Source organism: Chiloscyllium punctatum, chromosome 5 (genome assembly GCF_047496795.1).
Source record: "Chiloscyllium punctatum isolate Juve2018m chromosome 5, sChiPun1.3, whole genome shotgun sequence".
Taxonomy (NCBI): Eukaryota; Metazoa; Chordata; class Chondrichthyes; order Orectolobiformes; family Hemiscylliidae; genus Chiloscyllium; species Chiloscyllium punctatum.
Genome location: NC_092743.1, coordinates 41,874,169 through 42,095,242, shown reverse-complemented (window position 1 = coordinate 42,095,242; position 221,074 = coordinate 41,874,169). Strand labels below are relative to the sequence as shown.

Genomic DNA, 221,074 nt, shown 5'->3' with positions numbered 1-221,074 from the left:
AAATGGCTCTATGCAACACACAAACAAGGCGGGTGAGAGGGGGCATCCCTGCCTGACTCCAGATCTTACAGGGAAGCTATCTGATTCCCACCCATTGATTGAGACTGCACTGACAATGTTGGTGTAGAGCAGTCTGATCCAATTTCCGATTCCCTCCCCAAAGCCCATTTTGGAGAGGACATCCCTCATATATGTATGCGATATCCTGTCAAAGGCTTTCTCCTGGTCCAGGCTGATGAGGCAGGTGTCCACCCCCCTGTCCTGCACGTAGGCGATCGTATCCCTGAGGAGTGCGAGACTCTCAGAGATCTTCCTGCCCGGTACAGCACAGGTTTGGTCCGGGTGGATCACCGATCCCAGAGCAGACCTGACCCGGTTGGCGATGACCTTTGACAGGATTTTGTAGTCTGCATTTAACAGTGAGATCGGTCTCCAATTTCTAATTTCCTCCCTCTCCCCCTTCCGCTTGTAGACGAGGGTGATGATGCCTTTCCTCATGGATTCACTCATGGTACCTGCCCGGAGCATACTGACATACACCTCCAGCAGGTCCTGGCCGATCAAGTCCCAAAGAGCGGAATAAACCTCGACCGGTAAGCCGTCGCTTCCGGGAGTTTTATTCTTTTCGAAGGACTCGAGGGCCTTGGTCAGTTCATCCAGAGATAGCGGCTGGTCCAGCCTCTCTCGTGTTCCGTCATCTAGGACCTCCGTGATAGAGGACAGGAACGACTGGGAGGCCGCGCTGTCGGTCGGCTTCGAGTCATACAGGCTGGCGTAGAAGGATTTGCTGATCCTCATGACGTCAGCCTGAGATGACGTTACCGAGCCATCTTCTTTCTTCAGGCTGCTGAGCACGGAGCTCTCTTTGTGCACCTTCTGGAAGAAGAAACGTGAGCACGTCTCGTCCTGCTCCACCGAGCGGACCCTGGACCGGAAGATTATCCTGGAGGCCTCCGAGGCAAAGAGCGAGGCTTGCTGGCCCTTCACCTCCTTGAGGTCCTCCGTGACATCCACCCCCATCGTCTGCAGCAGGAGCAGGTTCTGCATACTTTCCTGGAGCTGGGACAGTTTTCCCCGCCTCTCTCTCGCCTCCTGGACACCTTTGAGGATAAAGAACCTCTTGATGTTCCCTTTTACCGTTTCCCACCAGTCCGCTGGAGACTCAAAGAGGGGCTTCACGGTTCTCCAACCTGCGTAATCCCTCTTGAGCTCTTCGATGTTTCCCGGGGTCAACAGCTTAGTGTTCAGTTTCCACGTTCCCTTGCCCGCCCGCTGTTCGTCCTGTAGGTGACAGTCGGCCAGCAGGAGGCAGTGGTCAGAGAAGAACACCGGCTTGACGTCGGTGGATCTGACCGAGAGCATTCGGGACACAAACAGGTAATCTATCCTTGAGCGGATAGACCCGTCTGCCCGTGACCAGGTGTATCTACGCTGCGCTCCGTCTGCAGGGGCGCTGAAGACGTCGTGCAGCTTGGCGTCTTTGACCGTTTCCATCAGGGCCCTGGACGTAGCGTCCGGTTTACTGTCCCCCCCGCCGGATCGTCCATCAGCATCAATGATGCAGTTGAAGTCTCCGGCCAGAATGACCGGCCTGGACGTAGCCAGCAGCAGTGGAAGCTGTTGCAGGACGGCCAACCGTTCACTCTTACCCACTGGGGCGTACACGTTGATTAGTCTCACGGGAGCGTTTCTGTATTTGACGTCCACGACGAGGAGGCGCCCGCCCACCACCTCCTTAACCTCGGAGATGGTGAAGTTGCCTCCCCGCAACAGGATACCCAGGCCGGAGGCGCGGCTATCGTTGCCCCCCGACCACACTGACGGCCCGTGGGCCCACAAGCTCGACCATCTCCTGTAACTGCTGAGGTGCGGTATCCCGCACTCCTGCAGAAACAGGACATCGGCTTTGACGTTGGCCAGGAAGGCCAGCGTTGAAACACATCGCGTAGCCGCTTTAATGCTACGCACATTTATGCTGGCAATTTTAAACCCCATTTTAACAGTTTGCGGGGTTACCAGTGTCCATTTTCTTCTGGTCTTGCTCCAGTGGGGTAGCTGCGTGCATCCCCGTGGTGACAGCAAACTGCTGGACCTTCCCAGGGCTGAGGTAGTTGTCCGGCTCCACGCTGGAGTCATTTCCCCGCTCTGGTGTCATCGTGTCAGACCCAGGGTCCGCATCGCCCCGTTCTCCATCTGACATCAGGGCTGTCACTGGGACGCTGCTCCCAGTTCCCTGGAGCTGTGGGCCGGTGGGTACCCCTTGGTTCTCACCGGGTAGGGGGAGGCCTTCACCCATCCCCTCAGAGGGATCGTCTTTTCCTTCTTGGGCGGTGTTGCCCTCCTTTCTCCCCACGGCGCTCTGCCTCTTCCTCCGGAGGCGACCCTTCTTGCGCCCGTCCTCACCCTCGGAGGAGCTGCCTGTATCCTCCTCTTGGAGGTGTCTCTTCCCCCTTCGCTTGGTGGCTTTGGGGCCCTCGAGAGGTTTCCTTTTCCTGTTTTTAACGATAATCCACTGCTCTGCCTCCTTTGATCCCTCCTCTTCCATTTCCTCCGTCTGTCTTGCAGGAGCTTGGGTCGGCTGCTGCATCTCCCCGCTGTCTGCTGCCTGCTCCTCTACAACTTTCCCTTCCTTCTGGGTGCCTCCAGGCACCGTTCCTTTGCTGATTCGCGGTACCTCGTTAGACTTTGTCGGTCCGCGGCTCGTGTTGCCACCTCCGGCCATCTGTGCGTAGGTGGCGGCTCCTCGTCTTGGGCAGGCCTTGTACATGTGGCCCGCCTCCCCGCACAGGTTGCAGCTCTTTTCCTCCCGACAGTCCTTTGTCAAGTGACCCTCCTGTTTGCAGTTCCTGCAGATGGTCACTTTGCAATCCACCGCCACGTGTCCCGACTTCCCGCAGGTTCGGCACACTTTGGGCTGCCCTGCATATGTCAGGTAGCCTCTGCTCCCTCCGATTGCGAAGCTCGAGGGTGGGTGGAGGATGTTCCCACTGTCATCGGCCCTCAGAGTTACCTTGACCTGCCTCTTACTGGTCCAGATCCCAAAGAGCCCTCTGGAGGAACACAACATCCACGCAGTCAGTCAGCACTCACTTGAACGTGTCGCAAGTCTCCAATCAGTCAGACAGCGCTCTCGAGTGCTACCTCACACTTGTTGTGACTGCTGGCGCCGATCGGTTCGTTTGGATTCTGGAATCTCAGAGCGTCTCGCTGGCGATTCTTTCGGCGGCACCGTGTTTTCCAGAAGACTTCGCGCACGTGCTGCTGCTGCTGCTGCTCGGATGTGTCGATAGTCGCGTCGCGTTGTTCGGTTGAATACAGCGTGCAATCTCGAGAGGAAATCGCCTGCTGCTCTCAGCTCATCCTTCCGAAGCACCAAGGGGGCTAAGCAAGTGCACAGCGTAGGGGAATTAGCTCAAATGGTAGAGCGCTCGCTTTGCATGCGAGAGGTAGTGGGATCGATGCCCACATTCTCCACAGTGCTTTTCCTGGGGAGACGCAAGCAGTGTGACCCTCGCGTGAACCCTGCGTGTGGCTCCAGTCTTTGCTGCTGCACAGATAGCACGATGGTGAGTTTACAAAATGCTGTGCAGAAAAACAAGTTGAGCACGTGTCGCCCAGATGTTAAACCTTCCAGCGACGCGTTTGCTCTGGTGTGGTCAGTTCAAAGCAGGCGTGAAGCCGTCCAAAGCAAATATTATTGCCCGCGGAGAGAAAGAAAACGCGTAAGGTGACAAAGGCCACAGTCTTGCCTTCTCTGAGGATTAAACTCAGGACCTACAGATTATGAGACTGACGCGCTGCCTACTGCGCTAAGAAGGCCAGCCGACAGCCGAGGCTCATACCGCGTGCCCAAATAGGCCGGTTTTCAAGGTGCTGCGAGCCACAGAGCAACCCTCGTCAGAAAGCTGCAGCTCGAGTGAGGCCAGGATATCGGCTTTCAATCCACAATCACGCACCTCGCCCGTTACATGCTGGGCTCTGGCCCGTGCAGAGACACGGCCCACTCGCGGTGCCGCAGAGCCGTGGCGTCAGGAGCGCGGCAAAGCCCGGTATGTCTTGCGCTTGGCAGGCAACATTCGGCAAAGCCTTTCACTTCTTTGTCTCGATGGCTCCGCTACTGGAGAGCCACGTCACAGCGCACTAAGATCCTTTGCTCAGCACTCCATGCAGGCAAGAAGGGAGGTGCTTCCGTTTACCAAAGAGCCTAAGAAAATGAGGGTTTGCTTAAGGAAAAGAAGGAAGCACTTGTCAGGTATAGACAGGATAGATCGAGTGAATCCGTACAAGAGTGTAAAGACAGTAGGGAAATCAGGAGGGTAAAAAGGGGACCTGAGATAGCTTTGGCAGATAGAGTTAAGGAAAATCCAAAGGGTTTTTGCAAATACATTATAAGGACAAAAGGGTGACTAGGGAGAGAATAGGGCCCCTCGAGGATCAGCACAGCGGCCTTTGTGCCGAGCCGCAGGAGAGGCTGGGCCGATACTAAACGAGTATTTTGCATCAGTGTTTACTGTGGAAAAGGATAGAATGTAGGGAGAAGTATAGAATATAGGGAAATGGATGGTGACATCTTGAAAATTGTCCACATTGCAGAGGAGGAATGCTGGATGCCTTGAAGCGCGTACAAGTGGATCAATGCCCAGGACCTGATCAGGTCTGGGGGAAGCTAAGGAAGTGATTGCTGGGCCCCTTGCTGAGATATTTGTATGGTTGATATAAAATCATGAGGCGTATAGATCGGATAAATAGACAAAGTCTTTTCCCTGGGGTGCGGGAGACCAGCACTAGAGGGCAGAGGTTTAGGGTGAGAGGGAAAAGATATGAAAGAGAACTAAGGGGCACCTTTCTCACACCGAGGGTGGTACGTGTATGGAATGAGCTGCCAGAGGAAGTGGCGGAGGCGAGTGCAATTGCAATATTTAAAAGGCATCTGGGCGGCTATATGAATAGGAAGGGTTTGGAGGGATATGGCCCGCGTGCCGGCAGGTACGACTAGATTGGGATGGGATATCTGGTCGGAAAGGTCCGACCGAAGGGTCTCTTTCCGTGACGTACATCTCTATGACTCTATGACTCCTTTCAAGCAAAGTTTTCCCGCGAAGCGGCGCTCTAAACTGCTCGATGACAACTTACTATGTCAACGTCCGGACGAAGGAGTCTTCCATTCCTGTCGGAAAACTGCCTGTGGACTTCTCTTCGTTTCCTCTTCATGAAATCTGGCCTGCACGGGGTGTGCCACTTCCACAGTTGCACAAGTTGAACAGCAACGCATCCGAGCAGGTCAGCACTTAGGAAAGGCCCTACCGGTCAGACAGGGCTCGCGGGTGCTGCTTCAGACGAGTGGCGGTTGCTATTTGCATCTCGGCCTGCTTGGCGTGTATCTGAAAGCAGCACTTTGCGGAACCTGACCGCAGGGCTGCAGCTCACGAGGATGAAGGAGAAGCCCTCTTTTTTCGTCTGGTAACAGCCCCAAGTGTTCTCTTTCTCCAAAATACACCTTCTTCTTCTTCAGAGAAGTCTGCCTGTTGGTGTGCTGTGACGTCTGCAGTTGCAAACCACGAGCAGCAGGGAGCCCTCTGGAGGAACACAACATCCACGCAGTCAGTCAGCACTCACTTGAACGTGTCGCAAGTCTCCAATCAGTCAGACAGCGCTCTCGAGTGCTACCTCACACTTGTTGTGACTGCTGGCGCCGATCGGTTCGTTTGGATTCTGGAATCTCAGAGCGTCTCGCTGGCGATTCTTTCGGCGGCACTGTGTTTTCCAGAAGACTTCGCGCACGTGCTGCTGCTGCTGCTCGGATGTGTCGATAGTCGCGTCGCGTTGTTCGGTTGAATACAGCGTGCAATCTCGAGAGGAAATCGCCTGCTGCTCTCAGCTCATCGTTCCGAAGCACCATGGGGGCTAAGCAAGTGCACGTTGTAGGGGAATTAGCTCAAATGGTAGAGCGCTCGCTTAGCATGCGAGAGGTAGTGGGATCGATGCCCACATTCTCCACAGTGCTTTTCCTGGGGACACGCTTGAGACGCAAGCAGTGTGACCCTCGCGTGAACCCTGCGTGTGGCTCCAGTCTTTGCTGCTGCACAGATAGCACGATGGTGAGTTCCCAAAATGCTGTGCAGAAAAAAAAGTTGAGCACGTGTCGCCCAGATGTTAAACCTTCCAGCAACGCGTTTGCTCTGGTGTGGTCAGTTCAAATCAGGCGTGAAGCCGTCCAAAGCAAATATTATTGCCCGCGGAGAGAAAGAAAACACGTCCGGTGACAAAGGCCACAGTCTTGCCTTCTCTGAGGATTGAACTCAGGACCTTCAGATTATGAGACTGACGCGCTGCCTACTGCGCTAAGAAGGCCAGCCGACAGCCGAGGCTCATACCGCGTGCCCAAATAGGCCGGTTTTCAAGGTGCCGCGAGCCACAGAGCAACCCTCGTCAGAAAGCTGCAGCTCCAGTGAGGCCAGGATATCGGCTTTCAATCCACAATCACGCACGTCGCCCGTTACATGCTGGGCTCTGGCCCGTGCAGAGACACGGCCCACTCGCGGTACCGCAGAGCCGTGGCGTCAGGAGCTCGGCAAAGCCCGGTATGTCTTGCGCTTGGCAGGCAACATTCGGCAAAGCCTTTCACTTCTTTGTCTCGATGGCTCCGCTACTGGAGAGCCACGTCACAGCGCACTAAGATCCTTTGCTCAGCACTCCATGCAGGCAAGAAGGGAGGTGCTTCCGTTTACCAAAGAGCCTAAGAAAATGAGGGTTTGCTTAAGGAAAAGAAGGAAGCACTTGTCAGGTATAGACAGGATAGATCGAGTGAATCCGTACAAGAGTGTAAAGACAGTAGGGAAATCAGGAGGGTAAAAAGGGGACCTGAGATAGCTTTGGCAGATAGAGTTAAGGAAAATCCAAAGGGTTTTTGCAAATACATTATAAGGACAAAAGGGTGACTAGGGAGAGAATAGGGCCCCTCGAGGATCAGCACAGCGGCCTTTGTGCCGAGCCGCAGGAGAGGCTGGGCCGATACTAAACGAGTATTTTGCATCAGTGTTTACTGTGGAAAAGGATAGAATGTAGGGAGAAGTATAGAATATAGGGAAATGGATGGTGACATCTTGAAAATTGTCCACATTGCAGAGGAGGAATGCTGGATGCCTTGAAGCGCGTACAAGTGGATCAATGCCCAGGACCTGATCAGGTCTGGGGGAAGCTAAGGAAGTGATTGCTGGGCCCCTTGCTGAGATATTTGTATGGTTGATATAAAATCATGAGGCGTATAGATCGGATAAAGAGAGAAAGTCTTTTCCCTGGGGTGCGGGAGACCAGCACTAGAGGGCAGAGGTTTAGGGTGAGAGGGAAAAGATATGAAAGAGAACTAAGGGGCACCTTTTTCACACAGAGGGTGGTACGTGTATGGAATGAGCTGCCAGAGGAAGTGGCGGAGGCGAGTGCAATTGCAATATTTAAAAGGCATCTGGGTGGCTATATGAATAGGAAGGGTTTGGAGGGATATGGCCCGCGTGCCGGCAGGTACGACTAGATTGGGATGGGATATCTGGTCGGAAAGGTCCGACCGAAGGGTCTCTTTCCGTGACGTACATCTCTATGACTCTATGACTCCTTTCAAGCAAAGTTTTCCCGCGAAGCGGCGCTCTAAACTGCTCGATGACAACTTACTATGTCAACGTCCGGACGAAGGAGTCTTCCATTCCTGTCGGAAAACTGCCTGTGGACTTCTCTTCGTTTCCTCTTCATGAAATCTGGCCTGCACGGGGTGTGCCACTTCCACAGTTGCACAAGTTGAACAGCAACGCATCCGAGCAGGTCAGCACTTAGGAAAGGCCCTACCGGTCAGACAGGGCTCGCGGGTGCTGCTTCAGACGAGTGGCGGTTGCTCTTTGCATCTCGGCCTGCTTGGCGTGTATCTGAAAGCAGCACTTTGCGGAACCTGACCGCAGGGCTGCAGCTCACGAGGATGAAGGAGAAGCCCTCTTTTTTCGTCTGGTAACAGCCCCAAGTGTTCTCTTTCTCCAAAATACACCTTCTTCTTCTTCAGAGAAGTCTGCCTGTTGGTGTGCTGTGACGTCTGCAGTTGCAAACCACGAGCAGCAGGGAGCCCTCTGGAGGAACACAACATCCACGCAGTCAGTCAGCACTCACTTGAACGTGTCGCAAGTCTCCAATCAGTCAGACAGCGCTCTCGAGTGCTACCTCACACTTGTTGTGACTGCTGGCGCCGATCGGTTCGTTTGGATTCTGGAATCTCAGAGCGTCTCGCTGGCGATTCTTTCGGCGGCACTGTGTTTTCCAGAAGACTTCGCGCACGTGCTGCTGCTGCTGCTCGGATGTGTCGATGGTCGCGTCGCGTTGTTCGGTTGAATACAGCGTGCAATCTCGAGAGGAAATCGCCTGCTGCTCTCAGCTCATCGTTCCGAAGCACCATGGGGGCTAAGCAAGTGCACGTTGTAGGGGAATTAGCTCAAATGGTAGAACGCTCGCTTAGCATGCGAGAGGTAGTGGGATCGATGCCCACATTCTCCACAGTGCTTTTCCTGGGGACACGCTTGAGACGCAAGCAGTGTGACCCTCGCGTGAACCCTGCGTGTGGCTCCAGTCTTTGCTGCTGCACAGATAGCACGATGGTGAGTTCCCAAAATGCTGTGCAGAAAAAAAAGTTGAGCACGTGTCGCCCAGATGTTAAACCTTCCAGCAACGCGTTTGCTCTGGTGTGGTCAGTTCAAATCAGGCGTGAAGCCGTCCAAAGCAAATATTGTTGCCCGCGGAGAGAAAGAAAACACGTCCGGTGACAAAGGCCACAGTCTTGCCTTCTCTGAGGATTGAACTCAGGACCTTCAGATTATGAGACTGACGCGCTGCCTACTGCGCTAAGAAGGCCAGCCGACAGCCGAGGCTCATACCGCGTGCCCAAATAGGCCGGTTTTCAAGGTGCCGCGAGCCACAGAGCAACCCTCGTCAGAAAGCTGCAGCTCCAGTGAGGCCAGGATATCGGCTTTCAATCCACAATCACGCACGTCGCCCGTTACATGCTGGGCTCTGGCCCGTGCAGAGACACGGCCCACTCGCGGTACCGCAGAGCCGTGGCGTCAGGAGCTCGGCAAAGCCCGGTATGTCTTGCGCTTGGCAGGCAACATTCGGCAAAGCCTTTCACTTCTTTGTCTCGATGGCTCCGCTACTGGAGAGCCACGTCACAGCGCACTAAGATCCTTTGCTCAGCACTCCATGCAGGCAAGAAGGGAGGTGCTTCCGTTTACCAAAGAGCCTAAGAAAATGAGGGTTTGCTTAAGGAAAAGAAGGAAGCACTTGTCAGGTATAGACAGGATAGATCGAGTGAATCCGTACAAGAGTGTAAAGACAGTAGGGAAATCAGGAGGGTAAAAAGGGGACCTGAGATAGCTTTGGCAGATAGAGTTAAGGAAAATCCAAAGGGTTTTTGCAAATACATTATAAGGACAAAAGGGTGACTAGGGAGAGAATAGGGCCCCTCGAGGATCAGCACAGCGGCCTTTGTGCCGAGCCGCAGGAGAGGCTGGGCCGATACTAAACGAGTATTTTGCATCAGTGTTTACTGTGGAAAAGGATAGAATGTAGGGAGAAGTATAGAATATAGGGAAATGGATGGTGACATCTTGAAAATTGTCCACATTGCAGAGGAGGAATGCTGGATGCCTTGAAGCGCGTACAAGTGGATCAATGCCCAGGACCTGATCAGGTCTGGGGGAAGCTAAGGAAGTGATTGCTGGGCCCCTTGCTGAGATATTTGTATGGTTGATATAAAATCATGAGGCGTATAGATCGGATAAAGAGAGAAAGTCTTTTCCCTGGGGTGCGGGAGACCAGCACTAGAGGGCAGAGGTTTAGGGTGAGAGGGAAAAGATATGAAAGAGAACTAAGGGGCACCTTTTTCACACAGAGGGTGGTACGTGTATGGAATGAGCTGCCAGAGGAAGTGGCGGAGGCGAGTGCAATTGCAATATTTAAAAGGCATCTGGGTGGCTATATGAATAGGAAGGGTTTGGAGGGATATGGCCCGCGTGCCGGCAGGTACGACTAGATTGGGATGGGATATCTGGTCGGAAAGGTCCGACCGAAGGGTCTCTTTCCGTGACGTACATCTCTATGACTCTATGACTCCTTTCAAGCAAAGTTTTCCCGCGAAGCGGCGCTCTAAACTGCTCGATGACAACTTACTATGTCAACGTCCGGACGAAGGAGTCTTCCATTCCTGTCGGAAAACTGCCTGTGGACTTCTCTTCGTTTCCTCTTCATGAAATCTGGCCTGCACGGGGTGTGCCACTTCCACAGTTGCACAAGTTGAACAGCAACGCATCCGAGCAGGTCAGCACTTAGGAAAGGCCCTACCGGTCAGACAGGGCTCGCGGGTGCTGCTTCAGACGAGTGGCGGTTGCTCTTTGCATCTCGGCCTGCTTGGCGTGTATCTGAAAGCAGCACTTTGCGGAACCTGACCGCAGGGCTGCAGCTCACGAGGATGAAGGAGAAGCCCTCTTTTTTCGTCTGGTAACAGCCCCAAGTGTTCTCTTTCTCCAAAATACACCTTCTTCTTCTTCAGAGAAGTCTGCCTGTTGGTGTGCTGTGACGTCTGCAGTTGCAAACCACGAGCAGCAGGGAGCCCTCTGGAGGAACACAACATCCACGCAGTCAGTCAGCACTCACTTGAACGTGTCGCAAGTCTCCAATCAGTCAGACAGCGCTCTCGAGTGCTACCTCACACTTGTTGTGACTGCTGGCGCCGATCGGTTCGTTTGGATTCTGGAATCTCAGAGCGTCTCGCTGGCGATTCTTTCGGCGGCACTGTGTTTTCCAGAAGACTTCGCGCACGTGCTGCTGCTGCTGCTCGGATGTGTCGATAGTCGCGTCGCGTTGTTCGGTTGAATACAGCGTGCAATCTCGAGAGGAAATCGCCTGCTGCTCTCAGCTCATCGTTCCGAAGCACCATGGGGGCTAAGCAAGTGCACGTTGTAGGGGAATTAGCTCAAATGGTAGAGCGCTCGCTTAGCATGCGAGAGGTAGTGGGATCGATGCCCACATTCTCCACAGTGCTTTTCCTGGGGACACGCTTGAGACGCAAGCAGTGTGACCCTCGCGTGAACCCTGCGTGTGGCTCCAGTCTTTGCTGCTGCACAGATAGCACGATGGTGAGTTCCCAAAATGCTGTGCAGAAAAAAAAGTTGAGCACGTGTCGCCCAGATGTTAAACCTTCCAGCAACGCGTTTGCTCTGGTGTGGTCAGTTCAAATCAGGCGTGAAGCCGTCCAAAGCAAATATTATTGCCCGCGGAGAGAAAGAAAACACGTCCGGTGACAAAGGCCACAGTCTTGCTTTCTCTGAGGATTGAACTCAGGACCTTCAGATTATGAGACTGACGCGCTGCCTACTGCGCTAAGAAGGCCAGCCGACAGCCGAGGCTCATACCGCGTGCCCAAATAGGCCGGTTTTCAAGGTGCCGCGAGCCACAGAGCAACCCTCGTCAGAAAGCTGCAGCTCCAGTGAGGCCAGGATATCGGCTTTCAATCCACAATCACGCACGTCGCCCGTTACATGCTGGGCTCTGGCCCGTGCAGAGACACGGCCCACTCGCGGTACCGCAGAGCCGTGGCGTCAGGAGCTCGGCAAAGCCCGGTATGTCTTGCGCTTGGCAGGCAACATTCGGCAAAGCCTTTCACTTCTTTGTCTCGATGGCTCCGCTACTGGAGAGCCACGTCACAGCGCACTAAGATCCTTTGCTCAGCACTCCATGCAGGCAAGAAGGGAGGTGCTTCCGTTTACCAAAGAGCCTAAGAAAATGAGGGTTTGCTTAAGGAAAAGAAGGAAGCACTTGTCAGGTATAGACAGGATAGATCGAGTGAATCCGTACAAGAGTGTAAAGACAGTAGGGAAATCAGGAGGGTAAAAAGGGGACCTGAGATAGCTTTGGCAGATAGAGTTAAGGAAAATCCAAAGGGTTTTTGCAAATACATTATAAGGACAAAAGGGTGACTAGGGAGAGAATAGGGCCCCTCGAGGATCAGCACAGCGGCCTTTGTGCCGAGCCGCAGGAGAGGCTGGGCCGATACTAAACGAGTATTTTGCATCAGTGTTTACTGTGGAAAAGGATAGAATGTAGGGAGAAGTATAGAATATAGGGAAATGGATGGTGACATCTTGAAAATTGTCCACATTGCAGAGGAGGAATGCTGGATGCCTTGAAGCGCGTACAAGTGGATCAATGCCCAGGACCTGATCAGGTCTGGGGGAAGCTAAGGAAGTGATTGCTGGGCCCCTTGCTGAGATATTTGTATGGTTGATATAAAATCATGAGGCGTATAGATCGGATAAAGAGAGAAAGTCTTTTCCCTGGGGTGCGGGAGACCAGCACTAGAGGGCAGAGGTTTAGGGTGAGAGGGAAAAGATATGAAAGAGAACTAAGGGGCACCTTTTTCACACAGAGGGTGGTACGTGTATGGAATGAGCTGCCAGAGGAAGTGGCGGAGGCGAGTGCAATTGCAATATTTAAAAGGCATCTGGGTGGCTATATGAATAGGAAGGGTTTGGAGGGATATGGCCCGCGTGCCGGCAGGTACGACTAGATTGGGATGGGATATCTGGTCGGAAAGGTCCGACCGAAGGGTCTCTTTCCGTGACGTACATCTCTATGACTCTATGACTCCTTTCAAGCAAAGTTTTCCCGCGAAGCGGCGCTCTAAACTGCTCGATGACAACTTACTATGTCAACGTCCGGACGAAGGAGTCTTCCATTCCTGTCGGAAAACTGCCTGTGGACTTCTCTTCGTTTCCTCTTCATGAAATCTGGCCTGCACGGGGTGTGCCACTTCCACAGTTGCACAAGTTGAACAGCAACGCATCCGAGCAGGTCAGCACTTAGGAAAGGCCCTACCGGTCAGACAGGGCTCGCGGGTGCTGCTTCAGACGAGTGGCGGTTGCTCTTTGCATCTCGGCCTGCTTGGCGTGTATCTGAAAGCAGCACTTTGCGGAACCTGACCGCAGGGCTGCAGCTCACGAGGATGAAGGAGAAGCCCTCTTTTTTCGTCTGGTAACAGCCCCAAGTGTTCTCTTTCTCCAAAATACACCTTCTTCTTCTTCAGAGAAGTCTGCCTGTTGGTGTGCTGTGACGTCTGCAGTTGCAAACCACGAGCAGCAGGGAGCCCTCTGGAGGAACACAACATCCACGCAGTCAGTCAGCACTCACTTGAACGTGTCGCAAGTCTCCAATCAGTCAGACAGCGCTCTCGAGTGCTACCTCACACTTGTTGTGACTGCTGGCGCCGATCGGTTCGTTTGGATTCTGGAATCTCAGAGCGTCTCGCTGGCGATTCTTTCGGCGGCACTGTGTTTTCCAGAAGACTTCGCGCACGTGCTGCTGCTGCTGCTCGGATGTGTCGATGGTCGCGTCGCGTTGTTCGGTTGAATACAGCGTGCAATCTCGAGAGGAAATCGCCTGCTGCTCTCAGCTCATCGTTCCGAAGCACCATGGGGGCTAAGCAAGTGCACGTTGTAGGGGAATTAACTCAAATGGTAGAGCGCTCGCTTAGCATGCGAGAGGTAGTGGGATCGATGCCCACATTCTCCACAGTGCTTTTCCTGGGGACACGCTTGAGACGCAAGCAGTGTGACCCTCGCGTGAACCCTGCGTGTGGCTCCAGTCTTTGCTGCTGCACAGATAGCACGATGGTGAGTTCCCAAAATGCTGTGCAGAAAAAAAAGTTGAGCACGTGTCGCCCAGATGTTAAACCTTCCAGCAACGCGTTTGCTCTGGTGTGGTCAGTTCAAATCAGGCGTGAAGCCGTCCAAAGCAATTATTATTGCCCGCGGAGAGAAAGAAAACACGTCCGGTGACAAAGGCCACAGTCTTGCCTTCTCTGAGGATTGAACTCAGGACCTTCAGATTATGAGACTGACGCGCTGCCTACTGCGCTAAGAAGGCCAGCCGACAGCCGAGGCTCATACCGCGTGCCCAAATAGGCCGGTTTTCAAGGTGCCGCGAGCCACAGAGCAACCCTCGTCAGAAAGCTGCAGCTCCAGTGAGGCCAGGATATCGGCTTTCAATCCACAATCACGCACGTCGCCCGTTACATGCTGGGCTCTGGCCCGTGCAGAGACACGGCCCACTCGCGGTACCGCAGAGCCGTGGCGTCAGGAGCTCGGCAAAGCCTGGTATGTCTTGCGCTTGGCAGGCAACATTCGGCAAAGCCTTTCACTTCTTTGTCTCGATGGCTCCGCTACTGGAGAGCCACGTCACAGCGCACTAAGATCCTTTGCTCAGCACTCCATGCAGGCAAGAAGGGAGGTGCTTCCGTTTACCAAAGAGCCTAAGAAAATGAGGGTTTGCTTAAGGAAAAGAAGGAAGCACTTGTCAGGTATAGACAGGATAGATCGAGTGAATCCGTACAAGAGTGTAAAGACAGTAGGGAAATCAGGAGGGTAAAAAGGGGACCTGAGATAGCTTTGGCAGATAGAGTTAAGGAAAATCCAAAGGGTTTTTGCAAATACATTATAAGGACAAAAGGGTGACTAGGGAGAGAATAGGGCCCCTCGAGGATCAGCACAGCGGCCTTTGTGCCGAGCCGCAGGAGAGGCTGGGCCGATACTAAACGAGTATTTTGCATCAGTGTTTACTGTGGAAAAGGATAGAATGTAGGGAGAAGTATAGAATATAGGGAAATGGATGGTGACATCTTGAAAATTGTCCACATTGCAGAGGAGGAATGCTGGATGCCTTGAAGCGCGTACAAGTGGATCAATGCCCAGGACCTGATCAGGTCTGGGGGAAGCTAAGGAAGTGATTGCTGGGCCCCTTGCTGAGATATTTGTATGGTTGATATAAAATCATGAGGCGTATAGATCGGATAAAGAGAGAAAGTCTTTTCCCTGGGGTGCGGGAGACCAGCACTAGAGGGCAGAGGTTTAGGGTGAGAGGGAAAAGATATGAAAGAGAACTAAGGGGCACCTTTTTCACACAGAGGGTGGTACGTGTATGGAATGAGCTGCCAGAGGAAGTGGCGGAGGCGAGTGCAATTGCAATATTTAAAAGGCATCTGGGTGGCTATATGAATAGGAAGGGTTTGGAGGGATATGGCCCGCGTGCCGGCAGGTACGACTAGATTGGGATGGGATATCTGGTCGGAAAGGTCCGACCGAAGGGTCTCTTTCCGTGACGTACATCTCTATGACTCTATGACTCCTTTCAAGCAAAGTTTTCCCGCGAAGCGGCGCTCTAAACTGCTCGATGACAACTTACTATGTCAACGTCCGGACGAAGGAGTCTTCCATTCCTGTCGGAAAACTGCCTGTGGACTTCTCTTCGTTTCCTCTTCATGAAATCTGGCCTGCACGGGGTGTGCCACTTCCACAGTTGCACAAGTTGAACAGCAACGCATCCGAGCAGGTCAGCACTTAGGAAAGGCCCTACCGGTCAGACAGGGCTCGCGGGTGCTGCTTCAGACGAGTGGCGGTTGCTCTTTGCATCTCGGCCTGCTTGGCGTGTATCTGAAAGCAGCACTTTGCGGAACCTGACCGCAGGGCTGCAGCTCACGAGGATGAAGGAGAAGCCCTCTTTTTTCGTCTGGTAACAGCCCCAAGTGTTCTCTTTCTCCAAAATACACCTTCTTCTTCTTCAGAGAAGTCTGCCTGTTGGTGTGCTGTGACGTCTGCAGTTGCAAACCACGAGCAGCAGGGAGCCCTCTGGAGGAACACAACATCCACGCAGTCAGTCAGCACTCACTTGAACGTGTCGCAAGTCTCCAATCAGTCAGACAGCGCTCTCGAGTGCTACCTCACACTTGTTGTGACTGCTGGCGCCGATCGGTTCGTTTGGATTCTGGAATCTCAGAGCGTCTCGCTGGCGATTCTTTCGGCGGCACTGTGTTTTCCAGAAGACTTCGCGCACGTGCTGCTGCTGCTGCTCGGATGTGTCGATGGTCGCGTCGCGTTGTTCGGTTGAATACAGCGTGCAATCTCGAGAGGAAATCGCCTGCTGCTCTCAGCTCATCGTTCCGAAGCACCATGGGGGCTAAGCAAGTGCACGTTGTAGGGGAATTAACTCAAATGGTAGAGCGCTCGCTTAGCATGCGAGAGGTAGTGGGATCGATGCCCACATTCTCCACAGTGCTTTTCCTGGGGACACGCTTGAGACGCAAGCAGTGTGACCCTCGCGTGAACCCTGCGTGTGGCTCCAGTCTTTGCTGCTGCACAGATAGCACGATGGTGAGTTCCCAAAATGCTGTGCAGAAAAAAAAGTTGAGCACGTGTCGCCCAGATGTTAAACCTTCCAGCAACGCGTTTGCTCTGGTGTGGTCAGTTCAAATCAGGCGTGAAGCCGTCCAAAGCAAATATTATTGCCCGCGGAGAGAAAGAAAACACGTCCGGTGACAAAGGCCACAGTCTTGCCTTCTCTGAGGATTGAACTCAGGACCTTCAGATTATGAGACTGACGCGCTGCCTACTGCGCTAAGAAGGCCAGCCGACAGCCGAGGCTCATACCGCGTGCCCAAATAGGCCGGTTTTCAAGGTGCCGCGAGCCACAGAGCAACCCTCGTCAGAAAGCTGCAGCTCCAGTGAGGCCAGGATATCGGCTTTCAATCCACAATCACGCACGTCGCCCGTTACATGCTGGGCTCTGGCCCGTGCAGAGACACGGCCCACTCGCGGTACCGCAGAGCCGTGGCGTCAGGAGCTCGGCAAAGCCCGGTATGTCTTGCGCTTGGCAGGCAACATTCGGCAAAGCCTTTCACTTCTTTGTCTCGATGGCTCCGCTACTGGAGAGCCACGTCACAGCGCACTAAGATCCTTTGCTCAGCACTCCATGCAGGCAAGAAGGGAGGTGCTTCCGTTTACCAAAGAGCCTAAGAAAATGAGGGTTTGCTTAAGGAAAAGAAGGAAGCACTTGTCAGGTATAGACAGGATAGATCGAGTGAATCCGTACAAGAGTGTAAAGACAGTAGGGAAATCAGGAGGGTAAAAAGGGGACCTGAGATAGCTTTGGCAGATAGAGTTAAGGAAAATCCAAAGGGTTTTTGCAAATACATTATAAGGACAAAAGGGTGACTAGGGAGAGAATAGGGCCCCTCGAGGATCAGCACAGCGGCCTTTGTGCCGAGCCGCAGGAGAGGCTGGGCCGATACTAAACGAGTATTTTGCATCAGTGTTTACTGTGGAAAAGGATAGAATGTAGGGAGAAGTATAGAATATAGGGAAATGGATGGTGACATCTTGAAAATTGTCCACATTGCAGAGGAGGAATGCTGGATGCCTTGAAGCGCGTACAAGTGGATCAATGCCCAGGACCTGATCAGGTCTGGGGGAAGCTAAGGAAGTGATTGCTGGGCCCCTTGCTGAGATATTTGTATGGTTGATATAAAATCATGAGGCGTATAGATCGGATAAAGAGAGAAAGTCTTTTCCCTGGGGTGCGGGAGACCAGCACTAGAGGGCAGAGGTTTAGGGTGAGAGGGAAAAGATATGAAAGAGAACTAAGGGGCACCTTTTTCACACAGAGGGTGGTACGTGTATGGAATGAGCTGCCAGAGGAAGTGGCGGAGGCGAGTGCAATTGCAATATTTAAAAGGCATCTGGGTGGCTATATGAATAGGAAGGGTTTGGAGGGATATGGCCCGCGTGCCGGCAGGTACGACTAGATTGGGATGGGATATCTGGTCGGAAAGGTCCGACCGAAGGGTCTCTTTCCGTGACGTACATCTCTATGACTCTATGACTCCTTTCAAGCAAAGTTTTCCCGCGAAGCGGCGCTCTAAACTGCTCGATGACAACTTACTATGTCAACGTCCGGACGAAGGAGTCTTCCATTCCTGTCGGAAAACTGCCTGTGGACTTCTCTTCGTTTCCTCTTCATGAAATCTGGCCTGCACGGGGTGTGCCACTTCCACAGTTGCACAAGTTGAACAGCAACGCATCCGAGCAGGTCAGCACTTAGGAAAGGCCCTACCGGTCAGACAGGGCTCGCGGGTGCTGCTTCAGACGAGTGGCGGTTGCTCTTTGCATCTCGGCCTGCTTGGCGTGTATCTGAAAGCAGCACTTTGCGGAACCTGACCGCAGGGCTGCAGCTCACGAGGATGAAGGAGAAGCCCTCTTTTTTCGTCTGGTAACAGCCCCAAGTGTTCTCTTTCTCCAAAATACACCTTCTTCTTCTTCAGAGAAGTCTGCCTGTTGGTGTGCTGTGACGTCTGCAGTTGCAAACCACGAGCAGCAGGGAGCCCTCTGGAGGAACACAACATCCACGCAGTCAGTCAGCACTCACTTGAACGTGTCGCAAGTCTCCAATCAGTCAGACAGCGCTCTCGAGTGCTACCTCACACTTGTTGTGACTGCTGGCGCCGATCGGTTCGTTTGGATTCTGGAATCTCAGAGCGTCTCGCTGGCGATTCTTTCGGCGGCACTGTGTTTTCCAGAAGACTTCGCGCACGTGCTGCTGCTGCTGCTCGGATGTGTCGATAGTCGCGTCGCGTTGTTCGGTTGAATACAGCGTGCAATCTCGAGAGGAAATCGCCTGCTGCTCTCAGCTCATCGTTCCGAAGCACCATGGGGGCTAAGCAAGTGCACGTTGTAGGGGAATTAGCTCAAATGGTAGAGCGCTCGCTTAGCATGCGAGAGGTAGTGGGATCGATGCCCACATTCTCCACAGTGCTTTTCCTGGGGACACGCTTGAGACGCAAGCAGTGTGACCCTCGCGTGAACCCTGCGTGTGGCTCCAGTCTTTGCTGCTGCACAGATAGCACGATGGTGAGTTCCCAAAATGCTGTGCAGAAAAAAAAGTTGAGCACGTGTCGCCCAGATGTTAAACCTTCCAGCAACGCGTTTGCTCTGGTGTGGTCAGTTCAAATCAGGCGTGAAGCCGTCCAAAGCAAATATTATTGCCCGCGGAGAGAAAGAAAACACGTCCGGTGACAAAGGCCACAGTCTTGCCTTCTCTGAGGATTGAACTCAGGACCTTCAGATTATGAGACTGACGCGCTGCCTACTGCGCTAAGAAGGCCAGCCGACAGCCGAGGCTCATACCGCGTGCCCAAATAGGCCGGTTTTCAAGGTGCCGCGAGCCACAGAGCAACCCTCGTCAGAAAGCTGCAGCTCCAGTGAGGCCAGGATATCGGCTTTCAATCCACAATCACGCACGTCGCCCGTTACATGCTGGGCTCTGGCCCGTGCAGAGACACGGCCCACTCGCGGTACCGCAGAGCCGTGGCGTCAGGAGCTCGGCAAAGCCCGGTATGTCTTGCGCTTGGCAGGCAACATTCGGCAAAGCCTTTCACTTCTTTGTCTCGATGGCTCCGCTACTGGAGAGCCACGTCACAGCGCACTAAGATCCTTTGCTCAGCACTCCATGCAGGCAAGAAGGGAGGTGCTTCCGTTTACCAAAGAGCCTAAGAAAATGAGGGTTTGCTTAAGGAAAAGAAGGAAGCACTTGTCAGGTATAGACAGGATAGATCGAGTGAATCCGTACAAGAGTGTAAAGACAGTAGGGAAATCAGGAGGGTAAAAAGGGGACCTGAGATAGCTTTGGCAGATAGAGTTAAGGAAAATCCAAAGGGTTTTTGCAAATACATTATAAGGACAAAAGGGTGACTAGGGAGAGAATAGGGCCCCTCGAGGATCAGCACAGCGGCCTTTGTGCCGAGCCGCAGGAGAGGCTGGGCCGATACTAAACGAGTATTTTGCATCAGTGTTTACTGTGGAAAAGGATAGAATGTAGGGAGAAGTACAGAATATAGGGAAATGGATGGTGACATCTTGAAAATTGTCCACATTGCAGAGGAGGAATGCTGGATGCCTTGAAGCGCGTACAAGTGGATCAATGCCCAGGACCTGATCAGGTCTGGGGGAAGCTAAGGAAGTGATTGCTGGGCCCCTTGCTGAGATATTTGTATGGTTGATATAAAATCATGAGGCGTATAGATCGGATAAAGAGAGAAAGTCTTTTCCCTGGGGTGCGGGAGACCAGCACTAGAGGGCAGAGGTTTAGGGTGAGAGGGAAAAGATATGAAAGAGAACTAAGGGGCACCTTTTTCACACAGAGGGTGGTACGTGTATGGAATGAGCTGCCAGAGGAAGTGGCGGAGGCGAGTGCAATTGCAATATTTAAAAGGCATCTGGGTGGCTATATGAATAGGAAGGGTTTGGAGGGATATGGCCCGCGTGCCGGCAGGTACGACTAGATTGGGATGGGATATCTGGTCGGAAAGGTCCGACCGAAGGGTCTCTTTCCGTGACGTACATCTCTATGACTCTATGACTCCTTTCAAGCAAAGTTTTCCCGCGAAGCGGCGCTCTAAACTGCTCGATGACAACTTACTATGTCAACGTCCGGACGAAGGAGTCTTCCATTCCTGTCGGAAAACTGCCTGTGGACTTCTCTTCGTTTCCTCTTCATGAAATCTGGCCTGCACGGGGTGTGCCACTTCCACAGTTGCACAAGTTGAACAGCAACGCATCCGAGCAGGTCAGCACTTAGGAAAGGCCCTACCGGTCAGACAGGGCTCGCGGGTGCTGCTTCAGACGAGTGGCGGTTGCTCTTTGCATCTCGGCCTGCTTGGCGTGTATCTGAAAGCAGCACTTTGCGGAACCTGACCGCAGGGCTGCAGCTCACGAGGATGAAGGAGAAGCCCTCTTTTTTCGTCTGGTAACAGCCCCAAGTGTTCTCTTTCTCCAAAATACACCTTCTTCTTCTTCAGAGAAGTCTGCCTGTTGGTGTGCTGTGACGTCTGCAGTTGCAAACCACGAGCAGCAGGGAGCCCTCTGGAGGAACACAACATCCACGCAGTCAGTCAGCACTCACTTGAACGTGTCGCAAGTCTCCAATCAGTCAGACAGCGCTCTCGAGTGCTACCTCACACTTGTTGTGACTGCTGGCGCCGATCGGTTCGTTTGGATTCTGGAATCTCAGAGCGTCTCGCTGGCGATTCTTTCGGCGGCACTGTGTTTTCCAGAAGACTTCGCGCACGTGCTGCTGCTGCTGCTCGGATGTGTCGATAGTCGCGTCGCGTTGTTCGGTTGAATACAGCGTGCAATCTCGAGAGGAAATCGCCTGCTGCTCTCAGCTCATCGTTCCGAAGCACCATGGGGGCTAAGCAAGTGCACGTTGTAGGGGAATTAGCTCAAATGGTAGAGCGCTCGCTTAGCATGCGAGAGGTAGTGGGATCGATGCCCACATTCTCCACAGTGCTTTTCCTGGGGACACGCTTGAGACGCAAGCAGTGTGACCCTCGCGTGAACCCTGCGTGTGGCTCCAGTCTTTGCTGCTGCACAGATAGCACGATGGTGAGTTCCCAAAATGCTGTGCAGAAAAAAAAGTTGAGCACGTGTCGCCCAGATGTTAAACCTTCCAGCAACGCGTTTGCTCTGGTGTGGTCAGTTCAAATCAGGCGTGAAGCCGTCCAAAGCAAATATTATTGCCCGCGGAGAGAAAGAAAACACGTCCGGTGACAAAGGCCACAGTCTTGCCTTCTCTGAGGATTGAACTCAGGACCTTCAGATTATGAGACTGACGCGCTGCCTACTGCGCTAAGAAGGCCAGCCGACAGCCGAGGCTCATACCGCGTGCCCAAATAGGCCGGTTTTCAAGGTGCCGCGAGCCACAGAGCAACCCTCGTCAGAAAGCTGCAGCTCCAGTGAGGCCAGGATATCGGCTTTCAATCCACAATCACGCACGTCGCCCGTTACATGCTGGGCTCTGGCCCGTGCAGAGACACGGCCCACTCGCGGTACCGCAGAGCCGTGGCGTCAGGAGCTCGGCAAAGCCCGGTATGTCTTGCGCTTGGCAGGCAACATTCGGCAAAGCCTTTCACTTCTTTGTCTCGATGGCTCCGCTACTGGAGAGCCACGTCACAGCGCACTAAGATCCTTTGCTCAGCACTCCATGCAGGCAAGAAGGGAGGTGCTTCCGTTTACCAAAGAGCCTAAGAAAATGAGGGTTTGCTTAAGGAAAAGAAGGAAGCACTTGTCAGGTATAGACAGGATAGATCGAGTGAATCCGTACAAGAGTGTAAAGACAGTAGGGAAATCAGGAGGGTAAAAAGGGGACCTGAGATAGCTTTGGCAGATAGAGTTAAGGAAAATCCAAAGGGTTTTTGCAAATACATTATAAGGACAAAAGGGTGACTAGGGAGAGAATAGGGCCCCTCGAGGATCAGCACAGCGGCCTTTGTGCCGAGCCGCAGGAGAGGCTGGGCCGATACTAAACGAGTATTTTGCATCAGTGTTTACTGTGGAAAAGGATAGAATGTAGGGAGAAGTACAGAATATAGGGAAATGGATGGTGACATCTTGAAAATTGTCCACATTGCAGAGGAGGAATGCTGGATGCCTTGAAGCGCGTACAAGTGGATCAATGCCCAGGACCTGATCAGGTCTGGGGGAAGCTAAGGAAGTGATTGCTGGGCCCCTTGCTGAGATATTTGTATGGTTGATATAAAATCATGAGGCGTATAGATCGGATAAAGAGAGAAAGTCTTTTCCCTGGGGTGCGGGAGACCAGCACTAGAGGGCAGAGGTTTAGGGTGAGAGGGAAAAGATATGAAAGAGAACTAAGGGGCACCTTTTTCACACAGAGGGTGGTACGTGTATGGAATGAGCTGCCAGAGGAAGTGGCGGAGGCGAGTGCAATTGCAATATTTAAAAGGCATCTGGGTGGCTATATGAATAGGAAGGGTTTGGAGGGATATGGCCCGCGTGCCGGCAGGTACGACTAGATTGGGATGGGATATCTGGTCGGAAAGGTCCGACCGAAGGGTCTCTTTCCGTGACGTACATCTCTATGACTCTATGACTCCTTTCAAGCAAAGTTTTCCCGCGAAGCGGCGCTCTAAACTGCTCGATGACAACTTACTATGTCAACGTCCGGACGAAGGAGTCTTCCATTCCTGTCGGAAAACTGCCTGTGGACTTCTCTTCGTTTCCTCTTCATGAAATCTGGCCTGCACGGGGTGTGCCACTTCCACAGTTGCACAAGTTGAACAGCAACGCATCCGAGCAGGTCAGCACTTAGGAAAGGCCCTACCGGTCAGACAGGGCTCGCGGGTGCTGCTTCAGACGAGTGGCGGTTGCTCTTTGCATCTCGGCCTGCTTGGCGTGTATCTGAAAGCAGCACTTTGCGGAACCTGACCGCAGGGCTGCAGCTCACGAGGATGAAGGAGAAGCCCTCTTTTTTCGTCTGGTAACAGCCCCAAGTGTTCTCTTTCTCCAAAATACACCTTCTTCTTCTTCAGAGAAGTCTGCCTGTTGGTGTGCTGTGACGTCTGCAGTTGCAAACCACGAGCAGCAGGGAGCCCTCTGGAGGAACACAACATCCACGCAGTCAGTCAGCACTCACTTGAACGTGTCGCAAGTCTCCAATCAGTCAGACAGCGCTCTCGAGTGCTACCTCACACTTGTTGTGACTGCTGGCGCCGATCGGTTCGTTTGGATTCTGGAATCTCAGAGCGTCTCGCTGGCGATTCTTTCGGCGGCACTGTGTTTTCCAGAAGACTTCGCGCACGTGCTGCTGCTGCTGCTCGGATGTGTCGATAGTCGCGTCGCGTTGTTCGGTTGAATACAGCGTGCAATCTCGAGAGGAAATCGCCTGCTGCTCTCAGCTCATCGTTCCGAAGCACCATGGGGGCTAAGCAAGTGCACGTTGTAGGGGAATTAGCTCAAATGGTAGAGCGCTCGCTTAGCATGCGAGAGGTAGTGGGATCGATGCCCACATTCTCCACAGTGCTTTTCCTGGGGACACGCTTGAGACGCAAGCAGTGTGACCCTCGCGTGAACCCTGCGTGTGGCTCCAGTCTTTGCTGCTGCACAGATAGCACGATGGTGAGTTCCCAAAATGCTGTGCAGAAAAAAAAGTTGAGCACGTGTCGCCCAGATGTTAAACCTTCCAGCAACGCGTTTGCTCTGGTGTGGTCAGTTCAAATCAGGCGTGAAGCCGTCCAAAGCAAATATTATTGCCCGCGGAGAGAAAGAAAACACGTCCGGTGACAAAGGCCACAGTCTTGCCTTCTCTGAGGATTGAACTCAGGACCTTCAGATTATGAGACTGACGCGCTGCCTACTGCGCTAAGAAGGCCAGCCGACAGCCGAGGCTCATACCGCGTGCCCAAATAGGCCGGTTTTCAAGGTGCCGCGAGCCACAGAGCAACCCTCGTCAGAAAGCTGCAGCTCCAGTGAGGCCAGGATATCGGCTTTCAATCCACAATCACGCACGTCGCCCGTTACATGCTGGGCTCTGGCCCGTGCAGAGACACGGCCCACTCGCGGTACCGCAGAGCCGTGGCGTCAGGAGCTCGGCAAAGCCCGGTATGTCTTGCGCTTGGCAGGCAACATTCGGCAAAGCCTTTCACTTCTTTGTCTCGATGGCTCCGCTACTGGAGAGCCACGTCACAGCGCACTAAGATCCTTTGCTCAGCACTCCATGCAGGCAAGAAGGGAGGTGCTTCCGTTTACCAAAGAGCCTAAGAAAATGAGGGTTTGCTTAAGGAAAAGAAGGAAGCACTTGTCAGGTATAGACAGGATAGATCGAGTGAATCCGTACAAGAGTGTAAAGACAGTAGGGAAATCAGGAGGGTAAAAAGGGGACCTGAGATAGCTTTGGCAGATAGAGTTAAGGAAAATCCAAAGGGTTTTTGCAAATACATTATAAGGACAAAAGGGTGACTAGGGAGAGAATAGGGCCCCTCGAGGATCAGCACAGCGGCCTTTGTGCCGAGCCGCAGGAGAGGCTGGGCCGATACTAAACGAGTATTTTGCATCAGTGTTTACTGTGGAAAAGGATAGAATGTAGGGAGAAGTACAGAATATAGGGAAATGGATGGTGACATCTTGAAAATTGTCCACATTGCAGAGGAGGAATGCTGGATGCCTTGAAGCGCGTACAAGTGGATCAATGCCCAGGACCTGATCAGGTCTGGGGGAAGCTAAGGAAGTGATTGCTGGGCCCCTTGCTGAGATATTTGTATGGTTGATATAAAATCATGAGGCGTATAGATCGGATAAAGAGAGAAAGTCTTTTCCCTGGGGTGCGGGAGACCAGCACTAGAGGGCAGAGGTTTAGGGTGAGAGGGAAAAGATATGAAAGAGAACTAAGGGGCACCTTTTTCACACAGAGGGTGGTACGTGTATGGAATGAGCTGCCAGAGGAAGTGGCGGAGGCGAGTGCAATTGCAATATTTAAAAGGCATCTGGGTGGCTATATGAATAGGAAGGGTTTGGAGGGATATGGCCCGCGTGCCGGCAGGTACGACTAGATTGGGATGGGATATCTGGTCGGAAAGGTCCGACCGAAGGGTCTCTTTCCGTGACGTACATCTCTATGACTCTATGACTCCTTTCAAGCAAAGTTTTCCCGCGAAGCGGCGCTCTAAACTGCTCGATGACAACTTACTATGTCAACGTCCGGACGAAGGAGTCTTCCATTCCTGTCGGAAAACTGCCTGTGGACTTCTCTTCGTTTCCTCTTCATGAAATCTGGCCTGCACGGGGTGTGCCACTTCCACAGTTGCACAAGTTGAACAGCAACGCATCCGAGCAGGTCAGCACTTAGGAAAGGCCCTACCGGTCAGACAGGGCTCGCGGGTGCTGCTTCAGACGAGTGGCGGTTGCTCTTTGCATCTCGGCCTGCTTGGCGTGTATCTGAAAGCAGCACTTTGCGGAACCTGACCGCAGGGCTGCAGCTCACGAGGATGAAGGAGAAGCCCTCTTTTTTCGTCTGGTAACAGCCCCAAGTGTTCTCTTTCTCCAAAATACACCTTCTTCTTCTTCAGAGAAGTCTGCCTGTTGGTGTGCTGTGACGTCTGCAGTTGCAAACCACGAGCAGCAGGGAGCCCTCTGGAGGAACACAACATCCACGCAGTCAGTCAGCACTCACTTGAACGTGTCGCAAGTCTCCAATCAGTCAGACAGCGCTCTCGAGTGCTACCTCACACTTGTTGTGACTGCTGGCGCCGATCGGTTCGTTTGGATTCTGGAATCTCAGAGCGTCTCGCTGGCGATTCTTTCGGCGGCACTGTGTTTTCCAGAAGACTTCGCGCACGTGCTGCTGCTGCTGCTCGGATGTGTCGATAGTCGCGTCGCGTTGTTCGGTTGAATACAGCGTGCAATCTCGAGAGGAAATCGCCTGCTGCTCTCAGCTCATCGTTCCGAAGCACCATGGGGGCTAAGCAAGTGCACGTTGTAGGGGAATTAGCTCAAATGGTAGAGCGCTCGCTTAGCATGCGAGAGGTAGTGGGATCGATGCCCACATTCTCCACAGTGCTTTTCCTGGGGACACGCTTGAGACGCAAGCAGTGTGACCCTCGCGTGAACCCTGCGTGTGGCTCCAGTCTTTGCTGCTGCACAGATAGCACGATGGTGAGTTCCCAAAATGCTGTGCAGAAAAAAAAGTTGAGCACGTGTCGCCCAGATGTTAAACCTTCCAGCAACGCGTTTGCTCTGGTGTGGTCAGTTCAAATCAGGCGTGAAGCCGTCCAAAGCAAATATTATTGCCCGCGGAGAGAAAGAAAACACGTCCGGTGACAAAGGCCACAGTCTTGCCTTCTCTGAGGATTGAACTCAGGACCTTCAGATTATGAGACTGACGCGCTGCCTACTGCGCTAAGAAGGCCAGCCGACAGCCGAGGCTCATACCGCGTGCCCAAATAGGCCGGTTTTCAAGGTGCCGCGAGCCACAGAGCAACCCTCGTCAGAAAGCTGCAGCTCCAGTGAGGCCAGGATATCGGCTTTCAATCCACAATCACGCACGTCGCCCGTTACATGCTGGGCTCTGGCCCGTGCAGAGACACGGCCCACTCGCGGTACCGCAGAGCCGTGGCGTCAGGAGCTCGGCAAAGCCCGGTATGTCTTGCGCTTGGCAGGCAACATTCGGCAAAGCCTTTCACTTCTTTGTCTCGATGGCTCCGCTACTGGAGAGCCACGTCACAGCGCACTAAGATCCTTTGCTCAGCACTCCATGCAGGCAAGAAGGGAGGTGCTTCCGTTTACCAAAGAGCCTAAGAAAATGAGGGTTTGCTTAAGGAAAAGAAGGAAGCACTTGTCAGGTATAGACAGGATAGATCGAGTGAATCCGTACAAGAGTGTAAAGACAGTAGGGAAATCAGGAGGGTAAAAAGGGGACCTGAGATAGCTTTGGCAGATAGAGTTAAGGAAAATCCAAAGGGTTTTTGCAAATACATTATAAGGACAAAAGGGTGACTAGGGAGAGAATAGGGCCCCTCGAGGATCAGCACAGCGGCCTTTGTGCCGAGCCGCAGGAGAGGCTGGGCCGATACTAAACGAGTATTTTGCATCAGTGTTTACTGTGGAAAAGGATAGAATGTAGGGAGAAGTACAGAATATAGGGAAATGGATGGTGACATCTTGAAAATTGTCCACATTGCAGAGGAGGAATGCTGGATGCCTTGAAGCGCGTACAAGTGGATCAATGCCCAGGACCTGATCAGGTCTGGGGGAAGCTAAGGAAGTGATTGCTGGGCCCCTTGCTGAGATATTTGTATGGTTGATATAAAATCATGAGGCGTATAGATCGGATAAAGAGAGAAAGTCTTTTCCCTGGGGTGCGGGAGACCAGCACTAGAGGGCAGAGGTTTAGGGTGAGAGGGAAAAGATATGAAAGAGAACTAAGGGGCACCTTTTTCACACAGAGGGTGGTACGTGTATGGAATGAGCTGCCAGAGGAAGTGGCGGAGGCGAGTGCAATTGCAATATTTAAAAGGCATCTGGGTGGCTATATGAATAGGAAGGGTTTGGAGGGATATGGCCCGCGTGCCGGCAGGTACGACTAGATTGGGATGGGATATCTGGTCGGAAAGGTCCGACCGAAGGGTCTCTTTCCGTGACGTACATCTCTATGACTCTATGACTCCTTTCAAGCAAAGTTTTCCCGCGAAGCGGCGCTCTAAACTGCTCGATGACAACTTACTATGTCAACGTCCGGACGAAGGAGTCTTCCATTCCTGTCGGAAAACTGCCTGTGGACTTCTCTTCGTTTCCTCTTCATGAAATCTGGCCTGCACGGGGTGTGCCACTTCCACAGTTGCACAAGTTGAACAGCAACGCATCCGAGCAGGTCAGCACTTAGGAAAGGCCCTACCGGTCAGACAGGGCTCGCGGGTGCTGCTTCAGACGAGTGGCGGTTGCTCTTTGCATCTCGGCCTGCTTGGCGTGTATCTGAAAGCAGCACTTTGCGGAACCTGACCGCAGGGCTGCAGCTCACGAGGATGAAGGAGAAGCCCTCTTTTTTCGTCTGGTAACAGCCCCAAGTGTTCTCTTTCTCCAAAATACACCTTCTTCTTCTTCAGAGAAGTCTGCCTGTTGGTGTGCTGTGACGTCTGCAGTTGCAAACCACGAGCAGCAGGGAGCCCTCTGGAGGAACACAACATCCACGCAGTCAGTCAGCACTCACTTGAACGTGTCGCAAGTCTCCAATCAGTCAGACAGCGCTCTCGAGTGCTACCTCACACTTGTTGTGACTGCTGGCGCCGATCGGTTCGTTTGGATTCTGGAATCTCAGAGCGTCTCGCTGGCGATTCTTTCGGCGGCACTGTGTTTTCCAGAAGACTTCGCGCACGTGCTGCTGCTGCTGCTCGGATGTGTCGATGGTCGCGTCGCGTTGTTCGGTTGAATACAGCGTGCAATCTCGAGAGGAAATCGCCTGCTGCTCTCAGCTCATCGTTCCGAAGCACCATGGGGGCTAAGCAAGTGCACGTTGTAGGGGAATTAGCTCAAATGGTAGAACGCTCGCTTAGCATGCGAGAGGTAGTGGGATCGATGCCCACATTCTCCACAGTGCTTTTCCTGGGGACACGCTTGAGACGCAAGCAGTGTGACCCTCGCGTGAACCCTGCGTGTGGCTCCAGTCTTTGCTGCTGCACAGATCGCACGATGGTGAGTTCCCAAAATGCTGTGCAGAAAAAAAAGTTGAGCACGTGTCGCCCAGATGTTAAACCTTCCAGCAACGCGTTTGCTCTGGTGTGGTCAGTTCAAATCAGGCGTGAAGCCGTCCAAAGCAAATATTATTGCCCGCGGAGAGAAAGAAAACACGTCCGGTGACAAAGGCCACAGTCTTGCCTTCTCTGAGGATTGAACTCAGGACCTTCAGATTATGAGACTGACGCGCTGCCTACTGCGCTAAGAAGGCCAGCCGACAGCCGAGGCTCATACCGCGTGCCCAAATAGGCCGGTTTTCAAGGTGCCGCGAGCCACAGAGCAACCCTCGTCAGAAAGCTGCAGCTCCAGTGAGGCCAGGATATCGGCTTTCAATCCACAATCACGCACGTCGCCCGTTACATGCTGGGCTCTGGCCCGTGCAGAGACACGGCCCACTCGCGGTACCGCAGAGCCGTGGCGTCAGGAGCTCGGCAAAGCCCGGTATGTCTTGCGCTTGGCAGGCAACATTCGGCAAAGCCTTTCACTTCTTTGTCTCGATGGCTCCGCTACTGGAGAGCCACGTCACAGCGCACTAAGATCCTTTGCTCAGCACTCCATGCAGGCAAGAAGGGAGGTGCTTCCGTTTACCAAAGAGCCTAAGAAAATGAGGGTTTGCTTAAGGAAAAGAAGGAAGCACTTGTCAGGTATAGACAGGATAGATCGAGTGAATCCGTACAAGAGTGTAAAGACAGTAGGGAAATCAGGAGGGTAAAAAGGGGACCTGAGATAGCTTTGGCAGATAGAGTTAAGGAAAATCCAAAGGGTTTTTGCAAATACATTATAAGGACAAAAGGGTGACTAGGGAGAGAATAGGGCCCCTCGAGGATCAGCACAGCGGCCTTTGTGCCGAGCCGCAGGAGAGGCTGGGCCGATACTAAACGAGTATTTTGCATCAGTGTTTACTGTGGAAAAGGATAGAATGTAGGGAGAAGTACAGAATATAGGGAAATGGATGGTGACATCTTGAAAATTGTCCACATTGCAGAGGAGGAATGCTGGATGCCTTGAAGCGCGTACAAGTGGATCAATGCCCAGGACCTGATCAGGTCTGGGGGAAGCTAAGGAAGTGATTGCTGGGCCCCTTGCTGAGATATTTGTATGGTTGATATAAAATCATGAGGCGTATAGATCGGATAAAGAGAGAAAGTCTTTTCCCTGGGGTGCGGGAGACCAGCACTAGAGGGCAGAGGTTTAGGGTGAGAGGGAAAAGATATGAAAGAGAACTAAGGGGCACCTTTTTCACACAGAGGGTGGTACGTGTATGGAATGAGCTGCCAGAGGAAGTGGCGGAGGCGAGTGCAATTGCAATATTTAAAAGGCATCTGGGTGGCTATATGAATAGGAAGGGTTTGGAGGGATATGGCCCGCGTGCCGGCAGGTACGACTAGATTGGGATGGGATATCTGGTCGGAAAGGTCCGACCGAAGGGTCTCTTTCCGTGACGTACATCTCTATGACTCTATGACTCCTTTCAAGCAAAGTTTTCCCGCGAAGCGGCGCTCTAAACTGCTCGATGACAACTTACTATGTCAACGTCCGGACGAAGGAGTCTTCCATTCCTGTCGGAAAACTGCCTGTGGACTTCTCTTCGTTTCCTCTTCATGAAATCTGGCCTGCACGGGGTGTGCCACTTCCACAGTTGCACAAGTTGAACAGCAACGCATCCGAGCAGGTCAGCACTTAGGAAAGGCCCTACCGGTCAGACAGGGCTCGCGGGTGCTGCTTCAGACGAGTGGCGGTTGCTCTTTGCATCTCGGCCTGCTTGGCGTGTATCTGAAAGCAGCACTTTGCGGAACCTGACCGCAGGGCTGCAGCTCACGAGGATGAAGGAGAAGCCCTCTTTTTTCGTCTGGTAACAGCCCCAAGTGTTCTCTTTCTCCAAAATACACCTTCTTCTTCTTCAGAGAAGTCTGCCTGTTGGTGTGCTGTGACGTCTGCAGTTGCAAACCACGAGCAGCAGGGAGCCCTCTGGAGGAACACAACATCCACGCAGTCAGTCAGCACTCACTTGAACGTGTCGCAAGTCTCCAATCAGTCAGACAGCGCTCTCGAGTGCTACCTCACACTTGTTGTGACTGCTGGCGCCGATCGGTTCGTTTGGATTCTGGAATCTCAGAGCGTCTCGCTGGCGATTCTTTCGGCGGCACTGTGTTTTCCAGAAGACTTCGCGCACGTGCTGCTGCTGCTGCTCGGATGTGTCGATGGTCGCGTCGCGTTGTTCGGTTGAATACAGCGTGCAATCTCGAGAGGAAATCGCCTGCTGCTCTCAGCTCATCGTTCCGAAGCACCATGGGGGCTAAGCAAGTGCACGTTGTAGGGGAATTAGCTCAAATGGTAGAACGCTCGCTTAGCATGCGAGAGGTAGTGGGATCGATGCCCACATTCTCCACAGTGCTTTTCCTGGGGACACGCTTGAGACGCAAGCAGTGTGACCCTCGCGTGAACCCTGCGTGTGGCTCCAGTCTTTGCTGCTGCACAGATAGCACGATGGTGAGTTCCCAAAATGCTGTGCAGAAAAAAAAGTTGAGCACGTGTCGCCCAGATGTTAAACCTTCCAGCAACGCGTTTGCTCTGGTGTGGTCAGTTCAAATCAGGCGTGAAGCCGTCCAAAGCAAATATTATTGCCCGCGGAGAGAAAGAAAACACGTCCGGTGACAAAGGCCACAGTCTTGCCTTCTCTGAGGATTGAACTCAGGACCTTCAGATTATGAGACTGACGCGCTGCCTACTGCGCTAAGAAGGCCAGCCGACAGCCGAGGCTCATACCGCGTGCCCAAATAGGCCGGTTTTCAAGGTGCCGCGAGCCACAGAGCAACCCTCGTCAGAAAGCTGCAGCTCCAGTGAGGCCAGGATATCGGCTTTCAATCCACAATCACGCACGTCGCCCGTTACATGCTGGGCTCTGGCCCGTGCAGAGACACGGCCCACTCGCGGTACCGCAGAGCCGTGGCGTCAGGAGCTCGGCAAAGCCCGGTATGTCTTGCGCTTGGCAGGCAACATTCGGCAAAGCCTTTCACTTCTTTGTCTCGATGGCTCCGCTACTGGAGAGCCACGTCACAGCGCACTAAGATCCTTTGCTCAGCACTCCATGCAGGCAAGAAGGGAGGTGCTTCCGTTTACCAAAGAGCCTAAGAAAATGAGGGTTTGCTTAAGGAAAAGAAGGAAGCACTTGTCAGGTATAGACAGGATAGATCGAGTGAATCCGTACAAGAGTGTAAAGACAGTAGGGAAATCAGGAGGGTAAAAAGGGGACCTGAGATAGCTTTGGCAGATAGAGTTAAGGAAAATCCAAAGGGTTTTTGCAAATACATTATAAGGACAAAAGGGTGACTAGGGAGAGAATAGGGCCCCTCGAGGATCAGCACAGCGGCCTTTGTGCCGAGCCGCAGGAGAGGCTGGGCCGATACTAAACGAGTATTTTGCATCAGTGTTTACTGTGGAAAAGGATAGAATGTAGGGAGAAGTATAGAATATAGGGAAATGGATGGTGACATCTTGAAAATTGTCCACATTGCAGAGGAGGAATGCTGGATGCCTTGAAGCGCGTACAAGTGGATCAATGCCCAGGACCTGATCAGGTCTGGGGGAAGCTAAGGAAGTGATTGCTGGGCCCCTTGCTGAGATATTTGTATGGTTGATATAAAATCATGAGGCGTATAGATCGGATAAAGAGAGAAAGTCTTTTCCCTGGGGTGCGGGAGACCAGCACTAGAGGGCAGAGGTTTAGGGTGAGAGGGAAAAGATATGAAAGAGAACTAAGGGGCACCTTTTTCACACAGAGGGTGGTACGTGTATGGAATGAGCTGCCAGAGGAAGTGGCGGAGGCGAGTGCAATTGCAATATTTAAAAGGCATCTGGGTGGCTATATGAATAGGAAGGGTTTGGAGGGATATGGCCCGCGTGCCGGCAGGTACGACTAGATTGGGATGGGATATCTGGTCGGAAAGGTCCGACCGAAGGGTCTCTTTCCGTGACGTACATCTCTATGACTCTATGACTCCTTTCAAGCAAAGTTTTCCCGCGAAGCGGCGCTCTAAACTGCTCGATGACAACTTACTATGTCAACGTCCGGACGAAGGAGTCTTCCATTCCTGTCGGAAAACTGCCTGTGGACTTCTCTTCGTTTCCTCTTCATGAAATCTGGCCTGCACGGGGTGTGCCACTTCCACAGTTGCACAAGTTGAACAGCAACGCATCCGAGCAGGTCAGCACTTAGGAAAGGCCCTACCGGTCAGACAGGGCTCGCGGGTGCTGCTTCAGACGAGTGGCGGTTGCTCTTTGCATCTCGGCCTGCTTGGCGTGTATCTGAAAGCAGCACTTTGCGGAACCTGACCGCAGGGCTGCAGCTCACGAGGATGAAGGAGAAGCCCTCTTTTTTCGTCTGGTAACAGCCCCAAGTGTTCTCTTTCTCCAAAATACACCTTCTTCTTCTTCAGAGAAGTCTGCCTGTTGGTGTGCTGTGACGTCTGCAGTTGCAAACCACGAGCAGCAGGGAGCCCTCTGGAGGAACACAACATCCACGCAGTCAGTCAGCACTCACTTGAACGTGTCGCAAGTCTCCAATCAGTCAGACAGCGCTCTCGAGTGCTACCTCACACTTGTTGTGACTGCTGGCGCCGATCGGTTCGTTTGGATTCTGGAATCTCAGAGCGTCTCGCTGGCGATTCTTTCGGCGGCACTGTGTTTTCCAGAAGACTTCGCGCACGTGCTGCTGCTGCTGCTCGGATGTGTCGATGGTCGCGTCGCGTTGTTCGGTTGAATACAGCGTGCAATCTCGAGAGGAAATCGCCTGCTGCTCTCAGCTCATCGTTCCGAAGCACCATGGGGGCTAAGCAAGTGCACGTTGTAGGGGAATTAGCTCAAATGGTAGAACGCTCGCTTAGCATGCGAGAGGTAGTGGGATCGATGCCCACATTCTCCACAGTGCTTTTCCTGGGGACACGCTTGAGACGCAAGCAGTGTGACCCTCGCGTGAACCCTGCGTGTGGCTCCAGTCTTTGCTGCTGCACAGATAGCACGATGGTGAGTTCCCAAAATGCTGTGCAGAAAAAAAAGTTGAGCACGTGTCGCCCAGATGTTAAACCTTCCAGCAACGCGTTTGCTCTGGTGTGGTCAGTTCAAATCAGGCGTGAAGCCGTCCAAAGCAAATATTATTGCCCGCGGAGAGAAAGAAAACACGTCCGGTGACAAAGGCCACAGTCTTGCCTTCTCTGAGGATTGAACTCAGGACCTTCAGATTATGAGACTGACGCGCTGCCTACTGCGCTAAGAAGGCCAGCCGACAGCCGAGGCTCATACCGCGTGCCCAAATAGGCCGGTTTTCAAGGTGCCGCGAGCCACAGAGCAACCCTCGTCAGAAAGCTGCAGCTCCAGTGAGGCCAGGATATCGGCTTTCAATCCACAATCACGCACGTCGCCCGTTACATGCTGGGCTCTGGCCCGTGCAGAGACACGGCCCACTCGCGGTACCGCAGAGCCGTGGCGTCAGGAGCTCGGCAAAGCCCGGTATGTCTTGCGCTTGGCAGGCAACATTCGGCAAAGCCTTTCACTTCTTTGTCTCGATGGCTCCGCTACTGGAGAGCCACGTCACAGCGCACTAAGATCCTTTGCTCAGCACTCCATGCAGGCAAGAAGGGAGGTGCTTCCGTTTACCAAAGAGCCTAAGAAAATGAGGGTTTGCTTAAGGAAAAGAAGGAAGCACTTGTCAGGTATAGACAGGATAGATCGAGTGAATCCGTACAAGAGTGTAAAGACAGTAGGGAAATCAGGAGGGTAAAAAGGGGACCTGAGATAGCTTTGGCAGATAGAGTTAAGGAAAATCCAAAGGGTTTTTGCAAATACATTATAAGGACAAAAGGGTGACTAGGGAGAGAATAGGGCCCCTCGAGGATCAGCACAGCGGCCTTTGTGCCGAGCCGCAGGAGAGGCTGGGCCGATACTAAACGAGTATTTTGCATCAGTGTTTACTGTGGAAAAGGATAGAATGTAGGGAGAAGTATAGAATATAGGGAAATGGATGGTGACATCTTGAAAATTGTCCACATTGCAGAGGAGGAATGCTGGATGCCTTGAAGCGCGTACAAGTGGATCAATGCCCAGGACCTGATCAGGTCTGGGGGAAGCTAAGGAAGTGATTGCTGGGCCCCTTGCTGAGATATTTGTATGGTTGATATAAAATCATGAGGCGTATAGATCGGATAAAGAGAGAAAGTCTTTTCCCTGGGGTGCGGGAGACCAGCACTAGAGGGCAGAGGTTTAGGGTGAGAGGGAAAAGATATGAAAGAGAACTAAGGGGCACCTTTTTCACACAGAGGGTGGTACGTGTATGGAATGAGCTGCCAGAGGAAGTGGCGGAGGCGAGTGCAATTGCAATATTTAAAAGGCATCTGGGTGGCTATATGAATAGGAAGGGTTTGGAGGGATATGGCCCGCGTGCCGGCAGGTACGACTAGATTGGGATGGGATATCTGGTCGGAAAGGTCCGACCGAAGGGTCTCTTTCCGTGACGTACATCTCTATGACTCTATGACTCCTTTCAAGCAAAGTTTTCCCGCGAAGCGGCGCTCTAAACTGCTCGATGACAACTTACTATGTCAACGTCCGGACGAAGGAGTCTTCCATTCCTGTCGGAAAACTGCCTGTGGACTTCTCTTCGTTTCCTCTTCATGAAATCTGGCCTGCACGGGGTGTGCCACTTCCACAGTTGCACAAGTTGAACAGCAACGCATCCGAGCAGGTCAGCACTTAGGAAAGGCCCTACCGGTCAGACAGGGCTCGCGGGTGCTGCTTCAGACGAGTGGCGGTTGCTCTTTGCATCTCGGCCTGCTTGGCGTGTATCTGAAAGCAGCACTTTGCGGAACCTGACCGCAGGGCTGCAGCTCACGAGGATGAAGGAGAAGCCCTCTTTTTTCGTCTGGTAACAGCCCCAAGTGTTCTCTTTCTCCAAAATACACCTTCTTCTTCTTCAGAGAAGTCTGCCTGTTGGTGTGCTGTGACGTCTGCAGTTGCAAACCACGAGCAGCAGGGAGCCCTCTGGAGGAACTTTTTTTTTTTTATTTCAAAAATATACTTTATTCATAAATGATTTGATGGTCTGTACATTGGATCATGCCATACATATGTCCATATTTACAAACACAGATTCGACTTTATTCTTGTCCTTTACAATCCTGTGCATTTTTTCAATCTTGTATATATACATATATTTGGCTGAGGCATCAGCAGAGCCCAAAAAAACGTCTGTATGGGCCCCCTGTTCTTCTTTCGGCAGGCCGATCTTACACGGTGGTCTTTCCCCACCGCGCCTTGGCGGCAGCTGCCCCAAGCTTCAGCGCGTCCCTCAACACGTAGTCTTGGACCTTGGAATGTGCCAGTCTGCAACACTCGGTCGGGGTCAACTCCTTCAGCTGGAAGATCAACAGGTTTCGGACCGCCCAGAGAGCGTCCTTCACCGAGTTGATGATCCTCCAGGCGCAGTTAATGTTCGTCTCGGTGTGAGTCCCGGGGAACAGGCCGTAGAGCACGGAGTCCCGCGTCACGGCGCTGCTCGGGACGAACCTCGACAAGCACCACTGCATTCCTCTCCAGACTTCCTCTGCATAGGCACATTCCAGAAGGAGGTGTGTGACAGTCTCGTCCCCCCCGCAGCCACTTCGAGGGCAGCGTGCGGTGCGGCAGAGAGTCCGGGCGTGCATAAAGGATCTCACAGGCAGAGCCCTTCTCACCACCAGCCAAGCCACGTCTTGGTGCTTGTTGGAAAGTTCTGGCGATGAGGCATTCTGCCAAATGGCTTTGACAGTCTGCTCGGGGAACCGCTCGACAGGATCCGCCCTCTCCTTTTCCCGAAGGGTCTCAAGGACGCTACGTGCTGACCACTTCCTGATGGACTTGTGGTCAAAGGTGTTTTTCCTCATAAATTTCTCCACGAAGGACAGGTGATACGGGACGGTCCAACTACTCGGAGCGTTCCGCGGCAGCGAGGCCAGGCCCATCCTTCGCAACACCGGGGACAGGTAGAACCTCAGTACGTAGTGACACTTGGTGTTTGCGTACCGGGGATCCACGCACAGCTTGATGCAGCCACACACAAAGGTGGCCATCAGGGTGAGGGTGGCATTGGGCGTGTTTTTTCCCCCATTGCACCGGTCTTTGTACATTGAGTCTCTTCGGACCCGGTCCATCTTTGATCTCCAAATGAATTGGAAGATGGCCCGGGTGACTGCGGCGGCACAGGTCCTGGGGATAGGCCAGACCTGTGCCACATATAGCAATACTGAGAGTACCTCACACCTGATGACCAGGTTTTTTCCCGCGATGGAGAGCGACCGTTGCCCGCATCTGCCTAGTTTCTGTCTCATCTTCCTGATCCGCTCCTCCCAGGTCTTGGCGCACGCCCCAGCCCCCCCGAACCAAATACCCAGCACCTTCAGGTGGTCAGTCCTGACGGTGAAGGGGATAGAGGATTGGTCGGCCCAGTTCCCGAAGAGCATGGCCTCGCTCTTGCCTCGGTTTACCTTGGCCCCCGAGGCCCGTTCGAACTGGTCGCAGATGCACACGAGTCTGTGCACGGACAGCGGATCCGAGCAGAAAACAGCGACGTCATCCATGTACAGGGAGGCCTTAACCTGCAGGCCCCCGCTGCCAGGAATAGTCACCCCCCTCAGGCTCGCATCCTTCCTGATGGATTCGGCAAATGGCTCTATGCAACACACAAACAAGGCGGGTGAGAGGGGGCATCCCTGCCTGACTCCAGATCTTACAGGGAAGCTATCTGATTCCCACCCATTGATTGAGACTGCACTGACAATGTTGGTGTAGAGCAGTCTGATCCAATTTCCGATTCCCTGCCCAAAGCCCATTTTGGATATTACATCCCTCATATATGTATGCGATATCCTGTCAAAGGCTTTCTCCTGGTCCAGGCTGATGAGGCAGGTGTCCACCCCCCTGTCCTGCACGTAGGCGATCGTATCCCTGAGGAGTGCGAGACTCTCAGAGATCTTCCTGCCCGGTACAGCACAGGTTTGGTCCGGGTGGATCACCGATCCCAGAGCAGACCTGACCCGGTTGGCGATGACCTTTGACAGGATTTTGTAGTCTGCATTTAACAGTGAGATCGGTCTCCAATTTCTAATTTCCTCCCTCTCCCCCTTCCGCTTGTAGACGAGGGTGATGATGCCTTTCCTCATGGATTCGCTCATGGTACCTGCCCGGAGCATACTGACATACACCTCCAGCAGGTCCTGGCCGATCAAGTCCCAAAGAGCGGAATAAACCTCGACCGGTAAGCCGTCGCTTCCGGGAGTTTTATTCTTTTCGAAGGACTCGAGGGCCTTGGTCAGTTCATCCAGAGATAGCGGCTGGTCCAGCCTCTCTCGTGTTCCGTCACCTAGGACCTCCGTGATAGAGGACAGGAACGACTGGGAGGCCGCGCTGTCGGTCGGCTTCGAGTCATACAGGCTGGCGTAGAAGGATTTGCTGATCCTCATGACGTCAGCCTGAGATGACGTTACCGAGCCATCTTCTTTCTTCAGGCTGCTGAGCACGGAGCTCTCTTTGTGCACCTTCTGGAAGAAGAAACGTGAGCACGTCTCGTCCTGCTCCACCGAGCGGACCCTGGACCGGAAGATTATCCTGGAGGCCTCCGAGGCAAAGAGCGAGGCTTGCTGGCCCTTCACCTCCTTGAGGTCCTCCGTGACATCCACCCCCATCGTCTGCAGCAGGAGCAGGTTCTGCATACTTTCCTGGAGCTGGGACAGTTTTCCCCGCCTCTCTCTCGCCTCCTGGACACCTTTGAGGATAAAGAACCTCTTGATGTTCCCTTTTACCGTTTCCCACCAGTCCGCTGGAGACTCAAAGAGGGGCTTCACGGTTCTCCAACCTGCGTAATCCCTCTTGAGCTCTTCGATGTTTCCCGGGGTCAACAGCTTAGTGTTCAGTTTCCACGTTCCCTTGCCCGCCCGCTGTTCGTCCTGTAGGTGACAGTCGGCCAGCAGGAGGCAGTGGTCAGAGAAGAACACCGGCTTGACGTCGGTGGATCTGACCGAGAGCGTTCGGGACACAAACAGGTAATCTATCCTTGAGCGGATAGACCCGTCTGCCCGTGACCAGGTGTATCTACGCTGCGCTCCGTCTGCAGGGGCGCTGAAGACGTCGTGCAGCTTGGCGTCTTTGACCGTTTCCATCAGGGCCCTGGACGTAGCGTCCGGTTTACTGTCCCCCCCGCCGGATCGTCCATCAGCATCAATGATGCAGTTGAAGTCTCCGGCCAGAATGACCGGCCTGGACGTAGCCAGCAGCAGTGGAAGCTGTTGCAGGACGGCCAACCGTTCACTCTTACCCACTGGGGCGTACACGTTGATTAGTCTCACGGGAGCGTTTCTGTATTTGACGTCCACGACGAGGAGGCGCCCGCCCACCACCTCCTTAACCTCGGAGATGGTGAAGTTGCCTCCCCGCAACAGGATACCCAGGCCGGAGGCGCGGCTATCGTTGCCCCCCGACCACACTGACGGCCCGTGGGCCCACAAGCTCGACCATCTCCTGTAACTGCTGAGGTGCGGTATCCCGCACTCCTGCAGAAACAGGACATCGGCTTTGACGTTGGCCAGGAAGGCCAGCGTTGAAACACATCGCGTAGCCGCTTTAATGCTACGCACATTTATGCTGGCAATTTTAAACTCCATTTTAACAGTTTGCGGGGTTACCAGTGTCCATTTTCTTCTGGTCTTGCTCCAGTGGGGTAGCTGCGTGCATCCCCGTGGTGACAGCAAACTGCTGGACCTTCCCAGGGCTGAGGTAGTTGTCCGGCTCCACGCTGGAGTCATTTCCCCGCTCTGGTGTCATCGTGTCGGACCCAGGGTCCGCATCGCCCCGTTCTCCATCTGACATCAGGGCTGTCACTGGGACGCTGCTCCCAGTTCCCTGGAGCTGTGGGCCGGTGGGTACCCCTTGGTTCTCACCGGGTAGGGGGAGGCCTTCGCCCATCCCCTCAGAGGGATCGTCTTTTCCTTCTTGGGCGGTGTTGCCCTCCTTTCTCCCCACGGCGCTCTGCCTCTTCCTCCGGAGGCGACCCTTCTTGCGCCCGTCCTCACCCTCGGAGGAGCTGCCTGTATCCTCCTCTTGGAGGTGTCTCTTCCCCCTTCGCTTGGTGGCTTTGGGGCCCTCGAGAGGTTTCCTTTTCCTGTTTTTAACGATAATCCACTGCTCTGCCTCCTTTGATCCCTCCTCTTCCATTTCCTCCGTCTGTCTTGCAGGAGCTTGGGTCGGCTGCTGCATCTCCCCGCTGTCTGCTGCCTGCTCCTCTACAACTTTCCCTTCCTTCTGGGTGCCTCCAGGCACCGTTCCTTTGCTGATTCGCGGTACCTCGTTAGACTTTGTCGGTCCGCGGCTCGTGTTGCCACCTCCGGCCATCTGTGCGTAGGTGGCGGCTCCTCGTCTTGGGCAGGCCTTGTACATGTGGCCCGCCTCCCCGCACAGGTTGCAGCTCTTTTCCTCCCGACAGTCCTTTGTCAAGTGACCCTCCTGTTTGCAGTTCCTGCAGACGGTCACTTTGCAATCCACCGCCACGTGTCCCGACTTCCCGCAGGTTCGGCACACTTTGGGCTGCCCTGCATATGTCAGGTAGCCTCTGCTCCCTCCGATTGCGAAGCTCGAGGGTGGGTGGAGGATGTTCCCACTGTCATCGGCCCTCAGAGTTACCTTGACCTGCCTCTTACTGGTCCAGATCCCAAAGGGGTCGATCACATCGGTGGCTTCTCCCTCGACTTGGACGTACCTTCCCAGGAAGGTCAGGACATCAGCCGCTGGAACGTAGGGGTTGTACATATGGATTGTAACAACCCGGTTCCTCTGTGCAGGAAGCACACACAATGGCGTCGCCGACAAGATGGAGAACAGCGGCTCCCCTTCCTTCTCCTTGAAGACCTTCAGGAGCTGTTCGCACTGCTTCACGCTTCTGAAGGTCACATCGAAGTAGCCTGCCCCAGGGAAATCCTGCAGGCAGTACACGTCTGCGGCTGCAAGGCCGCAACACTCCAGCAGAACTTTCTTCACAAACACCGTCCGATCCACCGGTCCCTCTGGAGGAACACAACATCCACGCAGTCAGTCAGCACTCACTTGAACGTGTCGCAAGTCTCCAATCAGTCAGACAGCGCTCTCGAGTGCTACCTCACACTTGTTGTGACTGCTGGCGCCGATCGGTTCGTTTGGATTCTGGAATCTCAGAGCGTCTCGCTGGCGATTCTTTCGGCGGCACTGTGTTTTCCAGAAGACTTCGCGCACGTGCTGCTGCTGCTGCTCGGATGTGTCGATAGTCGCGTCGCGTTGTTCGGTTGAATACAGCGTGCAATCTCGAGAGGAAATCGCCTGCTGCTCTCAGCTCATCGTTCCGAAGCACCATGGGGGCTAAGCAAGTGCACGTTGTAGGGGAATTAGCTCAAATGGTAGAGCGCTCGCTTAGCATGCGAGAGGTAGTGGGATCGATGCCCACATTCTCCACAGTGCTTTTCCTGGGGACACGCTTGAGACGCAAGCAGTGTGACCCTCGCGTGAACCCTGCGTGTGGCTCCAGTCTTTGCTGCTGCACAGATAGCACGATGGTGAGTTCCCAAAATGCTGTGCAGAAAAAAAAGTTGAGCACGTGTCGCCCAGATGTTAAACCTTCCAGCAACGCGTTTGCTCTGGTGTGGTCAGTTCAAATCAGGCGTGAAGCCGTCCAAAGCAATTATTATTGCCCGCGGAGAGAAAGAAAACACGTCCGGTGACAAAGGCCACAGTCTTGCCTTCTCTGAGGATTGAACTCAGGACCTTCAGATTATGAGACTGACGCACTGCCTACTGCACTAAGAAGGCCAGCCGACAGCCGAGGCTCATACCGCGTGCCCAAATAGGCCGGTTTTCAAGGTGCCGCGAGCCACAGAGCAACCCTCGTCAGAAAGCTGCAGCTCCAGTGAGGCCAGGATATCGGCTTTCAATCCACAATCACGCACGTCGCCCGTTACATGCTGGGCTCTGGCCCGTGCAGAGACACGGCCCACTCGCGGTACCGCAGAGCCGTGGCGTCAGGAGCTCGGCAAAGCCCGGTATGTCTTGCGCTTGGCAGGCAACATTCGGCAAAGCCTTTCACTTCTTTGTCTCGATGGCTCCGCTACTGGAGAGCCACGTCACAGCGCACTAAGATCCTTTGCTCAGCACTCCATGCAGGCAAGAAGGGAGGTGCTTCCGTTTACCAAAGAGCCTAAGAAAATGAGGGTTTGCTTAAGGAAAAGAAGGAAGCACTTGTCAGGTATAGACAGGATAGATCGAGTGAATCCGTACAAGAGTGTAAAGACAGTAGGGAAATCAGGAGGGTAAAAAGGGGACCTGAGATAGCTTTGGCAGATAGAGTTAAGGAAAATCCAAAGGGTTTTTGCAAATACATTATAAGGACAAAAGGGTGACTAGGGAGAGAATAGGGCCCCTCGAGGATCAGCACAGCGGCCTTTGTGCCGAGCCGCAGGAGAGGCTGGGCCGATACTAAACGAGTATTTTGCATCAGTGTTTACTGTGGAAAAGGATAGAATGTAGGGAGAAGTACAGAATATAGGGAAATGGATGGTGACATCTTGAAAATTGTCCACATTGCAGAGGAGGAATGCTGGATGCCTTGAAGCGCGTACAAGTGGATCAATGCCCAGGACCTGATCAGGTCTGGGGGAAGCTAAGGAAGTGATTGCTGGGCCCCTTGCTGAGATATTTGTATGGTTGATATAAAATCATGAGGCGTATAGATCGGATAAAGAGAGAAAGTCTTTTCCCTGGGGTGCGGGAGACCAGCACTAGAGGGCAGAGGTTTAGGGTGAGAGGGAAAAGATATGAAAGAGAACTAAGGGGCACCTTTTTCACACAGAGGGTGGTACGTGTATGGAATGAGCTGCCAGAGGAAGTGGCGGAGGCGAGTGCAATTGCAATATTTAAAAGGCATCTGGGTGGCTATATGAATAGGAAGGGTTTGGAGGGATATGGCCCGCGTGCCGGCAGGTACGACTAGATTGGGATGGGATATCTGGTCGGAAAGGTCCGACCGAAGGGTCTCTTTCCGTGACGTACATCTCTATGACTCTATGACTCCTTTCAAGCAAAGTTTTCCCGCGAAGCGGCGCTCTAAACTGCTCGATGACAACTTACTATGTCAACGTCCGGACGAAGGAGTCTTCCATTCCTGTCGGAAAACTGCCTGTGGACTTCTCTTCGTTTCCTCTTCATGAAATCTGGCCTGCACGGGGTGTGCCACTTCCACAGTTGCACAAGTTGAACAGCAACGCATCCGAGCAGGTCAGCACTTAGGAAAGGCCCTACCGGTCAGACAGGGCTCGCGGGTGCTGCTTCAGACGAGTGGCGGTTGCTCTTTGCATCTCGGCCTGCTTGGCGTGTATCTGAAAGCAGCACTTTGCGGAACCTGACCGCAGGGCTGCAGCTCACGAGGATGAAGGAGAAGCCCTCTTTTTTCGTCTGGTAACAGCCCCAAGTGTTCTCTTTCTCCAAAATACACCTTCTTCTTCTTCAGAGAAGTCTGCCTGTTGGTGTGCTGTGACGTCTGCAGTTGCAAACCACGAGCAGCAGGGAGCCCTCTGGAGGAACACAACTTTTTTTTTTTATTTCAAAAATATACTTTATTCATAAATGATTTGATGGTCTGTACATTGGATCATGCCATACATATGTCAATATTTACAAACACAGATTCGACTTTATTCTTGTCCTTTACAATCCTGTGCATTTTTTCAATCTTGTATATATACATATATTTGGCTGAGGCATCAGCAGAGCCCAAAAAAAAAACGTCTGTATGGGCCCCCTGTTCTTCTTTCGGCAGGCCGATCTTACACGGTGGTCTTTCCCCACCGCGCCTTGGCGGCAGCTGCCCCAAGCTTCAGCGCGTCCCTCAACACGTAGTCTTGGACCTTGGAATGTGCCAGTCTGCAACACTCGGTCGGGGTCAACTCCTTCAGCTGGAAGATCAACAGGTTTCGGACCGCCCAGAGAGCGTCCTTCACCGAGTTGATGATCCTCCAGGCGCAGTTAATGTTCGTCTCGGTGTGAGTCCCGGGGAACAGGCCGTAGAGCACGGAGTCCCGCGTCACGGCGCTGCTCGGGACGAACCTCGACAAGCACCACTGCATTCCTCTCCAGACTTCCTCTGCATAGGCACATTCCAGAAGGAGGTGTGTGACAGTCTCGTCCCCCCCGCAGCCACTTCGAGGGCAGCGTGCGGTGCGGCAGAGAGTCCGGGCGTGCATAAAGGATCTCACAGGCAGAGCCCTTCTCACCACCAGCCAAGCCACGTCTTGGTGCTTGTTGGAAAGTTCTGGCGATGAGGCATTCTGCCAAATGGCTTTGACAGTCTGCTCAGGGAACCGCTCGACAGGATCCGCCCTCTCCTTTTCCCGAAGGGTCTCAAGGACGCTACGTGCTGACCACTTCCTGATGGACTTGTGGTCAAAGGTGTTTTTCCTCATAAATTTCTCCACGAAGGACAGGTGATACGGAACGGTCCAACTACTCGGAGCGTTCCGCGGCAGCGAGGCCAGGCCCATCCTTCGCAACACCGGGGACAGGTAGAACCTCAGTACGTAGTGACACTTGGTGTTTGCGTACCGGGGATCCACGCACAGCTTGATGCAGCCACACACAAAGGTGGCCATCAGGGTGAGGGTGGCATTGGGCGTGTTTTTTCCCCCATTGCACCGGTCTTTGTACATAGAGTCTCTTCGGACCCGGTCCATCTTTGATCTCCAAATGAATTGGAAGATGGCCCGGGTGACTGCGGCGGCACAGGTCCTGGGGATAGGCCAGACCTGTGCCACATATAGCAATACTGAGAGTACCTCACACCTGATGACCAGGTTTTTTCCCGCGATGGAGAGCGACCGTTGCCCCCATCTGCCTAGTTTCTGTCTCATCTTCCTGATCCGCTCCTCCCAGGTCTTGGCGCACGCCCCAGCCCCCCCGAACCAAATACCCAGCACCTTCAGGTGGTCAGTCCTGACGGTGAAGGGGATAGAGGATTGGTCGGCCCAGTTCCCGAAGAGCATGGCCTCGCTCTTGCCTCGGTTTACCTTGGCTCTGGAGGAACACAACATCCACGCAGTCAGTCAGCACTCACTTGAACGTGTCGCAAGTCTCCAATCAGTCAGACAGCGCTCTCGAGTGCTACCTCACACTTGTTGTGACTGCTGGCGCCGATCGGTTCGTTTGGATTCTGGAATCTCAGAGCGTCTCGCTGGCGATTCTTTCGGCGGCACTGTGTTTTCCAGAAGACTTCGCGCACGTGCTGCTGCTGCTGCTCGGATGTGTCGATAGTCGCGTCGCGTTGTTCGGTTGAATACAGCGTGCAATCTCGAGAGGAAATCGCCTGCTGCTCTCAGCTCATCGTTCCGAAGCACCATGGGGGCTAAGCAAGTGCACGTTGTAGGGGAATTAGCTCAAATGGTAGAGCGCTCGCTTAGCATGCGAGAGGTAGTGGGATCGATGCCCACATTCTCCACAGTGCTTTTCCTGGGGACACGCTTGAGACGCAAGCAGTGTGACCCTCGCGTGAACCCTGCGTGTGGCTCCAGTCTTTGCTGCTGCACAGATAGCACGATGGTGAGTTCCCAAAATGCTGTGCAGAAAAAAAAGTTGAGCACGTGTCGCCCAGATGTTAAACCTTCCAGCAACGCGTTTGCTCTGGTGTGGTCAGTTCAAATCAGGCGTGAAGCCGTCCAAAGCAATTATTATTGCCCGCGGAGAGAAAGAAAACACGTCCGGTGACAAAGGCCACAGTCTTGCCTTCTCTGAGGATTGAACTCAGGACCTTCAGATTATGAGACTGACGCGCTGCCTACTGCGCTAAGAAGGCCAGCCGACAGCCGAGGCTCATACCGCGTGCCCAAATAGGCCGGTTTTCAAGGTGCCGCGAGCCACAGAGCAACCCTCGTCAGAAAGCTGCAGCTCCAGTGAGGCCAGGATATCGGCTTTCAATCCACAATCACGCACGTCGCCCGTTACATGCTGGGCTCTGGCCCGTGCAGAGACACGGCCCACTCGCGGTACCGCAGAGCCGTGGCGTCAGGAGCTCGGCAAAGCCCGGTATGTCTTGCGCTTGGCAGGCAACATTCGGCAAAGCCTTTCACTTCTTTGTCTCGATGGCTCCGCTACTGGAGAGCCACGTCACAGCGCACTAAGATCCTTTGCTCAGCACTCCATGCAGGCAAGAAGGGAGGTGCTTCCGTTTACCAAAGAGCCTAAGAAAATGAGGGTTTGCTTAAGGAAAAGAAGGAAGCACTTGTCAGGTATAGACAGGATAGATCGAGTGAATCCGTACAAGAGTGTAAAGACAGTAGGGAAATCAGGAGGGTAAAAAGGGGACCTGAGATAGCTTTGGCAGATAGAGTTAAGGAAAATCCAAAGGGTTTTTGCAAATACATTATAAGGACAAAAGGGTGACTAGGGAGAGAATAGGGCCCCTCGAGGATCAGCACAGCGGCCTTTGTGCCGAGCCGCAGGAGAGGCTGGGCCGATACTAAACGAGTATTTTGCATCAGTGTTTACTGTGGAAAAGGATAGAATGTAGGGAGAAGTACAGAATATAGGGAAATGGATGGTGACATCTTGAAAATTGTCCACATTGCAGAGGAGGAATGCTGGATGCCTTGAAGCGCGTACAAGTGGATCAATGCCCAGGACCTGATCAGGTCTGGGGGAAGCTAAGGAAGTGATTGCTGGGCCCCTTGCTGAGATATTTGTATGGTTGATATAAAATCATGAGGCGTATAGATCGGATAAAGAGAGAAAGTCTTTTCCCTGGGGTGCGGGAGACCAGCACTAGAGGGCAGAGGTTTAGGGTGAGAGGGAAAAGATATGAAAGAGAACTAAGGGGCACCTTTTTCACACAGAGGGTGGTACGTGTATGGAATGAGCTGCCAGAGGAAGTGGCGGAGGCGAGTGCAATTGCAATATTTAAAAGGCATCTGGGTGGCTATATGAATAGGAAGGGTTTGGAGGGATATGGCCCGCGTGCCGGCAGGTACGACTAGATTGGGATGGGATATCTGGTCGGAAAGGTCCGACCGAAGGGTCTCTTTCCGTGACGTACATCTCTATGACTCTATGACTCCTTTCAAGCAAAGTTTTCCCGCGAAGCGGCGCTCTAAACTGCTCGATGACAACTTACTATGTCAACGTCCGGACGAAGGAGTCTTCCATTCCTGTCGGAAAACTGCCTGTGGACTTCTCTTCGTTTCCTCTTCATGAAATCTGGCCTGCACGGGGTGTGCCACTTCCACAGTTGCACAAGTTGAACAGCAACGCATCCGAGCAGGTCAGCACTTAGGAAAGGCCCTACCGGTCAGACAGGGCTCGCGGGTGCTGCTTCAGACGAGTGGCGGTTGCTCTTTGCATCTCGGCCTGCTTGGCGTGTATCTGAAAGCAGCACTTTGCGGAACCTGACCGCAGGGCTGCAGCTCACGAGGATGAAGGAGAAGCCCTCTTTTTTCGTCTGGTAACAGCCCCAAGTGTTCTCTTTCTCCAAAATACACCTTCTTCTTCTTCAGAGAAGTCTGCCTGTTGGTGTGCTGTGACGTCTGCAGTTGCAAACCACGAGCAGCAGGGAGCCCTCTGGAGGAACACAACATCCACGCAGTCAGTCAGCACTCACTTGAACGTGTCGCAAGTCTCCAATCAGTCAGACAGCGCTCTCGAGTGCTACCTCACACTTGTTGTGACTGCTGGCGCCGATCGGTTCGTTTGGATTCTGGAATCTCAGAGCGTCTCGCTGGCGATTCTTTCGGCGGCACTGTGTTTTCCAGAAGACTTCGCGCACGTGCTGCTGCTGCTGCTCGGATGTGTCGATGGTCGCGTCGCGTTGTTCGGTTGAATACAGCGTGCAATCTCGAGAGGAAATCGCCTGCTGCTCTCAGCTCATCGTTCCGAAGCACCATGGGGGCTAAGCAAGTGCACGTTGTAGGGGAATTAGCTCAAATGGTAGAACGCTCGCTTAGCATGCGAGAGGTAGTGGGATCGATGCCCACATTCTCCACAGTGCTTTTCCTGGGGACACGCTTGAGACGCAAGCAGTGTGACCCTCGCGTGAACCCTGCGTGTGGCTCCAGTCTTTGCTGCTGCACAGATAGCACGATGGTGAGTTCCCAAAATGCTGTGCAGAAAAAAAAGTTGAGCACGTGTCGCCCAGATGTTAAACCTTCCAGCAACGCGTTTGCTCTGGTGTGGTCAGTTCAAATCAGGCGTGAAGCCGTCCAAAGCAAATATTATTGCCCGCGGAGAGAAAGAAAACACGTCCGGTGACAAAGGCCACAGTCTTGCCTTCTCTGAGGATTGAACTCAGGACCTTCAGATTATGAGACTGACGCGCTGCCTACTGCGCTAAGAAGGCCAGCCGACAGCCGAGGCTCATACCGCGTGCCCAAATAGGCCGGTTTTCAAGGTGCCGCGAGCCACAGAGCAACCCTCGTCAGAAAGCTGCAGCTCCAGTGAGGCCAGGATATCGGCTTTCAATCCACAATCACGCACGTCGCCCGTTACATGCTGGGCTCTGGCCCGTGCAGAGACACGGCCCACTCGCGGTACCGCAGAGCCGTGGCGTCAGGAGCTCGGCAAAGCCCGGTATGTCTTGCGCTTGGCAGGCAACATTCGGCAAAGCCTTTCACTTCTTTGTCTCGATGGCTCCGCTACTGGAGAGCCACGTCACAGCGCACTAAGATCCTTTGCTCAGCACTCCATGCAGGCAAGAAGGGAGGTGCTTCCGTTTACCAAAGAGCCTAAGAAAATGAGGGTTTGCTTAAGGAAAAGAAGGAAGCACTTGTCAGGTATAGACAGGATAGATCGAGTGAATCCGTACAAGAGTGTAAAGACAGTAGGGAAATCAGGAGGGTAAAAAGGGGACCTGAGATAGCTTTGGCAGATAGAGTTAAGGAAAATCCAAAGGGTTTTTGCAAATACATTATAAGGACAAAAGGGTGACTAGGGAGAGAATAGGGCCCCTCGAGGATCAGCACAGCGGCCTTTGTGCCGAGCCGCAGGAGAGGCTGGGCCGATACTAAACGAGTATTTTGCATCAGTGTTTACTGTGGAAAAGGATAGAATGTAGGGAGAAGTATAGAATATAGGGAAATGGATGGTGACATCTTGAAAATTGTCCACATTGCAGAGGAGGAATGCTGGATGCCTTGAAGCGCGTACAAGTGGATCAATGCCCAGGACCTGATCAGGTCTGGGGGAAGCTAAGGAAGTGATTGCTGGGCCCCTTGCTGAGATATTTGTATGGTTGATATAAAATCATGAGGCGTATAGATCGGATAAAGAGAGAAAGTCTTTTCCCTGGGGTGCGGGAGACCAGCACTAGAGGGCAGAGGTTTAGGGTGAGAGGGAAAAGATATGAAAGAGAACTAAGGGGCACCTTTTTCACACAGAGGGTGGTACGTGTATGGAATGAGCTGCCAGAGGAAGTGGCGGAGGCGAGTGCAATTGCAATATTTAAAAGGCATCTGGGTGGCTATATGAATAGGAAGGGTTTGGAGGGATATGGCCCGCGTGCCGGCAGGTACGACTAGATTGGGATGGGATATCTGGTCGGAAAGGTCCGACCGAAGGGTCTCTTTCCGTGACGTACATCTCTATGACTCTATGACTCCTTTCAAGCAAAGTTTTCCCGCGAAGCGGCGCTCTAAACTGCTCGATGACAACTTACTATGTCAACGTCCGGACGAAGGAGTCTTCCATTCCTGTCGGAAAACTGCCTGTGGACTTCTCTTCGTTTCCTCTTCATGAAATCTGGCCTGCACGGGGTGTGCCACTTCCACAGTTGCACAAGTTGAACAGCAACGCATCCGAGCAGGTCAGCACTTAGGAAAGGCCCTACCGGTCAGACAGGGCTCGCGGGTGCTGCTTCAGACGAGTGGCGGTTGCTCTTTGCATCTCGGCCTGCTTGGCGTGTATCTGAAAGCAGCACTTTGCGGAACCTGACCGCAGGGCTGCAGCTCACGAGGATGAAGGAGAAGCCCTCTTTTTTCGTCTGGTAACAGCCCCAAGTGTTCTCTTTCTCCAAAATACACCTTCTTCTTCTTCAGAGAAGTCTGCCTGTTGGTGTGCTGTGACGTCTGCAGTTGCAAACCACGAGCAGCAGGGAGCCCTCTGGAGGAACACAACATCCACGCAGTCAGTCAGCACTCACTTGAACGTGTCGCAAGTCTCCAATCAGTCAGACAGCGCTCTCGAGTGCTACCTCACACTTGTTGTGACTGCTGGCGCCGATCGGTTCGTTTGGATTCTGGAATCTCAGAGCGTCTCGCTGGCGATTCTTTCGGCGGCACTGTGTTTTCCAGAAGACTTCGCGCACGTGCTGCTGCTGCTGCTCGGATGTGTCGATGGTCGCGTCGCGTTGTTCGGTTGAATACAGCGTGCAATCTCGAGAGGAAATCGCCTGCTGCTCTCAGCTCATCGTTCCGAAGCACCATGGGGGCTAAGCAAGTGCACGTTGTAGGGGAATTAGCTCAAATGGTAGAACGCTCGCTTAGCATGCGAGAGGTAGTGGGATCGATGCCCACATTCTCCACAGTGCTTTTCCTGGGGACACGCTTGAGACGCAAGCAGTGTGACCCTCGCGTGAACCCTGCGTGTGGCTCCAGTCTTTGCTGCTGCACAGATAGCACGATGGTGAGTTCCCAAAATGCTGTGCAGAAAAAAAAGTTGAGCACGTGTCGCCCAGATGTTAAACCTTCCAGCAACGCGTTTGCTCTGGTGTGGTCAGTTCAAATCAGGCGTGAAGCCGTCCAAAGCAAATATTATTGCCCGCGGAGAGAAAGAAAACACGTCCGGTGACAAAGGCCACAGTCTTGCCTTCTCTGAGGATTGAACTCAGGACCTTCAGATTATGAGACTGACGCGCTGCCTACTGCGCTAAGAAGGCCAGCCGACAGCCGAGGCTCATACCGCGTGCCCAAATAGGCCGGTTTTCAAGGTGCCGCGAGCCACAGAGCAACCCTCGTCAGAAAGCTGCAGCTCCAGTGAGGCCAGGATATCGGCTTTCAATCCACAATCACGCACGTCGCCCGTTACATGCTGGGCTCTGGCCCGTGCAGAGACACGGCCCACTCGCGGTACCGCAGAGCCGTGGCGTCAGGAGCTCGGCAAAGCCCGGTATGTCTTGCGCTTGGCAGGCAACATTCGGCAAAGCCTTTCACTTCTTTGTCTCGATGGCTCCGCTACTGGAGAGCCACGTCACAGCGCACTAAGATCCTTTGCTCAGCACTCCATGCAGGCAAGAAGGGAGGTGCTTCCGTTTACCAAAGAGCCTAAGAAAATGAGGGTTTGCTTAAGGAAAAGAAGGAAGCACTTGTCAGGTATAGACAGGATAGATCGAGTGAATCCGTACAAGAGTGTAAAGACAGTAGGGAAATCAGGAGGGTAAAAAGGGGACCTGAGATAGCTTTGGCAGATAGAGTTAAGGAAAATCCAAAGGGTTTTTGCAAATACATTATAAGGACAAAAGGGTGACTAGGGAGAGAATAGGGCCCCTCGAGGATCAGCACAGCGGCCTTTGTGCCGAGCCGCAGGAGAGGCTGGGCCGATACTAAACGAGTATTTTGCATCAGTGTTTACTGTGGAAAAGGATAGAATGTAGGGAGAAGTATAGAATATAGGGAAATGGATGGTGACATCTTGAAAATTGTCCACATTGCAGAGGAGGAATGCTGGATGCCTTGAAGCGCGTACAAGTGGATCAATGCCCAGGACCTGATCAGGTCTGGGGGAAGCTAAGGAAGTGATTGCTGGGCCCCTTGCTGAGATATTTGTATGGTTGATATAAAATCATGAGGCGTATAGATCGGATAAAGAGAGAAAGTCTTTTCCCTGGGGTGCGGGAGACCAGCACTAGAGGGCAGAGGTTTAGGGTGAGAGGGAAAAGATATGAAAGAGAACTAAGGGGCACCTTTTTCACACAGAGGGTGGTACGTGTATGGAATGAGCTGCCAGAGGAAGTGGCGGAGGCGAGTGCAATTGCAATATTTAAAAGGCATCTGGGTGGCTATATGAATAGGAAGGGTTTGGAGGGATATGGCCCGCGTGCCGGCAGGTACGACTAGATTGGGATGGGATATCTGGTCGGAAAGGTCCGACCGAAGGGTCTCTTTCCGTGACGTACATCTCTATGACTCTATGACTCCTTTCAAGCAAAGTTTTCCCGCGAAGCGGCGCTCTAAACTGCTCGATGACAACTTACTATGTCAACGTCCGGACGAAGGAGTCTTCCATTCCTGTCGGAAAACTGCCTGTGGACTTCTCTTCGTTTCCTCTTCATGAAATCTGGCCTGCACGGGGTGTGCCACTTCCACAGTTGCACAAGTTGAACAGCAACGCATCCGAGCAGGTCAGCACTTAGGAAAGGCCCTACCGGTCAGACAGGGCTCGCGGGTGCTGCTTCAGACGAGTGGCGGTTGCTCTTTGCATCTCGGCCTGCTTGGCGTGTATCTGAAAGCAGCACTTTGCGGAACCTGACCGCAGGGCTGCAGCTCACGAGGATGAAGGAGAAGCCCTCTTTTTTCGTCTGGTAACAGCCCCAAGTGTTCTCTTTCTCCAAAATACACCTTCTTCTTCTTCAGAGAAGTCTGCCTGTTGGTGTGCTGTGACGTCTGCAGTTGCAAACCACGAGCAGCAGGGAGCCCTCTGGAGGAACACAACATCCACGCAGTCAGTCAGCACTCACTTGAACGTGTCGCAAGTCTCCAATCAGTCAGACAGCGCTCTCGAGTGCTACCTCACACTTGTTGTGACTGCTGGCGCCGATCGGTTCGTTTGGATTCTGGAATCTCAGAGCGTCTCGCTGGCGATTCTTTCGGCGGCACTGTGTTTTCCAGAAGACTTCGCGCACGTGCTGCTGCTGCTGCTCGGATGTGTCGATGGTCGCGTCGCGTTGTTCGGTTGAATACAGCGTGCAATCTCGAGAGGAAATCGCCTGCTGCTCTCAGCTCATCGTTCCGAAGCACCATGGGGGCTAAGCAAGTGCACGTTGTAGGGGAATTAACTCAAATGGTAGAGCGCTCGCTTAGCATGCGAGAGGTAGTGGGATCGATGCCCACATTCTCCACAGTGCTTTTCCTGGGGACACGCTTGAGACGCAAGCAGTGTGACCCTCGCGTGAACCCTGCGTGTGGCTCCAGTCTTTGCTGCTGCACAGATAGCACGATGGTGAGTTCCCAAAATGCTGTGCAGAAAAAAAAGTTGAGCACGTGTCGCCCAGATGTTAAACCTTCCAGCAACGCGTTTGCTCTGGTGTGGTCAGTTCAAATCAGGCGTGAAGCCGTCCAAAGCAATTATTATTGCCCGCGGAGAGAAAGAAAACACGTCCGGTGACAAAGGCCACAGTCTTGCCTTCTCTGAGGATTGAACTCAGGACCTTCAGATTATGAGACTGACGCGCTGCCTACTGCGCTAAGAAGGCCAGCCGACAGCCGAGGCTCATACCGCGTGCCCAAATAGGCCGGTTTTCAAGGTGCCGCGAGCCACAGAGCAACCCTCGTCAGAAAGCTGCAGCTCCAGTGAGGCCAGGATATCGGCTTTCAATCCACAATCACGCACGTCGCCCGTTACATGCTGGGCTCTGGCCCGTGCAGAGACACGGCCCACTCGCGGTACCGCAGAGCCGTGGCGTCAGGAGCTCGGCAAAGCCCGGTATGTCTTGCGCTTGGCAGGCAACATTCGGCAAAGCCTTTCACTTCTTTGTCTCGATGGCTCCGCTACTGGAGAGCCACGTCACAGCGCACTAAGATCCTTTGCTCAGCACTCCATGCAGGCAAGAAGGGAGGTGCTTCCGTTTACCAAAGAGCCTAAGAAAATGAGGGTTTGCTGAAGGAAAAGAAGGAAGCACTTGTCAGGTATAGACAGGATAGATCGAGTGAATCCGTACAAGAGTGTAAAGACAGTAGGGAAATCAGGAGGGTAAAAAGGGGACCTGAGATAGCTTTGGCAGATAGAGTTAAGGAAAATCCAAAGGGTTTTTGCAAATACATTATAAGGACAAAAGGGTGACTAGGGAGAGAATAGGGCCCCTCGAGGATCAGCACAGCGGCCTTTGTGCCGAGCCGCAGGAGAGGCTGGGCCGATACTAAACGAGTATTTTGCATCAGTGTTTACTGTGGAAAAGGATAGAATGTAGGGAGAAGTACAGAATATAGGGAAATGGATGGTGACATCTTGAAAATTGTCCACATTGCAGAGGAGGAATGCTGGATGCCTTGAAGCGCGTACAAGTGGATCAATGCCCAGGACCTGATCAGGTCTGGGGGAAGCTAAGGAAGTGATTGCTGGGCCCCTTGCTGAGATATTTGTATGGTTGATATAAAATCATGAGGCGTATAGATCGGATAAAGAGAGAAAGTCTTTTCCCTGGGGTGCGGGAGACCAGCACTAGAGGGCAGAGGTTTAGGGTGAGAGGGAAAAGATATGAAAGAGAACTAAGGGGCACCTTTTTCACACAGAGGGTGGTACGTGTATGGAATGAGCTGCCAGAGGAAGTGGCGGAGGCGAGTGCAATTGCAATATTTAAAAGGCATCTGGGTGGCTATATGAATAGGAAGGGTTTGGAGGGATATGGCCCGCGTGCCGGCAGGTACGACTAGATTGGGATGGGATATCTGGTCGGAAAGGTCCGACCGAAGGGTCTCTTTCCGTGACGTACATCTCTATGACTCTATGACTCCTTTCAAGCAAAGTTTTCCCGCGAAGCGGCGCTCTAAACTGCTCGATGACAACTTACTATGTCAACGTCCGGACGAAGGAGTCTTCCATTCCTGTCGGAAAACTGCCTGTGGACTTCTCTTCGTTTCCTCTTCATGAAATCTGGCCTGCACGGGGTGTGCCACTTCCACAGTTGCACAAGTTGAACAGCAACGCATCCGAGCAGGTCAGCACTTAGGAAAGGCCCTACCGGTCAGACAGGGCTCGCGGGTGCTGCTTCAGACGAGTGGCGGTTGCTCTTTGCATCTCGGCCTGCTTGGCGTGTATCTGAAAGCAGCACTTTGCGGAACCTGACCGCAGGGCTGCAGCTCACGAGGATGAAGGAGAAGCCCTCTTTTTTCGTCTGGTAACAGCCCCAAGTGTTCTCTTTCTCCAAAATACACCTTCTTCTTCTTCAGAGAAGTCTGCCTGTTGGTGTGCTGTGACGTCTGCAGTTGCAAACCACGAGCAGCAGGGAGCCCTCTGGAGGAACACAACATCCACGCAGTCAGTCAGCACTCACTTGAACGTGTCGCAAGTCTCCAATCAGTCAGACAGCGCTCTCGAGTGCTACCTCACACTTGTTGTGACTGCTGGCGCCGATCGGTTCGTTTGGATTCTGGAATCTCAGAGCGTCTCGCTGGCGATTCTTTCGGCGGCACTGTGTTTTCCAGAAGACTTCGCGCACGTGCTGCTGCTGCTGCTCGGATGTGTCGATAGTCGCGTCGCGTTGTTCGGTTGAATACAGCGTGCAATCTCGAGAGGAAATCGCCTGCTGCTCTCAGCTCATCGTTCCGAAGCACCATGGGGGCTAAGCAAGTGCACGTTGTAGGGGAATTAGCTCAAATGGTAGAGCGCTCGCTTAGCATGCGAGAGGTAGTGGGATCGATGCCCACATTCTCCACAGTGCTTTTCCTGGGGACACGCTTGAGACGCAAGCAGTGTGACCCTCGCGTGAACCCTGCGTGTGGCTCCAGTCTTTGCTGCTGCACAGATAGCACGATGGTGAGTTCCCAAAATGCTGTGCAGAAAAAAAAGTTGAGCACGTGTCGCCCAGATGTTAAACCTTCCAGCAACGCGTTTGCTCTGGTGTGGTCAGTTCAAATCAGGCGTGAAGCCGTCCAAAGCAATTATTATTGCCCGCGGAGAGAAAGAAAACACGTCCGGTGACAAAGGCCACAGTCTTGCCTTCTCTGAGGATTGAACTCAGGACCTTCAGATTATGAGACTGACGCGCTGCCTACTGCGCTAAGAAGGCCAGCCGACAGCCGAGGCTCATACCGCGTGCCCAAATAGGCCGGTTTTCAAGGTGCCGCGAGCCACAGAGCAACCCTCGTCAGAAAGCTGCAGCTCCAGTGAGGCCAGGATATCGGCTTTCAATCCACAATCACGCACGTCGCCCGTTACATGCTGGGCTCTGGCCCGTGCAGAGACACGGCCCACTCGCGGTACCGCAGAGCCGTGGCGTCAGGAGCTCGGCAAAGCCCGGTATGTCTTGCGCTTGGCAGGCAACATTCGGCAAAGCCTTTCACTTCTTTGTCTCGATGGCTCCGCTACTGGAGAGTCACGTCACAGCGCACTAAGATCCTTTGCTCAGCACTCCATGCAGGCAAGAAGGGAGGTGCTTCCGTTTACCAAAGAGCCTAAGAAAATGAGGGTTTGCTTAAGGAAAAGAAGGAAGCACTTGTCAGGTATAGACAGGATAGATCGAGTGAATCCGTACAAGAGTGTAAAGACAGTAGGGAAATCAGGAGGGTAAAAAGGGGACCTGAGATAGCTTTGGCAGATAGAGTTAAGGAAAATCCAAAGGGTTTTTGCAAATACATTATAAGGACAAAAGGGTGACTAGGGAGAGAATAGGGCCCCTCGAGGATCAGCACAGCGGCCTTTGTGCCGAGCCGCAGGAGAGGCTGGGCCGATACTAAACGAGTATTTTGCATCAGTGTTTACTGTGGAAAAGGATAGAATGTAGGGAGAAGTACAGAATATAGGGAAATGGATGGTGACATCTTGAAAATTGTCCACATTGCAGAGGAGGAATGCTGGATGCCTTGAAGCGCGTACAAGTGGATCAATGCCCAGGACCTGATCAGGTCTGGGGGAAGCTAAGGAAGTGATTGCTGGGCCCCTTGCTGAGATATTTGTATGGTTGATATAAAATCATGAGGCGTATAGATCGGATAAAGAGAGAAAGTCTTTTCCCTGGGGTGCGGGAGACCAGCACTAGAGGGCAGAGGTTTAGGGTGAGAGGGAAAAGATATGAAAGAGAACTAAGGGGCACCTTTTTCACACAGAGGGTGGTACGTGTATGGAATGAGCTGCCAGAGGAAGTGGCGGAGGCGAGTGCAATTGCAATATTTAAAAGGCATCTGGGTGGCTATATGAATAGGAAGGGTTTGGAGGGATATGGCCCGCGTGCCGGCAGGTACGACTAGATTGGGATGGGATATCTGGTCGGAAAGGTCCGACCGAAGGGTCTCTTTCCGTGACGTACATCTCTATGACTCTATGACTCCTTTCAAGCAAAGTTTTCCCGCGAAGCGGCGCTCTAAACTGCTCGATGACAACTTACTATGTCAACGTCCGGACGAAGGAGTCTTCCATTCCTGTCGGAAAACTGCCTGTGGACTTCTCTTCGTTTCCTCTTCATGAAATCTGGCCTGCACGGGGTGTGCCACTTCCACAGTTGCACAAGTTGAACAGCAACGCATCCGAGCAGGTCAGCACTTAGGAAAGGCCCTACCGGTCAGACAGGGCTCGCGGGTGCTGCTTCAGACGAGTGGCGGTTGCTCTTTGCATCTCGGCCTGCTTGGCGTGTATCTGAAAGCAGCACTTTGCGGAACCTGACCGCAGGGCTGCAGCTCACGAGGATGAAGGAGAAGCCCTCTTTTTTCGTCTGGTAACAGCCCCAAGTGTTCTCTTTCTCCAAAATACACCTTCTTCTTCTTCAGAGAAGTCTGCCTGTTGGTGTGCTGTGACGTCTGCAGTTGCAAACCACGAGCAGCAGGGAGCCCTCTGGAGGAACACAACATCCACGCAGTCAGTCAGCACTCACTTGAACGTGTCGCAAGTCTCCAATCAGTCAGACAGCGCTCTCGAGTGCTACCTCACACTTGTTGTGACTGCTGGCGCCGATCGGTTCGTTTGGATTCTGGAATCTCAGAGCGTCTCGCTGGCGATTCTTTCGGCGGCACTGTGTTTTCCAGAAGACTTCGCGCACGTGCTGCTGCTGCTGCTCGGATGTGTCGATGGTCGCGTCGCGTTGTTCGGTTGAATACAGCGTGCAATCTCGAGAGGAAATCGCCTGCTGCTCTCAGCTCATCGTTCCGAAGCACCATGGGGGCTAAGCAAGTGCACGTTGTAGGGGAATTAGCTCAAATGGTAGAGCGCTCGCTTAGCATGCGAGAGGTAGTGGGATCGATGCCCACATTCTCCACAGTGCTTTTCCTGGGGACACGCTTGAGACGCAAGCAGTGTGACCCTCGCGTGAACCCTGCGTGTGGCTCCAGTCTTTGCTGCTGCACAGATAGCACGATGGTGAGTTCCCAAAATGCTGTGCAGAAAAAAAAGTTGAGCACGTGTCGCCCAGATGTTAAACCTTCCAGCAACGCGTTTGCTCTGGTGTGGTCAGTTCAAATCAGGCGTGAAGCCGTCCAAAGCAATTATTATTGCCCGCGGAGAGAAAGAAAACACGTCCGGTGACAAAGGCCACAGTCTTGCCTTCTCTGAGGATTGAACTCAGGACCTTCAGATTATGAGACTGACGCGCTGCCTACTGCGCTAAGAAGGCCAGCCGACAGCCGAGGCTCATACCGCGTGCCCAAATAGGCCGGTTTTCAAGGTGCCGCGAGCCACAGAGCAACCCTCGTCAGAAAGCTGCAGCTCCAGTGAGGCCAGGATATCGGCTTTCAATCCACAATCACGCACGTCGCCCGTTACATGCTGGGCTCTGGCCCGTGCAGAGACACGGCCCACTCGCGGTACCGCAGAGCCGTGGCGTCAGGAGCTCGGCAAAGCCCGGTATGTCTTGCGCTTGGCAGGCAACATTCGGCAAAGCCTTTCACTTCTTTGTCTCGATGGCTCCGCTACTGGAGAGCCACGTCACAGCGCACTAAGATCCTTTGCTCAGCACTCCATGCAGGCAAGAAGGGAGGTGCTTCCGTTTACCAAAGAGCCTAAGAAAATGAGGGTTTGCTTAAGGAAAAGAAGGAAGCACTTGTCAGGTATAGACAGGATAGATCGAGTGAATCCGTACAAGAGTGTAAAGACAGTAGGGAAATCAGGAGGGTAAAAAGGGGACCTGAGATAGCTTTGGCAGATAGAGTTAAGGAAAATCCAAAGGGTTTTTGCAAATACATTATAAGGACAAAAGGGTGACTAGGGAGAGAATAGGGCCCCTCGAGGATCAGCACAGCGGCCTTTGTGCCGAGCCGCAGGAGAGGCTGGGCCGATACTAAACGAGTATTTTGCATCAGTGTTTACTGTGGAAAAGGATAGAATGTAGGGAGAAGTATAGAATATAGGGAAATGGATGGTGACATCTTGAAAATTGTCCACATTGCAGAGGAGGAATGCTGGATGCCTTGAAGCGCGTACAAGTGGATCAATGCCCAGGACCTGATCAGGTCTGGGGGAAGCTAAGGAAGTGATTGCTGGGCCCCTTGCTGAGATATTTGTATGGTTGATATAAAATCATGAGGCGTATAGATCGGATAAAGAGAGAAAGTCTTTTCCCTGGGGTGCGGGAGACCAGCACTAGAGGGCAGAGGTTTAGGGTGAGAGGGAAAAGATATGAAAGAGAACTAAGGGGCACCTTTTTCACACAGAGGGTGGTACGTGTATGGAATGAGCTGCCAGAGGAAGTGGCGGAGGCGAGTGCAATTGCAATATTTAAAAGGCATCTGGGTGGCTATATGAATAGGAAGGGTTTGGAGGGATATGGCCCGCGTGCCGGCAGGTACGACTAGATTGGGATGGGATATCTGGTCGGAAAGGTCCGACCGAAGGGTCTCTTTCCGTGACGTACATCTCTATGACTCTATGACTCCTTTCAAGCAAAGTTTTCCCGCGAAGCGGCGCTCTAAACTGCTCGATGACAACTTACTATGTCAACGTCCGGACGAAGGAGTCTTCCATTCCTGTCGGAAAACTGCCTGTGGACTTCTCTTCGTTTCCTCTTCATGAAATCTGGCCTGCACGGGGTGTGCCACTTCCACAGTTGCACAAGTTGAACAGCAACGCATCCGAGCAGGTCAGCACTTAGGAAAGGCCCTACCGGTCAGACAGGGCTCGCGGGTGCTGCTTCAGACGAGTGGCGGTTGCTCTTTGCATCTCGGCCTGCTTGGCGTGTATCTGAAAGCAGCACTTTGCGGAACCTGACCGCAGGGCTGCAGCTCACGAGGATGAAGGAGAAGCCCTCTTTTTTCGTCTGGTAACAGCCCCAAGTGTTCTCTTTCTCCAAAATACACCTTCTTCTTCTTCAGAGAAGTCTGCCTGTTGGTGTGCTGTGACGTCTGCAGTTGCAAACCACGAGCAGCAGGGAGCCCTCTGGAGGAACACAACATCCACGCAGTCAGTCAGCACTCACTTGAACGTGTCGCAAGTCTCCAATCAGTCAGACAGCGCTCTCGAGTGCTACCTCACACTTGTTGTGACTGCTGGCGCCGATCGGTTCGTTTGGATTCTGGAATCTCAGAGCGTCTCGCTGGCGATTCTTTCGGCGGCACTGTGTTTTCCAGAAGACTTCGCGCACGTGCTGCTGCTGCTGCTCGGATGTGTCGATAGTCGCGTCGCGTTGTTCGGTTGAATACAGCGTGCAATCTCGAGAGGAAATCGCCTGCTGCTCTCAGCTCATCGTTCCGAAGCACCATGGGGGCTAAGCAAGTGCACGTTGTAGGGGAATTAGCTCAAATGGTAGAGCGCTCGCTTAGCATGCGAGAGGTAGTGGGATCGATGCCCACATTCTCCACAGTGCTTTTCCTGGGGACACGCTTGAGACGCAAGCAGTGTGACCCTCGCGTGAACCCTGCGTGTGGCTCCAGTCTTTGCTGCTGCACAGATAGCACGATGGTGAGTTCCCAAAATGCTGTGCAGAAAAAAAAGTTGAGCACGTGTCGCCCAGATGTTAAACCTTCCAGCAACGCGTTTGCTCTGGTGTGGTCAGTTCAAATCAGGCGTGAAGCCGTCCAAAGCAAATATTATTGCCCGCGGAGAGAAAGAAAACACGTCCGGTGACAAAGGCCACAGTCTTGCCTTCTCTGAGGATTGAACTCAGGACCTTCAGATTATGAGACTGACGCGCTGCCTACTGCGCTAAGAAGGCCAGCCGACAGCCGAGGCTCATACCGCGTGCCCAAATAGGCCGGTTTTCAAGGTGCCGCGAGCCACAGAGCAACCCTCGTCAGAAAGCTGCAGCTCCAGTGAGGCCAGGATATCGGCTTTCAATCCACAATCACGCACGTCGCCCGTTACATGCTGGGCTCTGGCCCGTGCAGAGACACGGCCCACTCGCGGTACCGCAGAGCCGTGGCGTCAGGAGCTCGGCAAAGCCCGGTATGTCTTGCGCTTGGCAGGCAACATTCGGCAAAGCCTTTCACTTCTTTGTCTCGATGGCTCCGCTACTGGAGAGCCACGTCACAGCGCACTAAGATCCTTTGCTCAGCACTCCATGCAGGCAAGAAGGGAGGTGCTTCCGTTTACCAAAGAGCCTAAGAAAATGAGGGTTTGCTTAAGGAAAAGAAGGAAGCACTTGTCAGGTATAGACAGGATAGATCGAGTGAATCCGTACAAGAGTGTAAAGACAGTAGGGAAATCAGGAGGGTAAAAAGGGGACCTGAGATAGCTTTGGCAGATAGAGTTAAGGAAAATCCAAAGGGTTTTTGCAAATACATTATAAGGACAAAAGGGTGACTAGGGAGAGAATAGGGCCCCTCGAGGATCAGCACAGCGGCCTTTGTGCCGAGCCGCAGGAGAGGCTGGGCCGATACTAAACGAGTATTTTGCATCAGTGTTTACTGTGGAAAAGGATAGAATGTAGGGAGAAGTACAGAATATAGGGAAATGGATGGTGACATCTTGAAAATTGTCCACATTGCAGAGGAGGAATGCTGGATGCCTTGAAGCGCGTACAAGTGGATCAATGCCCAGGACCTGATCAGGTCTGGGGGAAGCTAAGGAAGTGATTGCTGGGCCCCTTGCTGAGATATTTGTATGGTTGATATAAAATCATGAGGCGTATAGATCGGATAAAGAGAGAAAGTCTTTTCCCTGGGGTGCGGGAGACCAGCACTAGAGGGCAGAGGTTTAGGGTGAGAGGGAAAAGATATGAAAGAGAACTAAGGGGCACCTTTTTCACACAGAGGGTGGTACGTGTATGGAATGAGCTGCCAGAGGAAGTGGCGGAGGCGAGTGCAATTGCAATATTTAAAAGGCATCTGGGTGGCTATATGAATAGGAAGGGTTTGGAGGGATATGGCCCGCGTGCCGGCAGGTACGACTAGATTGGGATGGGATATCTGGTCGGAAAGGTCCGACCGAAGGGTCTCTTTCCGTGACGTACATCTCTATGACTCTATGACTCCTTTCAAGCAAAGTTTTCCCGCGAAGCGGCGCTCTAAACTGCTCGATGACAACTTACTATGTCAACGTCCGGACGAAGGAGTCTTCCATTCCTGTCGGAAAACTGCCTGTGGACTTCTCTTCGTTTCCTCTTCATGAAATCTGGCCTGCACGGGGTGTGCCACTTCCACAGTTGCACAAGTTGAACAGCAACGCATCCGAGCAGGTCAGCACTTAGGAAAGGCCCTACCGGTCAGACAGGGCTCGCGGGTGCTGCTTCAGACGAGTGGCGGTTGCTCTTTGCATCTCGGCCTGCTTGGCGTGTATCTGAAAGCAGCACTTTGCGGAACCTGACCGCAGGGCTGCAGCTCACGAGGATGAAGGAGAAGCCCTCTTTTTTCGTCTGGTAACAGCCCCAAGTGTTCTCTTTCTCCAAAATACACCTTCTTCTTCTTCAGAGAAGTCTGCCTGTTGGTGTGCTGTGACGTCTGCAGTTGCAAACCACGAGCAGCAGGGAGCCCTCTGGAGGAACACAACATCCACGCAGTCAGTCAGCACTCACTTGAACGTGTCGCAAGTCTCCAATCAGTCAGACAGCGCTCTCGAGTGCTACCTCACACTTGTTGTGACTGCTGGCGCCGATCGGTTCGTTTGGATTCTGGAATCTCAGAGCGTCTCGCTGGCGATTCTTTCGGCGGCACTGTGTTTTCCAGAAGACTTCGCGCACGTGCTGCTGCTGCTGCTCGGATGTGTCGATAGTCGCGTCGCGTTGTTCGGTTGAATACAGCGTGCAATCTCGAGAGGAAATCGCCTGCTGCTCTCAGCTCATCGTTCCGAAGCACCATGGGGGCTAAGCAAGTGCACGTTGTAGGGGAATTAGCTCAAATGGTAGAGCGCTCGCTTAGCATGCGAGAGGTAGTGGGATCGATGCCCACATTCTCCACAGTGCTTTTCCTGGGGACACGCTTGAGACGCAAGCAGTGTGACCCTCGCGTGAACCCTGCGTGTGGCTCCAGTCTTTGCTGCTGCACAGATAGCACGATGGTGAGTTCCCAAAATGCTGTGCAGAAAAAAAAGTTGAGCACGTGTCGCCCAGATGTTAAACCTTCCAGCAACGCGTTTGCTCTGGTGTGGTCAGTTCAAATCAGGCGTGAAGCCGTCCAAAGCAAATATTATTGCCCGCGGAGAGAAAGAAAACACGTCCGGTGACAAAGGCCACAGTCTTGCCTTCTCTGAGGATTGAACTCAGGACCTTCAGATTATGAGACTGACGCGCTGCCTACTGCGCTAAGAAGGCCAGCCGACAGCCGAGGCTCATACCGCGTGCCCAAATAGGCCGGTTTTCAAGGTGCCGCGAGCCACAGAGCAACCCTCGTCAGAAAGCTGCAGCTCCAGTGAGGCCAGGATATCGGCTTTCAATCCACAATCACGCACGTCGCCCGTTACATGCTGGGCTCTGGCCCGTGCAGAGACACGGCCCACTCGCGGTACCGCAGAGCCGTGGCGTCAGGAGCTCGGCAAAGCCCGGTATGTCTTGCGCTTGGCAGGCAACATTCGGCAAAGCCTTTCACTTCTTTGTCTCGATGGCTCCGCTACTGGAGAGCCACGTCACAGCGCACTAAGATCCTTTGCTCAGCACTCCATGCAGGCAAGAAGGGAGGTGCTTCCGTTTACCAAAGAGCCTAAGAAAATGAGGGTTTGCTTAAGGAAAAGAAGGAAGCACTTGTCAGGTATAGACAGGATAGATCGAGTGAATCCGTACAAGAGTGTAAAGACAGTAGGGAAATCAGGAGGGTAAAAAGGGGACCTGAGATAGCTTTGGCAGATAGAGTTAAGGAAAATCCAAAGGGTTTTTGCAAATACATTATAAGGACAAAAGGGTGACTAGGGAGAGAATAGGGCCCCTCGAGGATCAGCACAGCGGCCTTTGTGCCGAGCCGCAGGAGAGGCTGGGCCGATACTAAACGAGTATTTTGCATCAGTGTTTACTGTGGAAAAGGATAGAATGTAGGGAGAAGTACAGAATATAGGGAAATGGATGGTGACATCTTGAAAATTGTCCACATTGCAGAGGAGGAATGCTGGATGCCTTGAAGCGCGTACAAGTGGATCAATGCCCAGGACCTGATCAGGTCTGGGGGAAGCTAAGGAAGTGATTGCTGGGCCCCTTGCTGAGATATTTGTATGGTTGATATAAAATCATGAGGCGTATAGATCGGATAAAGAGAGAAAGTCTTTTCCCTGGGGTGCGGGAGACCAGCACTAGAGGGCAGAGGTTTAGGGTGAGAGGGAAAAGATATGAAAGAGAACTAAGGGGCACCTTTTTCACACAGAGGGTGGTACGTGTATGGAATGAGCTGCCAGAGGAAGTGGCGGAGGCGAGTGCAATTGCAATATTTAAAAGGCATCTGGGTGGCTATATGAATAGGAAGGGTTTGGAGGGATATGGCCCGCGTGCCGGCAGGTACGACTAGATTGGGATGGGATATCTGGTCGGAAAGGTCCGACCGAAGGGTCTCTTTCCGTGACGTACATCTCTATGACTCTATGACTCCTTTCAAGCAAAGTTTTCCCGCGAAGCGGCGCTCTAAACTGCTCGATGACAACTTACTATGTCAACGTCCGGACGAAGGAGTCTTCCATTCCTGTCGGAAAACTGCCTGTGGACTTCTCTTCGTTTCCTCTTCATGAAATCTGGCCTGCACGGGGTGTGCCACTTCCACAGTTGCACAAGTTGAACAGCAACGCATCCGAGCAGGTCAGCACTTAGGAAAGGCCCTACCGGTCAGACAGGGCTCGCGGGTGCTGCTTCAGACGAGTGGCGGTTGCTCTTTGCATCTCGGCCTGCTTGGCGTGTATCTGAAAGCAGCACTTTGCGGAACCTGACCGCAGGGCTGCAGCTCACGAGGATGAAGGAGAAGCCCTCTTTTTTCGTCTGGTAACAGCCCCAAGTGTTCTCTTTCTCCAAAATACACCTTCTTCTTCTTCAGAGAAGTCTGCCTGTTGGTGTGCTGTGACGTCTGCAGTTGCAAACCACGAGCAGCAGGGAGCCCTCTGGAGGAACACAACATCCACGCAGTCAGTCAGCACTCACTTGAACGTGTCGCAAGTCTCCAATCAGTCAGACAGCGCTCTCGAGTGCTACCTCACACTTGTTGTGACTGCTGGCGCCGATCGGTTCGTTTGGATTCTGGAATCTCAGAGCGTCTCGCTGGCGATTCTTTCGGCGGCACTGTGTTTTCCAGAAGACTTCGCGCACGTGCTGCTGCTGCTGCTCGGATGTGTCGATAGTCGCGTCGCGTTGTTTGGTTGAATACAGCGTGCAATCTCGAGAGGAAATCGCCTGCTGCTCTCAGCTCATCCTTCCGAAGCACCATGGGGGCTAAGCAAGTGCACGTTGTAGGGGAATTAGCTCAAATGGTAGAGCGCTCGCTTAGCATGCGAGAGGTAGTGGGATCGATGCCCACATTCTCCACAGTGCTTTTCCTGGGGACACGCTTGAGACGCAAGCAGTGTGACCCTCGCGTGAACCCTGCGTGTGGCTCCAGTCTTTGCTGCTGCACAGATAGCACGATGGTGAGTTCCCAAAATGCTGTGCAGAAAAAAAAGTTGAGCACGTGTCGCCCAGATGTTAAACCTTCCAGCAACGCGTTTGCTCTGGTGTGGTCAGTTCAAATCAGGCGTGAAGCCGTCCAAAGCAATTATTATTGCCCGCGGAGAGAAAGAAAACACGTCCGGTGACAAAGGCCACAGTCTTGCCTTCTCTGAGGATTGAACTCAGGACCTTCAGATTATGAGACTGACGCGCTGCCTACTGCGCTAAGAAGGCCAGCCGACAGCCGAGGCTCATACCGCGTGCCCAAATAGGCCGGTTTTCAAGGTGCCGCGAGCCACAGAGCAACCCTCGTCAGAAAGCTGCAGCTCCAGTGAGGCCAGGATATCGGCTTTCAATCCACAATCACGCACGTCGCCCGTTACATGCTGGGCTCTGGCCCGTGCAGAGACACGGCCCACTCGCGGTACCGCAGAGCCGTGGCGTCAGGAGCTCGGCAAAGCCCGGTATGTCTTGCGCTTGGCAGGCAACATTCGGCAAAGCCTTTCACTTCTTTGTCTCGATGGCTCCGCTACTGGAGAGCCACGTCACAGCGCACTAAGATCCTTTGCTCAGCACTCCATGCAGGCAAGAAGGGAGGTGCTTCCGTTTACCAAAAAGCCTAAGAAAATGAGGGTTTGCTTAAGGAAAAGAAGGAAGCACTTGTCAGGTATAGACAGGATAGATCGAGTGAATCCGTACAAGAGTGTAAAGACAGTAGGGAAATCAGGAGGGTAAAAAGGGGACCTGAGATAGCTTTGGCAGATAGAGTTAAGGAAAATCCAAAGGGTTTTTGCAAATACATTATAAGGACAAAAGGGTGACTAGGGAGAGAATAGGGCCCCTCGAGGATCAGCACAGCGGCCTTTGTGCCGAGCCGCAGGAGAGGCTGGGCCGATACTAAACGAGTATTTTGCATCAGTGTTTACTGTGGAAAAGGATAGAATGTAGGGAGAAGTATAGAATATAGGGAAATGGATGGTGACATCTTGAAAATTGTCCACATTGCAGAGGAGGAATGCTGGATGCCTTGAAGCGCGTACAAGTGGATCAATGCCCAGGACCTGATCAGGTCTGGGGGAAGCTAAGGAAGTGATTGCTGGGCCCCTTGCTGAGATATTTGTATGGTTGATATAAAATCATGAGGCGTATAGATCGGATAAAGAGAGAAAGTCTTTTCCCTGGGGTGCGGGAGACCAGCACTAGAGGGCAGAGGTTTAGGGTGAGAGGGAAAAGATATGAAAGAGAACTAAGGGGCACCTTTTTCACACAGAGGGTGGTACGTGTATGGAATGAGCTGCCAGAGGAAGTGGCGGAGGCGAGTGCAATTGCAATATTTAAAAGGCATCTGGGTGGCTATACGAATAGGAAGGGTTTGGAGGGATATGGCCCGCGTGCCGGCAGGTACGACTAGATTGGGATGGGATATCTGGTCGGAAAGGTCCGACCGAAGGGTCTCTTTCCGTGACGTACATCTCTATGACTCTATGACTCCTTTCAAGCAAAGTTTTCCCGCGAAGCGGCGCTCTAAACTGCTCGATGACAACTTACTATGTCAACGTCCGGACGAAGGAGTCTTCCATTCCTGTCAGAAAACTGCCTGTGGACTTCTCTTCGTTTCCTCTTCATGAAATCTGGCCTGCACGGGGTGTGCCACTTCCACAGTTGCACAAGTTGAACAGCAACGCATCCGAGCAGGTCAGCACTTAGGAAAGGCCCTACCGGTCAGACAGGGCTCGCGGGTGCTGCTTCAGACGAGTGGCGGTTGCTCTTTGCATCTCGGCCTGCTTGGCGTGTATCTGAAAGCAGCACTTTGCGGAACCTGACCGCAGGGCTGCAGCTCACGAGGATGAAGGAGAAGCCCTCTTTTTTCGTCTGGTAACAGCCCCAAGTGTTCTCTTTCTCCAAAATACACCTTCTTCTTCTTCAGAGAAGTCTGCCTGTTGGTGTGCTGTGACGTCTGCAGTTGCAAACCACGAGCAGCAGGGAGCCCTCTGGAGGAACTTTTTTTTATTTCAAAAATATACTTTATTCATAAATGATTTGATGGTCTGTACATTGGATCATGCCATACATATGTCCATATTTACAAACACAGATTCGACTTTATTCTTGTCCTTTACAATCCTGTGCATTTTTTCAATCTTGTATATATACATATATTTGGCTGAGGCATCAGCAGAGCCCAAAAAAACGTCTGTATGGGCCCCCTGTTCTTCTTTCGGCAGGCCTGACAAGAACAGAACTTTTTTTTTTATTTCAAAAATATACTTTATTCATAAATGATTTGATGGTCTGTACATTGGATCATGCCATACATATGTCCATATTTACAAACACAGATTCGACTTTATTCTTGTCCTTTACAATCCTGTGCATTTTTTCAATCTTGTATATATACATATATTTGGCTGAGGCATCAGCAGAGCCCAAAAAAAATCTGTATGGGCCCCCTGTTCTTCTTTCGGCAGGCCGATCTTACACAGTGGTCTTTCCCCACCGCGCCTTGGCGGCAGCTGCCCCAAGCTTCAGCGCGTCCCTCAACACGTAGTCTTGGACCTTGGAATGTGCCAGTCTGCAACACTCGGTCGGGGTCAACTCCTTCAGCTGGAAGATCAACCGGTTTCGGACCGCCCAGAGAGCGTCCTTCACCGAGTTGATGATCCTCCAGGCGCAGTTAATGTTCGTCTCGGTGTGAGTCCCGGGGAACAGGCCGTAGAGCACGGAGTCCCGCGTCACGGCGCTGCTCGGGACGAACCTCGACAAGCACCACTGCATTCCTCTCCAGACTTCCTCTGCATAGGCACATTCCAGAAGGAGGTGTGTGACAGTCTCGTCCCCCCCGCAGCCACTTCGAGGGCAGCGTGCGGTGCGGCAGAGAGTCCGGGCGTGCATAAAGGATCTCACAGGCAGAGCCCTTCTCACCACCAGCCAAGCCACGTCTTGGTGCTTGTTGGAAAGTTCTGGCGATGAGGCATTCTGCCAAATGGCTTTGACAGTCTGCTCAGGGAACCGCTCGACAGGATCCGCCCTCTCCTTTTCCCGAAGGGTCTCAAGGACGCTACGTGCTGACCACTTCCTGATGGACTTGTGGTCAAAGGTGTTTTTCCTCATAAATTTCTCCACGAAGGACAGGTGATACGGAACGGTCCAACTACTCGGAGCGTTCCGCGGCAGCGAGGCCAGGCCCATCCTTCGCAACACCGGGGACAGGTAGAACCTCAGTACGTAGTGACACTTGGTGTTTGCGTACCGGGGATCCACGCACAGCTTGATGCAGCCACACACAAAGGTGGCCATCAGGGTGAGGGTGGCATTGGGCGTGTTTTTTCCCCCATTGCACCGGTCTTTGTACATAGAGTCTCTTCGGACCCGGTCCATCTTTGATCTCCAAATGAATTGGAAGATGGCCCGGGTGACTGCGGCGGCACAGGTCCTGGGGATAGGCCAGACCTGTGCCACATATAGCAATACTGAGAGTACCTCACACCTGATGACCAGGTTTTTTCCCGCGATGGAGAGCGACCGTTGCCCCCATCTGCCTAGAGAGCCCTCTGGAGGAACTTTTTTTTTTTTTTTTTTATTTCAAAAATATACTTTATTCATAAATGATTTGATGGTCTGTACATTGGATCATGCCATACATATGTCCATATTTACAAACACAGATTCGACTTTATTCTTGTCCTTTACAATCCTGTGCATTTTTTCAATCTTGTATATATACATATATTTGGCTGAGGCATCAGCAGAGCCCAAAAAAACGTCTGTATGGGCCCCCTGTTCTTCTTTCGGCAGGCCGATCTTACACAGTGGTCTTTCCCCACCGCGCCTTGGCGGCAGCTGCCCCAAGCTTCAGCGCGTCCCTCAACACGTAGTCTTGGACCTTGGAATGTGCCAGTCTGCAACACTCGGTCGGGGTCAACTCCTTCAGCTGGAAGATCAACAGGTTTCGGACCGCCCAGAGAGCGTCCTTCACCGAGTTGATGATCCTCCAGGCGCAGTTAATGTTCGTCTCGGTGTGAGTCCCGGGGAACAGGCCGTAGAGCACGGAGTCCCGCGTCACGACGCTGCTCGGGACGAACCTCGACAAGCACCACTGCATTCCTCTCCAGACTTCCTCTGCATAGGCACATTCCAGAAGGAGGTGTGTGACAGTCTCGTCCCCCCCGCAGCCACTTCGAGGGCAGCGTGCGGTGCGGCAGAGAGTCCGGGCGTGCATAAAGGATCTCACAGGCAGAGCCCTTCTCACCACCAGCCAAGCCACGTCTTGGTGCTTGTTGAAAAGTTCTGGCGATGAGGCATTCTGCCAAATGGCTTTGACAGTCTGCTCAGGGAACCGCTCGACAGGATCCGCCCTCTCCTTTTCCCGAAGGGTCTCAAGGACGCTACGTGCTGACCACTTCCTGATGGACTTGTGGTCAAAGGTGTTTTTCCTCATAAATATCTCCACGAAGGACAGGTGATACGGAACGGTCTGGAGGAACACAACATCCACGCAGTCAGTCAGCACTCACTTGAACGTGTCGCAAGTCTCCAATCAGTCAGACAGCGCTCTCGAGTGCTACCTCACACTTGTTGTGACTGCTGGCGCCGATCGGTTCGTTTGGATTCTGGAATCTCAGAGCGTCTCGCTGGCGATTCTTTCGGCGGCACCGTGTTTTCCAGAAGACTTCGCGCACGTGCTGCTGCTGCTGCTGCTCGGATGTGTCGATAGTCGCGTCGCGTTGTTCGGTTGAATACAGCGTGCAATCTCGAGAGGAAATCACCTGCTGCTCTCAGCTCATCGTTCCGAAGCACCATGGGGGCTAAGCAAGTGCACGTCGTCGGGGAATTAGCTCAAATGGTAGAGCGCTCGCTTCGCATGCGAGAGGTAGTGGGATCGATGTCCACATTCTCCACAGTGCTTTTCCTGGGGACACGCTTGAGACGCAAGCAGTGTGACCCTCGCGTGAACCCTGCGTGTGGCTCCAGTCTTTGCTGCTGCACAGATAGCACGATGGTGAGTTTACAAAATGCTGTGCAGAAAAAAAAGTTGAGCACGTGTCGCCCAGATGTTAAACCTTCCAGCAACGCGTTTGCTCTGGGGTGGTCAGTTCAAATCAGGCGTGAAGCCGTCCAAAGCAATTATTATTGCCCGCGGAGAGAAAGAAAACACGTCCGGTGACAAAGGCCACAGTCTTGCCTTCTCTGAAGATTGAACTCAGGACCTTCAGATTATGAGACTGACGCGCTGCCTACTGCGCTAAGAAGGCCAGCCGACAGCCGAGGCTCATACCGCGTGCCCAAATAGGCCGGTTTTCAAGGTGCCGCGAGCCACAGAGCAACCCTCGTCAGAAAGCTGCAGCTCCAGTGAGGCCAGGATATCGGCTTTCAATCCACAATCACGCACCTCGCCCGTTACATGCTGGGCTCTGGCCCGTGCAGAGACACGGCCCACTCGCGGTACCGCAGAGCCGTGGCGTCAGGAGCTCGGCAAAGCCCGGTATGTCTTGCGCTTGGCAGGCAACATTCGGCAAAGCCTTTCACTTCTTTGTCTCGATGGCTCCGCTGCTGGAGAGCCACGTCACAGCGCACTAAGATCCTTTGCTCAGCACTCCATGCAGGCAAGAAGGGAGGTGCTTCCGTTTACCAAAGAGCCTAAGAAAATGAGGGTTTGCTTCAGGAAAAGAAGGAAGCACATGTCAGGTATAGACAGGATAGATCGAGTGAATCCGTACAAGAGTGTAAAGACAGTAGGGAAATCAGGAGGGTAAAAAGGGGACCTGAGATAGTTTTGGCAGATAGAGTTAAGGAAAATCCAAAGGGATTTTGCAAATACATTATAAGGACAAAAGGGTGACTAGGGAGAGAATAGGGCCCCTCGAGGATCAGCACAGCGGCCTTTGTGCCGAGCCGCAGGAGAGGCTGGGCCGATACTAAACGAGTATTTTGCATCAGTGTTTACTGTGGAAAAGGATAGAATGTAGGGAGAAGTATAGAATATAGGGAAATGGATGGTGACATCTTGAAAATTGTCCACATTGCAGAGGAGGAATGCTGGATGCCTTGAAGCGCGTACAAGTGGATCAATGCCCAGGACCTGATCAGGTCTGGGGGAAGCTAAGGAAGTGATTGCTGGGCCCCTTGCTGAGATATTTGTATGGTTGATATAAAATCATGAGGCGTATAGATCGGATAAATAGAGAAAGTCTTTTCCCTGGGGTGCGGGAGACCAGCACTAGAGGGCAGAGGTTTAGGGTGAGAGGGAAAAGATATGAAAGAGAACTAAGGGGCACCTTTTTCACACAGAGGGTGGTACGTGTATGGAATGAGCTGCCAGAGGAAGTGGCGGAGGCGAGTACAATTGCAATATTTAAAAGGCATCTGGGTGGCTATATGAATAGGAAGGGTTTGGAGGGATATGGCCCGGGTGCCGGCAGGTACGACTAGATTGGGATGGGATATCTGGTCGGAAAGGTCCGACCGAAGGGTCTCTTTCCGTGACGTACATCTCTATGACTCTATGACTCCTTTCAAGCAAAGTTTTCCCGCGAAGCGGCGCTCTAAACTGCTCGATGACAACTTACTATGTCAACGTCCGGACGAAGGAGTCTTCCATTCCTGTCGGAAAACTGCCTGTGGACTTCTCTTCGTTTCCTCTTCATGAAATCTGGCCTGCACGGGGTGTGCCACTTCCACAGTTGCACAAGTTGAACAGCAACGCATCCGAGCAGGTCAGCACTTAGGAAAGGCCCTACCGGTCAGACAGGGCTCGCGGGTGCTGCTTCAGACGAGTGGCGGTTGCTCTTTGCATCTCGGCCTGCTTGGCGTGTATCTGAAAGCAGCACTTTGCGGAACCTGACCGCAGGGCTGCAGCTCACGAGGATGAAGGAGAAGCCCTCTTTTTTCGTCTGGTAACAGCCCCAAGTGTTCTCTTTCTCCAAAATACACCTTCTTCTTCTTCAGAGAAGTCTGCCTGTTGGTGTGCTGTGACGTCTGCAGTTGCAAACCACGAGCAGCAGGGAGCCCTCTGGAGGAACACAACTTTTTTTTTTATTTCAAAAAATATACTTTATTCATAAATGATTTGATGGTCTGTACATTGGATCATGCCATACATATGTCCATATTTACAAACACAGATTCGACTTTATTCTTGTCCTTTACAATCCTGTGCATTTTTTCAATCTTGTATATATACATATATTTGGCTGAGGCATCAGCAGAGCCCAAAAAAACGTCTGTATGGGCCCCCTGTTCTTCTTTCGGCAGGCCGATCTTACACAGTGGTCTTTCCCCACCGCGCCTTGGCGGCAGCTGCCCCAAGCTTCAGCGCGTCCCTCAACACGTAGTCTTGGACCTTGGAATGTGCCAGTCTGCAACACTCGGTCGGGGTCAACTCCTTCAGCTGGAAGATCAACAGGTTTCGGACCGCCCAGAGAGCGTCCTTCACCGAGTTGATGATCCTCCAGGCGCAGTTAATGTTCGTCTCGGTGTGAGTCCCGGGGAACAGGCCGTAGAGCACGGAGTCCCGCGTCACGACGCTGCTCGGGACGAACCTCGACAAGCACCACTGCATTCCTCTCCAGACTTCCTCTGCATAGGCACATTCCAGAAGGAGGTGTGTGACAGTCTCGTCCCCCCCGCAGCCACTTCGAGGGCAGCGTGCGGTGCGGCAGAGAGTCCGGGCGTGCATAAAGGATCTCACAGGCAGAGCCCTTCTCACCACCAGCCAAGCCACGTCTTGGTGCTTGTTGGAAAGTTCTGGCGATGAGGCATTCTGCCAAATGGCTTTGACAGTCTGCTCAGGGAACCGCTCGACAGGATCCGCCCTCTCCTTTTCCCGAAGGGTCTCAAGGACGCTACGTGCTGACCACTTCCTGATGGACTTGTGGTCAAAGGTGTTTTTCCTCATAAATATCTCCACGAAGGACAGGTGATACGGAACGGTCCAACTACTCGGAGCGTTCCGCGGCAGCGAGGCCAGGCCCATCCTTCGCAACACCGGGGACAGGTAGAACCTCAGTACGTAGTGACACTTGGTGTTTGCGTACCGGGGATCCACGCACAGCTTGATGCAGCCACACACAAAGGTGGCCATCAGGGTGAGGGTGGCATTGGGCGTGTTTTTTCCCCCATTGCACCGGTCTTTGTACATTGAGTCTCTTCGGACCCGGTCCATCTTTGATCTCCAAATGAATTGGAAGATGGCCCGGGTGACTGCGGCGGCACAGGTCCTGGGGATAGGCCAGACCTGTGCCACATATAGCAATACTGAGAGTACCTCACACCTGATGACCAGGTTTTTTCCCGCGATGGAGAGCGACCGTTGCCCCCATCTGCCTAGTTTCTGTCTCATCTTCCTGATCCGCTCCTCCCAGGTCTTGGCACACGCCCCAGCCCCCCCGAACCAAATACCCAGCACCTTCAGGTGGTCAGTCCTGACGGTGAAGGGGATAGAGGATTGGTCGGCCCAGTTCCCGAAGAGCATGGCCTCGCTCTTGCCTCGGTTTACCTTGGCCCCCGAGGCCCGTTCGAACTGGTCGCAGATGCACACGAGTCTGTGCACGGACAGCGGATCCGAGCAGAAAACAGCGACGTCATCCACGTACAGGGAGGCCTTAACCTGCAGGCCCCCGCTGCCAGGAATAGTCACCCCTCTCAGGCTCGCATCCTTCCTGATGGATTCGGCAAATGGCTCTATGCAACACACAAACAAGGCGGGTGAGAGGGGGCATCCCTGCCTGACTCCAGATCTTACAGGGAAGCTATCTGATTCCCACCCATTGATTGAGACTGCACTGACAATGTTGGTGTAGAGCAGTCTGATCCAATTTCCGATTCCCTCCCCAAAGCCCATTTTGGAGAGGACATCCCTCATATATGTATGCGATATCCTGTCAAAGGCTTTCTCCTGGTCCAGGCTGATGAGGCAGGTGTCCACCCCCCTGTCCTGCACGTAGGCGATCGTATCCCTGAGGAGTGCGAGACTCTCAGAGATCTTCCTGCCCGGTACAGCACAGGTTTGGTCCGGGTGGATCACCGATCCCAGAGCAGACCTGACCCGGTTGGCGATGACCTTTGACAGGATTTTGTAGTCTGCATTTAACAGTGAGATCGGTCTCCAATTTCTAATTTCCTCCCTCTCCCCCTTCCGCTTGTAGACGAGGGTGATGATGCCTTTCCTCATGGATTCACTCATGGTACCTGCCCGAAGCATACTGACATACACCTCCAGCAGGTCCTGGCCGATCAAGTCCCAAAGAGTGGAATAAACCTCGACCGGTAAGCCGTCGCTTCCGGGAGTTTTATTCTTTTCGAAGGACTCGAGGGCCTTGGTCAGTTCATCCAGAGATAGCGGCTGGTCCAGCCTCTCTCATGTTCCGTCATCTAGGACCTCCGTGATAGAGGACAGGAACGACTGGGAGGCCGCGCTGTCGGTCGGCTTCGAGTCATACAGGCTGGCGTAGAAGGATTTGCTGATCCTCATGACGTCAGCCTGAGATGACGTTACCGAGCCATCTTCTTTCTTCAGGCTGCTGAGCACGGAGCTCTCTTTGTGCACCTTCTGGAAGAAGAAACGTGAGCACGTCTCGTCCTGCTCCACCGAGCGGACCCTGGACCGGAAGATTATCCTGGAGGCCTCCGAGGCAAAGAGCGAGGCTTGCTGGCCCTTCACCTCCTTGAGGTCCTCCGTGACATCCACCCCCATCGTCTGCAGCAGGAGCAGGTTCTGCATACTTTCCTGGAGCTGGGACAGTTTTCCCCGCCTCTCTCTCGCCTCCTGGACACCTTTGAGGATAAAGAACCTCTTGATGTTCCCTTTTACCGTTTCCCACCAGTCCGCTGGAGACTCAAAGAGGGGCTTCACGGTTCTCCAACCTGCGTAATCCCTCTTGAGCTCTTCGATGTTTCCCGGGGTCAACAGCTTAGTGTTCAGTTTCCACGTTCCCTTGCCCGCCCGCTGTTCGTCCTGTAGGTGACAGTCGGCCAGCAGGAGGCAGTGGTCAGAGAAGAACACCGGCTTGACGTCGGTGGATCTGACCGAGAGCGTTCGGGACACAAACAGGTAATCTATCCTTGAGCGGATAGACCCGTCTGCCCGTGACCAGGTGTATCTACGCTGCGCTCCATCTGCAGGGGCGCTGAAGACGTCGTGCAGCTTGGCGTCTTTGACCGTTTCCATCAGGGCCCTGGACGTAGCGTCCGGTTTACTGTCCCCCCCGCCGGATCGTCCATCAGCATCAATGTTCCTCTGGAGGAACACAACATCCACGCAGTCAGTCAGCACTCACTTGAACGTGTCGCAAGTCTCCAATCAGTCAGACAGCGCTCTCGAGTGCTACCTCACACTTGTTGTGACTGCTGGCGCCGATCGGTTCGTTTGGATTCTGGAATCTCAGAGCGTCTCGCTGGCGATTCTTTCGGCGGCACCGTGTTTTCCAGAAGACTTCGCGCACGTGCTGCTGCTGCTGCTGCTCGGATGTGTCGATAGTCGCGTCGCGTTGTTCGGTTGAATACAGCGTGCAATCTCGAGAGGAAATCACCTGCTGCTCTCAGCTCATCGTTCCGAAGCACCATGGGGGCTAAGCAAGTGCACGTCGTAGGGGAATTAGCTCAAATGGTAGAGCGCTCGCTTCGCATGCGAGAGATAGTGGGATCGATGCCCACATTCTCCACAGTGCTTTTCCTGGGGACACGCTTGAGACGCAAGCAGTGTGACCCTCGCGTGAACCCTGCGTGTGGCTCCAGTCTTTGCTGCTGCACAGATAGCACGATGGTGAGTTTACAAAATGCTGTGCAGAAAAAAAAGTTGAGCACGTGTCGCCCAGATGTTAAACCTTCCAGCAACGCGTTTGCTCTGGTGTGGTCAGTTCAAATCAGGCGTGAAGCCGTCCAAAGCAATTATTATTGCCCGCGGAGAGAAAGAAAACACGTCCGGTGACAAAGGCCACAGTCTTGCCTTCTCTGAGGATTGAACTCAGGATCTTCAGATTATGAGACTGACGCGCTGCCTACTGCGCTAAGAAGGCCAGCCGACAGCCGCGGCTCATACCGCGTGCCCAAATAGGCCGGTTTTCAAGGTGCCGCGAGCCACAGAGCAACCCTCGTCAGAAAGCTGCAGCTCCAGTGAGGCCAGGATATCGGCTTTCAATCCACAATCACGCACCTCGCCCGTTACATGCTGGGCTCTGGCCCGTGCAGAGACACGGCCCACTCGCGGTACCGCAGAGCCGTGGCGTCAGGAGCTCGGCAAAGCCCGGTATGTCTTGCGCTTGGCAGGCAACATTCGGCAAAGCCTTTCACTTCTTTGTCTCGATGGCTCCGCTGCTGGAGAGCCACGTCACAGCGCACTAAGATCCTTTGCTCAGCACTCCATGCAGGCAAGAAGGGAGGTGCTTCCGTTTACCAAAGAGCCTAAGAAAATGAGGGTTTGCTTCAGGAAAAGAAGGAAGCACATGTCAGGTATAGACAGGATAGATCGAGTGAATCCGTACAAGAGTGTAAAGACAGTAGGGAAATCAGGAGGGTAAAAAGGGGACCTGAGATAGTTTTGGCAGATAGAGTTAAGGAAAATCCAAAGGGATTTTGCAAATACATTATAAGGACAAAAGGGTGACTAGGGAGAGAATAGGGCCCCTCGAGGATCAGCACAGCGGCCTTTGTGCCGAGCCGCAGGAGAGGCTGGGCCGATACTAAACGAGTATTTTGCATCAGTGTTTACTGTGGAAAAGGATAGAATGTAGGGAGAAGTATAGAATATAGGGAAATGGATGGTGACATCTTGAAAATTGTCCACATTGCAGAGGAGGAATGCTGGATGCCTTGAAGCGCGTACAAGTGGATCAATGCCCAGGACCTGATCAGGTCTGGGGGAAGCTAAGGAAGTGATTGCTGGGCCCCTTGCTGAGATATTTGTATGGTTGATATAAAATCATGAGGCGTATAGATCGGATAAATAGAGAAAGTCTTTTCCCTGGGGTGCGGGAGACCAGCACTAGAGGGGCAGAGGTTTAGGGTGAGAGGGAAAAGATATGAAAGAGAACTAAGGGGCACCTTTTTCACACAGAGGGTGGTACGTGTATGGAATGAGCTGCCAGAGGAAGTGGCGGAGGCGAGTACAATTGCAATATTTAAAAGGCATCTGGGTGGCTATATGAATAGGAAGGGTTTGGAGGGATATGGCCCGGGTGCCGGCAGGTACGACTAGATTGGGATGGGATATCTGGTCGGAAAGGTCCGACCGAAGGGTCTCTTTCCGTGACGTACATCTCTATGACTCTATGACTCCTTTCAAGCAAAGTTTTCCCGCGAAGCGGCGCTCTAAACTGCTCGATGACAACTTACTATGTCAACGTCCGGACGAAGGAGTCTTCCATTCCTGTCGGAAAACTGCCTGTGGACTTCTCTTCGTTTCCTCTTCATGAAATCTGGCCTGCACGGGGTGTGCCACTTCCACAGTTGCACAAGTTGAACAGCAACGCATCCGAGCAGGTCAGCACTTAGGAAAGGCCCTACCGGTCAGACAGGGCTCGCGGGTGCTGCTTCAGACGAGTGGCGGTTGCTCTTTGCATCTCGGCCTGCTTGGCGTGTATCTGAAAGCAGCACTTTGCGGAACCTGACCGCAGGGCTGCAGCTCACGAGGATGAAGGAGAAGCCCTCTTTTTTCGTCTGGTAACAGCCCCAAGTGTTCTCTTTCTCCAAAATACACCTTCTTCTTCTTCAGAGAAGTCTGCCTGTTGGTGTGCTGTGACGTCTGCAGTTGCAAACCACGAGCAGCAGGGAGCCCTCTGGAGGAACTTTTTTTTATTTCAAAAATATACTTTATTCATAAATGATTTGATGGTCTGTACATTGGATCATGCCATACATATGTCCATATTTACAAACACAGATTCGACTTTATTCTTGTCCTTTACAATCCTGTGCATTTTTTCAATCTTGTATATATACATATATTTGGCTGAGGCATCAGCAGAGCCCAAAAAAACGTCTGTATGGGCCCCCTGTTCTTCTTTCGGCAGGCCTGACAAGAACAGAACTTTTTTTTTTATTTCAAAAATATACTTTATTCATAAATGATTTGATGGTCTGTACATTGGATCATGCCATACATATGTCCATATTTACAAACACAGATTCGACTTTATTCTTGTCCTTTACAATCCTGTGCATTTTTTCAATCTTGTATATATACATATATTTGGCTGAGGCATCAGCAGAGCCCAAAAAAAATCTGTATGGGCCCCCTGTTCTTCTTTCGGCAGGCCGATCTTACACAGTGGTCTTTCCCCACCGCGCCTTGGCGGCAGCTGCCCCAAGCTTCAGCGCGTCCCTCAACACGTAGTCTTGGACCTTGGAATGTGCCAGTCTGCAACACTCGGTCGGGGTCAACTCCTTCAGCTGGAAGATCAACCGGTTTCGGACCGCCCAGAGAGCGTCCTTCACCGAGTTGATGATCCTCCAGGCGCAGTTAATGTTCGTCTCGGTGTGAGTCCCGGGGAACAGGCCGTAGAGCACGGAGTCCCGCGTCACGGCGCTGCTCGGGACGAACCTCGACAAGCACCACTGCATTCCTCTCCAGACTTCCTCTGCATAGGCACATTCCAGAAGGAGGTGTGTGACAGTCTCGTCCCCCCCGCAGCCACTTCGAGGGCAGCGTGCGGTGCGGCAGAGAGTCCGGGCGTGCATAAAGGATCTCACAGGCAGAGCCCTTCTCACCACCAGCCAAGCCACGTCTTGGTGCTTGTTGGAAAGTTCTGGCGATGAGGCATTCTGCCAAATGGCTTTGACAGTCTGCTCAGGGAACCGCTCGACAGGATCCGCCCTCTCCTTTTCCCGAAGGGTCTCAAGGACGCTACGTGCTGACCACTTCCTGATGGACTTGTGGTCAAAGGTGTTTTTCCTCATAAATTTCTCCACGAAGGACAGGTGATACGGAACGGTCCAACTACTCGGAGCGTTCCGCGGCAGCGAGGCCAGGCCCATCCTTCGCAACACCGGGGACAGGTAGAACCTCAGTACGTAGTGACACTTGGTGTTTGCGTACCGGGGATCCACGCACAGCTTGATGCAGCCACACACAAAGGTGGCCATCAGGGTGAGGGTGGCATTGGGCGTGTTTTTTCCCCCATTGCACCGGTCTTTGTACATAGAGTCTCTTCGGACCCGGTCCATCTTTGATCTCCAAATGAATTGGAAGATGGCCCGGGTGACTGCGGCGGCACAGGTCCTGGGGATAGGCCAGACCTGTGCCACATATAGCAATACTGAGAGTACCTCACACCTGATGACCAGGTTTTTTCCCGCGATGGAGAGCGACCGTTGCCCCCATCTGCCTAGAGAGCCCTCTGGAGGAACTTTTTTTTTTTTTTTTTTTTATTTCAAAAATATACTTTATTCATAAATGATTTGATGGTCTGTACATTGGATCATGCCATACATATGTCCATATTTACAAACACAGATTCGACTTTATTCTTGTCCTTTACAATCCTGTGCATTTTTTCAATCTTGTATATATACATATATTTGGCTGAGGCATCAGCAGAGCCCAAAAAAACGTCTGTATGGGCCCCCTGTTCTTCTTTCGGCAGGCCGATCTTACACAGTGGTCTTTCCCCACCGCGCCTTGGCGGCAGCTGCCCCAAGCTTCAGCGCGTCCCTCAACACGTAGTCTTGGACCTTGGAATGTGCCAGTCTGCAACACTCGGTCGGGGTCAACTCCTTCAGCTGGAAGATCAACAGGTTTCGGACCGCCCAGAGAGCGTCCTTCACCGAGTTGATGATCCTCCAGGCGCAGTTAATGTTCGTCTCGGTGTGAGTCCCGGGGAACAGGCCATAGAGCACGGAGTCCCGCGTCACGACGCTGCTCGGGACGAACCTCGACAAGCACCACTGCATTCCTCTCCAGACTTCCTCTGCATAGGCACATTCCAGAAGGAGGTGTGTGACAGTCTCGTCCCCCCCGCAGCCACTTCGAGGGCAGCGTGCGGTGCGGCAGAGAGTCCGGGCGTGCATAAAGGATCTCACAGGCAGAGCCCTTCTCACCACCAGCCAAGCCACGTCTTGGTGCTTGTTGAAAAGTTCTGGCGATGAGGCATTCTGCCAAATGGCTTTGACAGTCTGCTCAGGGAACCGCTCGACAGGATCCGCCCTCTCCTTTTCCCGAAGGGTCTCAAGGACGCTACGTGCTGACCACTTCCTGATGGACTTGTGGTCAAAGGTGTTTTTCCTCATAAATATCTCCACGAAGGACAGGTGATACGGAACGGTCTGGAGGAACACAACATCCACGCAGTCAGTCAGCACTCACTTGAACGTGTCGCAAGTCTCCAATCAGTCAGACAGCGCTCTCGAGTGCTACCTCACACTTGTTGTGACTGCTGGCGCCGATCGGTTCGTTTGGATTCTGGAATCTCAGAGCGTCTCGCTGGCGATTCTTTCGGCGGCACCGTGTTTTCCAGAAGACTTCGCGCACGTGCTGCTGCTGCTGCTGCTCGGATGTGTCGATAGTCGCGTCGCGTTGTTCGGTTGAATACAGCGTGCAATCTCGAGAGGAAATCACCTGCTGCTCTCAGCTCATCGTTCCGAAGCACCATGGGGGCTAAGCAAGTGCACGTCGTCGGGGAATTAGCTCAAATGGTAGAGCGCTCGCTTCGCATGCGAGAGGTAGTGGGATCGATGTCCACATTCTCCACAGTGCTTTTCCTGGGGACACGCTTGAGACGCAAGCAGTGTGACCCTCGCGTGAACCCTGCGTGTGGCTCCAGTCTTTGCTGCTGCACAGATAGCACGATGGTGAGTTTACAAAATGCTGTGCAGAAAAAAAAGTTGAGCACGTGTCGCCCAGATGTTAAACCTTCCAGCAACGCGTTTGCTCTGGGGTGGTCAGTTCAAATCAGGCGTGAAGCCGTCCAAAGCAATTATTATTGCCCGCGGAGAGAAAGAAAACACGTCCGGTGACAAAGGCCACAGTCTTGCCTTCTCTGAAGATTGAACTCAGGACCTTCAGATTATGAGACTGACGCGCTGCCTACTGCGCTAAGAAGGCCAGCCGACAGCCGAGGCTCATACCGCGTGCCCAAATAGGCCGGTTTTCAAGGTGCCGCGAGCCACAGAGCAACCCTCGTCAGAAAGCTGCAGCTCCAGTGAGGCCAGGATATCGGCTTTCAATCCACAATCACGCACCTCGCCCGTTACATGCTGGGCTCTGGCCCGTGCAGAGACACGGCCCACTCGCGGTACCGCAGAGCCGTGGCGTCAGGAGCTCGGCAAAGCCCGGTATGTCTTGCGCTTGGCAGGCAACATTCGGCAAAGCCTTTCACTTCTTTGTCTCGATGGCTCCGCTGCTGGAGAGCCACGTCACAGCGCACTAAGATCCTTTGCTCAGCACTCCATGCAGGCAAGAAGGGAGGTGCTTCCGTTTACCAAAGAGCCTAAGAAAATGAGGGTTTGCTTCAGGAAAAGAAGGAAGCACATGTCAGGTATAGACAGGATAGATCGAGTGAATCCGTACAAGAGTGTAAAGACAGTAGGGAAATCAGGAGGGTAAAAAGGGGACCTGAGATAGTTTTGGCAGATAGAGTTAAGGAAAATCCAAAGGGATTTTGCAAATACATTATAAGGACAAAAGGGTGACTAGGGAGAGAATAGGGCCCCTCGAGGATCAGCACAGCGGCCTTTGTGCCGAGCCGCAGGAGAGGCTGGGCCGATACTAAACGAGTATTTTGCATCAGTGTTTACTGTGGAAAAGGATAGAATGTAGGGAGAAGTATAGAATATAGGGAAATGGATGGTGACATCTTGAAAATTGTCCACATTGCAGAGGAGGAATGCTGGATGCCTTGAAGCGCGTACAAGTGGATCAATGCCCAGGACCTGATCAGGTCTGGGGGAAGCTAAGGAAGTGATTGCTGGGCCCCTTGCTGAGATATTTGTATGGTTGATATAAAATCATGAGGCGTATAGATCGGATAAATAGAGAAAGTCTTTTCCCTGGGGTGCGGGAGACCAGCACTAGAGGGCAGAGGTTTAGGGTGAGAGGGAAAAGATATGAAAGAGAACTAAGGGGCACCTTTTTCACACAGAGGGTGGTACGTGTATGGAATGAGCTGCCAGAGGAAGTGGCGGAGGCGAGTACAATTGCAATATTTAAAAGGCATCTGGGTGGCTATATGAATAGGAAGGGTTTGGAGGGATATGGCCCGGGTGCCGGCAGGTACGACTAGATTGGGATGGGATATCTGGTCGGAAAGGTCCGACCGAAGGGTCTCTTTCCGTGACGTACATCTCTATGACTCTATGACTCCTTTCAAGCAAAGTTTTCCCGCGAAGCGGCGCTCTAAACTGCTCGATGACAACTTACTATGTCAACGTCCGGACGAAGGAGTCTTCCATTCCTGTCGGAAAACTGCCTGTGGACTTCTCTTCGTTTCCTCTTCATGAAATCTGGCCTGCACGGGGTGTGCCACTTCCACAGTTGCACAAGTTGAACAGCAACGCATCCGAGCAGGTCAGCACTTAGGAAAGGCCCTACCGGTCAGACAGGGCTCGCGGGTGCTGCTTCAGACGAGTGGCGGTTGCTCTTTGCATCTCGGCCTGCTTGGCGTGTATCTGAAAGCAGCACTTTGCGGAACCTGACCGCAGGGCTGCAGCTCACGAGGATGAAGGAGAAGCCCTCTTTTTTCGTCTGGTAACAGCCCCAAGTGTTCTCTTTCTCCAAAATACACCTTCTTCTTCTTCAGAGAAGTCTGCCTGTTGGTGTGCTGTGACGTCTGCAGTTGCAAACCACGAGCAGCAGGGAGCCCTCTGGAGGAACACAACTTTTTTTTTTATTTCAAAAAATATACTTTATTCATAAATGATTTGATGGTCTGTACATTGGATCATGCCATACATATGTCCATATTTACAAACACAGATTCGACTTTATTCTTGTCCTTTACAATCCTGTGCATTTTTTCAATCTTGTATATATACATATATTTGGCTGAGGCATCAGCAGAGCCCAAAAAAACGTCTGTATGGGCCCCCTGTTCTTCTTTCGGCAGGCCGATCTTACACAGTGGTCTTTCCCCACCGCGCCTTGGCGGCAGCTGCCCCAAGCTTCAGCGCGTCCCTCAACACGTAGTCTTGGACCTTGGAATGTGCCAGTCTGCAACACTCGGTCGGGGTCAACTCCTTCAGCTGGAAGATCAACAGGTTTCGGACCGCCCAGAGAGCGTCCTTCACCGAGTTGATGATCCTCCAGGCGCAGTTAATGTTCGTCTCGGTGTGAGTCCCGGGGAACAGGCCGTAGAGCACGGAGTCCCGCGTCACGACGCTGCTCGGGACGAACCTCGACAAGCACCACTGCATTCCTCTCCAGACTTCCTCTGCATAGGCACATTCCAGAAGGAGGTGTGTGACAGTCTCGTCCCCCCCGCAGCCACTTCGAGGGCAGCGTGCGGTGCGGCAGAGAGTCCGGGCGTGCATAAAGGATCTCACAGGCAGAGCCCTTCTCACCACCAGCCAAGCCACGTCTTGGTGCTTGTTGGAAAGTTCTGGCGATGAGGCATTCTGCCAAATGGCTTTGACAGTCTGCTCAGGGAACCGCTCGACAGGATCCGCCCTCTCCTTTTCCCGAAGGGTCTCAAGGACGCTACGTGCTGACCACTTCCTGATGGACTTGTGGTCAAAGGTGTTTTTCCTCATAAATATCTCCACGAAGGACAGGTGATACGGAACGGTCCAACTACTCGGAGCGTTCCGCGGCAGCGAGGCCAGGCCCATCCTTCGCAACACCGGGGACAGGTAGAACCTCAGTACGTAGTGACACTTGGTGTTTGCGTACCGGGGATCCACGCACAGCTTGATGCAGCCACACACAAAGGTGGCCATCAGGGTGAGGGTGGCATTGGGCGTGTTTTTTCCCCCATTGCACCGGTCTTTGTACATTGAGTCTCTTCGGACCCGGTCCATCTTTGATCTCCAAATGAATTGGAAGATGGCCCGGGTGACTGCGGCGGCACAGGTCCTGGGGATAGGCCAGACCTGTGCCACATATAGCAATACTGAGAGTACCTCACACCTGATGACCAGGTTTTTTCCCGCGATGGAGAGCGACCGTTGCCCCCATCTGCCTAGTTTCTGTCTCATCTTCCTGATCCGCTCCTCCCAGGTCTTGGCACACGCCCCAGCCCCCCCGAACCAAATACCCAGCACCTTCAGGTGGTCAGTCCTGACGGTGAAGGGGATAGAGGATTGGTCGGCCCAGTTCCCGAAGAGCATGGCCTCGCTCTTGCCTCGGTTTACCTTGGCCCCCGAGGCCCGTTCGAACTGGTCGCAGATGCACACGAGTCTGTGCACGGACAGCGGATCCGAGCAGAAAACAGCGACGTCATCCACGTACAGGGAGGCCTTAACCTGCAGGCCCCCGCTGCCAGGAATAGTCACCCCTCTCAGGCTCGCATCCTTCCTGATGGATTCGGCAAATGGCTCTATGCAACACACAAACAAGGCGGGTGAGAGGGGGCATCCCTGCCTGACTCCAGATCTTACAGGGAAGCTATCTGATTCCCACCCATTGATTGAGACTGCACTGACAATGTTGGTGTAGAGCAGTCTGATCCAATTTCCGATTCCCTCCCCAAAGCCCATTTTGGAGAGGACATCCCTCATATATGTATGCGATATCCTGTCAAAGGCTTTCTCCTGGTCCAGGCTGATGAGGCAGGTGTCCACCCCCCTGTCCTGCACGTAGGCGATCGTATCCCTGAGGAGTGCGAGACTCTCAGAGATCTTCCTGCCCGGTACAGCACAGGTTTGGTCCGGGTGGATCACCGATCCCAGAGCAGACCTGACCCGGTTGGCGATGACCTTTGACAGGATTTTGTAGTCTGCATTTAACAGTGAGATCGGTCTCCAATTTCTAATTTCCTCCCTCTCCCCCTTCCGCTTGTAGACGAGGGTGATGATGCCTTTCCTCATGGATTCACTCATGGTACCTGCCCGAAGCATACTGACATACACCTCCAGCAGGTCCTGGCCGATCAAGTCCCAAAGAGCGGAATAAACCTCGACCGGTAAGCCGTCGCTTCCGGGAGTTTTATTCTTTTCGAAGGACTCGAGGGCCTTGGTCAGTTCATCCAGAGATAGCGGCTGGTCCAGCCTCTCTCATGTTCCGTCATCTAGGACCTCCGTGATAGAGGACAGGAACGACTGGGAGGCCGCGCTGTCGGTCGGCTTCGAGTCATACAGGCTGGCGTAGAAGGATTTGCTGATCCTCATGACGTCAGCCTGAGATGACGTTACCGAGCCATCTTCTTTCTTCAGGCTGCTGAGCACGGAGCTCTCTTTGTGCACCTTCTGGAAGAAGAAACGTGAGCACGTCTCGTCCTGCTCCACCGAGCGGACCCTGGACCGGAAGATTATCCTGGAGGCCTCCGAGGCAAAGAGCGAGGCTTGCTGGCCCTTCACCTCCTTGAGGTCCTCCGTGACATCCACCCCCATCGTCTGCAGCAGGAGCAGGTTCTGCATACTTTCCTGGAGCTGGGACAGTTTTCCCCGCCTCTCTCTCGCCTCCTGGACACCTTTGAGGATAAAGAACCTCTTGATGTTCCCTTTTACCGTTTCCCACCAGTCCGCTGGAGACTCAAAGAGGGGCTTCACGGTTCTCCAACCTGCGTAATCCCTCTTGAGCTCTTCGATGTTTCCCGGGGTCAACAGCTTAGTGTTCAGTTTCCACGTTCCCTTGCCCGCCCGCTGTTCGTCCTGTAGGTGACAGTCGGCCAGCAGGAGGCAGTGGTCAGAGAAGAACACCGGCTTGACGTCGGTGGATCTGACCGAGAGCGTTCGGGACACAAACAGGTAATCTATCCTTGAGCGGATAGACCCGTCTGCCCGTGACCAGGTGTATCTACGCTGCGCTCCATCTGCAGGGGCGCTGAAGACGTCGTGCAGCTTGGCGTCTTTGACCGTTTCCATCAGGGCCCTGGACGTAGCGTCCGGTTTACTGTCCCCCCCGCCGGATCGTCCATCAGCATCAATGTTCCTCTGGAGGAACACAACATCCACGCAGTCAGTCAGCACTCACTTGAACGTGTCGCAAGTCTCCAATCAGTCAGACAGCGCTCTCGAGTGCTACCTCACACTTGTTGTGACTGCTGGCGCCGATCGGTTCGTTTGGATTCTGGAATCTCAGAGCGTCTCGCTGGCGATTCTTTCGGCGGCACCGTGTTTTCCAGAAGACTTCGCGCACGTGCTGCTGCTGCTGCTGCTCGGATGTGTCGATAGTCGCGTCGCGTTGTTCGGTTGAATACAGCGTGCAATCTCGAGAGGAAATCACCTGCTGCTCTCAGCTCATCGTTCCGAAGCACCATGGGGGCTAAGCAAGTGCACGTCGTAGGGGAATTAGCTCAAATGGTAGAGCGCTCGCTTCGCATGCGAGAGATAGTGGGATCGATGCCCACATTCTCCACAGTGCTTTTCCTGGGGACACGCTTGAGACGCAAGCAGTGTGACCCTCGCGTGAACCCTGCGTGTGGCTCCAGTCTTTGCTGCTGCACAGATAGCACGATGGTGAGTTTACAAAATGCTGTGCAGAAAAAAAAGTTGAGCACGTGTCGCCCAGATGTTAAACCTTCCAGCAACGCGTTTGCTCTGGTGTGGTCAGTTCAAATCAGGCGTGAAGCCGTCCAAAGCAATTATTATTGCCCGCGGAGAGAAAGAAAACACGTCCGGTGACAAAGGCCACAGTCTTGCCTTCTCTGAGGATTGAACTCAGGATCTTCAGATTATGAGACTGACGCGCTGCCTACTGCGCTAAGAAGGCCAGCCGACAGCCGCGGCTCATACCGCGTGCCCAAATAGGCCGGTTTTCAAGGTGCCGCGAGCCACAGAGCAACCCTCGTCAGAAAGCTGCAGCTCCAGTGAGGCCAGGATATCGGCTTTCAATCCACAATCACGCACCTCGCCCGTTACATGCTGGGCTCTGGCCCGTGCAGAGACACGGCCCACTCGCGGTACCGCAGAGCCGTGGCGTCAGGAGCTCGGCAAAGCCCGGTATGTCTTGCGCTTGGCAGGCAACATTCGGCAAAGCCTTTCACTTCTTTGTCTCGATGGCTCCGCTGCTGGAGAGCCACGTCACAGCGCACTAAGATCCTTTGCTCAGCACTCCATGCAGGCAAGAAGGGAGGTGCTTCCGTTTACCAAAGAGCCTAAGAAAATGAGGGGTTGCTTCAGGAAAAGAAGGAAGCACATGTCAGGTATAGACAGGATAGATCGAGTGAATCCGTACAAGAGTGTAAAGACAGTAGGGAAATCAGGAGGGTAAAAAGGGGACCTGAGATAGTTTTGGCAGATAGAGTTAAGGAAAATCCAAAGGGATTTTGCAAATACATTATAAGGACAAAAGGGTGACTAGGGAGAGAATAGGGCCCCTCGAGGATCAGCACAGCGGCCTTTGTGCCGAGCCGCAGGAGAGGCTGGGCCGATACTAAACGAGTATTTTGCATCAGTGTTTACTGTGGAAAAGGATAGAATGTAGGGAGAAGTATAGAATATAGGGAAATGGATGGTGACATCTTGAAAATTGTCCACATTGCAGAGGAGGAATGCTGGATGCCTTGAAGCGCGTACAAGTGGATCAATGCCCAGGACCTGATCAGGTCTGGGGGAAGCTAAGGAAGTGATTGCTGGGCCCCTTGCTGAGATATTTGTATGGTTGATATAAAATCATGAGGCGTATAGATCGGATAAATAGAGAAAGTCTTTTCCCTGGGGTGCGGGAGACCAGCACTAGAGGGGCAGAGGTTTAGGGTGAGAGGGAAAAGATATGAAAGAGAACTAAGGGGCACCTTTTTCACACAGAGGGTGGTACGTGTATGGAATGAGCTGCCAGAGGAAGTGGCGGAGGCGAGTACAATTGCAATATTTAAAAGGCATCTGGGTGGCTATATGAATAGGAAGGGTTTGGAGGGATATGGCCCGGGTGCCGGCAGGTACGACTAGATTGGGATGGGATATCTGGTCGGAAAGGTCCGACCGAAGGGTCTCTTTCCGTGACGTACATCTCTATGACTCTATGACTCCTTTCAAGCAAAGTTTTCCCGCGAAGCGGCGCTCTAAACTGCTCGATGACAACTTACTATGTCAACGTCCGGACGAAGGAGTCTTCCATTCCTGTCGGAAAACTGCCTGTGGACTTCTCTTCGTTTCCTCTTCATGAAATCTGGCCTGCACGGGGTGTGCCACTTCCACAGTTGCACAAGTTGAACAGCAACGCATCCGAGCAGGTCAGCACTTAGGAAAGGCCCTACCGGTCAGACAGGGCTCGCGGGTGCTGCTTCAGACGAGTGGCGGTTGCTCTTTGCATCTCGGCCTGCTTGGCGTGTATCTGAAAGCAGCACTTTGCGGAACCTGACCGCAGGGCTGCAGCTCACGAGGATGAAGGAGAAGCCCTCTTTTTTCGTCTGGTAACAGCCCCAAGTGTTCTCTTTCTCCAAAATACACCTTCTTCTTCTTCAGAGAAGTCTGCCTGTTGGTGTGCTGTGACGTCTGCAGTTGCAAACCACGAGCAGCAGGGAGCCCTCTGGAGGAACTTTTTTTTTTTTTAATTCAAAAAAATATACTTTATTCATAAATGATTTGATGGTCTGTACATTGGATCATGCCATACATATGTCCATATTTACAAACACAGATTCGACTTTATTCTTGTCCTTTACAATCCTGTGCATTTTTTCAATCTTGTATATATACATATATTTGGCTGAGGCATCAGCAGAGCCCAAAAAAACGTCTGTATGGGCCCCCTGTTCTTCTTTCGGCAGGCCGATCTTACACAGTGGTCTTTCCCCACCGCGCCTTGGCGGCAGCTGCCCCAAGCTTCAGCGCGTCCCTCAACACGTAGTCTTGGACCTTGGAATGTGCCAGTCTGCAACACTCGGTCGGGGTCAACTCCTTCAGCTGGAAGATCAACAGGTTTCGGACCGCCCAGAGAGCGTCCTTCACCGAGTTGATGATCCTCCAGGCGCAGTTAATGTTCGTCTCGGTGTGAGTCCCGGGGAACAGGCCGTAGAGCACGGAGTCCCGCGTCACGGCGCTGCTCGGGACGAACCTCGACAAGCACCACTGCATTCCTCTCCAGACTTCCTCTGCATAGGCACATTCCAGAAGGAGGTGTGTGACAGTCTCGTCCCCCCCGCAGCCACTTCGAGGGCAGCGTGCGGTGCGGCAGAGAGTCCGGGCGTGCATAAAGGATCTCACAGGCAGAGCCCTTCTCACCACCAGCCAAGCCACGTCTTGGTGCTTGTTGGAAAGTTCTGGCGATGAGGCATTCTGCCAAATGGCTTTGACAGTCTGCTCAGGGAACCGCTCGACAGGATCCGCCCTCTCCTTTTCCCGAAGGGTCTCAAGGACGCTACGTGCTGACCACTTCCTGATGGACTTGTGGTCAAAGGTGTTTTTCCTCATAAATATCTCCACGAAGGACAGGTGATACGGAACGGTCCAACTACTCGGAGCGTTCCGCGGCAGCGAGGCCAGGCCCATCCTTCGCAACACCGGGGACAGGTAGAACCTCAGTACGTAGTGACACTTGGTGTTTGCGTACCGGGGATCCACGCACAGCTTGATGCAGCCACACACAAAGGTGGCCATCAGGGTGAGGGTGGCATTGGGCGTGTTTTTTCCCCCATTGCACCGGTCTTTGTACATAGAGTCTCTTCGGACCCGGTCCATCTTTGATCTCCAAATGAATTGGAAGATGGCCCGGGTGACTGCGGCGGCACAGGTCCTGGGGATAGGCCAGACCTGTGCCACATATAGCAATACTGAGAGTACCTCACACCTGATGACCAGGTTTTTTCCCGCGATGGAGAGCGACCGTTGCCCCCATCTGCCTAGTTTCTGTCTCATCTTCCTGATCCGCTCCTCCCAGGTCTTGGCGCACGCCCCAGCCCCCCCGAACCAAATACCCAGCACCTTCAGGTGGTCAGTCCTGACGGTGAAGGGGATAGAGGATTGGTCGGCCCAGTTCCCGAAGAGCATGGCCTCGCTCTTGCCTCGGTTTACCTTGGCCCCCGAGGCCCGTTCGAACTGGTCGCAGATGCACACGAGTCTGTGCACGGACAGCGGATCCGAGCAGAAAACAGCGACGTCATCCATGTACAGGGAGGCCTTAACCTGCAGGCCCCCGCTGCCAGGAATAGTCACCCCCCTCAGGCTCGCATCCTTCCTGATGGATTCGGCAAATGGCTCTATGCAACACACAAACAAGGCGGGTGAGAGGGGGCATCCCTGCCTGACTCCAGATCTTACAGGGAAGCTATCTGATTCCCACCCATTGATTGAGACTGCACTGACAATGTTGGTGTAGAGCAGTCTGATCCAATTTCCGATTCCCTCCCCAAAGCCCATTTTGGAGAGGACATCCCTCATATATGTATGCGATATCCTGTCAAAGGCTTTCTCCTGGTCCAGGCTGATGAGGCAGGTGTCCACCCCCCTGTCCTGCACGTAGGCGATCGTATCCCTGAGGAGTGCGAGACTCTCAGAGATCTTCCTGCCCGGTACAGCACAGGTTTGGTCCGGGTGGATCACCGATCCCAGAGCAGACCTGACCCGGTTGGCGATGACCTTTGACAGGATTTTGTAGTCTGCATTTAACAGTGAGATCGGTCTCCAATTTCTAATTTCCTCCCTCTCCCCCTTCCGCTTGTAGACGAGGGTGATGATGCCTTTCCTCATGGATTCACTCATGGTACCTGCCCGGAGCATACTGACATACACCTCCAGCAGGTCCTGGCCGATCAAGTCCCAAAGAGCGGAATAAACCTCGACCGGTAAGCCGTCGCTTCCGGGAGTTTTATTCTTTTCGAAGGACTCGAGGGCCTTGGTCAGTTCATCCAGAGATAGCGGCTGGTCCAGCCTCTCTCGTGTTCCGTCATCTAGGACCTCCGTGATAGAGGACAGGAACGACTGGGAGGCCGCGCTGTCGGTCGGCTTCGAGTCATACAGGCTGGCGTAGAAGGATTTGCTGATCCTCATGACGTCAGCCTGAGATGACGTTACCGAGCCATCTTCTTTCTTCAGGCTGCTGAGCACGGAGCTCTCTTTGTGCACCTTCTGGAAGAAGAAACGTGAGCACGTCTCGTCCTGCTCCACCGAGCGGACCCTGGACCGGAAGATTATCCTGGAGGCCTCCGAGGCAAAGAGCGAGGCTTGCTGGCCCTTCACCTCCTTGAGGTCCTCCGTGACCTCCACCCCCATCGTCTGCAGCAGGAGCAGGTTCTGCATACTTTCCTGGAGCTGGGACAGTTTTCCCCGCCTCTCTCTCGCCTCCTGGACACCTTTGACGATAAAGAACCTCTTGATGTTCCCTTTTACCGTTTCCCACCAGTCCGATGGAGACTCAAAGAGGGGCTTCACGGTTCTCCAACCTGCGTAATCCCTCTTGAGCTCTTCGATGTTTCCCGGGGTCAACAGCTTAGTGTTCAGTTTCCACGTTCCCTTGCCCGCCCGCTGTTCGTCCTGTAGGTGACAGTCGGCCAGCAGGAGGCAGTGGTCAGAGAAGAACACCGGCTTGACGTCGGTGGATCTGACCGAGAGCGTTCGGGACACAAACAGGTAATCTATCCTTGAGCGGATAGACCCGTCTGCCCGTGACCAGGTGTATCTACGCTGCGCTCCGTCTGCAGGGGCGCTGAAGACGTCGTGCAGCTTGGCGTCTTTGACCGTTTCCATCAGGGCCCTGGACGTAGCGTCCGGTTTACTGTCCCCCCCGCCGGATCGTCCATCAGCATCAATGATGCAGTTGAAGTCTCCGGCCAGAATGACCGGCCTGGACGTAGCCAGCAGCAGTGGAAGCTGTTGCAGGACGGCCAACCGTTCACTCTTACCCACTGGGGCGTACACGTTGATTAGTCTCACGGGAGCGTTTCTGTATTTGACGTCCACGACGAGGAGGCGCCCGCCCACCACCTCCTTAACCTCGGAGATGGTGAAGTTGCCTCCCCGCAACAGGATACCCAGGCCGGAGGCGCGGCTATCGTTGCCCCCCGACCACACTGACGGCCCGTGGGCCCACAAGCTCGACCATCTCCTGTAACTGCTGAGGTGCGGTATCCCGCACTCCTGCAGAAACAGGACATCGGCTTTGACGTTGGCCAGGAAGGCCAGCGTTGAAACACATCGCGTAGCCGCTTTAATGCTACGCACATTTATGCTGGCAATTTTAAACCCCATTTTAACAGTTTGCGGGGTTACCAGTGTCCATTTTCTTCTGGTCTTGCTCCAGTGGGGTAGCTGCGTGCATCCCCGTGGTGACAGCAAACTGCTGGACCTTCCCAGGGCTGAGGTAGTTGTCCGGCTCCACGCTGGAGTCATTTCCCCGCTCTGGTGTCATCGTGTCAGACCCAGGGTCCGCATCGCCCCGTTCTCCATCTGACATCAGGGCTGTCACTGGGACGCTGCTCCCAGTTCCCTGGAGCTGTGGGCCGGTGGGTACCCCTTGGTTCTCACCGGGTAGGGGGAGGCCTTCACCCATCCCCTCAGAGGGATCGTCTTTTCCTTCTTGGGCGGTGTTGCCCTCCTTTCTCCCCACGGCGCTCTGCCTCTTCCTCCGGAGGCGACCCTTCTTGCGCCCGTCCTCACCCTCGGAGGAGCTGCCTGTATCCTCCTCTTGGAGGTGTCTCTTCCCCCTTCGCTTGGTGGCTTTGGGGCCCTCGAGAGGTTTCCTTTTCCTGTTTTTAACGATAATCCACTGCTCTGCCTCCTTTGATCCCTCCTCTTCCATTTCCTCTGTCTGTCTTGCAGGAGCTTGGGTCGCCTGCTGCATCTCCCCGCTGTCTGCTGCCTGCTCCTCTACAACTTTCCCTTCCTTCTGGGTGCCTCCAGGCACAGTTCCTTTGCTGATTCGCGGTACCTCGTTAGACTTTGTCGGTCCGCGGCTCGTGTTGCCACCTCCGGCCATCTGTGCGTAGGTGGCGGCTCCTCGTCTTGGGCAGGCCTTGTACATGTGGCCCGCCTCCCCGCACAGGTTGCAGCTCTTTTCCTCCCGACAGTCCTTTGTCAAGTGACCCTCCTGTTTGCAGTTCCTGCAGATGGTCACTTTGCAATCCACCGCCACGTGTCCCGACTTCCCGCAGGTTCGGCACACTTTGGGCTGCCCTGCATATGTCAGGTAGCCTCTGCTCCCTCCCCTCTGGAGGAACACAACATCCACGCAGTCAGTCAGCACTCACTTGAACGTGTCGCAAGTCTCCAATCAGTCAGACAGCGCTCTCGAGTGCTACCTCACACTTGTTGTGACTGCTGGCGCCGATCGGTTCGTTTGGATTCTGGAATCTCAGAGCGTCTCGCTGGCGATTCTTTCGGTGGCACCGTGTTTTCCAGAAGACTTCGCGCACGTGCTGCTGCTGCTGCTGCTCGGATGTGTCGATAGTCGCGTCGCGTTGTTCGGTTGAATACAGCGTGCAATCTCGAGAGGAAATCGCCTGCTGCTCTCAGCTCATCCTTCCGAAACACCATGGGGGCTAAGCAAGTGTACAGTTTAGGGGAATTAGCTCAAATGGTAGAGCGCTCGCTTTGCATGCGAGAGGTAGTGGGATCGATGCCCACATTCTCCACAGTGCGTTTCCTGGGGAGACGCAAGCAGTGTGACCCTCGCGTGAACCCTGCGTGTGGCTCCAGTCTTTGCTGCTGCACAGATAGCACGATGGTGAGTTTACAAAATGCTGTGCAGAAAAACAAGTTGAGCACGTGTCGCCCAGATGTTAAACCTTCCAGCGACGCGTTTGCTCTGGTGTGGTCAGTTCAAAGCAGGCGTGAAGCCGTCCAAAGCAAATATTATTGCCCGCGGAGAGAAAGAAAACGCGTAAGGTGACAAAGGCCACAGTCTTGCCTTCTCTGAGGATTAAACTCAGGACCTTCAGATTACGAGACTGACGCGCTGCCTACTGCGCTAAGAAGGCCAGCCGACAGCCGAGGCTCATACCGCGTGCCCAAATAGGCCGGTTTTCAAGGTGCTGCGAGCCACAGAGCAACCCTCGTCAGAAAGCTGCAGCTCGAGTGAGGCCAGGATATCGGCTTTCAATCCACAATCACGCACCTCGCCCGTTACATGCTGGGCTCTGGCCCGTGCAGAGACACGGCCCACTCGCGGTGCCGCAGAGCCGTGGCGTCAGGAGCGCGGCAAAGCCCGGTATGTCTTGCGCTTGGCAGGCAACATTCGGCAAAGCCTTTCACTTCTTTGTCTCGATGGCTCCGCTACTGGAGAGCCACGTCACAGCGCACTAAGATCCTTTGCTCAGCACTCCATGCAGGCAAGAAGGGAGGTGCTTCCGTTTACCAAAGAGCCTAAGAAAATGAGGGTTTGCTTCAGGAAAAGAAGGAAGCACATGTCAGGTATAGACAGGATAGATCGAGTGAATCCGTACAAGAGTGTAAAGACAGTAGGGAAATCAGGAGGGTAAAAAGGGGACCTGAGATAGCTTTGGCAGAGAGAGTTAAGGAAAATCCAAAGGGTTTTTGCAAATACATTATAAGGACAAAAGGGTGACTAGGGAGAGAAGAGGGCCCCTCGAGGATCAGCACAGCGGCCTTTGTGTCGAGCCGCAGGAGAGGCTGGGCCGATACTAAACGAGTATTTTGCATCAGTGTTTACTGTGGAAAAGGATAGAATGTAGGGAGAAGTATAGAATATAGGGAAATGGATGGTGACATCTTGAAAATTGTCCACATTGCAGAGGAGGAATGCTGGATGCCTTGAAGCGCGTACAAGTGGATCAATGCCCAGGACCTGATCAGGTCTGGGGGAAGCTAAGAAAGTGATTGCTGGGCCCCTTGCTGAGATATTTGTATGGTTGATATAAAATCATGAGGCGTATAGATCGGATAAATAGACAAAGTCTTTTCCCTGGGGTGCGGGAGACCAGCACTAGAGGGGCAGAGGTTTAGGGTGAGAGGGAAAAGATATGAAAGAGAACTAAGGGGCACCTTTTTCACACAGAGGGTGGTACGTGTATGGAATGAGCTGCCAGAGGAAGTGGCGGAGGCGAGTACAATTGCAACATTTAAAAGGCACCTGGGTGGCTATATGAATAGGAAGGGTTTGGAGGGATATGGCCCGGGTGCCGGCAGGTACGACTAGATTGGGATGGGATATCTGGTCGGAAAGGTCCGACCGAAGGGTCTCTTTCCGTGACGTACATCTCTATGACTCCTTTCAAGCAAAGTTTTCCCGCGAAGCGGCGCTCTAAACTGCTCGATGACAACTTACTATGTCAACGTCCGGACGAAGGAGTCTTCCATTCCTGTCGGAAAACTGCCTGTGGACTTCTCTTCGTTTCCTCTTCATGAAATCTGGCCTGCACGGGGTGTGCCACTTCCACAGTTGCACAAGTTGAACAGCAACGCATCCGAGCAGGTCAGCACTTAGGAAAGGCCCTACCGGTCAGACAGGGCTCGCGGGTGCTGCTTCAGACGAGTGGCGGTTGCTCTTTGCATCTCGGCCTGCTTGGCGTGTATCTGAAAGCAGCACTTTGCGGAACCTGACCGCAGGGCTGCAGCTCACGAGGATGAAGGAGAAGCCCTCTTTTTTTGTCTGGTAACAGCGCCAAGTGTTCTCTTTCTCCAAAATACACCTTCTTCTTCTTCTTCTTCTTCAGAGAAGTCTGCCTGTTGGTGTGCTGTGACGTCTGCAGTTGCAAACCACGAGCAGCAGGGAGCCCTCTGGAGGAACACAACATCCACGCAGTCAGTCAGCACTCACTTGAACGTGTCGCAAGTCTCCAATCAGTCAGACAGCGCTCTCGAGTGCTACCTCACACTTGTTGTGACTGCTGGCGCCGATCGGTTCGTTTGGATTCTGGAATCTCAGAGCGTCTCGCTGGCGATTCTTTCGGCGGCACCGTGTTTTCCAGAAGACTTCGCGCACGTGCTGCTGCTGCTGCTGCTCGGATGTGTCGATAGTCGCGTCGCGTTGTTCGGTTGAATACAGCGTGCAATCTCGAGAGGAAATCGCCTGCTGCTCTCAGCTCATCCTTCCGAAACACCATGGGGGCTAAGCAAGTGTACAGTTTAGGGGAATTAGCTCAAATGGTAGAGCGCTCGCTTTGCATGCGAGAGGTAGTGGGATCGATGCCCACATTCTCCACAGTGCTTTTCCTGGGGAGACGCAAGCAGTGTGACCCTCGCGTGAACCCTGCGTGTGGCTCCAGTCTTTGCTGCTGCACAGATAGCACGATGGTGAGTTTACAAAATGCTGTGCAGAAAAACAAGTTGAGCACGTGTCGCCCAGATGTTAAACCTTCCAGCGACGCGTTTGCTCTGGTGTGGTCAGTTCAAAGCAGGCGTGAAGCCGTCCAAAGCAAATATTATTGCCCGCGGAGAGAAAGAAAACGCGTAAGGTGACAAAGGCCACAGTCTTGCCTTCTCTGAGGATTAAACTCAGGACCTTCAGATTACGAGACTGACGCGCTGCCTACTGCGCTAAGAAGGCCAGCCGACAGCCGAGGCTCATACCGCGTGCCCAAATAGGCCGGTTTTCAAGGTGCTGCGAGCCACAGAGCAACCCTCGTCAGAAAGCTGCAGCTCGAGTGAGGCCAGGATATCGGCTTTCAATCCACAATCACGCACCTCGCCCGTTACATGCTGGGCTCTGGCCCGTGCAGAGACACGGCCCACTCGCGGTGCCGCAGAGCCGTGGCGTCAGGAGCGCGGCAAAGCCCGGTATGTCTTGCGCTTGGCAGGCAACATTCGGCAAAGCCTTTCACTTCTTTGTCTCGATGGCTCCGCTACTGGAGAGCCACGTCACAGCGCACTAAGATCCTTTGCTCAGCACTCCATGCAGGCAAGAAGGGAGGTGCTTCCGTTTACCAAAGAGCCTAAGAAAATGAGGGTTTGCTTCAGGAAAAGAAGGAAGCACATGTCAGGTATAGACAGGATAGATCGAGTGAATCCGTACAAGAGTGTAAAGACAGTAGGGAAATCAGGAGGGTAAAAAGGGGACCTGAGATAGCTTTGGCAGAGAGAGTTAAGGAAAATCCAAAGGGTTTTTGCAAATACATTATAAGGACAAAAGGGTGACTAGGGAGAGAAGAGGGCCCCTCGAAGATCAGCACAGCGGCCTTTGTGTCGAGCCGCAGGAGAGGCTGGGCCGATACTAAACGAGTATTTTGCATCAGTGTTTACTGTGGAAAAGGATAGAATGTAGGGAGAAGTATAGAATATAGGGAAATGGATGGTGACATCTTGAAAATTGTCCACATTGCAGAGGAGGAATGCTGGATGCCTTGAAGCGCGTACAAGTGGATCAATGCCCAGGACCTGATCAGGTCTGGGGGAAGCTAAGAAAGTGATTGCTGGGCCCCTTGCTGAGATATTTGTATGGGTGATATAAAATCATGAGGCGTATAGATCGGATAAATAGACAAAGTCTTTTCCCTGGGGTGCGGGAGACCAGCACTAGAGGGGCAGAGGTTTAGGGTGAGAGGGAAAAGATATGAAAGAGAACTAAGGGGCACCTTTTTCACACAGAGGGTGGTACGTGTATGGAATGAGCTGCCAGAGGAAGTGGCGGAGGCGAGTACAATTGCAACATTTAAAAGGCACCTGGGTGGCTATATGAATAGGAAGGGTTTGGAGGGATATGGCCCGGGTGCCGGCAGGTACGACTAGATTGGGATGGGATATCTGGTCGGAAAGGTCCGACCGAAGGGTCTCTTTCCGTGACGTACATCTCTATGACTCCTTTCAAGCAAAGTTTTCCCGCGAAGCGGCGCTCTAAACTGCTCGATGACAACTTACTATGTCAACGTCCGGACGAAGGAGTCTTCCATTCCTGTCGGAAAACTGCCTGTGGACTTCTCTTCGTTTCCTCTTCATGAAATCTGGCCTGCACGGGGTGTGCCACTTCCACAGTTGCACAAGTTGAACAGCAACGCATCCGAGCAGGTCAGCACTAAGGAAAGGCCCTACCGGTCAGACAGGGCTCGCGGGTGCTGCTTCAGACGAGTGGCGGTTGCTTTTTGCATCTCGGCCTGCTTGGCGTGTATCTGAAAGCAGCACTTTGCGGAACCTGACCGCAGGGCTGCAGCTCACGAGGATGAAGGAGAAGCCCTCTTTTTTTGTCTGGTAACAGCGCCAAGTGTTCTCTTTCTCCAAAATACACCTTCTTCTTCTTCTTCTTCTTCAGAGAATTCTGCCTGTTGGTGTGCTGTGACGTCTGCAGTTGCAAACCACGAGCAGCAGGGAGCCCTCTGGAGGAACACAACATCCACGCAGTCAGTCAGCACTCACTTGAACGTGTCGCAAGTCTCCAATCAGTCAGACAGCGCTCTCGAGTGCTACCTCACACTTGTTGTGACTGCTGGCGCCGATCGGTTCGTTTGGATTCTGGAATCTCAGAGCGTCTCGCTGGCGATTCTTTCGGCGGCACCGTGTTTTCCAGAAGACTTCGCGCACGTGCTGCTGCTGCTGCTGCTCGGATGTGTCGATAGTCGCGTCGCGTTGTTCGGTTGAATACAGCGTGCAATCTCGAGAGGAAATCGCCTGCTGCTCTCAGCTCATCCTTCCGAAACACCATGGGGGCTAAGCAAGTGTACAGTTTAGGGGAATTAGCTCAAATGGTAGAGCGCTCGCTTTGCATGCGAGAGGTAGTGGGATCGATGCCCACATTCTCCACAGTGCTTTTCCTGGGGAGGCGCAAGCAGTGTGACCCTCGCGTGAACCCTGCGTGTGGCTCCAGTCTTTGCTGCTGCACAGATAGCACGATGGTGAGTTTACAAAATGCTGTGCAGAAAAACAAGTTGAGCACGTGTCGCCCAGATGTTAAACCTTCCAGCGACGCGTTTGCTCTGGTGTGGTCAGTTCAAAGCAGGCGTGAAGCCGTCCAAAGCAAATATTATTGCCCGCGGAGAGAAAGAAAACGCGTAAGGTGACAAAGGCCACAGTCTTGCCTTCTCTGAGGATTAAACTCAGGACCTTCAGATTACGAGACTGACGCGCTGCCTACTGCGCTAAGAAGGCCAGCCGACAGCCGAGGCTCATACCGCGTGCCCAAATAGGCCGGTTTTCAAGGTGCTGCGAGCCACAGAGCAACCCTCGTCAGAAAGCTGCAGCTCGAGTGAGGCCAGGATATCGGCTTTCAATCCACAATCACGCACCTCGCCCGTTACATGCTGGGCTCTGGCCCGTGCAGAGACACGGCCCACTCGCGGTGCCGCAGAGCCGTGGCGTCAGGAGCGCGGCAAAGCCCGGTATGTCTTGCGCTTGGCAGGCAACATTCGGCAAAGCCTTTCACTTCTTTGTCTCGATGGCTCCGCTACTGGAGAGCCACGTCACAGCGCACTAAGATCCTTTGCTCAGCACTCCATGCAGGCAAGAAGGGAGGTGCTTCCGTTTACCAAAGAGCCTAAGAAAATGAGGGTTTGCTTCAGGAAAAGAAGGAAGCACATGTCAGGTATAGACAGGATAGATCGAGTGAATCCGTACAAGAGTGTAAAGACAGTAGGGAAATCAGGAGGGTAAAAAGGGGACCTGAGATAGCTTTGGCAGAGAGAGTTAAGGAAAATCCAAAGGGTTTTTGCAAATACATTATAAGGACAAAAGGGTGACTAGGGAGAGAAGAGGGCCCCTCGAGGATCAGCACAGCGGCCTTTGTGTCGAGCCGCAGGAGAGGCTGGGCCGATACTAAACGAGTATTTTGCATCAGTGTTTACTGTGGAAAAGGATAGAATGTAGGGAGAAGTATAGAATATAGGGAAATGGATGGTGACATCTTGAAAATTGTCCACATTGCAGAGGAGGAATGCTGGATGCCTTGAAGCGCGTACAAGTGGATCAATGCCCAGGACCTGATCAGGTCTGGGGGAAGCTAAGAAAGTGATTGCTGGGCCCCTTGCTGAGATATTTGTATGGGTGATATAAAATCATGAGGCGTATAGATCGGATAAATAGACAAAGTCTTTTCCCTGGGGTGCGGGAGACCAGCACTAGAGGGGCAGAGGTTTAGGGTGAGAGGGAAAAGATATGAAAGAGAACTAAGGGGCACCTTTTTCACACAGAGGGTGGTACGTGTATGGAATGAGCTGCCAGAGGAAGTGGCGGAGGCGAGTACAATTGCAACATTTAAAAGGCACCTGGGTGGCTATATGAATAGGAAGGGTTTGGAGGGATATGGCCCGGGTGCCGGCAGGTACGACTAGATTGGGATGGGATATCTGGTCGGAAAGGTCCGACCGAAGGGTCTCTTTCCGTGACGTACATCTCTATGACTCCTTTCAAGCAAAGTTTTCCCGCGAAGCGGCGCTCTAAACTGCTCGATGACAACTTACTATGTCAACGTCCGGACGAAGGAGTCTTCCATTCCTGTCGGAAAACTGCCTGTGGACTTCTCTTCGTTTCCTCTTCATGAAATCTGGCCTGCACGGGGTGTGCCACTTCCACAGTTGCACAAGTTGAACAGCAACGCATCCGAGCAGGTCAGCACTAAGGAAAGGCCCTACCGGTCAGACAGGGCTCGCGGGTGCTGCTTCAGACGAGTGGCGGTTGCTCTTTGCATCTCGGCCTGCTTGGCGTGTATCTGAAAGCAGCACTTTGCGGAACCTGACCGCAGGGCTGCAGCTCACGAGGATGAAGGAGAAGCCCTCTTTTTTTGTCTGGTAACAGCGCCAAGTGTTCTCTTTCTCCAAAATACACCTTCTTCTTCTTCTTCTTCTTCAGAGAAGTCTGCCTGTTGGTGTGCTGTGACGTCTGCAGTTGCAAACCACGAGCAGCAGGGAGCCCTCTGGAGGAACTTTTTTTTTTTTTTTTATTTCAAAAATATACTTTATTCATAAATGATTTGATGGTCTGTACATTGGATCATGCCATACATATGTCAATATTTACAAACACAGATTCGACTTTATTCTTGTCCTTTACAATCCTGTGCATTTTTTCAATCTTGTATATATACATATATTTGGCTGAGGCATCAGCAGAGCCCAAAAAAACGTCTGTATGGGCCCCCTGTTCTTCTTTCGGCAGGCCGATCTTACACGGAGGTCTTTCCCCACCGCGCCTTGGCGGCAGCTGCCCCAAGCTTCAGCGCGTCCCTCAACACGTAGTCTTGGACCTTGGAATGTGCCAGTCTGCAACACTCGGTCGGGGTCAACTCCTTCAGCTGGAAGATCAACAGGTTTCGGACCGCCCAGAGAGCGTCCTTCACCGAGTTGATGATCCTCCAGGCGCAGTTAATGTTCGTCTCGGTGTGAGTCCCGGGGAAAAGGCCGTAGAGCACGGAGTCCCGCGTCACGGCGCTGCTCGGGACGAACCTCGACAAGCACCACTGCATTCCTCTCCAGACTTCCTCTGCATAGGCACATTCCAGAAGGAGGTGTGTGACAGTCTCGTCCCCCCCGCAGCCACTTCGAGGGCAGCGTGCGGTGCGGCAGAGAGTCCGGGCGTGCATAAAGGATCTCACAGGCAGAGCCCTTCTCACCACCAGCCAAGCCACGTCTTGGTGCTTGTTGGAAAGTTCTGGCGATGAGGCATTCTGCCAAATGGCTTTGACAGTCTGCTCAGGGAACCGCTCGACAGGATCCGCCCTCTCCTTTTCCCGAAGGGTCTCAAGGACGCTACGTGCTGACCACTTCCTGATGGACTTGTGGTCAAAGGTGTTTTTCCTCATAAATTTCTCCACGAAGGACAGGTGATACGGAACGGTCCAACTACTCGGAGCGTTCCGCGGCAGCGAGGCCAGGCCCATCCTTCGCAACACCGGGGACAGGTAGAACCTCAGTACGTAGTGACACTTGGTGTTTGCGTACCGGGGATCCACGCACAGCTTGATGCAGCCACACACAAAGGTGGCCATCAGGGTGAGGGTGGCATTGGGCGTGTTTTTTCCCCCATTGCACCGGTCTTTGTACATTGAGTCTCTTCGGACCCGGTCCATCTTTGATCTCCAAATGAATTGGAAGATGGCCCGGGTGACTGCGGCGGCACAGGTCCTGGGGATAGGCCAGACCTGTGCCACATATAGCAATACTGAGAGTACCTCACACCTGATGACCAGGTTTTTTCCCGCGATGGAGAGCGACCGTTGCCCCCATCTGCCTAGTTTCTGTCTCATCTTCCTGATCCGCTCCTCCCAGGTCTTGGCGCACGCCCCAGCCCCCCCGAACCAAATACCCAGCACCTTCAGGTGGTCAGTCCTGACGGTGAAGGGGATAGAGGATTGGTCGGCCCAGTTCCCGAAGAGCATGGCCTCGCTCTTGCCTCGGTTTACCTTGGCCCCCGAGGCCCGTTCGAACTGGTCGCAGATGCACACGAGTCTGTGCACGGACAGCGGATCCGAGCAGAAAACAGCGACGTCATCCATGTACAGGGAGGCCTTAACCTGCAGGCCCCCGCTGCCAGGAATAGTCACCCCCCTCAGGCTCGCATCCTTCCTGATGGATTCGGCAAATGGCTCTATGCAACACACAAACAAGGCGGGTGAGAGGGGGCATCCCTGCCTGACTCCAGATCTTACAGGGAAGCTATCTGATTCCCACCCATTGATTGAGACTGCACTGACAATGTTGGTGTAGAGCAGTCTGATCCAATTTCCGATTCCCTCCCCAAAGCCCATTTTGGAGAGGACATCCCTCATATATGTATGCGATATCCTGTCAAAGGCTTTCTCCTGGTCCAGGCTGATGAGGCAGGTGTCCACCCCCCTGTCCTGCACGTAGGCGATCGTATCCCTGAGGAGTGCGAGACTCTCAGAGATCTTCCTGCCCGGTACAGCACAGGTTTGGTCCGGGTGGATCACCGATCCCAGAGCAGACCTGACCCGGTTGGCGATGACCTTTGACAGGATTTTGTAGTCTGCATTTAACAGTGAGATCGGTCTCCAATTTCTAATTTCCTCCCTCTCCCCCTTCCGCTTGTAGACGAGGGTGATGATGCCTTTCCTCATGGATTCACTCATGGTACCTGCCCGGAGCATACTGACATACACCTCCAGCAGGTCCTGGCCGATCAAGTCCCAAAGAGCGGAATACACCTCGACCGGTAAGCCGTCGCTTCCGGGAGTTTTATTCTTTTCGAAGGACTCGAGGGCCTTGGTCAGTTCATCCAGAGATAGCGGCTGGTCCAGCCTCTCTCGTGTTCCGTCATCTAGGACCTCCGTGATAGAGGACAGGAACGACTGGGAGGCCGCGCTGTCGGTCGGCTTCGAGTCATACAGGCTGGCGTAGAAGGATTTGCTGATCCTCATGACGTCAGCCTGAGATGACGTTACCGAGCCATCTTCTTTCTTCAGGCTGCTGAGCACGGAGCTCTCTTTGTGCACCTTCTGGAAGAAGAAACGTGAGCACGTCTCGTCCTGCTCCACCGAGCGGACCCTGGACCGGAAGATTATCCTGGAGGCCTCCGAGGCAAAGAGCGAGGCTTGCTGGCCCTTCACCTCCTTGAGGTCCTCCGTGACATCCACCCCCATCGTCTGCAGCAGGAGCAGGTTCTGCATACTTTCCTGGAGCTGGGACAGTTTCCCCCGCCTCTCTCTCGCCTCCTGGACACCTTTGAGGATAAAGAACCTCTTGATGTTCCCTTTTACCGTTTCCCACCAGTCCGCTGGAGACTCAAAGAGGGGCTTCACGGTTCTCCAACCTGCGTAATCCCTCTTGAGCTCTTCGATGTTTTCCGGGGTCAACAGCTTAGTGTTCAGTTTCCACGTTCCCTTGCCCGCCCGCTGTTCGTCCTGTAGGTGACAGTCGGCCAGCAGGAGGCAGTGGTCAGAGAAGAACACCGGCTTGACGTCGGTGGATCTGACCGAGAGCGTTCGGGACACAAACAGGTAATCTATCCTTGAGCGGATAGACCCGTCTGCCCGTGACCAGGTGTATCTACGCTGCGCTCCGTCTGCAGGGGCGCTGAAGACGTCGTGCAGCTTGGCGTCTTTGACCGTTTCCATCAGGGCCCTGGACGTAGCGTCCGGTTTACTGTCCCCCCCGCCGGATCGTCCATCAGCATCAATGATGCAGTTGAAGTCTCCGGCCAGAATGACCGGCCTGGACGTAGCCAGCAGCAGTGGAAGCTGTTGCAGGACGGCCAACCGTTCACTCTTACCCACTGGGGCGTACACGTTGATTAGTCTCACGGGAGCGTTTCTGTATTTGACGTCCACGACGAGGAGGCGCCCGCCCACCACCTCCTTAACCTCGGAGATGGTGAAGTTGCCTCCCCGCAACAGGATACCCAGGCCGGAGGCGCGGCTATCGTTGCCCCCCGACCACACTGACGGCCCGTGGGCCCACAAGCTCGACCATCTCCTGTAACTGCTGAGGTGCGGTATCCCGCACTCCTGCAGAAACAGGACATCGGCTTTGACGTTGGCCAGGAAGGCCAGCGTTGAAACACATCGCGTAGCCGCTTTAATGCTACGCACATTTATGCTGGCAATTTTAAACCCCATTTTAACAGTTTGCGGGGTTACCAGTGTCCATTTTCTTCTGGTCTTGCTCCAGTGGGGTAGCTGCGTGCATCCCCGTGGTGACAGCAAACTGCTGGACCTTCCCAGGGCTGAGGTAGTTGTCCGGCTCCACGCTGGAGTCATTTCCCCGCTCTGGTGTCATCGTGTCAGACCCAGGGTCCGCATCGCCCCGTTCTCCATCTGACATCAGGGCTGTCACTGGGACGCTGCTCCCAGTTCCCTGGAGCTGTGGGCCGGTGGGTACCCCTTGGTTCTCACCGGGTCGGGGGAGGCCTTCACCCATCCCCTCAGAGGGATCGTCTTTTCCTTCTTGGGCGGTGTTGCCCTCCTTTCTCCCCACGGCGCTCTGCCTCTTCCTCCGGAGGCGACCCTTCTTGCGCCCGTCCTCACCCTCGGAGGAGCTGCCTGTATCCTCCTCTTGGAGGTGTCTCTTCCCCCTTCGCTTGGTGGCTTTGGGGCCCTCGAGAGGTTTCCTTTTCCTGTTTTTAACGATAATCCACTGCTCTGCCTCCTTTGATCCCTCCTCTTCCATTTCCTCCGTCTGTCTTGCAGGAGCTTGGGTCGGCTGCTGCATCTCCCCGCTGTCTGCTGCCTGCTCCTCTACAACTTTCCCTTCCTTCTGGGTGCCTCCAGGCACCGTTCCTTTGCTGATTCGCGGTACCTCGTTAGACTTTGTCGGTCCGCGGCTCGTGTTGCCACCTCCGGCCATCTGTGCGTAGGTGGCGGCTCCTCGTCTCGGGCAGGCCTTGTACATGTGGCCCGCCTCCCCGCACAGGTTGCAGCTCTTTTCCTCCCGACAGTCCTTTGTCAAGTGACCCTCCTGTTTGCAGTTCCTGCAGATGGTCACTTTGCAATCCACCGCCACGTGTCCCGACTTCCCGCAGGTTCGGCACACTTTGGGCTGCCCTGCATATGTCAGGTAGCCTCTGCTCCCTCCGATTGCGAAGCTCGAGGGTGGGTGGAGGATGTTCCCACTGTCATCGGCCCTCAGAGTTACCTTGACCTGCCTCTCACTGGTCCAGATCCCAAAGGGGTCGATCACATCGGTGGCTTCTCCCTCGACTTGGACGTACCTTCCCAGGAAGGTCAGGACATCAGCCGCTGGAACGTAGGGGTTGTACATATGGATTGTAACAACCCGGTTCCTCTGTGCAGGAAGCACACACAATGGGGTCGCCGACAAGATGGAGAACACAACATCCACGCAGTCAGTCAGCACTCACTTGAACGTGTCGCAAGTCTCCAATCAGTCAGACAGCGCTCTCGAGTGCTACCTCACACTTGTTGTGACTGCTGGCGCCGATCGGTTCGTTTGGATTCTGGAATCTCAGAGCATCTCGCTGGCGATTCTTTCGGCGGCACCGTGTTTTCCAGAAGACTTCGCGCACGTGCTGCTGCTGCTGCTGCTCGGATGTGTCGATAGTCGCGTCGCGTTGTTCGGTTGAATACAGCGTGCAATCTCGAGAGGAAATCGCCTGCTGCTCTCAGCTCATCCTTCCGAAACACCATGGGGGCTAAGCAAGTGTACAGTTTAGGGGAATTAGCTCAAATGGTAGAGCGCTCGCTTTGCATGCGAGAGGTAGTGGGATCGATGCCCACATTCTCCACAGTGCTTTTCCTGGGGAGGCGCAAGCAGTGTGACCCTCGCGTGAACCCTGCGTGTGGCTCCAGTCTTTGCTGCTGCACAGATAGCACGATGGTGAGTTTACAAAATGCTGTGCAGAAAAACAAGTTGAGCACGTGTCGCCCAGATGTTAAACCTTCCAGCGACGCGTTTGCTCTGGTGTGGTCAGTTCAAAGCAGGCGTGAAGCCGTCCAAAGCAAATATTATTGCCCGCGGAGAGAAAGAAAACGCGTAAGGTGACAAAGGCCACAGTCTTGCCTTCTCTGAGGATTAAACTCAGGACCTTCAGATTACGAGACTGACGCGCTGCCTACTGCGCTAAGAAGGCCAGCCGACAGCCGAGGCTCATACCGCGTGCCCAAATAGGCCGGTTTTCAAGGTGCTGCGAGCCACAGAGCAACCCTCGTCAGAAAGCTGCAGCTCGAGTGAGGCCAGGATATCGGCTTTCAATCCACAATCACGCACCTCGCCCGTTACATGCTGGGCTCTGGCCCGTGCAGAGACACGGCCCACTCGCGGTGCCGCAGAGCCGTGGCGTCAGGAGCGCGGCAAAGCCCGGTATGTCTTGCGCTTGGCAGGCAACATTCGGCAAAGCCTTTCACTTCTTTGTCTCGATGGCTCCGCTACTGGAGAGCCACGTCACAGCGCACTAAGATCCTTTGCTCAGCACTCCATGCAGGCAAGAAGGGAGGTGCTTCCGTTTACCAAAGAGCCTAAGAAAATGAGGGTTTGCTTCAGGAAAAGAAGGAAGCACTTGTCAGGTATAGACAGGATAGATCGAGTGAATCCGTACAAGAGTGTAAAGACAGTAGGGAAATCAGGAGGATAAAAAGGGGACCTGAGATAGCTTTGGCAGATAGAGTTAAGGAAAATCCAAAGGGTTTTTGCAAATACATTATAAGGACAAAAGGGTGACTAGGGAGAGAATAGGGCCCCTCGGGGATCAGCACAGCGGCCTTTGTGTCGAGCCGCAGGAGAGGCTGGGCCGATACTAAACGAGTATTTTGCATCAGTGTTTACTGTGGAAAAGGATAGAATGTAGGGAGAAGTATAGAATATAGGGAAATGGATGGTGACATCTTGAAAATTGTCCACATTGCAGAGGAGGAATGCTGGATGCCTTGAAGCGCGTACAAGTGGATCAATGCCCAGGACCTGATCAGGTCTGGGGGAAGCTAAGGAAGTGATTGCTGGGCCCCTTGCTGAGATATTTGTATGGTTGATATAAAATCATGAGGCGTATAGATCGGATAAAGAGAGAAAGTCTTTTCCCTGGGGTGCGGGAGACCAGCACTAGAGGGCAGAGGTTTAGGGTGAGAGGGAAAAGATATGAAAGAGAACTAAGGGGCACCTTTTTCACACAGAGGGTGGTACGTGTATGGAATGAGCTGCCAGAGGAAGTGGCGGAGGCGAGTGCAATTGCAATATTTAAAAGGCATCTGGGTGGCTATATGAATAGGAAGGGTTTGGAGGGATATGGCCCGGGTGCCGGCAGGTACGACTAGATTGGGATGGGATATCTGGTCGGAAAGGTCCGACCGACGGGTCTCTTTCCGTGACGTACATCTCTATGACTCTATGACTCCTTTCAAGCAAAGTTTTCCCGCGAAGCGGCGCTCTAAACTGCTCGATGACAACTTACTATGTCAACGTCCGGACGAAGGAGTCTTCCATTCCTGTCGGAAAACTGCCTGTGGACTTCTCTTCGTTTCCTCTTCATGAAATCTGGCCTGCACGGGGTGTGCCACTTCCACAGTTGCACAAGTTGAACAGCAACGCATCCGAGCAGGTCAGCACTAAGGAAAGGCCCTACCGGTCAGACAGGGCTCGCGGGTGCTGCTTCAGACGAGTGGCGGTTGCTCTTTGCATCTCGGCCTGCTTGGCGTGTATCTGAAAGCAGCACTTTGCGGAACCTGACCGCAGGGCTGCAGCTCACGAGGATGAAGGAGAAGCCCTCTTTTTTCGTCTGGTAACAGCCCCAAGTGTTCTCTTTCTCCAAAATACACCTTCTTCTTCTTCAGAGAAGTCTGCCTGTTGGTGTGCTGTGACGTCTGCAGTTGCAAACCACGAGCAGCAGGGAGCCCTCTGGAGGAACACAACATCCACGCAGTCAGTCAGCACTCACTTGAACGTGTCGCAAGTCTCCAATCAGTCAGACAGCGCTCTCGAGTGCTCCCTCACACTTGTTGTGACTGCTGGCGCCGATCGGTTCGTTTGGATTCTGGAATCTCAGAGCGTCTCGCTGGCGATTCTTTCGGCGGCACTGTGTTTTCCAGAAGACTTCGCGCACGTGCTGCTGCTGCTGCTCGGATGTGTCGATAGTCGCGTCGCGTTGTTCGGTTGAATACAGCGTGCAATCTCGAGAGGAAATCGCCTGCTGCTCTCAGCTCATCGTTCCGAAGCACCATGGGGGCTAAGCAAGTGCACATTGTAGGGGAATTAGCTCAAATGGTAGAGCGCTCGCTTAGCATGCGAGAGGCAGTGGGATCGATGCCCACATTCTCCACAGTGCTTTTCCTGGGGACACGCTTGAGACGCAAGCAGTGTGACCCTCGCGTGAACCCTGCGTGTGGCTCCAGTCTTTGCTGCTGCACAGATAGCACGATGGTGAGTTCACAAAATGCTGTGCAGAAAAAAAAGTTGAGCACGTGTCGCCCAGATGTTAAACCTTCCAGCAACGCGTTTGCTTTGGTGTGGTCAGTTCAAATCAGGCGTGAAGCCGTCCAAAGCAATTATTCTTGCCCGCGGAGAGAAAGAAAACACACCCGGTGACAAAGGCCACAGTCTTGCCTTTTCTGAGGATTGAACTCAGGACCTTCAGATTGTGAGACTGACGCGCTGCCTACTGCGCTAAGAAGGCCAGCCGACAGCCGAGGCTCATACCGCGTGCCCAAATAGGCCTGTTTTCAAGGTGCCGCGAGCCACAGAGCAACCCTCGTCAGAAAGCTGCAGCTCCAGTGAGGCCAGGATATCGGCTTTCAATCCACAATCACGCACCTCGCCCGTTACATGCTGGGCTCTGGCCCGTGCAGAGACACGGCCCACTCGCGGTACCGCAGAGCCGTGGCGTCAGGAGCTCGGCAAAGCCCGGTATGTCTTGCGCTTGGCAGGCAACATTCGGCAAAGCCTTTCACTTCTTTGTCTCGATGGCTCCGCTACTGGAGAGCCACGTCACAGCGCACTAAGATCCTTTGCTCAGCACTCCATGCAGGCAAGAAGGGAGGTGCTTCCGTTTACCAAAGAGCCTAAGAAAATGAGGGTTTGCTTAAGGAAAAGAAGGAAGCACTTGTCAGGTATAGACAGGATAGATCGAGTGAATCCGTACAAGAGTGTAAAGACAGTAGGGAAATCAGGAGGGTAAAAAGGGGACCTGAGATAGCTTTGGCAGATAGAGTTAAGGAAAATCCAAAGGGTTTTTGCAAATACATTATAAGGACAAAAGGGTGACTAGGGAGAGAATAGGGCCCCTCGTGGATCAGCACAGCGGCCTTTGTGTCGAGCCGCAGGAGAGGCTGGGCCGATACTAAACGAGTATTTTGCATCAGTGTTTACTGTGGAAAAGGATAGAATGTAGGGAGAAGTATAGAATATAGGGAAATGGATGGTGACATCTTGAAAATTGTCCACATTGCAGAGGAGGAATGCTGGATGCCTTGAAGCGCGTACAAGTGGATCAATGCCCAGGACCTGATCAGGTCTGGGGGAAGCTAAGGAAGTGATTGCTGGGCCCCTTGCTGAGATATTTGTATGGTTGATATAAAATCATGAGGCGTATAGATCGGATAAAGAGAGAAAGTCTTTTCCCTGGGGTGCGGGAGACCAGCACTAGAGGGCAGAGGTTTAGGGTGAGAGGGAAAAGATATGAAAGAGAACTAAGGGGCACCTTTTTCACACAGAGGGTGGTACGTGTATGGAATGAGCTGCCAGAGGAAGTGGCGGAGGCGAGTGCAATTGCAATATTTAAAAGGCATCTGGGTGGCTATATGAATAGGAAGGGTTTGGAGGGATATGGCCCGGGTGCCGGCAGGTACGACTAGATTGGGATGGGATATCTGGTCGGAAAGGTCCGACCGAAGGGTCTCTTTCCGTGACGTACATCTCTATGACTCTATGACTCCTTTCAAGCAAAGTTTTCCCGCGAAGCGGCGCTCTAAACTGCTCGATGACAACTTACTATGTCAACGTCCGGACGAAGGAGTCTTCCATTCCTGTCGGAAAACTGCCTGTGGACTTCTCTTCGTTTCCTCTTCATGAAATCTGGCCTGCACGGGGTGTGCCACTTCCACAGTTGCACAAGTTGAACAGCAACGCATCCGAGCAGGTCAGCACTTAGGAAAGGCCCTACCGGTCAGACAGGGCTCGCGGGTGCTGCTTCAGACGAGTGGCGGTTGCTCTTTGCATCTCGGCCTGCTTGGCGTGTATCTGAAAGCAGCACTTTGTGGAACCTGACCGCAGGGCTGCAGCTCACGAGGATGAAGGAGAAGCCCTCTTTTTTCGTCTGGTAACAGCCCCAAGTGTTCTCTTTCTCCAAAATACACCTTCTTCTTCTTCAGAGAAGTCTGCCTGTTGGTGTGCTGTGACGTCTGCAGTTGCAAACCACGAGCAGCAGGGAGCCCTCTGGAGGAACACAACATCCACGCAGTCAGTCAGCACTCACTTGAACGTGTCGCAAGTCTCCAATCAGTCAGACAGCGCTCTCGAGTGCTACCTCACACTTGTTGTGACTGCTGGCGCCGATCGGTTCGTTTGGATTCTGGAATCTCAGAGCGTCTCGCTGGCGATTCTTTCGGCGGCACTGTGTTTTCCAGAAGACTTCGCGCACGTGCTGCTGCTGCTGCTCGGATGTGTCGATAGTCGCGTCGCGTTGTTCGGTTGAATACAGCGTGCAATCTCGAGAGGAAATCGCCTGCTGCTCTCAGCTCATCGTTCCGAAGCACCATGGGGGCTAAGCAAGTGCACGTTGTAGGGGAATTAGCTCAAATGGTAGAGCGCTCGCTTAGCATGCGAGAGGTAGTGGGATCGATGCCCACATTCTCCACAGTGCTTTTCCTGGGGACACGCTTGAGACGCAAGCAGTGTGACCCTCGCGTGAACCCTGCGTGTGGCTCCAGTCTTTGCTGCTGCACAGATAGCACGATGGTGAGTTCCCAAAATGCTGTGCAGAAAAAAAAGTTGAGCACGTGTCGCCCAGATGTTAAACCTTCCAGCAACGCGTTTGCTCTGGTGTGGTCAGTTCAAATCAGGCGTGAAGCCGTCCAAAGCAATTATTATTGCCCGCGGAGAGAAAGAAAACACGTCCGGTGACAAAGGCCACAGTCTTGCCTTCTCTGAGGATTGAATTCAGGACCTTCAGATTATGAGACTGACGCGCTGTCTACTGCGCTAAGAAGGCCAGCCGACAGCCGAGGCTCATACCGCGTGCCCAAATAGGCCGGTCTTCAAGGTGCCGCGAGCCACAGAGCAACCCTCGTCAGAAAGCTGCAGCTCCAGTGAGGCCAGGATATCGGCTTTCAATCCACAATCACGCACGTCGCCCGTTACATGCTGGGCTCTGGCCCGTGCAGAGACACGGCCCACTCGCGGTACCGCAGAGCCGTGGCGTCAGGAGCTCGGCAAAGCCCGGTATGTCTTGCGCTTGGCAGGCAACATTCGGCAAAGCCTTTCACTTCTTTGTCTCGATGGCTCCGCTACTGGAGAGCCACGTCACAGCGCACTAAGATCCTTTGCTCAGCACTCCATGCAGGCAAGAAGGGAGGTGCTTCCGTTTACCAAAGAGCCTAAGAAAATGAGGGTTTGCTTAAGGAAAAGAAGGAAGCACTTGTCAGGTATAGACAGGATAGATCGAGTGAATCCGTACAAGAGTGTAAAGACAGTAGGGAAATCAGGAGGGTAAAAAGGGGACCTGAGATAGCTTTGGCAGATAGAGTTAAGGAAAATCCAAAGGTTTTTTGCAAATACATTATAAGGACAAAAGGGTGACTAGGGAGAGAATAGGGCCCCTCGAGGATCAGCACAGCGGCCTTTGTGTCGAGCCGCAGGAGAGGCTGGGCCGATACTAAACGAGTATTTTGCATCAGTGTTTACTGTGGAAAAGGATAGAATGTAGGGAGAAGTATAGAATATAGGGAAATGGATGGTGACATCTTGAAAATTGTCCACATTGCAGAGGAGGGATGCTGGATGCCTTGAAGCGCGTACAAGTGGATCAATGCCCAGGACCTGATCAGGTCTGGGGGAAGCTAAGGAAGTGATTGCTGGGCCCCTTGCTGAGATATTTGTATGGTTGATATAAAATCATGAGGCGTATAGATCGGATAAAGAGAGAAAGTCTTTTCCCTGGGGTGCGGGAGACCAGCACTAGAGGGCAGAGGTTTAGGGTGAGAGGGAAAAGATATGAAAGAGAACTAAGGGGCACCTTTTTCACACAGAGGGTGGTACGTGTATGGAATGAGCTGCCAGAGGAAGTGGCGGAGGCGAGTGCAATTGCAATATTTAAAAGGCATCTGGGTGGCTATATGAATAGGAAGGGTTTGGAGGGATATGGCCCGCGTGCCGGCAGGTACGACTAGATTGGGATGGGATATCTGGTCGGAAAGGTCCGACCGAAGGGTCTCTTTCCGTGACGTACATCTCTATGACTCTATGACTCCTTTCAAGCAAAGTTTTCCCGCGAAGCGGCGCTCTAAACTGCTCGATGACAACTTACTATGTCAACGTCCGGACGAAGGAGTCTTCCATTCCTGTCGGAAAACTGCCTGTGGACTTCTCTTCGTTTCCTCTTCATGAAATCTGGCCTGCACGGGGTGTGCCACTTCCACAGTTGCACAAGTTGAACAGCAACGCATCTGAGCAGGTCAGCACTTAGGAAAGGCCCTACCGGTCAGACAGGGCTCGCGGGTGCTGCTTCAGACGAGTGGCGGTTGCTCTTTGCATCTCGGCCTGCTTGGCGTGTATCTGAAAGCAGCACTTTGCGGAACCTGACCGCAGGGCTGCAGCTCACGAGGATGAAGGAGAAGCCCTCTTTTTTCGTCTGGTAACAGCCCCAAGTGTTCTCTTTCTCCAAAATACACCTTCTTCTTCTTCAGAGAAGTCTGCCTGTTGGTGTGCTGTGACGTCTGCAGTTGCAAACCACGAGCAGCAGGGAGCCCTCTGGAGGAACACAACATCCACGCAGTCAGTCAGCACTCACTTGAACGTGTCGCAAGTCTCCAATCAGTCAGACAGCGCTCTCGAGTGCTACCTCACACTTGTTGTGACTGCTGGCGCCGATCGGTTCGTTTGGATTCTGGAATCTCAGAGCGTCTCGCTGGCGATTCTTTCGGCGGCACTGTGTTTTCCAGAAGACTTCGCGCACGTGCTGCTGCTGCTGCTCGGATGTGTCGATAGTCGCGTCGCGTTGTTCGGTTGAATACAGCGTGCAATCTCGAGAGGAAATCGCCTGCTGCTCTCAGCTCATCGTTCCGAAGCACCATGGGGGCTAAGCAAGTGCACGTTGTAGGGGAATTAGCTCAAATGGTAGAGCGCTCGCTTAGCATGCGAGAGGTAGTGGGATCGATGCCCACATTCTCCACAGTGCTTTTCCTGGGGACACGCTTGCGACGCAAGCAGTGTGACCCTCGCGTGAACCCTGCGTGTGGCTCCAGTCTTTGCTGCTGCACAGATAGCACGATGGTGAGTTCCCAAAATGCTGTGCAGAAAAAAAAGTTGAGCACGTGTCGCCCAGATGTTAAACCTTCCAGCAACGCGTTTGCTCTGGTGTGGTCAGTTCAAATCAGGCGTGAAGCCGTCCAAAGCAATTATTATTGCCCGCGGAGAGAAAGAAAACACGTCCGGTGACAAAGGCCACAGTCTTGCCTTCTCTGAGGATTGAATTCAGGATCTTCAGATTATGAGACTGACGCACTGCCTACTGCGCTAAGAAGGCCAGCCGACAGCCGAGGCTCATACCGCGTGCCCAAATAGGCCGGTTTTCAAGGTGCCGCGAGCCACAGAGCAACCCTCGTCAGAAAGCTGCAGCTCCAGTGAGGCCAGGATATCGGCTTTCAATCCACAATCGCGCACCTCGCCCGTTACATGCTGGGCTCTGGCCCGTGCAGAGACACGGCCCACTCGCGGTACCGCAGAGCCGTGGCGTCAGGAGCTCGGCAAAGCCCGGTATGTCTTGCGCTTTGCAGGCAACATTCGGCAAAGCCTTTCACTTCTTTGTCTCGATGGCTCCGCTACTGGAGAGCCACGTCACAGCGCACTAAGATCCTTTGCTCAGCACTCCATGCAGGCAAGAAGGGAGGTGCTTCCGTTTACCAAAGAGCCTAAGAAAATGAGGGTTTGCTTAAGGAAAAGAAGGAAGCACTTGTCAGGTATAGACAGGATAGATCGAGTGAATCCGTACAAGAGTGTAAAGACAGTAGGGAAATCAGGAGGGTAAAAAGGGGACCTGAGATAGCTTTGGCAGATAGAGTTAAGGAAAATCCAAAGGTTTTTTGCAAATACATTATAAGGACAAAAGGGTGACTAGGGAGAGAATAGGGCCCCTCGAGGATCAGCACAGCGGCCTTTGTGTCGAGCCGCAGGAGAGGCTGGGCCGATACTAAACGAGTATTTTGCATCAGTGTTTACTGTGGAAAAGGATAGAATGTAGGGAGAAGTATAGAATATAGGGAAATGGATGGTGACATCTTGAAAATTGTCCACATTGCAGAGGAGGAATGCTGGATGCCTTGAAGCGCGTACAAGTGGATCAATGCCCAGGACCTGATCAGGTCTGGGGGAAGCTAAGGAAGTGATTGCTGGGCCCCTTGCTGAGATATTTGTATGGTTGATATAAAATCATGAGGCGTATAGATCGGATAAAGAGAGAAAGTCTTTTCCCTGGGGTGCGGGAGACCAGCACTAGAGGGCAGAGGTTTAGGGTGAGAGGGAAAAGATATGAAAGAGAACTAAGGGGCACCTTTTTCACACAGAGGGTGGTACGTGTATGGAATGAGCTGCCAGAGGAAGTGGCGGAGGCGAGTGCAATTGCAATATTTAAAAGGCATCTGGGTGGCTATATGAATAGGAAGGGTTTGGAGGGATATGGCCCGCGTGCCGGCAGGTACGACTAGATTGGGATGGGATATCTGGTCGGAAAGGTCCGACCGAAGGGTCTCTTTCCGTGACGTACATCTCTATGACTCTATGACTCCTTTCAAGCAAAGTTTTCCCGCGAAGCGGCGCTCTAAACTGCTCGATGACAACTTACTATGTCAACGTCCGGACGAAGGAGTCTTCCATTCCTGTCGGAAAACTGCCTGTGGACTTCTCTTCGTTTCCTCTTCATGAAATCTGGCCTGCACGGGGTGTGCCACTTCCACAGTTGCACAAGTTGAACAGCAACGCATCTGAGCAGGTCAGCACTTAGGAAAGGCCCTACCGGTCAGACAGGGCTCGCGGGTGCTGCTTCAGACGAGTGGCGGTTGCTCTTTGCATCTCGGCCTGCTTGGCGTGTATCTGAAAGCAGCACTTTGCGGAACCTGACCGCAGGGCTGCAGCTCACGAGGATGAAGGAGAAGCCCTCTTTTTTCGTCTGGTAACAGCCCCAAGTGTTCTCTTTCTCCAAAATACACCTTCTTCTTCTTCAGAGAAGTCTGCCTGTTGGTGTGCTGTGACGTCTGCAGTTGCAAACCACGAGCAGCAGGGAGCCCTCTGGAGGAACACAACATCCACGCAGTCAGTCAGCACTCACTTGAACGTGTCGCAAGTCTCCAATCAGTCAGACAGCGCTCTCGAGTGCTACCTCACACTTGTTGTGACTGCTGGCGCCGATCGGTTCGTTTGGATTCTGGAATCTCAGAGCGTCTCGCTGGCGATTCTTTCGGCGGCACTGTGTTTTCCAGAAGACTTCGCGCACGTGCTGCTGCTGCTGCTCGGATGTGTCGGTAGTCGCGTCGCGTTGTTCGGTTGAATACAGCGTGCAATCTCGAGAGGAAATCGCCTGCTGCTCTCAGCTCATCGTTCCAAAGCACCATGGGGGCTAAGCAAGTGCACGTTGTAGGGGAATTAGCTCAAATGGTAGAGCGCTCGCTTAGCATGCGAGAGGTAGTGGGATCGATGCCCACATTCTCCACAGTGCTTTTCCTGGGGACACGCTTGAGACGCAAGCAGTGTGACCCTCGCGTGAACCCTGCGTGTGGCTCCAGTCTTTGCTGCTGCACAGATAGCACGATGGTGAGTTCCCAAAATGCTGTGCAGAAAAAAAAGTTGAGCACGTGTCGCCCAGATGTTAAACCTTCCAGCAACGCGTTTGCTCTGGTGTGGTCAGTTCAAATCAGGCGTGAAGCCGTCCAAAGCAATTATTATTGCCCGCGGAGAGAAAGAAAACACGTCCGGTGACAAAGGCCACAGTCTTGCCTTCTCTGAGGATTGAACTCAGGACCTTCAGATTATGAGACTGACGCGCTGCCTACTGCGCTAAGAAGGCCAGCCGACAGCCGAGGCTCATACCGCGTGCCCAAATAGGCCGGTTTTCAAGGTGCCGCGAGCCACAGAGCAACCCTCGTCAGAAAGCTGCAGCTCCAGTGAGGCCAGGATATCGGCTTTCAATCCACAATCACGCACCTCGCCCGTTACATGCTGGGCTCTGGCCCGTGCAGAGACACGGCCCACTCGCGGTACCGCAGAGCCGTGGCGTCAGGAGCTCGGCAAAGCCCGGTATGTCTTGCGCTTGGCAGGCAACATTCGGCAAAGCCTTTCACTTCTTTGTCTCGATGGCTCCGCTACTGGAGAGCCACGTCACAGCGCACTAAGATCCTTTGCTCAGCACTCCATGCAGGCAAGAAGGGAGGTGCTTCCGTTTACCAAAGAGCCTAAGAAAATGAGGGTTTGCTTAAGGAAAAGAAGGAAGCACTTGTCAGGTATAGACAGGATAGATCGAGTGAATCCGTACAAGAGTGTAAAGACAGTAGGGAAATCAGGAGGGTAAAAAGGGGACCTGAGATAGCTTTGGCAGATAGAGTTAAGGAAAATCCAAAGGGTTTTTGCAAATACATTATAAGGACAAAAGGGTGACTAGGGAGAGAATAGGGCCCCTCGTGGATCAGCACAGCGGCCTTTGTGTCGAGCCGCAGGAGAGGCTGGGCCGATACTAAACGAGTATTTTGCATCAGTGTTTACTGTGGAAAAGGATAGAATGTAGGGAGAAGTATAGAATATAGGGAAATGGATGGTGACATCTTGAAAATTGTCCACATTGCAGAGGAGGAATGCTGGATGCCTTGAAGCGCGTACAAGTGGATCAATGCCCAGGACCTGATCAGGTCTGGGGGAAGCTAAGGAAGTGATTGCTGGGCCCCTTGCTGAGATATTTGTATGGTTGATATAAAATCATGAGGCGTATAGATCGGATAAAGAGAGAAAGTCTTTTCCCTGGGGTGCGGGAGACCAGCACTAGAGGGCAGAGGTTTAGGGTGAGAGGGAAAAGATATGAAAGAGAACTAAGGGGCACCTTTTTCACACAGAGGGTGGTACGTGTATGGAATGAGCTGCCAGAGGAAGTGGCGGAGGCGAGTGCAATTGCAATATTTAAAAGGCATCTGGGTGGCTATATGAATAGGAAGGGTTTGGAGGGATATGGCCCGGGTGCCGGCAGGTACGACTAGATTGGGATGGGATATCTGGTCGGAAAGGTCCGACCGAAGGGTCTCTTTCCGTGACGTACATCTCTATGACTCTATGACTCCTTTCAAGCAAAGTTTTCCCGCGAAGCGGCGCTCTAAACTGCTCGATGACAACTTACTATGTCAACGTCCGGACGAAGGAGTCTTCCATTCCTGTCGGAAAACTGCCTGTGGACTTCTCTTCGTTTCCTCTTCATGAAATCTGGCCTGCACGGGGTGTGCCACTTCCACAGTTGCACAAGTTGAACAGCAACGCATCCGAGCAGGTCAGCACTTAGGAAAGGCCCTACCGGTCAGACAGGGCTCGCGGGTGCTGCTTCAGACGAGTGGCGGTTGCTCTTTGCATCTCGGCCTGCTTGGCGTGTATCTGAAAGCAGCACTTTGCGGAACCTGACCGCAGGGCTGCAGCTCACGAGGATGAAGGAGAAGCCCTCTTTTTTCGTCTGGTAACAGCCCCAAGTGTTCTCTTTCTCCAAAATACACCTTCTTCTTCTTCAGAGAAGTCTGCCTGTTGGTGTGCTGTGACGTCTGCAGTTGCAAACCACGAGCAGCAGGGAGCCCTCTGGAGGAACTTTTTTTTTTATTTCAAAAATATACTTTATTCATAAATGATTTGATGGTCTGTACATTGGATCATGCCATACATATGTCCATATTTACAAACACAGATTCGACTTTATTCTTGTCCTTTACAATCCTGTGCATTTTTTCAATCTTGTATATATACATATATTTGGCTGAGGCATCAGCAGAGCCCAAAAAAACGTCTGTATGGGCCCCCTGTTCTTCTTTCGGCAGGCCGATCTTACACAGTGGTCTTTCCCCACCGCGCCTTGGCGGCAGCTGCCCCAAGCTTCAGCGCGTCCCTCAACACGTAGTCTTGGACCTTGGAATGTGCCAGTCTGCAACACTCGGTCGGGGTCAACTCCTTCAGCTGGAAGATCAACAGGTTTCGGACCGCCCAGAGAGCGTCCTTCACCGAGTTGATGATCCTCCAGGCGCAGTTAATGTTCGTCTCGGTGTGAGTCCCGGGGAACAGGCCGTAGAGCACGGAGTCCCGCGTCACGGCGCTGCTCGGGACGAACCTCGACAAGCACCACTGCATTCCTCTCCAGACTTCCTCTGCATAGGCACATTCCAGAAGGAGGTGTGTGACAGTCTCGTCCCCCCCGCAGCCACTTCGAGGGCAGCGTGCGGTGCGGCAGAGAGTCCGGGCGTGCATAAAGGATCTCACAGGCAGAGCCCTTCTCACCACCAGCCAAGCCACGTCTTGGTGCTTGTTGGAAAGTTCTGGCGATGAGGCATTCTGCCAAATGGCTTTGACAGTCTGCTCAGGGAACCGCTCGACAGGATCCGCCCTCTCCTTTTCCCGAAGGGTCTCAAGGACGCTACGTGCTGACCACTTCCTGATGGACTTGTGGTCAAAGGTGTTTTTCCTCATAAATTTCTCCACGAAGGACAGGTGATACGGAACGGTCCAACTACTCGGAGCATTCCGCGGCAGCGAGGCCAGGCCCATCCTTCGCAACACCGGGGACAGGTAGAACCTCAGTACGTAGTGACACTTGGTGTTTGCGTACCGGGGATCCACGCACAGCTTGATGCAGCCACACACAAAGGTGGCCATCAGGGTGAGGGTGGCATTGGGCGTGTTTTTTCCCCCATTGCACCGGTCTTTGTACATAGAGTCTCTTCGGACCCGGTCCATCTTTGATCTCCAAATGAATTGGAAGATGGCCCGGGTGACTGCGGCGGCACAGGTCCTGGGGATAGGCCAGACCTGTGCCACATATAGCAATACTGAGAGTACCTCACACCTGATGACCAGGTTTTTTCCCGCGATGGAGAGCGACCGTTGCCCCCATCTGCCTAGTTTCTGTCTCATCTTCCTGATCCGCTCCTCCCAGGTCTTGGCGCACGCCCCAGCCCCCCCGAACCAAATACCCAGCACCTTCAGGTGGTCAGTCCTGACGGTGAAGGGGATAGAGGATTGGTCGGCCCAGTTCCCGAAGAGCATGGCCTCGCTCTTGCCTCGGTTTACCTTGGCCCCCGAGGCCCGTTCGAACTGGTCGCAGATGCACACGAGTCTGTGCACGGACAGCGGATCCGAGCAGAAAACAGCGACGTCATCCATGTACAGGGAGGCCTTAACCTGCAGGCCCCCGCTGCCAGGAATAGTCACCCCTCTCAGGCTCGCATCCTTCCTGATGGATTCGGCAAATGGCTCTATGCAACACACAAACAAGGCGGGTGAGAGGGGGCATCCCTGCCTGACTCCAGATCTTACAGGGAAGCTATCTGATTCCCACCCATTGATTGAGACTGCACTGACAATGTTGGTGTAGAGCAGTCTGATCCAATTTCCGATTCCCTCCCCAAAGCCCATTTTGGAGAGGACATCCCTCATATATGTATGCGATATCCTGTCAAAGGCTTTCTCCTGGTCCAGGCTGATGAGGCAGGTGTCCACCCCCCTGTCCTGCACGTAGGCGATCGTATCCCTGAGGAGTGCGAGACTCTCAGAGATCTTCCTGCCCGGTACAGCACAGGTTTGGTCCGGGTGGATCACCGATCCCAGAGCAGACCTGACCCGGTTGGCGATGACCTTTGACAGGATTTTGTAGTCTGCATTTAACAGTGAGATCGGTCTCCAATTTCTAATTTCCTCCCTCTCCCCCTTCCGCTTGTAGACGAGGGTGATGATGCCTTTCCTCATGGATTCACTCATGGTACCTGCCCGGAGCATACTGACATACACCTCCAGCAGGTCCTGGCCGATCAAGTCCCAAAGAGCGGAATAAACCTCGACCGGTAAGCCGTCGCTTCCGGGAGTTTTATTCTTTTCGAAGGACTCGAGGGCCTTGGTCAGTTCATCCAGAGATAGCGGCTGGTCCAGCCTCTCTCGTGTTCCGTCATCTAGGACCTCCGTGATAGAGGACAGGAACGACTGGGAGGCCGCGCTGTCGGTCGGCTTCGAGTCATACAGGCTGGCGTAGAAGGATTTGCTGATCCTCATGACGTCAGCCTGAGATGACGTTACCGAGCCATCTTCTTTCTTCAGGCTGCTGAGCACGGAGCTCTCTTTGTGCACCTTCTGGAAGAAGAAACGTGAGCACGTCTCGTCCTGCTCCACCGAGCGGACCCTGGACCGGAAGATTATCCTGGAGGCCTCCGAGGCAAAGAGCGAGGCTTGCTGGCCCTTCACCTCCTTGAGGTCCTCCGTGACATCCACCCCCATCGTCTGCAGCAGGAGCAGGTTCTGCATACTTTCCTGGAGCTGGGACAGTTTCCCCCGCCTCTCTCTCGCCTCCTGGACACCTTTGAGGATAAAGAACCTCTTGATGTTCCCTTTTACCGTTTCCCACCAGTCCGCTGGAGACTCAAAGAGGGGCTTCACGGTTCTCCAACCTGCGTAATCCCTCTTGAGCTCTTCGATGTTTTCCGGGGTCAACAGCTTAGTGTTCAGTTTCCACGTTCCCTTGCCCGCCCGCTGTTCGTCCTGTAGGTGACAGTCGGCCAGCAGGAGGCAGTGGTCAGAGAAGAACACCGGCTTGACGTCGGTGGATCTGACCGAGAGCGTTCGGGACACAAACAGGTAATCTATCCTTGAGCGGATAGACCCGTCTGCCCGTGACCAGGTGTATCTACGCTGCGCTCCGTCTGCAGGGGCGCTGAAGACGTCGTGCAGCTTGGCGTCTTTGACCGTTTCCATCAGGGCCCTGGACGTAGCGTCCGGTTTACTGTCCCCCCCGCCGGATCGTCCATCAGCATCAATGATGCAGTTGAAGTCTCCGGCCAGAATGACCGGCCTGGACGTAGCCAGCAGCAGTGGAAGCTGTTGCAGGACGGCCAACCGTTCACTCTTACCCACTGGGGCGTACACGTTGATTAGTCTCACGGGAGCGTTTCTGTATTTGACGTCCACGACGAGGAGGCGCCCGCCCACCACCTCCTTAACCTCGGAGATGGTGAAGTTGCCTCCCCGCAACAGGATACCCAGGCCGGAGGCGCGGCTATCGTTGCCCCCCGACCACACTGACGGCCCGTGGGCCCACAAGCTCGACCATCTCCTGTAACTGCTGAGGTGCGGTATCCCGCACTCCTGCAGAAACAGGACATCGGCTTTGACGTTGGCCAGGAAGGCCAGCGTTGAAACACATCGCGTAGCCGCTTTAATGCTACGCACATTTATGCTGGCAATTTTAAACCCCATTTTAACAGTTTGCGGGGTTACCAGTGTCCATTTTCTTCTGGTCTTGCTCCAGTGGGGTAGCTGCGTGCATCCCCGTGGTGACAGCAAACTGCTGGACCTTCCCAGGGCTGAGGTAGTTGTCCGGCTCCACGCTGGAGTCATTTCCCCGCTCTGGTGTCATCGTGTCAGACCCAGGGTCCGCATCGCCCCGTTCTCCATCTGACATCAGGGCTGTCACTGGGACGCTGCTCCCAGTTCCCTGGAGCTGTGGGCCGGTGGGTACCCCTTGGTTCTCACCGGGTCGGGGGAGGCCTTCACCCATCCCCTCAGAGGGATCGTCTTTTCCTTCTTGGGCGGTGTTGCCCTCCTTTCTCCCCACGGCGCTCTGCCTCTTCCTCCGGAGGCGACCCTTCTTGCGCCCGTCCTCACCCTCGGAGGAGCTGCCTGTATCCTCCTCTTGGAGGTGTCTCTTCCCCCTTCGCTTGGTGGCTTTGGGGCCCTCGAGAGGTTTCCTTTTCCTGTTTTTAACGATAATCCACTGCTCTGCCTCCTTTGATCCCTCCTCTTCCATTTCCTCCGTCTGTCTTGCAGGAGCTTGGGTCGGCTGCTGCATCTCCCCGCTGTCTGCTGCCTGCTCCTCTACAACTTTCCCTTCCTTCTGGGTGCCTCCAGGCACCGTTCCTTTGCTGATTCGCGGTACCTCGTTAGACTTTGTCGGTCCGCGGCTCGTGTTGCCACCTCCGGCCATCTGTGCGTAGGTGGCGGCTCCTCGTCTCGGGCAGGCCTTGTACATGTGGCCCGCCTCCCCGCACAGGTTGCAGCTCTTTTCCTCCCGACAGTCCTTTGTCAAGTGACCCTCCTGTTTGCAGTTCCTGCAGATGGTCACTTTGCAATCCACCGCCACGTGTCCCGACTTCCCGCAGGTTCGGCACACTTTGGGCTGCCCTGCATATGTCAGGTAGCCTCTGCTCCCTCCGATTGCGAAGCTCGAGGGTGGGTGGAGGATGTTCCCACTGTCATCGGCCCTCAGAGTTACCTTGACCTGCCTCTTACTGGTCCAGATCCCAAAGGGGTCGATCACATCGGTGGCTTCTCCCTCGACTTGGACGTACCTTCCCAGGAAGGTCAGGACATCAGCCGCTGGAACGTAGGGGTTGTACATATGGATTGTAACAACCCGGTTCCTCTGTGCAGGAAGCACACACAATGGCGTCGCCGACAAGATGGAGAACAGCGGCTCCCCTTCCTTCTCCTTGAAGACCTTCAGGAGCTGTTCGCACAGCTTCGCGCTTCTGAAGGTCACATCGAAGTAGCCTGCCCCAGGGAAATCCTGCAGGCAGTACACGTCTGCGGCTGCAAGGCCGCAACACTCCAGCAGAACTTTCTTCACAAACACCGTCCGATTCACCGGTCCCTCTGGAGGAACACAACATCCACGCAGTCAGTCAGCACTCACTTGAACGTGTCGCAAGTCTCCAATCAGTCAGACAGCGCTCTCGAGTGCTACCTCACACTTGTTGTGACTGCTGGCGCCGATCGGTTCGTTTGGATTCTGGAATCTCAGAGCGTCTCGCTGGCGATTCTTTCGGCGGCACTGTGTTTTCCAGAAGACTTCGCGCACGTGCTGCTGCTGCTGCTCGGATGTGTCGGTAGTCGCGTCGCGTTGTTCGGTTGAATACAGCGTGCAATCTCGAGAGGAAATCGCCTGCTGCTCTCAGCTCATCGTTCCAAAGCACCATGGGGGCTAAGCAAGTGCACGTTGTAGGGGAATTAGCTCAAATGGTAGAGCGCTCGCTTAGCATGCGAGAGGTAGTGGGATTGATGCCCACATTCTCCACAGTGCTTTTCCTGGGGACACGCTTGAGACGCAAGCAGTGTGACCCTCGCGTGAACCCTGCGTGTGGCTCCAGTCTTTGCTGCTGCACAGATAGCACGATGGTGAGTTCCCAAAATGCTGTGCAGAAAAAAAAGTTGAGCACGTGTCGCCCAGATGTTAAACCTTCCAGCAACGCGTTTGCTCTGGTGTGGTCAGTTCAAATCAGGCGTGAAGCCGTCCAAAGCAATTATTATTGCCCGCGGAGAGAAAGAAAACACGTCCGGTGACAAAGGCCACAGTCTTGCCTTCTCTGAGGATTGAACTCAGGACCTTCAGATTATGAGACTGACGCGCTGCCTACTGCGCTAAGAAGGCCAGCCGACAGCCGAGGCTCATACCGCGTGCCCAAATAGGCCGGTTTTCAAGGTGCCGCGAGCCACAGAGCAACCCTCGTCAGAAAGCTGCAGCTCCAGTGAGGCCAGGATATCGGCTTTCAATCCACAATCACGCACCTCGCCCGTTACATGCTGGGCTCTGGCCCGTGCAGAGACACGGCCCACTCGCGGTACCGCAGAGCCGTGGCGTCAGGAGCTCGGCAAAGCCCGGTATGTCTTGCGCTTGGCAGGCAACATTCGGCAAAGCCTTTCACTTCTTTGTCTCGATGGCTCCGCTACTGGAGAGCCACGTCACAGCGCACTAAGATCCTTTGCTCAGCACTCCATGCAGGCAAGAAGGGAGGTGCTTCCGTTTACCAAAGAGCCTAAGAAAATGAGGGTTTGCTTAAGGAAAAGAAGGAAGCACTTGTCAGGTATAGACAGGATAGATCGAGTGAATCCGTACAAGAGTGTAAAGACAGTAGGGAAATCAGGAGGGTAAAAAGGGGACCTGAGATAGCTTTGGCAGATAGAGTTAAGGAAAATCCAAAGGGTTTTTGCAAATACATTATAAGGACAAAAGGGTGACTAGGGAGAGAATAGGGCCCCTCGTGGATCAGCACAGCGGCCTTTGTGTCGAGCCGCAGGAGAGGCTGGGCCGATACTAAACGAGTATTTTGCATCAGTGTTTACTGTGGAAAAGGATAGAATGTAGGGAGAAGTATAGAATATAGGGAAATGGATGGTGACATCTTGAAAATTGTCCACATTGCAGAGGAGGAATGCTGGATGCCTTGAAGCGCGTACAAGTGGATCAATGCCCAGGACCTGATCAGGTCTGGGGGAAGCTAAGGAAGTGATTGCTGGGCCCCTTGCTGAGATATTTGTATGGTTGATATAAAATCATGAGGCGTATAGATCGGATAAAGAGAGAAAGTCTTTTCCCTGGGGTGCGGGAGACCAGCACTAGAGGGCAGAGGTTTAGGGTGAGAGGGAAAAGATATGAAAGAGAACTAAGGGGCACCTTTTTCACACAGAGGGTGGTACGTGTATGGAATGAGCTGCCAGAGGAAGTGGCGGAGGCGAGTGCAATTGCAATATTTAAAAGGCATCTGGGTGGCTATATGAATAGGAAGGGTTTGGAGGGATATGGCCCGCGTGCCGGCAGGTACGACTAGATTGGGATGGGATATCTGGTCGGAAAGGTCCGACCGAAGGGTCTCTTTCCGTGACGTACATCTCTATGACTCTATGACTCCTTTCAAGCAAAGTTTTCCCGCGAAGCGGCGCTCTAAACTGCTCGATGACAACTTACTATGTCAACGTCCGGACGAAGGAGTCTTCCATTCCTGTCGGAAAACTGCCTGTGGACTTCTCTTCGTTTCCTCTTCATGAAATCTGGCCTGCACGGGGTGTGCCACTTCCACAGTTGCACAAGTTGAACAGCAACGCATCTGAGCAGGTCAGCACTTAGGAAAGGCCCTACCGGTCAGACAGGGCTCGCGGGTGCTGCTTCAGACGAGTGGCGGTTGCTCTTTGCATCTCGGCCTGCTTGGCGTGTATCTGAAAGCAGCACTTTGCGGAACCTGACCGCAGGGCTGCAGCTCACGAGGATGAAGGAGAAGCCCTCTTTTTTCGTCTGGTAACAGCCCCAAGTGTTCTCTTTCTCCAAAATACACCTTCTTCTTCTTCAGAGAAGTCTGCCTGTTGGTGTGCTGTGACGTCTGCAGTTGCAAACCACGAGCAGCAGGGAGCCCTCTGGAGGAACACAACTTTTTTTTTTTATTTCAAAAATATACTTTATTCATAAATGATTTGATGGTCTGTACATTGGATCATGCCATACATATGTCCATATTTACAAACACAGATTCGACTTTATTCTTGTCCTTTACAATCCTGTGCATTTTTTCAATCTTGTATATATACATATATTTGGCTGAGGCATCAGCAGAGCCCAAAAAAACGTCTGTATGGGCCCCCTGTTCTTCTTTCGGCAGGCCGATCTTACACGGTGGTCTTTCCCCACCGCGCCTTGGCGGCAGCTGCCCCAAGCTTCAGCGCGTCCCTCAACACGTAGTCTTGGACCTTGGAATGTGCCAGTCTGCAACACTCGGTCGGGGTCAACTCCTTCAGCTGGAAGATCAACAGGTTTCGGACCGCCCAGAGAGCGTCCTTCACCGAGTTGATGATCCTCCAGGCGCAGTTAATGTTCGTCTCGGTGTGAGTCCCGGGGAACAGGCCGTAGAGCACGGAGTCCCGCGTCACGGCGCTGCTCGGGACGAACCTCGACAAGCACCACTGCATTCCTCTCCAGACTTCCTCTGCATAGGCACATTCCAGAAGGAGGTGTGTGACAGTCTCGTCCCCCCCGCAGCCACTTCGAGGGCAGCGTGCGGTGCGGCAGAGAGTCCGGGCGTGCATAAAGGATCTCACAGGCAGAGCCCTTCTCACCACCAGCCAAGCCACGTCTTGGTGCTTGTTGGAAAGTTCTGGCGATGAGGCATTCTGCCAAATGGCTTTGACAGTCTGCTCAGGGAACCGCTCGACAGGATCCGCCCTCTCCTTTTCCCGAAGGGTCTCAAGGACGCTACGTGCTGACCACTTCCTGATGGACTTGTGGTCAAAGGTGTTTTTCCTCATAAATTTCTCCACGAAGGACAGGTGATACGGAACGGTCCAACTACTCGGAGCGTTCCGCGGCAGCGAGGCCAGGCCCATCCTTCGCAACACCGGGGACAGGTAGAACCTCAGTACGTAGTGACACTTGGTGTTTGCGTACCGGGGATCCACGCACAGCTTGATGCAGCCACACACAAAGGTGGCCATCAGGGTGAGGGTGGCATTGGGCGTGTTTTTTCCCCCATTGCACCGGTCTTTGTACATAGAGTCTCTTCGGACCCGGTCCATCTTTGATCTCCAAATGAATTGGAAGATGGCCCGGGTGACTGCGGCGGCACAGGTCCTGGGGATAGGCCAGACCTGTGCCACATATAGCAATACTGAGAGTACCTCACACCTGATGACCAGGTTTTTTCCCGCGATGGAGAGCGACCGTTGCCCCCATCTGCCTAGTTTCTGTCTCATCTTCCTGATCCGCTCCTCCCAGGTCTTGGCGCACGCCCCAGCCCCCCCGAACCAAATACCCAGCACCTTCAGGTGGTCAGTCCTGACGGTGAAGGGGATAGAGGATTGGTCGGCCCAGTTCCCGAAGAGCATGGCCTCGCTCTTGCCTCGGTTTACCTTGGCCCCCGAGGCCCGTTCGAACTGGTCGCAGATGCACACGAGTCTGTGCACGGACAGCGGATCCGAGCAGAAAACAGCGACGTCATCCATGTACAGGGAGGCCTTAACCTGCAGGCCCCCGCTGCCAGGAATAGTCACCCCTCTCAGGCTCGCATCCTTCCTGATGGATTCGGCAAATGGCTCTATGCAACACACAAACAAGGCGGGTGAGAGGGGGCATCCCTGCCTGACTCCAGATCTTACAGGGAAGCTATCTGATTCCCACCCATTGATTGAGACTGCACTGACAATGTTGGTGTAGAGCAGTCTGATCCAATTTCCGATTCCCTCCCCAAAGCCCATTTTGGAGAGGACATCCCTCATATATGTATGCGATATCCTGTCAAAGGCTTTCTCCTGGTCAAGGCTGATGAGGCAGGTGTCCACCCCCCTGTCCTGCACGTAGGCGATCGTATCCCTGAGGAGTGCGAGACTCTCAGAGATCTTCCTGCCCGGTACAGCACAGGTTTGGTCCGGGTGGATCACCGATCCCAGAGCAGACCTGACCCGGTTGGCGATGACCTTTGACAGGATTTTGTAGTCTGCATTTAACAGTGAGATCGGTCTCCAATTTCTAATTTCCTCCCTCTCCCCCTTCCGCTTGTAGACGAGGGTGATGATGCCTTTCCTCATGGATTCACTCATGGTACCTGCCCGGAGCATACTGACATACACCTCCAGCAGGTCCTGGCCGATCAAGTCCCAAAGAGCGGAATAAACCTCGACCGGTAAGCCGTCGCTTCCGGGAGTTTTATTCTTTTCGAAGGACTCGAGGGCCTTGGTCAGTTCATCCAGAGATAGCGGCTGGTCCAGCCTCTCTCGTGTTCCGTCATCTAGGACCTCCGTGATAGAGGACAGGAACGACTGGGAGGCCGCGCTGTCGGTCGGCTTCGAGTCATACAGGCTGGCGTAGAAGGATTTGCTGATCCTCATGACGTCAGCCTGAGATGACGTTACCGAGCCATCTTCTTTCTTCAGGCTGCTGAGCACGGAGCTCTCTTTGTGCACCTTCTGGAAGAAGAAACGTGAGCACGTCTCGTCCTGCTCCACCGAGCGGACCCTGGACCGGAAGATTATCCTGGAGGCCTCCGAGGCAAAGAGCGAGGCTTGCTGGCCCTTCACCTCCTTGAGGTCCTCCGTGACATCCACCCCCATCGTCTGCAGCAGGAGCAGGTTCTGCATACTTTCCTGGAGCTGGGACAGTTTTCCCCGCCTCTCTCTCGCCTCCTGGACACCTTTGAGGATACAGAACCTCTTGATGTTCCCTTTTACCGTTTCCCACCAGTCCGCTGGAGACTCAAAGAGGGGCTTCACGGTTCTCCAACCTGCGTAATCCCTCTTGAGCTCTTCGATGTTTCCCGGGGTCAACAGCTTAGTGTTCAGTTTCCACGTTCCCTTGCCCGCCCGCTGTTCGTCCTGTAGGTGACAGTCGGCCAGCAGGAGGCAGTGGTCAGAGAAGAACACCGGCTTGACGTCGGTGGATCTGACCGAGAGCGTTCAGGACACAAACAGGTAATCTATCCTTGAGCGGATAGACCCGTCTGCCCGTGACCAGGTGTATCTACGCTGCGCTCCGTCTGCAGGGGCGCTGAAGACGTCGTGCAGCTTGGCGTCTTTGACCGTTTCCATCAGGGCCCTGGACGTAGCGTCCGGTTTACTGTCCCCCCCGCCGGATCGTCCATCAGCATCAATGATGCAGTTGAAGTCTCCGGCCAGAATGACCGGCCTGGACGTAGCCAGCAGCAGTGGAAGCTGCTGCAGGACGGCCAACCGTTCACTCTTACCCACTGGGGCGTACACGTTGATTAGTCTCACGGGAGCGTTTCTGTATTTGACGTCCACGACGAGGAGGCGCCCGCCCACCACCTCCTTAACCTCGGAGATGGTGAAGTTGCCTCCCCGCAACAGGATACCCAGGCCGGAGGCGCGGCTATCGTTGCCCCCCGACCACACTGACGGCCCGTGGGCCCACAAGCTCGACCATCTCCTGTAACTGCTGAGGTGCGGTATCCCGCACTCCTGCAGAAACAGGACATCGGCTTTGACGTTGGCCAGGAAGGCCAGCGTTGAAACACATCGCGTAGCCGCTTTAATGCTACGCACATTTATGCTGGCAATTTTAAACCCCATTTTAACAGTTTGCGGGGTTACCAGTGTCCATTTTCTTCTGGTCTTGCTCCAGTGGGGTAGCTGCGTGCATCCCCGTGGTGACAGCAAACTGCTGGACCTTCCCAGGGCTGAGGTAGTTGTCCGGCTCCACGCTGGAGTCATTTCCCCGCTCTGGTGTCATCGTGTCAGACCCAGGGTCCGCATCGCCCCGTTCTCCATCTGACATCAGGGCTGTCACTGGGACGCTGCTCCCAGTTCCCTGGAGCTGTGGGCCGGTGGGTACCCCTTGGTTCTCACCGGGTCGGGGGAGGCCTTCACCCATCCCCTCAGAGGGATCGTCTTTTCCTTCTTGGGCGGTGTTGCCCTCCTTTCTCCCCACGGCGCTCTGCCTCTTCCTCCGGAGGCGACCCTTCTTGCGCCCGTCCTCACCCTCGGAGGAGCTGCCTGTATCCTCCTCTTGGAGGTGTCTCTTCCCCCTTCGCTTGGTGGCTTTGGGGCCCTCGAGAGGTTTCCTTTTCCTGTTTTTAACGATAATCCACTGCTCTGCCTCCTTTGATCCCTCCTCTTCCATTTCCTCCGTCTGTCTTGCAGGAGCTTGGGTCGGCTGCTGCATCTCCCCGCTGTCTGCTGCCTGCTCCTCTACAACTTTCCCTTCCTTCTGGGTGCCTCCAGGCACCGTTCCTTTGCTGATTCGCGGTACCTCGTTAGACTTTGTCGGTCCGCGGCTCGTGTTGCCACCTCCGGCCATCTGTGCGTAGGTGGCGGCTCCTCGTCTTGGGCAGGCCTTGTACATGTGGCCCGCCTCCCCGCACAGGTTGCAGCTCTTTTCCTCCCGACAGTCCTTTGTCAAGTGACCCTCCTGTTTGCAGTTCCTGCAGATGGTCACTTTGCAATCCACCGCCACGTGTCCCGACTTCCCGCAGGTTCGGCACACTTTGGGCTGCCCTGCATATGTCAGGTAGCCTCTGCTCCCTCCGATTGCGAAGCTCGAGGGTGGGTGGAGGATGTTCCCACTGTCATCGGCCCTCAGAGTTACCTTGACCTGCCTCTTACTGGTCCAGATCCCAAAGGGGTCGATCACATCGGTGGCTTCTCCCTCGACTTGGACGTACCTTCCCAGGAAGGTCAGGACATCAGCCGCTGGAACATAGGGGTTGTACATATGGATTGTAACAACCCGGTTCCTCTGTGCAGGAAGCACACACAATGGCGTCGCCGACAAGATGGAGAACAGCGGCTCCCCTTCCTTCTCCTTGAAGACCTTCAGGAGCTGTTCGCACTGCTTCACGCTTCTGAAGGTCACATCGAAGTAGCCTGCCCCAGGGAAATCCTGCAGGCAGTACACGTCTGCGGCTGCAAGGCCGCAACACTCCAGCAGAACTTTCTTCACAAACACCGTCCGATCCACCGGTGTGTGCTCCTCCACCTTCTTCACAGTCACCCTGACTGTGTTCCGAATGCCCTGGCCCGGGCGGCGAGTGGCTGCTGAGGCCATAGCTCAGAGGTTGGCTGGTCCCTGAATTGGCGTTAGGCCGAAGCCAGCATGAAGATCCACCAAGAGCAGGTCAGCACAACCAAACGATCCTCCAACGTCCAATCACGATCCAGCGATGGTCTCCAGCAGCTCCGACGACTCGCAACACGACCCCCTCTGGAGGAACACAACATCCACGCAGTCAGTCAGCACTCACTTGAACGTGTCGCAAGTCTCCAATCAGTCAGACAGCGCTCTCGAGTGCTACCTCACACTTGTTGTGACTGCTGGCGCCGATCGGTTCGTTTGGATTCTGGAATCTCAGAGCGTCTCGCTGGCGATTCTTTCGGCGGCACTGTGTTTTCCAGAAGACTTCGCGCACGTGCTGCTGCTGCTGCTCGGATGTGTCGATAGTCGCGTCGCGTTGTTCGGTTGAATACAGCGTGCAATCTCGAGAGGAAATCGCCTGCTGCTCTCAGCTCATCGTTCCGAAGCACCATGGGGGCTAAGCAAGTGCACGTTGTAGGGGAATTAGCTCAAATGGTAGAGCGCTCGCTTAGCATGCGAGAGGTAGTGGGATCGATGCCCACATTCTCCACAGTGCTTTTCCTGGGGACACGCTTGCGACGCAAGCAGTGTGACCCTCGCGTGAACCCTGCGTGTGGCTCCAGTCTTTGCTGCTGCACAGATAGCACGATGGTGAGTTCCCAAAATGCTGTGCAGAAAAAAAAGTTGAGCACGTGTCGCCCAGATGTTAAACCTTCCAGCAACGCGTTTGCTCTGGTGTGGTCAGTTCAAATCAGGCGTGAAGCCGTCCAAAGCAATTATTATTGCCCGCGGAGAGAAAGAAAACACGTCCGGTGACAAAGGCCACAGTCTTGCCTTCTCTGAGGATTGAATTCAGGACCTTCAGATTATGAGACTGACGCACTGCCTACTGCGCTAAGAAGGCCAGCCGACAGCCGAGGCTCATACCGCGTGCCCAAATAGGCCGGTTTTCAAGGTGCCGCGAGCCACAGAGCAACCCTCGTCAGAAAGCTGCAGCTCCAGTGAGGCCAGGATATCGGCTTTCAATCCACAATCACGCACCTCGCCCGTTACATGCTGGGCTCTGGCCCGTGCAGAGACACGGCCCACTCGCGGTACCGCAGAGCCGTGGCGTCAGGAGCTCGGCAAAGCCCGGTATGTCTTGCGCTTTGCAGGCAACATTCGGCAAAGCCTTTCACTTCTTTGTCTCGATGGCTCCGCTACTGGAGAGCCACGTCACAGCGCACTAAGATCCTTTGCTCAGCACTCCATGCAGGCAAGAAGGGAGGTGCTTCCGTTTACCAAAGAGCCTAAGAAAATGAGGGTTTGCTTAAGGAAAAGAAGGAAGCACTTGTCAGGTATAGACAGGATAGATCGAGTGAATCCGTACAAGAGTGTAAAGACAGTAGGGAAATCAGGAGGGTAAAAAGGGGACCTGAGATAGCTTTGGCAGATAGAGTTAAGGAAAATCCAAAGGTTTTTTGCAAATACATTATAAGGACAAAAGGGTGACTAGGGAGAGAATAGGGCCCCTCGAGGATCAGCACAGCGGCCTTTGTGTCGAGCCGCAGGAGAGGCTGGGCCGATACTAAACGAGTATTTTGCATCAGTGTTTACTGTGGAAAAGGATAGAATGTAGGGAGAAGTATAGAATATAGGGAAATGGATGGTGACATCTTGAAAATTGTCCACATTGCAGAGGAGGAATGCTGGATGCCTTGAAGCGCGTACAAGTGGATCAATGCCCAGGACCTGATCAGGTCTGGGGGAAGCTAAGGAAGTGATTGCTGGGCCCCTTGCTGAGATATTTGTATGGTTGATATAAAATCATGAGGCGTATAGATCGGATAAAGAGAGAAAGTCTTTTCCCTGGGGTGCGGGAGACCAGCACTAGAGGGCAGAGGTTTAGGGTGAGAGGGAAAAGATATGAAAGAGAACTAAGGGGCACCTTTTTCACACAGAGGGTGGTACGTGTATGGAATGAGCTGCCAGAGGAAGTGGCGGAGGCGAGTGCAATTGCAATATTTAAAAGGCATCTGGGTGGCTATATGAATAGGAAGGGTTTGGAGGGATATGGCCCGCGTGCCGGCAGGTACGACTAGATTGGGATGGGATATCTGGTCGGAAAGGTCCGACCGAAGGGTCTCTTTCCGTGACGTACATCTCTATGACTCTATGACTCCTTTCAAGCAAAGTTTTCCCGCGAAGCGGCGCTCTAAACTGCTCGATGACAACTTACTATGTCAACGTCCGGACGAAGGAGTCTTCCATTCCTGTCGGAAAACTGCCTGTGGACTTCTCTTCGTTTCCTCTTCATGAAATCTGGCCTGCACGGGGTGTGCCACTTCCACAGTTGCACAAGTTGAACAGCAACGCATCTGAGCAGGTCAGCACTTAGGAAAGGCCCTACCGGTCAGACAGGGCTCGCGGGTGCTGCTTCAGACGAGTGGCGGTTGCTCTTTGCATCTCGGCCTGCTTGGCGTGTATCTGAAAGCAGCACTTTGCGGAACCTGACCGCAGGGCTGCAGCTCACGAGGATGAAGGAGAAGCCCTATTTTTTCGTCTGGTAACAGCCCCAAGTGTTCTCTTTCTCCAAAATACACCTTCTTCTTCTTCAGAGAAGTCTGCCTGTTGGTGTGCTGTGACGTCTGCAGTTGCAAACCACGAGCAGCAGGGAGCCCTCTGGAGGAACTTTTTTTTTTTTATTTCAAAAATATACTTTATTCATAAATGATTTGATGGTCTGTACATTGGATCATGCCATACATATGTCCATATTTACAAACACAGATTCGACTTTATTCTTGTCCTTTACAATCCTGTGCATTTTTTCAATCTTGTATATATACATATATTTGGCTGAGGCATCAGCAGAGCCCAAAAAAACGTCTGTATGGGCCCCCTGTTCTTCTTTCGGCAGGCCGATCTTACACAGTGGTCTTTCCCCACCGCGCCTTGGCGGCAGCTGCCCCAAGCTTCAGCGCGTCCCTCAACACGTAGTCTTGGACCTTGGAATGTGCCAGTCTGCAACACTCGGTCGGGGTCAACTCCTTCAGCTGGAAGATCAACAGGTTTCGGACCGCCCAGAGAGCGTCCTTCACCGAGTTGATGATCCTCCAGGCGCAGTTAATGTTCGTCTCGGTGTGAGTCCCGGGGAACAGGCCGTAGAGCACGGAGTCCCGCGTCACGGCGCTGCTCGGGACGAACCTCGACAAGCACCACTGCATTCCTCTCCAGACTTCCTCTGCATAGGCACATTCCAGAAGGAGGTGTGTGACAGTCTCGTCCCCCCCGCAGCCACTTCGAGGGCAGCGTGCGGTGCGGCAGAGAGTCCGGGCGTGCATAAAGGATCTCACAGGCAGAGCCCTTCTCACCACCAGCCAAGCCACGTCTTGGTGCTTGTTGGAAAGTTCTGGCGATGAGGCATTCTGCCAAATGGCTTTGACAGTCTGCTCAGGGAACCGCTCGACAGGATCCGCCCTCTCCTTTTCCCGAAGGGTCTCAAGGACGCTACGTGCTGACCACTTCCTGATGGACTTGTGGTCAAAGGTGTTTTTCCTCATAAATTTCTCCACGAAGGACAGGTGATACGGAACGGTCCAACTACTCGGAGCGTTCCGCGGCAGCGAGGCCAGGCCCATCCTTCGCAACACCGGGGACAGGTAGAACCTCAGTACGTAGTGACACTTGGTGTTTGCGTACCGGGGATCCACGCACAGCTTGATGCAGCAACACACAAAGGTGGCCATCAGGGTGAGGGTGGCATTGGGCGTGTTTTTTCCCCCATTGCACCGGTCTTTGTACATAGAGTCTCTTCGGACCCGGTCCATCTTTGATCTCCAAATGAATTGGAAGATGGCCCGGGTGACTGCGGCGGCACAGGTCCTGGGGATAGGCCAGACCTGTGCCACATATAGCAATACTGAGAGTACCTCACACCTGATGACCAGGTTTTTTCCCGCGATGGAGAGCGACCGTTGCCCCCATCTGCCTAGTTTCTGTCTCATCTTCCTGATCCGCTCCTCCCAGGTCTTGGCGCACGCCCCAGCCCCCCCGAACCAAATACCCAGCACCTTCAGGTGGTCAGTCCTGACGGTGAAGGGGATAGAGGATTGGTCGGCCCAGTTCCCGAAGAGCATGGCCTCGCTCTTGCCTCGGTTTACCTTGGCCCCCGAGGCCCGTTCGAACTGGTCGCAGATGCACACGAGTCTGTGCACGGACAGCGGATCCGAGCAGAAAACAGCGACGTCATCCATGTACAGGGAGGCCTTAACCTGCAGGCCCCCGCTGCCAGGAATAGTCACCCCTCTCAGGCTCGCATCCTTCCTGATGGATTCGGCAAATGGCTCTATGCAACACACAAACAAGGCGGGTGAGAGGGGGCATCCCTGCCTGACTCCAGATCTTACAGGGAAGCTATCTGATTCCCACCCATTGATTGAGACTGCACTGACAATGTTGGTGTAGAGCAGTCTGATCCAATTTCCGATTCCCTCCCCAAAGCCCATTTTGGAGAGGACATCCCTCATATATGTATGCGATATCCTGTCAAAGGCTTTCTCCTGGTCCAGGCTGATGAGGCAGGTGTCCACCCCCCTGTCCTGCACGTAGGCGATCGTATCCCTGAGGAGTGCGAGACTCTCAGAGATCTTCCTGCCCGGTACAGCACAGGTTTGGTCCGGGTGGATCACCGATCCCAGAGCAGACCTGACCCGGTTGGCGATGACACAACATCCACGCAGTCAGTCAGCACTCACTTGAACGTGTCGCAAGTCTCCAATCAGTCAGACAGCGCTCTCGAGTGCTACCTCACACTTGTTGTGACTGCTGGCGCCGATCGGTTCGTTTGGATTCTGGAATCTCAGAGCGTCTCGCTGGCGATTCTTTCGGCGGCACTGTGTTTTCCAGAAGACTTCGCGCACGTGCTGCTGCTGCTGCTCGGATGTGTCGATAGTCGCGTCGCGTTGTTCGGTTGAATACAGCGTGCAATCTCGAGAGGAAATCGCCTGCTGCTCTCAGCTCATCGTTCCGAAGCACCATGGGGGCTAAGCAAGTGCAAGTTGTAGGGGAATTAGCTCAAATGGTAGAGCGCTCGCTTAGCATGCGAGAGGTAGTGGGATCGATGCCCACATTCTCCACAGTGCTTTTCCTGGGGACACGCTTGAGACGCAAGCAGTGTGACCCTCGCGTGAACCCTGCGTGTGGCTCCAGTCTTTGCTGCTGCACAGATAGCACGATGGTGAGTTCCCAAAATGCTGTGCAGAAAAAAAAGTTGAGCACGTGTCGCCCAGATGTTAAACCTTCCAGCAACGCGTTTGCTCTGGTGTGGTCAGTTCAAATCAGGCGTGAAGCCGTCCAAAGCAATTATTATTGCCCGCGGAGAGAAAGAAAACACGTCCGGTGACAAAGGCCACAGTCTTGCCTTCCCTGAGGATTGAACTCAGGACCTTCAGATTATGAGACTGACGCGCTGCCTACTGCGCTAAGAAGGCCAGCCGACAGCCGAGGCTCATACCGCGTGCCCAAATAGGCCGGTTTTCAAGTGCCGCGAGCCACAGAGCAACCCTCGTCAGAAAGCTGCAGCTCCAGTGAGGCCAGGATATCGGCTTTCAATCCACAATCACGCACCTCGCCCGTTACATGCTGGGCTCTGGCCCGTGCAGAGACACGGCCCACTCGCGGGACCGCAGAGCCGTGGCGTCAGGAGCTCGGCAAAGCCCGGTATGTCTTGCGCTTGGCAGGCAACATTCGGCAAAGCCTTTCACTTCTTTGTCTCGATGGCTCCGCTACTGGAGAGCCACGTCACAGCGCACTAAGATCCTTTGCTCAGCACTCCATGCAGGCAAGAAGGGAGGTGCTTCCGTTTACCAAAGAGCCTAAGAAAATGAGGGTTTGCTTAAGGAAAAGAAGGAAGCACTTGTCAGGTATAGACAGGATAGATCGAGTGAATCCGTACAAGAGTGTAAAGACAGTAGGGAAATCAGGAGGGTAAAAAGGGGACCTGAGATAGCTTTGGCAGATAGAGTTAAGGAAAATCCAAAGGGTTTTTGCAAATACATTATAAGGACAAAAGGGTGACTAGGGAGAGAATAGGGCCCCTCGTGGATCAGCACAGCGGCCTTTGTGTCGAGCCGCAGGAGAGGCTGGGCCGATACTAAACGAGTATTTTGCATCAGTGTTTACTGTGGAAAAGGATAGAATGTAGGGAGAAGTATAGAATATAGGGAAATGGATGGTGACATCTTGAAAATTGTCCACATTGCAGAGGAGGAATGCTGGATGCCTTGAAGCGCGTACAAGTGGATCAATGCCCAGGACCTGATCAGGTCTGGGGGAAGCTAAGGAAGTGATTGCTGGGCCCCTTGCTGAGATATTTGTATGGTTGATATAAAATCATGAGGCGTATAGATCGGATAAAGAGAGAAAGTCTTTTCCCTGGGGTGCGGGAGACCAGCACTAGAGGGCAGAGGTTTAGGGTGAGAGGGAAAAGATATGAAAGAGAACTAAGGGGCACCTTTTTCACACAGAGGGTGGTACGTGTATGGAATGAGCTGCCAGAGGAAGTGGCGGAGGCGAGTGCAATTGCAATATTTAAAAGGCATCTGGGTGGCTATATGAATAGGAAGGGTTTGGAGGGATATGGCCCGCGTGCCGGCAGGTACGACTAGATTGGGATGGGATATCTGGTCGGAAAGGTCCGACCGAAGGGTCTCTTTCCGTGACGTACATCTCTATGACTCTATGACTCCTTTCAAGCAAAGTTTTCCCGCGAAGCGGCGCTCTAAACTGCTCGATGACAACTTACTATGTCAACGTCCGGACGAAGGAGTCTTCCATTCCTGTCGGAAAACTGCCTGTGGACTTCTCTTCGTTTCCTCTTCATGAAATCTGGCCTGCACGGGGTGTGCCACTTCCACAGTTGCACAAGTTGAACAGCAACGCATCCGAGCAGGTCAGCACTTAGGAAAGGCCCTACCGGTCAGACAGGGCTCGCGGGTGCTGCTTCAGACGAGTGGCGGTTGCTCTTTGCATCTCGGCCTGCTTGGCGTGTATCTGAAAGCAGCACTTTGCGGAACCTGACCGCAGGGCTGCAGCTCACGAGGATGAAGGAGAAGCCCTCTTTTTTCGTCTGGTAACAGCCCCAAGTGTTCTCTTTCTCCAAAATACACCTTCTTCTTCTTCAGAGAAGTCTGCCTGTTGGTGTGCTGTGACGTCTGCAGTTGCAAACCACGAGCAGCAGGGAGCCCTCTGGAGGAACACAACATCCACGCAGTCAGTCAGCACTCACTTGAACGTGTCGCAAGTCTCCAATCAGTCAGACAGCGCTCTCGAGTGCTACCTCACACTTGTTGTGACTGCTGGCGCCGATCGGTTCGTTTGGATTCTGGAATCTCAGAGCGTCTCGCTGGCGATTCTTTCGGCGGCACTGTGTTTTCCAGAAGACTTCGCGCACGTGCTGCTGCTGCTGCTCGGATGTGTCGATAGTCGCGTCGCGTTGTTCGGTTGAATGCAGCGTGCAATCTCGAGAGGAAATCGCCTGCTGCTCTCAGCTCATCGTTCCGAAGCACCATGGGGGCTAAGCAAGTGCAAGTTGTAGGGGAATTAGCTCAAATGGTAGAGCGCTCGCTTAGCATGCGAGAGGTAGTGGGATCGATGCCCACATTCTCCACAGTGCTTTTCCTGGGGACACGCTTGAGACGCAAGCAGTGTGACCCTCGCGTGAACCCTGCGTGTGGCTCCAGTCTTTGCTGCTGCACAGATAGCACGATGGTGAGTTCCCAAAATGCTGTGCAGAAAAAAAAGTTGAGCACGTGTCGCCCAGATGTTAAACCTTCCAGCAACGCGTTTGCTCTGGTGTGGTCAGTTCAAATCAGGCGTGAAGCCGTCCAAAGCAATTATTATTGCCCGCGGAGAGAAAGAAAACACGTCCGGTGACAAAGGCCACAGTCTTGCCTTCTCTGAGGATTGAATTCAGGACCTTCAGATTATGAGACTGACGCGCTGCCTACTGCGCTAAGAAGGCCAGCCAACAGCCGAGGCTCATACCGCGTGCCCAAATAGGCCGGTCTTCAAGGTGCCGCGAGCCACAGAGCAACCCTCGTCAGAAAGCTGCAGCTCCAGTGAGGCCAGGATATCGGCTTTCAATCCACAATCACGCACGTCGCCCGTTACATGCTGGGCTCTGGCCCGTGCAGAGACACGGCCCACTCGCGGTACCGCAGAGCCGTGGCGTCAGGAGCTCGGCAAAGCCCGGTATGTCTTGCGCTTGGCAGGCAACATTCGGCAAAGCCTTTCACTTCTTTGTCTCGATGGCTCCGCTACTGGAGAGCCACGTCACAGCGCACTAAGATCCTTTGCTCAGCACTCCATGCAGGCAAGAAGGGAGGTGCTTCCGTTTACCAAAGAGCCTAAGAAAATGAGGGTTTGCTTAAGGAAAAGAAGGAAGCACTTGTCAGGTATAGACAGGATAGATCGAGTGAATCCGTACAAGAGTGTAAAGACAGTAGGGAAATCAGGAGGGTAAAAAGGGGACCTGAGATAGCTTTGGCAGATAGAGTTAAGGAAAATCCAAAGGGTTTTTGCAAATACATTATAAGGACAAAAGGGTGACTAGGGAGAGAATAGGGCCCCTCGAGGATCAGCACAGCGGCCTTTGTGTCGAGCCGCAGGAGAGGCTGGGCCGATACTAAACGAGTATTTTGCATCAGTGTTTACTGTGGAAAAGGATAGAATGTAGGGAGAAGTATAGAATATAGGGAAATGGATGGTGACATCTTGAAAATTGTCCACATTGCAGAGGAGGAATGCTGGATGCCTTGAAGCGCGTACAAGTGGATCAATGCCCAGGACCTGATCAGGTCTGGGGGAAGCTAAGGAAGTGATTGCTGGGCCCCTTGCTGAGATATTTGTATGGTTGATATAAAATCATGAGGCGTATAGATCGGATAAAGAGAGAAAGTCTTTTCCCTGGGGTGCGGGAGACCAGCACTAGAGGGCAGAGGTTTAGGGTGAGAGGGAAAAGATATGAAAGAGAACTAAGGGGCACCTTTTTCACACAGAGGGTGGTACGTGTATGGAATGAGCTGCCAGAGGAAGTGGCGGAGGCGAGTGCAATTGCAATATTTAAAAGGCATCTGGGTGGCTATATGAATAGGAAGGGTTTGGAGGGATATGGCCCGCGTGCCGGCAGGTACGACTAGATTGGGATGGGATATCTGGTCGGAAAGGTCCGACCGAAGGGTCTCTTTCCGTGACGTACATCTCTATGACTCTATGACTCCTTTCAAGCAAAGTTTTCCCGCGAAGCGGCGCTCTAAACTGCTCGATGACAACTTACTATGTCAACGTCCGGACGAAGGAGTCTTCCATTCCTGTCGGAAAACTGCCTGTGGACTTCTCTTCGTTTCCTCTTCATGAAATCTGGCCTGCACGGGGTGTGCCACTTCCACAGTTGCACAAGTTGAACAGCAACGCATCCGAGCAGGTCAGCACTTAGGAAAGGCCCTACCGGTCAGACAGGGCTCGCGGGTGCTGCTTCAGACGAGTGGCGGTTGCTCTTTGCATCTCGGCCTGCTTGGCGTGTATCTGAAAGCAGCACTTTGCGGAACCTGACCGCAGGGCTGCAGCTCACGAGGATGAAGGAGAAGCCCTCTTTTTTCGTCTGGTAACAGCCCCAAGTGTTCTCTTTCTCCAAAATACACCTTCTTCTTCTTCAGAGAAGTCTGCCTGTTGGTGTGCTGTGACGTCTGCAGTTGCAAACCACGAGCAGCAGGGAGCCCTCTGGAGGAACTTTTTTTTTTATTTCAAAAATATACTTTATTCATAAATGATTTGATGGTCTGTACATTGGATCATGCCATACATATGTCCATATTTACAAACACAGATTCGACTTTATTCTTGTCCTTTACAATCCTGTGCATTTTTTCAATCTTGTATATATACATATATTTGGCTGGGGCATCAGCAGAGCCCAAAAAAACGTCTGTATGGGCCCCCTGTTCTTCTTTCGGCAGGCCGATCTTACACGGTGGTCTTTCCCCACCGCGCCTTGGCGGCAGCTGCCCCAAGCTTCAGCGCGTCCCTCAACACGTAGTCTTGGACCTTGGAATGTGCCAGTCTGCAACACTCGGTCGGGGTCAACTCCTTCAGCTGGAAGATCAACAGGTTTCGGACCGCCCAGAGAGCGTCCTTCACCGAGTTGATGATCCTCCAGGCGCAGTTAATGTTCGTCTCGGTGTGAGTCCCGGGGAACAGGCCGTAGAGCACGGAGTCCCGCGTCACGGCGCTGCTCGGGACGAACCTCGACAAGCACCACTGCATTCCTCTCCAGACTTCCTCTGCATAGGCACATTCCAGAAGGAGGTGTGTGACAGTCTCGTCCCCCCCGCAGCCACTTCGAGGGCAGCGTGCGGTGCGGCAGAGAGTCCGGGCGTGCATAAAGGATCTCACAGGCAGAGCCCTTCTCACCACCAGCCAAGCCACGTCTTGGTGCTTGTTGGAAAGTTCTGGCGATGAGGCATTCTGCCAAATGGCTTTGACAGTCTGCTCAGGGAACCGCTCGACAGGATCCGCCCTCTCCTTTTCCCGAAGGGTCTCAAGGACGCTACGTGCTGACCACTTCCTGATGGACTTGTGGTCAAAGGTGTTTTTCCTCATAAATATCTCCACGAAGGACAGGTGATACGGAACGGTCCAACTACTCGGAGCGTTCCGCGGCAGCGAGGCCAGGCCCATCCTTCGCAACACCGGGGACAGGTAGAACCTCAGTACGTAGTGACACTTGGTGTTTGCGTACCGGGGATCCACGCACAGCTTGATGCAGCCACACACAAAGGTGGCCATCAGGGTGAGGGTGGCATTGGGCGTGTTTTTTCCCCCATTGCACCGGTCTTTGTACATTGAGTCTCTTCGGACCCGGTCCATCTTTGATCTCCAAATGAATTGGAAGGTGGCCCGGGTGACTGCGGCGGCACAGGTCCTGGGGATAGGCCAGACCTGTGCCACATATAGCAATACTGAGAGTACCTCACACCTGATGACCAGGTTTTTTCCCGCGATGGAGAGCGACCGTTGCCCCCATCTGCCTAGTTTCTGTCTCATCTTCCTGATCCGCTCCTCCCAGGTCATGGCGCACGCCCCAGCCCCCCCGAACCAAATACCCAGCACCTTCAGGTGGTCAGTCCTGACGGTGAAGGGGATAGAGGATTGGTCGGCCCAGTTCCCGAAGAGCATGGCCTCGCTCTTGCCTCGGTTTACCTTGGCCCCCGAGGCCCGTTCGAACTGGTCGCAGATGCACACGAGTCTGTGCACGGACAGCGGATCCGAGCAGAAAACAGCGACGTCATCCATGTACAGGGAGGCCTTAACCTGCAGGCCCCCGCTGCCAGGAATAGTCACCCCCCTCAGGCTCGCATCCTTCCTGATGGATTCGGCAAATGGCTCTATGCAACACACAAACAAGGCGGGTGAGAGGGGGCATCCCTGCCTGACTCCAGATCTTACAGGGAAGCTATCTGATTCCCACCCATTGATTGAGACTGCACTGACAATGTTGGTGTAGAGCAGTCTGATCCAATTTCCGATTCCCTCCCCAAAGCCCATTTTGGAGAGGACATCCCTCATATATGTATGCGATATCCTGTCAAAGGCCCTCTGGAGGAACACAACATCCACGCAGTCAGTCAGCACTCACTTGAACGTGTCGCAAGTCTCCAATCAGTCAGACAGCGCTCTCGAGTGCTACCTCACACTTGTTGTGACTGCTGGCGCCGATCGGTTCGTTTGGATTCTGGAATCTCAGAGCGTCTCGCTGGCGATTCTTTCGGCGGCACCGTGTTTTCCAGAAGACTTCGCGCACGTGCTGCTGCTGCTGCTGCTCGGATGTGTCGATAGTCGCGTCGCGTTGTTCGGTTGAATACAGCGTGCAATCTCGAGAGGAAATCACCTGCTGCTCTCAGCTCATCGTTCCGAAGCACCATGGGGGCTAAGCAAGTGCACGTCGTAGGGGAATTAGCTCAAATGGTAGAGCGCTCGCTTCGCATGCGAGAGGTAGTGGGATCGATGCCCACATTCTCCACAGTGCTTTTCCTGGGGACACGCTTGAGACGCAAGCAGTGTGACCCTCGCGTGAACCCTGCGTGTGGCTCCAGTCTTTGCTGCTGCACAGATAGCACGATGGTGAGTTTACAAAATGCTGTGCAGAAAAAAAAGTTGAGCACGTGTCGCCCAGATGTTAAACCTTCCAGCAACGCGTTTGCTCTGGTGTGGTCAGTTCAAATCAGGCGTGAAGCCGTCCAAAGCAATTATTATTGCCCGCGGAGAGAAAGAAAACACGTCCGGTGACAAAGGCCACAGTCTTGCCTTCTCTGAGGATTGAACGCAGGATCTTTAGATTATGAAACTGACGCGCTGCCTACTGCGCTAAGAAGGCCAGCCGACAGCCGCGGCTCATACCGCGTGCCCAAATAGGCCGGTTTTCAAGGTGCCGCGAGCCACAGAGCAACCCTCGTCAGAAAGCTGCAGCTCCAGTGAGGCCAGGATATCGGCTTTCAATCCACAATCACGCACCTCGCCCGTTACATGCTGGGCTCTGGCCCGTGCAGAGACACGGCCCACTCGCGGTACCGCAGAGCCGTGGCGTCAGGAGCTCGACAAAGCCCGGTATGTCTTGCGCTTGGCAGGCAACATTCGGCAAAGCCTTTCACTTCTTTGTCTCGATGGCTCCGCTGCTGGAGAGCCACGTCACAGCGCACTAAGATCCTTTGCTCAGCACTCCATGCAGGCAAGAAGGGAGGTGCTTCCGTTTACCAAAGAGCCTAAGAAAATGAGGGTTTGCTTCAGGAAAAGAAGGAAGCACATGTCAGGTATAGACAGGATAGATCGAGTGAATCCGTACAAGAGTGTAAAGACAGTAGGGAAATCAGGAGGGTAAAAAGGGAACCTGAGATAGTTTTGGCAGATAGAGTTAAGGAAAATCCAAAGGGATTTTGCAAATACATTATAAGGACAAAAGGGTGACGAGGGAGAGAATAGGGCCCCTCGAGGATCAGCACAGCGGCCTTTGTGCCGAGCCGCAGGAGAGGCTGGGCCTATACTAAACGAGTATTTTGCATCAGTGTTTACTGTGGAAAAGGATAGAATGTAGGGAGAAGTATAGAATATAGGGAAATGGATGGTGACATCTTGAAAATTGTCCACATTGCAGAGGAGGAATGCTGGATGCCTTGAAGCGCGTACAAGTGGATCAATGCCCAGGACCTGATCAGGTCTGGGGGAAGCTAAGGAAGTGATTGCTGGGCCCCTTGCTGAGATATTTGTATGGTTGATATAAAATCATGAGGCGTATAGATCGGATAAATAGAGAAAGTCTTTTCCCTGGGGTGCGGGAGACCAGCACTAGAGGGCAGAGGTTTAGGGTGAGAGGGAAAAGATATGAAAGAGAACTAAGGGGCACCTTTTTCACACAGAGGGTGGTACGTGTATGGAATGAGCTGCCAGAGGAAGTGGCGGAGGCGAGTACAATTGCAATATTTAAAAGGCATCTGGGCGGCTATATGAATAGGAAGGGTTTGGAGGGATATGGCCCGGGTGCCGGCAGGTACGACTAGATTGGGATGGGATATCTGGTCGGAAAGGTCCGACCGAAGGGTCTCTTTCCGTGACGTACATCTCTATGACTCTATGACTCCTTTCAAGCAAAGTTTTCCCGCGAAGCGGCGCTCTGAACTGCTCGATGACAACTTACTATGTCAACGTCCGGACGAAGGAGTCTTCCATTCCTGTCGGAAAACTGCCTGTGGACTTCTCTTCGTTTCCTCTTCATGAAATCTGGCCTGCACGGGGTGTGCCACTTCCACAGTTGCACAAGTTGAACAGCAACGCATCCGAGCAGGTCAGCACTTAGGAAAGGCCCTACCGGTCAGACAGGGCTCGCGGGTGCTGCTTCAGACGAGTGGCGGTTGCTCTTTGCATCTCGGCCTGCTTGGCGTGTATCTGAAAGCAGCACTTTGCGGAACCTGACCGCAGGGCTGCAGCTCACGAGGATGAAGGAGAAGCCCTCTTTTTTCGTCTGGTAACAGCCCCAAGTGTTCTCTTTCTCCAAAATACACCTTCTTCTTCTTCAGAGAAGTCTGCCTGTTGGTGTGCTGTGACGTCTGCAGTTGCAAACCACGAGCAGCAGGGAGCCCTCTGGAGGAACTTTTTTTTTTATTTCAAAAATATACTTTATTCATAAATGATTTGATGGTCTGTACATTGGATCATGCCATACATATGTCCATATTTACAAACACAGATTCGACTTTATTCTTGTCCTTTACAATCCTGTGCATTTTTTCAATCTTGTATATATACATATATTTGGCTGGGGCATCAGCAGAGCCCAAAAAAACGTCTGTATGGGCCCCCTGTTCTTCTTTCGGCAGGCCGATCTTACACGGTGGTCTTTCCCCACCGCGCCTTGGCGGCAGCTGCCCCAAGCTTCAGCGCGTCCCTCAACACGTAGTCTTGGACCTTGGAATGTGCCAGTCTGCAACACTCGGTCGGGGTCAACTCCTTCAGCTGGAAGATCAACAGGTTTCGGACCGCCCAGAGAGCGTCCTTCACCGAGTTGATGATCCTCCAGGCGCAGTTAATGTTCGTCTCGGTGTGAGTCCCGGGGAACAGGCCGTAGAGCACGGAGTCCCGCGTCACGGCGCTGCTCGGGACGAACCTCGACAAGCACCACTGCATTCCTCTCCAGACTTCCTCTGCATAGGCACATTCCAGAAGGAGGTGTGTGACAGTCTCGTCCCCCCCGCAGCCACTTCGAGGGCAGCGTGCGGTGCGGCAGAGAGTCCGGGCGTGCATAAAGGATCTCACAGGCAGAGCCCTTCTCACCACCAGCCAAGCCACGTCTTGGTGCTTGTTGGAAAGTTCTGGCGATGAGGCATTCTGCCAAATGGCTTTGACAGTCTGCTCAGGGAACCGCTCGACAGGATCCGCCCTCTCCTTTTCCCGAAGGGTCTCAAGGACGCTACGTGCTGACCACTTCCTGATGGACTTGTGGTCAAAGGTGTTTTTCCTCATAAATATCTCCACGAAGGACAGGTGATACGGAACGGTCCAACTACTCGGAGCGTTCCGCGGCAGCGAGGCCAGGCCCATCCTTCGCAACACCGGGGACAGGTAGAACCTCAGTACGTAGTGACACTTGGTGTTTGCGTACCGGGGATCCACGCACAGCTTGATGCAGCCACACACAAAGGTGGCCATCAGGGTGAGGGTGGCATTGGGCGTGTTTTTTCCCCCATTGCACCGGTCTTTGTACATTGAGTCTCTTCGGACCCGGTCCATCTTTGATCTCCAAATGAATTGGAAGGTGGCCCGGGTGACTGCGGCGGCACAGGTCCTGGGGATAGGCCAGACCTGTGCCACATATAGCAATACTGAGAGTACCTCACACCTGATGACCAGGTTTTTTCCCGCGATGGAGAGCGACCGTTGCCCCCATCTGCCTAGTTTCTGTCTCATCTTCCTGATCCGCTCCTCCCAGGTCATGGCGCACGCCCCAGCCCCCCCGAACCAAATACCCAGCACCTTCAGGTGGTCAGTCCTGACGGTGAAGGGGATAGAGGATTGGTCGGCCCAGTTCCCGAAGAGCATGGCCTCGCTCTTGCCTCGGTTTACCTTGGCCCCCGAGGCCCGTTCGAACTGGTCGCAGATGCACACGAGTCTGTGCACGGACAGCGGATCCGAGCAGAAAACAGCGACGTCATCCATGTACAGGGAGGCCTTAACCTGCAGGCCCCCGCTGCCAGGAATAGTCACCCCCCTCAGGCTCGCATCCTTCCTGATGGATTCGGCAAATGGCTCTATGCAACACACAAACAAGGCGGGTGAGAGGGGGCATCCCTGCCTGACTCCAGATCTTACAGGGAAGCTATCTGATTCCCACCCATTGATTGAGACTGCACTGACAATGTTGGTGTAGAGCAGTCTGATCCAATTTCCGATTCCCTCCCCAAAGCCCATTTTGGAGAGGACATCCCTCATATATGTATGCGATATCCTGTCAAAGGCCCTCTGGAGGAACACAACATCCACGCAGTCAGTCAGCACTCACTTGAACGTGTCGCAAGTCTCCAATCAGTCAGACAGCGCTCTCGAGTGCTACCTCACACTTGTTGTGACTGCTGGCGCCGATCGGTTCGTTTGGATTCTGGAATCTCAGAGCGTCTCGCTGGCGATTCTTTCGGCGGCACCGTGTTTTCCAGAAGACTTCGCGCACGTGCTGCTGCTGCTGCTGCTCGGATGTGTCGATAGTCGCGTCGCGTTGTTCGGTTGAATACAGCGTGCAATCTCGAGAGGAAATCACCTGCTGCTCTCAGCTCATCGTTCCGAAGCACCATGGGGGCTAAGCACGTGCACGTCGTAGGGGAATTAGCTCAAATGGTAGAGCGCTCGCTTCGCATGCGAGAGGTAGTGGGATCGATGCCCACATTCTCCACAGTGCTTTTCCTGGGGACACGCTTGAGACGCAAGCAGTGTGACCCTCGCGTGAACCCTGCGTGTGGCTCCAGTCTTTGCTGCTGCACAGATAGCACGATGGTGAGTTTACAAAATGCTGTGCAGAAAAAAAAGTTGAGCACGTGTCGCCCAGATGTTAAACCTTCCAGCAACGCGTTTGCTCTGGTGTGGTCAGTTCAAATCAGGCGTGAAGCCGTCCAAAGCAATTATTATTGCCCGCGGAGAGAAAGAAAACACGTCCGGTGACAAAGGCCACAGTCTTGCCTTCTCTGAGGATTGAACGCAGGATCTTTAGATTATGAAACTGACGCGCTGCCTACTGCGCTAAGAAGGCCAGCCGACAGCCGCGGCTCATACCGCGTGCCCAAATAGGCCGGTTTTCAAGGTGCCGCGAGCCACAGAGCAACCCTCGTCAGAAAGCTGCAGCTCCAGTGAGGCCAGGATATCGGCTTTCAATCCACAATCACGCACCTCGCCCGTTACATGCTGGGCTCTGGCCCGTGCAGAGACACGGCCCACTCGCGGTACCGCAGAGCCGTGGCGTCAGGAGCTCGACAAAGCCCGGTATGTCTTGCGCTTGGCAGGCAACATTCGGCAAAGCCTTTCACTTCTTTGTCTCGATGGCTCCGCTGCTGGAGAGCCACGTCACAGCGCACTAAGATCCTTTGCTCAGCACTCCATGCAGGCAAGAAGGGAGGTGCTTCCGTTTACCAAAGAGCCTAAGAAAATGAGGGTTTGCTTCAGGAAAAGAAGGAAGCACATGTCAGGTATAGACAGGATAGATCGAGTGAATCCGTACAAGAGTGTAAAGACAGTAGGGAAATCAGGAGGGTAAAAAGGGAACCTGAGATAGTTTTGGCAGATAGAGTTAAGGAAAATCCAAAGGGATTTTGCAAATACATTATAAGGACAAAAGGGTGACGAGGGAGAGAATAGGGCCCCTCGAGGATCAGCACAGCGGCCTTTGTGCCGAGCCGCAGGAGAGGCTGGGCCGATACTAAACGAGTATTTTGCATCAGTGTTTACTGTGGAAAAGGATAGAATGTAGGGAGAAGTATAGAATATAGGGAAATGGATGGTGACATCTTGAAAATTGTCCACATTGCAGAGGAGGAATGCTGGATGCCTTGAAGCGCGTACAAGTGGATCAATGCCCAGGACCTGATCAGGTCTGGGGGAAGCTAAGGAAGTGATTGCTGGGCCCCTTGCTGAGATATTTGTATGGTTGATATAAAATCATGAGGCGTATAGATCGGATAAATAGAGAAAGTCTTTTCCCTGGGGTGCGGGAGACCAGCACTAGAGGGCAGAGGTTTAGGGTGAGAGGGAAAAGATATGAAAGAGAACTAAGGGGCACCTTTTTCACACAGAGGGTGGTACGTGTATGGAATGAGCTGCCAGAGGAAGTGGCGGAGGCGAGTACAATTGCAATATTTAAAAGGCATCTGGGCGGCTATATGAATAGGAAGGGTTTGGAGGGATATGGCCCGGGTGCCGGCAGGTACGACTAGATTGGGATGGGATATCTGGTCGGAAAGGTCCGACCGAAGGGTCTCTTTCCGTGACGTACATCTCTATGACTCTATGACTCCTTTCAAGCAAAGTTTTCCCGCGAAGCGGCGCTCTGAACTGCTCGATGACAACTTACTATGTCAACGTCCGGACGAAGGAGTCTTCCATTCCTGTCGGAAAACTGCCTGTGGACTTCTCTTCGTTTCCTCTTCATGAAATCTGGCCTGCACGGGGTGTGCCACTTCCACAGTTGCACAAGTTGAACAGCAACGCATCCGAGCAGGTCAGCACTTAGGAAAGGCCCTACCGGTCAGACAGGGCTCGCGGGTGCTGCTTCAGACGAGTGGCGGTTGCTCTTTGCATCTCGGCCTGCTTGGCGTGTATCTGAAAGCAGCACTTTGCGGAACCTGACCGCAGGGCTGCAGCTCACGAGGATGAAGGAGAAGCCCTCTTTTTTCGTCTGGTAACAGCCCCAAGTGTTCTCTTTCTCCAAAATACACCTTCTTCTTCTTCTTCTTCTTCTTCTTCTTCTTCAGAGAAGTCTGCCTGTTGGTGTGCTGTGACATCTGCAGTTGCAAACCACGAGCAGCAGGGAGCCCTCTGGAGGAACACAACTTTTTTTTTTATTTCAAAAATATACTTTATTCATAAATGATTTGATGGTCTGTACATTGGATCATGCCATACATATGTCAATATTTACAAACACAGATTCGACTTTATTCTTGTCCTTTACAATCCTGTGCATTTTTTCAATCTTGTATATATACATATATTTGGCTGAGGCATCAGCAGAGTCCAAAAAAAAACGTCTGTATGGGCCCCCTGTTCTTCTTTCGGCAGGCCGATCTTACACGGTGGTCTTTCCCCACCGCGCCTTGGCGGCAGCTGCCCCAAGCTTCAGCGCGTCCCTCAACACGTAGTCTTGGACCTTGGAATGTGCCAGTCTGCAACACTCGGTCGGGGTCAACTCCTTCAGCTGGAAGATCAACAGGTTTCGGACCGCCCAGAGAGCGTCCTTCACCGAGTTGATGATCCTCCAGGCGCAGTTAATGTTCGTCTCGGTGTGAGTCCCGGGGAACAGGCCGTAGAGCACGGAGTCCCGCGTCACGGCGCTGCTCGGGACGAACCTCGACAAGCACCACTGCATTCCTCTCCAGACTTCCTCTGCATAGGCACATTCCAGAAGGAGGTGTGTGACAGTCTCGTCCCCCCCGCAGCCACTTCGAGGGCAGCGTGCGGTGCGGCAGAGAGTCCGGGCGTGCATAAAGGATCTCACAGGCAGAGCCCTTCTCACCACCAGCCAAGCCACGTCTTGGTGCTTGTTGGAAAGTTCTGGCGATGAGGCATTCTGCCAAATGGCTTTGACAGTCTGCTCAGGGAACCGCTCGACAGGATCCGCCCTCTCCTTTTCCCGAAGGGTCTCAAGGACGCTACGTGCTGACCACTTCCTGATGGACTTGTGGTCAAAGGTGTTTTTCCTCATAAATATCTCCACGAAGGACAGGTGATACGGAACGGTCCAACTACTCGGAGCGTTCCGCGGCAGCGAGGCCAGGCCCATCCTTCGCAACACCGGGGACAGGTAGAACCTCAGTACGTAGTGACACTTGGTGTTTGCGTACCGGGGATCCACGCACAGCTTGATGCAGCCACACACAAAGGTGGCCATCAGGGTGAGGGTGGCATTGGGCGTGTTTTTTCCCCCATTGCACCGGTCTTTGTACATTGAGTCTCTTCGGACCCGGTCCATCTTTGATCTCCAAATGAATTGGAAGATGGCCCGGGTGACTGCGGCGGCACAGGTCCTGGGGATAGGCCAGACCTGTGCCACATATAGCAATACTGAGAGTACCTCACACCTGATGACCAGGTTTTTTCCCGCGATGGAGAGCGACCGTTGCCCCCATCTGCCTAGTTTCTGTCTCATCTTCCTGATCCGCTCCTCCCAGGTCTTGGCGCACGCCCCAGCCCCCCCGAACCAAATACCCAGCACCTTCAGGTGGTCAGTCCTGACGGTGAAGGGGATAGAGGATTGGTCGGCCCAGTTCCCGAAGAGCATGGCCTCGCTCTTGCCTCGGTTTACCTTGGCCCCCGAGGCCCGTTCGAACTGGTCGCAGATGCACACGAGTCTGTGCACGGACAGCGGATCCGAGCAGAAAACAGCGACGTCATCCATGTACAGGGAGGCCTTAACCTGCAGGCCCCCGCTGCCAGGAATAGTCACCCCCCTCAGGCTCGCATCCTTCCTGATGGATTCGGCAAATGGCTCTATGCAACACACAAACAAGGCGGGTGAGAGGGGGCATCCCTGCCTGACTCCAGATCTTACAGGGAAGCTATCTGATTCCCACCCATTGATTGAGACTGCACTGACAATGTTGGTGTAGAGCAGTCTGATCCAATTTCCGATTCCCTCCCCAAAGCCCATTTTGGAGAGGACATCCCTCATATATGTATGCGATATCCTGTCAAAGGCCCTCTGGAGGAACACAACATCCACGCAGTCAGTCAGCACTCACTTGAACGTGTCGCAAGTCTCCAATCAGTCAGACAGCGCTCTCGAGTGCTACCTCACACTTGTTGTGACTGCTGGCGCCGATCGGTTCGTTTGGATTCTGGAATCTCAGAGCGTCTCGCTGGCGATTCTTTCGGCGGCACCGTGTTTTCCAGAAGACTTCGCGCACGTGCTGCTGCTGCTGCTGCTCGGATGTGTCGATAGTCGCGTCGCGTTGTTCGGTTGAATACAGCGTGCAATCTCGAGAGGAAATCACCTGCTGCTCTCAGCTCATCGTTCCGAAGCACCATGGGGGCTAAGCAAGTGCACGTCGTAGGGGAATTAGCTCAAATGGTAGAGCGCTCGCTTCGCATGCGAGAGGTAGTGGGATCGATGCCCACATTCTCCACAGTGCTTTTCCTGGGGACACGCTTGAGACGCAAGCAGTGTGACCCTCGCGTGAACCCTGCGTGTGGCTCCAGTCTTTGCTGCTGCACAGATAGCACGATGGTGAGTTTACAAAATGCTGTGCAGAAAAAAAAGTTGAGCACGTGTCGCCCAGATGTTAAACCTTCCAGCAACGCGTTTGCTCTGGTGTGGTCAGTTCAAATCAGGCGTGAAGCCGTCCAAAGCAATTATTATTGCCCGCGGAGAGAAAGAAAACACGTCCGGTGACAAAGGCCACAGTCTTGCCTTCTCTGAGGATTGAACGCAGGATCTTTAGATTATGAAACTGACGCGCTGCCTACTGCGCTAAGAAGGCCAGCCGACAGCCGCGGCTCATACCGCGTGCCCAAATAGGCCGGTTTTCAAGGTGCCGCGAGCCACAGAGCAACCCTCGTCAGAAAGCTGCAGCTCCAGTGAGGCCAGGATATCGGCTTTCAATCCACAATCACGCACCTCGCCCGTTACATGCTGGGCTCTGGCCCGTGCAGAGACACGGCCCACTCGCGGTACCGCAGAGCCGTGGCGTCAGGAGCTCGACAAAGCCCGGTATGTCTTGCGCTTGGCAGGCAACATTCGGCAAAGCCTTTCACTTCTTTGTCTCGATGGCTCCGCTGCTGGAGAGCCACGTCACAGCGCACTAAGATCCTTTGCTCAGCACTCCATGCAGGCAAGAAGGGAGGTGCTTCCGTTTACCAAAGAGCCTAAGAAAATGAGGGTTTGCTTCAGGAAAAGAAGGAAGCACATGTCAGGTATAGACAGGATAGATCGAGTGAATCCGTACAAGAGTGTAAAGACAGTAGGGAAATCAGGAGGGTAAAAAGGGAACCTGAGATAGCTTTGGCAGATAGAGTTAAGGAAAATCCAAAGGGATTTTGCAAATACATTATAAGGACAAAAGGGTGACGAGGGAGAGAATAGGGCCCCTCGAGGATCAGCACAGCGGCCTTTGTGCCGAGCCGCAGGAGAGGCTGGGCCGATACTAAACGAGTATTTTGCATCAGTGTTTACTGTGGAAAAGGATAGAATGTAGGGAGAAGTATAGAATATAGGGAAATGGATGGTGACATCTTGAAAATTGTCCACATTGCAGAGGAGGAATGCTGGATGCCTTGAAGCGCGTACAAGTGGATCAATGCCCAGGACCTGATCAGGTCTGGGGGAAGCTAAGGAAGTGATTGCTGGGCCCCTTGCTGAGATATTTGTATGGTTGATATAAAATCATGAGGCGTATAGATCGGATAAATAGAGAAAGTCTTTTCCCTGGGGTGCGGGAGACCAGCACTAGAGGGCAGAGGTTTAGGGTGAGAGGGAAAAGATATGAAAGAGAACTAAGGGGCACCTTTTTCACACAGAGGGTGGTACGTGTATGGAATGAGCTGCCAGAGGAAGTGGCGGAGGCGAGTACAATTGCAATATTTAAAAGGCATCTGGGCGGCTATATGAATAGGAAGGGTTTGGAGGGATATGGCCCGGGTGCCGGCAGGTACGACTAGATTGGGATGGGATATCTGGTCGGAAAGGTCCGACCGAAGGGTCTCTTTCCGTGACGTACATCTCTATGACTCTATGACTCCTTTCAAGCAAAGTTTTCCCGCGAAGCGGCGCTCTGAACTGCTCGATGACAACTTACTATGTCAACGTCCGGACGAAGGAGTCTTCCATTCCTGTCGGAAAACTGCCTGTGGACTTCTCTTCGTTTCCTCTTCATGAAATCTGGCCTGCACGGGGTGTGCCACTTCCACAGTTGCACAAGTTGAACAGCAACGCATCCGAGCAGGTCAGCACTTAGGAAAGGCCCTACCGGTCAGACAGGGCTCGCGGGTGCTGCTTCAGACGAGTGGCGGTTGCTCTTTGCATCTCGGCCTGCTTGGCGTGTATCTGAAAGCAGCACTTTGCGGAACCTGACCGCAGGGCTGCAGCTCACGAGGATGAAGGAGAAGCCCTCTTTTTTCGTCTGGTAACAGCCCCAAGTGTTCTCTTTCTCCAAAATACACCTTCTTCTTCTTCAGAGAAGTCTGCCTGTTGGTGTGCTGTGACGTCTGCAGTTGCAAACCATGAGCAGCAGGGAGCCCTCTGGAGGAACTTTTTTTTTTATTTCAAAAATATACTTTATTCATAAATGATTTGATGGTCTGTACATTGGATCATGCCATACATATGTCAATATTTACAAACACAGATTCGACTTTATTCTTGTCCTTTACAATCCTGTGCATTTTTTCAATCTTGTATATATACATATATTTGGCTGAGGCATCAGCAGAGTCCAAAAAAAAACGTCTGTATGGGCCCCCTGTTCTTCTTTCGGCAGGCCGATCTTACACGGTGGTCTTTCCCCACCGCGCCTTGGCGGCAGCTGCCCCAAGCTTCAGCGCGTCCCTCAACACGTAGTCTTGGACCTTGGAATGTGCCAGTCTGCAACACTCGGTCGGGGTCAACTCCTTCAGCTGGAAGATCAACAGGTTTCGGACCGCCCAGAGAGCGTCCTTCACCGAGTTGATGATCCTCCAGGCGCAGTTAATGTTCGTCTCGGTGTGAGTCCCGGGGAACAGGCCGTAGAGCACGGAGTCCCGCGTCACGGCGCTGCTCGGGACGAACCTCGACAAGCACCACTGCATTCCTCTCCAGACTTCCTCTGCATAGGCACATTCCAGAAGGAGGTGTGTGACAGTCTCGTCCCCCCCGCAGCCACTTCGAGGGCAGCGTGCGGTGCGGCAGAGAGTCCGGGCGTGCATAAAGGATCTCACAGGCAGAGCCCTTCTCACCACCAGCCAAGCCACGTCTTGGTGCTTGTTGGAAAGTTCTGGCGATGAGGCATTCTGCCAAATGGCTTTGACAGTCTGCTCAGGGAACCGCTCGACAGGATCCGCCCTCTCCTTTTCCCGAAGGGTCTCAAGGACGCTACGTGCTGACCACTTCCTGATGGACTTGTGGTCAAAGGTGTTTTTCCTCATAAATATCTCCACGAAGGACAGGTGATACGGAACGGTCCAACTACTCGGAGCGTTCCGCGGCAGCGAGGCCAGGCCCATCCTTCGCAACACCGGGGACAGGTAGAACCTCAGTACGTAGTGACACTTGGTGTTTGCGTACCGGGGATCCACGCACAGCTTGATGCAGCCACACACAAAGGTGGCCATCAGGGTGAGGGTGGCATTGGGCGTGTTTTTTCCCCCATTGCACCGGTCTTTGTACATTGAGTCTCTTCGGACCCGGTCCATCTTTGATCTCCAAATGAATTGGAAGGTGGCCCGGGTGACTGCGGCGGCACAGGTCCTGGGGATAGGCCAGACCTGTGCCACATATAGCAATACTGAGAGTACCTCACACCTGATGACCAGGTTTTTTCCCGCGATGGAGAGCGACCGTTGCCCCCATCTGCCTAGTTTCTGTCTCATCTTCCTGATCCGCTCCTCCCAGGTCTTGGCGCACGCCCCAGCCCCCCCGAACCAAATACCCAGCACCTTCAGGTGGTCAGTCCTGACGGTGAAGGGGATAGAGGATTGGTCGGCCCAGTTCCCGAAGAGCATGGCCTCGCTCTTGCCTCGGTTTACCTTGGCCCCCGAGGCCCGTTCGAACTGGTCGCAGATGCACACGAGTCTGTGCACGGACAGCGGATCCGAGCAGAAAACAGCGACGTCATCCATGTACAGGGAGGCCTTAACCTGCAGGCCCCCGCTGCCAGGAATAGTCACCCCCCTCAGGCTCGCATCCTTCCTGATGGATTCGGCAAATGGCTCTATGCAACACACAAACAAGGCGGGTGAGAGGGGGCATCCCTGCCTGACTCCAGATCTTACAGGGAAGCTATCTGATTCCCACCCATTGATTGAGACTGCACTGACAATGTTGGTGTAGAGCAGTCTGATCCAATTTCCGATTCCCTCCCCAAAGCCCATTTTGGAGAGGACATCCCTCATATATGTATGCGATATCCTGTCAAAGGCCCTCTGGAGGAACACAACATCCACGCAGTCAGTCAGCACTCACTTGAACGTGTCGCAAGTCTCCAATCAGTCAGACAGCGCTCTCGAGTGCTACCTCACACTTGTTGTGACTGCTGGCGCCGATCGGTTCGTTTGGATTCTGGAATCTCAGAGCGTCTCGCTGGCGATTCTTTCGGCGGCACCGTGTTTTCCAGAAGACTTCGCGCACGTGCTGCTGCTGCTGCTGCTCGGATGTGTCGATAGTCGCGTCGCGTTGTTCGGTTGAATACAGCGTGCAATCTCGAGAGGAAATCACCTGCTGCTCTCAGCTCATCGTTCCGAAGCACCATGGGGGCTAAGCAAGTGCACGTCGTAGGGGAATTAGCTCAAATGGTAGAGCGCTCGCTTCGCATGCGAGAGGTAGTGGGATCGATGCCCACATTCTCCACAGTGCTTTTCCTGGGGACACGCTTGAGACGCAAGCAGTGTGACCCTCGCGTGAACCCTGCGTGTGGCTCCAGTCTTTGCTGCTGCACAGATAGCACGATGGTGAGTTTACCAAATGCTGTGCAGAAAAAAAAGTTGAGCACGTGTCGCCCAGATGTTAAACCTTCCAGCAACGCGTTTGCTCTGGTATGGTCAGTTCAAATCAGGCGTGAAGCCGTCCAAAGCAATTATTATTGCCCGCGGAGAGAAAGAAAACACGTCCGGTGACAAAGGCCACAGTCTTGCCTTCTCTGAGGATTGAACTCAGGACCTTCAGATTATGAGACTGACGCGCTGCCTACTGCGCTAAGAAAGCCAGCCGACAGCCGAGGCTCATACCGCGTGCCCAAATAGGCCGGTTTTCAAGGTGCCGCGAGCCACAGAGCAACCCTCGTCAGAAAGCTGCAGCTCCAGTGAGGCCAGGATATCGGCTTTCAATCCACAATCACGCACCTCGCCCGTTACATGCTGGGCTCTGGCCCGTGCAGAGACACGGCCCACTCGCGGTACCGCAGAGCCGTGGCGTCAGGAGCTCGGCAAAGCCCGGTATGTCTTGCGCTTGGCAGGCAACATTCGGCAAAGCCTTTCACTTCTTTGTCTCGATGGCTCCGCTGCTGGAGAGCCACGTCACAGCGCACTAAGATCCTTTGCTCAGCACTCCATGCAGGCAAGAAGGGAGGTGCTTCCGTTTACCAAAGAGCCTAAGAAAATGAGGGTTTGCTTAAGGAAAAGAAGGAAGCACTTGTCAGGTATAGACAGGATAGATCGAGTGAATCCGTACAAGAGTGTAAAGACAGTAGGGAAATCAGGAGGGTAAAAAGGGGACCTGAGATAGTTTTGGCAGATAGAGTTAAGGAAAATCCAAAGGGATTTTGCAAATACATTATAAGGACAAAAGGGTGACTAGGGAGAGAATAGGGCCCCTCGAGGATCAGCACAGCGGCCTTTGTGCCGAGCCGCAGGAGAGGCTGGGCCGATACTAAACGAGTATTTTGCATCAGTGTTTACTGTGGAAAAGGATAGAATGTAGGGAGAAGTATAGAATATAGGGAAATGGATGGTGACATCTTGAAAATTGTCCACATTGCAGAGGAGGAATGCTGGATGCCTTGAAGCGCGTACAAGTGGATCAATGTCCAGGACCTGATCAGGTCTGGGGGAAGCTAAGGAAGTGATTGCTGGGCCCCTTGCTGAGATATTTGTATGGTTGATATAAAATCATGAGGCGTATAGATCGGATAAATAGAGAAAGTCTTTTCCCTGGGGTGCGGGAGACCAGCACTAGAGGGCAGAGGTTTAGGGTGAGAGGGAAAAGATATGAAAGAGAACTAAGGGGCACCTTTTTCACACAGAGGGTGGTACGTGTATGGAATGAGCTGCCAGAGGAAGTGGCGGAGGCGAGTGCAATTGCAATATTTATAAGGCATCTGGGCGGCTATATGAATAGGAAGGGTTTGGAGGGATATGGCCCGCGTGCCGGCAGGTACGACTAGATTGGGATGGGATATCTGGTCGGAAAGGTCCGACCGAAGGGTCTCTTTCCGTGACGTACATCTCTATGACTCTATGACTCCTTTCAAGCAAAGTTTTCCCGCGAAGCGGCGCTCTAAACTGCTCGATGACAACTTACTATGTCAACGTCCGGACGAAGGAGTCTTCCATTCCTGTCGGAAAACTGCCTGTGGACTTCTCTTCGTTTCCTCTTCATGAAATCTGGCCTGCACGGGGTGTGCCACTTCCACAGTTGCACAAGTTGAACAGCAACGCATCTGAGCAGGTCAGCACTTAGGAAAGGCCCTACCGGTCAGACAGGGCTCGCGGGTGCTGCTTCAGACGAGTGGCGGTTGCTCTTTGCATCTCGGCCTGCTTGGCGTGTATCTGAAAGCAGCACTTTGCGGAACCTGACCGCAGGGCTGCAGCTCACGAGGATGAAGGAGAAGCCCTCTTTTTTCGTCTGGTAACAGCCCCAAGTGTTCTCTTTCTCCAAAATACACCTTCTTCTTCTTCAGAGAAGTCTGCCTGTTGGTGTGCTGTGACGTCTGCAGTTGCAAACCACGAGCAGCAGGGAGCCCTCTGGAGGAACTTTTTTTTTTATTTCAAAAATATACTTTATTCATAAATGATTTGATGGTCTGTACATTGGATCATGCCATACATATGTCCATATTTACAAACACAGATTCGACTTTATTCTTGTCCTTTACAATCCTGTGCATTTTTTCAATCTTGTATATATACATATATTTGGCTGGGGCATCAGCAGAGCCCAAAAAAACGTCTGTATGGGCCCCCTGTTCTTCTTTCGGCAGGCCGATCTTACACGGTGGTCTTTCCCCACCGCGCCTTGGCGGCAGCTGCCCCAAGCTTCAGCGCGTCCCTCAACACGTAGTCTTGGACCTTGGAATGTGCCAGTCTGCAACACTCGGTCGGGGTCAACTCCTTCAGCTGGAAGATCAACAGGTTTCGGACCGCCCAGAGAGCGTCCTTCACCGAGTTGATGATCCTCCAGGCGCAGTTAATGTTCGTCTCGGTGTGAGTCCCGGGGAACAGGCCGTAGAGCACGGAGTCCCGCGTCACGGCGCTGCTCGGGACGAACCTCGACAAGCACCACTGCATTCCTCTCCAGACTTCCTCTGCATAGGCACATTCCAGAAGGAGGTGTGTGACAGTCTCGTCCCCCCCGCAGCCACTTCGAGGGCAGCGTGCGGTGCGGCAGAGAGTCCGGGCGTGCATAAAGGATCTCACAGGCAGAGCCCTTCTCACCACCAGCCAAGCCACGTCTTGGTGCTTGTTGGAAAGTTCTGGCGATGAGGCATTCTGCCAAATGGCTTTGACAGTCTGCTCAGGGAACCGCTCGACAGGATCCGCCCTCTCCTTTTCCCGAAGGGTCTCAAGGACGCTACGTGCTGACCACTTCCTGATGGACTTGTGGTCAAAGGTGTTTTTCCTCATAAATATCTCCACGAAGGACAGGTGATACGGAACGGTCCAACTACTCGGAGCGTTCCGCGGCAGCGAGGCCAGGCCCATCCTTCGCAACACCGGGGACAGGTAGAACCTCAGTACGTAGTGACACTTGGTGTTTGCGTACCGGGGATCCACGCACAGCTTGATGCAGCCACACACAAAGGTGGCCATCAGGGTGAGGGTGGCATTGGGCGTGTTTTTTCCCCCATTGCACCGGTCTTTGTACATTGAGTCTCTTCGGACCCGGTCCATCTTTGATCTCCAAATGAATTGGAAGGTGGCCCGGGTGACTGCGGCGGCACAGGTCCTGGGGATAGGCCAGACCTGTGCCACATATAGCAATACTGAGAGTACCTCACACCTGATGACCAGGTTTTTTCCCGCGATGGAGAGCGACCGTTGCCCCCATCTGCCTAGTTTCTGTCTCATCTTCCTGATCCGCTCCTCCCAGGTCTTGGCGCACGCCCCAGCCCCCCCGAACCAAATACCCAGCACCTTCAGGTGGTCAGTCCTGACGGTGAAGGGGATAGAGGATTGGTCGGCCCAGTTCCCGAAGAGCATGGCCTCGCTCTTGCCTCGGTTTACCTTGGCCCCCGAGGCCCGTTCGAACTGGTCGCAGATGCACACGAGTCTGTGCACGGACAGCGGATCCGAGCAGAAAACAGCGACGTCATCCATGTACAGGGAGGCCTTAACCTGCAGGCCCCCGCTGCCAGGAATAGTCACCCCCCTCAGGCTCGCATCCTTCCTGATGGATTCGGCAAATGGCTCTATGCAACACACAAACAAGGCGGGTGAGAGGGGGCATCCCTGCCTGACTCCAGATCTTACAGGGAAGCTATCTGATTCCCACCCATTGATTGAGACTGCACTGACAATGTTGGTGTAGAGCAGTCTGATCCAATTTCCGATTCCCTCCCCAAAGCCCATTTTGGAGAGGACATCCCTCATATATGTATGCGATATCCTGTCAAAGGCCCTCTGGAGGAACACAACATCCACGCAGTCAGTCAGCACTCACTTGAACGTGTCGCAAGTCTCCAATCAGTCAGACAGCGCTCTCGAGTGCTACCTCACACTTGTTGTGACTGCTGGCGCCGATCGGTTCGTTTGGATTCTGGAATCTCAGAGCGTCTCGCTGGCGATTCTTTCGGCGGCACCGTGTTTTCCAGAAGACTTCGCGCACGTGCTGCTGCTGCTGCTGCTCGGATGTGTCGATAGTCGCGTCGCGTTGTTCGGTTGAATACAGCGTGCAATCTCGAGAGGAAATCACCTGCTGCTCTCAGCTCATCGTTCCGAAGCACCATGGGGGCTAAGCAAGTGCACGTCGTAGGGGAATTAGCTCAAATGGTAGAGCGCTCGCTTCGCATGCGAGAGGTAGTGGGATCGATGCCCACATTCTCCACAGTGCTTTTCCTGGGGACACGCTTGAGACGCAAGCAGTGTGACCCTCGCGTGAACCCTGCGTGTGGCTCCAGTCTTTGCTGCTGCACAGATAGCACGATGGTGAGTTTACAAAATGCTGTGCAGAAAAAAAAGTTGAGCACGTGTCGCCCAGATGTTAAACCTTCCAGCAACGCGTTTGCTCTGGTATGGTCAGTTCAAATCAGGCGTGAAGCCGTCCAAAGCAATTATTATTGCCCGCGGAGAGAAAGAAAACACGTCCGGTGACAAAGGCCACAGTCTTGCCTTCTCTGAGGATTGAACTCAGGACCTTCAGATTATGAGACTGACGCGCTGCCTACTGCGCTAAGAAAGCCAGCCGACAGCCGAGGCTCATACCGCGTGCCCAAATAGGCCGGTTTTCAAGGTGCCGCGAGCCACAGAGCAACCCTCGTCAGAAAGCTGCAGCTCCAGTGAGGCCAGGATATCGGCTTTCAATCCACAATCACGCACCTCGCCCGTTACATGCTGGGCTCTGGCCCGTGCAGAGACACGGCCCACTCGCGGTACCGCAGAGCCGTGGCGTCAGGAGCTCGGCAAAGCCCGGTATGTCTTGCGCTTGGCAGGCAACATTCGGCAAAGCCTTTCACTTCTTTGTCTCGATGGCTCCGCTGCTGGAGAGCCACGTCACAGCGCACTAAGATCCTTTGCTCAGCACTCCATGCAGGCAAGAAGGGAGGTGCTTCCGTTTACCAAAGAGCCTAAGAAAATGAGGGTTTGCTTCAGGAAAAGAAGGAAGCACTTGTCAGGTATAGACAGGATAGATCGAGTGAATCCGTACAAGAGTGTAAAGACAGTAGGGAAATCAGGAGGGTAAAAAGGGGACCTGAGATAGTTTTGGCAGATAGAGTTAAGGAAAATCCAAAGGGATTTTGCAAATACATTATAAGGACAAAAGGGTGACTAGGGAGAGAATAGGGCCCCTCGAGGATCAGCACAGCGGCCTTTGTGCCGAGCCGCAGGAGAGGCTGGGCCGATACTAAACGAGTATTTTGCATCAGTGTTTACTGTGGAAAAGGATAGAATGTAGGGAGAAGTATAGAATATAGGGAAATGGATGGTGACATCTTGAAAATTGTCCACATTGCAGAGGAGGAATGCTGGATGCCTTGAAGCGCGTACAAGTGGATCAATGTCCAGGACCTGATCAGGTCTGGGGGAAGCTAAGGAAGTGATTGCTGGGCCCCTTGCTGAGATATTTGTATGGTTGATATAAAATCATGAGGCGTATAGATCGGATAAATAGAGAAAGTCTTTTCCCTGGGGTGCGGGAGACCAGCACTAGAGGGCAGAGGTTTAGGGTGAGAGGGAAAAGATATGAAAGAGAACTAAGGGGCACCTTTTTCACACAGAGGGTGGTACGTGTATGGAATGAGCTGCCAGAGGAAGTGGCGGAGGCGAGTGCAATTGCAATATTTATAAGGCATCTGGGCGGCTATATGAATAGGAAGGGTTTGGAGGGATATGGCCCGCGTGCCGGCAGGTACGACTAGATTGGGATGGGATATCTGGTCGGAAAGGTCCGACCGAAGGGTCTCTTTCCGTGACGTACATCTCTATGACTCTATGACTCCTTTCAAGCAAAGTTTTCCCGCGAAGCGGCGCTCTAAACTGCTCGATGACAACTTACTATGTCAACGTCCGGACGAAGGAGTCTTCCATTCCTGTCGGAAAACTGCCTGTGGACTTCTCTTCGTTTCCTCTTCATGAAATCTGGCCTGCACGGGGTGTGCCACTTCCACAGTTGCACAAGTTGAACAGCAACGCATCCGAGCAGGTCAGCACTTAGGAAAGGCCCTACCGGTCAGACAGGGCTCGCGGGTGCTGCTTCAGACGAGTGGCGGTTGCTCTTTGCATCTCGGCCTGCTTGGCGTGTATCTGAAAGCAGCACTTTGCGGAACCTGACCGCAGGGCTGCAGCTCACGAGGATGAAGGAGAAGCCCTCTTTTTTCGTCTGGTAACAGCCCCAAGTGTTCTCTTTCTCCAAAATACACCTTCTTCTTCTTCAGAGAAGTCTGCCTGTTGGTGTGCTGTGACGTCTGCAGTTGCAAACCACGAGCAGCAGGGAGCCCTCTGGAGGAACTTTTTTTTTTATTTCAAAAATATACTTTATTCATAAATGATTTGATGGTCTGTACATTGGATCATGCCATACATATGTCCATATTTACAAACACAGATTCGACTTTATTCTTGTCCTTTACAATCCTGTGCATTTTTTCAATCTTGTATATATACATATATTTGGCTGGGGCATCAGCAGAGCCCAAAAAAACGTCTGTATGGGCCCCCTGTTCTTCTTTCGGCAGGCCGATCTTACACGGTGGTCTTTCCCCACCGCGCCTTGGCGGCAGCTGCCCCAAGCTTCAGCGCGTCCCTCAACACGTAGTCTTGGACCTTGGAATGTGCCAGTCTGCAACACTCGGTCGGGGTCAACTCCTTCAGCTGGAAGATCAACAGGTTTCGGACCGCCCAGAGAGCGTCCTTCACCGAGTTGATGATCCTCCAGGCGCAGTTAATGTTCGTCTCGGTGTGAGTCCCGGGGAACAGGCCGTAGAGCACGGAGTCCCGCGTCACGGCGCTGCTCGGGACGAACCTCGACAAGCACCACTGCATTCCTCTCCAGACTTCCTCTGCATAGGCACATTCCAGAAGGAGGTGTGTGACAGTCTCGTCCCCCCCGCAGCCACTTCGAGGGCAGCGTGCGGTGCGGCAGAGAGTCCGGGCGTGCATAAAGGATCTCACAGGCAGAGCCCTTCTCACCACCAGCCAAGCCACGTCTTGGTGCTTGTTGGAAAGTTCTGGCGATGAGGCATTCTGCCAAATGGCTTTGACAGTCTGCTCAGGGAACCGCTCGACAGGATCCGCCCTCTCCTTTTCCCGAAGGGTCTCAAGGACGCTACGTGCTGACCACTTCCTGATGGACTTGTGGTCAAAGGTGTTTTTCCTCATAAATATCTCCACGAAGGACAGGTGATACGGAACGGTCCAACTACTCGGAGCGTTCCGCGGCAGCGAGGCCAGGCCCATCCTTCGCAACACCGGGGACAGGTAGAACCTCAGTACGTAGTGACACTTGGTGTTTGCGTACCGGGGATCCACGCACAGCTTGATGCAGCCACACACAAAGGTGGCCATCAGGGTGAGGGTGGCATTGGGCGTGTTTTTTCCCCCATTGCACCGGTCTTTGTACATTGAGTCTCTTCGGACCCGGTCCATCTTTGATCTCCAAATGAATTGGAAGGTGGCCCGGGTGACTGCGGCGGCACAGGTCCTGGGGATAGGCCAGACCTGTGCCACATATAGCAATACTGAGAGTACCTCACACCTGATGACCAGGTTTTTTCCCGCGATGGAGAGCGACCGTTGCCCCCATCTGCCTAGTTTCTGTCTCATCTTCCTGATCCGCTCCTCCCAGGTCTTGGCGCACGCCCCAGCCCCCCCGAACCAAATACCCAGCACCTTCAGGTGGTCAGTCCTGACGGTGAAGGGGATAGAGGATTGGTCGGCCCAGTTCCCGAAGAGCATGGCCTCGCTCTTGCCTCGGTTTACCTTGGCCCCCGAGGCCCGTTCGAACTGGTCGCAGATGCACACGAGTCTGTGCACGGACAGCGGATCCGAGCAGAAAACAGCGACGTCATCCATGTACAGGGAGGCCTTAACCTGCAGGCCCCCGCTGCCAGGAATAGTCACCCCCCTCAGGCTCGCATCCTTCCTGATGGATTCGGCAAATGGCTCTATGCAACACACAAACAAGGCGGGTGAGAGGGGGCATCCCTGCCTGACTCCAGATCTTACAGGGAAGCTATCTGATTCCCACCCATTGATTGAGACTGCACTGACAATGTTGGTGTAGAGCAGTCTGATCCAATTTCCGATTCCCTCCCCAAAGCCCATTTTGGAGAGGACATCCCTCATATATGTATGCGATATCCTGTCAAAGGCCCTCTGGAGGAACACAACATCCACGCAGTCAGTCAGCACTCACTTGAACGTGTCGCAAGTCTCCAATCAGTCAGACAGCGCTCTCGAGTGCTACCTCACACTTGTTGTGACTGCTGGCGCCGATCGGTTCGTTTGGATTCTGGAATCTCAGAGCGTCTCGCTGGCGATTCTTTCGGCGGCACCGTGTTTTCCAGAAGACTTCGCGCACGTGCTGCTGCTGCTGCTGCTCGGATGTGTCGATAGTCGCGTCGCGTTGTTCGGTTGAATACAGCGTGCAATCTCGAGAGGAAATCACCTGCTGCTCTCAGCTCATCGTTCCGAAGCACCATGGGGGCTAAGCAAGTGCACGTCGTAGGGGAATTAGCTCAAATGGTAGAGCGCTCGCTTCGCATGCGAGAGGTAGTGGGATCGATGCCCACATTCTCCACAGTGCTTTTCCTGGGGACACGCTTGAGACGCAAGCAGTGTGACCCTCGCGTGAACCCTGCGTGTGGCTCCAGTCTTTGCTGCTGCACAGATAGCACGATGGTGAGTTTACAAAATGCTGTGCAGAAAAAAAAGTTGAGCACGTGTCGCCCAGATGTTAAACCTTCCAGCAACGCGTTTGCTCTGGTGTGGTCAGTTCAAATCAGGCGTGAAGCCGTCCAAAGCAATTATTATTGCCCGCGGAGAGAAAGAAAACACGTCCGGTGACAAAGGCCACAGTCTTGCCTTCTCTGAGGATTGAACGCAGGATCTTTAGATTATGAAACTGACGCGCTGCCTACTGCGCTAAGAAGGCCAGCCGACAGCCGCGGCTCATACCGCGTGCCCAAATAGGCCGGTTTTCAAGGTGCCGCGAGCCACAGAGCAACCCTCGTCAGAAAGCTGCAGCTCCAGTGAGGCCAGGATATCGGCTTTCAATCCACAATCACGCACCTCGCCCGTTACATGCTGGGCTCTGGCCCGTGCAGAGACACGGCCCACTCGCGGTACCGCAGAGCCGTGGCGTCAGGAGCTCGACAAAGCCCGGTATGTCTTGCGCTTGGCAGGCAACATTCGGCAAAGCCTTTCACTTCTTTGTCTCGATGGCTCCGCTGCTGGAGAGCCACGTCACAGCGCACTAAGATCCTTTGCTCAGCACTCCATGCAGGCAAGAAGGGAGGTGCTTCCGTTTACCAAAGAGCCTAAGAAAATGAGGGTTTGCTTCAGGAAAAGAAGGAAGCACATGTCAGGTATAGACAGGATAGATCGAGTGAATCCGTACAAGAGTGTAAAGACAGTAGGGAAATCAGGAGGGTAAAAAGGGAACCTGAGATAGCTTTGGCAGATAGAGTTAAGGAAAATCCAAAGGGATTTTGCAAATACATTATAAGGACAAAAGGGTGACTAGGGAGAGAATAGGGCCCCTCGAGGATCAGCACAGCGGCCTTTGTGCCGAGCCGCAGGAGAGGCTGGGCCGATACTAAACGAGTATTTTGCATCAGTGTTTACTGTGGAAAAGGATAGAATGTAGGGAGAAGTATAGAATATAGGGAAATGGATGGTGACATCTTGAAAATTGTCCACATTGCAGAGGAGGAATGCTGGATGCCTTGAAGCGCGTACAAGTGGATCAATGTCCAGGACCTGATCAGGTCTGGGGGAAGCTAAGGAAGTGATTGCTGGGCCCCTTGCTGAGATATTTGTATGGTTGATATAAAATCATGAGGCGTATAGATCGGATAAATAGAGAAAGTCTTTTCCCTGGGGTGCGGGAGACCAGCACTAGAGGGCAGAGGTTTAGGGTGAGAGGGAAAAGATATGAAAGAGAACTAAGGGGCACCTTTTTCACACAGAGGGTGGTACGTGTATGGAATGAGCTGCCAGAGGAAGTGGCGGAGGCGAGTGCAATTGCAATATTTATAAGGCATCTGGGCGGCTATATGAATAGGAAGGGTTTGGAGGGATATGGCCCGCGTGCCGGCAGGTACGACTAGATTGGGATGGGATATCTGGTCGGAAAGGTCCGACCGAAGGGTCTCTTTCCGTGACGTACATCTCTATGACTCTATGACTCCTTTCAAGCAAAGTTTTCCCGCGAAGCGGCGCTCTAAACTGCTCGATGACAACTTACTATGTCAACGTCCGGACGAAGGAGTCTTCCATTCCTGTCGGAAAACTGCCTGTGGACTTCTCTTCGTTTCCTCTTCATGAAATCTGGCCTGCACGGGGTGTGCCACTTCCACAGTTGCACAAGTTGAACAGCAACGCATCCGAGCAGGTCAGCACTTAGGAAAGGCCCTACCGGTCAGACAGGGCTCGCGGGTGCTGCTTCAGACGAGTGGCGGTTGCTCTTTGCATCTCGGCCTGCTTGGCGTGTATCTGAAAGCAGCACTTTGCGGAACCTGACCGCAGGGCTGCAGCTCACGAGGATGAAGGAGAAGCCCTCTTTTTTCGTCTGGTAACAGCCCCAAGTGTTCTCTTTCTCCAAAATACACCTTCTTCTTCTTCAGAGAAGTCTGCCTGTTGGTGTGCTGTGACGTCTGCAGTTGCAAACCACGAGCAGCAGGGAGCCCTCTGGAGGAACTTTTTTTTTTATTTCAAAAATATACTTTATTCATAAATGATTTGATGGTCTGTACATTGGATCATGCCATACATATGTCCATATTTACAAACACAGATTCGACTTTATTCTTGTCCTTTACAATCCTGTGCATTTTTTCAATCTTGTATATATACATATATTTGGCTGGGGCATCAGCAGAGCCCAAAAAAACGTCTGTATGGGCCCCCTGTTCTTCTTTCGGCAGGCCGATCTTACACGGTGGTCTTTCCCCACCGCGCCTTGGCGGCAGCTGCCCCAAGCTTCAGCGCGTCCCTCAACACGTAGTCTTGGACCTTGGAATGTGCCAGTCTGCAACACTCGGTCGGGGTCAACTCCTTCAGCTGGAAGATCAACAGGTTTCGGACCGCCCAGAGAGCGTCCTTCACCGAGTTGATGATCCTCCAGGCGCAGTTAATGTTCGTCTCGGTGTGAGTCCCGGGGAACAGGCCGTAGAGCACGGAGTCCCGCGTCACGGCGCTGCTCGGGACGAACCTCGACAAGCACCACTGCATTCCTCTCCAGACTTCCTCTGCATAGGCACATTCCAGAAGGAGGTGTGTGACAGTCTCGTCCCCCCCGCAGCCACTTCGAGGGCAGCGTGCGGTGCGGCAGAGAGTCCGGGCGTGCATAAAGGATCTCACAGGCAGAGCCCTTCTCACCACCAGCCAAGCCACGTCTTGGTGCTTGTTGGAAAGTTCTGGCGATGAGGCATTCTGCCAAATGGCTTTGACAGTCTGCTCAGGGAACCGCTCGACAGGATCCGCCCTCTCCTTTTCCCGAAGGGTCTCAAGGACGCTACGTGCTGACCACTTCCTGATGGACTTGTGGTCAAAGGTGTTTTTCCTCATAAATTTCTCCACGAAGGACAGGTGATACGGAACGGTCCAACTACTCGGAGCGTTCCGCGGCAGCGAGGCCAGGCCCATCCTTCGCAACACCGGGGACAGGTAGAACCTCAGTACGTAGTGACACTTGGTGTTTGCGTACCGGGGATCCACGCACAGCTTGATGCAGCCACACACAAAGGTGGCCATCAGGGTGAGGGTGGCATTGGGCGTGTTTTTTCCCCCATTGCACCGGTCTTTGTACATTGAGTCTCTTCGGACCCGGTCCATCTTTGATCTCCAAATGAATTGGAAGGTGGCCCGGGTGACTGCGGCGGCACAGGTCCTGGGGATAGGCCAGACCTGTGCCACATATAGCAATACTGAGAGTACCTCACACCTGATGACCAGGTTTTTTCCCGCGATGGAGAGCGACCGTTGCCCCCATCTGCCTAGTTTCTGTCTCATCTTCCTGATCCGCTCCTCCCAGGTCTTGGCGCACGCCCCAGCCCCCCCGAACCAAATACCCAGCACCTTCAGGTGGTCAGTCCTGACGGTGAAGGGGATAGAGGATTGGTCGGCCCAGTTCCCGAAGAGCATGGCCTCGCTCTTGCCTCGGTTTACCTTGGCCCCCGAGGCCCGTTCGAACTGGTCGCAGATGCACACGAGTCTGTGCACGGACAGCGGATCCGAGCAGAAAACAGCGACGTCATCCATGTACAGGGAGGCCTTAACCTGCAGGCCCCCGCTGCCAGGAATAGTCACCCCCCTCAGGCTCGCATCCTTCCTGATGGATTCGGCAAATGGCTCTATGCAACACACAAACAAGGCGGGTGAGAGGGGGCATCCCTGCCTGACTCCAGATCTTACAGGGAAGCTATCTGATTCCCACCCATTGATTGAGACTGCACTGACAATGTTGGTGTAGAGCAGTCTGATCCAATTTCCGATTCCCTCCCCAAAGCCCATTTTGGAGAGGACATCCCTCATATATGTATGCGATATCCTGTCAAAGGCCCTCTGGAGGAACACAACATCCACGCAGTCAGTCAGCACTCACTTGAACGTGTCGCAAGTCTCCAATCAGTCAGACAGCGCTCTCGAGTGCTACCTCACACTTGTTGTGACTGCTGGCGCCGATCGGTTCGTTTGGATTCTGGAATCTCAGAGCGTCTCGCTGGCGATTCTTTCGGCGGCACCGTGTTTTCCAGAAGACTTCGCGCACGTGCTGCTGCTGCTGCTGCTCGGATGTGTCGATAGTCGCGTCGCGTTGTTCGGTTGAATACAGCGTGCAATCTCGAGAGGAAATCACCTGCTGCTCTCAGCTCATCGTTCCGAAGCACCATGGGGGCTAAGCAAGTGCACGTCGTAGGGGAATTAGCTCAAATGGTAGAGCGCTCGCTTCGCATGCGAGAGGTAGTGGGATCGATGCCCACATTCTCCACAGTGCTTTTCCTGGGGACACGCTTGAGACGCAAGCAGTGTGACCCTCGCGTGAACCCTGCGTGTGGCTCCAGTCTTTGCTGCTGCACAGATAGCACGATGGTGAGTTTACAAAATGCTGTGCAGAAAAAAAAGTTGAGCACGTGTCGCCCAGATGTTAAACCTTCCAGCAACGCGTTTGCTCTGGTGTGGTCAGTTCAAATCAGGCGTGAAGCCGTCCAAAGCAATTATTATTGCCCGCGGAGAGAAAGAAAACACGTCCGGTGACAAAGGCCACAGTCTTGCCTTCTCTGAGGATTGAACGCAGGATCTTTAGATTATGAAACTGACGCGCTGCCTACTGCGCTAAGAAGGCCAGCCGACAGCCGCGGCTCATACCGCGTGCCCAAATAGGCCGGTTTTCAAGGTGCCGCGAGCCACAGAGCAACCCTCGTCAGAAAGCTGCAGCTCCAGTGAGGCCAGGATATCGGCTTTCAATCCACAATCACGCACCTCGCCCGTTACATGCTGGGCTCTGGCCCGTGCAGAGACACGGCCCACTCGCGGTACCGCAGAGCCGTGGCGTCAGGAGCTCGACAAAGCCCGGTATGTCTTGCGCTTGGCAGGCAACATTCGGCAAAGCCTTTCACTTCTTTGTCTCGATGGCTCCGCTGCTGGAGAGCCACGTCACAGCGCACTAAGATCCTTTGCTCAGCACTCCATGCAGGCAAGAAGGGAGGTGCTTCCGTTTACCAAAGAGCCTAAGAAAATGAGGGTTTGCTTCAGGAAAAGAAGGAAGCACATGTCAGGTATAGACAGGATAGATCGAGTGAATCCGTACAAGAGTGTAAAGACAGTAGGGAAATCAGGAGGGTAAAAAGGGAACCTGAGATAGCTTTGGCAGATAGAGTTAAGGAAAATCCAAAGGGATTTTGCAAATACATTATAAGGACAAAAGGGTGACTAGGGAGAGAATAGGGCCCCTCGAGGATCAGCACAGCGGCCTTTGTGCCGAGCCGCAGGAGAGGCTGGGCCGATACTAAACGAGTATTTTGCATCAGTGTTTACTGTGGAAAAGGATAGAATGTAGGGAGAAGTATAGAATATAGGGAAATGGATGGTGACATCTTGAAAATTGTCCACATTGCAGAGGAGGAATGCTGGATGCCTTGAAGCGCGTACAAGTGGATCAATGTCCAGGACCTGATCAGGTCTGGGGGAAGCTAAGGAAGTGATTGCTGGGCCCCTTGCTGAGATATTTGTATGGTTGATATAAAATCATGAGGCGTATAGATCGGATAAATAGAGAAAGTCTTTTCCCTGGGGTGCGGGAGACCAGCACTAGAGGGCAGAGGTTTAGGGTGAGAGGGAAAAGATATGAAAGAGAACTAAGGGGCACCTTTTTCACACAGAGGGTGGTACGTGTATGGAATGAGCTGCCAGAGGAAGTGGCGGAGGCGAGTACAATTGCAATATTTAAAAGGCATCTGGGTGGCTATATGAATAGGAAGGGTTTGGAGGGATATGGCCCGGGTGCCGGCAGGTACGACTAGATTGGGATGGGATATCTGGTCGGAAAGGTCCGACCGAAGGGGCTCTTTCCGTGACGTACATCTCTATGACTCTATGACTCCTTTCAAGCAAAGTTTTCCCGCGAAGCGGCGCTCTAAACTGCTCGATGACAACTTACTATGTCAACGTCCGGACGAAGGAGTCTTCCATTCCTGTCGGAAAACTGCCTGTGGACTTCTCTTCGTTTCCTCTTCATGAAATCTGGCCTGCACGGGGTGTGCCACTTCCACAGTTGCACAAGTTGAACAGCAACGCATCCGAGCAGGTCAGCACTTAGGAAAGGCCCTACCGGTCAGACAGGGCTCGCGGGTGCTGCTTCAGACGAGTGGCGGTTGCTCTTTGCATCTCGGCCTGCTTGGCGTGTATCTGAAAGCAGCACTTTGCGGAACCTGACCGCAGGGCTGCAGCTCACGAGGATGAAGGAGAAGCCCTCTTTTTTCGTCTGGTAACAGCCCCAAGTGTTCTCTTTCTCCAAAATACACCTTCTTCTTCTTCAGAGAAGTCTGCCTGTTGGTGTGCTGTGACGTCTGCAGTTGCAAACCACGAGCAGCAGGGAGCCCCCTGGAGGAACTTTTTTTTTTATTTCAAAAATATACTTTATTCATAAATGATTTGATGGTCTGTACATTGGATCATGCCATACATATGTCCATATTTACAAACACAGATTCGACTTTATTCTTGTCCTTTACAATCCTGTGCATTTTTTCAATCTTGTATATATACATATATTTGGCTGGGGCATCAGCAGAGCCCAAAAAAACGTCTGTATGGGCCCCCTGTTCTTCTTTCGGCAGGCCGATCTTACACGGTGGTCTTTCCCCACCGCGCCTTGGCGGCAGCTGCCCCAAGCTTCAGCGCGTCCCTCAACACGTAGTCTTGGACCTTGGAATGTGCCAGTCTGCAACACTCGGTCGGGGTCAACTCCTTCAGCTGGAAGATCAACAGGTTTCGGACCGCCCAGAGAGCGTCCTTCACCGAGTTGATGATCCTCCAGGCGCAGTTAATGTTCGTCTCGGTGTGAGTCCCGGGGAACAGGCCGTAGAGCACGGAGTCCCGCGTCACGGCGCTGCTCGGGACGAACCTCGACAAGCACCACTGCATTCCTCTCCAGACTTCCTCTGCATAGGCACATTCCAGAAGGAGGTGTGTGACAGTCTCGTCCCCCCCGCAGCCACTTCGAGGGCAGCGTGCGGTGCGGCAGAGAGTCCGGGCGTGCATAAAGGATCTCACAGGCAGAGCCCTTCTCACCACCAGCCAAGCCACGTCTTGGTGCTTGTTGGAAAGTTCTGGCGATGAGGCATTCTGCCAAATGGCTTTGACAGTCTGCTCAGGGAACCGCTCGACAGGATCCGCCCTCTCCTTTTCCCGAAGGGTCTCAAGGACGCTACGTGCTGACCACTTCCTGATGGACTTGTGGTCAAAGGTGTTTTTCCTCATAAATTTCTCCACGAAGGACAGGTGATACGGAACGGTCCAACTACTCGGAGCGTTCCGCGGCAGCGAGGCCAGGCCCATCCTTCGCAACACCGGGGACAGGTAGAACCTCAGTACGTAGTGACACTTGGTGTTTGCGTACCGGGGATCCACGCACAGCTTGATGCAGCCACACACAAAGGTGGCCATCAGGGTGAGGGTGGCATTGGGCGTGTTTTTTCCCCCATTGCACCGGTCTTTGTACATTGAGTCTCTTCGGACCCGGTCCATCTTTGATCTCCAAATGAATTGGAAGGTGGCCCGGGTGACTGCGGCGGCACAGGTCCTGGGGATAGGCCAGACCTGTGCCACATATAGCAATACTGAGAGTACCTCACACCTGATGACCAGGTTTTTTCCCGCGATGGAGAGCGACCGTTGCCCCCATCTGCCTAGTTTCTGTCTCATCTTCCTGATCCGCTCCTCCCAGGTCTTGGCGCACGCCCCAGCCCCCCCGAACCAAATACCCAGCACCTTCAGGTGGTCAGTCCTGACGGTGAAGGGGATAGAGGATTGGTCGGCCCAGTTCCCGAAGAGCATGGCCTCGCTCTTGCCTCGGTTTACCTTGGCCCCCGAGGCCCGTTCGAACTGGTCGCAGATGCACACGAGTCTGTGCACGGACAGCGGATCCGAGCAGAAAACAGCGACGTCATCCATGTACAGGGAGGCCTTAACCTGCAGGCCCCCGCTGCCAGGAATAGTCACCCCCCTCAGGCTCGCATCCTTCCTGATGGATTCGGCAAATGGCTCTATGCAACACACAAACAAGGCGGGTGAGAGGGGGCATCCCTGCCTGACTCCAGATCTTACAGGGAAGCTATCTGATTCCCACCCATTGATTGAGACTGCACTGACAATGTTGGTGTAGAGCAGTCTGATCCAATTTCCGATTCCCTCCCCAAAGCCCATTTTGGAGAGGACATCCCTCATATATGTATGCGATATCCTGTCAAAGGCCCTCTGGAGGAACACAACATCCACGCAGTCAGTCAGCACTCACTTGAACGTGTCGCAAGTCTCCAATCAGTCAGACAGCGCTCTCGAGTGCTACCTCACACTTGTTGTGACTGCTGGCGCCGATCGGTTCGTTTGGATTCTGGAATCTCAGAGCGTCTCGCTGGCGATTCTTTCGGCGGCACCGTGTTTTCCAGAAGACTTCGCGCACGTGCTGCTGCTGCTGCTGCTCGGATGTGTCGATAGTCGCGTCGCGTTGTTCGGTTGAATACAGCGTGCAATCTCGAGAGGAAATCACCTGCTGCTCTCAGCTCATCGTTCCGAAGCACCATGGGGGCTAAGCAAGTGCACGTCGTAGGGGAATTAGCTCAAATGGTAGAGCGCTCGCTTCGCATGCGAGAGGTAGTGGGATCGATGCCCACATTCTCCACAGTGCTTTTCCTGGGGACACGCTTGAGACGCAAGCAGTGTGACCCTCGCGTGAACCCTGCGTGTGGCTCCAGTCTTTGCTGCTGCACAGATAGCACGATGGTGAGTTTACAAAATGCTGTGCAGAAAAAAAAGTTGAGCACGTGTCGCCCAGATGTTAAACCTTCCAGCAACGCGTTTGCTCTGGTGTGGTCAGTTCAAATCAGGCGTGAAGCCGTCCAAAGCAATTATTATTGCCCGCGGAGAGAAAGAAAACACGTCCGGTGACAAAGGCCACAGTCTTGCCTTCTCTGAGGATTGAACGCAGGATCTTTAGATTATGAAACTGACGCGCTGCCTACTGCGCTAAGAAGGCCAGCCGACAGCCGCGGCTCATACCGCGTGCCCAAATAGGCCGGTTTTCAAGGTGCCGCGAGCCACAGAGCAACCCTCGTCAGAAAGCTGCAGCTCCAGTGAGGCCAGGATATCGGCTTTCAATCCACAATCACGCACCTCGCCCGTTACATGCTGGGCTCTGGCCCGTGCAGAGACACGGCCCACTCGCGGTACCGCAGAGCCGTGGCGTCAGGAGCTCGACAAAGCCCGGTATGTCTTGCGCTTGGCAGGCAACATTCGGCAAAGCCTTTCACTTCTTTGTCTCGATGGCTCCGCTGCTGGAGAGCCACGTCACAGCGCACTAAGATCCTTTGCTCAGCACTCCATGCAGGCAAGAAGGGAGGTGCTTCCGTTTACCAAAGAGCCTAAGAAAATGAGGGTTTGCTTCAGGAAAAGAAGGAAGCACATGTCAGGTATAGACAGGATAGATCGAGTGAATCCGTACAAGAGTGTAAAGACAGTAGGGAAATCAGGAGGGTAAAAAGGGAACCTGAGATAGTTTTGGCAGATAGAGTTAAGGAAAATCCAAAGGGATTTTGCAAATACATTATAAGGACAAAAGGGTGACGAGGGAGAGAATAGGGCCCCTCGAGGATCAGCACAGCGGCCTTTGTGCCGAGCCGCAGGAGAGGCTGGGCCGATACTAAACGAGTATTTTGCATCAGTGTTTACTGTGGAAAAGGATAGAATGTAGGGAGAAGTATAGAATATAGGGAAATGGATGGTGACATCTTGAAAATTGTCCACATTGCAGAGGAGGAATGCTGGATGCCTTGAAGCGCGTACAAGTGGATCAATGCCCAGGACCTGATCAGGTCTGGGGGAAGCTAAGGAAGTGATTGCTGGGCCCCTTGCTGAGATATTTGTATGGTTGATATAAAATCATGAGGCGTATAGATCGGATAAATAGAGAAAGTCTTTTCCCTGGGGTGCGGGAGACCAGCACTAGAGGGCAGAGGTTTAGGGTGAGAGGGAAAAGATATGAAAGAGAACTAAGGGGCACCTTTTTCACACAGAGGGTGGTACGTGTATGGAATGAGCTGCCAGAGGAAGTGGCGGAGGCGAGTACAATTGCAATATTTAAAAGGCATCTGGGTGGCTATATGAATAGGAAGGGTTTGGAGGGATATGGCCCGGGTGCCGGCAGGTACGACTAGATTGGGATGGGATATCTGGTCGGAAAGGTCCGACCGAAGGGTCTCTTTCCGTGACGTACATCTCTATGACTCTATGACTCCTTTCAAGCAAAGTTTTCCCGCGAAGCGGCGCTCTGAACTGCTCGATGACAACTTACTATGTCAACGTCCGGACGAAGGAGTCTTCCATTCCTGTCGGAAAACTGCCTGTGGACTTCTCTTCGTTTCCTCTTCATGAAATCTGGCCTGCACGGGGTGTGCCACTTCCACAGTTGCACAAGTTGAACAGCAACGCATCCGAGCAGGTCAGCACTTAGGAAAGGCCCTACCGGTCAGACAGGGCTCGCGGGTGCTGCTTCAGACGAGTGGCGGTTGCTCTTTGCATCTCGGCCTGCTTGGCGTGTATCTGAAAGCAGCACTTTGCGGAACCTGACCGCAGGGCTGCAGCTCACGAGGATGAAGGAGAAGCCCTCTTTTTTCGTCTGGTAACAGCCCCAAGTGTTCTCTTTCTCCAAAATACACCTTCTTCTTCTTCTTCTTCTTCTTCTTCTTCTTCAGAGAAGTCTGCCTGTTGGTGTGCTGTGACATCTGCAGTTGCAAACCACGAGCAGCAGGGAGCCCTCTGGAGGAACACAACATCCACGCAGTCAGTCAGCACTCACTTGAACGTGTCGCAAGTCTCCAATCAGTCAGACAGCGCTCTCGAGTGCTACCTCACACTTGTTGTGACTGCTGGCGCCGATCGGTTCGTTTGGATTCTGGAATCTCAGAGCGTCTCGCTGGCGATTCTTTCGGCGGCACCGTGTTTTCCAGAAGACTTCGCGCACGTGCTGCTGCTGCTGCTGCTCGGATGTGTCGATAGTCGCGTCGCGTTGTTCGGTTGAATACAGCGTGCAATCTCGAGAGGAAATCACCTGCTGCTCTCAGCTCATCGTTCCGAAGCACCATGGGGGCTAAGCAAGTGCACGTCGTAGGGGAATTAGCTCAAATGGTAGAGCGCTCGCTTCGCATGCGAGAGGTAGTGGGATCGATGCCCACATTCTCCACAGTGCTTTTCCTGGGGACACGCTTGAGACGCAAGCAGTGTGACCCTCGCGTGAGCCCTGCGTGTGGCTCCAGTCTTTGCTGCTGCACAGATAGCACGATGGTGAGTTTACAAAATGCTGTGCAGAAAAAAAAGTTGAGCACGTGTCGCCCAGATGTTAAACCTTCCAGCAACACGTTTGCTCTGGTATGGTCAGTTCAAATCAGGCGTGAAGCCGTCCAAAGCAATTATTATTGCCCGCGGAGAGAAAGAAAACACGTCCGGTGACAAAGGCCACAGTCTTGCCTTCTCTGAGGATTGAACTCAGGACCTTCAGATTATGAGACTGACGCGCTGCCTACTGCGCTAAGAAGGCCAGCCGACAGCCGCGGCTCATACCGCGTGCCCAAATAGGCCGGTTTTCAAGGTGCCGCGAGCCACAGAGCAACCCTCGTCAGAAAGCTGCAGCTCCAGTGAGGCCAGGATATCGGCTTTCAATCCACAATCACGCACCTCGCCCGTTACATGCTGGGCTCTGGCCCGTGCAGAGACACGGCCCACTCGCGGTACCGCAGAGCCGTGGCGTCAGGAGCTCGGCAAAGCCCGGTATGTCTTGCGCTTGGCAGGCAACATTCGGCAAAGCCTTTCACTTCTTTGTCTCGATGGCTCCGCTGCTGGAGAGCCACGTCACAGCGCACTAAGATCCTTTGCTCAGCACTCCATGCAGGCAAGAAGGGAGGTGCTTCCGTTTACCAAAGAGCCTAAGAAAATGAGGGTTTGCTTAAGGAAAAGAAGGAAGCACTTGTCAGGTATAGACAGGATAGATCGAGTGAATCCGTACAAGAGTGTAAAGACAGTAGGGAAATCAGGAGGGTAAAAAGGGGACCTGAGATAGTTTTGGCAGATAGAGTTAAGGAAAATCCAAAGGGATTTTGCAAATACATTATAAGGACAAAAGGGTGACTAGGGAGAGAATAGGGCCCCTCGAGGATCAGCACAGCGGCCTTTGTGCCGAGCCGCAGGAGAGGCTGGGCCGATACTAAACGAGTATTTTGCATCAGTGTTTACTGTGGAAAAGGATAGAATGTAGGGAGAAGTATAGAATATAGGGAAATGGATGGTGACATCTTGAAAATTTTCCACATTGCAGAGGAGGAATGCTGGATGCCTTGAAGCGCGTACAAGTGGATCAATGTCCAGGACCTGATCAGGTCTGGGGGAAGCTAAGGAAGTGATTGCTGGGCCCCTTGCTGAGATATTTGTATGGTTGATATAAAATCATGAGGCGTATAGATCGGATAAATAGAGAAAGTCTTTTCCCTGGGGTGCGGGAGACCAGCACTAGAGGGCAGAGGTTTAGGGTGAGAGGGAAAAGATATGAAAGAGAACTAAGGGGCACCTTTTTCACACAGAGGGTGGTACGTGTATGGAATGAGCTGCCAGAGGAAGTGGCGGAGGCGAGTACAATTGCAATATTTAAAAGGCATCTGGGTGGCTATATGAATAGGAAGGGTTTGGAGGGATATGGCCCGGGTGCCGGCAGGTACGACTAGATTGGGATGGGATATCTGGTCGGAAAGGTCCGACCGAAGGGGCTCTTTCCGTGACGTACATCTCTATGACTCTATGACTCCTTTCAAGCAAAGTTTTCCCGCGAAGCGGCGCTCTAAACTGCTCGATGACAACTTACTATGTCAACGTCCGGACGAAGGAGTCTTCCATTCCTGTCGGAAAACTGCCTGTGGACTTCTCTTCGTTTCCTCTTCATGAAATCTGGCCTGCACGGGGTGTGCCACTTCCACAGTTGCACAAGTTGAACAGCAACGCATCCGAGCAGGTCAGCACTTAGGAAAGGCCCTACCGGTCAGACAGGGCTCGCGGGTGCTGCTTCAGACGAGTGGCGGTTGCTCTTTGCATCTCGGCCTGCTTGGCGTGTATCTGAAAGCAGCACTTTGCGGAACCTGACCGCAGGGCTGCAGCTCACGAGGATGAAGGAGAAGCCCTCTTTTTTCGTCTGGTAACAGCCCCAAGTGTTCTCTTTCTCCAAAATACACCTTCTTCTTCTTCAGAGAAGTCTGCCTGTTGGTGTGCTGTGACGTCTGCAGTTGCAAACCACGAGCAGCAGGGAGCCCTCTGGAGGAACTTTTTTTTTTATTTCAAAAATATACTTTATTCATAAATGATTTGATGGTCTGTACATTGGATCATGCCATACATATGTCCATATTTACAAACACAGATTCGACTTTATTCTTGTCCTTTACAATCCTGTGCATTTTTTCAATCTTGTATATATACATATATTTGGCTGGGGCATCAGCAGAGCCCAAAAAAACGTCTGTATGGGCCCCCTGTTCTTCTTTCGGCAGGCCGATCTTACACGGTGGTCTTTCCCCACCGCGCCTTGGCGGCAGCTGCCCCAAGCTTCAGCGCGTCCCTCAACACGTAGTCTTGGACCTTGGAATGTGCCAGTCTGCAACACTCGGTCGGGGTCAACTCCTTCAGCTGGAAGATCAACAGGTTTCGGACCGCCCAGAGAGCGTCCTTCACCGAGTTGATGATCCTCCAGGCGCAGTTAATGTTCGTCTCGGTGTGAGTCCCGGGGAACAGGCCGTAGAGCACGGAGTCCCGCGTCACGGCGCTGCTCGGGACGAACCTCGACAAGCACCACTGCATTCCTCTCCAGACTTCCTCTGCATAGGCACATTCCAGAAGGAGGTGTGTGACAGTCTCGTCCCCCCCGCAGCCACTTCGAGGGCAGCGTGCGGTGCGGCAGAGAGTCCGGGCGTGCATAAAGGATCTCACAGGCAGAGCCCTTCTCACCACCAGCCAAGCCACGTCTTGGTGCTTGTTGGAAAGTTCTGGCGATGAGGCATTCTGCCAAATGGCTTTGACAGTCTGCTCAGGGAACCGCTCGACAGGATCCGCCCTCTCCTTTTCCCGAAGGGTCTCAAGGACGCTACGTGCTGACCACTTCCTGATGGACTTGTGGTCAAAGGTGTTTTTCCTCATAAATTTCTCCACGAAGGACAGGTGATACGGAACGGTCCAACTACTCGGAGCGTTCCGCGGCAGCGAGGCCAGGCCCATCCTTCGCAACACCGGGGACAGGTAGAACCTCAGTACGTAGTGACACTTGGTGTTTGCGTACCGGGGATCCACGCACAGCTTGATGCAGCCACACACAAAGGTGGCCATCAGGGTGAGGGTGGCATTGGGCGTGTTTTTTCCCCCATTGCACCGGTCTTTGTACATTGAGTCTCTTCGGACCCGGTCCATCTTTGATCTCCAAATGAATTGGAAGGTGGCCCGGGTGACTGCGGCGGCACAGGTCCTGGGGATAGGCCAGACCTGTGCCACATATAGCAATACTGAGAGTACCTCACACCTGATGACCAGGTTTTTTCCCGCGATGGAGAGCGACCGTTGCCCCCATCTGCCTAGTTTCTGTCTCATCTTCCTGATCCGCTCCTCCCAGGTCTTGGCGCACGCCCCAGCCCCCCCGAACCAAATACCCAGCACCTTCAGGTGGTCAGTCCTGACGGTGAAGGGGATAGAGGATTGGTCGGCCCAGTTCCCGAAGAGCATGGCCTCGCTCTTGCCTCGGTTTACCTTGGCCCCCGAGGCCCGTTCGAACTGGTCGCAGATGCACACGAGTCTGTGCACGGACAGCGGATCCGAGCAGAAAACAGCGACGTCATCCATGTACAGGGAGGCCTTAACCTGCAGGCCCCCGCTGCCAGGAATAGTCACCCCCCTCAGGCTCGCATCCTTCCTGATGGATTCGGCAAATGGCTCTATGCAACACACAAACAAGGCGGGTGAGAGGGGGCATCCCTGCCTGACTCCAGATCTTACAGGGAAGCTATCTGATTCCCACCCATTGATTGAGACTGCACTGACAATGTTGGTGTAGAGCAGTCTGATCCAATTTCCGATTCCCTCCCCAAAGCCCATTTTGGAGAGGACATCCCTCATATATGTATGCGATATCCTGTCAAAGGCCCTCTGGAGGAACACAACATCCACGCAGTCAGTCAGCACTCACTTGAACGTGTCGCAAGTCTCCAATCAGTCAGACAGCGCTCTCGAGTGCTACCTCACACTTGTTGTGACTGCTGGCGCCGATCGGTTCGTTTGGATTCTGGAATCTCAGAGCGTCTCGCTGGCGATTCTTTCGGCGGCACCGTGTTTTCCAGAAGACTTCGCGCACGTGCTGCTGCTGCTGCTGCTCGGATGTGTCGATAGTCGCGTCGCGTTGTTCGGTTGAATACAGCGTGCAATCTCGAGAGGAAATCACCTGCTGCTCTCAGCTCATCGTTCCGAAGCACCATGGGGGCTAAGCAAGTGCACGTCGTAGGGGAATTAGCTCAAATGGTAGAGCGCTCGCTTCGCATGCGAGAGGTAGTGGGATCGATGCCCACATTCTCCACAGTGCTTTTCCTGGGGACACGCTTGAGACGCAAGCAGTGTGACCCTCGCGTGAACCCTGCGTGTGGCTCCAGTCTTTGCTGCTGCACAGATAGCACGATGGTGAGTTTACAAAATGCTGTGCAGAAAAAAAAGTTGAGCACGTGTCGCCCAGATGTTAAACCTTCCAGCAACGCGTTTGCTCTGGTGTGGTCAGTTCAAATCAGGCGTGAAGCCGTCCAAAGCAATTATTATTGCCCGCGGAGAGAAAGAAAACACGTCCGGTGACAAAGGCCACAGTCTTGCCTTCTCTGAGGATTGAACGCAGGATCTTTAGATTATGAAACTGACGCGCTGCCTACTGCGCTAAGAAGGCCAGCCGACAGCCGCGGCTCATACCGCGTGCCCAAATAGGCCGGTTTTCAAGGTGCCGCGAGCCACAGAGCAACCCTCGTCAGAAAGCTGCAGCTCCAGTGAGGCCAGGATATCGGCTTTCAATCCACAATCACGCACCTCGCCCGTTACATGCTGGGCTCTGGCCCGTGCAGAGACACGGCCCACTCGCGGTACCGCAGAGCCGTGGCGTCAGGAGCTCGACAAAGCCCGGTATGTCTTGCGCTTGGCAGGCAACATTCGGCAAAGCCTTTCACTTCTTTGTCTCGATGGCTCCGCTGCTGGAGAGCCACGTCACAGCGCACTAAGATCCTTTGCTCAGCACTCCATGCAGGCAAGAAGGGAGGTGCTTCCGTTTACCAAAGAGCCTAAGAAAATGAGGGTTTGCTTCAGGAAAAGAAGGAAGCACATGTCAGGTATAGACAGGATAGATCGAGTGAATCCGTACAAGAGTGTAAAGACAGTAGGGAAATCAGGAGGGTAAAAAGGGAACCTGAGATAGTTTTGGCAGATAGAGTTAAGGAAAATCCAAAGGGATTTTGCAAATACATTATAAGGACAAAAGGGTGACGAGGGAGAGAATAGGGCCCCTCGAGGATCAGCACAGCGGCCTTTGTGCCGAGCCGCAGGAGAGGCTGGGCCGATACTAAACGAGTATTTTGCATCAGTGTTTACTGTGGAAAAGGATAGAATGTAGGGAGAAGTATAGAATATAGGGAAATGGATGGTGACATCTTGAAAATTGTCCACATTGCAGAGGAGGAATGCTGGATGCCTTGAAGCGCGTACAAGTGGATCAATGCCCAGGACCTGATCAGGTCTGGGGGAAGCTAAGGAAGTGATTGCTGGGCCCCTTGCTGAGATATTTGTATGGTTGATATAAAATCATGAGGCGTATAGATCGGATAAATAGAGAAAGTCTTTTCCCTGGGGTGCGGGAGACCAGCACTAGAGGGCAGAGGTTTAGGGTGAGAGGGAAAAGATATGAAAGAGAACTAAGGGGCACCTTTTTCACACAGAGGGTGGTACGTGTATGGAATGAGCTGCCAGAGGAAGTGGCGGAGGCGAGTACAATTGCAATATTTAAAAGGCATCTGGGTGGCTATATGAATAGGAAGGGTTTGGAGGGATATGGCCCGGGTGCCGGCAGGTACGACTAGATTGGGATGGGATATCTGGTCGGAAAGGTCCGACCGAAGGGTCTCTTTCCGTGACGTACATCTCTATGACTCTATGACTCCTTTCAAGCAAAGTTTTCCCGCGAAGCGGCGCTCTGAACTGCTCGATGACAACTTACTATGTCAACGTCCGGACGAAGGAGTCTTCCATTCCTGTCGGAAAACTGCCTGTGGACTTCTCTTCGTTTCCTCTTCATGAAATCTGGCCTGCACGGGGTGTGCCACTTCCACAGTTGCACAAGTTGAACAGCAACGCATCCGAGCAGGTCAGCACTTAGGAAAGGCCCTACCGGTCAGACAGGGCTCGCGGGTGCTGCTTCAGACGAGTGGCGGTTGCTCTTTGCATCTCGGCCTGCTTGGCGTGTATCTGAAAGCAGCACTTTGCGGAACCTGACCGCAGGGCTGCAGCTCACGAGGATGAAGGAGAAGCCCTCTTTTTTCGTCTGGTAACAGCCCCAAGTGTTCTCTTTCTCCAAAATACACCTTCTTCTTCTTCTTCTTCTTCTTCTTCTTCTTCAGAGAAGTCTGCCTGTTGGTGTGCTGTGACATCTGCAGTTGCAAACCACGAGCAGCAGGGAGCCCTCTGGAGGAACACAACATCCACGCAGTCAGTCAGCACTCACTTGAACGTGTCGCAAGTCTCCAATCAGTCAGACAGCGCTCTCGAGTGCTACCTCACACTTGTTGTGACTGCTGGCGCCGATCGGTTCGTTTGGATTCTGGAATCTCAGAGCGTCTCGCTGGCGATTCTTTCGGCGGCACCGTGTTTTCCAGAAGACTTCGCGCACGTGCTGCTGCTGCTGCTGCTCGGATGTGTCGATAGTCGCGTCGCGTTGTTCGGTTGAATACAGCGTGCAATCTCGAGAGGAAATCACCTGCTGCTCTCAGCTCATCGTTCCGAAGCACCATGGGGGCTAAGCAAGTGCACGTCGTAGGGGAATTAGCTCAAATGGTAGAGCGCTCGCTTCGCATGCGAGAGGTAGTGGGATCGATGCCCACATTCTCCACAGTGCTTTTCCTGGGGACACGCTTGAGACGCAAGCAGTGTGACCCTCGCGTGAGCCCTGCGTGTGGCTCCAGTCTTTGCTGCTGCACAGATAGCACGATGGTGAGTTTACAAAATGCTGTGCAGAAAAAAAAGTTGAGCACGTGTCGCCCAGATGTTAAACCTTCCAGCAACACGTTTGCTCTGGTATGGTCAGTTCAAATCAGGCGTGAAGCCGTCCAAAGCAATTATTATTGCCCGCGGAGAGAAAGAAAACACGTCCGGTGACAAAGGCCACAGTCTTGCCTTCTCTGAGGATTGAACTCAGGACCTTCAGATTATGAGACTGACGCGCTGCCTACTGCGCTAAGAAGGCCAGCCGACAGCCGCGGCTCATACCGCGTGCCCAAATAGGCCGGTTTTCAAGGTGCCGCGAGCCACAGAGCAACCCTCGTCAGAAAGCTGCAGCTCCAGTGAGGCCAGGATATCGGCTTTCAATCCACAATCACGCACCTCGCCCGTTACATGCTGGGCTCTGGCCCGTGCAGAGACACGGCCCACTCGCGGTACCGCAGAGCCGTGGCGTCAGGAGCTCGGCAAAGCCCGGTATGTCTTGCGCTTGGCAGGCAACATTCGGCAAAGCCTTTCACTTCTTTGTCTCGATGGCTCCGCTGCTGGAGAGCCACGTCACAGCGCACTAAGATCCTTTGCTCAGCACTCCATGCAGGCAAGAAGGGAGGTGCTTCCGTTTACCAAAGAGCCTAAGAAAATGAGGGTTTGCTTAAGGAAAAGAAGGAAGCACTTGTCAGGTATAGACAGGATAGATCGAGTGAATCCGTACAAGAGTGTAAAGACAGTAGGGAAATCAGGAGGGTAAAAAGGGGACCTGAGATAGTTTTGGCAGATAGAGTTAAGGAAAATCCAAAGGGATTTTGCAAATACATTATAAGGACAAAAGGGTGACTAGGGAGAGAATAGGGCCCCTCGAGGATCAGCACAGCGGCCTTTGTGCCGAGCCGCAGGAGAGGCTGGGCCGATACTAAACGAGTATTTTGCATCAGTGTTTACTGTGGAAAAGGATAGAATGTAGGGAGAAGTATAGAATATAGGGAAATGGATGGTGACATCTTGAAAATTTTCCACATTGCAGAGGAGGAATGCTGGATGCCTTGAAGCGCGTACAAGTGGATCAATGTCCAGGACCTGATCAGGTCTGGGGGAAGCTAAGGAAGTGATTGCTGGGCCCCTTGCTGAGATATTTGTATGGTTGATATAAAATCATGAGGCGTATAGATCGGATAAATAGAGAAAGTCTTTTCCCTGGGGTGCGGGAGACCAGCACTAGAGGGCAGAGGTTTAGGGTGAGAGGGAAAAGATATGAAAGAGAACTAAGGGGCACCTTTTTCACACAGAGGGTGGTACGTGTATGGAATGAGCTGCCAGAGGAAGTGGCGGAGGCGAGTACAATTGCAATATTTAAAAGGCATCTGGGTGGCTATATGAATAGGAAGGGTTTGGAGGGATATGGCCCGGGTGCCGGCAGGTACGACTAGATTGGGATGGGATATCTGGTCGGAAAGGTCCGACCGAAGGGGCTCTTTCCGTGACGTACATCTCTATGACTCTATGACTCCTTTCAAGCAAAGTTTTCCCGCGAAGCGGCGCTCTAAACTGCTCGATGACAACTTACTATGTCAACGTCCGGACGAAGGAGTCTTCCATTCCTGTCGGAAAACTGCCTGTGGACTTCTCTTCGTTTCCTCTTCATGAAATCTGGCCTGCACGGGGTGTGCCACTTCCACAGTTGCACAAGTTGAACAGCAACGCATCCGAGCAGGTCAGCACTTAGGAAAGGCCCTACCGGTCAGACAGGGCTCGCGGGTGCTGCTTCAGACGAGTGGCGGTTGCTCTTTGCATCTCGGCCTGCTTGGCGTGTATCTGAAAGCAGCACTTTGCGGAACCTGACCGCAGGGCTGCAGCTCACGAGGATGAAGGAGAAGCCCTCTTTTTTCGTCTGGTAACAGCCCCAAGTGTTCTCTTTCTCCAAAATACACCTTCTTCTTCTTCAGAGAAGTCTGCCTGTTGGTGTGCTGTGACGTCTGCAGTTGCAAACCACGAGCAGCAGGGAGCCCTCTGGAGGAACTTTTTTTTTTATTTCAAAAATATACTTTATTCATAAATGATTTGATGGTCTGTACATTGGATCATGCCATACATATGTCCATATTTACAAACACAGATTCGACTTTATTCTTGTCCTTTACAATCCTGTGCATTTTTTCAATCTTGTATATATACATATATTTGGCTGGGGCATCAGCAGAGCCCAAAAAAACGTCTGTATGGGCCCCCTGTTCTTCTTTCGGCAGGCCGATCTTACACGGTGGTCTTTCCCCACCGCGCCTTGGCGGCAGCTGCCCCAAGCTTCAGCGCGTCCCTCAACACGTAGTCTTGGACCTTGGAATGTGCCAGTCTGCAACACTCGGTCGGGGTCAACTCCTTCAGCTGGAAGATCAACAGGTTTCGGACCGCCCAGAGAGCGTCCTTCACCGAGTTGATGATCCTCCAGGCGCAGTTAATGTTCGTCTCGGTGTGAGTCCCGGGGAACAGGCCGTAGAGCACGGAGTCCCGCGTCACGGCGCTGCTCGGGACGAACCTCGACAAGCACCACTGCATTCCTCTCCAGACTTCCTCTGCATAGGCACATTCCAGAAGGAGGTGTGTGACAGTCTCGTCCCCCCCGCAGCCACTTCGAGGGCAGCGTGCGGTGCGGCAGAGAGTCCGGGCGTGCATAAAGGATCTCACAGGCAGAGCCCTTCTCACCACCAGCCAAGCCACGTCTTGGTGCTTGTTGGAAAGTTCTGGCGATGAGGCATTCTGCCAAATGGCTTTGACAGTCTGCTCAGGGAACCGCTCGACAGGATCCGCCCTCTCCTTTTCCCGAAGGGTCTCAAGGACGCTACGTGCTGACCACTTCCTGATGGACTTGTGGTCAAAGGTGTTTTTCCTCATAAATTTCTCCACGAAGGACAGGTGATACGGAACGGTCCAACTACTCGGAGCGTTCCGCGGCAGCGAGGCCAGGCCCATCCTTCGCAACACCGGGGACAGGTAGAACCTCAGTACGTAGTGACACTTGGTGTTTGCGTACCGGGGATCCACGCACAGCTTGATGCAGCCACACACAAAGGTGGCCATCAGGGTGAGGGTGGCATTGGGCGTGTTTTTTCCCCCATTGCACCGGTCTTTGTACATTGAGTCTCTTCGGACCCGGTCCATCTTTGATCTCCAAATGAATTGGAAGGTGGCCCGGGTGACTGCGGCGGCACAGGTCCTGGGGATAGGCCAGACCTGTGCCACATATAGCAATACTGAGAGTACCTCACACCTGATGACCAGGTTTTTTCCCGCGATGGAGAGCGACCGTTGCCCCCATCTGCCTAGTTTCTGTCTCATCTTCCTGATCCGCTCCTCCCAGGTCTTGGCGCACGCCCCAGCCCCCCCGAACCAAATACCCAGCACCTTCAGGTGGTCAGTCCTGACGGTGAAGGGGATAGAGGATTGGTCGGCCCAGTTCCCGAAGAGCATGGCCTCGCTCTTGCCTCGGTTTACCTTGGCCCCCGAGGCCCGTTCGAACTGGTCGCAGATGCACACGAGTCTGTGCACGGACAGCGGATCCGAGCAGAAAACAGCGACGTCATCCATGTACAGGGAGGCCTTAACCTGCAGGCCCCCGCTGCCAGGAATAGTCACCCCCCTCAGGCTCGCATCCTTCCTGATGGATTCGGCAAATGGCTCTATGCAACACACAAACAAGGCGGGTGAGAGGGGGCATCCCTGCCTGACTCCAGATCTTACAGGGAAGCTATCTGATTCCCACCCATTGATTGAGACTGCACTGACAATGTTGGTGTAGAGCAGTCTGATCCAATTTCCGATTCCCTCCCCAAAGCCCATTTTGGAGAGGACATCCCTCATATATGTATGCGATATCCTGTCAAAGGCCCTCTGGAGGAACACAACATCCACGCAGTCAGTCAGCACTCACTTGAACGTGTCGCAAGTCTCCAATCAGTCAGACAGCGCTCTCGAGTGCTACCTCACACTTGTTGTGACTGCTGGCGCCGATCGGTTCGTTTGGATTCTGGAATCTCAGAGCGTCTCGCTGGCGATTCTTTCGGCGGCACCGTGTTTTCCAGAAGACTTCGCGCACGTGCTGCTGCTGCTGCTGCTCGGATGTGTCGATAGTCGCGTCGCGTTGTTCGGTTGAATACAGCGTGCAATCTCGAGAGGAAATCACCTGCTGCTCTCAGCTCATCGTTCCGAAGCACCATGGGGGCTAAGCAAGTGCACGTCGTAGGGGAATTAGCTCAAATGGTAGAGCGCTCGCTTCGCATGCGAGAGGTAGTGGGATCGATGCCCACATTCTCCACAGTGCTTTTCCTGGGGACACGCTTGAGACGCAAGCAGTGTGACCCTCGCGTGAACCCTGCGTGTGGCTCCAGTCTTTGCTGCTGCACAGATAGCACGATGGTGAGTTTACAAAATGCTGTGCAGAAAAAAAAGTTGAGCACGTGTCGCCCAGATGTTAAACCTTCCAGCAACGCGTTTGCTCTGGTGTGGTCAGTTCAAATCAGGCGTGAAGCCGTCCAAAGCAATTATTATTGCCCGCGGAGAGAAAGAAAACACGTCCGGTGACAAAGGCCACAGTCTTGCCTTCTCTGAGGATTGAACGCAGGATCTTTAGATTATGAAACTGACGCGCTGCCTACTGCGCTAAGAAGGCCAGCCGACAGCCGCGGCTCATACCGCGTGCCCAAATAGGCCGGTTTTCAAGGTGCCGCGAGCCACAGAGCAACCCTCGTCAGAAAGCTGCAGCTCCAGTGAGGCCAGGATATCGGCTTTCAATCCACAATCACGCACCTCGCCCGTTACATGCTGGGCTCTGGCCCGTGCAGAGACACGGCCCACTCGCGGTACCGCAGAGCCGTGGCGTCAGGAGCTCGACAAAGCCCGGTATGTCTTGCGCTTGGCAGGCAACATTCGGCAAAGCCTTTCACTTCTTTGTCTCGATGGCTCCGCTGCTGGAGAGCCACGTCACAGCGCACTAAGATCCTTTGCTCAGCACTCCATGCAGGCAAGAAGGGAGGTGCTTCCGTTTACCAAAGAGCCTAAGAAAATGAGGGTTTGCTTCAGGAAAAGAAGGAAGCACATGTCAGGTATAGACAGGATAGATCGAGTGAATCCGTACAAGAGTGTAAAGACAGTAGGGAAATCAGGAGGGTAAAAAGGGAACCTGAGATAGTTTTGGCAGATAGAGTTAAGGAAAATCCAAAGGGATTTTGCAAATACATTATAAGGACAAAAGGGTGACGAGGGAGAGAATAGGGCCCCTCGAGGATCAGCACAGCGGCCTTTGTGCCGAGCCGCAGGAGAGGCTGGGCCGATACTAAACGAGTATTTTGCATCAGTGTTTACTGTGGAAAAGGATAGAATGTAGGGAGAAGTATAGAATATAGGGAAATGGATGGTGACATCTTGAAAATTGTCCACATTGCAGAGGAGGAATGCTGGATGCCTTGAAGCGCGTACAAGTGGATCAATGCCCAGGACCTGATCAGGTCTGGGGGAAGCTAAGGAAGTGATTGCTGGGCCCCTTGCTGAGATATTTGTATGGTTGATATAAAATCATGAGGCGTATAGATCGGATAAATAGAGAAAGTCTTTTCCCTGGGGTGCGGGAGACCAGCACTAGAGGGCAGAGGTTTAGGGTGAGAGGGAAAAGATATGAAAGAGAACTAAGGGGCACCTTTTTCACACAGAGGGTGGTACGTGTATGGAATGAGCTGCCAGAGGAAGTGGCGGAGGCGAGTACAATTGCAATATTTAAAAGGCATCTGGGTGGCTATATGAATAGGAAGGGTTTGGAGGGATATGGCCCGGGTGCCGGCAGGTACGACTAGATTGGGATGGGATATCTGGTCGGAAAGGTCCGACCGAAGGGTCTCTTTCCGTGACGTACATCTCTATGACTCTATGACTCCTTTCAAGCAAAGTTTTCCCGCGAAGCGGCGCTCTGAACTGCTCGATGACAACTTACTATGTCAACGTCCGGACGAAGGAGTCTTCCATTCCTGTCGGAAAACTGCCTGTGGACTTCTCTTCGTTTCCTCTTCATGAAATCTGGCCTGCACGGGGTGTGCCACTTCCACAGTTGCACAAGTTGAACAGCAACGCATCCGAGCAGGTCAGCACTTAGGAAAGGCCCTACCGGTCAGACAGGGCTCGCGGGTGCTGCTTCAGACGAGTGGCGGTTGCTCTTTGCATCTCGGCCTGCTTGGCGTGTATCTGAAAGCAGCACTTTGCGGAACCTGACCGCAGGGCTGCAGCTCACGAGGATGAAGGAGAAGCCCTCTTTTTTCGTCTGGTAACAGCCCCAAGTGTTCTCTTTCTCCAAAATACACCTTCTTCTTCTTCTTCTTCTTCTTCTTCTTCTTCAGAGAAGTCTGCCTGTTGGTGTGCTGTGACATCTGCAGTTGCAAACCACGAGCAGCAGGGAGCCCTCTGGAGGAACACAACATCCACGCAGTCAGTCAGCACTCACTTGAACGTGTCGCAAGTCTCCAATCAGTCAGACAGCGCTCTCGAGTGCTACCTCACACTTGTTGTGACTGCTGGCGCCGATCGGTTCGTTTGGATTCTGGAATCTCAGAGCGTCTCGCTGGCGATTCTTTCGGCGGCACCGTGTTTTCCAGAAGACTTCGCGCACGTGCTGCTGCTGCTGCTGCTCGGATGTGTCGATAGTCGCGTCGCGTTGTTCGGTTGAATACAGCGTGCAATCTCGAGAGGAAATCACCTGCTGCTCTCAGCTCATCGTTCCGAAGCACCATGGGGGCTAAGCAAGTGCACGTCGTAGGGGAATTAGCTCAAATGGTAGAGCGCTCGCTTCGCATGCGAGAGGTAGTGGGATCGATGCCCACATTCTCCACAGTGCTTTTCCTGGGGACACGCTTGAGACGCAAGCAGTGTGACCCTCGCGTGAGCCCTGCGTGTGGCTCCAGTCTTTGCTGCTGCACAGATAGCACGATGGTGAGTTTACAAAATGCTGTGCAGAAAAAAAAGTTGAGCACGTGTCGCCCAGATGTTAAACCTTCCAGCAACACGTTTGCTCTGGTATGGTCAGTTCAAATCAGGCGTGAAGCCGTCCAAAGCAATTATTATTGCCCGCGGAGAGAAAGAAAACACGTCCGGTGACAAAGGCCACAGTCTTGCCTTCTCTGAGGATTGAACTCAGGACCTTCAGATTATGAGACTGACGCGCTGCCTACTGCGCTAAGAAGGCCAGCCGACAGCCGCGGCTCATACCGCGTGCCCAAATAGGCCGGTTTTCAAGGTGCCGCGAGCCACAGAGCAACCCTCGTCAGAAAGCTGCAGCTCCAGTGAGGCCAGGATATCGGCTTTCAATCCACAATCACGCACCTCGCCCGTTACATGCTGGGCTCTGGCCCGTGCAGAGACACGGCCCACTCGCGGTACCGCAGAGCCGTGGCGTCAGGAGCTCGGCAAAGCCCGGTATGTCTTGCGCTTGGCAGGCAACATTCGGCAAAGCCTTTCACTTCTTTGTCTCGATGGCTCCGCTGCTGGAGAGCCACGTCACAGCGCACTAAGATCCTTTGCTCAGCACTCCATGCAGGCAAGAAGGGAGGTGCTTCCGTTTACCAAAGAGCCTAAGAAAATGAGGGTTTGCTTAAGGAAAAGAAGGAAGCACTTGTCAGGTATAGACAGGATAGATCGAGTGAATCCGTACAAGAGTGTAAAGACAGTAGGGAAATCAGGAGGGTAAAAAGGGGACCTGAGATAGTTTTGGCAGATAGAGTTAAGGAAAATCCAAAGGGATTTTGCAAATACATTATAAGGACAAAAGGGTGACTAGGGAGAGAATAGGGCCCCTCGAGGATCAGCACAGCGGCCTTTGTGCCGAGCCGCAGGAGAGGCTGGGCCGATACTAAACGAGTATTTTGCATCAGTGTTTACTGTGGAAAAGGATAGAATGTAGGGAGAAGTATAGAATATAGGGAAATGGATGGTGACATCTTGAAAATTTTCCACATTGCAGAGGAGGAATGCTGGATGCCTTGAAGCGCGTACAAGTGGATCAATGTCCAGGACCTGATCAGGTCTGGGGGAAGCTAAGGAAGTGATTGCTGGGCCCCTTGCTGAGATATTTGTATGGTTGATATAAAATCATGAGGCGTATAGATCGGATAAATAGAGAAAGTCTTTTCCCTGGGGTGCGGGAGACCAGCACTAGAGGGCAGAGGTTTAGGGTGAGAGGGAAAAGATATGAAAGAGAACTAAGGGGCACCTTTTTCACACAGAGGGTGGTACGTGTATGGAATGAGCTGCCAGAGGAAGTGGCGGAGGCGAGTACAATTGCAATATTTAAAAGGCATCTGGGTGGCTATATGAATAGGAAGGGTTTGGAGGGATATGGCCCGGGTGCCGGCAGGTACGACTAGATTGGGATGGGATATCTGGTCGGAAAGGTCCGACCGAAGGGGCTCTTTCCGTGACGTACATCTCTATGACTCTATGACTCCTTTCAAGCAAAGTTTTCCCGCGAAGCGGCGCTCTAAACTGCTCGATGACAACTTACTATGTCAACGTCCGGACGAAGGAGTCTTCCATTCCTGTCGGAAAACTGCCTGTGGACTTCTCTTCGTTTCCTCTTCATGAAATCTGGCCTGCACGGGGTGTGCCACTTCCACAGTTGCACAAGTTGAACAGCAACGCATCCGAGCAGGTCAGCACTTAGGAAAGGCCCTACCGGTCAGACAGGGCTCGCGGGTGCTGCTTCAGACGAGTGGCGGTTGCTCTTTGCATCTCGGCCTGCTTGGCGTGTATCTGAAAGCAGCACTTTGCGGAACCTGACCGCAGGGCTGCAGCTCACGAGGATGAAGGAGAAGCCCTCTTTTTTCGTCTGGTAACAGCCCCAAGTGTTCTCTTTCTCCAAAATACACCTTCTTCTTCTTCTTCTTCTTCTTCTTCTTCTTCAGAGAAGTCTGCCTGTTGGTGTGCTGTGACGTCTGCAGTTGCAAACCACGAGCAGCAGGGAGCCCTCTGGAGGAACACAACATCCACGCAGTCAGTCAGCACTCACTTGAACGTGTCACAAGTCTCCAATCAGTCAGACAGCACTCTCGAGTGCTACCTCACACTTGTTGTGACTGCTGGCGCCGATCGGTTCGTTTGGATTCTGGAATCTCAGAGCGTCTCGCTGGCGATTCTTTCGGCGGCTCCGTGTTTTCCAGAAGACTTCGTGCACGTGCTGCTGCTGCTGCTGCTCGGATGTGTCGATAGTCGCGTCGCGTTGTTCGGTTGAATACAGCGTGCAATCTCGAGAGGAAATCACCTGCTGCTCTCAGCTCATCGTTCCGAAGCACCATGGGGGCTAAGCAAGTGCACATCGTAGGGGAATTAGCTCAAATGGTAGAGCGCTCGCTTCGCATGCGAGAGGTAGTGGGATCGATGCCCACATTCTCCACAGTGCTTTTCCTGGGGACACGCTTGAGACGCAAGCAGTGTGACCCTCGCGTGAACCCTGCGTGTGGCTCCAGTCTTTGCTGCTGCACAGATAGCACGATGGTGAGTTTACAAAATGCTGTGCAGAAAAAAAAGTTGAGCACGTGTCGCCCAGATGTTAAACCTTCCAGCAACGCGTTTGCTCTGGTATGGTCAGTTCAAATCAGGCGTGAAGCCGTCCAAAGCAATTATTATTGCCCGCGGAGAGAAAGAAAACACGTCCGGTGACAAAGGCCACAGTCTTGCCTTCTCTGAGGATTGAACTCAGGACCTTCAGATTATGAGACTGACGCGCTGCCTACTGCGCTAAGAAGGCCAGCCGACAGCCGCGGCTCATACCGCGTGCCCAAATAGGCCGGTTTTCAAGGTGCCGCGAGCCACAGAGCAACCCTCGTCAGAAAGCTGCAGCTCCAGTGAGGCCAGGATATCGGCTTTCAATCCACAATCACGCACCTCGCCCGTTACATGCTGGGCTCTGGCCCGTGCAGAGACACGGCCCACTCGCGGTACCGCAGAGCCGTGGCGTCAGGAGCTCGGCAAAGCCCGGTATGTCTTGCGCTTGGCAGGCAACATTCGGCAAAGCCTTTCACTTCTTTGTCTCGATGGCTCCGCTGCTGGAGAGCCACGTCACAGCGCACTAAGATCCTTTGCTCAGCACTCCATGCAGGCAAGAAGGGAGGTGCTTCCGTTTACCAAAGAGCCTAAGAAAATGAGGGTTTGCTTAAGGAAAAGAAGGAAGCACTTGTCAGGTATAGACAGGATAGATCGAGTGAATCCGTACAAGAGTGTAAAGACAGTAGGGAAATCAGGAGGGTAAAAAGGGGACCTGAGATAGTTTTGGCAGATAGAGTTAAGGAAAATCCAAAGGGATTTTGCAAATACATTATAAGGACAAAAGGGTGACTAGGGAGAGAATAGGGCCCCTCGAGGATCAGCACAGCGGCCTTTGTGCCGAGCCGCAGGAGAGGCTGGGCCGATACTAAACGAGTATTTTGCATCAGTGTTTACTGTGGAAAAGGATAGAATGTAGGGAGAAGTATAGAATATAGGGAAATGGATGGTGACATCTTGAAAATTTTCCACATTGCAGAGGAGGAATGCTGGATGCCTTGAAGCGCGTACAAGTGGATCAATGTCCAGGACCTGATCAGGTCTGGGGGAAGCTAAGGAAGTGATTGCTGGGCCCCTTGCTGAGATATTTGTATGGTTGATATAAAATCATGAGGCGTATAGATCGGATAAATAGAGAAAGTCTTTTCCCTGGGGTGCGGGAGACCAGCACTAGAGGGCAGAGGTTTAGGGTGAGAGGGAAAAGATATGAAAGAGAACTAAGGGGCACCTTTTTCACACAGAGGGTGGTACGTGTATGGAATGAGCTGCCAGAGGAAGTGGCGGAGGCGAGTACAATTGCAATATTTAAAAGGCATCTGGGTGGCTATATGAATAGGAAGGGTTTGGAGGGATATGGCCCGGGTGCCGGCAGGTACGACTAGATTGGGATGGGATATCTGGTCGGAAAGGTCCGACCGAAGGGTCTCTTTCCGTGACGTACATCTCTATGACTCTATGACTCCTTTCAAGCAAAGTTTTCCCGCGAAGCGGCGCTCTAAACTGCTCGATGACAACTTACTATGTCAACGTCCGGACGAAGGAGTCTTCCATTCCTGTCGGAAAACTGCCTGTGGACTTCTCTTCGTTTCCTCTTCATGAAATCTGGCCTGCACGGGGTGTGCCACTTCCACAGTTGCACAAGTTGAACAGCAACGCATCCGAGCAGGTCAGCACTTAGGAAAGGCCCTACCGGTCAGACAGGGCTCGCGGGTGCTGCTTCAGACGAGTGGCGGTTGCTCTTTGCATCTCGGCCTGCTTGGCGTGTATCTGAAAGCAGCACTTTGCGGAACCTGACCGCAGGGCTGCAGCTCACGAGGATGAAGGAGAAGCCCTCTTTTTTCGTCTGGTAACAGCCCCAAGTGTTCTCTTTCTCCAAAATACACCTTCTTCTTCTTCTTCTTCTTCTTCTTCTTCAGAGAAGTCTGCCTGTTGGTGTGCTGTGACGTCTGCAGTTGCAAACCACGAGCAGCAGGGAGCCCTCTGGAGGAACTTTTTTTTTTATTTCAAAAATATACTTTATTCATAAATGATTTGATGGTCTGTACATTGGATCATGCCATACATATGTCCATATTTACAAACACAGATTCGACTTTATTCTTGTCCTTTACAATCCTGTGCATTTTTTCAATCTTGTATATATACATATATTTGGCTGAGGCATCAGCAGAGCCCAAAAAAACGTCTGTATGGGCCCCCTGTTCTTCTTTCGGCAGGCCGATCTTACACAGTGGTCTTTCCCCACCGCGCCTTGGCGGCAGCTGCCCCAAGCTTCAGCGCGTCCCTCAACACGTAGTCTTGGACCTTGGAATGTGCCAGTCTGCAACACTCGGTCGGGGTCAACTCCTTCAGCTGGAAGATCAACAGGTTTCGGACCGCCCAGAGAGCGTCCTTCACCGAGTTGATGATCCTCCAGGCGCAGTTAATGTTCGTCTCGGTGTGAGTCCCGGGGAACAGGCCGTAGAGCACGGAGTCCCGCGTCACGGCGCTGCTCGGGACGAACCTCGACAAGCACCACTGCATTCCTCTCCAGACTTCCTCTGCATAGGCACATTCCAGAAGGAGGTGTGTGACAGTCTCGTCCCCCCCGCAGCCACTTCGAGGGCAGCGTGCGGTGCGGCAGAGAGTCCGGGCGTGCATAAAGGATCTCACAGGCAGAGCCCTTCTCACCACCAGCCAAGCCACGTCTTGGTGCTTGTTGGAAAGTTCTGGCGATGAGGCATTCTGCCAAATGGCTTTGACAGTCTGCTCAGGGAACCGCTCGACAGGATCCGCCCTCTCCTTTTCCCGAAGGGTCTCAAGGACGCTACGTGCTGACCACTTCCTGATGGACTTGTGGTCAAAGGTGTTTTTCCTCATAAATTTCTCCACGAAGGACAGGTGATACGGAACGGTCCAACTACTCGGAGCGTTCCGCGGCAGCGAGGCCAGGCCCATCCTTCGCAACACCGGGGACAGGTAGAACCTCAGTACGTAGTGACACTTGGTGTTTGCGTACCGGGGATCCACGCACAGCTTGATGCAGCCACACACAAAGGTGGCCATCAGGGTGAGGGTGGCATTGGGCGTGTTTTTTCCCCCATTGCACCGGTCTTTGTACATTGAGTCTCTTCGGACCCGGTCCATCTTTGATCTCCAAATGAATTGGAAGATGGCCCGGGTGACTGCGGCGGCACAGGTCCTGGGGATAGGCCAGACCTGTGCCACATATAGCAATACTGAGAGTACCTCACACCTGATGACCAGGTTTTTTCCCGCGATGGAGAGCGACCGTTGCCCCCATCTGCCTAGTTTCTGTCTCATCTTCCTGATCCGCTCCTCCCAGGTCTTGGCGCACGCCCCAGCCCCCCCGAACCAAATACCCAGCACCTTCAGGTGGTCAGTCCTGACGGTGAAGGGGATAGAGGATTGGTCGGCCCAGTTCCCGAAGAGCATGGCCTCGCTCTTGCCTCGGTTTACCTTGGCCCCCGAGGCCCGTTCGAACTGGTCGCAGATGCACACGAGTCTGTGCACGGACAGCGGATCCGAGCAGAAAACAGCGACGTCATCCACGTACAGGGAGGCCTTAACCTGCAGGCCCCCGCTGCCAGGAATAGTCACCCCTCTCAGGCTCGCATCCTTCCTGATGGATTCGGCAAATGGCTCTATGCAACACACAAACAAGGCGGGTGAGAGGGGGCATCCCTGCCTGACTCCAGATCTTACAGGGAAGCTATCTGATTCCCACCCATTGATTGAGACTGCACTGACAATGTTGGTGTAGAGCAGTCTGATCCAATTTCTGATTCCCTCCCCAAAGCCCATTTTGGAGAGGACATCCCTCATATATGTATGCGATATCCTGTCAAAGGCTTTCTCCTGGTCCAGGCTGATGAGGCAGGTGTCCACCCCCCTGTCCTGCACGTAGGCGATCGTATCCCTGAGGAGTGCGAGACTCTCAGAGATCTTCCTGCCCGGTACAGCACAGGTTTGGTCCGGGTGGATCACCGATCCCAGAGCAGACCTGACCCGGTTGGCGATGACCTTTGACAGGATTTTGTAGTCTGCATTTAACAGTGAGATCGGTCTCCAATTTCTAATTTCCTCCCTCTCCCCCTTCCGCTTGTAGACGAGGGTGATGATGCCTTTCCTCATGGATTCACTCATGGTACCTGCCCGAAGCATACTGACATACACCTCCAGCAGGTCCTGGCCGATCAAGTCCCAAAGAGCGGAATAAACCTCGACCGGTAAGCCGTCGCTTCCGGGAGTTTTATTCTTTTCGAAGGACTCGAGGGCCTTGGTCAGTTCATCCAGAGATAGCGGCTGGTCCAGCCTCTCTCATGTTCCGTCATCTAGGACCTCCGTGATAGAGGACAGGAACGACTGGGAGGCCGCGCTGTCGGTCGGCTTCGAGTCATACAGGCTGGCGTAGAAGGATTTGCTGATCCTCATGACGTCAGCCTGAGATGACGTTACCGAGCCATCTTCTTTCTTCAGGCTGCTGAGCACGGAGCTCTCTTTGTGCACCTTCTGGAAGAAGAAACGTGAGCACGTCTCGTCCTGCTCCACCGAGCGGACCCTGGACCGGAAGATTATCCTGGAGGCCTCCGAGGCAAAGAGCGAGGCTTGCTGGCCCTTCACCTCCTTGAGGTCCTCCGTGACATCCACCCCCATCGTCTGCAGCAGGAGCAGGTTCTGCATACTTTCCTGGAGCTGGGACAGTTTTCCCCGCCTCTCTCTCGCCTCCTGGACACCTTTGAGGATGAAGAACCTCTGGATGTTCCCTTTTACCGTTTCCCACCAGTCCGCTGGAGACTCAAAGAGGGGCTTCACGGTTCTCCAACCTGCGTAATCCCTCTTGAGCTCTTCGATGTTTCCCGGGGTCAACAGCTTAGTGTTCAGTTTCCACGTTCCCTTGCCCGCCCGCTGTTCGTCCTGTAGGTGACAGTCGGCCAGCAGGAGGCAGTGGTCAGAGAAGAACACCGGCTTGACGTCGGTGGATCTGACCGAGAGCGTTCGGGACACAAACAGGTAATCTATCCTTGAGCGGATAGACCCGTCTGCCCGTGACCAGGTGTATCTACGCTGCGCTCCATCTGCAGGGGCGCTGAAGACGTCGTGCAGCTTGGCGTCTTTGACCGTTTCCATCAGGGCCCTGGACGTAGCGTCCGGTTTACTGTCCCCCCCGCCGGATCGTCCATCAGCATCAATGTTCCTCTGGAGGAACACAACATCCACGCAGTCAGTCAGCACTCACTTGAACGTGTCGCAAGTCTCCAATCAGTCAGACAGCGCTCTCGAGTGCTACCTCACACTTGTTGTGACTGCTGGCGCCGATCGGTTTGTTTGGATTCTGGAATCTCAGAGCGTCTCGCTGGCGATTCTTTCGGCGGCACCGTGTTTTCCAGAAGACTTCGCGCACGTGCTGCTGCTGCTGCTGCTCGGATGTGTCGATAGTCGCGTCGCGTTGTTCGGTTGAATACAGCGTGCAATCTCGAGAGGAAATCACCTGCTGCTCTCAGCTCATCGTTCCGAAGCACCATGGGGGCTAAGCAAGTGCACGTCGTAGGGGAATTAGCTCAAATGGTAGAGCGCTCGCTTCGCATGCGAGAGGTAGTGGGATCGATGCCCACATTCTCCACAGTGCTTTTCCTGGGGACACGCTTGAGACGCAAGCAGTGTGACCCTCGCGTGAACCCTGCGTGTGGCTCCAGTCTTTGCTGCTGCACAGATAGCACGATGGTGAGTTTACAAAATGCTGTGCAGAAAAAAAAGTTGAGCACGTGTCGCCCAGATGTTAAACCTTCCAGCGACGCGTTTGCTCTGGTGTGGTCAGTTCAAATCAGGCGTGAAGCCGTCCAAAGCAATTATTATTGCCCGCGGAGAGAAAGAAAACACGTCTGGTGACAAAGGCCACAGTCTTGCCTTCTCTGAGAATTGAACTCAGGACCTTCAGATTATGAGACTGACGCGCTGCCTACTGCGCTAAAAAGGCCAGCCGACAGCCGAGGCTCATACCGCGTGCCCAAATAGGCCGGTTTTCAAGGTGCCGCGAGCCACAGAGCAACCCTCGTCAGAAAGCTGCAGCTCCAGTGAGGCCAGGATATCGGCTTTCAATCCACAATCACGCACCTCGCCCGTTACATGCTGGGCTCTGGCCCGTGCAGAGACACGGCCCACTCGCGGTACCGCAGAGCCGTGGCGTCAGGAGCTCGGCAAAGCCCGGTATGTCTTGCGCTTGGCAGGCAACATTCGGCAAAGCCTTTCACTTCTTTGTCTCGATGGCTCCGCTGCTGGAGAGCCACGTCACAGCGCACTAAGATCCTTTGCTCAGCACTCCATGCAGGCAAGAAGGGAGGTGCTTCCGTTTACCAAAGAGCCTAAGAAAATGAGGGTTTGCTTCAGGAAAAGAAGGAAGCACATGTCAGGTATAGACAGGATAGATCGAGTGAATCCGTACAAGAGTGTAAAGACAGTAGGGAAATCAGGAGGGTAAAAAGGGGACCTGAGATAGCTTTGGCAGAGAGAGTTAAGGAAAATCCAAAGGGATTTTGCAAATACATTATAAGGACAAAAGGGTGACTAGGGAGAGAATAGGGCCCCTCGAGGATCAGCACAGCGGCCTTTGTGCCGAGCCGCAGGAGAGGCTGGGCCGATACTAAACGAGTATTTTGCATCAGTGTTTACTGTGGAAAAGGATAGAATGTAGGGAGAAGTATAGAATATAGGGAAATGGATGGTGACATCTTGAAAATTGTCCACATTGCAGAGGAGGAATGCTGGATGCCTTGAAGCGCGTACAAGTGGATCAATGCCCAGGACCTGATCAGGTCTGGGGGAAGCTAAGGAAGTGATTGCTGGGCCCCTTGCTGAGATATTTGTATGGTTGATATAAAATCATGAGGCGTATAGATCGGATAAATAGAGAAAGTCTTTTCCCTGGGGTGCGGGAGACCAGCACTAGAGGGCAGAGGTTTAGGGTGAGAGGGAAAAGATATGAAAGAGAACTAAGGGGCACCTTTTTCACACAGAGGGTGGTACGTGTATGGAATGAGCTGCCAGAGGAAGTGGCGGAGGCGAGTACAATTGCAATATTTAAAAGGCATCTGGGTGGCTATATGAATAGGAAGGGTTTGGAGGGATATGGCCCGGGTGCCGGCAGGTACGACTAGATTGGGATGGGATATCTGGTCGGAAAGGTCCGACCGAAGGGTCTCTTTCCGTGACGTACATCTCTATGACTCTATGACTCCTTTCAAGCAAAGTTTTCCCGCGAAGCGGCGCTCTAAACTGCTCGATGACAACTTACTATGTCAACGTCCGGACGAAGGAGTCTTCCATTCCTGTCGGAAAACTGCCTGTGGACTTCTCTTCGTTTCCTCTTCATGAAATCTGGCCTGCACGGGGTGTGCCACTTCCACAGTTGCACAAGTTGAACAGCAACGCATCCGAGCAGGTCAGCACTTAGGAAAGGCCCTACCGGTCAGACAGGGCTCGCGGGTGCTGCTTCAGACGAGTGGCGGTTGCTCTTTGCATCTCGGCCTGCTTGGCGTGTATCTGAAAGCAGCACTTTGCGGAACCTGACCGCAGGGCTGCAGCTCACGAGGATGAAGGAGAAGCCCTCTTTTTTCGTCTGGTAACAGCCCCAAGTGTTCTCTTTCTCCAAAATACACCTTCTTCTTCTTCTTCTTCTTCTTCTTCTTCAGAGAAGTCTGCCTGTTGGTGTGCTGTGACGTCTGCAGTTGCAAACCACGAGCAGCAGGGAGCCCTCTGGAGGAACACAACTTTTTTTTTTATTTCAAAAAATATACTTTATTCATAAATGATTTGATGGTCTGTACATTGGATCATGCCATACATATGTCCATATTTACAAACACAGATTCGACTTTATTCTTGTCCTTTACAATCCTGTGCATTTTTTCAATCTAGTATATATACATATATTTGGCTGAGGCATCAGCAGAGCCCAAAAAAACGTCTGTATGGGCCCCCTGTTCTTCTTTCGGCAGGCCGATCTTACACAGTGGTCTTTCCCCACCGCGCCTTGGCGGCAGCTGCCCCAAGCTTCAGCGCGTCCCTCAACACGTAGTCTTGGACCTTGGAATGTGCCAGTCTGCAACACTCGGTCGGGGTCAACTCCTTCAGCTGGAAGATCAACAGGTTTCGGACCGCCCAGAGAGCGTCCTTCACCGAGTTGATGATCCTCCAGGCGCAGTTAATGTTCGTCTCGGTGTGAGTCCCGGGGAACAGGCCGTAGAGCACGGAGTCCCGCGTCACGGCGCTGCTCGGGACGAACCTCGACAAGCACCACTGCATTCCTCTCCAGACTTCCTCTGCATAGGCACATTCCAGAAGGAGGTGTGTGACAGTCTCGTCCCCCCCGCAGCCACTTCGAGGGCAGCGTGCGGTGCGGCAGAGAGTCCGGGCGTGCATAAAGGATCTCACAGGCAGAGCCCTTCTCACCACCAGCCAAGCCACGTCTTGGTGCTTGTTGGAAAGTTCTGGCGATGAGGCATTCTGCCAAATGGCTTTGACAGTCTGCTCAGGGAACCGCTCGACAGGATCCGCCCTCTCCTTTTCCCGAAGGGTCTCAAGGACGCTACGTGCTGACCACTTCCTGATGGACTTGTTGTCAAAGGTGTTTTTCCTCATAAATATCTCCACGAAGGACAGGTGATACGGAACGGTCCAACTACTCGGAGCGTTCCGCGGCAGCGAGGCCAGGCCCATCCTTCGCAACACCGGGGACAGGTAGAACCTCAGTACGTAGTGACACTTGGTGTTTGCGTACCGGGGATCCACGCACAGCTTGATGCAGCCACACACAAAGGTGGCCATCAGGGTGAGGGTGGCATTGGGCGTGTTTTTTCCCCCATTGCACCGGTCTTTGTACATTGAGTCTCTTCGGACCCGGTCCATCTTTGATCTCCAAATGAATTGGAAGATGGCCCGGGTGACTGCGGCGGCACAGGTCCTGGGGATAGGCCAGACCTGTGCCACATATAGCAATACTGAGAGGACCTCACACCTGATGACCAGGTTTTTTCCCGCGATGGAGAGCGACCGTTGCCCCCATCTGCCTAGTTTCTGTCTCATCTTCCTGATCCGCTCCTCCCAGGTCTTGGCGCACGCCCCAGCCCCCCCGAACCAAATACCCAGCACCTTCAGGTGGTCAGTCCTGACGGTGAAGGGGATAGAGGATTGGTCGGCCCAGTTCCCGAAGAGCATGGCCTCGCTCTTGCCTCGGTTTACCTTGGCCCCCGAGGCCCGTTCGAACTGGTCGCAGATGCACACGAGTCTGTGCACGGACAGCGGATCCGAGCAGAAAACAGCGACGTCATCCACGTACAGGGAGGCCTTAACCTGCAGGCCCCCGCTGCCAGGAATAGTCACCCCTCTCAGGCTCGCATCCTTCCTGATGGATTCGGCAAATGGCTCTATGCAACACACAAACAAGGCGGGTGAGAGGGGGCATCCCTGCCTGACTCCAGATCTTACAGGGAAGCTATCTGATTCCCACCCATTGATTGAGACTGCACTGACAATGTTGGTGTAGAGCAGTCTGATCCAATTTCCGATTCCCTCCCCAAAGCCCATTTTGGAGAGGACATCCCTCATATATGTATGCGATATCCTGTCAAAGGCTTTCTCCTGGTCCAGGCTGATGAGGCAGGTGTCCACCCCCCTGTCCTGCACGTAGGCGATCGTATCCCTGAGGAGTGCGAGACTCTCAGAGATCTTCCTGCCCGGTACAGCACAGGTTTGGTCCGGGTGGATCACCGATCCCAGAGCAGACCTGACCCGGTTGGCGATGACCTTTGACAGGATTTTGTAGTCTGCATTTAACAGTGAGATCGGTCTCCAATTTCTAATTTCCTCCCTCTCCCCCTTCCGCTTGTAGACGAGGGTGATGATGCCTTTCCTCATGGATTCACTCATGGTACCTGCCCGAAGCATACTGACATACACCTCCAGCAGGTCCTGGCCGATCAAGTCCCAAAGAGCGGAATAAACCTCGACCGGTAAGCCGTCGCTTCCGGGAGTTTTATTCTTTTCGAAGGACTCGAGGGCCTTGGTCAGTTCATCCAGAGATAGCGGCTGGTCCAGCCTCTCTCATGTTCCGTCATCTAGGACCTCCGTGATAGAGGACAGGAACGACTGGGAGGCCGCGCTGTCGGTCGGCTTCGAGTCATACAGGCTGGCGTAGAAGGATTTGCTGATCCTCATGACGTCAGCCTGAGATGACGTTACCGAGCCATCTTCTTTCTTCAGGCTGCTGAGCACGGAGCTCTCTTTGTGCACCTTCTGGAAGAAGAAACGTGAGCACGTCTCGTCCTGCTCCACCGAGCGGACCCTGGACCGGAAGATTATCCTGGAGGCCTCCGAGGCAAAGAGCGAGGCTTGCTGGCCCTTCACCTCCTTGAGGTCCTCCGTGACATCCACCCCCATCGTCTGCAGCAGGAGCAGGTTCTGCATACTTTCCTGGAGCTGGGACAGTTTTCCCCGCCTCTCTCTCGCCTCCTGGACACCTTTGAGGATAAAGAACCTCTTGATGTTCCCTTTTACCGTTTCCCACCAGTCCGCTGGAGACTCAAAGAGGGGCTTCACGGTTCTCCAACCTGCGTAATCCCTCTTGAGCTCTTCGATGTTTCCCGGGGTCAACAGCTTAGTGTTCAGTTTCCACGTTCCCTTGCCCGCCCGCTGTTCGTCCTGTAGGTGACAGTCGGCCAGCAGGAGGCAGTGGTCAGAGAAGAACACCGGCTTGACGTCGGTGGATTCAGCCCTCTGGAGGAACACAACATCCACGCAGTCAGTCAGCACTCGCTTGAACGTGTCGCAAGTCTCCAATCAGTCAGACAGCGCTCTCGAGTGCTACCTCACACTTGTTGTGACTGCTGGCGCCGATCGGTTCGTTTGGATTCTGGAATCTCAGAGCGTCTCGCTGGCGATTCTTTCGGCGGCACCGTGTTTTCCAGAAGACTTCGCGCACGTGCTGCTGCTGCTGCTGCTCGGATGTGTCGATAGTCGCGTCGCGTTGTTCGGTTGAATACAGCGTGCAATCTCGAGAGGAAATCACCTGCTGCTCTCAGCTCATCGTTCCGAAGCACCATGGGGGCTAAGCAAGTGCACGTCGTAGGGGAATTAGCTCAAATGGTAGAGCGCTCGCTTCGCATGCGAGAGGTAGTGGGATCGATGCCCACATTCTCCACAGTGCTTTTCCTGGGGACACGCTTGAGACGCAAGCAGTGTGACCCTCGCGTGAACCCTGCGTGTGGCTCCAGTCTTTGCTGCTGCACAGACAGCACGATGGTGAGTTTACAAAATGCTGTGCAGAAAAAAAAGTTGAGCACGTGTCGCCCAGATGTTAAACCTTCCAGCAACGCGTTTGCTCTGGTGTGGTCAGTTCAAATCAGGCGTGAAGCCGTCCAAAGCAATTATTATTGCCCGCGGAGAGAAAGAAAACACGTCCGGTGACAAAGGCCACAGTCTTGCCTTCTCTGAGGATTGAACTCAGGACCTTCAGATTATGAGACTGACGCGCTGCCTACTGCGCTAAGAAGGCAAGCCGACAGCCACGGCTCATACCGCGTGCCCAAATAGGCCGGTTTTCAAGGTGCCGCGAGCCACAGAGCAACCCTCGTCAGAAAGCTGCAGCTCCAGTGAGGCCAGGATATCGGCTTTCAATCCACAATCACGCACCTCGCCCGTTACATGCTGGGCTCTGGCCCGTGCAGAGACACGGCCCACTCGCGGTACCGCAGAGCCGTGGCGTCAGGAGCTCGGCAAAGCCCGGTATGTCTTGCGCTTGGCAGGCAACATTCGGCAAAGCCTTTCACTTCTTTGTCTCGATGGCTCCGCTGCTGGAGAGCCACGTCACAGCGCACTAAGATCCTTTGCTCAGCACTCCATGCAGGCAAGAAGGGAGGTGCTTCCGTTTACCAAAGAGCCTAAGAAAATGAGGGTTTGCTTCAGGAAAAGAAGGAAGCACATGTCAGGTATAGACAGGATAGATCGAGTGAATCCGTACAAGAGTGTAAAGACAGTAGGGAAATCAGGAGGGTAAAAAGGGGACCTGAGATAGTTTTGGCAGATAGAGTTAAGGAAAATCCAAAGGGATTTTGCAAATACATTATAAGGACAAAAGGGTGACTAGGGAGAGAATAGGGCCCCTCGAGGATCAGCACAGCGGCCTTTGTGCCGAGCCGCAGGAGAGGCTGGGCCGATACTAAACGAGTATTTTGCATCAGTGTTTACTGTGGAAAAGGATAGAATGTAGGGAGAAGTATAGAATATAGGGAAATGGATGGTGACATCTTGAAAATTGTCCACATTGCAGAGGAGGAATGCTGGATGCCTTGAAGCGCGTACAAGTGGATCAATGCCCAGGACCTGATCAGGTCTGGGGGAAGCTAAGGAAGTGATTGCTGGGCCCCTTGCTGAGATATTTGTATGGTTGATATAAAATCATGAGGCGTATAGATCGGATAAATAGAGAAAGTCTTTTCCCTGGGGTGCGGGAGACCAGCACTAGAGGGCAGAGGTTTAGGGTGAGAGGGAAAAGATATGAAAGAGAACTAAGGGGCACCTTTTTCACACAGAGGGTGGTACGTGTATGGAATGAGCTGCCAGAGGAAGTGGCGGAGGCGAGTACAATTGCAATATTTAAAAGGCATCTGGGTGGCTATATGAATAGGAAGGGTTTGGAGGGATATGGCCCGGGTGCCGGCAGGTACGACTAGATTGGGATGGGATATCTGGTCGGAAAGGTCCGACCGAAGGGTCTCTTTCCGTGACGTACATCTCTATGACTCTATGACTCCTTTCAAGCAAAGTTTTCCCGCGAAGCGGCGCTCTAAACTGCTCGATGACAAGTTACTATGTCAACGTCCGGACGAAGGAGTCTTCCATTCCTGTCGGAAAACTGCCTGTGGACTTCTCTTCGTTTCCTCTTCATGAAATCTGGCCTGCACGGGGTGTGCCACTTCCACAGTTGCACAAGTTGAACAGCAACGCATCCGAGCAGGTCAGCACTTAGGAAAGGCCCTACCGGTCAGACAGGGCTCGCGGGTGCTGCTTCAGACGAGTGGCGGTTGCTCTTTGCATCTCGGCCTGCTTGGCGTGTATCTGAAAGCAGCACTTTGCGGAACCTGACCGCAGGGCTGCAGCTCACGAGGATGAAGGAGAAGCCCTCTTTTTTCGTCTGGTAACAGCCCCAAGTGTTCTCTTTCTCCAAAATACACCTTCTTCTTCTTCTTCTTCTTCAGAGAAGTCTGCCTGTTGGTGTGCTGTGACGTCTGCAGTTGCAAACCACGAGCAGCAGGGAGCCCTCTGGAGGAACACAACTTTTTTTTTTATTTCAAAAAATATACTTTATTCATAAATGATTTGATGGTCTGTACATTGGATCATGCCATACATATGTCCATATTTACAAACACAGATTCGACTTTATTCTTGTCCTTTACAATCCTGTGCATTTTTTCAATCTTGTATATATACATATATTTGGCTGAGGCATCAGCAGAGCCCAAAAAAACGTCTGTATGGGCCCCCTGTTCTTCTTTCGGCAGGCCGATCTTACACAGTGGTCTTTCCCCACCGCGCCTTGGCGGCAGCTGCCCCAAGCTTCAGCGCGTCCCTCAACACGTAGTCTTGGACCTTGGAATGTGCCAGTCTGCAACACTCGGTCGGGGTCAACTCCTTCAGCTGGAAGATCAACAGGTTTCGGACCGCCCAGAGAGCGTCCTTCACCGAGTTGATGATCCTCCAGGCGCAGTTAATGTTCGTCTCGGTGTGAGTCCCGGGGAACAGGCCGTAGAGCACGGAGTCCCGCGTCACGACGCTGCTCGGGACGAACCTCGACAAGCACCACTGCATTCCTCTCCAGACTTCCTCTGCATAGGCACATTCCAGAAGGAGGTGTGTGACAGTCTCGTCCCCCCCGCAGCCACTTCGAGGGCAGCGTGCGGTGCGGCAGAGAGTCCGGGCGTGCATAAAGGATCTCACAGGCAGAGCCCTTCTCACCACCAGCCAAGCCACGTCTTGGTGCTTGTTGGAAAGTTCTGGCGATGAGGCATTCTGCCAAATGGCTTTGACAGTCTGCTCAGGGAACCGCTCGACAGGATCCGCCCTCTCCTTTTCCCGAAGGGTCTCAAGGACGCTACGTGCTGACCACTTCCTGATGGACTTGTGGTCAAAGGTGTTTTTCCTCATAAATATCTCCACGAAGGACAGGTGATACGGAACGGTCCAACTACTCGGAGCGTTCCGCGGCAGCGAGGCCAGGCCCATCCTTCGCAACACCGGGGACAGGTAGAACCTCAGTACGTAGTGACACTTGGTGTTTGCGTACCGGGGATCCACGCACAGCTTGATGCAGCCACACACAAAGGTGGCCATCAGGGTGAGGGTGGCATTGGGCGTGTTTTTTCCCCCATTGCACCGGTCTTTGTACATTGAGTCTCTTCGGACCCGGTCCATCTTTGATCTCCAAATGAATTGGAAGATGGCCCGGGTGACTGCGGCGGCACAGGTCCTGGGGATAGGCCAGACCTGTGCCACATATAGCAATACTGAGAGTACCTCACACCTGATGACCAGGTTTTTTCCCGCGATGGAGAGCGACCGTTGCCCCCATCTGCCTAGTTTCTGTCTCATCTTCCTGATCCGCTCCTCCCAGGTCTTGGCGCACGCCCCAGCCCCCCCGAACCAAATACCCAGCACCTTCAGGTGGTCAGTCCTGACGGTGAAGGGGATAGAGGATTGGTCGGCCCAGTTCCCGAAGAGCATGGCCTCGCTCTTGCCTCGGTTTACCTTGGCCCCCGAGGCCCGTTCGAACTGGTCGCAGATGCACACGAGTCTGTGCACGGACAGCGGATCCGAGCAGAAAACAGCGACGTCATCCACGTACAGGGAGGCCTTAACCTGCAGGCCCCCGCTGCCAGGAATAGTCACCCCTCTCAGGCTCGCATCCTTCCTGATGGATTCGGCAAATGGCTCTATGCAACACACAAACAAGGCGGGTGAGAGGGGGCATCCCTGCCTGACTCCAGATCTTACAGGGAAGCTATCTGATTCCCACCCATTGATTGAGACTGCACTGACAATGTTGGTGTAGAGCAGTCTGATCCAATTTCCGATTCCCTCCCCAAAGCCCATTTTGGAGAGGACATCCCTCATATATGTATGCGATATCCTGTCAAAGGCTTTCTCCTGGTCCAGGCTGATGAGGCAGGTGTCCACCCCCCTGTCCTGCACGTAGGCGATCGTATCCCTGAGGAGTGCGAGACTCTCAGAGATCTTCCTGCCCGGTACAGCACAGGTTTGGTCCGGGTGGATCACCGATCCCAGAGCAGACCTGACCCGGTTGGCGATGACCTTTGACAGGATTTTGTAGTCTGCATTTAACAGTGAGATCGGTCTCCAATTTCTAATTTCCTCCCTCTCCCCCTTCCGCTTGTAGACGAGGGTGATGATGCCTTTCCTCATGGATTCACTCATGGTACCTGCCCGAAGCATACTGACATACACCTCCAGCAGGTCCTGGCCGATCAAGTCCCAAAGAGCGGAATAAACCTCGACCGGTAAGCCGTCGCTTCCGGGAGTTTTATTCTTTTCGAAGGACTCGAGGGCCTTGGTCAGTTCATCCAGAGATAGCGGCTGGTCCAGCCTCTCTCATGTTCCGTCATCTAGGACCTCCGTGATAGAGGACAGGAACGACTGGGAGGCCGCGCTGTCGGTCGGCTTCGAGTCATACAGGCTGGCGTAGAAGGATTTGCTGATCCTCATGACGTCAGCCTGAGATGACGTTACCGAGCCATCTTCTTTCTTCAGGCTGCTGAGCACGGAGCTCTCTTTGTGCACCTTCTGGAAGAAGAAACGTGAGCACGTCTCGTCCTGCTCCACCGAGCGGACCCTGGACCGGAAGATTATCCTGGAGGCCTCCGAGGCAAAGAGCGAGGCTTGCTGGCCCTTCACCTCCTTGAGGTCCTCCGTGACATCCACCCCCATCGTCTGCAGCAGGAGCAGGTTCTGCATACTTTCCTGGAGCTGGGACAGTTTTCCCCGCCTCTCTCTCGCCTCCTGGACACCTTTGAGGATAAAGAACCTCTTGATGTTCCCTTTTACCGTTTCCCACCAGTCCGCTGGAGACTCAAAGAGGGGCTTCACGGTTCTCCAACCTGCGTAATCCCTCTTGAGCTCTTCGATGTTTCCCGGGGTCAACAGCTTAGTGTTCAGTTTCCACGTTCCCTTGCCCGCCCGCTGTTCGTCCTGTAGGTGACAGTCGGCCAGCAGGAGGCAGTGGTCAGAGAAGAACACCGGCTTGACGTCGGTGGATCTGACCGAGAGCGTTCGGGACACAAACAGGTAATCTATCCTTGAGCGGATAGACCCGTCTGCCCGTGACCAGGTGTATCTACGCTGCGCTCCATCTGCAGGGGCGCTGAAGACGTCGTGCAGCTTGGCGTCTTTGACCGTTTCCATCAGGGCCCTGGACGTAGCGTCCGGTTTACTGTCCCCCCCGCCGGATCGTCCATCAGCATCAATGTTCCTCTGGAGGAACACAACATCCACGCAGTCAGTCAGCACTCACTTGAACGTGTCGCAAGTCTCCAATCAGTCAGACAGCGCTCTCGAGTGCTACCTCACACTTGTTGTGACTGCTGGCGCCGATCGGTTCGTTTGGATTCTGGAATCTCAGAGCGTCTCGCTGGCGATTCTTTCGGCGGCACCGTGTTTTCCAGAAGACTTCGCGCACGTGCTGCTGCTGCTGCTGCTCGGATGTGTCGATAGTCGCGTCGCGTTGTTCGGTTGAATACAGCGTGCAATCTCGAGAGGAAATCACCTGCTGCTCTCAGCTCATCGTTCCGAAGCACCATGGGGGCTAAGCAAGTGCACGTCGTAGGGGAATTAGCTCAAATGGTAGAGTGCTCGCTTCGCATGCGAGAGATAGTGGGATCGATGCCCACATTCTCCACAGTGCTTTTCCTGGGGACACGCTTGAGACGCAAGCAGTGTGACCCTCGCGTGAACCCTGCGTGTGGCTCCAGTCTTTGCTGCTGCACAGATAGCACGATGGTGAGTTCCCAAAATGCTGTGCAGAAAAAAAAGTTGAGCACGTGTCGCCCAGATGTTAAACCTTCCAGCAACGCGTTTGCTCTGGTGTGGTCAGTTCAAATCAGGCGTGAAGCCGTCCAAAGCAAGTATTATTGCCCGCGGAGAAAAAGAAAACACGTCCGGTGACAAAGGCCACAGTCTTGCCTTCTCTGAGGATTGAACTCAGGACCTTCAGATTATGAGAATGACGCGCTGCCTACTGCGCTAAGAAGGCCAGCCAACAGCCGAGGCTCATACCGCGTGCCCAAATAGGCCGGTTTTCAAGGTGCCGCGAGCCACAGAGCAACCCTCGTCAGAAAGCTGCAGCTCCAGTGAGGCCAGGATATCGGCTTTCAATCCACAATCACGCACGTCGCCCGTTACGTGCTGGGCTCTGGCCCGTGCAGAGACACGGCCCACTCGCGGTACCGCAGAGCCGTGGCGTCAGGAGCTCGGCAAAGCCCGGCATGTCTTGCGCTTGGCAGGCAACATTCGGCAAAGCCTTTCACTTCTTTGTCTCGATGGCTCCGCTACTGGAGAGCCACGTCACAGCGCACTAAGATCCTTTGCTCAGCACTCCATGCAGGCAAGAAGGGAGGTGCTTCCGTTTACCAAAGAGCCTAAGAAAATGAGGGTTTGCTTAAGGAAAAGAAGGAAGCACATGTCAGGTATACACAGGATAGATCGAGTGAATCCGTACAAGAGTGTAAAGACAGTAGGGAAATCAGGAGGGTAAAAAGGGGACCTGAGATAGTTTTGGCAGATAGAGTTAAGGAAAATCCAAAGGGATTTTGCAAATACATTATAAGGACAAAAGGGTGACTAGGGAGAGAATAGGGCCCCTCGAGGATCAGCACAGCGGCCTTTGTGCCGAGCCGCAGGAGAGGCTGGGCCGATACTAAACGAGTATTTTGCATCAGTGTTTACTGTGGAAAAGGATAGAATGTAGGGAGAAGTATAGAATATAGGGAAATGGATGGTGACATCTTGAAAATTGTCCACATTGCAGAGGAGGAATGCTGGATGCCTTGAAGCGCGTACAAGTGGATCAATGCCCAGGACCTGATCAGGTCTGGGGGAAGCTAAGGAAGTGATTGCTGGGCCCCTTGCTGAGATATTTGTATGGTTGATATAAAATCATGAGGCGTATAGATCGGATAAATAGAGAAAGTCTTTTCCCTGGGGTGCGGGAGACCAGCACTAGAGGGCAGAGGTTTAGGGTGAGAGGGAAAAGATATGAAAGAGAACTAAGGGGCACCTTTTTCACACAGAGGGTGGTACGTGTATGGAATGAGCTGCCAGAGGAAGTGGCGGAGGCGAGTACAATTGCAATATTTAAAAGGCATCTGGGTGGCTATATGAATAGGAAGGGTTTGGAGGGATATGGCCCGGGTGCCGGCAGGTACGACTAGATTGGGATGGGATATCTGGTCGGAAAGGTCCGACCGAAGGGTCTCTTTCCGTGACGTACATCTCTATGACTCTATGACTCCTTTCAAGCAAAGTTATCCCGCGAAGCGGCGCTCTAAACTGCTCGATGACAACTTACTATGTCAACGTCCGGACGAAGGAGTCTTCCATTCCTGTCGGAAAACTGCCTGTGGACTTCTCTTCGTTTCCTCTTCATGAAATCTGGCCTGCACGGGGTGTGCCACTTCCACAGTTGCACAAGTTGAACAGCAACGCATCCGAGCAGGTCAGCACTTAGGAAAGGCCCTACCGGTCAGACAGGGCTCGCGGGTGCTGCTTCAGACGAGTGGCGGTTGCTCTTTGCATCTCGGCCTGCTTGGCGTGTATCTGAAAGCAGCACTTTGCGGAACCTGACCGCAGGGCTGCAGCTCACGAGGATGAAGGAGAAGCCCTCTTTTTTCATCTGGTAACAGCCCCAAGTGTTCTCTTTCTCCAAAATAAACCTTCTTCTTCTTCTTCTTCTTCTTCTTCTTCTTCAGAGAAGTCTGCCTGTTGGTGTGCTGTGACGTCTGCAGTTGCAAACCACGAGCAGCAGGGAGCCCTCTGGAGGAACACAACATCCACGCAGTCAGTCAGCACTCACTTGAACGTGTCGCAAGTCTCCAATCAGTCAGACAGCGCTCTCGAGTGCTACCTCACACTTGTTGTGACTGCTGCCGTCGATCGGTTCGTTTGGATTCTGGAATCTCAGAGCGTCTCGCTGGCGATTCTTTCGGCGGCACCGTGTTTTCCAGAAGACTTCGCGCACGTGCTGCTGCTGCTGCTGCTCGGATGTGTCGATAGTCGCGTCGCGTTGTTCGGTTGAATACAGCGTGCAATCTCGAGAGGAAATCACCTGCTGCTCTCAGCTCATCGTTCCGAAGCACCATGGGGGCTAAGCAAGTGCACGTCGTAGGGGAGTTAGCTCAAATGGTAGAGCGCTCGCTTCGCATGCGAGAGGTAGTGGGATCGTTGCCCACATTCTCCACAGATCTTTTCCTGGGGACACGCTTGAGACACAAGCAGTGTGACCCTCGCGTGAACCCTGCGTGTGGCTCCAGTCTTTGCTGCTGCACAGATAGCACGATGGTGAGTTTACAAAATGCTGTGCAGAAAAAAAAGTTGAGCACGTGTCGCCCAGATGTTAAACCTTCCAGCAACGCGTTTGCTCTGGTGTGGTCAGTTCAAATCAGGCGTGAAGCTGTCCAAAGCAATTATTATTGCCCGCGGAGAGAAAGAAAACACGTCCGGTGACAAAGACCACAGTCTTGCCTTCGTCTGAGGATTGAACTCAGGACCTTCAGATTATGAGAGTGACGCGCTGCCTACTGCGCTAAGAAGGCCAGCCGGCAGCCGAGGCTCATACCGTGTGCCCAAATAGGCCGGTTTTCAAGGTGCCGCGAGCCACAGAGCAACCCTCGTCAGAAAGCTGCAGCTCGAGCGAGGCCAGGATATCGGCTTTCAATCCACAATCACGCACCTCGCCCGTTACATGCTGGGCTCTGGCCCGTGCAGAGACACGGCCCACTCGCGGTACCGCAGAGCCGTGGCGTCAGAAGCGCGGCAAAGCCCGGTATGTCTTGCGCTTGGCACCTCTCGCATGCGAAGCGAGCGCTCTACCATTTGAGCTAATTCCCCTACGCTGTGCACTTGCTTAGCCCCCATGGTGCTTCGGAAGGATGAGCTGAGAGCAGCAGGCGATTTCGTCTCGAGATTGCACGCTGTATTCTCCCGAACAACGCGACGCGACTATCGACACATCCGAGCAGCAGCAGCAGCAGCACGTGCGCGAAGTCTTCTGGAAAACACGGTGCCGCCGAAAGAATCGCCAGCGAGACGCTCTGAGATTCCAGAATCCAAACGAACCGATCGGCGCCAGCAGTCACAACAAGTGTGAGGTAGCACTCGAGAGCGCTGTCTGACTGATTGGAGACTTGCGACACGTTCAAGTGAGTGCTGACTGACTGCGTGGATGTTGTGTTCCTCCAGAGTGCGGGATACCGCACCTCAGCAGTTACAGGAGATGGTCGAGCTTGTGGGCCCACGGGCCGTCAGTGTGGTCGGGGGGCAACGATAGCCGCGCCTCCGGCCTGGGTATCCTGTTGCGGGGAGGCAACTTCACCATCTCCGAGGTTAAGGAGGTGGTGGGCGGGCGCCTCCTCGTCGTGGACGTCAAATACAGAAACGCTCCCGTGAGACTAATCAACGTGTACGCCCCAGTGGGTAAGAGTGAACGGTTGGCCGTCCTGCAACAGCTTCCACTGCTGCTGGCTACGTCCAGGCCGGTCATTCTGGCCGGAGACTTCAACTGCATCATTGATGCTGATGGACGATCCGGCGGGGGGGACAGTAAACCGGACGCTACGTCCAGGGCCCTGATGGAAACGGTCAAAGACGCCAAGCTGCACGACGTCTTCAGCGCCCCTGCAGACGGAGCGCAGCGTAGATACACCTGGTCACGGGCAGACGGGTCTATCCGCTCAAGGATAGATTACCTGTTTGTGTCCCGAACGCTCTCGGTCAGATCCACCGACGTCAAGCCGGTGTTCTTCTCTGACCACTGCCTCCTGCTGGCCGACTGTCACCTACAGGACGAACAGCGGGCGGGCAAGGGAACGTGGAAACTGAACACTAAGCTGTTGACCCCAGGAAACATCGAAGAGCTCAAGAGGGATTACGCAGGTTGGAGAACCGTGAAGCCCCTCTTTGAGTCTCCAGCGGACTGGTGGGAAACGGTAAAAGGGAACATCAAGAGGTCCTTTATCCTCAAAGGTGTCCAGGAGGCGAGAGAGAGGCGGGGAAAACTGTCCCAGCTCCAGGAAAGTATGCCGAACCTGCTCCTGCTGCAGACGATGGGGGTGGATGTCACGGAGGACCTCAAGGAGGTGAAGGGCCAGCAAGCCTCGCTCTTTGCCTCGGAGGCCTCCAGGATAATCTTCCGGTCCAGGGTCCGCTCGGTGGAGCAGGACGAGACGTGCTCACGTTTCTTCTTCCAGAAGGTGCACAAAGAGAGCTCCGTGCTCAGCAGCCTGAAGAAAGAAGATGGCTCGGTAACGTCATCTCAGGCTGACGTCATGAGGATCAGCAAATCCTTCTACGCCAGCCTGTATGACTCGAAGCCGACCGACAGCGCGGCCTCCCAGTCGTTCCTGTCCTCTATCACGGAGGTCCTAGATGACAGAACACGAGAGAGGCTGGACCAGCCGCTATCTCTGGATGAACTGACCAAGGCCCTCGAGTCCTTCGAAAAGAATAAAACTCCCGGAAGCGACGGCTTACCGGTCGAGGTTTATTCCGCTCTTTGGGACTTGATCGGCCAGGACCTGCTGGAGGTGTATGTCAGTATGCTCCGGGCAGGTACCATGAGTGAATCCATGAGGAAAGGCATCATCACCCTCGTCTACAAGCGGAAGGGGGAGAGGGAGGAAATTAGAAATTGGAGACCGATCTCACTGTTAAATGCAGACTACAAAATCCTGTCAAAGGTCATCGCCAACCGGGTCAGGTCTGCTCTGGGATCGGTGATCCACCCGGACCAAACCTGTGCTGTACCGGGCAGGAAGATCTCTGAGAGTCTCGCACTCCTCAGGGATACGATCGCCTACGTGCAGGACAGGGGGGTGGACACATGCCTCATCAGCCTTGACCAGGAGAAAGCCTTTGACAGGATATCGCATACATATATGAGGGATGTCCTCTCCAAAATGGGCTTTGGGGAGGGAATCGGAAATTGGATCAGACTGCTCTACACCAACATTGTCAGTGCAGTCTCAATCAATGGGTGGGAATCAGATAGCTTCCCTGTAAGATCTGGAGTCAGGCAGGGATGCCCCCTCTCACCCGCCTTGTTTGTGTGTTGCATAGAGCCATTTGCCGAATCCATCAGGAAGGATGCGAGCCTGAGAGGGGTGACTATTCCTGGCAGCGGGGGCCTGCAGGTTAAGGCCTCCCTGTACATGGATGACGTCGCTGTTTTCTGCTCGGATCCGCTGTCCGTGCACAGACTCGTGTGCATCTGCGACCAGTTCGAACGGGCCTCGGGGGCCAAGGTAAACCGAGGCAAGAGCGAGGCCATGCTCTTCGGGAACTGGGCCGACCAATCCTCTATCCCCTTCACCGTCAGGACTGACCACCTGAAGGTGCTGGGTATTTGGTTCGGGGGGGCTGGGGCGTGCGCCAAGACCTGGGAGGAGCGGATCAGGAAGATGAGACAGAAACTAGGCAGATGGGGGCAACGGTCGCTCTCCATCGCGGGAAAAAACCTGGTCATCAGGTGTGAGGTACTCTCAGTATTGCTATATGTGGCACAGGTCTGGCCTATCCCCAGGACCTGTGCCGCCGCAGTCACCCGGGCCATCTTCCAATTCATTTGGAGATCAAAGATGGACCGGGTCCGAAGAGACTCAATGTACAAAGACCGGTGCAATGGGGGAAAAAACACGCCCAATGCCACCCTCACCCTGATGGCCACCTTTGTGTGTGGCTGCATCAAGCTGTGCGTGGATCCCCGGTACGCAAACACCAAGTGTCACTACGTACTGAGGTTCTACCTGTCCCCGGTGTTGCGAAGGATGGGCCTGGCCTCGCTGCCGCGGAACGCTCCGAGTAGTTGGACCGTTCCGTATCACCTGTCCTTCGTGGAGATATTTATGAGGAAAAACACCTTTGACCACAAGTCCATCAGGAAGTGGTCAGCACGTAGCGTCCTTGAGACCCTTCGGGAAAAGGAGAGGGCGGATCCTGTCGAGCGGTTCCCTGAGCAGACTGTCAAAGCCATTTGGCAGAATGCCTCATCGCCAGAACTTTCCAACAAGCACCAAGACGTGGCTTGGCTGGTGGTGAGAAGGGCTCTGCCTGTGAGATCCTTTATGCACGCCCGGACTCTCTGCCGCACCGCACGCTGCCCTCGAAGTGGCTGCGGGGGGGACGAGACTGTCACACACCTCCTTCTGGAATGTGCCTATGCAGAGGAAGTCTGGAGAGGAATGCAGTGGTGCTTGTCGAGGTTCGTCCCGAGCAGCGCCGTGACGCGGGACTCCGTGCTCTACGGCCTGTTCCCCGGGACTCACACCGAGACGAACATTAACTGCGCCTGGAGGATCATCAACTCGGTGAAGGACGCTCTCTGGGCGGTCCGAAACCTGTTGATCTTCCAGCTGAAGGAGTTGACCCCGACCGAGTGTTGCAGACTGGCACATTCCAAGGTCCAAGACTACGTGTTGAGGGACGCGCTGAAGCTTGGGGCAGCTGCCGCCAAGGCGCGGTGGGGAAAGACCACCGTGTAAGATCGGCCTGCCGAAAGAAGAACAGGGGGCCCATACAGACGTTTTTTTTTGGGCTCTGCTGATGCCTCAGCCAAATATATGTATATATACAAGATTGAAAAAATGCACAGGATTGTAAAGGACAAGAATAAAGTCGAATCTGTGTTTGTAAATATGGACATATGTATGGCATGATCCAATGTACAGACCATCAAATCCTTTATGAATAAAGTATATTTTTGAAATTAAAAAAAAAAAGTTGTGTTCCTCCAGAGGGCTCCCTGCTGCTCGTGGTTTGCAACTGCAGACGTCACAGCACACCAACAGGCAGACTTCTCTGAAGAAGAAGAAGAAGAAGAAGGTGTATTTTGGAGAAAGAGAACACTTGGGGCTGTTACCAGACGAAAAAAGAGGGCTTCTCCTTCATCCTCGTGAGCTGCAGCCCTGCGGTCAGGTTCCGCAAAGTGCTGCTTTCAGATACACGCCAAGCAGGCCGAGATGCAAAGAGCAACCGCCACTCGTCTGAAGCAGCACCCGCGAGCCCTGTCTGACCGGTAGGGCCTTTCCTAAGTGCTGACCTGCTCGGATGCGTTGCTGTTCAACTTGTGCAACTGTGGAAGTGGCACACCCCATGCAGGCCAGATTTCATGAAGAGGAAACGAAGAGAAGTCCACAGGCAGTTTTCCGACAGGAATGGAAGACTCCTTCGTCCGGACGTTGACATAGTAAGTTGTCATCGAGCAGTTTAGAGCGCCGCTTCGCGGGAAAACTTTGCTTGAAAGGAGTCATAGAGTCATAGAGATGTACGTCACGGAAAGAGACCCTTCGGTCGGACCTTTCCGACCAGATATCCCATCCCAATCTAGTCGTACCTGCCGGCACCCGGGCCATATCCCTCCAAACCCTTCCTATTCATATAGCCACCCAGATGCCTTTTAAATATTGCAATTGCACTCGCCTCCGCCACTTCCTCTGGCAGCTCATTCCATACACGTACCACCCTCTGTGTGAAAAAGGTGCCCCTTAGTTCTCTTTCATATCTTTTCCCTCTCACCCTAAACCTCTGCCCTCTAGTGCTGGTCTCCCGCACCTCAGGGAAAAGACTTTCTCTCTTTATCCGATCTATACGCCTCATGATTTTATATCAACCATACAAATATCTCAGCAAGGGGCCCAGCAATCACTTCCTTAGCTTCCCCCAGACCTGATCAGGTCCTGGGCATTGATCCACTTGTACGCGCTTCAAGGCATCCAGCATTCCTCCTCTGCAATGTGGACAATTTTCAAGATGTCACCATCCATTTCCCTATATTCTATACTTCTCCCTACATTCTATCCTTTTCCACAGTAAACACTGATGCAAAATACTCGTTTAGTATCGGCCCAGCCTCTCCTGCGGCTCGACACAAAGGCCGCTGTGCTGATCCCCGAGGGGCCCTATTCTCTCCCTAGTCACCCTTTTGTCCTTATAATGTATTTGCAAAAACCCTTTGGATTTTCCTTAACTCTATCTGCCAAAGCTATCTCAGGTCCCCTTTTTACCCTCCTGATTTCCCTACTGTCTTTACACTCTTGTACGGATTCACTCGATCCATCCTGTCTATACCTGACAAGTGCTTCCTTCTTTTCCTTAAGCAAACCCTCATTTTCTTAGGCTCTTTGGTAAACGGAAGCACCTCCCTTCTTGCCTGCATGGAGTGCTGAGCAAAGGATCTTAGTGCCCTGTGACGTGGCTCTCCAGCAGCGGAGCCATCGAGACAAAGAAGTGAAAGGCTTTGCCGAATGTTGCCTGCCAAGCGCAAGACATGCCGGGCTTTGCGGTACCGCGAGTGGGCCGTGTCTCTGCACGGGCCAGAGCCCAGCATGTAACGGGCGAGGTGCGTGATTGTGGATTGAAAGCCGATATCCTGGCCTCACTGGAGCTGCAGCTTTCTGACGAGGGTTGCTCTGTGGCTCGCGGCACCTTGAAAACCGGCCTATTTGGGCACGCGGTATGAGCCTCGCCTGTCGGCTGGCCTTCTTAGCGCAGTAGGCAGCGCGTCAGTCTCATAATCTGAAGGTCCTGAGTTCAATCCTCAGAGAAGGCAAGACTGTGGCCTTTGTCACCGGACGTGTTTTCTTTCTCTCCGCGGGCAATAATAATTGCTTTGGACGGCTTCACGCCTGATTTGAACTGACCACACCAGAGCAAACGCGTCGCTGGAAGGTTTAACATCTGGGCGACACGTGCTCAACTTTTTTTTCTGCACAGCATTTTGTAAACTCACCATCGTGCTATCTGTGCAGCAGCAAAGACTGGAGCCACACGCAGGGTTCACGCGAGGGTCACACTGCTTGCGTCTCAAGCGTGTCCCCAGGAAAAGCACTGCGGAGAATGTGAGCATCGATCCCACTACCTCTCGCATGCAAAGCGAGCGCTCTACCATTTGAGCTAATTCCCCTACGACGTGCACTTGCTTAGCCCCCATGGTGCTTCGGAACGATGAGCTGAGAGCAGCAGGTGATTTCCTCTCGAGATTGCACGCTGTATTCAACCGAACAACGCGACGCGACTATCGACACATCCGAGCAGCAGCAGCAGCAGCACGTGCGCGAAGTCTTCTGGAAAACACGGTGCCGCCGAAAGAATCGCCAGCGAGACGCTCTGAGATTCCAGAATCCAAACGAACCGATCGGCGCCAGCAGTCACAACAAGTGTGAGGTAGCACTCGAGAGCGCTGTCTGACTGATTGGAGACTTGCGACACGTTCAAGTGAGTGCTGACTGACTGCGTGGATGTTGTGTTCCTCCAGAGGGCTCCCTGCTGCTCGTGGTTTGCAACTGCAGACGTCACAGCACACCAACAGGCAGACTTCTCTGAAGAAGAAGAAGAAGAAGAAGGTGTATTTTGGAGAAAGAGAACACTTGGGGCTGTTACCAGACGAAAAAAGAGGGCTTCTCCTTCATCCTCGTGAGCTGCAGCCCTGCGGTCAGGTTCCGCAAAGTGCTGCTTTCAGATACACGCCAAGCAGGCCGAGATGCAAAGAGCAACCGCCACTCGTCTGAAGCAGCACCCGCGAGCCCTGTCTGACCGGTAGGGCCTTTCCTAAGTGCTGACCTGCTCGGATGCGTTGCTGTTCAACTTGTGCAACTGTGGAAGTGGCACACCCCGTGCAGGCCAGATTTCATGAAGAGGAAACGAAGAGAAGTCCACAGGCAGTTTTCCGACAGGAATGGAAGACTCCTTCGTCCGGACGTTGACATAGTAACTTGTCATCGAGCAGTTTAGAGCGCCGCTTCGCGGGAAAACTTTGCTTGAA

At 53.4% G+C, this 221,074-nt stretch overlaps 91 non-coding genes across 91 annotated transcripts; 44 read left to right on the top strand and 47 right to left on the bottom strand.

Annotated features, from left to right (window-relative positions):
* The first annotated feature begins 3,401 nt into the window (after window positions 1-3,401).
* Window positions 3,402-3,474, top strand: trnaa-ugc (transfer RNA alanine (anticodon UGC)). Its single transcript has one exon. It is a non-coding gene; the product is annotated as a tRNA-Ala (tRNA).
* A 272-nt stretch (window positions 3,475-3,746) lies between these two features.
* Window positions 3,747-3,819, bottom strand: trnam-cau (transfer RNA methionine (anticodon CAU)). Its single transcript has one exon. It is a non-coding gene; the product is annotated as a tRNA-Met (tRNA).
* A 2,105-nt stretch (window positions 3,820-5,924) lies between these two features.
* On the top strand, window positions 5,925-5,997 carry trnaa-agc (transfer RNA alanine (anticodon AGC)). The gene has a single exon. It is a non-coding gene; the product is annotated as a tRNA-Ala (tRNA).
* A 281-nt stretch (window positions 5,998-6,278) lies between these two features.
* Window positions 6,279-6,351, bottom strand: trnam-cau (transfer RNA methionine (anticodon CAU)). Its single transcript has one exon. It is a non-coding gene; the product is annotated as a tRNA-Met (tRNA).
* Window positions 6,352-8,810: 2,459 nt separating this feature from the next.
* trnam-cau (transfer RNA methionine (anticodon CAU)) lies at window positions 8,811-8,883 on the bottom strand. The gene has a single exon. It is a non-coding gene; the product is annotated as a tRNA-Met (tRNA).
* Window positions 8,884-10,988: 2,105 nt separating this feature from the next.
* On the top strand, window positions 10,989-11,061 carry trnaa-agc (transfer RNA alanine (anticodon AGC)). Its single transcript has one exon. It is a non-coding gene; the product is annotated as a tRNA-Ala (tRNA).
* A 281-nt stretch (window positions 11,062-11,342) lies between these two features.
* trnam-cau (transfer RNA methionine (anticodon CAU)) lies at window positions 11,343-11,415 on the bottom strand. Its single transcript has one exon. It is a non-coding gene; the product is annotated as a tRNA-Met (tRNA).
* Window positions 11,416-13,874: 2,459 nt separating this feature from the next.
* Window positions 13,875-13,947, bottom strand: trnam-cau (transfer RNA methionine (anticodon CAU)). The gene has a single exon. It is a non-coding gene; the product is annotated as a tRNA-Met (tRNA).
* A 2,459-nt stretch (window positions 13,948-16,406) lies between these two features.
* On the bottom strand, window positions 16,407-16,479 carry trnam-cau (transfer RNA methionine (anticodon CAU)). The gene has a single exon. It is a non-coding gene; the product is annotated as a tRNA-Met (tRNA).
* Window positions 16,480-18,584: 2,105 nt separating this feature from the next.
* trnaa-agc (transfer RNA alanine (anticodon AGC)) lies at window positions 18,585-18,657 on the top strand. Its single transcript has one exon. It is a non-coding gene; the product is annotated as a tRNA-Ala (tRNA).
* Window positions 18,658-18,938: 281 nt separating this feature from the next.
* Window positions 18,939-19,011, bottom strand: trnam-cau (transfer RNA methionine (anticodon CAU)). The gene has a single exon. It is a non-coding gene; the product is annotated as a tRNA-Met (tRNA).
* A 2,105-nt stretch (window positions 19,012-21,116) lies between these two features.
* trnaa-agc (transfer RNA alanine (anticodon AGC)) lies at window positions 21,117-21,189 on the top strand. Its single transcript has one exon. It is a non-coding gene; the product is annotated as a tRNA-Ala (tRNA).
* A 281-nt stretch (window positions 21,190-21,470) lies between these two features.
* trnam-cau (transfer RNA methionine (anticodon CAU)) lies at window positions 21,471-21,543 on the bottom strand. Its single transcript has one exon. It is a non-coding gene; the product is annotated as a tRNA-Met (tRNA).
* Window positions 21,544-23,648: 2,105 nt separating this feature from the next.
* Window positions 23,649-23,721, top strand: trnaa-agc (transfer RNA alanine (anticodon AGC)). The gene has a single exon. It is a non-coding gene; the product is annotated as a tRNA-Ala (tRNA).
* Window positions 23,722-24,002: 281 nt separating this feature from the next.
* On the bottom strand, window positions 24,003-24,075 carry trnam-cau (transfer RNA methionine (anticodon CAU)). The gene has a single exon. It is a non-coding gene; the product is annotated as a tRNA-Met (tRNA).
* Window positions 24,076-26,180: 2,105 nt separating this feature from the next.
* Window positions 26,181-26,253, top strand: trnaa-agc (transfer RNA alanine (anticodon AGC)). The gene has a single exon. It is a non-coding gene; the product is annotated as a tRNA-Ala (tRNA).
* A 281-nt stretch (window positions 26,254-26,534) lies between these two features.
* Window positions 26,535-26,607, bottom strand: trnam-cau (transfer RNA methionine (anticodon CAU)). The gene has a single exon. It is a non-coding gene; the product is annotated as a tRNA-Met (tRNA).
* A 2,459-nt stretch (window positions 26,608-29,066) lies between these two features.
* Window positions 29,067-29,139, bottom strand: trnam-cau (transfer RNA methionine (anticodon CAU)). The gene has a single exon. It is a non-coding gene; the product is annotated as a tRNA-Met (tRNA).
* Window positions 29,140-31,598: 2,459 nt separating this feature from the next.
* Window positions 31,599-31,671, bottom strand: trnam-cau (transfer RNA methionine (anticodon CAU)). Its single transcript has one exon. It is a non-coding gene; the product is annotated as a tRNA-Met (tRNA).
* Window positions 31,672-34,130: 2,459 nt separating this feature from the next.
* Window positions 34,131-34,203, bottom strand: trnam-cau (transfer RNA methionine (anticodon CAU)). The gene has a single exon. It is a non-coding gene; the product is annotated as a tRNA-Met (tRNA).
* Window positions 34,204-41,356: 7,153 nt separating this feature from the next.
* trnaa-agc (transfer RNA alanine (anticodon AGC)) lies at window positions 41,357-41,429 on the top strand. Its single transcript has one exon. It is a non-coding gene; the product is annotated as a tRNA-Ala (tRNA).
* Window positions 41,430-41,710: 281 nt separating this feature from the next.
* trnam-cau (transfer RNA methionine (anticodon CAU)) lies at window positions 41,711-41,783 on the bottom strand. The gene has a single exon. It is a non-coding gene; the product is annotated as a tRNA-Met (tRNA).
* A 3,600-nt stretch (window positions 41,784-45,383) lies between these two features.
* trnaa-agc (transfer RNA alanine (anticodon AGC)) lies at window positions 45,384-45,456 on the top strand. Its single transcript has one exon. It is a non-coding gene; the product is annotated as a tRNA-Ala (tRNA).
* A 281-nt stretch (window positions 45,457-45,737) lies between these two features.
* Window positions 45,738-45,810, bottom strand: trnam-cau (transfer RNA methionine (anticodon CAU)). Its single transcript has one exon. It is a non-coding gene; the product is annotated as a tRNA-Met (tRNA).
* A 2,459-nt stretch (window positions 45,811-48,269) lies between these two features.
* On the bottom strand, window positions 48,270-48,342 carry trnam-cau (transfer RNA methionine (anticodon CAU)). The gene has a single exon. It is a non-coding gene; the product is annotated as a tRNA-Met (tRNA).
* A 2,459-nt stretch (window positions 48,343-50,801) lies between these two features.
* trnam-cau (transfer RNA methionine (anticodon CAU)) lies at window positions 50,802-50,874 on the bottom strand. Its single transcript has one exon. It is a non-coding gene; the product is annotated as a tRNA-Met (tRNA).
* A 2,459-nt stretch (window positions 50,875-53,333) lies between these two features.
* trnam-cau (transfer RNA methionine (anticodon CAU)) lies at window positions 53,334-53,406 on the bottom strand. The gene has a single exon. It is a non-coding gene; the product is annotated as a tRNA-Met (tRNA).
* Window positions 53,407-55,511: 2,105 nt separating this feature from the next.
* Window positions 55,512-55,584, top strand: trnaa-agc (transfer RNA alanine (anticodon AGC)). The gene has a single exon. It is a non-coding gene; the product is annotated as a tRNA-Ala (tRNA).
* A 281-nt stretch (window positions 55,585-55,865) lies between these two features.
* trnam-cau (transfer RNA methionine (anticodon CAU)) lies at window positions 55,866-55,938 on the bottom strand. The gene has a single exon. It is a non-coding gene; the product is annotated as a tRNA-Met (tRNA).
* Window positions 55,939-58,043: 2,105 nt separating this feature from the next.
* On the top strand, window positions 58,044-58,116 carry trnaa-agc (transfer RNA alanine (anticodon AGC)). Its single transcript has one exon. It is a non-coding gene; the product is annotated as a tRNA-Ala (tRNA).
* Window positions 58,117-58,397: 281 nt separating this feature from the next.
* On the bottom strand, window positions 58,398-58,470 carry trnam-cau (transfer RNA methionine (anticodon CAU)). The gene has a single exon. It is a non-coding gene; the product is annotated as a tRNA-Met (tRNA).
* A 2,105-nt stretch (window positions 58,471-60,575) lies between these two features.
* trnaa-agc (transfer RNA alanine (anticodon AGC)) lies at window positions 60,576-60,648 on the top strand. The gene has a single exon. It is a non-coding gene; the product is annotated as a tRNA-Ala (tRNA).
* Window positions 60,649-60,929: 281 nt separating this feature from the next.
* trnam-cau (transfer RNA methionine (anticodon CAU)) lies at window positions 60,930-61,002 on the bottom strand. The gene has a single exon. It is a non-coding gene; the product is annotated as a tRNA-Met (tRNA).
* Window positions 61,003-63,107: 2,105 nt separating this feature from the next.
* trnaa-agc (transfer RNA alanine (anticodon AGC)) lies at window positions 63,108-63,180 on the top strand. The gene has a single exon. It is a non-coding gene; the product is annotated as a tRNA-Ala (tRNA).
* A 281-nt stretch (window positions 63,181-63,461) lies between these two features.
* On the bottom strand, window positions 63,462-63,534 carry trnam-cau (transfer RNA methionine (anticodon CAU)). The gene has a single exon. It is a non-coding gene; the product is annotated as a tRNA-Met (tRNA).
* Window positions 63,535-65,639: 2,105 nt separating this feature from the next.
* trnaa-agc (transfer RNA alanine (anticodon AGC)) lies at window positions 65,640-65,712 on the top strand. The gene has a single exon. It is a non-coding gene; the product is annotated as a tRNA-Ala (tRNA).
* Window positions 65,713-65,993: 281 nt separating this feature from the next.
* trnam-cau (transfer RNA methionine (anticodon CAU)) lies at window positions 65,994-66,066 on the bottom strand. Its single transcript has one exon. It is a non-coding gene; the product is annotated as a tRNA-Met (tRNA).
* Window positions 66,067-71,011: 4,945 nt separating this feature from the next.
* trnam-cau (transfer RNA methionine (anticodon CAU)) lies at window positions 71,012-71,084 on the bottom strand. Its single transcript has one exon. It is a non-coding gene; the product is annotated as a tRNA-Met (tRNA).
* A 5,333-nt stretch (window positions 71,085-76,417) lies between these two features.
* Window positions 76,418-76,490, top strand: trnaa-cgc (transfer RNA alanine (anticodon CGC)). The gene has a single exon. It is a non-coding gene; the product is annotated as a tRNA-Ala (tRNA).
* A 281-nt stretch (window positions 76,491-76,771) lies between these two features.
* trnam-cau (transfer RNA methionine (anticodon CAU)) lies at window positions 76,772-76,844 on the bottom strand. Its single transcript has one exon. It is a non-coding gene; the product is annotated as a tRNA-Met (tRNA).
* A 4,948-nt stretch (window positions 76,845-81,792) lies between these two features.
* trnam-cau (transfer RNA methionine (anticodon CAU)) lies at window positions 81,793-81,865 on the bottom strand. The gene has a single exon. It is a non-coding gene; the product is annotated as a tRNA-Met (tRNA).
* A 5,333-nt stretch (window positions 81,866-87,198) lies between these two features.
* Window positions 87,199-87,271, top strand: trnaa-cgc (transfer RNA alanine (anticodon CGC)). Its single transcript has one exon. It is a non-coding gene; the product is annotated as a tRNA-Ala (tRNA).
* Window positions 87,272-87,552: 281 nt separating this feature from the next.
* trnam-cau (transfer RNA methionine (anticodon CAU)) lies at window positions 87,553-87,625 on the bottom strand. Its single transcript has one exon. It is a non-coding gene; the product is annotated as a tRNA-Met (tRNA).
* A 6,723-nt stretch (window positions 87,626-94,348) lies between these two features.
* Window positions 94,349-94,421, top strand: trnaa-ugc (transfer RNA alanine (anticodon UGC)). The gene has a single exon. It is a non-coding gene; the product is annotated as a tRNA-Ala (tRNA).
* A 272-nt stretch (window positions 94,422-94,693) lies between these two features.
* Window positions 94,694-94,766, bottom strand: trnat-cgu (transfer RNA threonine (anticodon CGU)). Its single transcript has one exon. It is a non-coding gene; the product is annotated as a tRNA-Thr (tRNA).
* Window positions 94,767-96,876: 2,110 nt separating this feature from the next.
* On the top strand, window positions 96,877-96,949 carry trnaa-ugc (transfer RNA alanine (anticodon UGC)). The gene has a single exon. It is a non-coding gene; the product is annotated as a tRNA-Ala (tRNA).
* Window positions 96,950-97,221: 272 nt separating this feature from the next.
* Window positions 97,222-97,294, bottom strand: trnat-cgu (transfer RNA threonine (anticodon CGU)). Its single transcript has one exon. It is a non-coding gene; the product is annotated as a tRNA-Thr (tRNA).
* Window positions 97,295-99,404: 2,110 nt separating this feature from the next.
* trnaa-ugc (transfer RNA alanine (anticodon UGC)) lies at window positions 99,405-99,477 on the top strand. The gene has a single exon. It is a non-coding gene; the product is annotated as a tRNA-Ala (tRNA).
* Window positions 99,478-99,749: 272 nt separating this feature from the next.
* On the bottom strand, window positions 99,750-99,822 carry trnat-cgu (transfer RNA threonine (anticodon CGU)). Its single transcript has one exon. It is a non-coding gene; the product is annotated as a tRNA-Thr (tRNA).
* A 6,968-nt stretch (window positions 99,823-106,790) lies between these two features.
* On the top strand, window positions 106,791-106,863 carry trnaa-ugc (transfer RNA alanine (anticodon UGC)). Its single transcript has one exon. It is a non-coding gene; the product is annotated as a tRNA-Ala (tRNA).
* A 272-nt stretch (window positions 106,864-107,135) lies between these two features.
* On the bottom strand, window positions 107,136-107,208 carry trnat-cgu (transfer RNA threonine (anticodon CGU)). Its single transcript has one exon. It is a non-coding gene; the product is annotated as a tRNA-Thr (tRNA).
* Window positions 107,209-109,313: 2,105 nt separating this feature from the next.
* trnaa-agc (transfer RNA alanine (anticodon AGC)) lies at window positions 109,314-109,386 on the top strand. Its single transcript has one exon. It is a non-coding gene; the product is annotated as a tRNA-Ala (tRNA).
* A 281-nt stretch (window positions 109,387-109,667) lies between these two features.
* Window positions 109,668-109,740, bottom strand: trnav-cac (transfer RNA valine (anticodon CAC)). The gene has a single exon. It is a non-coding gene; the product is annotated as a tRNA-Val (tRNA).
* A 2,105-nt stretch (window positions 109,741-111,845) lies between these two features.
* Window positions 111,846-111,918, top strand: trnaa-agc (transfer RNA alanine (anticodon AGC)). Its single transcript has one exon. It is a non-coding gene; the product is annotated as a tRNA-Ala (tRNA).
* Window positions 111,919-112,199: 281 nt separating this feature from the next.
* On the bottom strand, window positions 112,200-112,272 carry trnam-cau (transfer RNA methionine (anticodon CAU)). The gene has a single exon. It is a non-coding gene; the product is annotated as a tRNA-Met (tRNA).
* A 2,105-nt stretch (window positions 112,273-114,377) lies between these two features.
* trnaa-agc (transfer RNA alanine (anticodon AGC)) lies at window positions 114,378-114,450 on the top strand. The gene has a single exon. It is a non-coding gene; the product is annotated as a tRNA-Ala (tRNA).
* A 2,459-nt stretch (window positions 114,451-116,909) lies between these two features.
* Window positions 116,910-116,982, top strand: trnaa-agc (transfer RNA alanine (anticodon AGC)). Its single transcript has one exon. It is a non-coding gene; the product is annotated as a tRNA-Ala (tRNA).
* A 281-nt stretch (window positions 116,983-117,263) lies between these two features.
* Window positions 117,264-117,336, bottom strand: trnam-cau (transfer RNA methionine (anticodon CAU)). Its single transcript has one exon. It is a non-coding gene; the product is annotated as a tRNA-Met (tRNA).
* Window positions 117,337-124,841: 7,505 nt separating this feature from the next.
* trnam-cau (transfer RNA methionine (anticodon CAU)) lies at window positions 124,842-124,914 on the bottom strand. The gene has a single exon. It is a non-coding gene; the product is annotated as a tRNA-Met (tRNA).
* A 7,392-nt stretch (window positions 124,915-132,306) lies between these two features.
* On the top strand, window positions 132,307-132,379 carry trnaa-agc (transfer RNA alanine (anticodon AGC)). Its single transcript has one exon. It is a non-coding gene; the product is annotated as a tRNA-Ala (tRNA).
* Window positions 132,380-132,660: 281 nt separating this feature from the next.
* On the bottom strand, window positions 132,661-132,733 carry trnam-cau (transfer RNA methionine (anticodon CAU)). The gene has a single exon. It is a non-coding gene; the product is annotated as a tRNA-Met (tRNA).
* Window positions 132,734-136,873: 4,140 nt separating this feature from the next.
* trnaa-agc (transfer RNA alanine (anticodon AGC)) lies at window positions 136,874-136,946 on the top strand. The gene has a single exon. It is a non-coding gene; the product is annotated as a tRNA-Ala (tRNA).
* A 281-nt stretch (window positions 136,947-137,227) lies between these two features.
* Window positions 137,228-137,300, bottom strand: trnam-cau (transfer RNA methionine (anticodon CAU)). Its single transcript has one exon. It is a non-coding gene; the product is annotated as a tRNA-Met (tRNA).
* A 2,104-nt stretch (window positions 137,301-139,404) lies between these two features.
* trnaa-agc (transfer RNA alanine (anticodon AGC)) lies at window positions 139,405-139,477 on the top strand. Its single transcript has one exon. It is a non-coding gene; the product is annotated as a tRNA-Ala (tRNA).
* A 281-nt stretch (window positions 139,478-139,758) lies between these two features.
* Window positions 139,759-139,831, bottom strand: trnam-cau (transfer RNA methionine (anticodon CAU)). Its single transcript has one exon. It is a non-coding gene; the product is annotated as a tRNA-Met (tRNA).
* A 3,983-nt stretch (window positions 139,832-143,814) lies between these two features.
* On the top strand, window positions 143,815-143,887 carry trnaa-cgc (transfer RNA alanine (anticodon CGC)). The gene has a single exon. It is a non-coding gene; the product is annotated as a tRNA-Ala (tRNA).
* Window positions 143,888-148,224: 4,337 nt separating this feature from the next.
* Window positions 148,225-148,297, top strand: trnaa-cgc (transfer RNA alanine (anticodon CGC)). The gene has a single exon. It is a non-coding gene; the product is annotated as a tRNA-Ala (tRNA).
* A 4,365-nt stretch (window positions 148,298-152,662) lies between these two features.
* On the top strand, window positions 152,663-152,735 carry trnaa-cgc (transfer RNA alanine (anticodon CGC)). Its single transcript has one exon. It is a non-coding gene; the product is annotated as a tRNA-Ala (tRNA).
* A 4,339-nt stretch (window positions 152,736-157,074) lies between these two features.
* Window positions 157,075-157,147, top strand: trnaa-cgc (transfer RNA alanine (anticodon CGC)). The gene has a single exon. It is a non-coding gene; the product is annotated as a tRNA-Ala (tRNA).
* A 281-nt stretch (window positions 157,148-157,428) lies between these two features.
* trnam-cau (transfer RNA methionine (anticodon CAU)) lies at window positions 157,429-157,501 on the bottom strand. The gene has a single exon. It is a non-coding gene; the product is annotated as a tRNA-Met (tRNA).
* A 3,983-nt stretch (window positions 157,502-161,484) lies between these two features.
* trnaa-cgc (transfer RNA alanine (anticodon CGC)) lies at window positions 161,485-161,557 on the top strand. Its single transcript has one exon. It is a non-coding gene; the product is annotated as a tRNA-Ala (tRNA).
* Window positions 161,558-161,838: 281 nt separating this feature from the next.
* Window positions 161,839-161,911, bottom strand: trnam-cau (transfer RNA methionine (anticodon CAU)). Its single transcript has one exon. It is a non-coding gene; the product is annotated as a tRNA-Met (tRNA).
* Window positions 161,912-165,894: 3,983 nt separating this feature from the next.
* Window positions 165,895-165,967, top strand: trnaa-cgc (transfer RNA alanine (anticodon CGC)). Its single transcript has one exon. It is a non-coding gene; the product is annotated as a tRNA-Ala (tRNA).
* Window positions 165,968-170,304: 4,337 nt separating this feature from the next.
* trnaa-cgc (transfer RNA alanine (anticodon CGC)) lies at window positions 170,305-170,377 on the top strand. The gene has a single exon. It is a non-coding gene; the product is annotated as a tRNA-Ala (tRNA).
* Window positions 170,378-174,714: 4,337 nt separating this feature from the next.
* On the top strand, window positions 174,715-174,787 carry trnaa-cgc (transfer RNA alanine (anticodon CGC)). The gene has a single exon. It is a non-coding gene; the product is annotated as a tRNA-Ala (tRNA).
* Window positions 174,788-177,270: 2,483 nt separating this feature from the next.
* Window positions 177,271-177,343, top strand: trnaa-cgc (transfer RNA alanine (anticodon CGC)). The gene has a single exon. It is a non-coding gene; the product is annotated as a tRNA-Ala (tRNA).
* A 281-nt stretch (window positions 177,344-177,624) lies between these two features.
* On the bottom strand, window positions 177,625-177,697 carry trnam-cau (transfer RNA methionine (anticodon CAU)). Its single transcript has one exon. It is a non-coding gene; the product is annotated as a tRNA-Met (tRNA).
* A 3,983-nt stretch (window positions 177,698-181,680) lies between these two features.
* trnaa-cgc (transfer RNA alanine (anticodon CGC)) lies at window positions 181,681-181,753 on the top strand. The gene has a single exon. It is a non-coding gene; the product is annotated as a tRNA-Ala (tRNA).
* Window positions 181,754-184,236: 2,483 nt separating this feature from the next.
* Window positions 184,237-184,309, top strand: trnaa-cgc (transfer RNA alanine (anticodon CGC)). Its single transcript has one exon. It is a non-coding gene; the product is annotated as a tRNA-Ala (tRNA).
* Window positions 184,310-184,590: 281 nt separating this feature from the next.
* trnam-cau (transfer RNA methionine (anticodon CAU)) lies at window positions 184,591-184,663 on the bottom strand. Its single transcript has one exon. It is a non-coding gene; the product is annotated as a tRNA-Met (tRNA).
* Window positions 184,664-188,646: 3,983 nt separating this feature from the next.
* On the top strand, window positions 188,647-188,719 carry trnaa-cgc (transfer RNA alanine (anticodon CGC)). The gene has a single exon. It is a non-coding gene; the product is annotated as a tRNA-Ala (tRNA).
* Window positions 188,720-191,202: 2,483 nt separating this feature from the next.
* trnaa-cgc (transfer RNA alanine (anticodon CGC)) lies at window positions 191,203-191,275 on the top strand. Its single transcript has one exon. It is a non-coding gene; the product is annotated as a tRNA-Ala (tRNA).
* A 281-nt stretch (window positions 191,276-191,556) lies between these two features.
* Window positions 191,557-191,629, bottom strand: trnam-cau (transfer RNA methionine (anticodon CAU)). Its single transcript has one exon. It is a non-coding gene; the product is annotated as a tRNA-Met (tRNA).
* A 2,129-nt stretch (window positions 191,630-193,758) lies between these two features.
* Window positions 193,759-193,831, top strand: trnaa-cgc (transfer RNA alanine (anticodon CGC)). The gene has a single exon. It is a non-coding gene; the product is annotated as a tRNA-Ala (tRNA).
* Window positions 193,832-194,112: 281 nt separating this feature from the next.
* trnam-cau (transfer RNA methionine (anticodon CAU)) lies at window positions 194,113-194,185 on the bottom strand. Its single transcript has one exon. It is a non-coding gene; the product is annotated as a tRNA-Met (tRNA).
* A 5,345-nt stretch (window positions 194,186-199,530) lies between these two features.
* On the top strand, window positions 199,531-199,603 carry trnaa-cgc (transfer RNA alanine (anticodon CGC)). The gene has a single exon. It is a non-coding gene; the product is annotated as a tRNA-Ala (tRNA).
* Window positions 199,604-199,884: 281 nt separating this feature from the next.
* On the bottom strand, window positions 199,885-199,957 carry trnam-cau (transfer RNA methionine (anticodon CAU)). Its single transcript has one exon. It is a non-coding gene; the product is annotated as a tRNA-Met (tRNA).
* Window positions 199,958-205,101: 5,144 nt separating this feature from the next.
* trnaa-cgc (transfer RNA alanine (anticodon CGC)) lies at window positions 205,102-205,174 on the top strand. Its single transcript has one exon. It is a non-coding gene; the product is annotated as a tRNA-Ala (tRNA).
* A 281-nt stretch (window positions 205,175-205,455) lies between these two features.
* Window positions 205,456-205,528, bottom strand: trnam-cau (transfer RNA methionine (anticodon CAU)). The gene has a single exon. It is a non-coding gene; the product is annotated as a tRNA-Met (tRNA).
* A 5,696-nt stretch (window positions 205,529-211,224) lies between these two features.
* trnam-cau (transfer RNA methionine (anticodon CAU)) lies at window positions 211,225-211,297 on the bottom strand. The gene has a single exon. It is a non-coding gene; the product is annotated as a tRNA-Met (tRNA).
* An 8,492-nt stretch (window positions 211,298-219,789) lies between these two features.
* Window positions 219,790-219,862, top strand: trnam-cau (transfer RNA methionine (anticodon CAU)). Its single transcript has one exon. It is a non-coding gene; the product is annotated as a tRNA-Met (tRNA).
* The last annotated feature ends 1,212 nt before the right edge of the window (window positions 219,863-221,074 follow it).